General features: G+C 33.0%; 1 protein-coding gene across 1 annotated transcript; it reads left to right on the top strand.

Moving 5' to 3' along the window:
* Nucleotides 1–56,763: 56,763 nt before the first annotated feature.
* Nucleotides 56,764–282,549, top strand: LOC129219450 (glutamate receptor 1-like). The gene is made up of 17 exons (XM_054853845.1): nucleotides 56,764–56,842; nucleotides 130,505–130,657; nucleotides 143,377–143,628; nucleotides 210,478–210,728; nucleotides 222,837–223,001; nucleotides 230,112–230,311; nucleotides 238,997–239,001; nucleotides 246,037–246,140; nucleotides 250,017–250,127; nucleotides 251,403–251,618; nucleotides 252,507–252,862; nucleotides 259,890–260,088; nucleotides 261,542–261,792; nucleotides 262,702–262,810; nucleotides 266,611–266,748; nucleotides 274,685–274,759; nucleotides 281,981–282,549. The coding sequence occupies exons 2-17, from the start codon at nucleotides 130,534–130,536 to the stop codon at nucleotides 282,059–282,061; spliced, it is 2,637 nt and encodes an 878-aa protein (XP_054709820.1). The 5' UTR covers nucleotides 56,764–56,842; nucleotides 130,505–130,533; the 3' UTR covers nucleotides 282,062–282,549.
* The last annotated feature ends 5,809 nt before the right edge of the window (nucleotides 282,550–288,358 follow it).

The following is a 288,358-nucleotide window of genomic DNA, read 5'->3' as shown; positions in this document are numbered from 1 at the left end:
TGAATACACACAGCACCATTGTCATCTGCGCGTTCACTGCTTCATTTGTCCTTTTCCGAAGAAAAAAGAAAGCTTTCTTTATCCCACATTACGTATGTTACTCTATATTTTGCCCTACCCCATATTTTGCACATTTTTAGTCTGATGTTCTTTTTTAATCAATTGCATTACTTGAAATCAAATAAGTAGTGAAAAAACATGATCTTAACATCAACACATAAGAAATTTCAACTAATAAAGCTATAATTTTTAACGTATGAAAACGGTGAAATCTGATTACTGTAGCAATGTAAACATATTTCGGAACTGTAAAACAAGTAACACTTCCTCAGCTGCAGCTCAAACCCCTGTTTCCGGTTTAACACAAAACATAGACTTTTTACACTTCTAGTTCCAACATTCTCCGTAGATGTTAAATGCATGCATTTATTAAAAATACATAGGTATCCTATTTTAGAAATACCGTCCTATTAAATAAATTTAAACTGTAAAACAACAAAGCAGTTCAAAATTTTTTTAGACTGTACAATGAAACAAACAATCTGTGTAACAGTCATTCAGTGTACATTTGAACCAGTGCAGATAACTTTAAGTTCATCATATGTTTTTCATTATAGTATATTTTTAAATCACAAAAAGCAGAAATCCTCTTTTTTGACCTGGCCAGCAAGAATGCATCCTTGGGACTACTAGTTCTATCTCTAAGTCAAAAAACTAAAATAATTTAGGTTATGCAAAGTTATCTGGACTGGCTTAAAGATAACCTAAATGACTGTAATAAAATTAAACAGTCATTTATCTTATGCCATTAATTTGGTATTCAACAGTACAAATGCGTATTTTCAATTTACAATCCTTTAAAAGTTATTACCAATAGCATTTTCATTATCTTAAACACATTTGTTCTATTTTTAGACTGGAATTTTCGTTTGAAAGATTACATTAAGTAGAAATTGCTTGCTAATATTTCCTAGAATGTAATTTTTCACCTAACATTTACCCTCTTATCTTCACGACTCGAATATATCGATGCATTTCTAATAATACGCATCGCTTCTAATGAATAAATTCCGGCTTAGTTAATATGAAACATAACTTCGGAGATCTGCGAGGATGACAAACTATTATTCTGGAATGTATGTGTACAGAGTTCGCCATTGTAACTGAGAATATGAAGAGCATTTTTGGGCATTCCTGAGCAATTTTTGTCTCTAATTCAAATAGATACGTAACATAAATTGTTTAAATTAATGAAAAATGTTTGGACTATGCGATGAAACTGGTAGTAGCATTTAGAAGTAGTCATTTTATTATTTTGGCAATTAACTGCTTCTTTTACTTATTGGTCCCGAATAGTGAAATACATTTGTTTTCTAGTAATGTAATAAGAAAATTATGAATGAAGATATTCGCAACTCCAGCGCTCGAATACGCTACCTTGCGGTGATTTACAAAACTGCCGAAAAAACTAAAACATTGTCACATTGCGCGTTCCATGTCTGTCTGTTGACGTAAACACAGGCAGTTTGTTAGGAGTAATTATTAACGCATTCGATGTGTCTTAGATTGCTTTCAGCAACAGAAATTGTTTGGCGTACCATAATGGTATTCTCGATTTTCTCAAAATAATGTTTATTTTCATTATTTCCTTCTAAAAAGCGAGTTGATTGCTAAATGGTGCGTAAACACAAGAAAACTCTGGAATAACAAACTTGGATAACGTAAAACCAGGTAAATTTTTTTTATAGTTTTGTGTGAATTTAATTTGTAAGAATATGGTTTTTTTTTATCTTAAATTAATTTAACTAACCATATTTTTCAGCAGCATTTAGTTGGAATGGACTGTATGCAAAATATTTTCTTGAATATATTATCGTAGAACAAAATGAAAAATGTTTAACGCTGAGAATTTTCCTCGCCAAAATAGTGGGATTATAGTTTAGGGTTATAGTTTTAGTATTGTGCGATCAAAGAACTTTTGGCGAGAGATTTCGCATGTCAGTTAAACCATATTTATTTTTTATCACACTGTAAAAACGATTCAGAAGCGTTCCTGGAAAATAATAGGCAGCTGATGTGCCCAATTTCAACCAGTAACATATCTTACAAAAACCAGGAACGTTTTCCGATAGAAGTCAGTAACCTTTCCGAAACATTAAGAAATCTCCCCTATTAAAGCAGTCGTGAACCTTCTAGAAAAATTAAATAGGTTTAATTTATTTGATAAGAACTTTCCTGATTTACCAAGAAAGCTCCAGAAATATTAGAGCAACCACGGCCAAGCTACGCGAAAATTGCTAGCAAGAACCAAGTATATTCCTTGCCTGCAATTCCTAGCCTCGCAAAGCTGTAGCTATCCAGTGATTTATTTGCTCTCATTGGAAGCTTAGTCGATCCGGACGGGCCACCAACAATCTAAAGCCGATACACTTCATAAACACGCTCCGTCAATATTTAAACTGGTAGCAAAAAATATTTTTCACACCAGTGCAAGGTCTGCATTCGTGCATCTTTTAGGAATTCAGGAAACTTTTTTGCGAAGATACTTGATTTTTTGGGGAAATAGGTGAAAACCTCTGAAATCACGAAACGTTCCATGGAAATAACCAGTAACGTTTCGGATTTTTTTTACAGTGCATGAGTGGAATAAAATGGTAGAAAGATTACAGAATTCGATGAGTTTAAAGAAATAATGTTAGATCAATTGAAAAGAAAACTACCACCATATATCCGTGAGAATTTTGTTGATGATTTGCATGGCATGACATAATTAAATCATAACGCAGAAATTAGAAAAATACGAAACTGAAAAGTTTAAAATTTACCGATTCGGCAATTTGAGAAAAATAACTCAGCTACAATTGCAAAACAATTAGCGCTAACCAAGCAAGGCAAAGAAGTATCATCTTCTTTTGATAATAATTCGTTATGTCATATAATTAAATTATCTAGCATTAATTGTTATTCTTGTCAGGCCACAATTATTATTTAGTTTTATCAAGAATTGATAAATATCAAATTCAACATCGTGGAAATGGCTGCTTAAAACTACGAACTACGTAATTTGCATTATTTTTTGACGTTTAGTTCTGCTTCTTGAATTCTCATTTCTTCCTACGTGGGCCAGAATATCAATAAGACTTTGAAAATAAATTTAAAAAGAATGAAGCGAAAAAATCATGCATACGAACAAAATTTACTTGGCTTATTAGCATTTTTTTTCGTTACCTCGTGCATTTGTTTTACCTTTTTCGTCCGCCATTAGAAAGTGGCTACAGTGCCCCCTATAGTTCGTTGGAGTTGCGAATTCATAAATTGAAATTAACCTCGGAGTTACACCAAGTGAAATTTTTTATAGCATAAAAGGATAAAAAAAAAGATTTATCAGTACTCTTGTATTTTGCTCATACAACAGAGATAATCTTACGGAAAACGTGTTTTCCTATTTTCATGCAAACCTCTCTTACAGAAATACAGCGGAAATTTCAGGTTTTTTTCCCCCTTGAGATTAAAATATTGAAGTTAGTGAACGCCTGTAGTATACTTGGGATACACACACTGATATTTTTGACTATTGTTAACAGACTTCAGTCTTCAATATTTGTTTTGTTTTCTAAATTTTTAGTACCTTCCTGAAACGTTTTACCATATTTTACTTATAACTAGGGCATACTAAGAAACTCTGCAGCATTCATTCACAACAACGAAATTTGGTGTTCTTAAAAATTGTATCTGTTTTCTTACAAATATAGAATTTTTTATACAAGAATTTCGGCTTATTGGACATATCAATGTCTCGTTTCTGACTTTAAAAAGGAATTATCAGGGAGTTTGATCTGATAAAAGAACCTTTAAGTGCTATTTTATTTCCAGAAATTCACAATATTGGTAAACTGCAGCATGAGAGTAAGGCAGTTTTGTTAATATGTCAAAGTGTTTTTTAAGAAACTGGGAGCTTTTTATAATTCTTTTTCAAACTTTTTGGTGGTTTAGTTAACAATGGCGCTGAAATCAAGGAATGAGCACCTATAAACTGCGAAAAAACAAAAATGTTTCAAGTAGTTTTCTTTTGGAAATTGTGCGGAAGGAAGTTATTGTTGACACTTCATCTATCCTTGAAACCATACAATAGTGTAGTTATAAAAAAATAAATAAGTAGTAAAACATGTTCATGGACGCATGAATTATTTGCTCTCGTGTCCCTGTTATCGAAATTTGAGGGCTTGAAGTCTGCCAAAATTTTAAGAAAAGGTATCAAATTTAGCGAGTTTCTATCGGTAATGGAAATCATCTTTCACACGCTTTGCTAGTTTCATGTCCTGCCACGTAAAGAAGCTAAAATTTTGTACCCTCAATTTATCGCCAAAACTTTTCATTCAACGCTTTTCTTCGAGTTTCGGCAGTCTTTAAGACCCTATATCTCTATAACGAGGGAACGAAGCTAAACAATTTTCGCATCAAAAAATGTCTAAATATGCTATTTTAATTGCTGCCCCATTAAACTTTTTTCATGTGGTTTCCAGATTTTTTTTTTTTTTTAAATTACAAACCGCGTATTTAACGGTATAAGCAGTTAGGCAGATATACGCTCGAAATGAAAAGGTAACGCACACTACTTATTTTAATAGATATCTCTTATGAGATAATTCTTTATGATATTTCTTAGTTCAATTGCTGCTTTCATATTATTTTTTTACATTAAAATTTTACAAAACTTTTTCACTTGTAATTGAATACAAAGAACATTTAGGCGTTAGCTTGTAAATTAATTGTAATTTTTACATTTACTTTTTTACAATTTTGAAGTATTTTTAAATTTATAATTATTCCATTTTTATTGCTACTCAGCATGAACTACACTGCCAGCTAAAAATTAAAGTTTGAGCTTCCAAAAATGAAATTTTAAGCTTCATTTACGCTTAAACATCAAAACTAAAATTATTTTCATTTGTCTATTGCATTTTTGTAAGCAAAAATAAGAATCCAAATAGTGAATTTAAAAAAAAAAGTCTTTTTATACCTTCTTCCCAGTATATGTCCATTGGAATGCATATGTATGCAAATAAAATACATCTTTATTGCTTTTTCGGTACCAAGTTCCGTATTTTTCTCAATGTAATTTGGTAATAACCACTAATGTTTGATGGTCCATGAATATTATATTCATGCAAAAGGCGAATGCCTCTCGAGCATTTTCGTCTTCCAGCCAAACTCTAGGCTCAGTAATTGCTTTAACAATGAACGGTTTTCTTTGCGCGCATACTACCACGACCAGGAGAGCTGTTTTCCGGGAACGTATTAGAAGGCAAAGCGCTAAAAATATTAGCATTTCTAAGGCTTTCAGGTAAATTACGAAGTAGTAATTAAATTTATTGTTGCAGTAAGAAGCGTCTTCCACAGGAGATATCATTTAGATTAGTGGATGATATGAAAAAATGTTTCGAAGAATTTATGCATGGATGCAAAAATTTGAAGTTTGTAAACTAGGACTTAATGGAAAATTTTCCTAAACTTTCTTTAAAAATGATAGCTCCTAAAAATATTTATGATTATGTCGTCTGTGACTATATTACGAGCAAGAACAATTTTGAATGATAAAAAATATTATGTTTTTCTCGTTTTATTATATATAAAATTATTATTATTATTACTTTTTGTTATCATTTGTATTACTTTTGTTCTCTCATTATTATTATTATCACCGTTATCATTATTATCATCAACACTGTTATTATAATTATCATCGCCATTATAATTATTACCAACATCATCATCACTATTATTGATATTACCAAAACCATCTTCATTATTACCAACACCATCATCATCAATAATATAATTATTATGCTTGTTTTTATCAGTTTTGTTATTATTATTGTTTTTATGATTATCGTCAGTATTATTCTTATTAGGGTAGACCGGGGCACGTTTACGCATTGGGTACGTTTTTGCAGAACCCTTTTTCAAAAACGAGTTATAACTGGAGAGCCAACAGTCATAGTAGATTGATGCTGCTCCCTATCAAATATCCTCAGAAGTTTTTGAACATCAGTCGAGCTTCGGTTTAGCATGCGGGTAGGAAACTCTGTTTTCTACCAAGCCGAGTAAATTTTTGTTGAACGTTTTGAAGCTTATTGTGAATGAATAATACTTTGCTAAAAACAAATAAACACATAAATAATAGCAGTATTTTATCCTTTTTTGAGAATATTATTTGTATGGAAAAGTTATTAAATTTTTTTGCCCAGTAAAAAAAAACCAAACTTGCTGACGGGGCACGTTTACGTTCTTACTGTGTCTTACTACTCATTATAACTTCCAAACGGGCATCGGACGCTTTTTACCCTCTGTACTGTTTCAAACCTTTAGTATTTTTAGTTTATTTATTTTTTAAAATAACCATTCATTTTAAATTAAGTAAAAGATTCGTCTCTTCTGGCTTACAATCATAAAGTGATGTCTTCGTGCTTGTTCAGCTTTAGCTTTATACACTATTCAGCCTTTGGTACATTTTCTTTAATTTAAAGATGGTAAGACATTAAGTTCAAACAGGAGCACGTTAGATGTCAAAATAATGAAAAGACTTATCAATAATCCAAGTATTTTCCCCAGTAAGCCTTCCACATCATTACATATGGAATACTTCAACTAAGACCATTTGAAAAAGTAGCGCCAAAGCTTAGGAACCAGGAAAGGAAAAAAAAAGAGGATGCTCACAATCCTAACTGATGCTCCAATTAAAGAAGCCCTCAGACAAGAGCAGTTAGATGCTCCAAAGAAAAGAAACAAAATGGGCAGAACAAAATAAAAAACAGAAATTACTTTAAAATTTAAAAGTTTCTATTCAAGCAGAAATAGAAGATATGAAAGAAAAAAGTACAAAACCGTAACCTGCGACAGGGAAAAGTTGGTACTCTCTGTAAAAAGGAAATTAATGAACGATTCTGTTACTGTTGTGCTTGAATCTATTGTTTGAAAGCACACAACCAATCGAAAAGATTACAAGACAGGGTTCAACGTCTTAGATGTCAAAACGCAGTCCCATGACAAGTATGCGAAAAGAAACATTTTATTTTTGTTAATAACATCTAACAGTGATGAAAAAGATGTCTAAATAGTTTCTGTTTTTACTTAGCAATAAGTTCTATGATTTTATTTTAGCCTATAAAATTATTTTTTAATTAATATTTGTGATTTTCTTATTTTTAAAGTTTTAAGATAAATATACTATTTAATTTTGGTTAAATATCTATTTCACTTACGATTTGGTATCATTTTTAGTATGCGTGAACGTGCCCCACTCGATGCCTAAGTGCTTGTCCTTGCCCCGTGTTCGGGGCAAGTTTACGCAACCGACTTGAACTCAAAAATCTTTTTTTTTTACAGTTAAAAACACAAGCGGAGCAACAATTGAATATACAAATTTTGACTTCATTAACTGCTTCATAAAACCACAATGCCTAAAATTTCCTAGGTTTAAACATAAAAATTAGAAAATTCATTGAAAAAAAACCTTGTAAATGTGCCCCGGTCTACCCTACTATTATTAACAACAACAATAATAATAATAATATCATCGTCATTATCATTATTTTATTTACCATTATCTTAATTCCCATCATTATCATCACCAGTATTATTATTATGATTATTATTATTACTATTATTAATATTAATTACTTTTTTTATTATTGTTATTACCATTACTGTTATTGTTGTAGCATTCTGTGCAGTTGTCCTTAAAAATTTTCCTAGATTAGTTGAAATGTGCTTGTGTGTGTGTGCGTATCAAACAGTTGCACATTGAAAAGTCTGGTCTGTAAAACATTATATTTAAAATTTTAATCAATTCTGAATTTTGTTACTACTTAAAACTTAGCGTTGAAAAGCACAGTTGATTTATTTTTTTAATATATACTTTAGTTTGGCAGTTAGATCATAAAAATAATATGCACAATTTATAATTGTATGAAAAAAGACATTGTAACTAAAATTGACACTTAAATTTGCACATTTCTACTCTGTTAGCTCATGGTAATTCTGAAAATTCTTCATGAAAATCGCAACCCCATTTAAATCCTACATGGCAGTTATGTCCATCCGTACGTAAACAATTTTTAGATGCAGAGAAACTTTTCTGTTTTTGTAATGATGAACTTAAAAAATCAATACTGGAAAAATTGGAAATAAAATGAAGTGTCAAACAGTCTAAGCTTTTTATAATGATCGCTCTTCCTGGTATGTAACTGTTGGATGTAAACCTCTAAGGTATGTAAGTAAATGATTCTTACATCTTTCCTAAAGACTCAAATCCATAAGTTTACCTTGAAACGAAATTTAAAAATGTACTTTTCAAATTCATTGCTTCCCACATTTAAAACACAACATTTCTTAAAACGTTTTGAAGTGTCCCTAATCCAAGTAAATACATCGAAGATTTATTGTAACATTTAACAAAATTTATGCATATTTTCGAAAATTACACTTTTTTATGCCTATGCATTGTTACGGGCTGGATAGTTGTTTCCCCTCGTTTTATCGTTAAATTTTGTTTTTACATAAAATACGTATCATCTTTACTACATATTGTATGCTCAAAAGGCTTAATACTTTTTGTTATTCCACACTATATATTGCTATTATCTTAAAGCATCTCTTAGAAGATTTTTACATCATTTTATCAATATTTTTCGTGTCTTCTCGTTGTTTTGCAATGTAATCAAATAATTATTACAAATAAAAAAAACTCGTAAAAAACATAGGTTAAACAACAATAAATAGTATATTAATATTTATTAAAAATTATGTTGTTCTTATTGTAAAAATACGTTCTCCAACGGTGAAAAAACTAGAAAAATTTAACAATGAAAACACAGAACCAATGAATTTACAGATTAAAAAAATACTCAAAATATACTTGATATATGTAAAACGGAGAAGGATATGTACACATTAAAGAACTTATGATTATCTTCTCAATAAATACTAATAAGGGTTACTTCTTTACAAAACATTGATATTATTAACAACTTTTATTTAAGTTTGTGGGTTTCCAGGTCAGTGGGACTCCAGGACTCCTCTTCAGTCTTTTGCAACTCCAGATAACCAGCTGTAATTGGCAGAGAACACGCGCGCGCTACTCAACTCGGCTCTGCGGAGACGCAAGCGGAGATAACACACGTCCGTTCAGTCGAAGAGGAGTTTTCTCGGAGCTAAAGTGCAGTGTGCGTTCGCTCGACAGCGAGCTTTTCTAAATGTTACTTTTTAACCTTTTAAATCTGTAATCTTTTAGTAGCCTTTTGCTCGTTTTAATATTTATGTAGTTTTAGCACCAATAAATGTGTTATTTGGAGGATAAGTAACACTCGTCTTTAAGTTCTTGACTAGTTTCTCAAAAGAACTGATGTGGATATGTGTGTTCAAATAGGTTAGAAATGTTTTTTTTTAGGAATGATACTTTTATAAAGAAGTAAAGTGCTATGAATAGAAAAATGTTTTTATTTACTCAGAAGCATGACTTTTAAAAATTAAAAAAATATTTAATTTGTATATTTTATTAAGTAAAACTCATAACTGTCTTAAATTATACTGTCATTCTGTTGAAAAAAAGAAGAAAGTCAATCTCTGTGTTAAAAATACACTGCCTAACTTTTTTGGAAGTTATAAATTTATATTAAAGCATTTAAGTAGGCAGTGTTCTTCGCGAGTACACCGTCAAAAGTTACCAGTTGTATTAACTTCTGGATTAAGAAAAAGAACTGTGACGAATATGTTTTGTGTTAAAATTTCAGCAAGGATAAATATTCCGTAACCGGGTGAAAAATAACTCCAAATAATACTTATCCCAACTTCGTCAAAAAAGATTATGACAAAAGTACTTCAGCAAGATGAGTAGATTTCTTCGGAACTGCGATGGGGTTTTCATTTTGGTGGCTTTTGCCAAAATCCCTTCGCATATCATGCATTCCAAATCGATCCCGAAAACTTTAGTTTGAAGTGCTGCCAAAAAAATAAAAATAAAATAAATAAACTATATAATAAATTATTGTTCTAGTATACTTACTTCAGATGTAGAAGAATTGTACGATTTTTTTTAAGTTTAAATTATATGAAAAAATTATAAATATTTATAAAGACTTAAAAAACACACTAAACACATTTAAAGTAAAATTAGAGTTTTGTAAATCAACGACTAATAGAGATCGGGAGAAAACAATATAGGTTCATATATATTTTAGAGGAAAACTATAGTGCAAAAACTCATGTTTATATTGTGGCAAAACTTCAGAAACAATCAATATTAATTTTAACACTGCGTTGGAAATACGATTTTTAAATTTTCTGAAATATAAGTCTAATTCCATTGACGACTAACGATAGACAACTCTTTTTTCGATATTCCCACAATAACTAATTAATACTAAAAAAAAGCTAACATCGTAGCTTTTAACTGTAAAATTATTTATGTTTTTCAGAAATATTTTTGGTTCAAATGTTGTCAAAAATGGTTCAATCGATATCGAAAAAACTTTGAACGCAAAACATGGATGTTGGAAAACATCAATGCTAAAAACATCGATGTTTCGAAAACATCGACATCGATGTCACACCACTAGTTCATTGGCTAAAATTGAGATTACCAAATGTTTAAGCAGTGCCTAACCGATTTTTAGAAACCCAATTTTAATGACTTTCATTGTTTTCAGTGCTGCTATTTTTTCAAAAAATTAATTAGCTACCAAAATGAGGAGTAGAACTTCGTTTGAAATGTTTTTGTATAGTTTTACTTCCTTTTACAAAAAAGAAAGTATTGTATTCGCAAAAACAATTTCACTCAAAAATCGGCCTTAATTTCCATTTTGCTCACCCCCAATGAATGTTGAGTTCATTTTTCAACCCGATCACACGTGGATATATGCCTAGGAAAGTACAGACACCCGATATATCCATTTTGACGATCCCCGAGTTAATTACAACGAGTTTTCTCGTGACGTCTGTATGTACGTATGTATGTGCGTATGTGTGTATGTGTGTATGTATGTGTATGTATGTCATGTGTGTGTATGTGTGTGTATGTGTGTATACCTCAAGAACGGAATGTCCTAGAAAGTTGAAATTTGGACTCCTAGTGAGGTCTAGTTGTGCACCTTCCCTTTTGGTTGCATTCGGGTGTTTCTAAAGGGGTCCTTTGCTCCTTTTTGGAGGGAAATCATTGTTAATTTCGATGTAAACTCAAGTGGTGTTTTAATTTAGCGTACACTTGGCGATATATCGCCAGTCTTTTGGTCGCCAAGTTTTGTCGACAACTTGGCGACAAATTTGGCGATTTTCTTTTTCTGGTTTCAATTTGGCCACTGTTGGTGATATTTAGAAAGTAAACTATTGAATCACATTAAAACTGCCAACAATGAGAAAATGGCATTAAATTGGAGTAAAAGGAAGTCATGTGATGCACACATCAGCTCGTTTTAAGCATATGATACGGATCACAATAAGTATAACTGCAAATGTTCTTACGAAAGGAAGTTTTACTAGTCAAGAACACATATCTGTAAAAACAAAACTAATTATTACTTGTCTTACGAAACATTTTATTTTTAAATTTAGAAGTCACATGACATTTTATGTAAGGCAATAAAGTATATAAGGCAAAAACATGTAACTGTAACTACCCCTTTTTTTCTATTAATGGCTTTTCTTGTAACATAATTTTAAAAAAAAATGTACGGCTTCGCTATAAAATTTCTTAAATCAACCTAATAATTAGTTAATTAAACTTACTATTTAGTTGTTTTACGAACTAGTTTACTCAGTTATATTTAAAATTGCTTATAATTAGTTACTTTAAAATTAATTAACTTAATTAATCCTCATTTAAAAAAAATTAATAACTTTTAACTAATAGCTTAAAATTTCAGCTATTTGTAAGCGTGCTAGCAACCCTCTACAGAAAGGTCTACACCTTCAAAATCAATAGTTATCATTTTTAAATTTCAGTATTATTACTAAAGTCATTTTCTAATTTTAAAAAGAGATGAAAATCCACAAAAAGCATACTTTTTCTTTCTCAGAAAACATCGTCCGAACCATTACAGCACTGCAAATTAAAATTCTAATTTCAAACGGAAGAAAAATCGCTTCTTCACACGCAAATACTAAACACGGAGGGCTAAGATGATGGCAAGAAATTATTTGCTCTTGAAGAGAGAAGTTTGCATAGGGGAAAGGAAACATGTTATCACAAGCTCTGAGCTATAAATTTGAAAACTGCATCGTCATTCCTTGAACCATTAATTCCAAAATACTTTAATGGAAATTAATGACCATGCCTAGACAGTTCTTATTCAGTTCTTTCCTAAATAAAAGCTGACACGGTCTTAACGATCAAATATTCTTTATGTCTTCACAAAAAAGACCGACTAGTAGGACCGTGAAAGCCATTATGAACACAGATAAATCCAGAGGGCTGAGAAAGAGGCTATTACTGACAACTGCCGTCCGTCATCTTTGGATAGCTTCCAGCTTTGCCAGAATTCCATCAGACCGTATTTGACGCCAGAGTTGGAGAATTGAAAATGATTTTTCGTTGCGATGGAAACAAGTATTTTAAAGAGGTCCTACATTAATTTTTGAATAATCATTCGTGTTTTCCGCAGCAGCATTCAGAATACGGATGAAATATGGTTTTTTAAAGGTATAGGAAGAGTTTTTTCTAAATTTTATATTTATGGATTATATTTTTCAAGGGATAAGTTTAATCAAAAATTAATTAAAAATAAAATCAAGCATGACGGTCTTCACTAAATTTTCGGAAGTAAAAAGTCACGAAAATAATTATGTTAAAAAGAAAGTACACTGCTTTTAAATTTTATTTCGTCTCTTCTACAGTAGCTTTCTGAATCAGAGTGAAATTGGCAATTTTAAAGGAAAAGAGGAACATATTGAAGTTTTTACATTTAAGGTATTGAGAAGCAAAGGGACGTAAGTGGACATTTTCAAGTTATGAGTAAAACGACTATAAAGATTACGTCCTAGGCAGGCTTTGATTGAATTTTTTTCCCTAAATCATGCTGTGCAGCAGCATCTACCAGGCCTACTAGTACTATCTCTTGCCCCAAGACAGAGGAGGGGTTCACCTACCATTTGTACTGGTTATCTCCAAATTTTTAATTTTACCACTTGCATCCCTTTGCTTCACACTACCTTATTTGTAGATTTTATAAATTTTCCTAAATTTGAAGTGGATAAATTAATTCAGAGATAGTTAGGAAACAGGTACGAATTACGTTTTCGAATTAGTTTTTGGAAGTTAAAGGTCGTAAGTTATATTGTTAGGTAGCACTCTTTTATGATTTCGGAAAGTTCTGAAATATATCCCCAACCAACATTTTTCCTATTTCATTTACAATGTTTTTAAAATTTTTACAGGTAAGATTCTATTTAAAAAACGTATGAAGAGAGATTTTGTGTTTTAACATCTCCTTCTATATTAAAATTTTTGGTACGTTTAAGTTTGTTTTGTCTCGTTATTCTTTCTTTTGTTTTTAAAATTTTATTAGAGTGCTTTTGTTTATGTATTTACTTGGGTAATCATTGCTTTTTTGTCTTATTTAAATTTCTAGTAAGCTACGTTTTAGTTTTTCATTGCTATTACAGGACAGTTCCACGGGTAACTGAATACTAACTGACATTCTTGCAGCAAACAGTACGTATTTTGTAATATTCAACGCAAAATTTACATTGAAAAACGCAATCCTTTTCCTGTAGAATATTGTAGTTTTTAGGCTGAACTCGATAGTATATTTAAGTTCTCAAAATAAAATTGAACGATTAAAAACAAATTGTTAAAAGCAAGGTAACTGACTGACATACTTCTTTTTAAAATGTCAGCTAGTTACCATATTTTTAATAAATATTTTTAAAAAATCATCCAAAATGTATTTCGAAAATTCAATTCCACCATTAAAATCAGCTTAAAAAATACAATATTCCAGGGAAAATCGTTTGGGCAACATATATTTTGCGTTGAATGTTATAAAATACGTATTGTTTTGCTTCAAAGATGTCAGTCAGTTACCCTTCGAAGTGCCATACAATTTTTACGATGTTTTTGCTTTTAATTTAATATTCTCACATTTTTAATTTATAGTAACTTTATTTCTTTTTTTATCGATTTCATTTGGTATCTTTTTATGTCATCTCATTTCAACAAAAATTTATAGGTAAGGAACAAGGAGGATGTTTATCCCATATTTTGATTTTTAATTTTTATAATACTTTTGTTATTGTCCTCTAACAATTTCAGAAATGAATTTGGCTTGTAAGCATGTTATCAACATGATACCACTGTTTGGATATAGTTGTTCACCAAAAAAATATTAACTTGTTTTGAAAACCCTTTTCAAATGTGACAACCTACCCTTACCAAGTGTTCCTCGTCACATACAATTTTAGTAGGTAAAAGACTTGAAAATATTGCTTAGATTTTGTTTTAAAAATACAATTTACAGCAAGAGTTGTTAACATATCTTCAGGAGACGTTTGGCCTTGCCCACCCAGTTTTTTTTTTTTTTTTTTTTTACTATGTTATCGGAAAAAAACCCGTCCTACTTAGCTTTTCGTCGCCTACATATTGATGCGGGATGGGAACCTGTTGATCTAGTGCATAAATATTAAAGTAGAAAACTACAGAGCTACTAAAGTCTCGCCCTCTAAAGCAAAAAAATATTAGGTTCAGTTAGCACAATAGAAAACATTAGGACAAGCAACCCCAATCCTATTGTGACAAGCATCCCAAATCGGCCGTTTTCATAGCGTGAGTTGTGTTAAGGTAAACAAAATCTAAAGTTGTACACTCACTGTAAAAAAATTCAGAAACATTACTGACTATTTCCGTGTCACCTTTCGGGATTTCAATGGTTTTTATCCCCTTCCTGGAAATATCAAGTATCATTCACAAAAAGTTTCCTGAATTGCTACAAATTGCATAAATGCAGACTTCTCTCAGTTGTAAAAAATATTTTCGCTCCCAGTTTAAAGATTAATTAAGAGTATTTATAAGGTGTATCGGCTTCAGTTCGTTTACGGCTCGTTCATGCTGCTTAAACTCCCAAAGGGAGCGAATAAGTATGGACTTCGTAGCTTTGCCAGACTTGCAAGTGAGATGCTTGATACTTACTTGCAATTCTAGCTTAGCTTTGGCCATGCTTGCAGTACTGCTTTTGGCACTGTCTTGATAAATCAGGAAGGTGCCAAGCTGTAATATTATCCCTACCAGAGATGACTTTTAACTTCCAGTGACACGAAGGCTTTAAACGGGAAGATTTCTGGATTTTTTAGGAATGTTACTGAGTTTTAGCGGACAATTTTCCTGGTTTTTGCGAGATATGTTACTGGCAGAAAGTGGGCACATCAGCTGCCTATTATTTTCCAGGAACGTTTCTGAATCGTTTTTACAGTGCTGTAAAAAAATTCCGAAACGTAACTGGTTATTTCCATGGAATGTTTCGGGATTTCAGAGGTTTTCACCTATTTCCCCGCAAAATCAAGTATCTTCGCAAAAAAGTTTCCTGAATTGCTAAAAGGTGCACGAATGCAGACTTTTCACTAGTGTGAAAAATGTTTTTTTCTACCAGTTTAAAGGTTGACTGAGCGTGTTTATTAAGTGTATCGTCTTTAGTTTAATTACGGCCCGTCCGGATTGACTAAGCTCCCAATAGGAGCAAATAAGTCACTGGATAGCTGCAGCTTTGCGCGGCAGGAATTGCAGGCAAGGAATATGGTTGGTTCTTGCTTGCAATTATTCGCGCAGCTTTGACCATGGTTGCGCTAATGCTTCTGGAGCTTTCTTGGTAAACCAGGAAGGTTCTAATCAAATACATTAAACCTATTTAATTTCTGTAGAAGGTTCACGACTGGCTTTAACAGGGGATATTTCCCAGCATTTCAGGAAGGTTATTCACTTGTATCGGAAAACGTTCCTGGTTTTTGTAAGAAATGTTACTGGTTGAAATTGGGCACATCAGCTGCCTATTATTTTCCAGGAACGTTTCTGAATCGTTTTTACAGTGTAGTCATTCAAATTACTTTGTTGTCAAGTTCACTGGGAATATTGAAGATGCAATAAGAAGTTATTTGTAATTGGAAAATAAACTACTCACTTGCAGTTTCGTTTTTCCATTGCTACAAAAACGAACTCCTTCAAATCCGCTTACTATCACTTTTCCTGAACAAAAGCGAGTTTGGAAAAAAGATAAAATTAGCTTTTTAGACGATCCCGCCTCGATCCCTGTCAAGAGAAAAACCTACACCACCTTCTACGTTATAAGACAACAACTTCACGTTCCTAAGGTTTCCCTTTAAAATAAAAGGGTTGTTAAATAAAAAATTATTATTAAATAAAAACAAGAAACCCAACTGAGCAAAAACCAAAAAAAAAAAAAAAACTAAAAAGAAAAAAATAAGCAAAGTAGTTTAGAATGTTATCAAGTACTACTGAATAATAACACCATTGAAATAGTTTTATAATCGATACACACATAAGACAAATCATAAGCTTAATAGCTGAAGAGAAGGATCAATACTCGGATCCATTCCTTTTTGACCAATCAAGGAAAAATTTGAATGGGCCCCGACTATTGATCCTTCTATTCTGCTTTTGAATTTATCATTTCTGTTATGTGTGTATCGATTATAAAACTATTTCAATGGTGCAGTTCTTCAGTAGTACTTAATAATATTCTAAACTACTGGGCTTATATGTTTTTTATTTTTAGATTTTCTGATTTTTACGCAGTCGGGTTTGTTGTTTTTATTTAATAATTATTTTTTATTTTACTTTTTAGTTAATTTTCATTGACTTAGTTGCTATGACTGTAAGATGGTAAATTTCGCAATCTTGTCATTTCATTGAGAGATTTTATACTGTGAGGATTACTAAGTAACTTGGGGTGGTCTAAATTACTGATTATTAGTCCCTCTAGGAACCTAACTCGGCTTAAAGCTACATGTTCTTGACCTTTAGCAAAACTGCGCGAACTTAAGTCAACTACAGCTATATATAAACAGCCGCCTGTTTAACTTATGATGACGGGAGCTCGGAAAAGTAGTCAGTCAAATCTTTCTCACAAAGCTAAAAAAGTCCGTCATGAAAGTACACGTCGTGAAACTCAGTCCCCTGAATCACGACAGAAACAAATGGAACATGTTAGAGATAAAAATCGAATTAGTAGGCTTAGTAAACAAAAAATTCAGGTAGTAAAAACGCTACCTGCATTTGTCGCAAGCTGTGTCGCACGCAGGTAGCGTGCAACACGATCCCGAGCTGACAATATGCCGACTGGTTGTTGATACGGTGAATTTTGATTACTGTCTTGTGTTTAGTGACACTCCCAAGGTTAAGACAAATCGATTGACGTAATTGTCATCAAAATTGGCCAAGTCGTTTAGCCTCTGCAACGCTGCATAGGAACATACATACATACATACGTAGACTCATAAACACATTACCCTATTTTACTTCGCGCACGCGCAGTCGGGTAAAAAAAAGTATAACCTAATGTGAGGGAAGTTCTACTCCCTCATGTGAGTGAACTTCTACTCCCTCATGTGAGTGAACTTCTACTCCCATTCCCTAAAAGTATAATACATTGCTTTTAAAGTTAGGAATTGGTAGAAAAAAAAAGTACCTGGAGATGGGTTCGTCTTTTTACGATGTCTCAGTTTTCGAATTTTATCAAAACCATCATTAATATTTCACATAACTAACCACTCTATGAAACACGATCAGTATTTTAATGATTTTGAACAATGGTAGATTGTTTACGCAATTTTACGTATTTGACTAATTCAGAGAATATAGTTTTTAAAAAACAAGAATTGAAATAAATTATCAAACCACAGTCATCATATTCCTCGTTGACAACGAATATAATCTGCATAAAGTCGCTCTTGAGAAAATTCAAGAGACCCCCGACTTCACAAATAAGTGAAGATAAAAGCTTCTTCCCCAGAATAAGCACGTGTACTAACGATAAAAACATTTTTCCTTGGTCCAGCCAATGCGCCTATTTTGGCGCAGAAAGAGCTTTCAGAGCTCTCTAGAGACTAATATCCTCCATATACTTTAGCGAGTGCGATTTTGTCTAAGATGTTGCATGTAAAATTCACACACACACAGTTTCTTAAAAGCATCTTAAAAGTGATCTCTAAAACGCAGAACTGAAACTAACGTCCGGTGAATTAATACGGGTAATGTGAGTTAAAAACTGTCGTGAAGCAAAGATTTTATTGCAGATTGCTGCAACCTTTACAGCTATGAAATGTCTATATTGCTTTTGATATGGTAAAATATATAACAAGCGCATAGTTTTCACAATGTCTTTAAACATGGTAGTAAAGCAGTTATTTAGAGTACTTTGAGCCCAAATTCTCTTGTGGGTATCAAACGGAAGAAATGTACCTTAACTACTTTAAAGCGATCCAAAATTATTTATTAAGAAAAAAATAATCATTAAACTCATATTCAATAAATTATCGCTTAACGCCCTCGTGTATTATAAAGTTACCGTAATACCCTGCATTATCCGGCATACCGCAAAAAAAAACGAGGTTGACCACGGCGGTCATTCCAAGCTTGTCAGCTTGAGAGATCGATATTTTCGCTCACGTGATCCGTTGTGATGTAGAAATGTAGCAAAGTAGTATTCTAATCTACTCGAACTTATCTTGCGGCTAGGTTCGAATAGATTAGAATACAACTTTGCGACATTTCTTCGTCACAACCGATCACGTGAGCGAAAATCTCGACCTCGCAAGCTGACGAGCTTGGAATGACCACCCTGCACGTTGGGAAATTCAAATTTTCCGAGTATCGGATAATTCGAGGTTAATTTTGCAACAAAACAAAAGTAAATTTCCTCATTAAGTTCCAATCAGAAAGCAAACCACTGTAAGGAAAAAAATAAATAAATCCCAAAAGTAACCTTTTTTCAAAAGAGAAAAAAGTGTACTACATATAATATGTGTTTGTTATTTATGGTAGGCATTATTAATGGATTTAATTAAATGCCAATAAAGTAATCAATTCAGAAGCAATCATTGTTACTGCGATTTGTTTAAATTTTTTTAATAAATTATTTTAGGTTCCTTTTAGAGAGGTAAGTTTAATTTTTACTTATTGATTAGCTATGGTAAATTCTTTAGCACTGGCTTAGGGGCGGTAACTTACTGCTTAAAAGTTTGCTTACTTAGTTTTAGTTTATTTTTTATAAAATTATTCGTTATTAAACAATATTTTTCTCATTAAATTAGCAAATGACATTGCTAGTAAATATTTTTTACAAAATTAAACTGTTTACTAATACCAATAAGATGTGTCTAGAACTTATATTCATTCATTTTTAAGCAGAACATATATTTTTTACAGTATTAGTTTTTTTCCCCTAACCTCGATTTTTCCGGCATGCCGGAAAGGACCAGGCAAGTGTTATTGAAAGTCTGGTGACCCCCGAATTTTGCGGCATGCCGAATAATGCGGGGTAATACGGTATATACTCTCTGAATAAATAAAACACTAACTCCAAATGTGTGTATCCGAGGTAAACTCGGAATTTACCAGAATGATTTCGTTGAGAAGTTTGTGTTGATTACGTAGTGAGAAGGTTTATACATGGTTTCGCGAAAAAAAAATGAAAATAGCTCTTTTTTTAAATTTGAAATTTAGCATCCGGACCCAAAAATGGATTTCTACTCGAAGCTATTATCGTATCGTCCCAATATTAGTTTCATTAGATAACTCGTGAAAATACCCCTTTAGAACATTCTCTTTTACCGTCGCAACGGTAAAAAAGAAAAAAAGAACGGTTGTCCTTAATTAACGAGGCAAAAAAATATAAGCATTTTAAGTAAGAGAAAGTCCATATTAAATTTGACAGTTTTTAGGCTTTTTAGGATTTAAAATTTTCCCATTTTGATTATTTTGTGTTGTTATTTAACATCTATTTATTCGTGTGTGCAACCTAGAGACTATTCCTAAACGCTTTATTATGAATTTATAAGTGAAATATGAAATGTTCATTACTGTTGTATTTAATCTAACCAGGACCTTAAGTTTACTGTTTTAAAGTAGTTATTAAAGAATAGTCTAAACTGGTATGGATTTTGAGGAAGCTTCCTTAAAGGGACCGGCTAAAATCTTCGAGTAATCGGTAGTTTGAGTTATCGGAAGTTTCTTTCCCAGCCTTCTGAAGAATAATTTTTATTTTTATTTTTCAGGAATAATGCATAAATGATGGACTATAACACATATAGTATGAATAAAACTAATTTACAGAAGTACATAAAAGTATCTTTACACAGAATAAATTTTATTATGATGCTTCGAAAAAAGAAGTGTTGGGGTACTCACATTCTTTCAATCACATCTTATAACGTCATTAAGCTTGTATGCGTTGGCCAAATTTCATTTCTCTTGATTACCGTTTATGTTTCTTTAAAAACTTTATTTTGTCTTAAAAGCAGATTATTTGAGTCAGTCTGAAAGCAGAGGTTACTTTTCTCAATTTGTACACGACAGACAATTGTACACGACAGACTCAATTTGTACACATTGAGACACGAATAAAGTGTCTCAAAGATTAGCCAAAAGATTGCTTGAAAAGTAGCATATTCAGCTACTATTCACGCAATCTTGCAGCACTGCGCATTAAGGAGCGCTCCTGTAAATAAATTATCCATCTCTCACAAGATGATAACAAATCAATGTGTCAAAGGGGGAAAACCGCATTTTTTTTTTTTTTTTTTTTTGGGTTCATTTTATGCTTAAAATGAAAACGAAACTTTCGTTAATACTTCCACTTAAAAGGAGAATTACATTTGAGATATAGAGACATATTTTGTATTGAAAACCTTAAATTATCTTGGGACCGAATGAAAACTTCGAGATAAAGGAACATTTGAGTTAAAACGCTTTGAGTTATCGGGAGTCGACTTCACATCACGTGTTTGAATTAAACTCTTTTTCCTTCAGGGGATACATAGCTTTTCATTTTATTCTAATTCTAGGAAATATTTTAACTAAATTCGTTATGTTTTGTGTAGGGAGAGTTTCACTATATTCTGGTCCTTCGCTTCGTGGCGAATAAAATTCATACACTCGGTAGTTATTATTTTCTACTTTTAATTACTGTGTTTTTTTATTCCTATTTCTTTCGGATTGGATAGTTTCAAGTCATTATCTTAACATTTAATATTAACTGCTTAGCTTCGGTGGTTTTGAATGATTTTAGAGAGTACTTAAACTAGATGCTTTTTTCTTTGAAAAAGGGAGTTCTGACGGGCAATTGACGTCATTACAGCAAGATTTTTTTTAACTTCATATACACTTTGAGATTAGGTAAAATTATGTGCGCACATTTTAATTAACGAAACATTTTTTTTTCTATTTTGGAGTAAGTGTGGGATATTTGTTTAAGCTTAAAGAGCTCTTTTTTTAATCCTTATAGCACGAAAACAGTCGTGCGGGAACAGCTAGTATTATTCAAAAGTAACTATAAGTCGATTATCCTAACACTTACAGTAACTTTCAGCTACGTGAGAAATGGACTACAAAATAAATTATATATACATATAAAATAGGGGCAACTTTAAAGTAGAGAAAAAAATATAAATGTTAATACATTCTCCGTTATTACTTCACAATGCTGCAAAACATCTATAATTAAAAAAAAATTGTATGTACTATTACAATGCAAGAAATATACTTTCATCAGTTTTTAAACTAGCTGCCAAACAATAACTGCAGAATTATTCAAATGATTCAAATTTAAAACACAATTTTTATTTTTGTCAAAATTTTTCATAAAAATTGGGAGAAAAATGTAATTAGTTATAATATCAAAATGCAGTTTCAAAATAACTACTGATGAAGCAAATGGCAGTTCAAACGAAATCGGAAAAACATTTTGTTTTGTCAAAAAAGTTCGAGCTGAAACATATGTATCTTCCGATGCTGATGATAATACTGCCTTTATATAACAGTCAGAACTTCGAGGAATGTAACATTTTTATCGCTCAAAGTGCTCAGATGTATGTAGCTCAAAGTGCTCAGATTTATAATAACTAAAAGTTTGTAAGTCTATACTGCTAAAAGGGTGAAATCTTTATTGCTCAAAGTAAGCAAATATATACTGTTCAAAATGCGCAAATCTCTTCTGCTCAAAGTGCGCCAATCAAAACAGCTCAAAATAACATCCATACAGCTTAAATGTGCAAATCTATACTGCTCTAAGTACGAAAATATACTGCTATAAGTTCTCAAATCTATACTGCTCTAAGTTCGTAAATCTATACTGCTCAAAGAGTGCTAATGTATACTGCTCAAAGTGCGAAATCTAAACCGTCCAAAATGATCAAGCTAATAGTTAGTGCACATGCTTCATCTTCTATGTAATTGAATCTCTGCTAAACATTATGTTCGTGGCAAATCTAATAATTTCGCTTTTTAAGTCATAGCTATTCCTACTTCATTTAACTGCATGAATACTATCTGGATTTGGGTGAAACTTACATTAACCAAACCAAAACCCCTATCCAAACCGAACTAACAAAAATCCAAACGAAACCTAAACGAAATGTATTTTTGGAGAAAACGCTTTTTCTTTATAAACTTTGATTTTTTTTTTTGTTCTCTACTACTACAAACGGAAAATCCGTCTTCAATTTAGAAGGGATTTCAATACTAACAATCTCTAGCAACAGTCGAACAAAGTTAGCATTCTTTATTCTCCAGACCTCCTACGTACTTTTATCCTGCTTTCTCACTAAAGTCACGATTCTATCCTTCTAAGAAATAACAGATTCTGTACCACATCTTAAAAAGTTTGTGTGTTGTTTCTTTTAAATCAAAAACTTAATCTGTGGTCGATGCCGGCTGTTGTCAAGTTACTTCAGTTTCTTGCTTGTGCTCGATTAACTACTCATAATTTCAAAAATACAATAAAGACGGTAACTTTGTTCTTTGATTGGTATCCTGTATTTCATAAATTGCACATTATGCTATAATAAAAATTAAATTGGCGACTTTATTTTTATTACGACCATAAGTGAATAAATTGAGCTATACTAAGGCGCAAATTGTAATAATAATTGTATAAAGATGTTTGATGAAGCCTCTTATTTGCAAGAAAATGAACTATGCGTAGCACGCGTATGCAATTTTTTACGTTAATTATTAATGTTCTGAAAATCACATTAAACTAGAGTTTATAGTTTTCTAACTTTTAATTTCACCAAAAAAGAAATTTTTGGTATTTCAGCAAAGGTATGCAGCCAAAATATTGCATAGAATGTTTTCACTTTCTAATTTTCTTTCGCTAAAACTATATTAAATATCTTTAAAACTTTATTTTCTCAAGGTTTTTTTTTTTTTTTTTACGAAACTCTTACTTTTAGCTCAATAAAGCGTGAAACCACTGCCTAACGATAAGAAATTCTTCAGATATACTGAGTTGCTATACTCCACCACGATTAACAAAAATAATGAAATAATTTATAAGCAAGAAAATTGTAACGTACCCCGGCAAGAGATGCAATACAACTCAAAAATCATCAATTTCTACAAATCGGCAAATCTAAATATCATGAACTTGTATTGAATATTGTTGCTGATTAATAAGCATAATTCTTGATGTTTTAACTCCGTTTCATTCGTTAGTGTTGTTGTGTCACTTGTCACAACAACACTAACTTTCTCCATCACTTTTAAAGTGACACAACTTGTCAACACGTTGTCAAGTTGTGTCACTTTAAAAGTGATGGAGAAAAGGGGGGGGTGACGTAAACAAAATAGTGGTGTGATACTTAATACAAAATAATGTTAAACTTATGTGGAATAATAATGCTAAATTATTTCCTCTTGTTCTCAAGAAGTGTCATAACTCGAAATATAAGTTATTAGGGCTGAACTTACTCATTAAATGTCACAACTCGAAGTAGGACAGTTTTCAAGACTCGGTTCCTTCACTTTTAAAATGACACAACTCAAAATAGAACAGTTTCCGGGACTCAAACTATTCACTTGAAATGTCACAACTTAAAATAGTGGACTGTTCTCAGTAACCAGGTTTTTCATTAGAAACTTCCAAATCCACATGAGATGTGATATATTTTAACAGCTTCGTTTCTAAATCATAATTAAAAATCTCAAATTTTTGAATAGTGCCACTTATGTCGCAAGGTGTAATTTATTATAATGTTCCAAACTCTAAACTTCGAAATCTGATAACCTTAATTAAATTAAGGTATGACTTCAAAGAAGTTTTCGGATGAGTACCAAAGAGATAACGAAAGGTTTCGCAGAAAAATAAGAGCATGTATCTTAAAATAACAGCATTGTTTTAGTTGTTAATAAAGAAATTATGCTTAAATTATTATTAGATGCACTGATTTTTTCATCGTTGCTATGCTTTTAATCGCAATTTCGTCATTTTCCCCTAAAACACTACGGAATGGATGGAAATGAATATGATTCTTGTATTTAACACTCGAATGAATACAAATTTAACAAAATCTACAAAGTCATTTGCGTTTTTTTTTTTTTTACAGACGTGTATGAATCCAATCGGTTGCGTAGAATTATAATCCATGTCTACTTATTTAGTAAATCATCAATCGCATACCATTTTTTTTACACTTGAAAACATTCTTGTTTGTTATACATCCCGGAAAAATAATGAAAAACTCATAATTGTTAGGCCATCATGCTGAAAAAGGAAAGAAGTAAAATACCCTTCGAAGTCGTTTATGTCGGAAAATAGGCTAAAAAATAGGAAAAAAATCTCTCTATGGAGTCAGATTCGCAGTTAATGTTAAAAGATTTTCTCTTTCTTGATGTTTTGCCAAACTCAAAATCATGATAAATTTCAGAGAGCTAGCTACGAACTTCATTAAGTAACCACTGAAGGATCAAAAACAAAATTGCTTCAAACTTTAAAGGCTCCATTGCTTCGGAAGAAAAATCTCATATCCATCAAGCTTGAGTCATTTTTATGATTTCCTCTCCCTTCTGATTATTGCTGTAGAAGCAGTAGAAATGTTTAGACGTCGGAAAATAAAAATTTCCGTCGATATATCCTAACACCTGGAGCAGATATTTTCTTGCATTGGATATGAAAGTGCACAAACTTTCGTTAGCAAAAGAAAATGTATAAAACAGTAAAGATACAACCAAGTCAAATGCACCACGGGGAATAGTACCCTAGTGAAACTTCCGGGTGTTTTATAACCTCAATTTATGGGCTTCGGGCAAGTCTTGGGCCTTAAGAATTGTAAGATTCCTCTGCTTGCGTAAAGTTATTGCGTTTGCTTTAGCTTCAGTGCACATTCCTGCTAAGCAACTACCAAGTCTAAATATATTGCTTGTGTGGAATACGCTATTCTAGCTAATTGAGGATTGATGGGCGACATTAGTGTAAGAATTTATGCAAATAACAAACAACCAGTTTTTCATGTTTACAGCTTCAGTTATTAAGAAATATTTGTCAAAATATACATCAATCGTCCGTGGGACTGTATAAATATTTAATAATTTATATTGTGATTGTACTGAAACACTGAAAAATATTCTTGTATTAAACAAAAATACCGTCATACACAAAATATTTACATTTTTTTAAAACTCAATTGGCAATATGTTGCCAAAAAACATTCAGTATATGATTTACCTACGTGAATTAGTTTTAAAATTTCAAATTTTGTTAACGTTTTGCTTTAATGGTTTTGGTATGTGTTGAGTTAAACCTTGTTGTTTTACTAATTTTTCTTCTAATAAAAATAAGCTTGATATCAAAGTAAAGATTATATTTTTTCCTTCAAAATATAGTGTAGAAATTGCACTAGCGGCAATAGCGTGGTGGCAGTATTAAAGGCAATCCCCTCTCCTTCCCTCCATGATGAGAGCAAGGATTTCTAAATTATCATTATTCATAGGAAAGTCTGTCCCAGAACTGCGCTAGATTATTTAGTTAGTGCATTAATTTTGTTTAGTCATGATCACAATTTATGGATATTTTATCACCTTCACTTTCTAAAATTTTCCCCGTTTAATGAAGTCCAGCATGTTGTTTCGAACTCCCTTGAAAAGTTCGTCCCCAGTTTTAAAAAATACTTTTTTCGCAAATGCTGGTGAAGTTTACATGCGCGTTACCGTTGCAAAAGTTTACATGATAGGCAGAAAAATTACAAGAGCAGTAATAAATTCAACGACTCTCCAAGTATGTGTTAACTGCTTGAAGTCTGAAGCATTATTCAGGTAAGTACCCTATTAAAACCAATGCCCAGAAAATTTTGAAGCTTAAAAAGTATTTTTTTTTTAAATTCTGAAAAAAAAAACTTAACTGATTAATTATTCAGTTTACTGCATCAAACCTATTCAAATGAATTTTAAAGTACAAAGCAGAAAATAATACTAATAAAAAAGAAACAAGTCTCAAAATAGCATGCCTTCATCACGAAATTTTGAGACTAGTGATAAGGTAATATATTTCGACTATGCCTAGCAGTTATTCTTAATAGCTGAACAGGTGCGTTGGAACTAGTCTGGGGAAGAGTTATACCAGTTCTCGGGTATTTTTATCTGTTTTAGTTTTTTAAAAAAATTACTTTTGGGGAAAAAAATTAAATAAAAATGGGAAAAAAAACTTTACGCAATATTTTATATAGTTATTTTGTGATTACTCATATATTTCTGTAATTGTTCTTTTTTTAAAACTTGTGTACAAAGACCGATAAAATTGAAAAACGTTAGGAGACAGGAAAGAAATTTAGTAACCAGGCAAACTATTTCTCATAGTCTATAGGAAGATTAAAGATTTCAAAGCTTCGGAAACATTTTTTTTCTAAAAAAAAAAAAAAACTAGTGACAAAAGCATGTATCTTTGTTGTCCCAACGACCTTGCACCCGTATTTTGTCAAAACTTTCTGAGTATAATAATTACAGATACTACTTATCTTTACATTCAAACATTATTGTAATTCAAGACTTTTAAAAATCTTTCGAGTAATTTATTCTCCAGTAAATAGCTAGTTAAGTTTTGATTCTTAAAAAAAAAAGGATCCGACCGGGTCCGAGAAAGTCTTTCAAGTTTCTACTGGCCCGAGGGGTCAAAAGAGGTTGAGAAACTTTGCATTGAGGTAAACAATTCCCTACTACCCCTAAAATAATCTGAATATTATACATTCTTGGAAACTTAAACTGAATAAATATTCAAATTTATTCATTGTTGCATTTAACATTGCTGGCAGATAAGGATGACTACAGGAACAAGATTTCGCTAATGATAATGATGATTAATGTAATATCCTAAGTAGTATTGTTATTGATGGCACAAGTTCGTCGAGGATGGATTTCGTGATCGTAAGTTATGAATATAAATATGATGTGCAATGCAGGTTTTCCCACTTAAGCTTCATTTTGAACTGTCAGGCTTAATAGTATAGAAAATGGCGATAGTGCATAGTGATGCAACAATAGGTTGCACATAAGTACATTATCGAAATATCCTTGAAGTAATATATTTCAAAGCTGTCGCAAAGGCGGGAGACATTTATATCGTATGCTGTATCGATTAATCTCGGGAAAAGCTTTATTTTTATCCTAAATAATCAACACTTATTTAATGGAGAACAACATATTCATGAAATGTGCATATTAAATTGTCGGATAGTACTTCTGAATATAATTCTGTCATCTATTGTGATCGATAGTTTTTCTGAGAGCATGACTCATACTTCAAAACAAAATAATAAGAAGTCTCTAATGCCAAAAAAACGTTTCTGCTCTGTGTACAATGAAATTGCTTCAGAGGCTTGGGAGTTCTAATTTGTGAAAAAAAGTTGATCTATTGGAAGTTTGAGGGGGGAGGGGAAACAAGTTGCAGGTGTCGATAGACGGAATTTGAAGCTAGCTCATTTTGGAACCTGGTTGCACTAACGAACAATGCAAGTAAAATATAATTTACCATCGAGTTAAATAAACAACTTTTTAATAATTTAGAACTGATTAAAATTTTCAAAAGCATACATGATACAAGAACTGTAATTGACGAAGAAAAGACACAATTTATTGGTTCAGCGAAAATTCCCCTTCAAGTGCAGTAAAACGCAAATAGTGGAATTTTAATTATGAGAGAATTTCATGCAAAAATCCAAACTCGTCGCCAATTTTAATTTTGGTAGAATTTCTTGACAAACGTGGTAATTCAATAGTAATTAGAAATAGCAAAACGAGACACCTAATGATTCGAAGAGCAATCAATGAATTATCTTTATACTTTAAAGCTGATAAAAGTGTAAGCACATTTTTCGTGATGCTAGTCGTATTAAAAAGTACTTATTTAGAAGTTAAACAGGGTTGGTTGGGGCAAGTGGGTCACTGGGGTAAGTGGGTCACCCCCCCCCCTAAAACTGAAATATGGATAAAGTTTTCAAATTTTTTTTTGCACTGATCATGTTCATTTTCATCACAGTGATTGGTTTTGCACATACTTGGGCTTCGTGGAATCTTTTTCTAGAGCAAAGCACTTTGTCAAAAAAAAAAAAAAAAATACTGAATTTTTTTTTTTTTGATAGTTCAAGCATCATTTTTCAAAGAAAAGTTTCTAGGTTAGTTTTTATTATTTTTTATGCTCATCATTTTTTCACGTATAGTTTAACTTCAAGTTCATACAGCAACAAGATTTTTTGTACGAAATGGTTTTAATAAGTGTTTAAGAGGAGGGGTCCCACATACCCAGTAAACTTTCGATATAAGGGGTAAAGGGGTATCCTCACTAAGGGGTAAGTGGGTCCCCTGTAATAATGGAGATTTCAAAATCAAAAGCAACTCTGATTATATATTTGTATTAGTGAAATACAAGACAACTAGGATGACCTAGTAGGAATTGATAGTTCAGCTACAAAAACTGCTAAAGCTGGTGATTGTGTATTTTTTAAACTTTCATCAAAGTAAACCATAAAGTAGGTCTAATATTGGAAGTCGATGATACAAATTAAAAAGTACTGTTGAATTTGCAGGTGCAGATGATGTTGGAATAATTACTGAGGATGAAGTAATAATGATTCTTCCCTAGCCAATTTTGCATAGACGGAGTCATTTAGTGCTCCCAATTTCTTTTCAACTCATAGTTTTGGCTAATTCACCAAAACTGATCTTAATCAACTGTATTACGTTCATTAAGAACACCTTTATATGTAAACGCAAAATATATACCTATAGGCTTTCCATAAATCTCATAGATGAAATTGTTTTGTTTTTTGTTTTAAAATTTTCCGTGATACAGATTTAAAGATAGTAAATACCTCATAAATAGACGCATTTACAAAAAAAAAAATCGCACTAAAAATTTACATACTTTATCATGTAAGACCCCATAACCCCACTTTTTTAGATATGCTTCATTTAAATTTAAATACAAGGGGGATGACCCACTTACCCCTCACTTTGGGGTAAGTGAGACACTAATCCGATTTTTTACAAAATATAATCGTTAAGAATAGTTAAAACACTATTTTAGAATATTATGGTGAACTTTTGTTTATTAATGATGTCCGAGATAAAATAAAACGGTAAGTTTCAATTTTTTGTTTCAAAAGTTTTGTGTAAGGTTTCAAAAACGAACTATTCTCAAAAGGGGTCCCACTTTCCCCAACCAAAAGTGTGACAGGATTTTTAGTTTAGTGATTAAAAAGTTCAGTTCCTAGCATATATGCATTAAAATAATGAGCACAGTAATAAAATATTCGATGCTCGATGCTAATCAATAGATTTTCTGTCAAGACAGCAAAATAAGCTTGGAGGAACTACCTCGAAGAGGAAACACATAATCTGCACCTAAGGTGGATACCACTTGTTTGGCTTATTGAAATGAGATAATTATGATGAATATTGCCAGCAATTATTATTTTTTCTTTTTGTTCAAATTACTTTCATTATCTGTACATTTTTATGCTTGTATATAAACACATAATAAAAATCGTCGTTTTGAGATCAATAAACCAGGCTCTAGTGTCTGACTTCATCCACAAAACATGCACTAATCACGTATAATCTAAAGAAATGATTTTGGTAAATAATTTCGAATAATATAGTTATTACACCTTCAATTACAGTTTTGTTCAAGCATTCTGATATACCAATCTTTTCGGTGAATACGTATTCAGATGCTCAATTTAATATAGTTTAATTTTTAATGATGTTTAAAATATTGAGCATGAAGTTCGAATTCCATTATCAGTTGTAATGCGCTAAACCTTTTTAACAAACTGGCTTTCAACCTCAGCTTGATATATGTTGAAATATTTTAAACTTCTTTTTTTTCTGTGTTTACAAACAGATACCTGTGCATAACAAGAAGGACATGGTAATGCGCGTGTGTAATTAGTAGTTTTTAAGCAAAAACGTCGAATTTCTTTCCATCTTTTAAGTTTTTTTTTTTTTTTTTGATAACGAAATTTTTATAGCCCCATTGAAAGTGTCTACAACTCCAACTGCAATTTTTACTTTTATTATCTTCTTTTAACTAATCATGCAAAGATAACCAGTTTATTCCACTCATTGGTAATATCTTTGTTTGCAATTTAAACAGTGTTTACGAACCGATAGAAACTGGGCGAAACTCGGATACGCAGAAGTTCGATAATTCGGCAAGCAAATTCAGATATGTATCTAACTAATATGAAAACATCGAAAAATGAATTTTTATTGCCGAAAATTTCAATCAAATTTAGAAGTAAGTATAGGCAGATGAAAAAAATATTGCTTTACAGGTTTCTTTCATTTTATCTTGACTAAGATCTGACAGTAAAATATATTTGATTTGACTTTCTCCCAAGTCCTTAATACCTTAAACATTCGAGAAATTGATATTATGAACTAAGTAGTAAAAAGAAGAGGAAGAGGAGGCTCGCATAATTGGATAGCTGAGTTAATTGTGTGCTCGGATAATAGATTCTCCACTTTTCCTATATCGATTCGAATGTTAGACTAAGAATATCGAATTGTGCGAAACATAATGCAATGCGAGATATTATGCAGGATGTTCTGGTTTAACCTGCAAGACCTCTATTTTCGTGACTTATAATCCCAGATGCATACTTCCAAATCTAGAACTAACTGTTGCTATAAATTGTAGGTAAAAAAAAATATTTGATGAACGGAAGTGTTGGTTTCGACTTTGGAGCTTTCTTCGTAACATTTATTTTCGATCTCTTTGTATATAAAAATAACTGAAACGAATTATTGATTATTTTCCTATTCTAATATTCCCTATTACTTACGTGACATGTTAAGCACTTTTCGTTCGAGCGAGGGCAATGTTGTACTTTAATTATTAAAATTCATTCACAAAAGCTTCCAAACTCCCTCATTTCAAGCTGCTCTTCAGCTATATTCATCGGAACCACGTATGCGATGACAATTTCCCTGGAGCTCTGGAATAAGCGCAAAGCTTCCCCTAATTTAGAAATATCTGAACATTGTTGGAACGTACATTTCTGAATTTCCATCTAGGTCGTTGCCGCCGACATGAAGATGAAGAGACCTGTAGAGAAATGGAAGGATGTCAATTGAGATCTTCTTTGAAACGGAAATGTTATGCAATTATCGTTCGATATTTCTTTACTTTTAATTGCGTTATTGATGTTAGTTTCTATTTTCGGGTCACTGGATCACGGAAGTTTGTTTCAAAAGGGAAAGAAATCCATTTATTTAAAACTAATCAACAACATGTGCATATGCAAATTCAGTTTTGAAAGTGGTAATATTTGTAGTTTCACTAATGCTTAACTTTTTCATGTGTTTATTTATATTTAACTATCTTAATGACATTTTTTCGAGACGTAAAATGTCGAAATAAGGATGAAGAGACTTGTACAGAAATGAAAGGAATTTTCAATGGAATTGAGGGTTTTTTGTTTTTTTTTTTTTTTTTTGTAAAAGAAATGCTGAATAATTATTGATTATTGTCGAATAGTTCCTTCCTTTCGAGTGCGTAACTGGAGTTTAATTTCTGTTTTGGGTTCAATAAATCATGGAAATCTGTTTTAGAAGTGAAAAACTCCTATTTATTTAAAACTGTCGATATCAATCTATATTTCTTTATGATCACTTTTAGAAAATCTTAATAATTGGTTAGTTTTACTAATGCGTAACTATTTCAGATTTTTATAGCATATATTATTTCTAAAAGATGTTTTTTAGGGGGGGGGGACAACGCCATAACTTCCTGAAATAATAATTAAATTTCATAACTAAGAGGCATCACTTTAAAGATTATTTTCCCCGCTTTCGGCAAAAAAACAAGTAGAAAACTCATATTGTCGCCGTTTTTTGAAAATATCAGTTCATTCAATTTTTTAATATGTATTGCTCTAAAGTATAACGCTTCTCGAATAACGCATTATCAGTTGCAGTCAAAAAACATTTCATTCTCTGCCTACTTAATTTTCCCAAAAGAGTTTTTGTGGTTTTAAAAACATTCGGTACACGACTTCATTATAGGTTTTTTTTTTTTTTGGGAAGGGGGGAGAAGGGTTAGCGGAACTGTGTAATTATTTACGGTAAAAATTAATTTGTAGTTTCATGGTTTGGAGGTTAATTGACCTCTAACATTGCTTCTTAATTTTCTATTTAAATTTAAGATAAACTAATGTGGTTTCTCACTTTTATGCCTTGTACTAACTGTACAATCAAAAACGTGAGTTGATTCAGCAGCTTATTACAAAAATGATGTTAATGTTACCCGCACGTTTTGACAGTGCCGACACAGTAAAAGCCTGACATGAGCTGGTTTTGAAGTCGGTATCTTCGCAGCGTGTTTTTTTTTTTTACCTGACTGAGTGGGACTCGTTCCCAATTGCATTGCTTTATGGCATAATAGTATTGATAGAGAAATATCGGATTACGAAAAAAAAAACGAGCATCACATGACTTCCTTTTACGCGAATTCAATGATGATAGTGCCTTAAAGTAAGCTAGGAAGCACTTCAAATGTTTTCACCTCAAGTTTGTAGCGAACTGAAGCTAGAAAGCGTTTTACAGAAATCAATTGTTCCACTATCGATAACTTTAATGTGTTTCGATGGATAACTCTCTACATATCGCCAATTATAACATCCATTGCGTTTGCGTTGAACTTAAAATTGGTATCCCCAAAAATGTGTAAAAGACCCCTTTTGGAACATCCGATACAACCAAAAACGGAGGTGCACGGCTAGACCCCACTAGGAGTCTACCTACCAAATTTCAACTTTCTACAACATACCGTTTTTCAGTTATACGAGAAACGTAGATACATACGCACATACAGACGGCACGAGAAAACTCGTGGTAATTAACTCAAGGATTGTCAAAATTTATATTTCGAGCGTCCATAAGTTCTTATCTACATATGCATGTGCGGTCGGGCTGAAAAAACAACTCAATATTCATTCGGGGGGAGAGCAAAATGGACATTTAGGGCGATATTTAAGTGAATTTTTTTTCGCGAATACAGTATTTCCTTTACTATGTAAAAGGAAGGAAAACCACTTTTGAAAAGTCGACTTGATGTGGTTTTGAAAGTAAACGCCTCAATTAATGTTACACGAAAATAATCATTCGTTAATTGTCTGTACTTGAATTAAAAAAAAAACGCATCAATTAAAAAAAATTTTTTTAGGTAAACGAGGTAATTATCTATCTCTTATTTTCCAAAAAATGTAATACTTAAAGCTTCTTTAAATGTTCGTAAACATGCTTAATGATGCTTTAAAATCCAAAATGTTGTGCTTGGTTACTTGGAAAAATGAGATACTAAAATTGCATTAAGCGACATGTGGTGCGGAAAACAAAAGTAAAATGCACAAAGATGCCTGAAGGCTTTGGTACGTAGTTTTTGTTTTCCACTTGATCAATCTGTAATGGATTTCATTTCAGTAGTTGAAGAAAAACAAAGTGGGTAAATACAAAGCGCAACTGATCCGGAGAACAATTTTAAATTTTCTTTATTTATTTGGAGGATAAAAGGATCTGAAACGTGACCAGATACATTTGTTATTATTTTATTGAAATATTTAAGGATATTGATGAATTTTGTTGGTTTCGAATTTATGAAACAATTTTTTTCTTAATTTGATTTTTCTAAACTTCTTCAAAAATGAAAATTTGAAAAAGAAAAATACGTTTTATCGATATTCGGAGGATATGTTTTTTACTTTTTTTTGTTTACAGTTATATCGTGCCCTGATGATTTAATACAATTTACTTCTTGAATTTCAAATTTTAGGATTTCCTGTTACGTTTTCAGACATCGGACTGATTTTAATTATGGAATAAAATTTTCGTATATTAGATGATTTCTTTTAACTTCAACGCATATTTTCAGAAGTTAGGTTTTTTTTGTAATTAGGGAACTACATTTTAATATACTAGACCATGTTTCATAATATCAAATTATATTTTCAAGCTCACGGAAATGTTTTTTAAATGAGGCACATTAAAATTTAAAGTTATATTTTCAGCCATTCACTGTAAAAACGATTCAGAAACGTTCCTGGAAAATAATAGGCAGCTGATGATGCCAAATTTCAACCAGTAACATTTCTTATAAAAACCAGGAACGTTTTCCGATAAAAGTCAGTAACCTTTCTGAAATATTGTGAAATCTCCCCTGTTAAAACCAGACGTGAACCTTCTAGAAAAATGAAACAAGTTTTATGTATCTTATCAGAGCCTTCCGAATTTCCCTAGAAAGCCCCAAAAGCATTAGAGCAACCACGGTCAAAGCTGCGCGAAATTTGCAGGCAAGAACCAGGCATATAAATGTGCCTGCAATTCCTGTCTCGCAAGGCTGCAGCTATCCAGTCACTCATTTGCTCCCATTGGGAGTTCAGTCAATCTGGACGGGCCGTGATCAATTTGAAGCCGATACACCTTATAAACATGCTCAGTCAATCTTTAAACTGGTAGCAAAAAATATCTTTCACAACAGTGAAAAGTCTGCATTCGTGCATCTTTTAGCAATTCAGGAAACTTTTTTGCGAAGATACTTGATTTTGCGGGAGAATAGGTGAAAACCTCCGAAATCCCGAAACCTTCCCTAGAGATAATCAGTAACGTATCGGAATTTTTTTACAGTGTTGAAACATTCTTTTTGAATTAAAGGTCTTTCAGGTGTCGTACGATGCGTTTAAATTCTTTCCGTATGTTCTCATTAATTAATATTCTTTTGCTTTAGTATATGTTTTTAAACGTCGGTTAGTTTCAATCGGGAAATATCATAACCCTATAACAAGTTCTTCAAACGACTTGCAAGGTAATAGAGTGTCCACTCTATGCCTATGAACTTTTAACCGGAAAAGTAATAACATTACAAAAATACCTAATCGCACGGGACAACAATAAAGTTGTTCTTAAGAGAAGCACCCAATTCAGAATAGTTTTTATTCGATAAACACGAATATTACGTTAAAGTAATATCAATACACCTCGTTACGCGGATAAATACTTTTTTTTGTGATACAAAATTGGCCTATCAACACTGTAAAAAAATTCCGAAACGTTACTGGCTATTTCCGTAGAACGTCTCGGGATTTCACACGTTTTCACCTATTTCCCCGTAAAAACAAGCATCATCACAAAAAAGTTTCCTAAATCGCTACAAGTTGCACGCGTGCAGACTTGTCACTGTTGTGGAAAATATTTTTAGCAACCAGTTTAAAGATTCAATGAGCGTGTTTATTAAGTGTATCGGCCTGAAGTTGCTTACGGCCTGTCCAGACTGACTAAGCTCCCAATGAGTGCGAAAATGTCAATGGATAGCTACAGTTTTGCAATGCGGGAATTGCAGGCAAGAGATATGCTTGGTTCCTTCTTGCACAGCTTTAGCCGTGGTCGCTCTGAAATTTATGGAGCCTTTATGGTAAAGTAGGAAGATTGTAATTAATTATACTGAACCTACTTAATTTTTCTAGAAGGTTCTAGAGACATGACTGGCTTTAACAGGGCAGATTTCGCACGTCTTCCTAAAGTTTCAAGGTTAATTTCAGAAAGGTTACTGACTTTTAGCGGAAAGCGTTACTGGTTTTTTCAAGATATGTTACTGGAAGAAATTGGGCACATCAGCTGCCCATTATTTTTCAGGAACGTTTCTGAATCGTTTTTACAGTGAAGAACATAAATACAGGCGTATGAAAGACTTGTGTTTGTTGCTGTCTTGTACCAGCTACATTGGTAATTTAGGGTGCGTTGCTTCACTTTTCCAAGTGTACTCTAATTTGATAGGAGACCCGACTTCCACAGTATACACATGTCATTAAGAGACTTGTTTATAAGGAAGGCAACCATTCACAGCCCAAAAATGCATTCATGCAAAGAAAGAAATAGGACGAGGGAGAGAAATTATATCCCTGTCCGAGCCAAGATTCGAACCCAGGACCTCTCCATCCTTAGTCAGTCTTCTCTGACCACTAGACAAGGTTGTCGACTAAGAAAGACACACATGTGACATGAATGGAGCACGTATGAATAGAAGATGAAATGAAATTGATCGCGCAATCCCAAGCAAGAGTAAAAATGCGAAACATTTTCTGCTACATTGTGTATATCTTATACTAGCAGCACCCGCGAGGCGATGCCCGTGCTAAGAATTTAAAGGAAGTCCGTTGAATTAAAAAAAAAAATACACGATCCCTTCCATCCCTTCTGATGTGAAACCATCATTTTCCTTCAACTAAAATACGCACACACATTTTCAAAAACCTATTAGAGAGTCTTTGGAATTTAAAACTTTTCGCCACCTAAAAAGATTAATATCAGCTTTAAAACTCAAAATAATCCTTCAACTGTATAGTTCATCGCTTAACGCGCCAAGCAACCACGCTACCGTAACCCTGCCCGAGTGAGTGAAGTAAGTTTTATTTTGCAATTTAAAATGTTTCGCCAAATAAACCATACTATAATGAAAATGATATAAAGAACAATCACAATTTAATAATACGACAAATAAAATTATTTACTTAGATAAGTAACTATCTTCAACTATAAGAACAAAAACAAACGTTGTAGAGAAAAGGAAAAAAAAAATAGAAAAATCCTACAAAATTGAATTATGTACATGAATATCGAAAAAAAACGCATTCAAAAATCAGTTCACTGACCACATTAGTCTCACAATAGCGTAGCTATCGACACTGTCGACCACCGACCTCTCGAGTTAACTTACCCCACCATCTATGACATGGTCGAACAGGATAAAAAGTATCCTATGTCCGTCTCCTGGTTCTAAGCTACCTCCCCACCAATTTTCAGCCAAATCAGTTCAGCCGTTCATGAGTTATAAATAGTGTAACTAACACCACTTTCTTTTATATAAACTCAAACCTGATTTTATGTGGTCTTTTTTATGCGCTTTTTTTTTTTTTTTTTTTTTTTTTGTGCGGTATATTAAAATTTCAATCAGATTGGGATTCAATTGACGAAATTATTTTTAAAACGAGTGCGAGGTAGTATCTTCAAGTGACGACATAGGCACCCCGGTGGGAAGTCACTGTGACCTCCCAAAAATGTCCTTATTCGGAAAATTTTGTCTGAGTGCTCGGCAAAAAATATGACCACTTTTCGCTTTAAGATTACAATTTTTGGGTTATTTTCTATGTGATACTTAATATTTTTTAACTGTGTTGCGAGAACAACTATTTAAAGCTACTCCTGAAGTTTCTAACATTTTTTTTAATGCAATTTTTTTATTCGGTTCCTATCCACCGCATACAAACAGGTTTGGATGTATATAGATATTAAAATGTTGTGCAAAAACTTTCAAGAAAATGTTTCCAAAGGACCTCATGTAAAACTGCTTGTCAGAGATCCGGAAGATTGAGAAACGTCGTTAAAGCAATAAAAACCTAATATAGGACATGTTCTTTCAAGTGTTAAAAAACTTCCTTAAGAATGCTAAATGCCCAACTATAAAAATCTGGCTGTAGATTGCTGGCTTTAGTTATTAATTTCGCAGCAATATGTTCGTAAAAATCCACTACTGCTGGACTTTCCTCAGACATGACCCCGCTTCCATTACAAGCTACAAGCCTAAAAAAATTGAAATATAGCTCATTTAGGTTCTCCTAATACGTATTATAAATAGTACACTGTTTTAAAAATTGCGTCTGCGTCACAAAAAAAAGAATAGCATACTCTACTATTTACTTTTCATATTCATACACAGCAGATTGCATTCATTAGGAATTTTAATTCATTTCGGAAGCAAGAACTTATTGAAAATTTTTTTTCCAGCCTAATCACTAAATAGTAATGAATAAGATTAAATAAGAAATGTATTCATTCATGAGCTGCCTACCGTTTCTGATAAGTTTCGGAAAAAGTTTGTATGTTTACGGATGATCGTGTAATGGACAAAAACCCTTTTTTTTTTTTAAAGAAAGGCCCGTAATTCTCAAAACAATAATGTATTTTCACTTAAATTGCGTAAAAAAATTGTAGGAAGTGCTTCGAGGTAAAATAAAATGTACTTTTCGATGTGAAAAAGATACAACCTACAAATATTTTATATAATTACTAGCTTAATACCCGGCGTTGCCCGGGTGCTTCTCAATGCAACATATCTTTCAGATAATTAAATGGAGGAATTATATCTAAATGACAGTAAAAACCTGCATTCACACCACTCTAGAGTCAAATTTTCAAGACTAAATAGCACAGAAAGTTGAGCATTTGCAGAAAAAATATCATCAAGTAAAAACGAAAAAGCATGAGGCATGTTATCGGGGTTATGTCAACAATGTTCTTTGGTTCTGTCGTGTCCACTGGCACGTTGTCTGCGGTTGAAACAGATGGGCGGTACATTCATTGCCTTAATGCAGAGACAAATGATTGTCTTGCATATCTTGTGGGACAACCTTTTACGTGGTGCTTCGAATACGAAAACCGTTGCTCTGTGTTTGAAGGTTTTGTATACCTCAAGACATTAAAGCATGTTGTAGTACTCTTCACATACATTTTATTCTGGAAAAAAAATCATGGAATGTCTTCCTAGAAAGAGTCGTGAGTAAAATTCAATGGCTTTTATCAGTTATAAATATATGCAAAATATGACACCGTTACAATATTTTCAGATATAAAAATCATCCTCAATAGCCCAAAAGCTAAACAGATAGTCCACGGTACAGAAAATAAGAAATCCGGTCATTGTTATTAATAGTCGTTAATTTTCTGGCGGTGTTTTTACTTTCACGGTTTCACGTGTTAGGTAGACTCATTTTATAAGTTTTTGTAAGTGTTCAGGTATGCAAGCACATACCGTAGAAAACTGTCACTTAGTATAAATAATTTCACATAATGTGTCTGTTTGCTCTTTCCGTGTAGATTTAGTAGCATGCCATGTAATAAAATTGGATAAGTGTAAGTTGCATAAAAAGACGTACGTCAACTACATTTTATTTTCTTATATTTATGTCAAATTTCTATTTTCGTAGGCGAAAATGACAGTTAGACATTAATATTGGTGTCTTGCAACGATTCAAAATTTGTATTGATTAAAATTTTATTTCCAATTTTTAAAACCTCACACTTTTGCCGTAAATGTTGTACATAACTCAATCTGATACAGGTAGTAAGAGCACTTATTTAAGTTTGCTGCTCTAAAGTATTCCTTTGAGAATATCGAAATTTTAATTTACATAGGCACAGTCGTAATGAGGGGTAGGAATGGTTCCACTGAATAATAGTTGCTATAGATATAGTTATAGTTAATATTTTAAGTTATATTAAGCATTAAAATTGTAGTACGTGAACACGAACTTATGGAACGAACTATATAAAACCCGTCAATTAAACTGCCTTATAAATAAATAGTCGTACACATTTTAGTCACTATCTGCGTATTTTTTAAAAAATTATTTGCAGGTCATGAAATTAAAAGAAAGAAAAAAACCGTCTTGTTTCTACTTACAACTGTATATTAGACAATTTTTTGTTTATGTTTTGACAAAAGCTTGTTGCACATTCTGTTCCCCATATCCGCAGCTTCAAAACGAAGGAAATGTATTTCCACGTTTAGAAACGTAATTCAAACACTAAAAAGTTAAATTATTCCAAAATTTTTTAATTTGTAAATTTAACTCAAATCTTGCTCCTAAATACAATTCTTAGTCCCCGTTCCAGCAGCAAAATGAAATACATTTTTGAGTGAACCCAACCTTAAGCATGCAGCATAAAGCTATCTATATGGGAAATAGGTAATTTTCACATGCATTTAAAGTACTTGATCGCATGCCCTTCTGACTTATTGATCGTGATACAGATTTTAAGTCTTACTGGAGATCTTAATTTCTTGAAGTTTAAAGAATGATGTATTGCGATTAGGGGTTATACATGAGATACAAATTGTTTCACCTTATCCCTCCACTGTGAACAGAGTTGCTTCTATAACACTGATGCGTATCCATTTGTATCTTACACCATTTTTTCAATGACGGTTGAATTACTTAGTGGCAGTTACAAACACTAATATTTTTCGATTGTTTACAATAAAAGTTATCGAACTAAGAGTCTTGGAATTGGAAATGGAGCTTTGCTCAACTAATTTCACGATGAAGACTAAAAAGAAAAAAACTTTATAATGTGGTGTAATATTTCATCATGCCCATTTCAGGAGCAATCTCTTAGTGTCAAAAGTTGCATCATACCCGCTAACTGGTTTAAAATTATTGCTAGTCAGCGGAGATGCTCCATCAGGTGTACTATTGCTTCGAGCGTTAAAGTAACATACAATTTTAAACGATTAAGAAATTTGTTTACATAAAAATGGAGACAGTTTATGCATTTTAAAAGTTTAAATTTAAATTAATATTTCTTTGCATTTTTTCAAACTTTAAACTTTTACCCTTCCAAAACTTTTAATTCCGCCGTATTACATTTCCGTGTGGTTTCGGGTCTAAAGGTGCATAGTCTTTTATTTCAATACACATTAGCAATCCTAGTATGGTAGTTTATGTACATGTAATGAACCCCATGACTATCCCCCTCCCCCTTGAAAGATAAATTCAATCTTCACTACTATGCACAAAAATGATTATTTTGCAATCCATTAGCCCTATTAGTACTTTTAACCCCCTTTTTCTTTGATAACCTGGAGCGATTTCGGTGAAACTTAGGTGAACCGAATTAGGTAAATCAAGGAATAGTATAAATAACATTTACATATTGATTTGTTTAAGGATAATACAATATTAAATTAAATTTTCCTTTGCAAGGATGTCGTTTTAATATGAGTTTAGTATTCTAACGCTAAAACTGTTGAAGATTGTACTTCGATAATTGAATGCATTTTTAATACCTATCTCATTTTGGTATTTTCTGTGCTGGTTATGCAGAAAATACAGATAAAAACTTCGGTTATTGTTACAGTATTATTACTTGAAAACTTATTAGCAAAATGCGCAAGCAAATTGATGAAGAACCGACGGTGTTTCAATGCATCCCCATGTCTTTTCCGGATGCAATTTAAGAACTACTGAAACCCAGCATTTCTTTTTCGTTCGGATTTCTTTCCAAACATGCTTTACGCTTGTCGCTAATCGACATTAGCGGCCATGGTTGAGGATACTTTTTTGTGTTGATTGCATTTAAAATATCGCCTGGTGGTTATATGTTGCTAACCATTTTCATTTGCTTTGAACCAAGGTTCACAAATTTAACGATTACAGTTAAACTTTGAAGAAACTTCATCTAGGGCAGTTTTTTACGGGCTTTTCATGTAGACGTAATTCATAACTATACAAAAATTTGATCGTCCAGAAAAGAGCAATTTTATGACTCAAAATATGAAATTAGACCTCTTTGGGTGTTTTTAAAATTCCAAAAACCCGCCTATATGAATTCCTGAGCTACAATTTACCTTTGTGCCAAATTTGGAAGAAATACGACGAAAACTGTGGATTTGTATAAGGAACATACACACCACACCCACAAACATACATCCATTTTTATATATATAGAAAATCTTGCATGAAACGTTTCCGATAAATTTTCTTTTAAGTGTACCTAAGGGTGACAACTTAAAACAAGCTATGCAAAGACGTATCCAAAAAGATGTTTGTCAAAATTGACCACTCAAGTGGAGAGATAAAAAAAATTAATATTATTTGTTATCTCTCTTTTTTTTTCTTTTTGACTGACTGACTGATATTATTACATCGTTTACTTTGTTTTTGGTAATTTATCATCGTTTAAAGCGTAATAGATCACATATATCACTCTAATTAGTGTTGTGAAACTATTATAACGTACATAACAGTTACAAAAATGTGCCAAAGCAACATAAATCATTTTGACACTTCGTACGAGCTGCTGATGACGTAAAACAAATTGCCACCGAATGGAGACCATAAAATCCAATATTTGGTCCACAAAAATAGCAGGTTTTGACTTAATATTTTTTACATTAGGGTGTCGGTATCTAAAATCAAAAACCGGTTCTAATGCAAGGGTTTTTTTTTTTTTTTTTGCTAAAATTAGTTGTCAAATAATTATAATAATAATAAATATACTAATAATAATAATAATAGTTATTATAATTATAAATAAAATAATTATTATAATTATAAATGTAATAATAATAATAATAATAATAATAATAGTTATTGTAATTATAAATAAAATAATTATTATAATTATAAATTTAATAATAATAATAATAATAATAATAATAATAAAATGAATAAACAAATAAGTAAATGAATAGCAAAACATAAATAAATAAAAAAAGAGATTAAATTAGTGGATGTACCGCAGTTTTTGAAAAGAGAAGAATATTAAGGACAAATTTTTGCATGTAATCACAGTAGCTATCTTTGAAAACAGATATCTTACAGTCTTGATCAGTCACTGGATAGCTGCAGCCTTGCGAGGCAGGAATTGCGGGCAAGAAATATGGTTGGATCTTGCTTGCAATTATTCGCGCAGCTTTGGCCATGGTCGCGGTAATGCTTCTGGACCTTTCTTGGTAAACCAGGAAGGTTCTAATCAAATACATTAAACCTATTTAATTTTTGTAGAAGGTTCACAACTGGCTTTAACAGGGGATATTTCCCAGCATTTCAGGAAAGTAACTGACTTTTATCGGAAAACGTTCCTGGTTTTTGTTAGAAATGTTACTGGTTGAAATTGGGCACATCAGCTGCCTATTATTTTCCAAGAACGTTTCTGAATCGTTTTTACAGTGTAGGGAGAAACAATGAGACGTAAATGGAAAAAGAAATATTATGTAAAACTAGTTTAAGTATCAAATGAAAGTTGTGATCTTAAGGTCACAACTTTAATGAAAGTTGTGATCTTAAGGTAAAGTTGTTTTCCAAATCAAGCCGGATAGAAGCACCAAATAGCGCTCTAGCTACCATTATTTTCACCAAAAAAAGTGGTGTTTCTCCTATCATTTTCACAAGATATCTACAAATATTTATTTTATCACTTAGATCCTTTTACTTCAAGGTATTTGCCTAAAATTATGCTAATCCCGATGGAATGCTAATTAAAGAAACGTTACCAGGACAAACATCAAAATTACATTTTTAATTAAGGCATTTAATCTGTTTTTGGCACTGCTCGCACTAGGAAAATTGCTCTTGCAAGTGGAAGCTCTAGTGGCAGTTATTTTACAGGTAAAAGTAATATCAGCGTAGCTTATCTCAGAATAGAGATAATACGAAAATAAATGAGCCCTTCATTGATATATTATCAGAGCTTAATTTCGAGCAAGAGAAGTGCGGTAGTGTTAGAGTCCTTAAAAATATTTTCATGCTTAAATAGCCTAAATTCCGCCTAGTTAAAATGTAAAAATTCAGAAATGTTGAAAGAAGTGCTGGAGCTGAGATCTTATAAGGTCCGGTACAAATTGATCTATGGCAGTTATACTGTTTATTTTAAGAATAAAAAAAGTGCTCTGTCAGAATCTAAACTAGAGGATGCTGCTTTTTTTTACCGCTATTATATAAAACTGCAGGAAAGGTAGTAACTTACCAATGATTATTTCTTATACGAATATATAATATTCCACCAAATATTAGTGCAGTACAGCGAAGGTACTACAGACGTACCGCAAGAAATGTGTGGAATAGTGATGGGTGAACTATAGCAAAACATGTAAAGAATGCAGAAATTTTAATGTAAAAGCAAAACAAAAAACTGCTACTAAATGCAGCAAGTTAAGAATAAAGTTAAGGTAATTGTCATTCAAAAACTTAAATCACCTGCACAATAAATTTCTTATCTTGCAGTCAGTAAACGTATTGTACTATTAGGGTAATTCTCACAGAAACGGTTATTTTCATGTCCTTGTGAAAATGAACGAATGTTTTATGACTCATACATGTATTTAGGAGTATAAATACTTTTTACAATTGAGGTTGACAAGATATTTAAAGAAAAATGTCCATATATTGTTTTTAATATCTTTAATACGAGTCTAAATTACCCAAATGTCATTTCTCACTTGTTCCCACTGCTAGTAAAATAAAAACAAAAATTATTTCTAAGCAAACAAACAATAAGCTCATATTTTCGTGTTGTTTACTTCCTATTATCGAATAATTTAAGTAAAAAAATCATTTGAAATTAATTTTTTCACCAAAAATTATTTCACGGAATTGTTTTTAAGTTTGTCCTCAGTCGGTAGTGTCATTCCCTCACAACATTCTATTTCCTTCCCAGAATCGCTAAGATTTTTTTATACAAAATATCTGGAAACAGGTGGCAACCCAGAAACACATTTATTTCTCCAAGTTGATGGAAATTTGTTCTTTAAATCCATATGAAAGCATAAAACCAGATAAGTGTTTTGCATCTCATTCCCTCACATCTGTTTTTATAATTGAATGAAATAAAGTAATCCAGAGAAAACTGAATGATTAAAAATTTCTTCTTTGTTTGAGAATATTTTTATAGGAATAAACCCAAATATCAGTTAATCGTAACTGCTAAGAATCAAATTGTAATGAATTCGTCATTTCCTCACTAGTGAGGGAATGACGCTTAAGTGAGGATGTAATGCTGAAGGTATAATGCCAGATAAGCGTTTTGCATCTCATTCCCTCACATCTGTTTTTATAATTGAATGAAATAAAGTAATCCAGAGAAAACTGAATGATTAAAAATTACTTCTTTGTTTGATAATATTTTTATAGGAATAAACCCAAATATCAGTTACTCGTAACTGCTAAGAATCAAATTGTAATGAATTCGTCATTTCCTCACTAGTGAGGGAATGACGCTTAAGTGAGGATGTAATGCTGAAGGTATAATGCTATTCAAAAGATTTTTTTTTTTTTTTTTTGAGGGACCAATATTTTTTTTTTGTAAAGCTCATACATATATCTATCTATATAAAAGGTTTCATCCAATTCCATCCACTTTAATTTTTCCGATCGAAATAAGTTCGGATTTTTTTGTGAGAATGACCTATTAACAGAATTTGCTTTTCTGCGCTGAAAAAAAAAAAAATTCTGCGCTGCCTAACTACAACTTCGTTTACCCCGTTCACTATAAATTGAGATTTGAAAAAAGAAAAGAAGAAAAAATCGCAAGATTTTTTCTACCTGCTGGCTTCAGTTTATGTAACAAGCTTAGTTTTGGGGGAAAATGCTTTAATCTTGGCGTGTTTTTTAATATTTTGAGAAACATTTGCTGGACATGTGTTTTAACGAAATAAGTTTCTGATACATTTTCTTTTTAAAAGTGATTTTCTGGAAATAAAGCTTTATACTAAGACGTTGAGCAAAATTGTAATCAATCCTATGTGTTGAAAATAAATTAAATTTTTTTATAATAAATTCCAGACCTAAAATATGAACAAAATAAACAATGAATGTTAACAAAAAAAAATATTTTTTGGAGTTTGTGTTTTTCTTATGTTGATTGTTCCTTTTATTTGAACTCGTTGAGGAGTTTAGATTTAAGGATCATATGAGGATAGGAGAAATATAATAATTCGGAAATATTTGTAGTTTTATAAAAAAAAATAAAAAAAATACAATATTTCTAAAAATAAAGTTTCAAAGTCCTATTCATAGAATGTCAGTTTATCTTTAGTTTAGCAAAGTATCTCGGGATTTTTTCAAAACTGAATAAACACTTTACACAAATAATGAAATTTTATTTGAATATAATTCCAAAAAATAACATAGGTCAAAACGTATTTATATTTGTGTCTGGTACAAATTAGTTTTATACGTATGAAATGCGGGAGAAGTGAGTGATTTTTAAAAACAATTAAGCTTCTTCTACCAAATGGCTACATGTATTAATTTAAAACAGTTTAATTAACGAAAAAAAAATTAATTCTTCTCGTGATTTACAGTCACTTAGTTTAAGTAAACCGTACCTTGATGTTAAAAGTAACCATTAAAGATGCAACTATGTCAAGTTAATGGACCACGAACATTGTAAGTGTAAAATGCATTCTTGGTTAAGTCTTTTAATTTAAGATGGCGATAGAATCATTACGGCGATTAATTCCTTTAGGATTTAATTAATGAAACCTTAAAAGAGAAAATCATGCTTCTTAAGATAGGGTTTTGTCTAAAATATATTTCAAAATTAGCTGTAAATTTAAAAGCCATTTCAAACTTGTTGACTATTTAGTGCTTTATTTTGTTTCAGTTTTAATCAAAAAATATGCAAAATAAAGTTCTTAGTCATAAAAAAAAGTTATGATATTTTGAATGCTTAGAGTTAGTTCTTATGAAACAAAGCTTTTGTTACTTTTTTCCTCAAAATTATCCTTTAAATATTTTAATATAAATAAAATCATTTACACATTTAAAAAATAGGATATGTTTAAAGCCAAAAACACAAAATCGTTCTTAAAAAATTACATTCTTTGTTGTTGTTTTTTTTTTCTTTTTTCCCCCCAAAATTATAAGCTTGTTATTTAATTTATGATATTTCGTCTCCTACCCGCTTTGCAGACAGAACATCTGGCGTGCTGGCGCTCATCAAGAGGCTTTGCCCACTTGGCAGCCATCTTTGGCGATTGCATGGCACTTGGAGACAGATATCTTGCCGAATTTCGAGATCATTTGGAAATAACGTATCCATATTTTACCAAAACTGACACCAATTTGGTTTGGACCTGCACCTTACAGCTTATCACCTATTTGGAGGCCAATCCTCAAAAATAACAAAACACACGCCAGGACAGATTTTAATAGCAAATATTTCAATCAAAATCAAAACCCCTGGTATTTTTAAATCTAGAGAGATTCTAGGGAGCGGAAGGACTTCCCCTTGGTTTTTTGAATCCAATTTTACCTGTATCCACCTCAGATTGGCAAGCCGTCCATAAGCAATGTCTAGACAGCCAGACAAACAGACAGAACATACGGGTAATAATTTTAAAAATGTAGATATGAAATAAATTTATGGAATTCAACGTTTTATCATTCACTGTAAAAACGATTCAGAAACGTTCCTGGAAAATAATAGGCAGTTGATATGCCCAATTTCAACCAGTAACATTTCTTACAAAAACCAGGAACGTTTTCCGATACAAGTGAGTAACCTTCCTGAAATGCTGGGAAATATCCCCTGTTAAAGCCAGTCGTGAACCTTCTACAGAAATTAAATAGGTTTAATGTATTTGATTAGAACCTTCCGGGGTTACCAAGAAGGGTCCAGAAGCATTACCGCGACCATGGCCAAAGCTGCGCGAATAATTGCAAGCAAGAACCAACCATATTTCTTGCGTGCAATTCCTGCTTCGCAAGGCTGCAGCTATCCAGTGACTTATTTGCTCCCATTGGGAGTTCAGTCAATCTGGACGGCCCGTTTATTTGCTCCCATTGGGAGTTCAGTCAATCTGGACGGCCCGTGATCAAATTGAAGCCGATACACCTTATAAACATGCTCAGTCATTCTTTAAACTGGTAGCAAAAAATATCTTTCACACCAGTGAAATGTCTGCATTCGTGCATCTTTTAGCAATTCAGGAAACTTTTTTTCGAAGATACTTGATTTTGCGGGGAAATAGGTGAAAACCTCTGAAATCCCGAAACGTTCCACGGAGATAACCAGTAACGTTTCGGAATTTTTTTACAGTGTTCAACGAATTCAACGTCATTAAGGAATTCAACGTTTTGGGCACAAATATGCAATGAAAGTTTTCGTCAGTTCTTAGGAATCTTTTGTTTCGTGTTAGGAAATGAAGTTGTGTAAGAAAAATAGCAAAACTGTTCCTGAGATATTTCTAGTAAATATTTAGAAAAATAGATCAAAAATTAATTTGCTATAACTTTCTTAAAACTTACGAAAAGTATTAGATTAAATCTAAGACAACCAAAAGGATAGCTAATCAACTTGAATATATATCGAATGACAATAACTACTTTAAAATAAAGATCAACCTTTGTAAGTGATTTTTTTTTTAATTTTTACATGCTGCTTTTAATTTAAAGAATTTTATTATTATTTTTTCTATTTTGTCTCAAACAACTGCAGAATAAATCAGCAGAAGTTTTATAGATAATTAAATAGATATTAGTAAAGCTTAATGCTTTTTTTTAACCTGGTGAACTTGCAGAAAAATGCACTAATGAAATAGTTTGCAACTTCACTAGCCAAGCTGAATTCCGAATTCAATAATATAAAAAAAATCAAGCAAGAAATTTTCTCGCAAGTTCAAACGAATTTTTCCCGTTAAATGTATACTGCTTGTTGATCAAAACAAGAAAAAGATAATTAAAGAAAAAATTGACCACGTAATTTCTGTCATCATCTTTTATTTTATTTTACAGGAAAGCTTTCATAAAAAAGAAAGGATTCCCACCGTGCCAAAAAGTTCTTTTAAAAATCTTACAACCACTTACTGAGTATATTAATTGCTTGATATAATGTTAGATAGAAATCACATATTTTTTTCAGAAATAAAGTAAGGGAGAGCGGGGTTAGAAGTTCCGTTTTTTAAACAAGCTCAAAATTTGTTATGGAAACTTAGTTCTAGAATTATTACGCTGAGATTAAAATAGAGTAATATATCCCCCTATGATGTAAAGATTGTTTTTTGAGTAGTATTTCGTAAAAGGTTTTTTAGAATTTTATATTATTCCGCGGGTATAGAGTGAGTTGTTCCGATATTAACACGACGATGTTTAACTATGATGAATTCGAGATGAACATATCTTCGAGACGTTAAAGGTATAATTTGTGAAACCAAAAAAAAAAAAAAAATGTTGATTAAAAACAAGTGTTTATTTAAAGACTAAAAAGCTATATCATCCAAATAATCAACTGTTTTGCTTTTTAACTTAAAACAAACTAAACTTGTTTTGCATTTTAGCATTGATAATTTCTATTTAAAGATTCAATGATCACCCTTTAAGTACAAATACATAGATTAAGGCACAGTTCATAAGTATAGTAACATTGTAATGTATTAAAATAGTAAAATATAGTAAGAATAGAATAATGTAGTAAAACTAAATGAAATATTAAACTGTTTCTGCAGCTAATAAGCTATGATAACTAGTTTAGTCTGCAATCATAACAGAAAACTATCTTTGACTATAAATGATACGATACTTCGCAGATAGTCCATAAAAGAGGTATGTGCAGATGATAACAGTGAAATCCCCAATACCTATCGCCGAATATTGTTATTGCGGATTTTTTTTTTTTTTTATTGTTTATTTATTTAGTTATTTTTGTGTTTGTAAATTACTGAATATAGAAAAAAAATCATTTTAACTTCACAAGTGCAAGATCTATTTTTAGACATACCAATTTCTTTCTTCCCAAAGACATCAAACTTTACTCGGTCACCGAAACTTGACAAGTTGAAATCTGATTTTTGCATCTACCCTCTTTATGCCTGTAAACGAGTGACCGAGCCAGTTTTGTTTAGAAAAAAATCTCCTGTTTTGAACGTTTCAGGAATAACCGAACTTGTTCTGTTTGCATGATTTACTGTGTCCGTTTGCAGTAATGAGAGATTCTTTTTTTTTTTTATTATTTACGTATATTTTCTACAAGGTACAGTAATCACTTTTACTGTCACTAGTTTAATCGTTAATCTTTAGCATCGTTACTTGAGAGTTTGAATGTACGTCAGTGTTCTTGATTTACTTTTGCTCTTGTATGTACTAGTATTGTTTTTTTTTTTAAACCTGTTGTGCAACATCAACGATCCGATTCAATCCGTGAAATTCGCTTATCCGCGGTTACCGTGGCAACCTATTCAGTGGGTAAACAGGAGTTCATTGTACATGCATAATGTTTTAATTGCCATTTTAGGCGACTGTTGCAACTAGGTTTCTCTGGATTACGAAAAGAAGGTTACTTGCGATTTTAATTTGCACCTCCGATAATGAAAGTCCTATACAGATTTGACCAGGCTAAACTCACGAAGGAGATGCTGCAGTCTCTGGCTAATGACGGCTAAACTGGTAAAGCCTAAAACAGATTCACTTGCGTAGGATATGATCCGTCCAATGAGACATCTGCCTTGCCTGATCAACATTGAACTGATTTACTTCTTTAGCCATTTTCTCACATCACCGCAAGATGGCATAATCAAGCTCTAGAATAACAAATTTCACGTATTTCGTATTTTCATATCAAAGTATGTTAGCTATTTTGATTCATATTTTGACCGTCGAAAATTTCGTATTTATCTGTCTATAGCAGAACGGCCAAATATTTTCGGTGAGTTGCCGGTGAGGATCGACATTCTCCAATTTCTATGTTTTACGGTAACGAACATATACATATACTTATTCATATTTATTTTTTTACTGCACTGCTGATATAGATAAATAGAAGCAAGGAGTTTCTTGGGCCCCACAACGAAGGAACAACTAGCCCCACATGAACATAATCGTGAAAAATTAAATTATATGCAAGATAACGAAACGTAAATCGTTTCAGCGTAGCATTTTAGAATGCACAATCGATATTTGCATAAAAACACCAAACAACTAAACTCTATCATTTAAAGTTCGTGAATAAGACCAAAAAGTTCAAAAACGAAAATATTTACAAAAGTAGACCGGTGATGCACGGTCAACTACACTGCTCAGCTTTTTATATACCGGACGCCACTGGCCTGGCTAATACAGCTGCCATCGGTTCACTGCTACATTCCATTTTAGCAATTATTTACAAAATACATTTATATTTTGTCTTCATTGGGCTATTTCAAAGGGAACAACTTACCCGCGGAACTTTAAGCCCCGCTCTCCCCTATTTCATCGAAGCTATAGTTAAATAGGGTTGCAAAGGTTACCTTTAGAACTTATTCAGAAAATTTTCATCATGCATCGGTTAGTTACGAAATCAAAATATATTCTCTGTTAAATGTCTGCTCTTGTCGCTTAAAAATGTTGCTAAAAAATTGAAACATATTTATTATAAATCGAAATAAGCATTATAAATATTTCAATAGGGGATTTTGTTTTCAGCACATATATAACATGCGGAAATTTGAATTATATAGAATTATTTTTCTGTAATAAAGAAGGCGTGGAAAAAGTTTTTTTTTCTCTTCCAAATTCAATATATTTGAAATAAAATCTTTAAGAATTAATTCAGCATTATTCAATGTAATGTAAGAAAAATATCGCGTATATTAACAAATATGACTTTAGGTTTATTTTTTGCATGGGGAAGTGCTGTGTTGCTTTTTGGAAGTAACCTGTTACATTTTAAAGTACCTTACATTCTCTCTTAATCTCAGCAATTACAGTCATTTAGGGTAATTTTGAGTCAAAATTTCTCTGTTTTGATGTGCCCCACTCATACGCTAACAACTTTATTGCATTTGTTGGTTCAAATAAAACTGTTGTAAAGCTATCCAAAATTAAGGGATAATATGTACAATTAAAATATGTGTTTCTGTGTTCCTGTAACCCTATCTCATCCGAATTGTCAATGTCTACCAGATCAATACTGGTACCGCTGGGTACTGGACATCTAGGGGACGCCATTTCGCTCTGTCTTCCGTCTAAACCTTAAGAGGTAGGAGATGTGAATTTATACATACAATCTGCACGACATCAAGGGGAAAAATCATTAAAGTCTTCAATTGGCAACCGCCGCAGGCGGCCAACGGACATTGATGGGTGAAACCAGCAGGAGTATTCATTATTAATTCCATTTAAAAACATTTCTAGAATGGTTCAAACATATTCTGCCATTTAGAGTAACTTTAAGCAAAGCTAAAAAATCCCCCTTTGTACTTCACAATATCAGATGATTTCTATTATTTGTAGTATGGCATACAATGTTACAATTTGGAAGAGCGCTTTCAGCAGCCTAAAAAATAGCTTCTAAACATTAACTTCAGACTTATTGAACGATGTTACTAGCTGTGTACGATATTATCTTTCTGTGTTAAATAGAGCTGAGAACCAATTTCATAACCTTTCTGGGTCCGTAACCAGCACTGGGTCTTCTAGTTTGCTTGTCCCCCCCCCCCCCCAAGTGAAATATGCTAAAACATTTTATAGTGGCACAAAGTTAACTGTCAGAGCTTAAATTTACCCTAAATGACTTTACCGGTTTGAGATAATGAGTATTAAAAACTGTTCCTTGAAGCACACAATAAGCGTTCTTTTAGACATATTTTGCTCTTTTTGAAAAGAGTTGCCTAGGAAAATATTTTTGATCCTGGTGAATTTCGTGTAAGAATCAGCATTATAAATCCTATTTATCTAAAAGTACAAGATCACTTCATCATATCTGCACCTTCTAAGATTTCAGCGACCAAAACGCCTTTTACAACTTGCCAGGAGCATCTTCACATAAAGCATTTTTTGTAGCTTTGCTTCTCCTTCTTTTGGTGGGTAATTCTTTCTTCTTTCTTGGCCAAGACGGTGGTTTTTGTGCGTTTGACATGTTGTTATTATTTTTCATGATCTCATCATTGGTTCTTGTGTAAAAGTGCAATGTCAGACAGTCTACAATGAGACATACTAAGGAAAATGTATTGTGCATGTGAATATGCAACATATGTTTCGTTTTTAAGTCTCTGTTACCTTTTTTATGGTAACAAAGGTTACTCTAAGAAACTCTGAAAGACATTTTATTTGCAAAGTAAACGAGCTGATGTGTGCATCACATGACTTCCTTTTACTTCAATTTAATGTCATTTCCCCATTATTGGCAATTTTAATGTGATTCAATTGTTTATTCTCTAATTATCACCAACAGTGGCCTTATTGAAACCAAATTTAAAATTTGAAATAAAAAATCGTTAAATTTGTCTCCAAAATCGTTAAATTTGCCCCTTTGTTTGCTGGCGACAAAACTTGGTTTCCAAAAGACTGGCGATATATCGCCATGTGTCCGCCAAATTATAACACCATTTGAGTTTACATCCAAATTAACAATGATTTCCCCACAAAAAGGGACAAAAGATCCCCTTAGGAACATCCAAATGCAACCAAAAGAGAAGGTGCACAACTAGGTCGCACTAGGAGCCTACGTACCCCGTTTCAACTTTCTAGAACATACTGTTTTTGAGTTATGCGAGATACATACACACATCCGCACATACGCACATACGTACATACGGACGTCACGAGAAAATTCGTTGTAATTAACTCGGGGATAGTCAAAATTTATATTTTGGGTGTCTGCAGGTTCCTAGGCATATATCCACGTGTGGTTGAGTCGAAAAAAACCTCAATATTCACTCGGAGGTGAGAAAAAGGGAAATTAAGGCCGATTTTTGAGTGAAAATCTTTTTCTCGAATACAATACTTCCTTTTTTGTAAAAGGAAGTAAAAAGAGCTTGGAAAGTATAAAGTTTTCTCTTTACCTGTTAATCGAATCATTTTACAATTTTAAAAAGTAAACGCCAATTTTTCTTGAATGATTCAAAAATATCTACCAAATGTAATAAAATAATAGTATCACAGGTTAAAGACAGGAAAAACACTAACCGCAAAATAGTGCAAAAATTTCTCTTTATCCGATATGTTTGGCAGACATTCTAAAATGACTGTCTCGACTTATTTTTCAAAACTAAAAGCAGAAACTTTGATACAGCGACTGTACATAGAAAAAACGACCCGATGTGTGCATCACATGACTTCCTTTTACTGCAATTAAATGTCATTTTCCTATTATTGGCAATTTTAATGTGATTCAATTGTTTACTCTCTAATTATCACCAACGGTGGCCAAATTGAAACCAGATTTTTAAAAAAAAATTTAAAAAAATCGCTAAATTTGTCGCTAGGTTGGCGACAAAACTTGGCGACCAAAAGACTGGCGATATATCGCCAAGTGTCCGACAAATTATAACACCACTTGAGTTTAAATCGAAATTAACAATGATTTCCCCCCAAAAAGGGGCAAAAGACCCCCTTAGGAACATCCGAATGCAACCAAAACGGAAGGTGCACAACTAGGCCCCACTAGCAGTCTTCGTACCAAATTTCAACTTTCTAGGACATACCGTTTTTGAGTTATGCAAAATACATACACACATACGCAAATACGCACATACATACGTACATACAGACGTCACGAGAAAATTCGTTGTAATTAACTCGGGGGTCGTCAAAATGGATATTTCGGGTGTCTGTAGGTTCCTAAGCATATATCCATGTGTGGTCGGGTCGAAAAAAACTCAACCTTCATTCGGGGGTGAGAAAAATGGAAATTAAGTCCGATTTTTGAGTGAAAATTTTTTCGCGAACACAATACTTACTTTTTTGTAAAAGGAAGTAAAAACAGTAAAATTATCATTACAAACTCAATAAAAGCTGTCTTTTACAAATATGTCCCATGATTAAAAAAAAATTTTATTAGAGAAATAAGAAAATAATAGCATCCAATATAAATGCGACTTTTATTTCTTGAAATACATTTTAAAATCTAAGTTTTCATATGCTTCACATAGTGTTTCACTCCGAATTTTCAAAACATTTTTTAGAAATATTAGAAGTATGGAATTAAGTCCGTATTTAAGTACGCTTAGTTTTCAGGTTTTTGGGGGTTTTCTGAGTAATTAGTTAATTGCGTAAGAAATTTAATAGTACCTCAGTTGTTCACTGGGTTCCAAGTAGGGGAATGCAGGGCAAAGTGATATAAGAAGGTAATGTGAAATGGTGGCATAATTTATTCTGTTTTATAGCGCCGCCTATATGGTAACATATTAACTATGTTAGTAACACATTTATTGTACATGTAGTAGTAAGTATCAATGCATATGATAATACAAGCAATTTTGACAAATTGATACTCATATTGTAAGATTTTGTTGCGAGTTAAAACTTATTTTTGGATATTAATAATTAGTTTATTTATTTATTCCTTTATTGTTTCATTAACTATTCATTATTCCTTCAGTCTACATATTATTTACTCATTGATTTAATCAAAAATATTTTTGATATTCAAATAGAACGTATTTCATTAGGAAAAAAATTTATTTTTCACTTTGCCCCATGAGAAAGCAAAGTGAAAAATATCCACTTTTTATTTTTTGAAGGAACAAATTTACTACCAAAAATAAAAAAATAATAATAGTTCACTGCAAGCTTTATAATAAGATACATTGTTCTTACTTTTGATTTTAAAAACCAATTTCCAAATTGTTCATTTTGAAAAAGGAAAGCTATCTGAACTATTTCCTTTACCCCACATTCCCCTCTATTAGTTTTAAACTGGTTTGTTTTCTCATTACTACTGGATTACAACCGAAAACAAAGTGACAAATAACTTTCATACTTCAAAAAAGCGTTCTGCATTTCAGATTTCAAAATACACTTCCTCTCTTGTTTTTGTCGAATTATATTGTGAGTACACTAAACATACATTTTACGTAAGTAGTAGAATAAATTCATGCATAAGAAAAATTGTCAAAGGGCGTAGCCAACGTGCTTGCTTCACTTCTGGTGTATTCTCTTTTCAACACTCTTTATAGCTTAGTGTATTCTGCAATATCTGTATGTTAAACGCGCAAATAAATAAAAGATTTCACTTTTTCCCAACTGATCTCATTTTATTAAATTTATATATTTATTTAGTGTTTATTCATTTATTCTCTTTTTTTTTTGTAACTGCACCACTAAAGTTAGTTTTATATTTCAAAAACTAGACATAATAAAATTAGGCAATAAAAAATTAAATAAATCTGGAAAAGATAAACTCAATATTTCTCTAAAATTTTCTGCGTGAGAGATTTGATGGTACAACTAAAAAAAACATTTTAAAATACATTTTTACTAGGAACGGAAAGCTCAGTTTGTAGGAGAGTGCGAAGAGAAGCGCTTGTAGGCAAACGTGAATGGATCCTTTGCATTTCTTAAAACGATTGACCCCATATCTTTTATCAACAAAGAAGAAGAGTTGTAAATTCAAAGAATGTGCCTCTGCCCTACCATAAATCTTTCAAAAGATCAGAGAGTTTTCAACGGAAAAGCTACCCCTTCTCAATCTTCTTTCTAATCTAAACAGCTTGCCTCCAACCATTCTCCTCTTCGTTTTAGGATGGTCGGAGCCATCCTCCACGGCGCATGCGTGCTCTTCCTGCTCAGCCCCTCCGGATCGAGCTATCCGGCAATGTGTCTTGGACTGTCAGTGTCTCCGCGGTTTCTATGAACTTCAGTTGGTGGCCAGGGCAGAGCAACCAGCGCCATTCCAAAACAACTTGGGGAGATGTGATCACCGGCCGTATCACGTTGCGGTTAAGGCTTGGAGGGGATACCATGCACGGGACAGTCCTCATATGGAAATTACTTTGTTTCACCTATATCCTCGCCTTAGTGCGCCCCGTGCCCGAGAAGATTCCAATTGGTGAGTGGAACAATCCAGTTCATTATTCCGGCATCAAATTCCAACGGACTAATCAGTTACCTGTCAATATCTTTCATTATCTCTCCTATAGGGGCAATTCTACGGTAACGTATAAATCACTGCTCAGAACAGCCTATAAAACTAAAGATGTGTCAAACCTTTTTTTAATTGCATGAAGTTTATGTTAAACACGAATCTGCTTTTATATAATGAAATTAGCTCTTGAAGATTTTCAATATTTAAATAGCAGTTTTTGTTCAGCAACGGACGTATCTCATGATATACGTTCGGCTCTCAGCAAAAAAAGAAAATAAATAAACAAATACATAAATATTATTTCTTTAAATCTTTCAGATTCAATTGCATCATATAGTAGTAAAGTTCAGTTTCTTTGTATCCTTCATGCAATGAAGCAATAATCTAACATATTTGGAGTCTTTGTAAGGTGTTCTGAGCAAAAATGGAAACGTTCATTGAGATGGAATTACCCTACAATTGACGATTCAACTTTAATCAACGTGGTCTATTGCTCTGCGCTTGCATCCTCGTGGGCCAAGCAATATTTTGAGTCATTCTGAAAGATTGATTAGTGGCAGGGACTATTTGCACATTCAATTTCCGCATCATCTCTGTTAAACAAACTCTGATCAGTGAGGGGAATACCGAGTAGTTTAATTAACTCAGTTGTGTATGCACTGAACGGTATAAAAGCTGTGAGGTAGAATCCCGATATTCAGTTCAGAATGCTTAGTGAGAAAGTTATACGTACTAAAACATCGGGATTTAATGAACTAACTAAGAATGTTTAAATGAACGAATTGATTTGTTCCTATCTATTAAATTTCTAATAAACAAAGCAGATTGCTCATTTGATACTTGGATGTAATATCGAGTAGTTAACCAACCAGTTTCTGTAAATACTAAAATATGTGCAGAATCAATGGTTTAAAATCCTAAAATTCAAACCAGAATTTTTAATGAGAGTATTTAATGATCTATGGGCAGTTAGAAAATTGTTTTTTTAATGACTAATAAATATTTTCTCAATGAACTAATTGATTTGATATTAACAACTAACTGTCTAACAAACAAAGCAGAACAGGTGAAAAGAAGATTAAATCGGTGATTTTCCAGTTTGTGTACGAACTATCATGTAAAGATGCATTGAGGAAGAACCCTAATATACAAATCATAATACTGAAGGATAAAATTATGTGCGTAAGAGCATTGCTTACGAACTAATTAATAATTTTTAAATTAATTAACTAATTTGTTATTAATATATTACTATCTAATAAATAGCAGAATTACATAAATTATGACGTCATTAACTGGATCTGGTTTTCGTACGATAAGTTAAAACTACATTAAGAAGTAATTTAGTAACTCGAAACAAAGAAAGCATATTTTCAAGTGACATTTAATCTGTTTCTGTGGTCACTATATATTGATAAAAATTTAATGATAATACACATATTAGTTTCCTAAGCGGAGATTAAAATTTTGGAGATGCACAGGTTAGTTTTATTTAAAAGATTGAATTTTCTTAAGTTAAATGAAAAGTTGTATTAAATGAAATTTTCTCTTACAACAGATTTTTTTTCTATTAGAGATTTTCTTCGTATGGAGAAAACTGAATATAAATATTTATTAATTTTAGAAAAATACTATGTACGTGCATAAATGATCAAGCAAAACGTACATTAAGTCATATAATTTGCTCACACATTCTAAAACACATTGAAATGCTACTTTTTGATTTTGCAAAGTAGACTTTTTTCCCTCGAACAAAATGTTCTACATTCATTAAATTATTTCACATATTTGAATTTTAAAGCTTTAGAACTAAATACATATATTTATGTGCTGTATAAGGGAATTTTCTAAATTCATATATGATTTGTACAATGGGAAAAAAAATTACTATTTAACTTTCTAAATTTGCAATGACATATTAAATACTTCAATGAGAATCAACTTCAATTGAAGTACTGAAACCACATCTGTTATATAAATGAAATGCTTACCTGGGGTAGTAAATGGCACTAAAGTCACAAAAACAAAATGATTAAGGCGATGACTTAAAAGTTTTTTTTCTATTGTACAGTCTTTGTACTAGTAGATTATTAATGGACTTATGCAATAAAAATTTGTTAATAAAACTCTTAATGCTTTATTGCTCTGAATAGAATAGAAAACTTTGAGTGAGGTTTTGCTTAAATCTAGCTTTAAAAAAATGCACATAGTGCCCTTTATCTCTCATTCAGATGTTTTTTTTTAATCCTATTTTTATGGAGTGCAAAAGAAATTGGTATTCAGAATCAGTACTTAGTTTACTAGGACATTTTCGGTGTCGCTTATAGTTATGAAATTTATGTACAATAATGCATATTTTTTAATAATCCATTTTTAATTTTTACGTTTTGAGACTAAGTAACAACACGGATCATAATTAAAGCACGAAAATATAAATTGAAAGATTTTACGAAAGCATGTTTTTTACTTAGATAAAAAAAGTAAAACACATTTTACAAATATATAATAGAAAAATATAATCTTATTAGAAGAGCCAGTCAATATTCTTAGAATTCAACTTTCTAGTGAAACGGAGTAAAAATTTAAAATTTAAGGGGAAAAAAGCAGCTCTTTTTCAATTTAAACTCCTAAAGTCAATGAAGATTTCAAATGATAGAATATGACGTCAAAAGACGTTCAAAAAGTATATAAAGTGCAATATAAACACCATGCGAGGCACATGCAGCATACCGACATCCCGGTTATCACATCCAGAGTCTGCCGTTTCATCCTTGTTGCTTGCTCATCAATCTGGAATAAGGAATAACCGAACTGTAGGCAGATCTCATCTCATTGAAGTTGAGTGTGCCAATAAACTGGTAGATAAAGTAAATTTATCTCACCAGCGAGATTTCGCAGCATGGTGAGGTTCAACTCCCAAATTAAAAGCAAAGCTTGGGTATTAAGCAGTAAGTTACATACTTTAAGCCAGGGCTAAGGCCAGAACTACATTAAATATAACGACAACCCAGTTATCACATCCAGAGACCGCAGTTTCGTCTTTGTTATCAACTCATCTGTCTGAAATCAATTAACAAGTTTAACCGCACCAAGCTGCGGATTTTTTCTGGTGAGATAAATTTACTTTATCTAACAGTTTGTCAGCATTCTTAGCTTCAATGAGATGACATCTGCGCCAGCTTGGTTATTCACTATTAAAAATTGATGAGTCCATAACAAGGACGAAACTACAGTGTCTAAAAGTGATAATCTGGCTGTCGGTATATTGTATGTAATTCTGCCTTAGCTTTGGCTTAAGGGCGGTCATCATATAAGGTGTATGGTATGAGAACCAGCTACATGAGTTTTCAGCTGTGGTTTTTTTTTTTTTCTTCTCAACTCAATATCATTTCGAGTGAATATCTCTCAACTTATTCGAAAACCGCTGTCAAAAACCCGTTTTACTTCAAACTCAGCTCATCCATGCTTTTTATCATATCGTTACCGCAAAAACGAACAGGTGGGGTCAAAAACAATATTATAATAAATTAATTTATTAACGTCTAATCTTGAATGTACATGGCTTAAAAGTGAGAAGCAGTATAAATTTACTTGCTGCTTAGTTGGAAAACCAAATAATAAAATTAAAATAAGCTCGATTTACTTTAAAACCAACTCAAAGCAGTTTTTATCCGAATGCTGCTAATTTTAAAAAAGAGAATCAAAAGTCGCCCATCAAATGTTTTTTATATGAAAAAAAAAAATCTTTAAAAAAAAAATGAGAGGACAGAGCATGAAATGTTTTTTGTCTCTTAATTTTATAAGTAGACTAAGCTGGTTTTGATACTTTATATACTGCCCACAACTTTCAATTTTTATAACATGCATTTTTCCAAAAAATGTTAGAATTACAACTAAAGTATGATTTTTACCCAACATAACGCAGATAGACAAAATTGTGGTGAATCTGAATATCATACATAAATATAAAGAATAAAGTGCTACACTAGTCTTATCAACTGACAGTACGTAGGTTGAGTAGATATAAAAATGTCTGTGGTTGATTACATTAAAACTAGTTTAAATTAAAATGTGGACATTGCAAACAATGATCGCTCAGTCGTAGTATTCATAAATCACACGAATTTATAGTTCTGGACTCATTTTTTGCAAAATAAATATGCTTCAATGCTCTCATCAAAATGCTTACAACAGCAAAACTTAAAAGTATGCATTTAAGAGTTGTCTTAAAGTCTTATAAAACTGTACCTCACGTGCTGAAGATCATAGAATAAATTTATTTTAACGTTCTTGCACAAAATGCAAAACGTAACATTTTAAGAAATTATTTTTTTTAAATTGTGAAATTATACCATGCAAGTATGCGATATGCAGTACTATTTATTTCTAAAGTTATGTAGCAAAATTGTATCACTAATCATCTATCCTACTTCAGATCATTCAGATATTAGAATTTAGAGACACATTACATCGTTTCAACTTGTCGTACACTTTTTTCAAAACTTTTTGCACCCTGTGATGTGCTTGTTTTTCCTTTCTTCTTTTAACAGCATCTTACATCATCGTTTTGATTAAAGTTTATTACTGCGTAAAATTGGCTGATTTTTTTTTTTTTTTTTTTTGCTCCTAAACCATTTTCTTATTTCTCGCAGAAGTCGAGATTATATTTTGTTGCACAGTCCAAGGAATTATTTTGGTATAATTTACATATCGTTTTTCAAAATCTTAAAAACAATGCTCTTTTCATTTTTGTAAAGAATTTATCCTTTACGATTATTATTGAAAATCAAAAAAATAAACAGGAATTTAACAGCATTTTGTAGTTAATGTATGTATTCTGAATTTAATATAAATGTATACACACATACATATTAACTGTTCTTTGAAACAGATTTAATTATGTCACTTTTTAAATAAATTTACTTTAATGAAATTAAATAAATTTTTGAGAAACATTCTTATCTAAAACATTCTTAAAAGATGTTTTACATTAAGTAAGGAACACTTTTTACACAAATTCTTTTTGAAAAAAGTAATTTTATCAGAGTAATCAGTTTCCGGAAAAAAATAATATTAAAATACAAATAATAATTTAAAGTTTTATTTGATAGATGAACCTTTTACGCTCCTCCTAATATTAATTACGAAAAATTACCCTGCTAAGTGATTAATGGAGTTATCTTCCTAGTTTTCACGTCGAAGTAAAAGCAATAGTAATAATAATAGCAATAATAATAATAATAATAATAATAATAATAATAATAATAATAATAATAATAATAATAATAATAATAATATTACGAAAGTCTTCCAGAACTAAACAACAAACTTTTCCGCATGTCAACAATCAATACAACGACAAAAACATTTTAAGACTTCAGACTATACCTTTCTGGTAATGTGATTCACTAAATTGTTTCGGAAATAAAATCATTTTTATTTTAAAAAACTAACCTATTGTTAATAACAGAAAATGTTGCAGTAGTCGGCCATAGAAATCCAGTTCTCGGCCATGTATGAGCCCAGTAGTCTTCCGTATCATTTTCATTACTCTTATGGGGTATAAGCAAATGAATTTAAACAAAATTTAATGCGATACTTACAGCGCAACATCGTACATACAAAATTAATTATTCCAATAATTTTGAAAGAATTCTGCGTTCTTGATCTTTTCGTAATATCTATGTTTATATTATTTTTCAATTTGCAACCGCTTTGGATATGCATCACATGCAATACATTTTTTATTATTTATCTTATACACCACTTACTAAAGTAGTATCATACACTGTAAAATAGAAATTGAAGAATGGAAAAGACCCGGGACTTTAGGGAAAAGAATTTTGAAACATGAGAACGTAGATTCTCTCCCCCTCCTCTTCCTGGCGCAAAAAGTTTCTGTATTAACTGTGCATGGTTTGATAAGGACTGAATGGAATTCATGATCGATAAAGAGTGGATTAATGATCGATATGATTGACACTTGACTGGTCCGCTTTCATTAGAACGAAACTTAAAGATATGGAACATAAAGGTAAAATTGCAGTTTTGAAAGCTATTTCACCTCAAAACAAAGCAAGTGAAAATCCGTTCGAAAAGCACTTAAAAGATTGGCAATCCTTGACACAACTAAAACAAAATTTTATCATAAAAAAAGGTAATTTTGTTGTGAACAAACTAGAGTAAGATGAATTATGTTGGCAGGATCACATTTTCAATGTTTTTTTGGGAGGGTGAGGGGGCAAAAGGTACACTCTTAATTCAAAAGAGCGAAAAAATAACTCTTAAAAAGAGTGAAATCTATTGCGGGTGCATTCATTCTTTCTGAGTGCTAGCTTTATCGAAAAAAGACGCTTTACGAAAAAACCAAGACTAAAACTTTTCTTTATTCGCGTGAAATTCGAAAACACTCCGTTGATGAGTGAAATATAAAAACATTCTTTAAAAGAAGGACTCAAAAACATTTTCATTGGTTCGATTCTGTCACGTGATTTTGTTTAGGGAGAATCTTCTATACCCTCCACGTTAGGCTTACCCAACGTTGGTCGCGAGTAACAAGTGGATGTCGCATTCTAAATGTCTTCATTTAATGAATTTAAACAATATTTGTTGCCGAATGAGGTTTCTGAAGGAAGTGCACAAAAACTGCATGGTAAGTGCGAAGAATTTTCTTTTTTATTAAAACTTGTAACTGTTAATATTTCTTGAACTGCTCGTATATCATTACAAATCATCCACGTGCAATGTTACGGCGAACTTTTTGTAACTTTTTCTTCCAAATGAATGAAACTTTCATCAACAATTTTATTTCGATCATCGAATCAAAAATATAACATTTGAAACAGTCGTTACCATCTTTGGTGAGTTTGTACTGTATATATATTTTAGGTAGGTGTTACAGACCCGACCATGCGCAAATCTATAGGTCGGATACCGAATCCGCTCCCGATGGTCGGAGCCTTAACCACTGCGTATATTTTAAATTAATCAAACATTGTTTTTGTGTATATTAAACTTTAAAGAGTATCATAAACTTTGTATAATACACTCATTCATATGTGTAACGGGCCATTTATTAATTCAGGGTCATGAGGGGGAGGGGGTGGAAAATTCTCTACATACCCTTGCTTGGAGAGGGGGAGGGGGGTAGATCCATTCTTACGTAATATTTTCCAAGCCGATATTTTATATTAGAAATCCGCGGTCAAGTGGTTTGGCAAATATTATATTTCATTTGCTTCAGGAAGGTAAAAGTATGTATTATAGGATGAGCTGTTTTTTACTTTTGTTTCAAAGAATGAAACGTGTAAAATATAATAAAAGAATCGCACTGTGTTTTGAATGTCTTATTTTTAATTATTATCGCATCATATACAAAAATTATTTGTCAAAAAACATTCGGTCTAGATTCCTTAAAAAAAATTTAAAAAAAATGATAGGTAATTTAAGAACGATCCCAGTGATGTAATATTTGTTATTTTATTATTGTGAAGAAAAAAAGAATCTTACCTAAGATCGGGGGGGGGGGAGTCTTACATACCCTTACATAGGGGGAAGGGAAGGTCAAAAATTGCCAAAATTGTCCTTACGTAATTAATGAATGGCCTCGAAGAAACAAAATTGAATTCAAACGTATCTTGTCACAATTTATGAGTGACTTTTTAAATTAATTTGAACTGATGTAACTTTTAAAACATTATTAATGTTAAAAGGCACACCGAGAATATCAATATAGAGTTTCAAAATTTTAAATCTATTTATTTGGAACTGTGTGGGTTTTTTAGTTTTATTTCAATCTTTAGATTCGGAAATGTACGTAATATTGCACGTGGGTGATTTGTAACGATGTACCAGTAGTTCAAGAAATATTACCAGTTAAAGTTTTAATAAAAAAGAAAATTCTTCGTATTTGCCATACAGTTCTTGTGCATCCTCTTCGGAAACACTAAAAACATTTTTTTTTTTCATTTTTTAATTTAAAAAACTAATTTTTTTCAAATGAAATAAGTTTTAAAAACAGTTTTAAATTCAAATACACAGCATAAGCACATGAAAACACGTTTAAAAAACAATTTCACCAAAGGAGAGTGAAATGATTTTACCTATTTTATTCTAAAAAAAAGAGTGAAATAGCGGCTTTCCAAAACAGAAAGCAACCACTCATTTAGGATATTAATTTAGTCTTAAAAAGAGTGAAAAACACTTATCAAAAGGGAGTGAAATAAGCTTATCCAAAAGGAGTGAAAATAACCGCTCCGCAAAAGGAATGAAATTCACTCCTATAAGGAAAGTGCGTTTTCGACACTGGAAAGGAGTGAAAATTTACTCAGTCTGAGTTAAAATCGCTGGAATTTTTTAAGAGAGTATGAATACAATGCATTTTATAGGAAATAAGAATCAAAACACAAGCAAAAATGCATATTTAAATTATGTTTTGAAAATACAGAGGGTCAATTGACCCCCCTCCCCCCACCCCTCCTCCTGATTGCCCAAATGACGGATTTGTATATCGGTAAATTGAAACTTGGAAATGGGGAATATCATGGAAGATAATCTTACAGCTTTGAACAATAACTTTAGTTACTAATGAATAAACTAAAATGGATTGGGTAGAAACGTAATGCAACTTTGAAGCCATGTTATTTTTAAACAAATTCAGCATACTTTTAAACAAGAAGTAAATGTTGATTTCAATGTGAAGAAAACCCAATGAATTAAATATTTGTTTAGAATTAATGAAAAGTGGTACCAACTGTTGGAATAATTAGTCTAAATAGAATACAGGTTTCTTGAACCTTTATGAAGCAAATAGTTTAGTATGATGAGCAATAAAAAGAATAATCACCGGTTTAAGGCTCATTGAAATAATTTGAGCTAACGTAACTGTTGAAGTATTACATCTTAATTCCTTATAGTGGGAATGTTTATTTATTGCCGATTAAGTACTAATTGCAATCAGATCATTTGTTTTATCAATTTCATCAACGTGTCATGATTTGATTTAAAAAAATCCCGATAAATTACCATTTGATAATGATAATTTGAGTATTAGTACTTGAGTAAACTACTTATATTCTAAACGCAATGACGGACGGAGTTGACAACCAGTTTTCAGCCCTGTTTTTGAAAATTCTAAACTAAAATCAACATCAGAAGCAGTAAAATGATGAAACGACTATTTTTGTCAAAAAAAATGTTAAGGCACAAAATTTAAACGTTTTCGGTTAGACAAGAAATAACGTTAGAAAGGGAATTTTTAAGCAAAACAGCTAAATTGCCGCTGTGTCAATTTTTTGATTACTATTTGATTAACATGAAAAAAGCCATATTAAGTACGCAGTTGACTATTTGGTTGATCAACCAAACGGTATAGAATTCGTGGTCAATATGCAATGGCCGACTATTGGAAATGGATAAGAATTCAGTACCCAGTGGTCGGCCACCCCTCTAAAAATAATTGAGTCGAAGAAGGAGTTTAATTTCTAATTGAAACGTAATTTTTTACCATCCATTAAAACATAAGTAAAAGCAAATTTATATTAGAACGAAAAAAAGACCGGTACTTAACATTTAAAGATGATGTGTCTTTTAAAAAAAAATAGGCAGAATCGCAAACTAGAATGATGGGCACACCATTTAAAATAAAATGACTCATTACTACTTAATAAAACGTACTTACAACTTCACTATTATTAGATGATAATTGGGGACAGGTAAAGGAATGTGAGAATGTATCATATCTGATTTTGAGTTATACATTTCTATTTATGAGCAGTTTTATCTCCTGGTGGCTGACTACTGGAGACTGACCGACTACTGGAGCACTTACCGTATATAAACAAATTAGCACGAAATTGCTCTTGTAACCGGTATACATATAAAAGGAATTACAGATGAAGGGAAAAAATCACGGTAAAAATATTTATAAAATTTTAAAATGCTATAATATTCACACAATATTTTTGGTTGGTATTTATTTGGCGAGGCATGTTCTGTAGTTATTTAAATATTTTCATGCCTGTCCCTCGATCTTTTCGTACTTAATGTACTATTAAATAAAATACATTGAGAACTTCACCAGTTTTCATATCTTTTTGTACTTAATGTACTATTATATAAAATATATTGAGAACTTCACCAGTTTTCATACGAGTTTAAACTCGTTAAATTTCTGTAACAAGATTCAATTTAAGCTCCATTCAAACAGCGGAAACTTCGCAATTACGGAGTTTCGTGTCATTAGAGGGAAAGTCTCTGACCTTTGAGGATGCAGGAATAATTAAACAGGCGCTTTAATTATACTCCGTCTGGTATTAACATCGTTTTTCTGGAATGAAAAATCAGGAAATCTCTTTTATCCACAGTATCATTTCCGACCAATTTGCTGATTTTACAAGAAAATAGTTTTAACTATTGAAACAATACGAGCTGGGCTTAATTTGCATGGGAGCTCACGGAAGCTGAGCTCCTACTTTTATTTTCAATTTTAAGTAAATTTTAGCATTTAAGACAAAATTCGGGTTGTTTGCTTGTGAAAATAAGTTCTGGGAACTACAGAGCTCCAGCACTTCTTTTATTAGAAATCTGACCGTGGAAACAAGTGAACACTTAATCGTTTGAAATGTCACGTAAGTTGTCTATTTCAGTACAGCTTCGATTATCCGAAACTGTTTTAACCGGAACCCTTTCTAACCGTAATCGGCTCTTTTGAATTGTATTTATTGCTTTTTTTTTTTACTTTATTTTTAAGTTAACAATATCACTTCATGGTCACCGGAGATGCTCTCAGCACTATTCGTGCACGTACGTCACTTTTTTTTTTTTTTTTTCAACACCCACCAGTAAATTTTGCAGCTCTTTACATGATTCTAGGTTTCGAAATGCTAAATTTTTAAATGCAATTGAATTGTAATTTTATTTCGATTCCAAAAAAATGTATCGCAATCTATTAGTCAATTATTTATTATCCCGAAAAACATTCAGAGCACTATTCATACAGATATAGAGGACTCTTTGAAAATGAATGAAACCGAAACCGTAAAATATATTTTTGGGAAAATTTAAACTATTAAAACATATGCATCCGCTAAAGCATTTAGTAATGGACTAGATATTTCTTATTAAAATTTTTTAAAACTAGTTAAGCTAACTTTGGGGAGAGGGACTAATGTTTGAGAAACGATAAACTAATGAATACATTTTGTTAAACCTTAATTAATGCTTTCAGTTTTCGAAGTAAAAGAAGTAAATGTACAATGCTAATTCTTTTTCAGTTTCGTTACTTATGTACTGTTGTTCCATAGAAACAAAAGAGGCCACAACTGCTTTCCGAAAAGCTACTAGTATGTTTCCCGTTTATGTTGCAAGAAAGCTAAATTTTTAAGCAACATGAAACGTCAATTGTAATGGATACCAGTGAATTGGGATAATGTAAGTAAAAGTGCGAATAAAAGTGAAAGGGGTTAGAAACTTATCTAACAGCTGTTTCAGTGCTATCTAAAAAACTTCTTCATCAGTGCATAAAATATAGATTCGTGAAAATCCAAACACAGACCTAAGTTAACCCTTGGTTCACTAAAAAAGCTGCTTGTTGAGTGTTTAACTCTTTTTATCGTTTTCATTTACGTTGACTCTATTCACTCGCATCTTAGTACAAAGTTTCGCCTATTTTTTACAAAAGTGCTGGATAGCAGTTGATATGCGTACCCCTATTGAATATTATCTATCTGAATAGCACGACCAAATTAATTACTAGTTACAAATTATTATTAAATGAGCTTGTAAAGTTTCCTTCTCTATTTGATCTTTTTTTAAAGGACTTTTCTTCTTTAATACTTCTTTCTGTTCTCTCAATTACAAAAAGGGATAGCTTAAAACGAAATAACATTTAGTTACACAAAAAAGGCACTACATAAATGGAAAATAAAGTACATAATACACAGGTCTCTATTTGACCAAACTTGGATAAATCTATTTTATGCTTTTTATCGAGAATGCTCGCGGCAGCTTTCTATATCATAAAAAATATTTAAGTTCGACAGTGTTTCATTCTCATACTATATATCTCTCAAACTTAAACTAATCCTATCCACCTCTAACATCTCTTGTCAAGCTACACAATTTGCATGTGCTCAGAGTAAAACGATTTCACTAAAATACAAACATTCAAATTACGTTCAAAGGGCTATTTCAAGAAATATTCAAATTAGCCTCTAAAAAGATTTAGAATCCAAAATTGATACCTTACAAACTCCTTTTTTTTTCTTTTTCAATAAAAAAGAATGTTGCACCTTTTCGAAAGATCTAATTAAAATTAACTCATCTTCTAAAAAGAATTAAAAACCTTAACCTCCAGGAAAATTCCAAAAAGCATGGTATTAAAATTTATCGATTATGCTTCACGCTTTCTGTTTGAGCACCTGCTTTTTGAAATTCACACGATTACATCATGCGGTTGAGTTAATAATTACTCGAAATTATATATCCTCTCTTGTTTACTTCCTCATAACCCTGTCAAAGTGTATCTCGATTTTCTCGTTAAAACGCGGTTATTATTTAACAAATATCAATTTCTTTTCACTCTTCAGAGAAGAACAAAATGTTATTAACTCGGAATCACGGCAAATGGAACAGGCATTATTAATGACTCTGTCTTGGAGATGGAAATCATTTTAAAAGTTCCCGTGAAGTATTAATGCTTTGGAGGAATTTCGTTTCTCCAGTCATCTAAAGCATAAAATGAATCAATGAAACATTAAAAAAGCATTTCATAGATAGTTCATGACATCTTCCCTTTACTAAAATGGATAAAGCGTGTTGAAATTCCCACCATAGTCGGAGTTTCAAAGTTCTCGGAACATTCAAGTAATGTACGTTGTTTGAAATGATGATGGTTTGGTGTTTTACTTTCAGACTTTAAATTTAAGCATAGCAATTTTCTGGAAAAAAAAATGTATTTCGGTTAAAATCATTTGGACTGATTAGAATGATAGTGGTTGAAGTCAAAAACTTCACGAATTGAGTTTAGCATGAACTTTAGTTAATCTTCATCTCTTCTATAATAAACATAATAATTGCGCAAAGAAAATGAAATTGATCCTTGGAGAGCACGAAAATAGTTTACTAATTGTTCAGGTGAGAATGAGAAATGTGTGAGTCAGTTTCGATGCTGATGATTGGCCCAGAAGTCAGAGTTTTTGCTCTAGGAGGAGCATTGCTCATTCATAACGGTCATTGCATGACTTTCCTTCACTAAACCTATCGTAAATGTAAAATGACAGTAGCGTATGTCATTAAAAGTAATATTCAAGCAAAATACAAGTAACTTTTGATAAAAGTCCATTCATGAAGAAAAAAATTAAAAAGGTGCCTATCTGTATGCAATTCCTGATCTTGAAGTTAAAATTTACGCAGCCTTATTTACAAGTGTTATTACAAAACCTTCATTTATTCAGAACTTACTTCAGGTTCCAGTGTTCCTAGAACCCGGGAACATTGAAAAGTACTTACTCTGTTATTAGTAATTTTTTCACTGGGTAGTTTTTTTTTTTTTTTTCATTTTCTGGTTTTTCACTCGGTTTTTGTTTCATCTTAATGATAAACAATTTGTTATATTCAGCTTTCTGCTCCATGTTAATCGGGCATACCGGGTGCAACACCGTTTTATTCGATTTCGCACAAAATTAATTCGGAAAACTTTTGAATCATAATAATGTAGCATACTTTGTATGAATAAATCTTAAATGTAGGGGAAAACTGCTTTAAAATAAAGCATGTGCTTAGATGCGTAGCTTGACGTCTACACCGTGCGAGAAAGCGAGATAGCCAAAGGCAATGGGTAAGCATGACTCTGTGTGTTGTCTATATATGTATATAATATACATATACTACAGACAATTCTCCAGAAAAGTGATACATTGTGTCCCAAACTTTTCAATTTTTCATTTTTTTTACAAGGGGCGCAGTTTCGTATTTTTTTTAGAAAGACAACAAACGTATTTTTGTTTAACTGCAAAAGTTCATAAAACATCTTCATTTATTTTAGAAGTAATGATGGTTAAATTTTTGAACATGTCAAACAGTATCATAACGCAAGTTTTTTTAGTGTTCTTTAATTTTGATTCATGAATCAGCATTAAATTTATCATCTAAACTTAAAATTGCATGTACCAAAAATGCTAAAGTCCTTAAAATTTAAAAATATAATTACCAACTAATTTTTTCTAACGAGTTGCAATTAAACTTATAGAATGAAACATTGACTTAAAAAAAAATAATAATTTTTAAGAAATCAAGTGCATAAAATATTAGAAACAATAAACTTAGTATAATTTCATCCTCAGACTATCATTATTTCACGAGACAAAAAAAAAATACGGCTTTGTTCGTTATTATTGTATATATTTTGAACAGAGGTTCATTTATAATAAGTATTAAAACAAAAACAAAATTGCCAAATGATGTTTAAAGTAACCACTTATGAGTGAAGATGATGGTGACAGTAGTAGTTTTTGATATTAAATTGCACTTTATCAAGAAGCATAGAAATTTCTACTCACAATTCATAACTATTATTCTGTTAACAAGGTTATAACGTCAGTTATGAAAACTGAAAGTTATTTGAGCTGCCTGTTGCACATTGTAGTCAAGAAGTCTGAAAACTATTGGTTGGTAGTGATGCAAAATGCTGGGGACAAGTTTTAACTATGCAAGAAATGTATTAATCTACGCAATCAAGTAAAAAATTAAATTTCAAACTAAGGCACTTAAACGTTGCCAAAATCTATTTTTAAGATGCATATGTTTTTTTTTTTCTATTTGCTATCTTGGCAGACCATTAAAGACATAAACTCTAACTAAGGACAGTGAATAGCAATGACTTTGTAGTGCTATTTTGGTCCATATAAATAAGTATTTTTTAGCTTTGCTAAATGCCTGTTATTTTGCTCTTAGACGATGACAAATAAAGAATTTAAAAAAAAAATGGAAAAAGATTTTCTGCTGTTGCTATGAGATTGGGACATGAAATTTTTTCCCAGAGAATTGCCTATACATATTTTATCAAGTAAAAGAAAAAAAAGCTTTTCTCCATTTTTTTTCTTTTATTCCGATCACTTATTTACTGCTCTCGTTTTGTCCTCAAGTTCTGTAACAGTGACTGTTTTCTTAGCTCATTTCAAACAGAAAAGCATGAAAAAAATGCAGATGGCAGAAAATCTCAAACAAACATGGTAACCGCGTCCGATTTGCGGAGGTCTATTAGTAGGAATATCGATTCTCTTTTAGGTGTTAGAGTAAGCTCCTTCTGTTATTACCGTGCTGTGTTATTTTGTACAATAACATCAACAAAGTGAGAATTGGTTCACTTAATGAGAATACGGCGGAAAAAGGAAACGGAAGAATTGGGTTCGGCGAATGGTCGAGAGAAGAAAAATCCATCTCAAAATGCAATGCATGGAAATGGGTAAAGTAGGAAACATAAAGCTTTTGCATTAAAAATGGAGATGCTGAAACTTTCTCTGTAGGCTGTTCTTTCTTGCACTGTATAAAATATTTCTACATAACTTACTGCTCAACAGTGGTGAATTAAACTATGGTCGTTTTACGATATTGCTATATAGGGAAGATTATTTTTTATTTTATTAATTGCACTTGTAACGTAATTTTTGAATGTGTGCATATATAAACACAGGAAGGAACTGCTACAATTTAAACGTTTTCGTCATGTTAGTCGTCATAAAGTTCTCGGTAGATTCGTAGAATGTCATGAATGGGCAATTTTTATTGAAGAAAAAAATTATTCTTAAGAATCTCCTATATTGAAAGGTGTTAAGTAATTCGATGAAAGAGATGTGAATTTAATTTAGTGGATCATTTAAACGAGAAAAGTTTTGTAGGCTGTTTTACCTATAAATATTTACTTGCATGTATATCCATATGTACATACTTTTAGTTCTTCATGGAAGTCATGCTCTTACACATCCGACTTCTTTTTGGCACCATTGCTTCGATTTCTAATTTATTTGCTCTAGATTTATCTAGATTTGATCTAGTGCAATGTTTTGCTTTACAAGCATGATGAAAACTTGGTTTACTGTATTCTGCGTAAGATCTGTTCGTATCTAAAAGCACTACAATATGATATGAAAGTATCAGTACAACACAGGCTGTAGAGTCAGAAGTTCGAAATGCTATGCTATGCTTTTTTTTTATGTTATCAAATAATGGTTACTAGCATATCAAGACGCTATAGGTATATTTGACATGTAATCAGTCATGCAGCTCACGCTATGCCATGTGTAAGGCCCGAATTTTGGGTCATTTTCATTTTAGAGCTATTTTTATCTTTCATGGCATTTTCTAAGACTTTTAGAATACTTTTTTTTCCACTAAATGTCTTTGTTTTACATTTTAGGGCTTTTCAACCATTTTTCGGAGTTCTTTTTCATGCCTTATGGTTATTTCATCTAGTATCATTTTTATAAGAAATTACTATAGTGTTTCTGTTTTTTATATTCTGACTTATTATATCTCTTACTACCTGATTATCAGCACCATCCCTCATAAATTTATTAGAAAAACTGGCTCATTGCTAGAGTTTTCGCACATCTTAATAACTGAGTTGCACTATTCAGTTTTAAAGAAAATTATGTACATTGTCCCTCACTGAAAGAAGCTGTTGAGCAGCTGTGCAAAAAGTTACAGAAACAATTTCGGTGACTTTGTGGATGGGTGAGGCAAAGAGGGACTTCTTTCCCCAACTTACAAAAGTGTTGATAAAGCGCATACAGTTTTGAACATAGAAAGAGACTAGATGGGTCGGAGCATAATTGAAAACTTGAACAAGATTTCGGAGAAAAACCCTAACTTTCAAACAGTGAGAAAGATATTTCTAATATTAACTTTTCTAGCGATAATTTTGAAGAAAAAGAGGCATCAGTTTAGGAGGTATTAGTTAATCAGCCTTCTTCAAATGTGCTCCAATCTCACCTGTAGATGTTGAAAGAAGCTTCTTCAAGCATAAAAATTTATTTTCGGAGAAAACGCATACTTGCACTTTATAATATACGAAATATACATTTAACAATCAAATGCAATTCTGTATCATTTCTGTAATTTTTTAAAAGGTAGATCAAAATACATTGAAATATTTTTTGAAGAACACTGTGACTCAAAGTACATTTTCCCCGTAGTATTCTGATATTTTAGCCTTTATCATTTAGTTCGAACTTAAATAAAAAATCTATCACATTTCAGCATAATATAAATAGTTTAGGACATTTATGTGTAAATTTTGGAGAAAATAATTTTTTTCAAGGGAAAATCATGAAATTCAGATGAAATAAACATTGAAAAGTATGAAATTTAGATTTCGAAAGTAACCGTTTTGTATAGGGTAGACCGGGGCACATTTACGCTTTGGGAAAGTGTACGCAGTGCCCTTTTTCCAAAACGAGTTATAACTGGAGAGCCAACAGTAATATCAGATTAAAGCTCCTCTCTAGCCAATATTCTCACAAATTTTTGAGCATCAGTCGAGCTTCCGTTTAGCATGTGGATAGGAAAATCTGTTTTCACCAAAGTTGAGTAAATTTTGTGTTGAACGTTTTGAAGCTCATTGTGAGTAAATATTACACAGTTAAAACAAATAAATATGTAAAAATTTGCAGAATTTTATCCTTTTTTACTTTCTTTTACAAAAAAGGAAGTATCCCAGGTAGCATCAACTCATCGGATTTTGCTCGGCCGATCATCGACTCCTCCTAAACTCATCGCGTAATGCACGCTGATATCGTTGCGATCAGAATCCGAGAACGGTTTTCGATGAGCTGTTTTTTATCGGAAAACTATATCCTTACGATCAAATTTCCCGATGAAAATTTGCCGAGCTGCATTTCATCGGAAAAAGAGATCGTAACGATCAAATTTTCCGATGAAAATTTGCCTAGCTACATTTCATCGGAAAAAGAGATCGTAACGATCAAATTTTCCGATGAAAGTTTGCCTAGCTACATTTCATCGGAAAAAGAGATCGTAACGATCAATTTTTCCGATGAAAATTTGCCGAGCGAAATTTCATCGGAAAAAGAGATCGTAACGATCAAATTTTCCGATGAAAATTTGCTGAGCTACCTTTCATCGGAAAAAGAGATCTTAATGATCAAATTTTCCGATGAAAATTTGCCGAGCTACATTTTATCGGAAAAAGAGATCGTAACGATCAAATTTTCCGATGAAAATTTGCCGAGTTACATTTCATCTTAAAAAAAGTACGTCGTTTAAATTTTCCGATAAAAGTTTTCCCAATCTAAAATTTTTGGAAATCTCCCAACTGTTAAAATAGGATAAGTTTTATTATTCGAATATCCGACTATTGATCAAACGTAAGGCTATACGGATCAACATTCAGGGTTGAGAATCGGAGGAAAAATGACTGAGACTTTGACTCCGAAGTCGACTCCTGGATTTTGGAAGGGTTTAATCCGATTTGCTGCAAAATCAATTTAACTTTAACTCCACGATTCCAACCCCGATTACCTCACTGGCATTGCGAGCAAAATGAGACTCCGACTCTTGAATGATTTCTCTCTATCTCCAAAACAATTCCATTCTGTTCAATTTGACTCCCAAAATTACCGACTCCGACTCGGTTTGCGAGCAAAATGATCGACTCCGACTCTTCACTAGCTCTGGCGCCACAAGTTTATTCACTGAATAAAATTCTCACTTTCCGTTCAGAAATCTGTCATGGCCTTACCCCCCGATAGATGGCGCCACAAATGATTTTCCATTTAATACATTATTTTCCTCCTCAGAGAGAGCATTGCTTGTCTAGTGGTTAGCGTATGAATATCGTATTCCAGAGGTCTAGGGTTCGATTCCCGGCTAAAGCGACTTAGATTGAGCTCATGAATCAGGTTCATAAAAAGTTGTTAAATTAGAAGTTAACTAAACAAGTTATTAAAAGAAATTAAAGTATATTAAATAATTGCTCCAAATGACGTCATCCGAAAATACCCCTTCTGAAAGTTTTAAAGATGGCGGAAGTGTCACGTGATCATCCAAGATGGCGGACCCATCTTCCCACTGTTAATTTTTTTTCCTCCTGCTTGTCCCTATATCGCGGTTGTTATTACTTCTCATCGTATTTTCATCCTAAATTCATCGCCTCGGAACAGCACTGCTCGTATATTGGTCCAAATCTCATCGTATTTTCATCCAAAATTCATCGCCTCGGAACAGCACTGCTCGTATATTGCTCCAAATCTCATCGTATTTTCATCCAAAATTCATCGCCTCGGAAAAACACTGCTCGTATATTGCTCCAAATCTCATCGGTATAGGGAGCAAAATTCATCGGATACCGATGATCGGATTCTACTATTGCCGATGAGACATATTGGAGCAATTTCCGATGAAAACTCATCGGAATCCGATCATCGGCCGATCATCGACCGATCAAAGTTTGATCGGATTTCGATGAACGGCCGATGATCGGCCGATAAGTTGATGCTACTCGGGATTGTATTCGCGAAAAAAATTTCACTCAAAAATCAGCCTTGATTTCCATTTTTCTCACCCCCGAATGAATGCTGAGTTTTTGTTTCGACCCGACCACACGTGGATCAATGCCTAGGAACGTACAGACACCAGAAATATCCATTTTGACGACACCCGAGTTAATTACAACGAATTTTCTCCTGACGTCCGTATGTACGTATATATGTGTGTATGTGTGTATGTATCTCGCATAACTCAAAAACGGGATGGCCTAGAAAGTTGAAATTTGGTACGGGGACTCCTAGTGGGGTCTAGTTGTGCACCTTCAATTTTGGTTGCATTCAGATGTTCTTAAGGGGGTCTTTTGCCCCTTTTTGGGGGGAAATCATTGTTAATTTCGATGTAAACTCAAGTTGTCTTAAAATTTGTCGGACACTTGGTGATATATCACCCGTCTTTTGGTCGCCAAGTTTTGTCGCCAACTTGGCGACAAATTTGGAGATTTTTTAATTTTTTTTTTTTAATTTGGTTTCAGTTTGACCACTGTTGGTGATATTTAGAGAGTAAACAATTGAATCACATTAAAATTGCCAATAATGGGGAAATGACATCAAATTGGAGTAAAAGGAAGTCATGTGATGCACACATCAGCTCGTTGAGAATTGTATTTGTATGGAGAGAAAAGGTATTAAATTTTCTTGCACGTTAAAAAGAAATCCAAACATGCCGACGGGGCACGTTTACGCATTTTCATTGGGGCACATATACGCACGTTCTTACTTTGTCTTACTACTCTGTCTTACTTCTAAACGGGCCTCGAACGCTTTTTATGCTCTGTACTCTTTCAAATCTTTAGAATTTTAAGGTTATTTAGTTTTGAAAATCACTAATCATTTTAAATTAAGCAAAAGATTTGTATCTTAAAGCTTACAATCATATAGTGTTGTCTTCATGATTGTTCAGCTTTAACTTTATACACTATTCAGCCTGTAATACATTTTCTTTATTTTAAAGATATAAGACATTAAGTTCAAAACACTAACAGAACCGCGTTAGATGTCAAAATAATGAAAAGGCTTATCAATAATTGAAGTATTTTTCGCAGTAGGCCTTCCACATCGTCACGTGTGTACTCCCAACTGAGACCATTTGAAAAAGTAGGACCAAAGCTTAAGAAAAAGGAAAGGGAAAAAAATAAAGATGCTCAGAATCCTAACTAATGCTCCGATTAAAGAAGCCCTCAGACAAGGGCAGTTAGAAGCTACAAAGAACAATAAAATGGGCGGAACAAAACAAAAAGGAGAAATTACTTTAAAATTTACAAGTTTCTATTGAAGCAGAAATAGAAGACATCAAAGAAAAAAGTATGAAACCAGAACTTGTGACAGGAAAAAGTTACTACACTCTGTGAAAAATAAATTAATGAACGATTCTGTTTACGAAGTAGAAAATTGTTCTTGCATCTATTTTTCGAAAGCACACAACCAATCGAAAAAAGGTCAAGACAGGGTTCCACGTCTTAGATGTCAAAACGCAGTCCCATGATGAGTATGCAAAAATAAATACATTACTTTTGATGGTAAAATCTAATAGCGATGAAGAAGATGACTAAATATTTTCTGTTTTTATTTAGCAATAAGTCCTAGGATTTTAGGACTATAAAATGTTCTTTAATTAATTATTTGAGATTTTCTGATTTTTAAAGTGTTTTAAGAGAGTTAAAATATTTAAATTTGGTTAAATATCTATTTCACTTACTCCTTGGTATCATTTTTAATATGCGTAAACGTGCCCCACTCGATGTGTAAACGTGTTCGTGGCAAATTTACGCAGCCGACTTGGACGCCAAAAACATTTTTTTACTGTTAAAAACACCAGCTGAGCAACAACTGAATATACAAATTTTGACTTCATTAACTGCTTCATAAAACTACAATGTCTAATATTTCCTAGGTTCAAACATAAAAATTGGAAAATTAATTTAAACAAATCTTCGAAAATGTTTCCGTTCTACCCTATATCCTTCTGCTTTACAATTTCTGCTTACTCCTCGTTATTGTTTTCTCTTTCTCACACATTGCTTGCTTGACTTTTATTTGAGCCACAAAAGAATGCATGATTTTTGACATCGTACAATTTAAAAGAGATGTGATATTAATAAATGCCCTGCGAAAGCTCGGTACAAAGCAAGTAATTCATGAAGTTTAAATTTCCAAAGTAGTCGTCTTTTCATGCACTCTTTTGCTTTTTAAACTTTATTATGTCGTTCCTTTTGTACCTCACAAACACTGCGTGCTTGACTTTTATTTCAGCCTCAAAAGAAGAAGGCTTTTTCACACTATGCAATTGAAAAGAGACGGGACATTATGAATACTCTGCCGAAAATTCCGGGTATTTACTAAGTAGTTAATAAAATTTTAAATTTCCAAAGTACTGCTTTTGTTCTTATACAGTCGTTTGCTTTAAAATTGTTTTTAATGTTCTTTCAATGCCTCACAAATTGCGTGGTTGACTTTTATTTCATTCGCAAAAGAATGGATGCTGTTTGGCATTTTGCAATTTAAAAGCAATGAGTATTAGTAAATACCCAGGAAAACAATACTAGGTAGTAAGTAGTTCATTTAAATTTCCAAAGTAGCCGTTTTGTTCATATACACCCCTTAGCATTAGACTTTTGTTTCGTTCCTTTTATACATCACAAACTGCGTGCTTGACTTTTATTTCAACCGCAAAAGAATGAATCATTTCTGACATTATGCAATTTAAAAGTTTTACTTAAGAACAAAATAAAACGGTTTTCTTTTCAGACCACTTTCTGCTATCATTTTTCATGGAAAAGCTAACATCTTTTCTTAAGCAAAGAGGACGCTCTTTTGTTTGCCCTTATCTAGTACAAAAGCAAACATCCGAGATGATAGTAAAAAATAAAACGAATTTTTCTTGGAACGCGTCACTGAAATCCTCGCGAGCAAAACATGATTTGTCAAAAAAGAGTAACGCTTACAATAAAAGAAAAAAACTCTTTCTTTGATTAACCACTTACTTAATTCGTTTTCAAAATATTATTCAATTTAAATTTAAAGTTTGTCTCACGCAAATTTAGATTTTAGTTTCGATGATTGGAAATTGCTATTATAGCTGCTTTTCAGAGTAAATGAATTGAGTACTTATTTGAAACTCAGAGAAAAAAATTATTCTATTTCATTTAAAATGTTTCGAATGTCAACTGTTTTTCTATAAAATTTCATTGTTATACAATCAAGCTGTTCTGATATCTATACTACCGTTGGCAGATAAAGGGCAGTAACTGCATTTTTTTTTTTTTTTTGCCATTTTTGTCATTTATTGTAGGTTAACTTTATTGTAAAATCATACTTATTTGGTTTCCAATGAAAAAAGCGCGAAAATACGTCTAATTCCAGCATTTTCCTATTAAGAGTATTGAATCCAAAACGCGTTTCATCAAATTGCTCAACAATTCATTTCTTCAGATAAAGCCGTTTACCTACCGATGGCAGTATGATCCTTGATTATAAAACTAATTGTGTAAGAATAATAAACGAGTTTTTAATAAATAGAGGCTTTTGATATTTTGACTTTTCGCTAATCTAACAAATAAATTGATTTGTCGTAGCACGATAAGTTTAGTCCCTAACTGTAAATTAAGCAGGAAATACTCCCCTAAAATCTTGGTATCGAAATCAAATTATCAGTAGAAGATAGTGTTTCCAATTCAGCGCCGATTTCAGTCCCGCGGGATTTCGGGATTTTAAGGAGCCAATCTCGCGGGATCCCGCGGGATTGAATTTATTCTTCTAAAAATTTAGTTTTTAGGTCAAATAGAAAAGGTTATGCTTTTAAGGAAGGACTGCGTTATTACTTGAATTAATAATTTTCTTGAATTCCGCACGGCAATTGTAAAGCACAGGGCCAAATTGAGCTCCAAGCCACCCCTAGGCAGATTTGAAATCTGCCGCCCCCCCCCCCTCCCAACACTTAAAAAAAATGAAGAAGAGGAAAAAGTTCCTTGACTCAAAAAACGCAAAAATTAGTGTTCCCAAAATTTAAGCATGTGAAGAAATAATGACGTTTTTTATTAAAGGAGCCCCGATGGAAAATTATTGTGAAAGCACAAAAAATTCCTTATTCGCAAACTTTGCTGAAGATTAGGAAAATTTGGAGATAATATTGCAACATTGAGGTTCTTTTTTCAAATTGTTTTTTAATGATATGATGTCTAACGTTCCATATATGTTAGTATGTATGATATTCGTGTTTACTCGCATATTATCATTCGGTAAAATGGGAACTTTATTCGGCACATTGAGAGTTAGTTTCATGTATGAATCAACGATTTGAATATATTCATCTGTGTTACTACGTTCACTGACTAGAGTTTCTCACCATCCTTCACTGCTCGATGGTATTAAAATTGTTAGAGACCTACATTTCAGAAAGTCCAAAGATTCTGCTTCTGAAAAAGGTCCATTTTAAAAATATGTATCCCAGTTAAAAAACTTTTTGAAGACTCCTTTTTGTCTTTGGTTCTAAACTTTCATTTAAAATCATTCAGCTTTTTTCGCTCATCACTAATTTCCATTTGCGCCGATACTTAAATATTAATAGAAAAGTTTTAAAGTAATCATAATAGAAGTAAAATATACGTCAATTACTGAAGAAATCACAACTGAATAAACTTCATACGGCACTAAAAATCTTAGTCAAACTCCGACCTTGTTTGGGGCTGCAGGTCAAACGCAATGCAACTTGCTTTCTTTCAGTCGACGCCGCTTTTCGACTTTACACTTATTGTTTTACACACATCTATCTCTTACCATGATTTTTTTTTTTTTTCATTTTCATTAGACATGAAAAAGTGAACATTATTTAATCACAAGAAAAGGATGTCGCTATGGAAAATGAAATAATGCTAGTATAATAGTTCACTTTCAAGAATAATAATAAAAGAAAAAAATGCGGGGTCTAATTTTGCTTTAACAAAATTTGTCGCCCCTGAAATTTTTGCCGCCCAAGCAGCTGCGTACTTGGAAATTGAGCCCTGGTAAAGCACTACAAAGTCTGATCCTAATTAGCAATTATCATTTGGTAAGCAAAAATTTGCCGCTTGTATGGGATGGTAAAAGATTTTTGCTCTATAACATAATGTGGTTGATGAAAACACGCGCTGTGGATCCAGTGCAATTGGTTTTATTAAACTTAAATAATGGAAAGATTCGCATTTAGGAAAAGATCCGCATTAACTTCATCACCTTCTGAAATAGATTTTACTTTTCTTATGATAGGTTTTCGATCAAGAACTGAAAATTTCGGATAAAAACGATGCCTCTTGGATATGTGTTTTGCTGTATCCAACTGAACTTGCATTGATAATACCCTTGTTGCTTCTTTAACGTTGGTCATTGTATCAGTGAATTTGATTTATTACAGGAGGAGGTGAATAGTGCTTAAATTCACCATTTCACCAAGTCGTAGACTCAGTAAAAGTATTTGGATAACTTCGCTAATTTTACTTCTCATTTTAAAGAGGAATTCAAAAAACATGAGCAGCTTACCTCACTGCACTGTCATGCGAGGCATTCTATGTTTTCATACGAATTTCTGTCGCCCTTTTTAAAGTCATGCCGAATATATAAATAATGTCAGATTTTTCATTACATTCTTCTTTGGAGTGCACTTTTGGTTACTTAAATGTTTTGAGTGCATTACTAAAGCTTACGAAGTACTCCAATATTGCATTCAGGCTACACCAGCAGTTTTTGGAATATTTAATACACTTCCAATATTTTTTTAAACCGTAATGTACTGAGTTTTAAATTTTAGTGATGGTTTCCGAAAATGCTTTTAAGTTTTACACATTTTCTCAATTGCTGAACGTTCGAAAACTGAAGCCTCGAATGAGAATACCAATTCATTCTCAGAAAAATATAATCTATTTTAATTGTGTTCTTAAACGGTAAATCCACCGTCAGTCATATGAGGCACACCACAGTTTTCCCTGCTCTTCTTGCAGATATACGAGGAAGAAATTCCAACTTCAGAGGATGCTTGTGAAAATAGTCGTTGTATGAGCCGGAAAAAGCTGAAAAACGCTTGAATGGGAAACAAAATGCGGGATTGAGAGCAAAATCCCGCGGGATCAGGATTTCCAGATTGGATTTTTTTTTTTTTTTCAACTTCACTTAGTTTTCACGTTGCACCTGCATCCACAATGCTCTTTAATTCTATGAAACTCACTGTAAAGAATAAAATATTTCTAGCACCGTTTTCATTACACGTTTTGCATCTTTGCCTGTCCTTTCAATACTAATTTTTTATAAGTTAAATTAATACTTGGAAAACAACTTGGTAGAAAATAAAATCTCGGATCCAAGAGAAGTTTATGACACAATTTCGAGCGAAATCTGCTGGGCATATTTGCACATGTGAAAGATGGCGACTATTCAAGTTTCACAAAAGGAGTGGCGTTATGTTATAATGAAAGTCACAGGTTTAAGCTAAAAAGTTAAGAGTTGTTGATGGAAAAAGTGCCCCTACGAATATGCAAATCGTATTTTATTTACATAGATGACATGAACTTCGTGAGCAATACTTGTCTTCCTCATTGAATGATGTAAGCTAAGTATGAATCTTTTAAGAGACAAAGAAACGACTTTAAACAATTATCTTCTTGGCATATTACTTTTATATTCCAAAAGGGCAATATCTTATAATTGTTTTTTCTTCTTAAATTATCTCTCATTGTACATCAAAAATTCTGCTAAACATAGTAACTTACACAGACTTATTTAAAAATAACCTACCTTTGTGGTGATAGAATAAAACAAGCGTGTTAATATGTTTTAAAGTTAAAATTTATTCAAAATAATACTCATAGACTTTTCAAATTCGGTTTTGGAAATGTTGTTTAGACTGTGTCATGACTGTTTGAATGGTTGGAACATCACTGTAAATGGTTCCTTTAATTGTAGTTTTCAGTTTCGGGAACAGAAAATAGATTTGTGTCCGCGATCACCCATCGTGTTCAACTGATCTCTCAACGTGTGACGATTTCCTGTTCTCAAAACTGAAAACTTCAGTGAAAAGGGTTTTGACAATGATGTTCCATCCATTCAAGCAGCCATGACACGTGTGCTAAGGAACATTCCCAAAACCGAATTTAACCCCTTCAAACCTGGTGCCCGGTATACGGGACATACACTTTAAACAGCTGCTAATCATTTAATAATTGATTTAATTAGCTTTTTTTTTGTAGTTGACTCTTTACATTCTACTTATTATAATCTGTGAAATAATTTTTCGTTTTGGGATTGACAACACTGACATATAAGGATTGAGAGATAGAGAGTGGCTCATTTTTCCAACCATGGATTTTCATTTGAAAAACGAGGTTTTTTTCCTGATTTTTTAAAAAATATATAATTTTTAATTAATCGTTTCAAACGCTTATATTATGTTTTAGAATTGTTTGTAGAACATTTTATAATGAAGTTTGTTCGGTATTTTATCGTTTTTGTATATGAAATATTGATTTCAAAAATATAAGTCCGGAATATTGGACGTGCCATAACTATTTTGATTTTCCTCCTACAAACTCAAAATTTTGTCTATAATATACCCTTTATCATAGTACACTGTGTACCAAATACCAACATTTTTGGTCTAATATTTCATAATTCCGACTGAAGGGGTTAAAAAGTCTATGGACAAATTGTTTGATCGTCCGAAACGTTGTAATAAGTTGAATGTATCCTATTTTGAATAAGTATTCGCTTTAAAAAATATCATCTCGTTTATTTTAGTATATCTCTAAAATGCTCAGTTACTTTTAGATCACCCTATGTATGTTGAAAAAAACCAGCGTGTGTAGCACAAATGACGAAATATATTGCATACATGTGCTGTTACAAAGATCTCCTCATTCAATGCGAATAACTTTTAAACTTGAGGACGCTAAGAAGCAACTTCAATGACTTCAACGTAACACATGTGGGTTTCGTACAAATAGTTTCCACTCATTTACTTTATTCTTTCGGACATTTATTAAAGTATGCAGTTTAGAGATTTTGTTAAAAAGTATTTAGTGCTTTTACAATAATCATTAAGTAATTATGATATAATTGCAATCACATTATAGGTGTATTTAAATTTTTTTTAAAAATCAGGATTCTAGGATTTTTAATTTTTTTTTTCAAAACTGACAAATTTCTAAAGCCTTCTAATCTATTCCCAACAGGAAAAATTACCTTTTCAATCACAACTACATGTTCTGAATATTGTCTCAGGTGTTGAACTATTTTTGTTTTAAATTCTTGCCAAAACACAAAGATTTAGAGTTATAAATTAGTTACAATGTTAGAAAATTGATAAATTAGATATCAATATTCCATATCAATATTTAATGCCCAGAAAATTTTCAAATGACGATTTCAAAACTTACTTTTTCTTTTTGTATTGTGCATAACTTGCAAACTACTTTGCTATTTAACCATTCAGAGAGAGAAATTCCGAGGAGAAACTTAAAGTTCCTTTAAAAAAGAACGAGCTTTTTTTAAATAGAAATTTCGAATGTTTCTCCGACTTCAATCCAAACTTAATTAGCATCATTCTCAGTCGCCTATCCCACGCCGCAAGGAAATTGTAAAAATTTCTTAGATTTCTAAGCTTGTCAAAATCTTCTGCAGCGTACCTTTTTTTATTCCTGAATTGACGCTGGAAATCATTGCGCTTTTAATTTTTACGACCGAGAAACTCCTGTCTGTAATTACTTGGTGTTTTTTTCTGTTTTATTTCCTGTCAGTGAATTTGTGCTTGGTTAAATAGGCATCGTCAAATACGCATATTGATATGGAAGTTTGAAAGTTGCTATGAAAGAAATCATGCAAGAGTCCAAAAATATATACGAAGCACTATTTGAAAACAGTTTAAAAATGTAAAAAATACCAATGCCTCAAGCAGGCCTATCAACCCTATCAGGCAATATCTGAAAAATAATTGAAAAATAATTTTGTCATATTTTTTTGCCTGGTTATTATATTATCGTCTTTAATTTTGGCTCTTTATACCTCTTAACCTTTTTCCCGCTTGATCGATTAACGGATCAACAAATACCCTGTTTATAAGAATGAAACCTCCGGAACCGGAATCCATTTACCCAAGATACAATGATAAAGTTTCTGTTTAATTTGATAATTTTCCCAGGTAATCCAATAAGACTGGTCATCTTTTGCATATGTGTGTTGTTGAGGAAAGTTTCGAATTTTTTATGCAATTTTTTGACATGGCACAGATATATCAACAATCGGATCTGCAACAATGTTGTGGATCATACTTCATCTTTAAGAGAAGTAGAGCAACCGTTAGCCGTTATATACAGGATTTTTGAAAATCGAGGTGGAAATTTTTAGATCTGTAGTTTGAAAATGGAGACACAAATGTTTTCACCAAACACTTAGAGTAAGTGATCCACTATTGAGGTTTTTTTTAAGCGAAAAGTGTGGTGTCAAAACAACGATTTTGTAACTCAAGTTGAAATATTCTTATTTTTGTTTATAATTTTCCTTTGTATACTTATATTTATATGCATACTTGTAATGATATATAATTCAGTATTATATTATTTTGCTGATTAGATAGCTTATTTTGAAACAATTTTCCCGCTAACAATAATTACTTCTTTTAAATAGATATTGATTTATTATAACGTTTTGAGGCAAGTGCTACACTACTGGACAAAAGTTACGAATTAGTAAAGTCCAACATTTTTTCAAGCATAACCTCCCCCTCCCCCAACCCTAAAACAATTCACAACTCAACTGATAATTTTTTTACTTCAAAATGTGAAATTAATTTAAATTGAGTTATTCAGCATATAAAAAATTATTTAATTTCATAAAAAGTACAGTATAAAAAAACCCTTCAGGTTATCAGAGAATGGAATTCATTTCGCCCCCCCCCCCTCTTCCAATAAAAGGCAATAAAAATACAATTTCAAGTCACTCTGAGCAGAAAAAAAAAAAAGGGCAGCTAAGCCGGAAAATATGTTGTTTGGCTTTCTCTCGTTTTATTATAGTAGTCACTTTCAGCAACATTTTAGCAACTTTTCGAGCAACAATTCTGAAATAGTAACCTTTACACTCAAACTTGTTTTTGTGCTGTGGATAGGAACCGCATAAAAAATCGCATAAAAAATATCGCTCGAAACTTCAGGCTTAGCTGTAAAAAAATAATTTTCGCACACGGCTGTTATTTTTTCCCTTTTTTTTAATGCTGTGGATAGGAACCACATAAAAAAAGTCTCACATAGAAAATAACCCAAAAAACTTGCGAAATAACTATAGGAATTGCGCTTTTAAACGAATGCAAGATACTTTAGGTATTTGAGTCTCGCCAAATCTTTTATAATCTGACTTATAAAATACAAATGGAAACATTTATAAGGAAAAAAAATCGCATATGTTCTTATTTTACTCATACAAAACTTTTCAAAATGTATAACGATTATCTATTATAGTCTGACAACACGCGAAATTTTTTATGATAAACGGGTTAAGAATAATTTTAGTCACTACCCCGTGTTTATTTGAAAATACATTTGTCAATTGAGTCCTCATTTGATTGAAATTTTCATAGACCGAAAAAAAACGCAGGAAAACAATTATAAATTAATAAATGATGCATATAACAATTATTATACATAATAATTTCTAAACATAGTAATAGCACGCATACGAATATTTTGATCATGGGTTGAATTTTAACGAGTGCCAAAATAAATGATTTTGACAATATCTCAACAATCTAAATTTCATTCCATTTGCTACTCTAATGACCATTTTAGCGCAAACTTCAGATTCAATGACTCGCTTTTTCACTCCGATAACGAAGAAGAGGATGATAAGAGGTTTAATAAGCACAGCCTTTTTTCCAGAGTGAGTTAATGTGAGGAAAAAAATAATGACGAAGAAAAAATGAGAATGATGAAACTGGTGCAAAGTGTAAGAATTTCAATCGTTAGTTTTACTATTGTCCCTTTTTCACAAGAAAACACTTGACTCCTCCCTCGTCTCATGGTATCCGATGATTTTATTTCGCTGTTTTCGGCAGAAGGTATATTCGGATCATAGCATTTTGTTGTAAAAGCAGCGGTTTTCAAAACAGAAGAATAACTAAAATGACAACCGGCTAGTGAAGCAAGTGATGTAAAGAACACTAAGACATTTTGCACATTAAAATGCACACCCAAGTTAAGGCTGTCTGGTTGTCTCCTTTAGAAGCGCGTGGATTTCTTACTGATCACCCCCGCTAAAATGGAACTCTGCGTTCCAGGAGGCGTGGCGAAGTGTCTTCTCCTGAAAAACGGGCAATAGTTAATTCGTAGTTTGCTTTCTTAAAGTTACGCAAATTGTGTTGTAAGAATCTTAAAATTAGGTATGTTGTATAGTGGGAAAGGTAAAAAGTGAAATGAAAATATAACTTATTCTTATATTATTTGTTTTAATTGCTACATCTTACATGTCTACAAATTTACGCCATTTTCATTCACAGCCGTAAACATCTTGCACGTCTACAAATTTACGCCATTTTCATTCACAGCCGTAAACATCTTGCTTGTCTGCAAATTTACGCCATTTTCATTCACAGCCGTAAACATCTTGCACGTTTACAAATTTACGCCATTTTCATTCACAGCAGTAACTGCTATTTCAAATCAGGATGCCCATACTTAAACTTATGTATGCTTTCCTTAACTATTATGTGCTTAACAAAATATAACTCGGGGTTCTAGATACATTTGAAAACCGAGTTTGAAATTTATGTTATTTTTTGTTTAAACAGGAAAAACGTTTCTTTGAAACTGTACCCATTTTGAAATTTGTTAACCATCATATATTACTTACGTTTTTGAAATACATATGTGTTGAAAAAAGGATTTATGATTTTGATGATTTTAATTTTTTCAAGTTAAGGTCACTGCTTTGTTTTTGGGAAAGTAAATGAAACAACTAAAGGAGAAAGTTTGTTGAAGAAAAGAGTATTGTCATTACGAAAAAGAACTGTTTATTACATTAGGAACTGTATTTATTTTCAATAACTTGCAAAACACGTTATATAAGGAATTTTAAGCAGCGACTGAGAAAAGCAAATAAAAGTAATGACGTGGCTACAAAATGAGTATGTCAAATAAAATAATGATGGGAATAAGTTAAAAGCAAACAACCAACCACTGAAGACAATTTAATACTGTTTTAGACATCATGTGCTAATATTTCCAAAGAAAACCAATTAAGTTAAAATTTAAGTTTATTCGCTGGAAAAAATTACTTTTCTTTCTTGCCGAGATTAATTTGACTCAAAGTTCTGACGTTAGTAAATATTATCTAATACGTAAATGAAAAGCAAGAATTTTACAGTGTGAGGAATGATGGATTCTCCTACAATATTATTACTATGATGATACGAGCGTGTAGGGTAGACCAACCTGTGAATGGACAGCTCGGTTTTATTTATTTATTTACTTATTCTCACCCCCCTTTTCTTGATAAAGTTTCAAATCATTTTCTTAAATGGGGATTGGAAGTAGTAACTTCCTTCATATAATTACAGAAAGAAAACGACTATAAAATGCTTTTTTTTTTCTTTTTTTTCAATGGTTCAAGCAGTGGTGCAAATTACCGGGAGGGGGAGGAGGCGGTCCACCCCGGATGACACTCTTCTAGGGGTATCACCTAAAACAGATATACGAGTTTGTGAGAACCAAATACTTCAAGTCTGGAAAAGTTTCCCAATATATTTCGAATTTTATCGAAATCAAATGTTTTACATTTTATCTTTACACATATTGGCTCAAAATACATGTTTCTTGATTATTTTTTCAGTAAAATTTTTCACCTCTTCAGACGAAAAAGAAAATACGTTCATAATTTGTGTTTGTCTTTTGTCATTTAATGTTTCATAAAAAAAAATAGTTTTTGAGAATTGAATTAACTATATGCCACATTTAGAGGGGGTTTTTTTTGGAGGGGGTGACACCAAAAAATTACCACACCGGGTGACACCCGTGCTGGGTACGCCACTGGGCTCAAGGTTTTTAGTCACAGGTTTAGTGGCCTGTTTTTTTCTTTTCAACCTGCCAAAAAGCCTAACGCAGAATCGTTTAAGTTGCACTTTCTTTTAAAAAAATAATAACATATGAGGCTGTGAAAAGCAAAGAGGTATAAGAGCCAAAATTATAAATTTGGAGACAACCAGTGTAAATAGTAGGCAAACATCTCCTCTGTTGAGGCAGGAGATGGTAATAGTAGCCCAGGATGTAGGGTGGGCCGAAAAACAACTTTTGTTTTTATTTCGATGATGGGTAGTGCGGAAAAGGTGCCACTGATGAAGCAAAGTGCACACGATAAAATTGATTTTTTTTTTATTTTTTTTTGTAAAATTTCTTGATCTGCCGCAATTGGGTTGAAGTTTTGAAAAAATGCTGTTTTTTCATGTTTTTAGCCAAAATTAGTAAACATCCTATGTTTCTATTTTCGATGATGAGTTGCATGAAAAAAGTGCCATTGGTGGCACTAAAATCCCATAAAAATTTTGAGGTGTGTAGTATAGTTCTTTCCTTTGCCACAAATGAGTAGAACTTTTGGCAATTTTCAGTTTTTTTAACGTTTTCAATTAATTTTCTTAAATAGTAAAATTTCGTTTTCGCCATATTTCTCTGCCGTAATTATATAGTTTTATCACATCTGATGCGCTTTTAGATGCGTGGTGTGTCATAAATTAACTACTTATTGCGCATAAAATTTGAAATGTGCTATTCGAAAACTTTGTGCTGCCTTGTTCAAAATTAAGGTAAGTCACCAATAGCATCTTTTCCACATTACCCATCATCAAAATTAAAAAAAAAAAAAAAAGTTGTTTTGGGCCCACTCTACCAGGTAGGTGCTGATACACAGCATGATTTAGAAAAAAAATCAATGAAAGCCTACCTAATGTCTGAACTTTATACGAGTTTTACTCAAAACTTCAAAATACCCTCCAAATCCATTTGCGTCTCACTGCGTCAATTATCAAATTAAATGTGCTTTACTGTCGTACGCTAAATGCTTCCGTCATACATACAACCCAAACTCAAAATAATAGAATATTAGAACTGTTTGAACAAAACTTGTCCCTGAGTCGGAAAAAGAGAACGCTTGCAAATTAAAAAGAGTAAAACTCGTTATTCATGAATGAGTAAATCAATTTAAGCAACTTTTCAGATATTATTTTAACAACTTATTGATTATTAACACATTGGAAAAATATATAGATTTTTTATACGGGTCAAAAAATTAGAATAATCTATTCATCCAATGTGAATTTTAAAAAGTAGCAAAAATATTGGCATACCTGTTAATCGATAGTGTGTCACAAGCATGGAGCTTGGCACCCGGATAATTTTACGCTCTTTTAGAAGCCTTTTTATTGCTCAAAAGGGTTCATCGAGTTGATAAATAGAGGAAAAATAACGAAGTTACACATTATATCATTTCTTAAAGATAGAAAAAGCTATCCAACTCAATTCAAATGAACATTTTATAATCTATGGCATGTAAGATTAAAAAGGATTATAGAAGGACTGACCAACTAAAAAATAACCGAAGTAAAGAAGGTAGAAAATTTGTAATTCCTGGCAGAGATGAACCCAAACTAAAGTAAATCGTCCAAAATAATCGTTGAAAAATCCTTTTTACATCCATAAGTGTTGGAAAGAATCTCTAGTTATCGTGCCCACGCCAATTACACTTAGACGATTGCATAAACTACCTTTTCAATTGGGAATCTACGAAGTAAGACCAAAGATAAACATGAAACAGAAACGTGAACGACTCTCCTGGAGCAAAGAGAAGCTCATACAGGGGCAACAAGGTTGGGAAATTGTTATATCCAGTGATGAATCTTTTTTGAAATATCTGTAATCAAAAAAATGTGTTCGAGTTTGACAATTTTAAAAAAAAAGCGTATGAGAAATCTTGTGTAAGACGTTCTCTTCAATTTGACCCGTCCTTTTCGGTTTGTGGGTGCATGAGAGCTGTTGGAATTGGGAAATTATATATATCTTAAAATAAAACAATGCGTGACTTCCGCTCTTTATCAATAATACTCCATGATACTTCATTTGAGGCACAGCAGTTACACATTTAGTGACACATGTTACCTTTCAGCAAGATTCTACTCCGTGTCATGTCTATAAATCGACTCATAGATTTTAAACAGAAAGTGGAATTTCGGTATCAAGAATTTGTTGTACCTTGAAATCTAAAGACAGTGGTTCAAGACCTGGTGCCCGCCAACAAAATTGAGCTCATTGCCGCATTGAAGAGGGTATGGAAACAGTGTTAGAAACGATTAATGTAAACAGGTGGTAGAATCTGTGTGTGAAAGGATTAAAGCATTGAATTCAGCAAAAAATGACGCAGTCTAGTATTGATATTGCTTCGCTCGAAAGTGCCCCCCCCCCCCCCCTCTTTAATGTGAATATTCTAATATTTTGACTCAAAGTAAACCTTCATCACTATAAACTTTTGGATTATTCTGTCTAAGATTATTTTTAATTCAGTATTTTTGAAATGAAATGCACACTTTAAGGTCTAAGAAAGGTGGCACGTTCATTTAAATACCTAATTTGCACTTTTATTTGGTTAGAATAAACTTTTTTCAAATATGTGAGAAGAATTCTATTATTTTGAATTTGAGTTGTTTATATATAATGCAATTGAAAATGTGCCCCCCCCCCCTCTCTCTCACAGACACACACCGATACTAGTTGTTTGCTAGAGCTTTGCAATGTTGGGTTTAATATAGTATATGTATATTCACTTATTCACTTACGGTACTGTTTCAGAAAAATCAGGAAAAAAACATTAGATATTCTCATACTTTAATTTGCTTAATTTTGAAATGCGCACAAAAAAGGTAATTTTGGTGTGACATACACCCCCACTTCCTCCCTTACGTTACAAAAAAAAAATCCACACTAGTTGGGGTTAAAAGCAAAAAGCTACTGATAGAGAAGTGAATTTAATTCATAAAAACAACTTTAACTGGAATGAATTTCTTGAAAAACTTAAACGCATTACCGTTAAAAGACCAACCGTTCCCTTCCTCAACCCCAAGATTTTAAAAGGATTTAAATAATCCTCAATTCAAAGAATTTTTAAAAGGATATGCTGTCTTTGTTAAAAATAGCAAGCTATTTATTTTTAAAATCTGGAAAATTTCGGGGTTAGGCAAAAGAACTCTTAATAAATATTCAAATATTCGATATGGAAATGCTGCGCATTTTCTAGGACCTGTACTATCACAGTGAAACGCAAATGATATTCTTTCGCATTCTGCGGTTAGTTCTTTTTGGAACTTTTCCACGGATAAAATGTTTCAGAAGTCATAGAACGAAAATAGTGTGCTAAAGACTCCTGTTCAAGCAACAATGTGGTTCTTCCTAAAAGTAAGAGGAATAAAACGAAAGAACAGCCTCACACACGGAGCAGTTTCCCAGAAGAAAATCAAATTTGTATTGAAATGGAAGGAGGTCTCGTTTTTTTATGTAAGGGAAGAAAAATTTGAATAACATTTTTCAGCTTCGGATATGTTTCGCTTTTTTACGTCAAAATTTTACATATTGAATAAAATAGTCGAGTATAGAATTCTTTTATAAATGTTTCAGATATTTTTTAATTGAAATGAACATGTTGTTCTTTAATTTCTTTCTCAGAAACACATGTTCAAATTTCAAGAAATGTTTGCCGTATTTGACAAAAAAATATCGTTAAAACATTGTTTGCCAAGTTGAGGAAAATGTTGTGAGATTTGAGCAAAAGTTTATACCCCATCATGAAAAGAATCGTTGTAAATGGCGAAATTTGTCTTACGGGTGGAGGATCCTCGGAAGTGAGTGATTCACTTCTGAGAGTATTATCAGTTTATTCTAAATTTGAGAATATGATACTTACAAAATGAGACATATTAATTTTGGATTTTTTTTCCTATGTGAGCTGAGTTGTTATTTTTTCCCAGTTGTTGAATGAGTCCATTTAACTGTAAAAGAATTTACACAGTACTGCTAGTTAAAAGACACACCATTCAACCTGACTGTGTGAAACTGCACTCTAGCTCTGCTCTATATTGTGACGAAGTCAACAAAACATCGACTGACACTGTCGTATGTTCTTGCAGCTCTGACAATTTCGCCAACAAATATATTCTACAAGAGTTGTTAGTACTTGCAAAATAATTAATTTAGTTAAAAACAGTGTTGCTATTAGAAGTTTGCTGGCTTTTTTCATTAACAAAGTACTGAAACAACCATCCATCTTTCTCTTTCTTTCTTTCTCTCTCTCTCAGAAAATTTTTGTTATCTACTATAATGCTAATAGGGTAGGTGCACCAATTGTGGCCACTTTAAGGCCAAGTGAAAGTTCTAAGGGACCAACTTAATCTTGTATTCGCACTATAACAATAAAATATGTATATGTCAGTTTTCTGAGAATTTAAGCTTCTTTAACATACATATAAACTCATAAGCAATTAAATAAGCAAAAAGAAGTTAAGTCATTTCAACTGAAAAAGTGTTAATTTCATAAGTTGGGGCCACCTATGAGCTAGTTGTGGCCACCTAATGTTCCAGTTGTGGCCAATACAAAATTTTTGCCTAAGAATTAAAATCCAAGTCCAATATTCGACATACAATTCCTAGAAAACATGTATTAAAGAATAGCAATGTTTTTGGATGTTTATTCATTTTAACGAATATAAAATTTCCAAAAACTAAAAAAATGCTTTAAAATAATTTGTTTTTCCTTATTAGAACTAAGGCCCAGTAAAAAACCTTATTAATTTTCACTTGAAAACATGTTGAACGATAAAAATTTTCAAAACTCATTAAAGTAGCTTTTGTAAAGTTATTGGAAAATTTACGACAAATATTGTAAAAGTAAACCATACATGAATATAACATTGCCATTATAATTAACATTTTGGTACATCTCTTAGCAACAGTATAAAGACAAAGTCAGCAAAGTATTACATAAATAGGAGATTTTGAATCCCGCCAATCCTCGTAGAAACTCATTTCGAAAAAATGCATCTCTAGTTTAACCCTTCATATTCTTACGATATATTATACACATACAAAGGTGTAATAAAAATAAAAGCGAGAATATTTTAAGTTTTCACTTTTGAAAGGGCGCATATGTACATAAAAAATCATTTCAAATAATGCATCTTGATTTTAAATTTTCATATTATTACAACATACTCTGCTTATACAAGAGCCAATATCTCTGTTACTAATAGAACATAGACAAAAATGAATCTGTTCAGTAAAGCTAAAAAAAATGATTAATCTAATAAATGTATCAAAACAAAATTTAATTGGTAAAAAATATCAATTTTAAAATGTTAAGACATTTAAACCAAAATGAAAAAAAAAACATAGATATAGATGCGGTATAAATTTTACTATTTCAATACAGTTTAACTTGATTAAAGTGACAACTGTGCTACAACGTCAAAAATCCGTCCCTTCATTTACCCATAAGCTGAAACAATGATTGTTTATAATGTCATTTAGCTATATTTTTAACTTTTTATATTTGATATAAGTATTGTGGATCTTTGGATAACTTAGAATATATTTTCACAGTATACTTAAAATATTCTGCATGGCCACAACTGGAACAGTATGCAATCCAGATGTGATTATACACTGTAAAAAAATTCCGAAACGTTTCTGGTTATTTCCGTGGAACGTCTAGGGATTTCACACGTTTTCACCTATTTCCCCGTAAAAACAAGTAAGTATCTTCACAAAAAAGTTTCCTGAATTGCTACAAGTTGCACGCGTGCAGACTTTTAACTGTTGTGGAAAGTATTTTTGGCAACCAGTTTAAAGATTGAATGAACGTGTTTATTAAGTGTATCGGCATAAGGTTGCCTACAGCCTGTCCAGCTTGACTAAGCTCCCAATGAGACCGAATAAGTTAGTTGATAGCTACAGCTTTGCAAGGCAGGTATTGTAGACAAGATATATGCTTGGTTCCTCCTTGCATAGCTTTAGCTGCGGTCGCTCTGATTTTTATGGAGCCTTCTTGATAAATTAGGAAGGTTCTAATCACTAAACCTATTTAATTTTTCTAGCACGTTCTAGAGACAGGACTGGCTTTAACAGAGGAGGTTTCGCATTTCTTCAGAAAGGTTACTGACTTTTATAGCGGAAAACGTTCCTAGTTTTTCCAAGATATGTTACTGGACGAAATTGGGCACATCAGCTGCCTATTATTTTCCAGGAACGTTTCTGAATCGTTTGTACAGTGTAGCTATGGCCAAACCAGCAAAATATACGGATTCGTGATCCAGTTTTGGCCATACTATTTTATGCAGATAAGTTACAAGATAAAGAAATGTAATGCACTCACACTAAAATTTTATCTTAGCTTGATAAGAAAAAATTTACATAAGCTAAAAATAAGCAAAACTATTGCTGCTGTAAGTAGATTAAGAAGAAACACTCTCTTAACTGTAGGCAGTAACAAATGCACTAATCCTCACACAAGTGTATCCCTGCATCTAGACAGAGGAAAAGTTCTGGAACTCTCACGGCGAAAATTTTACGAAATGCTACTCAGATTATGAAACAAGCTTTAGGATTCATTGAAGTGCTCTATATTCATAGTATTTATGGCTTGAATGTGAAAATGACCACAACTGGTGCAGTGGCCACAACCGGTAAACATACCCTAATATGTGATAACTTTTATACATGAGCGTTAGTTCTGTGACAGTTTCAGTTTTTTCAATTAAGAAAAGCGTTTGCAATTCAGAGCAAAAATTGGTTGCAGATGATACTCTACAGCATGTTGCCGCTCATGGTAGTATTATAGATTAAATTTTCATTTTAGTTCTTCTATACATGTTTTTTGTGCATGATTTTTTTTATGCACAAAAAAAAAAAAAAAAAAAAGAAACGATCTCATTATTAAAAGCTCCTCTAAAGAATTCAATTTGGAAAGAATACTGAATAATTCGATTAACTTACGGAACATGGAATGCTAAGGCTGTCGGAATGAAAATCGATTTAATTAAATTTCAAATAACACTGCTCAAATAAGTTTTCATTATATCTGTACCTCAGAGCCAGACTGACGTAAGTCCAAAAACTGCGATTTCCAGTTTAGTAGTGCATTGTATGTAGAATCCTAGTCCGCATCGAGTAATGTAAGCGCAATTCTACAAAAAAAAATTAAAAATTAATTTGAATTTTGACATCTGGAATTCAAATTATGTTTTTCGCAATCACGAGTGTGCGTGTATGTTTGTGTCTGTGTGCAAGTATGAGTGTGTGGGTAGTTGTGTGTATGGGTGTTTGTGTGTGGGGGGATGTGTGTGTGTGTGTATGCATAAGTGTTTGTGTCTGTGTGCAGGCATGAGTGTGGGTAGTTGTGCGTAGGTGTGTGTGTATGTGTAGGTGTCTGTATGTATGCGTGCGTGTATGTGTTTGTGTATGTGTGTACTTGTATGTATGTCTGTGTATGTGTTTGTTTGTACGTGTGTGTATGTATACGTCTAAGTGTAGGATATTGACGCAACCTGGAGATGGCTTTCGCTAGAGGAGCAGCATCGTGAGGCGGCCGGCCGACGGTGGTGCTGCGGAGGGTGCTGGCGGGAAAATAAAATCATTGGACACCCAAACAGTCAAATGAAAGCAATAAGCTATCGTGATTGCTCAAAAAAAAAATCCTTGTAATTATATGATCAGCGTTAAAAGGGTGCGCGTCCCTATTTTTGCATGCAACAGACAATCTTTTTTCCTCCCTCCTGCAAAGTCGCGATTATGTGACTTACGTTGTTATGACTCTGAGGTGCAGATATAATCAGACATTTTTACGAACAAGGAAAGCATTAAAAAAAATACAGTATTAATGATACTGAAGCATGTTTTTTAACTTTAAGAGCTTAGCGTTTATGAAAGGGTTGGGTCACACCCTGGTAACAGAAGTGACGCAACCCTGAAATCACCAATTTCTACAAATCAAACAAATTTAAATATCATGAATTTCTATTGCATACTGCTACTTAAAAATAAGTATTGTTCCTATTATTTTAGTTCCGCTTCATTCTTTAGTGTTTTCAAAACGACACAATCGGATCTCGATAACTCGAAGCTTATAAATTGAATTTTCCTTTACCTCGGAGTTTTCATTGGGTCACAAACTCTTGAGACTGTTGTGGAAACTTCCCATAGCTCGAACTACCAATAACTCGAACGTTTTAGCCCGTCCCTTGAGTTATCGAGAGTTGACTGTATTACTCTAATTAGCAAGTTATTTGGGGAGATTATGGGGGGAGTTGTGTCGCTTCAGAATCCATGAAAATCTAAAAAATGTGTTAAAAAGTAATAGAACTGTTATTTTATGGACACAAAGGTATTTTGACTTGTGTAGGTTCTGCAGACTAAAAGATCAGACTTTCTAGCTTCCTTTCCACGCCACACCTTAAAAACTCAAATTTTTGATTTTGTGTCACTTCTGTTGCTGGGTCGCGATATGTAAAAACACTGGTCTTTAATGTTTTTACGATACAAAAGGCATTTAGTGTAGTTTAGCTTTCGTAAACTGTAAAAACGACTCAGAAACGTTCCTGGAAAATAATAGGCAGCTGATGTGCCCAATTTCTTCCAGCAACACATCTTAAAAAGCCCAGGAACGTTTCCCGCTAAAAGTCAATAACCTTTCTGAAATTAACCTTGAAACTTTCTGAAGAAATGCGAAATCTCCCCTGTTAAAGCTAGTCATGTTTCTAGAACCTTCTCGAAGAATTAAGTAGGTTTAGTGTTATTGATCAGAACCTTCCTAATTCACAAAAAGGTTAATTAAAAATCAGAGCGACCACGGCCAAAGCTATGCAAGAAGGATCCTACCATATCTCTTACCTGCAATTCCGACCTTGCAAAGCTGTAGCTATCCATTGACTTTTTCGCTCTTATTAGGAGCTTAGTCAACCTGGACAGGCCATAAGCAACACTACGCCGATACACTTAATAAACACGCTCATTCAATCTTTAAACTGGTTGCTAAAAATATTTTTTAAAGAGTGAAAAGTCTGCACGCGTGCAATCTGTAGCGATTCAGGAAACTTTTTTCTGAAGATACTTGTTTTTACGGGGAAATAGGTGAAAACGTGTGAAATCCCGAGACGTTCCACGGAAATAACCAGTAACGTTTCAGAATTTTTTTTGCAGTGTATAAAGAACATAAACTTAGAGGCATTTGTTAAATGAAAAAAGATCAAAATTATTTGTGCTAAAATGAGATTAAAATAAAAGTACAACTTGAATGAAGCACAGATTGTCCTGAAAATGCTGCAAACAGCTATTTCAAGGCTACTATAGAGCCTTTTCATCGTCGAAAAAACCCTCAATATGCAAAAAAAAAAAAAAATCACTTACGACTTTTTTGTTGTATGGTGACATTTTTTACTGATAAAAAAACTCCATTGCAACCTGGAAGTAGCTATTTGCAGTATTTTATGGACGATTTGTTTTTTATTTACTTTTTGCAATCATAGTATTATTGATGTTTATGCATTGAAAATTTACTAGTAAAAACTAAAAGAAGTTCGTTGCTTTCTTTGGCTATTTGTTTTAATGATGCGACAGTAGCTTATTTATTACTTCATGCACTTCTTTTTACAAGGCCATAAGGTACAGCTACCAGTAGTTGACATTACAGCTTACTAGCTGACACTGCAACTACTAGTTGACACTTAAAAGAAGGAGTCGAAAGGTAAGTATTGAAAATTTAAAACCCATTCTATAATTTTGATTAAAGAGGCATTTGGTTCCTTTTTTAATGCTTTTCATGTCAAAATATAAAATTTCTTTTAAATTTGCAATGTTCGTTTTTTAGCTTATTCATAAGTATTAACTACTAGTACACTGTCAACTACTAATTGCAGTGAAAAATGCTGATGGTTTAACCTTACGATGTTTTAAAACTGTCTTTCATTCATCATATATGATTTTTCACAAACAGGAAAAATTTGAAGCACGAACTATTGAGCAGAGATATTTGACATTCCCAAACATATGGCAAGTAATCCCACCTTTCATCATGAAATACGAATATTAATGCAGAATTCGAGTCATGCAGAGGAAAATATTTCAATCTCCCTCTAAGTTAATGTTTAGAAATTCAGCGATCGTCTTCAATACTTGCATAGATGTCAAGAGTGCGTTCTTTTGCTATTTCTACTACGCTCAGATTAGAAAATATTTTCCTGATTTATCAATATCAAAGTCGTAGCATTTAGCTGGTAACGGCCGCATGTTTCTGAGTTGCACGTAAGTTTGATGTGCTTTTTCAATTCCTTTCGGGCTTTTCGAGGTTTTATGGAACCATTTTTCATCTCTCATCATATTTTCGGTCTCTTAATACTCCTTCCCGGTATTTCAATATTCATAAAAATGGGTCGATGAAGTGTTTAATTTTTAGTTGCGAAGATATGCAGGGAGTTTTGCCGCACTTTGGCTGGTAGATTAAGAGTTGAATAGTTAATAAATATCATGTATTCAAAGCCTAATAAACGCAATTAAAAAAAAAGAAAGACAACATAAATAAAACAACAGTAAAACATTTAACAAGAAAAAAATTTCTCTCACGACTATTTTCTTGTATGTTGAATATTAATAGTTATTTGCAGCATTTTATGGGCCATTTGAGCTTTATTTTCGTAGTCCTTTTATTTCAATCGTACACTGTAAAAACGATTCAGAAACGTTTCTGAAAAATAATGGGCAGCTGATGTGCCCAATTTCTTCCAGTAATATATCTTGGAGAAACCAGTAACGCTTTACGCTAAAAGTCAGTAACCTTTCTGAAATTAACCTTGAAACTTTATGAAGACGTGTGAAATATGCCCTGATAAAGCCAGTCATGTCTCTAGAAAAATTAAGTAGGTTCAGTATAATTGATTAGAACCTTCCTACTTTACTAAGAAGGCTCCATAAATATCAGAGCGACCCCGGCTAAAGCTATGCAAGAAGGAACCAAGCATATCTATTGCCTGCAATTACCGCCTTGCAAAGCTGTAGCTATCCATTGACATTTTCGCCCTCATTGGGAGCTTAGTCAGTCTGGACAGGCCGTAAGCAACTTTAGGCCGGTACACTTAATAAACACGCTCATTGAATCTTTAAACTGGTTGCTAAAAATATTTTCCACAACAGTGACAAGTCTGCACACGTTCAACTTGTAGCGATTGAGGAAACTTTTTTGTGATGATACTTGTTTTTACGGGGAAATAGGTAAAAACGTGTGAAATCCCGAGACGTTCCACCGAAATAGCCAGTATCGTTTCGGAATTTTTTACAGTGTAGTGATATACATATTTATGCGTAAAGGATTCTCTAGTGAAAACTAAAGCCCTTGATCGTAGCTTAAGTTGCGACATGTCCGCCATCTTGGGGCTAAACGTCGCTTTCTTCCTATGTCTGCTATGACTAAGTAAAATGTTTTGCTTCTTGACTGTGGATTAACATGGAGCTAATGAGAAAATACAATGAATAAGCAAAACACGCTACTTTATCATAGCAGGCATAGGAAAAAATCGGTGCTTAGCCCCGAAATGATGGACGTGTCGCTTAGGGTGGTTCAAAAAAACTTTTTTCAGCTGGAGTCCAGGAAGCCCCCGACTTTTTTTAGACTCACTAATAGTATTATGCTGTAAAAGTTTTAGCTTCTTAATAGCATTAAGAAGCTAATATAATATTGCATTTTTTTCAGTTCAGTGTATTTTTAACCCCCTTCCCCATACTTATGAAGTTTGGGGGGGGGGGGGGGTGAGCACCCTCTCTCAGTTGAAATAGGAAGCTAAAATTCTTCCAGTATATTGTTATCGAAAAGTCTAAAAATATTGAGGGCTGTCCTGTTATCTAGGGGAAACTTTTTTTTTACATGTATTTTTGAACACCCTAGTGTCGCTACTTAGCAAAACCAAAAAGAAAATTATAGTGTTCTCCGATTAGAGGATTTAATTACACGTTTGTAAACAGTTACTGGTCATAGAAACGTTTCCAATCATTAATTTCATTCCTATATCAGCAGCAATGGTGACTTTTTTGGTATAATTGTTGCTATAGAAAGCTTCCTCAAAAGTATTTTCAGTGTACTGCAATTAATGTTTGACATTTTAGGAAAACTGTTAATGTATCAAGCAGAAAATTTGCATTTTCAATTCTGACGTACACTTCTTTTTTGTTAAATTCATCTAAATTTTTTAAATGCGTTTCAAATTCTCGTGAATATTAATGCTTTGATTTACTTCACATTTACATTACATTGCTTTACATTTCACGTTAATCAACAAGTAGCTTGCAATACTACTTCAGACACGTTTGTTTTGTTAGGCTTAGATCTACAATATGTAATGGTCTGCTAATTTACATTTGCTTCTCGCTCTCTCTCTCTCTTTCTTAATTACCATGCTTTTTAGACGGAAATATTTTCGGAATTTACATATTCATAATTAGATTTTTTCGTGTTTTACTTTAAAAAATAACTATGCTTTCCTTTTCAAATTCGCTTTTTATTTATCTTTCTTAACACAAATGTTCATGCAGAGAACGAAATATCTAATCTTCAACACAATTGCTGCTTAGATTTATTTGTTAATTGTGTATTAGAAAAAACTGTAAAATAATATTTGTAAGAAAACTTTAAATTAAACTTGAAGTAATGAAAATTCAATTTCAAGATTTAATCTTTATTTTTCCTTAAAAGAGACGAAATAATATTTCTATAAAATTGAAGATTATTTCAAAAACTCTTAGGTTTTTGAGTCAAAATTTAATTTATCCACAGTAAACTCCCTATTATCCGTGGGGCTGATTATCCGCACGTCAATCAACAATCAGGAACCTGTATTTTCGTAGCAGAAAAAAAAAACAATACCTGTTTTTTATTTATTTATTTATTTATCTGCTTATTTATTAGTTTATTTATTGTGCTATCTTCATCGCACATACACTTGATCTCTAGTAATGAAAGGTATTGCTTTCAACTTAAAAACCATGATTAAACAGGTCACATGATATTTATTTATTTACTTTTACTGCGAAAATACACTGATTACTTATAACTAATTTTTTTCTTCTTCATTTTTCCCTATTTATTTTTTACTTTTTCAGAAAAAAATATTGAACCTGTGAAATATCCTGGCGTAAACTGCTTATTCTTACAACAATTTGTTTCTTCTCTATGAATTGCATAAATAAAATTATTGTTTGGCTTTAACTATTTAAAGCTATTGGCTCTTTTCTCCTTTTATTATTTACTAGCCGCCTGCGGCGACCAGCTGGTCCGCCTTTTTACGCAATTCGCCTTTTTGCACCAGGGTTGCCGCCTTCGGCGGCTGATTAGACAATTTAGCGACGGTATTAATCAATGTTTTTCTCTATATATCAATATTATCATTCGCCTTTTTACGCCGACGTTGGCTTCTTCGGCGGCTGCTTAAATAAATTTTGTGTTGAATAAGTATTTTCTAGATCTATCTCCCGTTATGTCCTTTTAATATTTTTAAAGGGGGGGAGGCAGAAAGGGACTCTTCATGCAAATTTTGTCGGAAAATAACAAAAAGCACTTCCACTTTTATGTGAAAGCATTGTTTTTTCAAAGTCATGGTGTGTGTTTGTGTGGGGGGGGGGGGTCATTGATCCCCCGTTGAAATTCCTCTATTTCTTACTGTCCATCTACTGTATCCACCTCTATATTTGTCCATGTATAGTCCCTCTTTCTCTCTATCTATCTATCTATACGATCCATGCATATCTACCTCTGATAGTAATTAACAATCCTTTTCTATGTAAAAAAATAAAAAAATAAAAACATTTTTTGCTCACTTAATATCATCTCTCTATCTGCCAAACCTAACCACCAATCCCTACAAAAATCATGCAAAATACCGCGGGCTTTATTTATTTACTTAAAATTGCACGCAAAAAATAGGCTCTAAGTACCCATAAATATAGCAAAACGTCCAGAAAAAAAAAAAAAAAAAAAAAAGTTGGGAAAATAAAGATATGAAATCTTTGAACGTTGGAAAAAAAAAAGTGAAGAGAAAGCAAACGATTTCAGTTAGGTCACGTGATTAGGAAGTGCGGAACTCAGCCGGCAATGCTTACAGGTCGCGTCGTGTTCTGCATTTAAAAAATTGTAATAAAAAAACTTGTGCGTATTTTTAAAAACTTTTTTCTTCTGAAGGGGGCGGAATGTTTTTACTATTACCAACTAAAATTTTGGAATTGAGGGCTCAATACTTTTTGCAGGATGGGTTTCGAAAAAAACTAAACCCAGAAAAAAAATGCGAAATAAAGGTTTTTTCAAAAATTTATAAAAAATACAAAAATTGCTCTATCTTCAAAATTTTTTCATTCATCCTATTTAAAATTAAATTTCCTACACTATAGTACAAAAAATATTTGTGTGGTGCGTTTGGTTCGGGGTCTGTGAGGTAAAAAGTACTAAAAAGTGCAAAAAAAACGCATAAAACATTAAATAACTTTTTTCTAATTAAAATATCAAAAATCGAAGCCCGAGGTGCACAACTTCAGCAAAAACTACACCTGTATATCAAATTTCATCTTTCTATGCCTTACCGTTTTCCCGGGATGCGCGCCACACACACACACCCAAACATCTTATTTTATTATATGTATAGATTATCTTTAGTATGTGTATTAAAATCTCTTCAGCAAAGTACTACAGTTTGATTATTTAAAGCGATTTAGAAAGGGTAGTTTGATAACATTTAAATCAAATCTTCACATTGTACAAAATTCGAGAAAGAACCTAGTTTGTCTAGCATCGCCTCAAAACAGTATGAAAAGAAACTGAATTTTAGTGCATAGCTCATATACTTCAACCAAAAAACTCTTTATCGCAATATAATGCCTAATATTTTGAGCAGTGAATTTCACATCCATTTCCGAACAAAATCTTTTCTTGTTTGTATCAATATCTTCACATTCTATACTTTTCTTCACTCATCAAAAATAAATTACATGGCTTAATAATAACACCTGCGATAAATGCTGTAACAAAAATTAATATTGATAACTAGGATATTGAAACATGTTCCATTATAGACTGCAGTAACTTTGTATCGCATTCTTGTGGGAAAACAGCAGTAGCTGGAAACATCCAAGCATAAAATTTAACTTTTGATGTTTTTTTATTTTATCTTGATTTTTTTTCAGATTAATTACTTTTTGATAGATTTGTTTAAATGTTTATAATTATATTTTGACTAAACTATTGATTGTTTTTTTTTTTTTTTTGAAATTTAAGAGAATTTTCAGTCTGTATAATTTTGTAAAAACGGGCTCCAATTTATTAGTAATATTCTTAGAAGAAACTACTTCATACATTCTCATCAAACTGATCTAAAAGCTAATTTCACAAGAGTTTTAGATTTTGAAGCTTTGTTGTTTTTTTTTTATTTTTAATTATTTAATTACGCTGCTGCATGAAAATTGAAGATAATTAGTCATTGTAGATAGAAAGTTCCCATGCTTTAAAAATACTTTTAAGCAAAGTGGTAGGTAAAATAGTCAAAAAGTGAAGATGGAACTTTAGCTTTTGCTTATTTTAAGTGTTTTCAAGAGCCATAAAATTTATGAAGTATGGCAAGATAAAAATATGCAACGTGTCTTTCATGGAAACAAATTGTTAGTGCATAGCAAAGCTGCAAAAGTTTGATGTGCCATGTTCCTAACTGCGATAATGTTTGCTCTCAGTTTTATGACGGCAGCATTTGTTGCATCCATAAACTGAAATACATTTTAGCACGTACACAAGTATTAAGAATTTATCTGGTATGAGCTCGTTCCATTGCTGTGTGATTTGGTATAATGAGTCACTTTCCTCGAATTTAATGCATAACGAAAAGTAGGTCTAATGCCGTATACTGTAGGAAAAGAGGTAATATTTTTAGTCAAATGCAGCTTTCGTTTTCACTATATACTTAATTAAGGGTAATGACGTGTGTTATGGGAAAACGTTAGTGTTTCTTTAAATGCACACTAATATGAATGTCTATTTAAAAAAATAAAAGAACCGTGAATGATTGCTCTAAAAGAGTTTATAAAATTTACTTTAAATAAGTAGTTTTTTTTTTTTTTTTTTTTTTTTTTTGAGTATTGATGTTTACACTAGAAAAGGAATGGTATTTATTTATTCAGAAGTTCAACCATTTTGGACACGGTAGAAGTCATGGTATCAGACTTTATAAAGGCACTTTTATGATGTTATACTTAGAAATTATATTATGGTTTGATCCCTTTTCATCTCTTTAAGTTCAGCCACTTCCGTTTCATATTTACTATCTTCTGCAATCTTTTCAGTAATAATCATGATTTGACACAGATGTGAAATATTTCATGTGACATAAATACGACATCGAAAAAACATTCAACTTGTGACTAGTTACTTTGTTCCGTCGTGAAGGCGAAAGGCGACAACGTCATCATGAGACGCCACCGCGATCTGATAGTCAAACGCAGCTGCAACCTGTTGATGACTTTACGGTGACATTTCATGGCCGTCACATGACGGTCACCCTCACGTGAAGCCATGTGATTTTCACTTTAGTCACAATGCTATTGGAGGTTATTATTATTATGTATTATTAGTGTGTTATCATTATTATTATTATTATTATTATTATTATTATTATTATTATTATTATTTATTATTATTATTATTGCTTATTAATGTATCTTAATTATTATTACTATTATCATTATTATTAATAGTGTTATTATTTTTATTATTATTATAACTAATTATTTATTATTGTTATTATTGTTACTATTATTACTTATTAATTTATTATTATTATATTATTTATTATTAATATTACTACTTATTTATTTATTATTGTTTTTATTATTGTTGTTAATATATCATTACGTTTTTACTTATTCATTATTAATTTTCTTATTGTTAGTCTTTACAACTTCATTTAACACTCCATATTTTATGCGTCGTAGACATTTCTGTTCTTTAATTTTCCGACTCTTATTAGGTTTCCGTTTTTCCAATTCCCTTTAATACAGTTACTTCTTTAAACAGCAGAACTTGTGAGCATTTTTTTTCTCGCCAAGCTAAGGAATCAATAGCTACATTGTGAATATGCTGTATTGGCGATAAATGTTATGTCTAGTTCAAGACAAACAAATAAACTAATCTCAAGATTATTCCCTAATGAAGTATCGTTCCAAGGAGATTGCAAAGACCTGACACATGACAATGAATCACGTGAAAAGTTTTGGCCAAACTTTTTTTTATAATTCCGAACAGGAACACTCTCTCTATTTGTTTAATTTCTCTGGGACGAATAACTACAGAGTTTCGATTCCTTTGGTGACAACACTCAAAACGGTGGCGCCATCGGCCACATCTTCTTGCACTGCGTAATTTGTCCGCTGGTGAGCCTCCTCGTTAACACCTTCATTAAACCACAAGCGTATATTTCCCAACATAAATCCTGCTTAATAACTCTGAAAAGAGCAGATTCCGTATCAAATCACACATGTAAGCTTTTAATATTCAGTTATGTATCTTATAATTCTTCTTTTATTTCAGTTATTTCTTCTTTTATTTTCTCATTCTTAATTACTTATATAGTTTGTTTATTACGAACAAATTATAATATTTGTACAGAATTTATTTTCTTTGTATAACGCGTTGAATGATAAATGTTATATTTTCCAACAGCTTAAGGCATTTATTGTTGAAATATAAATCTTAAACGCGCTGAAACTGTTGTTAAATACATCACATGCTTTAATTAGATTCTAATAAATTCTCTAAATTAAAATGAGTACCTGTGTATCAGCCATCTAACTAAACAAATCTAACACTTCACCGCGCAAATTTCCAATCAAAAGTGTGTGCACGTATTTTGTATTTACAAATAGCCTTTCTTTAGTTTAATAAAATAAAACTGTGCGGCAAAAGTTGCAGATTGGTCATCTATACTGTTTAGCTCCATTACCTTGGAAGCTAAGTCTACTAACACCGTGAAACGTGTGAGGAATTTTCCTTTCACATTTGTGCTTCTCACCTTGGTATTTGGTCAAGTGTATAATTTTTCTTAAGAAATATAAGGCCCCTACCACTTAGTGTAATCTTATTGACTGTGGTTGCGGAGTTTAATTACATGAAACTATTAAGCCTATGAAAACTTGGTAGCACAATGTTTTAAATTAACGAAAGCGATCAGCTTATAATCAGTAAATTGAAGTTTTTAGGTTACATATTTTCAACGTTCTCGTTTATGTGTAATAAAACAGCATTTTTGTGCAGATAAAGTCAGATTGTTCAAATATATTTTTGAAGCATGTTCCAACTAAGATAAGAATGTACCAGCTGTCGTTGACAGAATTTTCATTTAATTTCTTAAATCGGATGCAGGAATCGTGACTTAATGCGAGTATATTGTTTTTATTTGTATTAAGTTATTAAATTCAATAGTTGAAGTTTTACGTCGTCACTTTGTTTTATATTATCCTTGTGAAAAACTTTTGATGCTAAATTATTTACTAATAATTGCTTGAATTTATCTTAAGTAACTTTATAACCGACTAAGGGAAAACATGTACATTTGTTTCATTCATATTCCAGAACTTTCTTAATATACTTTGCGCGGAGTGGGGGGAGGGGTAGGGGAATTTGTTTTAAAACACCATCCTGATGAAAAAGAATAAGTTACTCGTCAACTCCATTCCTAATACTTGCTTAAATTTATCTTGAATAATTTTATTACCGACTGAGTTAGCAGCATTCAAATTTGTTTCATCCATATTCCAGATCTACTTACCCTTCTCACTTAACCGCTTGCGATACAGCTTGACCACAAAGAGATGGCGGATGAAATGCAAGTGAAAACGGACCGTTTCATTTTGTAATAGGCAGTACGAGCGAGATCGCGCTGGCAGTAAACCCTTTACTTGCTTGCGAGTTCTCTGCACGCGCGATCTCGCTGATCCAACCTATTACAAAAATGAAGCGGTCCGTTTCGCTGCCATTCCATCTGTCATCCCTCCGTGGTCAAGCTATAGTATCTTTTGGTTCCTGAATAGTAAGGAGGAAAACTATAAAGATATGCACTATTTACAAAGCAAAAAAAAAAAAAAAAACAATCAGCGTAAGCTGAGGTACTGTAATTCAAAACACCACCTGATAAGAAATGAATAAGCACTGTCAAAAAATTCCGAAACGTTACTGGTTATCTCCGTGGAACGTTTCGGGATTTCAGAGGTTTTCACCTATTTCCCCGCAAAATCAAGTATCTTCGCAAAAAAGTTTCCTGAATTGCTAAAAGATGCACGAATGCAGACATTTCACTAGTGTGAAAGATATTTTTCGCTACCAGTTTAAAGAATGACTGAGCATGTTTATGAGGTGTATCGGCTTCAATTTGATCACGGCCTGTCCAGATTGACTGAACTCCCAATGAGAGCAAATAAGTCACTGGCTAGCTGCAGCCTTGCGAGGCAGGAATTGCAGGCAAGAAATATGGTTGGTTCTTGCTTGCAATTATTCGCGCAGCTTTGGCCATGGTCGCGGTAATGCTTGTGGATCTTTCTTGGTAAACCAGGAACGTTCTAATCAAATACATTAAACCTGTTTAATTTTTGTAGAAGGTTCACGACTGGCTTTAACAGGGGATATTTCCCAGCATTTCAAGAAGGTTACTCACTTGTATCGGAAAACGTTCCTGGTTTTTGTAAGAAATGTTACTGGTTGAAATTGGCACATCAGCTGCCTGTTGTTTTCCAGGAAACGTTCTTGGAATCGTTTTTATAGTGAGTAAGTTTAATGGCAGAACGTACAACGGTCAAGTTATTGGGATATCACTGAATCACATTGGTCGTAGTCATAAAAAGAGAGAACTATGTTGACTCACATGAGTCCCGCAGTGACACATTTGTGACATGTTTCATGTGACTTCACTGCGATGTCGCTGCATCTTTTAATATGAGACTGTCACCTTGAGAGATTGTGATAACGTTACTGCATCGTCACTTTAACTTTGCCGCGGTCTCACTTTTTTGAACAGATAAGTTTAATACAATAACGAGAACGCAACATTGCTGAAATAACTCATTCTTGGGAACCATCCCCTTTTTAGTGCATTGGTTTACTTTGGTAAGCTTTTCAGGAAATCTTCCGTCCTTAAATTTCTAATTACGCTGTATTATATATAAAATGATCAAGAAAATAAAAACTTAAGATCAGGAAAATAAAAGCTTAAGTTCTCGAAACTCCAAAAACTCAACCTGAAACTAAATCAACTATAATATTAAAATCTGTTCGCGTCCGTCTGTCTGTCTGTCTGTCTGAAGATCGATCTTCTCGAGAACCGCTGCGAATCGAGAGTCAAACGAAATACCGATCAATTCGAAATTTTCCAAAGAAGACAATCGGACCAATTTCGTAATTGTCACACTTTAATTAGCGGAGATATTAATTAAAACGTTAATTAACATAACGTTATTCAGGAATTTTTATTTCTTTCCTGTTGCCATTTTGCATATGGGTGAGCAAGAAAAATTTTAATAATTGTTTTAAAAGAGATTTTTTTAGGCTGCTGTCCAAATCTTAAAATAACGTTTCTATCTAGAATTTCATTTTAAATTAGTTTAAAATTGGTTGCTCTATTCGGACATAGCCTTCATTTTATCGTCTGTCCTTTTTTTATTTTTTACATTCAACGTTCTTAACTCTTTTCAGCATATGAAAGTTGTTTCTTTAGTTATGTTTATTGATTGTAGTGTAAGTTTATCATTCACCGGCCTCATATTTTGGTACATTTTGGATGTGTGACTAATTATGTTTATTTTGATGGACCTTTTCCCGTCACATGGGTGAGTTTTCGAATTGTAATAGCTCTTTTTTTCCTTCCTGTTTCTATTTTTGAAACACAGTTTGTATCGTTAAAAGAACATGTTAAATTAAGATTGTTTGGATTTCTTTAATTGAAATAGAGTTGAACAAAAAAGATTGTTTTTAAGGATTTTAGCTAAAGCTAAATTGGAATCTGATGACTTGGTATTAAATTAATGCTTATTGATATTTATTTAGTCTTTGTGCTTTAGTTTCACGTAATCAAGCAAAAAGTGTGTGTCATTTTATGTAAAAAGCTGATTGTAATTGTACATAAATATTTCAGATATAGTCTATCAGACGTAATTAATTTTAATGTGAGCACAGATTATACATTTGATAATGCATATATTTTCATCTTTTATGCTAATTAAAAATGCTCATAACTTGTATCATTGAAACTATGATTAACGTTAAAGAGATTTTTGCCAAAAATATGCTCTACTGGTGTTTTGCAAACTTTGCATTACGCGTATTTATTTACTCCTTAGCGCTTCAGAAACTGATGTCAGAGTAATACAAAAACATCAATTGGACATCTCTTTCATTTTTTAAGTAGCCCGTGCAACGCCGGGCACGCAGCTAGTATAAGAAGAATCTTTGCTTTGAACTTATGTAACTTAAAAGCAGTGTGTACAGTATATGAATAGAAAGGTAAATATAAAATGACAAGGAAAGAAAAAACTATTTGAGTATAAAATGAAATTTTAGGTGTAGAGAATTTGGAGGACCCTTTTTTACGATGAAGAAAAATAGATTTCTGAAAGCTTTATTGATTGAAACAATATTTTTTGTTCACTTTTGAGCATGGGAATAAAATCAACAAATCTTTCTAGATGGGACAAGTAGAAATTGGTTTCGTGTGTTGATAAAAAATCATCTAGTAAACCAAAAGGGAAAGAAACTAAAAACGTTTTACAGCTAGTAATGCATTGAGATATATATATATAACCTGACTCGAAAAAATCCCATCACAAAATAAAAACTATTAGGGAATAATGATCTTTCGGAAATGCATTTGTCAATCTGACACATTTAGTTGAGTAAAATTACAAGACCATGAATTAATGTAAGCGAGAGAAGAGCCATTTCAAATTTGAAATGGTGGCCCATTATTAACAGATGAAAATGCTTTTGGTGTTGATAGTAATTTAGGATAAAATGGTTTGAAAATGTCCTGTAGGCGTAAATGTTAATGATTTGGCTCGAAAAATATCCTTAAAATAACCAAATCATATAACTTAAGGAAAAAAATCGTTAAAGGTTCCATGACAGTTTAGTAATCTGCAAAAAAAAAAAAAAAAAAAAAAAAAAAAACAAGCATACAATATTTAGCATTCAGCCCCTGGCAGTCATTCAAATCTTGCCATCTTGAATTCAAATTATATTTTTCGCAATTGCGAATTTCGATAGGACCCTACTCGTTGGGTTTTCTGTTTGTAAAAATGGCTCGTATCGCAATCATAATTGCGAAAAACGTAATTTGAATTCATGACGTCAAAATTCTAATTAGTGCCAGGAGCTGAATGCTATATGTTGTGTGCTGGAATTTGTCTAAAAGAGGTTTGCTCAAATTCGAGAGGGTGGGGCATAAATAAAGTTTGATTCCGGAGGACATGAATGCTATCGTCCAGGAAGAGAGACATGCTACCGGAGGCTCGTGGACCAGACACAAACGACACCAACTAGAAGGAGGAAGATGCTTGGCGGAGGCCCGTAGACCAGAGAAGCTTGCATTATAAACATAGAAAGTTATAATCAAAGGAACATCAACTACGGCCAAGTGAGAGCAATAAGCAATTCCTGATTGTTAAAAAAATGTATCCGTTCTTTAACAGGAGCTTTTTCCCCACAAAGTTTGTGTAAAGTAAATCTGCCGATAAATTTCACGATCTATGTTTTCCATAATTTTCCCATAAATGCTAGCGTTATTTTTTTTTTTTTTTTTTTTGAGCTGTTTGAAATTTAACGGAAAACTTTTCAAAACAAAAAGTGTAGCAGCGTTGTTTAGGGTAAGTGGGTCACCTTCCTAAAACTGAAATATGGATAAAGTTTTCAAATTATTTTGCACTGGTCATGTTAAATTTCCTCACAGCGATTGGTTTTGCACATATCTGAGATTTTTGGAATTTTTTTTCTAGGTCATTTAGTCAAAAAAAAAACTGAAAAAAAATTTTTTTTTTGCGAGTTCAAGCAACATTTTTCAAAGAAGTGTTTCCAGGTTACTTTTTATTATTTTGTTATGATAGTTAATTTTTCACGTATAGTATAACTTAAAGTTCATACAGCAACAGGCATTTTTGTATAAAATATTATTAAGTGATTAAGAGGAGGTGTCCCACTTACCCCGTACATTTTTGCTATACGGGTTAAACGGGTCTTCCTATAATAATGGAGATATCAAAATCCCAATTTCCTTGTCTTTTGATTGCTGCAAAATCTATCATGAGCCTTTTCTATTCCTCAAAATTCAAGCCAAAACTTACTTTTGTTCTCTTACTTCAGCTACAAAAACTGTTAAAGCTGGTGATTATGTATTTGTGAAACTTACAGAAAAGAAACTGATTAAGATTTAAGTAGGTCAAATGTTGGAAGTTGATGATAAAAATTAAAAAATACTGTTGAATTTGTAAGAACGAATAGAAATTGTGACTTTTTAGTGGCATGATGATGTTGGAATAATTACTGAGGATGAAGCGGTAATGGTTATTCCTTAGCCAACATACCATTACATAGACGCAGTCATACCATTTACATAGACGCAGTCATACCATTTACATAGACGCAGTCATTTAGTGCTTCCAATTTCTTCTTCAACTTATAGTTTTAGCAAACTTTACTGAAATTGATCTTAATCAGCTGTTTTACGTTCATTAAACACACTTTTATATGGAAAAGTAAAATATATACCTATATGATTTCAATAAATATCACAAATGAAATTGTTTTGTTTTTCGTTTTAAAACTTTCCGTGATACAGATTTAAAAGACAGTAAACGTCTCATAAATGGGTTCACTTACAAAAAAAAGAAAAAAAAAACACTAAAAATTTACATACTTTATCATGTAACACCCCCTTACCCCTTACTATGGGGTAAGTGTGACACCCATCCGATTTTTTTAACAATATAATCATTAAGAATATTTAAAGCATTTTTTTAGAAAATGGTGATAAACTTTTGTTTATTAATAATGTCCAAAATAAAATGAGACAGTAAGTTTAAATGTTTTTGTTTCAAAACTTTTGTATATGGTGTCGAAAACGAACTATTCTCAAACGGGGTCCCACTTACCCCAACCAGCCCTATGAGAATTAGGTGTCTTGACTGAGATCTTTCGAATCAAAAACGTTCCCTTAAAAATTACTGTGGGGGGGGGGGGCAGTCAGACAGACCGACCGCCGAACATTTTATCATTTCTATACCCTACTTTATTTTTTTTCAATACCTATTTACATTATTATGTATTCGTCCTTCCCAATTTTCCTGATTAGGGATCGTTTTACAATACATAAAGGGGCTGTCCACTAATGATGTCAAGCTTAGGAGAGGGGGAGAGAGTGCGCGAAATAGTGACAGTTTGTGACAAGGAGGGGAGTAGCAAGAAGTGTGATATTACGCATTTTTAAAGGAATATGATTATGAAAAAAGCGCGACATGTGACAGGGGAGATGAGGAGGGAGGGAGAAGTGTGACACTTTGTGACAAAAGGGAGAGGGAATCAAAAAGCTTTTAAAAAAAGTGTGACATCATTCATGGAGAGACCCTAAACCTTCTTTTAAGTATTTGTCCATTTTTTATTTTACGGGAAAGTAGGTCCCAAGGAAACAATAGCTTACTTCTACCACTAATTATCATGTTTCCTTATCATAGAGTCCATCCAAGTTGTGCTCTTATAGAAAGCCCTCATTGTCTTAACAATTTTCTTTCCTTTGTGATTTCCTTTCTCTTTTTTTTTCTTAGTACAACGCACTACTAATGATGTAATGACCGCATTATTTCTTTGTTTCTGAATTATTTTAATATTTGCAGTGAAGGGTGAAGAAGAATTCTATTTGAGTTAAATGAATCGATTAAAATAGATGATGAGACGAATGAAAGAATACCGGACAGTAGCTACTGTTTAGACATAAATTAAAACAAGTGTTAGCTGGTTTTTCTAAGTAATCCACAGCGCAGTTGCGAAAAATCCTGTGAGAATAACTGCTCTCGAAGTTGCTTTTAAATTTCTTTCATGTGGATATCTGCCTAACTCATAATTTACGCTTGTCCCATACTCAGAGTAGGGGAAGGTCGTTTAGTATCAGACAGCGGGTAGTATCGAACAAGGTCTGCTTATTAATTCCGCCGCCAGGGGCAGCACGTACTGGGTCAACATAGTGTGCCGTATTGGGAAGGAAAGCCACAGACGCCTTATTGGTTCAAATCAACCGTTCGTTCCTGGGTGCAAAGCTAGTTGTTTGTTTGTTGGGAGAATTGCAGTGCATGAACCTTAACTTCTGGGGCATATATTTACACATGGAGTAAGTTATATTGTTTCATTGTTATGTATTTAGACCGATAGCATATTAATCTAAGTATTCTGAGCTATAAAAGCGTCTAGCTTAAGTAATAACCTAGTGGTGGTTAAACAACTGTAGCTTTGCAGTCGGGTTGTATCGGACAAAGTTACTGGCAACAAAGTAAAATACTGACGGTTTTTTTCTTTGTCCAACAGGTTGAAATGGAAAAATCACGACATAAATGGGAAGAAACAAATATGAAAGAAGCCATTAAAAAAGTTGAACTTGATAAAATGACAGTTAGAGAAACTAGTGAAAGATATTTAGTTCCTAAAAGTATTTTGGGTGATAGGTTCAAAGTTTTTTATTTTTAGACTTGCATACTATTCTAAGAAACCAACTACTTTGTTCGTTTCATTTTTTTGCACATTAAAATAATATTTCTGAACTATTTGTTTTTATTTCAACATTTTAATGTTTTGTCCGATACAACCCTCCAAAATTTAAAATTGGCCAAAAATAGAGTTTGACAAAAATTTATTTAAAAAATACGACTCCATGTTTTTTTTTTTAAAACCAAAGTTTACAATTTATGTTAGGTAACTAAGTACCGCATAAATAAGTGTAAAAACTAATTCTTTACAAATAAAACAAAAAGTGTTATGATTGAAATGGCTTAGGTGTCCGATACTACCCGACCTTCCCCTATAGTGCGACTGTGTGGGTTGTAAATATTGTTTTTCTAGATAGGTACAATCAATATTCTTAGTTTAGTTAGGTATCCGAGCACGTTCGGAGTCCTTTATTTTAAACTATATTTTGAAAGAGTGAAATTACGTTTTTTTGATGTAGTTTTACTAAAAGTTAATTAGTTACTAATATTTACTAAAATATATGCACGAAATTTAAAAAAATAGTTAATTATTTGTCGAACTTCTAAGTTAAAAATTCAAAATCTTCAAAAATGCTATAAAATAATGTTTTTAACTTATGAAAATAAAATGATTTCCTAAATAACTTGCTGACTTTCACCTAGGACATATATGAACGATTTTGAGGATGTATTGAAAATATAAATTTTTAGAGCTCATCGTAGCCCTTTTTTGTAAGATTTTCCACGAATGTACTACATTGGTATATAATATCTTAAGAAATTACCATAACTAATAAAATATTGCTGTTATAAAAAATACATTTTGGTATAACCCTTAGACAACAGTACAGAGACAAAATTTGCAGTTTTACAAAAATGGGATGGTAATAATTTGAGTTATATCATTTTTGAAGTGACCGACTTTCACGCAAAAACGCATGTCGATAAAAATGCACTCTAAGTTTAAACTTCTAAAGTTTCTACTTTACATTACGCACTTTAAAGACCAATATCTCTGCTTCTTACGAACGTAGAGACGAAACTTTATCAGCTTTGTAAAGCTACAGAGTCGATTAATCCAGTAAAATTATTTTTAAAAATATTGTGCAATTTCGTCCAACCATTTCAGTAATTTCGTCAAAAATAACCATTTTATCATGCTCGAATATCTTAAAACCCATTTTGACTCACATTATTATAAGACTCACAATATTAGAAAATCACTGTTCGATTGCGAGAAATACGGCAGGAAAAATTGCGCTCGAAATTGAAGATATAAAGGGGTTAAAGGTACAGCTGTTTTTGAAGTTTTTTTCGTGTGGATTACACTTTTTTTACGCGTAATGCCTATTCATAGAGTAAGGCGACTGTGTAAGATGAGCAGTAAATATTGTTTGTCGGGATGTGAAAGAGTGACACACATTCAATAAGAAGAAAAATAAATACCTTTGTGCTTAAGGGGTCTAAGGACCTTTAACCTTCAAAATTTTCGATTTTCTAAAAATAATAAATATTATACATGATTTAATTTTGAACAATTTGATACCTTATTTATTAACATACGCCAAAAACTGATCAAGTTATCGTAAAAATGCGTAAACTTTCCCCATAGCGATTTATGTTAACAGCAGTTGTTTAAGCTTCTTTTTCTCAGGTGCTGGTTTCTTCGGTTTTCTCGTTTTGCGCGCATGATATCTCAGAAAGTTTCTTATATATTTCCGTAAAATTTTATATGTATGTTTGTCTGGTATATTTTTATGATCTAAACCTAAATTTTAACTAAAAATAAAAGTTAATATTTAAAATATCTATATATATAAAAATCTCGTGTCACGATGTTTGTTCGGGGTAAACTCCGAAACTACTCAACCGATTTTTCTCAAATTTCATATCAATGTGTCATTTGGTCCAACTTAAAAGATAGGATAGTTTTTATAATTTTTTACTGCAAATTTCATATTAATTATGCAATAATAGTGTGAATTAATTGTTTAGTTCTAAAAATTCTTAATAGATGGCGGTGTAAGTTAATTAATCGATATAACTCTAACATCGTATGACTTACTGCTAAAAACACCATGATAAAAAAAAGCTCAGAGATGTTGCTTAGAATTTCCATATAACGTTTCGGGATATTACAGGTTATTATTTACTTCCTGAGAAAATCAACTATATTTTTCAAAACGTTTCCTTGAATTGCTACAAATTGCAGATTTCACACCGTTGTGAAAAGTATTTTTCTCCACCAGTATCAAGATTAACTAAACGTATTTAATAGATGTATCGGTTTCGGAGTGATTGCAGTTTGTCCAGATTGACTCAACACCCAATGAGTGCGAAAAGTTATCTGGATCACGAAGCTTTGCAAGAGTTGCAGAGGAACTACATTCGAGCTACTTGCTTGAGAGTCTGTCTTCGCGTTGGCGATGCGTGTATTAATGCTTTGAGAGCTGTCTTAGAAAAGCAGGAAGGTTCCAGGCTATTATATTAATCCTGCGTTAGGCTTCTCTGCAGGTGCCAGAATCATAACTGCCTTTTTAACCAAGAAGACTACTGAATTCTTCAAAAATATTCCAGGTTTATTTCAGGAAAGTTAATAAATTTAAGCGGAAAACAATTATTTTCTTTATTTTGTTCCCCAGGAAATTTTTAATATCATTAATTCTTGCAAAGATACATTCGCAACAGAAAATTGCAGTGACAATTGCATCGTCAGGCATTGCTGCTACTTTTTTTTAGATGGTACACGAACAGCACATTCAGCTTTAAAGTTGCCTATTAGATATTCATAACAAACAAAACACAATGTGTACAATAAAGAAAAAAAGACGTGGTATGGCTGTAGTGTTGCAAGAGAGTGAAATTATAATTTGGGATGAGTGTACTATGTCTCTTGAGTAAAAGCATTCATTCGAAGCACATCATATGATTATGCAAGATTTGAATGGCAACGATAAACTTTTAGGCGAAATTGTCTGAATACTGTCAGGGGACTTCCGGCAGACATTACCAGTTATTCCGATGAAATCAACGCATGTTTAAAAAAAACGTTTTTTATAGTGTAATGACGAGATAATGCGATTGGCCATGAACATGCGAGTATAAACGCAAAATAATCTAATCGCATAAGTATTTTCTAAGCAATTGCTGAGTATTGGAAACGGTGAAATTGAACTGTATCAAAATATACAGTACAACAAATAGCCAGACAATTTCTGCACTGCCGTTGAGACGAAAAGTGAACTAATTGAGAGTCTATATCAGATAAATTTAATTTTTTAAAAATCATAATTGCCTCTGTAATCGCGCTGGTTTTGTAGCAGTTTTGTTTTCGGTAAACATTCCCGAACAGACAGGAATATTTGTGGATCGTCAATTGTCGACTGTCAAATACATATCCTGATGCATGTCGCAAGTTGTATTTATTGGTAGCACAAAGTCATTGGGAGTTGACACTTTCTAATGCAAGTTTGACATAAGGAGAAACAGTATTCGTCAACTGTTTAAAATAATTTTGACGACATACTATCCAACACAATCATTATTTTTTAAGGAGAAACTATATTACTTTCACGTTTGAAGACGTATTTCATAAAGTTTAACAAACACACAAATGTCCAAATCCAGATTTTACACCAGAGATGAATATGAAGCTTTAGTTTTAACTGAAGGTTTTTGCGTTTCAATTTCAAATTTGCCACTTAGTCATTATGATATGCCGTCACTTGATAGTTGGGCCACCGACTTAGTTAACACTGATTTGCAACGTATAACAACAGAGCTGACTCTGTCTTAGCTACAATTATTGCGAATAATGAGCCATTACTGACGGCTTTAAAAAAAAGCTCTCCATTGATGCTGAACAAGTTGTCGATGAAAACAAAGCAGTAAACACTCCAAATGAATTTTTAAATTCCCTGGATACACCAGGAATGCGTCTACACGATTTCCGGTTGAAAATTGGCTCAACAATTTATTCTTTTTCGCGATTTAAACCCACCTAAATTACGCAACGGTGCACGTTTCTACATAAAGTCAACAATATTTGTAGGAAAAGTTTAAAGGAGAAATGTTTGTGTTGCCACGTAATCCATTATTAGCGTCATAATTTTCAAACACATTTGAAAGGCTTCAATTTTTGATTCGTTTAGCTTTTGCAAAGACCATAAATAGATTTTAAGAACAAAAAATGTCTTCTTTCGGTTTGTTCTTGAAACATAAACATTTCTCTTATGGGCAAAGAAATATTACCTACTCACACGTGGTAAGTTATCATACTTTTCGTATTAGCAAAAGACTGGTTGATCAAGAACATTGTGTACAACTTAGTGCTTAGACAGTTTTCAGTTTTCAAATAATAGAGACAATAGTTCGAAGTCAATGTTATCTACTTCATTGAAAAAATTTAATTTTTATACATTTTTAATTTAGTTAGTGTATTTTGTAAAGAAGTTATTGATTACAAACTATAGAGAAAGCTAATGTGAATAAAATGTAGTGTAGAATCTAAAAGTGTATGGTGGTTTACGCTTAGTTCGATATTTACTATCACTTTCAATTTTTTTTTTTTTTTTTTTTTTTTTTTTTTTTTTTTGCGGAAGTTATACTTACAAAATTTACTAAGCGTAAGTATAGTGCTTTTTCCATAGAAAATTTAGTTAGTACTTATTGAATTCAATAAGTACTTTCTTCAGCCAGCACGGTAAAAAAAAACAAAACAAAAAAAAAAAAAAAAACAAATCCGAAACGTTACTGAGTAAAAATTTTCGATAATTGCTTGCAGTTCTGGCTAAGCTTTGGCTATGTTTGCATTACTGCTTATAGAAGTTCCTTAATAAATCAGAAAGGTGCTAAGCTTTTTTTTTTTATCCCTTCCTAAGTTTACATTAAAGTTCCAGAAACACGACTAACTTCAAACGGGAAGATCTTCGAATTTTTCAAGAGGCTTCCGAGATGATTTCAGGAAGGTTATTAACTTTTATCGGAAAACTTTCCGGGTTTTGGCTTGACATGATACTGGCAGAAATTGGCCACATCAGCTGCCCATAATTTTCCAGGAACATTTAGGAATCGTTTTTAAATTGAATAACGCCCATTATCAATCTCATATGTTATAAAATCGGCTATACTATTTTAAGCTCTATTAAAAATATTTATTTGATTCTATCAAAATAATGAGTTCAAGTTTATTTTAATCCAACTTCTTTGCCACAGCAACGCGTGGCAGGGTCAGCTAGTATATATCTATATATATATAAAAATCTCGTGTCACGATGTTTGTTCGGGGTAAACTCCGAAACTACTCAACCGATTTTTCTCAAATTTCATATCAATGTGTCATTTGGTCCAACTTAAAAGATAGAATAGTTTTTATAATTTTTTACTGCAAATTTCATATTAATTATGCAATAATAGTGTGAATTAATTGTTTAGTTCTAAAAATTCTTAATAGATGGCGGTGTAAGTTAATTCATCGATATAACTCTAACATCGTATGACTTACTGCTAAAAACACCATGATAAAAAAAGCTCAGAGATGTTGCTTAGAATTTCCATATAACGTTTCGGGATATTACAGGTTATTATTTACTTCCTGAGAAAATCAACTATATTTTTCAAAACGTTTCCTTGAATTGCTACAAATTGCAGATTTCACACCGTTGTGAAAAGTATTTTTCTCCACCAGTATCAAGATTAACTAAACGTATTTAATAGATGTATCGGTTTCGGAGTGATTGCGGTTTGTCCAGATTGACTCAACACCCAATGAGTGCGAAAAGTTATCTGGATCACGAAGCTTTGCAAGAGTTGCAGAGGAACTACTTTCGAGCTACTTGCTTGAGAGTATGTCTTCGCGTTGGCAATGCGTGTATTAATGCTTTGAGAGCTTTCTTAGAAAAGCAGGAAGGTTCCAGGCTATTATATTAATCCTGCTTTAGGCTTCTCTGCAGGTGCCAGAATCATAACTGCCTTTTTAACCAAGAAGACTACTGAATTCTTCAAAAATATTCCAGGTTTATTTCAGGAAAGTTAATAAATTTAAGCGGAAAACAATTATTTTCTTTATTTTGTTCCCCAGGAAATTTTTAATATCATTAATTCTTGCAAAGATACATTCGCAACAGAAAATTGCAGTGACAATTGCATCGTCAGGCATTGCTGCTACTTTTTTTTAGATGGTACACGAACAGCACATTCAGCTTTAAAGTTGCCTATTAGATATTCATAACAAACAAAACACAATGTGTACAATAAAGAAAAAAAGACGTGGTATGGCTGTAGTGTTGCAAGAGAGTGAAATTATAATTTGGGATGAGTGTACTATGTCTCTTGAGTAAAAGCATTCATTCGAAGCACATCATATGATTATGCAAGATTTGAATGGCAACGATAAACTTTTAGGCGAAATTGTCTGAATACTGTCAGGGGACTTCCGGCAGACATTACCAGTTATTCCGATGAAATCAACGCATGTTTAAAAAAAACGTTTTTTATAGTGTAATGACGAGATAATGCGATTGGCCATGAACATGCGAGTATAAACGCAAAATAATCTAATCGCATAAGTATTTTCTAAGCAATTGCTGAGTATTGGAAACGGTGAAATTGAACTGTATCAAAATATACAGTACAACAAATAGCCAGACAATTTCTGCACTGCCGTTGAGACGAAAAGTGAACTAATTGAGAGTCTATATCAGATAAATTTAATTTTTTAAAAATCATAATTGCCTCTGTAATCGCGCTGGTTTTGTAGCAGTTTTGTTTTCGGTAAACATTCCCGAACAGACAGGAATATTTGTGGATCGTCAATTGTCGACTGTCAAATACATATCCTGATGCATGTCGCAAGTTGTATTTATTGGTAGCACAAAGTCATTGGGAGTTGACACTTTCTAATGCAAGTTTGACATAAGGAGAAACAGTATTCGTCAACTGTTTAAAATAATTTTGACGACATACTATCCAACACAATCATTATTTTTTAAGGAGAAACTATATTACTTTCACGTTTGAAGACGTATTTCATAAAGTTTAACAAACACACAAATGTCCAAATCCAGATTTTACACCAGAGATGAATATGAAGCTTTAGTTTTAACTGAAGGTTTTTGCGTTTCAATTTCAAATTTGCCACTTAGTCATTATGATATGCCGTCACTTGATAGTTGGGCCACCGACTTATTTAACACTGATTTGCAACGTATAACAACAGAGCTGACTCTGTCTTAGCTACAATTATTGCGAATAATGAGCCATTACTGACGGCTTTAAAAAAAAGCTCTCCATTGATGCTGAACAAGTTGTCGATGAAAACAAAGCAGTAAACACTCCAAATGAATTTTTAAATTCCCTGGATACACCAGGAATGCGTCTACACGATTTCCGGTTGAAAATTGGCTCAACAATTTATTCTTTTTCGCGATTTAAACCCACCTAAATTACGCAACGGTGCACGTTTCTACATAAAGTCAACAATATTTGTAGGAAAAGTTTAAAGGAGAAATGTTTGTGTTGCCACGTAATCCATTATTAGCGTCATAATTTTCAAACACATTTGAAAGGCTTCAATTTTTGATTCGTTTAGCTTTTGCAAAGACCATAAATAGATTTTAAGAACAAAAAATGTCTTCTTTCGGTTTGTTCTTGAAACATAAACATTTCTCTTATGGGCAAAGAAATATTACCTACTCACACGTGGTAAGTTATCATACTTTTCGTATTAGCAAAAGACTGGTTGATCAAGAACATTGTGTACAACTTAGTGCTTAGACAGTTTTCAGTTTTCAAATAATAGAGACAATAGTTCGAAGTCAATGTTATCTACTTCATTGAAAAAATTTAATTTTTATACATTTTTAATTTAGTTAGTGTATTTTGTAAAGAAGTTATTGATTACAAACTATAGAGAAAGCTAATGTGAATAAAATGTAGTGTAGAATCTAAAAGTGTATGGTGGTTTACGCTTAGTTCGATATTTACTATCACTTTCAATTTTTTTTTTTTTTTTTTTTTTTTTTTTTTTTTTTTTTTTGCGGAAGTTATACTTACAAAATTTACTAAGCGTAAGTATAGTGCTTTTTCCATAGAAAATTTAGTTAGTACTTATTGAATTCAATAAGTACTTTCTTCAGCCAGCACGGTAAAAAAAAAACAAAACAAAAAAAAAAAAAAAAACAAATCCGAAACGTTACTGAGTAAAAATTTTCGATAATTGCTTGCAGTTCTGGCTAAGCTTTGGCTATGTTTGCATTACTGCTTATAGAAGTTCCTTAATAAATCAGAAAGGTGCTAAGCTTTTTTTTTTTATCCCTTCCTAAGTTTACATTAAAGTTCCAGAAACACGACTAACTTCAAACGGGAAGATCTTCGAATTTTTCAAGAGGCTTCCGAGATGATTTCAGGAAGGTTATTAACTTTTATCGGAAAACTTTCCGGGTTTTGGCTTGACATGATACTGGCAGAAATTGGCCACATCAGCTGCCCATAATTTTCCAGGAACATTTAGGAATCGTTTTTAAATTGAATAACGCCCATTATCAATCTCATATGTTATAAAATCGGCTATACTATTTTAAGCTCTATTAAAAATATTTATTTGATTCTATCAAAATAATGAGTTCAAGTTTATTTTAATCCAACTTCTTTGCCACAGCAACGCGTGGCAGGGTCAGCTAGTATATATCTATATATATATAAAAATCTCGTGTCACGATGTTTGTTCGGGGTAAACTCCGAAACTACTCAACCGATTTTTCTCAAATTTCATATCAATGTGTCATTTGGTCCAACTTAAAAGATAGAATAGTTTTTATAATTTTTTACTGCAAATTTCATATTAATTATGCAATAATAGTGTGAATTAATTGTTTAGTTCTAAAAATTCTTAATAGATGGCGGTGTAAGTTAATTCATCGATATAACTCTAACATCGTATGACTTACTGCTAAAAACACCATGATAAAAAAAGCTCAGAGATGTTGCTTAGAATTTCCATATAACGTTTCGGGATATTACAGGTTATTATTTACTTCCTGAGAAAATCAACTATATTTTTCAAAACGTTTCCTTGAATTGCTACAAATTGCAGATTTCACACCGTTGTGAAAAGTATTTTTCTCCACCAGTATCAAGATTAACTAAACGTATTTAATAGATGTATCGGTTTCGGAGTGATTGCGGTTTGTCCAGATTGACTCAACACCCAATGAGTGCGAAAAGTTATCTGGATCACGAAGCTTTGCAAGAGTTGCAGAGGAACTACTTTCGAGCTACTTGCTTGAGAGTATGTCTTCGCGTTGGCAATGCGTGTATTAATGCTTTGAGAGCTTTCTTAGAAAAGCAGGAAGGTTCCAGGCTATTATATTAATCCTGCTTTAGGCTTCTCTGCAGGTGCCAGAATCATAACTGCCTTTTTAACCAAGAAGACTACTGAATTCTTCAAAAATATTCCAGGTTTATTTCAGGAAAGTTAATGAATTTAAGCGGAAAACAATTATTTTCTTTATTTTGTTCCCCAGGAAATTTTTAATATCATTAATTCTTGGAAAGATACATTCGCAACAGAAAATTGCAGTGACAATTGCATCGTCAGGCATTGCTGCTACTTTTTTTAGATGGTACAGGAACAGCACATTCAGCTTTAAAGTTGCCAATTAGATATTCATAACAAACAAAACACAATGTGTACAATAAAGAAAAAAAAAGACGTGGTATGGCTGTAGTGTTGCAAGAGAGTGAAATTATAATTTGGGATGAGTGTACTATGTCTCATGAGTAAAAGCATTCATTCGAAGCACATCATAGGATTATGCAAGATTTGAATGGCAACGATCAACTTTTAGGCGAAATTGTCTGAATACTGTCTGGGGACTTCCGGCAGACATTACCAGTTATTCCGATGAAATCAACGCATGTTTAAAAAAAACGTTTTTTGTAGAGTAATGACGAGATAATGCGATTGGCCATGAACATGCGAGTATAAACGCAAAATAATCTAATCGCATAAGTATTTTCTAAGCAATTGCTGAGTATTGGAAACGGTGAAATTGAACTGTATCAAAATATACAGTACAACAAATAGCCAGACAATTTCTGCACTGCCGTTGAGACGAAAAGTGAACTAATTGAGGGTCTATTTCCAGATAAATTTAATTTTTTAAAATTATAATTGCCTCTGTAATCGCGCTGGTTTTGTAGCAGTTTTGTTTTCGGTAAACATTCCCGAACAGACAGGAATATTTGTGGATCGTCAATTGTCGACTGTCAAATACATATCCTGATGCATGTCGCAAGTTGTATTTATTGGTAGCACAAAGTCATTGGGAGTTGACACTTTCTAATGCAGGTTTGACATAAGGAGAAACAGTATTCATCAACTGTTTAAAACAATTTTGACGACATACTATCCAACACAATCATTATTTTTTAAGGAGAAACTATATTACTTTCACGTTTGAAGACGTATTTCATAAATTTTAAAAAACACACAAATGTCCAAATCAAGATTTTACACCAGCGATGAATATGAAGTTTTAGTTTTAACTGAAGGTTTTTGCGTTTCAATTTCAAATTTGCCACTTAGTCATTATGATATGCCGTTACTTGATAGTTGGGCCACCGACTTAGTTAACACTGATTTGCAACGTATAACAACAGAGCAATGACTCTGTCTTAGCTACAATTATTGCGAATAATGAGCCATTACTGACGGCTTTAAAAAAAAGCTCTCCATTGATGCTGAACAAATTGTCGATGAAAACAAAGCAGTAAACACTCCAAATGAATTTTTAAATTCCCTGGATACACCAGGAATGCGTCTACACGATTTCCGGTTGAAAATTGGCTCAACAATTTATTCTTTTTCGCGATTTAAACCCACCTAAATTACGCAACGGTACACGTTTCTACATAAAGTCAACAATATTTGTCGGAAAAGTTTAAAGGAGAAATGTTTGTGTTGCCACGTAATCCATTATTAGCGTCATAATTTTCAACACATTTGAAAGGCTTCAATTTTTGATTCGTTTAGCTTTTGCAAAGACCATAAATAGATTTAAAGAACAAAAAATGTCTTCTTTCTGTTTGTTATTGAAACATAAATATTTCTCTTATGGGCAACGAAATATTGCCTACTCACACGTGGAAAGTTATCATACTTTTCGTATTAGCAAAAGACTGGTTGATCAAGAACATTGTGCACAACTTAGTGCTTAGACAGTTTTCAGTTTTCAAATAATAGAAACAATAGTTCGACTTTGCTAAGTTTGAGATATTTGTTTACCCACTGAGACTTTTCTTGAAATTCTGTTCATCCATTTGCAAATTTTCAATGTCCAATTACTCAAAAAAACGTCTTTTCAGGATCGTCCGTTTTAGCTAAGTGAGATCTTGAAATGTTTCCCCAAAATTTGGAAATTAAAAAAACGTGCTCATACAAGTTTTATTGAATTTCCTAAAATATCCATATAGCTCTTAAATATTTTTTTCTCTCTCTTTGCAAACTAATTTATCGAGAAAATTCGGCATCAATTCTAAGTGTCTTATATACAGAGGGAATAATTCAAGTTTCTTTGTTTCATTAACTTCAAAGAAAACGTCAAGATTGCTTTCTAAGGACCTTAACGTTATCCGCTATAGAACCCGCTTTTTTTTCCAATTCATCCTTTTAGAAAACTGTTTGAATTATTAAAGGCGACGATAGAGTTCATATGTGCTTTCATTCGCAAAACAATTATTGTGTTGTACTTCGAAACATTAGTTTTTTCAACTTTATAATTAAATGTAAGAAATCAAAACCGAACAGTGTCATAGTTTGTAGTTTAGTTTATGTTCTATTACTTCCTTTTACAAAAAAGGAAGTATTGTATACGCGAAAAAAACTTCACGCAAAAATCGACCTTAATTTACATTTCGCTCACCCCCGAATGAATGTTGAGTTTTTTTTCGACTATACCCCACACTTGGATAAGTGCCTAAGAACGTATAGACATGCGAACTATCCATTTTAACGATTCCCGAGTTAGTTACAACGAGTTTTCTCGTGACGTCTGCATGTACGTATGTATGTATGTGCCTATGTGCGTGAGTGCGGATGTGCGTATGTGCGGATGTATGTCGCACTACTCAAGAACGGTATGTCCTAGAAAGTTGAAACTTGGTACGTAGACTCCTAGTGGGGTCTAGTTGTGCACCTTCCCTTTTGGTTGCATTCGGGTGTCTCTAAGGGGGTCTTTTGCCCTTTTTTGGGGAGAAATCATTGTTAATTTCGATGTAAACTCAAGTGGTGTTACAATTTGGTGGAGATTTGGCAATATATCGCCAGTCTTTTGGTCGCCAAGTTTGGTCGCCAGCTTGGCGACAAAGTTGGCGATTTTTTTTTAAATCTGGATTTAATTAGGTCACTGTTGGTGATATTTAAAGAGTAAACAATTGAATCACATTAAAATGACCAATAATGGGAAAATGACATTAAATTGGAGTAAAAGGAAGTCATATGATGCACATATCAGCTCGGTTTTACTACTCATTCTACCTCTGCACTTCCTCAAGAAAAAAAAATCCGTCCCTACATTAGGGTCTTTCCACTTACATGGTGGAGGATCATAATTATCTTTTTTGTCCTGGAAAATGTGATGCTAATCTTGGAGAAAGTTTTCCTTTCCTTTAAAATTTTTATTTTAAATGTTGGGCTATACAGTACAAAAAAGTAGTTCAATATATACCTGTGCTATGAAACCCATAGCACGCGTGCCATAGGTTCGCCATCTCTACCAAAGATAATATTTTTGACACAGCCGTAAAATCGCTTCTTTGAGACTTGAAAATGTTTATGTTTTTCATATATGAATATTATGATTGACTTAGAAAGCATTGAGTTCATTTTTTGATGACAAATAAATAAAATATTTTGTTGCGATTTTTTTTTCTTAATCGAAGCTTGCTGTTATTATTTCCAATAATCAAGGGTTTTATTTTTGATAAAAGTTATAAATTACTGAAGAATTTCACTATTACGATTTAGGCTAAATTTAACCATCAATGTTTAGGTTTACTGTTAAAGTATTAACCATCTGTTTATTTTTTAATTTGTAGGATTACTATATGCGTAACTAGCAAAATTAACACTTCTAAGACCATTTAATATACAGTCGACTCCCGCTACAACGCGATCCGACTTACGCGAAATGGCTATAACGCGAGTTTTTCAGGAGCAACGAATTTTAGAGCTAAAGAGACTTTCTCGCTCTCAACACGAAACTAATTGGAAAGGAATCGCGATGCAAAGTTTTGACTTTGTTATTGACTACTAAACAAAAATTCGCGGATGCACTTTCATCGTTTCAGCACCACTGACTGCGCAAGTTCCCACATACTGCACTATAAACATAGCATTGTTAGTTTGCATGTACCACCACTCCTCATTTATCATTTATTTATTCTAAATATGAAAGGTGATGAAATATTGCGGCACCAAGGCACGCTGTTTCATCTAAAGTTTGAAGATGGAAACAAAAAGCGTAAGTTTGCGACAATTTAAGAAAAGGAAAAGACTCTTGATACGCTTGAACAACTAGAAAGTGAGTCGAAGGTAGCACGACAATTAGGTATGGGTGAATCTTTCAAACGTATAATTAAAAGTCAAGAAGAGAAGGCAATCCGTATAAGTCCAGGGGGTCCCAGAGGGATATCACCATAGATGTAAATGTTATAAAAGTAAATATGAAGCTACTGTATTTTAAAATATATTAGAATGGCAATCAGATTGTGAAGGATAAATTTTTATAAATGTAACTTATTGCATCTACTGTGTAGTACTCTTACAGTGCAGTGCTTTATTATTACTACATACTGTACATACTGTTGTTTTACTTTTATGTCGCCCTCTCCCATTGATCATTGATTTTGTGCATCGTAACAGTATTTTATGTTGAATAATGCAACTTTTTTAAAAATCGGTAAAAATTCAACTTTTTATGTAAGAAACGTTCATGGATAAGTAAAAAATGGTCAAAAACAGTTTAAAAGGTGTTTAAATGTCTAAAATGATTGAGTATGTCAATAAAAGAATTATATACACAACACTTTTCAACAACGCGAAATTTCGACTTACGCGAGGAATCTTGGAACGCATCCCTCGCGTAAGTTGGGATCCGACTGTAACTCTGTAACAATATCAGTTCTTGCGTGATCGTCTCGCTTTTCATCTAAAGTACTATTATTACCAGATGAAAAATATTTTCTGAGAATCTTACATATTTTTTGATGCCAGAACGTAGTGTCATAAGCTTAGAAATATGTTTTGAAATAGAAAATGTGTTCTCCGAAATCAAAAAGCGTTCTCTGATGATTGAAACTATTATCTTAAAAGAGCTGATGTGTGCCTCACATGACTTCCTTTTACTCCAATTTAATGTCATTTTTCCATTATTGGTAACTTGAATGGGATTCAATAGCTTAGTCTTTAAATATCACCAAGAGTGGCCAAATTAAAACCAGATTTTTAAAAAAAATCGCCACATTTGTCGCCAACTTGGCGACAAAACTTGGCGACCAAAAGATTGTCGATATATCGCCAAGTGTCCGCCAAATTGTAACACCACTTCAGTTTACATCGAAATTAACAATGATTTTCCCCCAAAAAGGGGCAAAAGACCCCTTTAGAAACACCCAAATGCAACTAAAAGGGGAGGTGCAGAACTAGACCCCACTGGGAGTCTACGTACCAAATTTCAACTTTCTAGGACATACCGTTCTTGAGTTATACGACATACATACGCACATACGCACCTACGCACATACATACGTACATACAGGCGTCACGAGAAAACTCGTTGTAACTAACTCGGGAATCGTCAAAATGGATATTTCGCGTGTCTATACGTTCTTAGGCACTTATCCACGTATGGTCGAATCGAAAACAAAACCCAACATTCATTCGGGGGTGAGCAAAATGGAAATTAAGGTCGATTTTTTGAGTGAAATTTTTTTCGCGAGTACAATACTTCCTTTTTTGTAAAAGGAAGTAAAAGCAGCATGACAGTTGTTTTAAGTGAATTAACTATTTTCTGAAACTGAAAAGTGTACAAATCTTAAAACAATTTTTGAAATCGATTTTTTTTTTCGTGAAATAATTAGAGGAAGCTAAATAATAATTCCTTATTAACTGTTGTATCATTGTACGTTTTCATTTTAATTTACGAAATAAGTTTTACCTTTTCATGAAATAATCCAAGACATTTTTCTTACAGGTGCTATTTTCACTCCAGGCTCTGAGGAAATGCAAACTGCCTTTAATTACGCAATATCCTTTCATAACAACAATGACTCTCAAGCTAGATTTAAAGTGGAGCCTGTTGTTGAAGTCTTAGATAGCGATGATTCTTATAAAATCGGACAAACATGTAAGTATATATGCTACATTTTATTGCATTCATTTTTGCCTTTTCTAGTCCGTAGTTTATTTAGCTTTGTGAGAACAAAAAGGAAGTATTGCGCTTTAAAAATTGGAAACGTTTACACTTATTTATTTATGGAATTTTTGCTTTTAACTGGGATAGGTTTCATAGAAAAATATCAGAGGTGGTTACTTCAAAGTAAAATAATTTAATATTTAAGATCTGAGATGTTGTAGTTTTGAGTGAAATTTAGAAAATTGAACAGATTAGTTTCGTAAAGTTCGTTGAAACTAAGCTGAAAAATTTCCTACAATATCACTTTCAGTTTATGCCATTCATAATTTTATAATACATTTGTCATGAATATAATACATTAGTCATAATTCATACTACATACATTAGCAACATGTCCTCTATTAATTAATTTTTGAAAAGGAAAGAAAAATTATTATGTAAAGAAAATTAATAGAATGATTATTATATCAAAACAAAGAAATTATTTCTGAGGGGTTTTTTTTGAGCAATCACGATTGCTTATTGTTCTCATTTGACTGTTTTGATATTCCTATGATTTTATTTTCCCACCGCCTCCCTCTGCAGCACCACCGTCGACCGGCCTCACGATGCTGCTCCTTTAGTGATAACCGTCTCCAGGTTACGTCCATATCCAACATACATACACATACGTACACACGCCTGCACACACACACACACATGCCTGCATAGAGACACAAACACACACGCATACCCACACACTCAAGCCTCGACACATACACACACGCCTACATACACACACACACTCGTGGTTGTGAAAAACATAATTCGAATTCAAAATGCCATAATTCTTTTTTTTTTTTTTTTTTTTTTTTTAAGAAATAGAAATCTATAACCGTATTGGGAAAAAAAATGATACCGGAAAAAAATATACCGGCTTATGAAACACCGGAACCGGTATCATACTTCCGGTATGTCAGTATTTATACCGGAACCGGTGTTCCATAAGCCGGTATAATTCAGATCCCGGTATCCCATACCGGAACCGGTATTCCATACCGGAACCGGTGTTCCATAAGCCGGTATAATTCAGATCCCGGTATCCCATACCGGAACCGGTGTTCCATAAGCCGGTATAATTCAGATTCCGGTATCCCATACCGGAACCGGTGTTCCATAAGCCGGTATAATTCAGATCCCGGTATCCCATACCGGAACCGGTATTCCATACCAGAACCGGTGTTCCATAAGCCGGTATAATTCAGATCCCGGTATCCCATACTGGAATCAGTACTCCATACCAGAACCGGTATTCCATACTGGAACCGGTGTTCCATAAACCAGTATACTTCATATCCTGGTATTCCATACTGGGACCGGGGCTCAATACCAGAACCGGTGTTCCATTAGCCAGTACTTCAGATCCCAGTAGTCCATACCGGAACCTGTGTTCCGGTATACTTCAGATCTCGGTAGTTCCTACTGGAACCGGTGTTCCATAAGCTGGTACTTCAGATCCTGGCACTCCATTTCCGAACGGTTGTTCTGTTTTGGAATTTATTTGGTTCTTCAAATCCCGGTAGTTTTAGCCAGAGTTGTTGTTCCAACTTCAGTTGTATACCGATATTTCTTTCTGGTACTGGTACAGCACATTTCGTTACTTCCTATCGCGGTAGTATATTCTGGTGATTCTCCAGAATGGTCTGTACTGACTTATGATGCGGGAATAGACACTGGTGCAGTCCATTTTGATGTTAAAGTGTACTGGCATTGCATAAGCTGGTACGGTGCATGGTGCCAGTAGCATACTGAAATCACTAGAACACCAGCATTGCATTAGGTATATTTACGAAGCACAATATTTTAATGTAACATAATTAAATCAACTAAAAATGCGACTTATCAATATCCAAAACTTAAAAGAAGGGATGCAAAATTACAATATTAATCAAAGCTATATGTAGTGCATTATCGAGTAAATGATTAAAAAGTAAATATATTTAGTCAGAACAAAAATGCTTAATTGCAATATATTGTTATGAGTCCAGCCACTTCAAGAAATTCTTTAAATGACAATAGTTCTTGAGAAAATAGAGAAGATTTATTTACGACAAGAAATATCGTTAGCAACTGCTAAATTAACCATAGCAATTAGGCAAATTCCATTAACACTGTAAACTCAATGGTCACACACGTATTTACATCACAATACGCAAAAACAAAGCATAAATCTGAGCATGATACGCAAAATCTGAGCATGTTTGGCACCTCTGTTTTGTGCACAAAAAGTGCACTGTATGAACAGCACACTCTGTACAGCTAAATTGTACAATACTTTTCATATGCAATCACAATGCTCAGACTTAGTGCACTTTTTTACATAATGTTTTCATTGTGTAGAGACTACTTTTTGTCCGCAATATTTAAAATGAAAAAAAAAGAAACTGAAAATTAAAATTTCTTAATTTTAGCATGTTTATTAACAATAAATTTATTTAGGAGAACATATCAAAAGTATTGTTCAGTTTTTGATGAAATATAAGAAATTCTAAAATAAAGCCTGTCGTGGAGTGGAAATCATCTTTGTTACCAAAAATCTGTTTATTACTCCTGAAATTCAGCAGCAGTTGTTACAACAAATTTTATGATAAGTTTTTTTAAAAAAATTAAATATTTTCACAATTTAAACTTTTTTTTTATTTGTTCTTCATCACAGAGAGTGGACATAAAAAACGAATTTTGAACTTCAGTGGTATTTCTTAACTCTTTATGGCATTAAAAAAATACTTCAAAAGATTTTAAATGAATATATTTAACTTTTTTCTTTAACTGGTCAATAAATAACTCAAATTGTCTTGACTAAGCCCTGTCACGTCTGATTTTCTCAATATTTATAGTTTGTACAGAGGAAACTACTCTAGCTAAAAGGCTCTTTCATTTGAATTATTTTCTGCAAACCAACACATCACAAATCTCGAATAAACAAGGTATATTTTTTAGAAGATAACAGGCATTACAAACGGTCAGACAGAAAAGAGAATAGGATGTACAGTATTTTCATTATCTTATGAAAAAGTTTAATATTTCTTACTCTGTACACAGAAATAGAAAATAATTTGTGGGTCCGAAAGTCATGCAATAAGTCCCTTGCTAGCACTTACCTTGGGTGGAGGGTATTGGAGACCCTCTCTCTCCTTCAGCAGCATATTGTAATTGTAGGGATATCAGCAACTCACTTGACGTGGCCTGACAAAGTAATTAAATTGGTAGATGCTGGCATCTTTTGGGGCTAAGTGCAAAGACCCATAACAGAATGAAGTTAAAAAATGCTACAGGCCTATGTGAACTTAATGTAAATACAGTAACACCTTTAGTGAAAATACAGGGTTTTGTATATATTTAATTTGAATTCTTGATCCTGTAATATATAAGTCATATCTTCTTATAGAAAATCTTTGAATAACTTCGTTTATTGACGTAGAGTGGATAAATGAGATGAAAGTTAATAAGGTTGAAAATTAAAAATTTTATTTCAATTTTTTAATTATTATGACAATTCTTCTGATTACGTGATAAAGCAATTAAATTGATAGTTGCCGGGGTCGTAAAATGAAGTCACAAAAGCACTACAGGCCTGAGTGCTCTTAATAAAAACATAATATACCTGTAAGGAAAATATTGTGTATTTTCATTACGAAATTTGAAACCTTGACCCTGTAATGTAAAAGTTCTCTGCTAATGGGAAATTTTTTAAGAACTTGTCGTGCACTGAACAAGAGTGGATAAATAAGATGAAAGGAAATTGGAATGAAAATTTATATTTTTAAGTGACATCAGTCGAATCTCCATAACTCCAATATTTCTTTATCTCGAAGTTTTCATCAGGTCTCAAACATTTGAGACTGTTGTGGAAACTTCCCGTAACTCAAACGTTTTAGCCGGTGACTTGGGACTTAAGTTATCAAATTTGAGTTGACTGTATCTATATTTTTTAATTTTCACGATAATTCTTCTGATGACGCATGCCTCAGTTTCCGATTATTATCTTTATAGAAACATATATTGACTAAAACAAATTTTGAAAATCAATACGCGTGCATTTGGAGCCATTCATTTGTCTAACGCAGACAGTAGAGTCCCGGCACTTGAATGATAATCTGGCTGAATCTAAGAAACGCCCTCAGCAGCAAGGACGGATTCAGGAATCCTTCGAGGGACAAAATTGCGCTTTTAGAACTTCAATTTTGGAAAAATGGCAAGCCTATGAACCCTCTCCCTCACCATAATCCAGTATCGTTTAAAATAGTCCTTTTGGGACAGTAGTTTGGAAAAATTAACAGAGGAAAGAGATTGAACTTCATTCCCTTACCAAAGCCTCCTCTTAAACATTACCAAAGATGATTTAAAATCGCGTTTTGAAATTATTCCAAAAATCTTCTGATTAAAAAGTTCCATAAAATTTTTGGCAGATTAACGAAAAAATACTTTTAAAACTTTAATGCCGAAAAATTGCCAGCAGAGTGCTTCCCTTGTATCCGTCCATGCTCAGTAGGGCAAAAAAACCTCTACTAGCAGACTTATTGATAAATACCCATTAACAATACATTTATACTGCATCGACAAAAAAATTATTTTTGGATGCCCGTTAAAAAATCATGAACAATAATGCAGAACAATCATTCAACAGAATTCCAAGATTCTGGAACGGAAAAACTGCATGAATTCAGCAGAGTCCAGAGTATTCTTGAGAGAATTTTCTGCTTATATGGGGAGAAGAACCCAAGACAAAAAATAAATAAGTAAAATAAACCTTTTTTTAAAAAATGAATTGACGAAAATCAGAGTCCGCACAACAATCTAACAGTGGCCTGAAAACTGCGCAACCTATGGTGTAAATGTCTATTTACTTTGCACGTTTTAGCTAATTCTCTGATTTGTTAACATGTCCTATTTTCAGTAACTTATAAATTAAGTCATGGATATTTTCTATTTGTTTTGGTAACACACATCTCATTTTCCTTACTGATGTGTACAGTAAGTAGAACTACTATTATCCAAATTTTTTCCAGAAAACGAAAATTAAGACAGAAACTAACACAAAATATTTGTAGAAGTGATTCACAAAATAAATAATCTGTCTAAGCGCTTTTCCTTCTGTGTGCTAGTTAAACGCTAGCTCACACTAGTCACTTTGACAGAGATATTCAGCAAGCAATGATTTTCATTTAGAGTACAGTACATCCTTACTGTACATAATGTTCGGCACATGTTACTACACTTCAGGGTTGGGTTTTTTGCCGGCAAAAAGGTATTTTTGCCGGGACAGTGGAAAAAACCATGGCAAAAATGGAAAAAAACGGCAAAAATGGAAAAAACGGCACAAACCTAATTGCAAATAAGTAGCTTTATATTGTTAATCAAGAAATAGTGACAATATAATATAAATAATGCACTTTAATATTTTAACTATGTCTCCCCATGTTACTTCTAATTTATAAGGTGAAAAATAAATTAAAAAGAAATGTTAGGATTGCAAAACTTAATATTTTAAATTTTTGCTAAAACAATTTTTTCAGAATGAGCCAACTTTTACGTCTTTTATTTTATAGTTGCATCTTGATTAAGTATAATACTTTATATAGATATTTAGTATTCTGCAAAAAATGCTATAATAAACAATCTAATTACATTTTCATTGTAAGTTAATTATTTGTCTTAGATGTTACTAACTGAAATTTTATGTTAATGTTTAAAAATTTAAAAGTAAAAATGCTCCATAACTTTAAAAGTAAGTTAAACCTTAAATTTCTTTTAAACAATAAAAATAATTGAATTAAAATTTTATCAAAATCTTTTCATGCTTTTTACTTTTATATAAAAAGGAAAAAAAAACTGTCCGTAAGTTGTTAACACAAAATCTATTTTTGCCACTTTGGCAAAAACTGGCAAAATCCTATTTTTGCCGGGCAGTAAAAACCGTGGTTTTTTCCATGGTTTTTTCCGCCCTCGGCAAAAACTTGCCAACCCTGCTACACTTAGCATGTAAAAACACTCTACTTTCATTTGATAAAGAATTTAAAAATAGTTTTTCCCCCCATTTCAAATACTAAAATTTATTAAAATAGAATTTCTTTTCGGAAGAAATTCATTTGTCCGAGTCTACTGTAATTGAACATTGACCAATTTGTAATTTTTCTTATTTCTATACATTTGAATTCTTAGCCTTATTCTGCTTAACTTGCTTCTTTTAGGTACAGTTACTTCTGTACAAAAGTTACTGCTACTCAACTGTGGTTTTATTTTTGTTTAAATCATGCAAAAATGTTTGGTGATAAATTTTACTTGACTGTATACAAAGAACACCGAAGAAATATCCCCCAAAAATAAACAAATGTGAAAAAAAAAACAGAATGAAACGAATAAAAGAAAAGGGGGCTTTACCTAAAAAATATAAAAGGAACGTAACAAAAATTGCTTGTGAGCGAAATGTAAGATTTTTTTCCCCGTTTACTAGCGACGAAAATCAATATGGTTAAGTTCTCGGGGACTTATTTAATATGCTAGAATTAACTCAGACAAAAATTAAAAAGAACAAAGCTTAAAATTAACAAATATTTAAAAAAATTAACTTTATATTAGCACCTTAAAGAATGAAACAAGGACAGCGCAACACTAGTAAAGAAATTATATGACAAAAAAATTGCTAGAAATAATATTAAGAAAAAAAAAGAATAAAATTTTTTCGAAAGAGACATACTGAATTGAATGAACTAAAAAAAAAAAGAATAAATTAAGGAAAACGTGCAAAGCTAAGCAACACAGTAAACAAATCGACCGCGTGGCTACGTGTTCGGTTGAGTTGAAGTCGGAAACTGATTCGTTAGGAGTGAAAGAAATATGAAAAAATGATTCATAAATTATTAAATATTAGAAAATCTAGGACGAATACAAATTAAAAAAACTTCGTTAGGCAAACCGCTGGGATGTAAATTAATTTCGTGCCAATCTATATATATATAAAACGCTTATGCGTGGCGCAAAACGAGCCTTTATTTCTTTCTCTCCGTTGGCAACAACCCGCTTTATTTACGTACGACCTTTGTTTACGTTCTGCAGACTCGCTTCTATCGTTAGTTTTGATTTTAGAACGAGTGTTTTTAATCACTTGAATATAATTTTCAAAGAAGAGAGCAGTGGACTTGGGAGTCGTTAGATGTTTCCAACCACATTTTTGTACATACAGTGAAGCACCGTTTATGCGATTTTGAAGGGACTATTTAAAAAATCGTACAAATGAAAAAACATATACTTGGTAAAGGTTAATGTATATTAGACTCTCCAGGGACCAATTTAAAAAATGTATTATTAATTAAAACGTATAAAAGGGAAACGTATAAGCTGTGCTTCACTGTATTATGTTATTCCACATAGACTAAATGAATTTATTGAACAATTCTCATTGCAAAACATGTCACTTAGTTTTGCAAAGCATTGAAGTTAAGAACTGAACAACAATGACAAAGTAAAGCAACACTGAAAAACGAAACATTTCACATACTTTTGCAATGGCATTGATGTTAAGAACTGAACCACAGTGACAGAGTAAAGCGACAAATTGAATCGTGAAACCTGATTTTACTGCTAATATGTTTTCATAAAATCATTTTGACCCTGCTTTATTTATAGCCATTAGGAAGGCTAATCTAACATGAAATTGTTTACGTTTGAATTTAAAAGGCATATTACTATGAGATGAAATAAGTGGTATCTGAGGTATGACATAAATATTAGTGTTATATAATAATCACTAATTTTTTTGCTACAATAATATTTTTCTTCGGTGTTATAATTATCAGTCTTAGGTCAACCCTTTTTCTCCAGTAAAGTGCATGATTAATCTGTAAATGTGTTCGGAAACACATTGTGCATTTGTGCACCTTAGCCTATCAGCAGCATTTCTGACCGATCTGAGTTTAGATTTTTCATCCAGGGCCAGATTTGGAAATGTGGAGGCCCCTAATCAGGGTTCGAAAAAAAATCATCATATTTTCGAAAATATCTTATACATTGATATATATTCGAATATTTTGATACATATATGTATATATCCGATATTTTCCACCCGTGAAAGTTAGGTTATTTTGTAAAAATTTTACTGTGGGGGCCCCTTTGTTGTGGAGGCCCCGGGGTAGTAGCCCCGCCTGCTCTCCCCTAAATCCGGCCCTGTTTTCATCTAAAGACTCCGTAGCCTACTGCTCTCTTCTTCGTGAATTATATTCAAGTGCTCTGAAGCCCAGTGACTCAGTGGTAGTGCTTTGCGCTACCACGCTGCAGGTCCGGGTTCAATCTCCCGGTCGGGCATGACTGATTCAGCCATTCATCCCTTCAGTGCGTCAATAAAATGAGTACCAAGCATGCTTGGAAACTAAACACTGGGGGTTCTGCATTAGGCTGACCTCTTAACAGGAACATCTGCCTAGCTCCCCAGAGCAATGGTATGCTTTTTGATAGGAACTTTAAGGGGAAATTAACTTTAGTTTTGTTGCAAAATAAACCTTAAATTATCTGGCATGCCGGAAAATTCAAATTTCCGGCATACTGGTCAACCTCGCTTTTCGGGGTAATATGGTATTAAAAAATCTAGATTAAATTGATACTCGTTTCAAAATTCCCTCGTAAGGTTTCATACTGGCATTTAAGTTTCCAGTGTGGTTAGTTACAGGTTTAAAATTTTCTAGTACGTTTAAAAACCACTATTAAAAATCCAGATTAAATTGATACTGGTTTCAAAATTTCCAGTATGTTTAAAAACCGGTATTAAAAAATCCAGAATAAATTGGTACTGGTTTCGAAATTTCCAGTATGTTAAAAACCGGCATTAAAAAATCCAGATTAAATTGATACTATTTTCAAAATTTCCAGTATAAATTGGTACCGGTTTCAAAATTTCCAGTATGCTTAAAAACCGGTATAAAAATCCAGATTAAATTGATACTGGTTTCGAAATTTCCAGTATAAATTGATACCGGTTTCAAAATTTCCAGTATAAATTGATACTGGTTTCAAAATTTCCAGTATGTTTGAAAACCGGTATAAAAAAATCCAGATTAAATTGATACTGGTTTTGAAATTTCCAGTATAAATTGATACCGGTTTCAAAATTTCCAGTAAGATTTCATACCGGAATTTAAATTTCCGGTACGATTTTCTTCTTTCCAGTACAAATCATACTGGGTCCAGTATCATTTGGATACCGGTTTTAGGAATTTTTTCCAATAGGGAAGTAATACTTTTCTTAATCAAACAGAAACAAATAGTTTCTAAAAATTATTTTAACAACTTACTCGTATTACAAGTGTACACAGTGTGATCTGAAAATAACCGAACCTTTTAGTGATAGAATAAAAAAAAGCATGCTAATATGTTTTAAAGCTACACTGTAAAAAATTCCGAAAAGTTGCTAGTTATCTCCGTGGAACTTTTCGGGATTTCACAAGTTTTCATCTATTTCCCCGTAAAATTAAGTGTCTTTGCAAAAACGTTTCCTGAATTGCTACAAGTTGTGCGAATGCAGACTTTTCACTGCTGGGAAAAGTATTTTCAGCTACTAGTTTAAAATTGACTTAACGTGTTTATGAAGTGTATCGGCTAAAGTTCGGTTACCGCCCGTCTAGATTGACTAAGCTCCCAATGAAAGCGTATAAGTCACTGAATTGCTGCAGCTTTGCAAGGCAAGAAATGCAGGCAAAAGAGATGCTTCGTTCTTACTTGCAAATCTGTCTTAGCTTTTGCTATGGTTGCTTTAATGCTTCTGGAGCTTTCTTAGTAAAAAAGGAAGGTTTTAATCAATCACATTCAAACTACTTTTTTTTAATGTTTCCGCGACATGACTAATTAGAGCAGGGGAGATTTCCCAATTTTTCAGAAAGTTTAAAGAATTATTTCAGAAAGGTTACTGTCTTTTAGCGGAAAATACTCCTGGTTTTTGCAGGATATGTTACTGGCAGAAATTGGACACATCAGCTGCATATTATTTTCCAGGAACGTTTCTGAATTATTTTACAGTGTTCAATATATATTCAAAATACGATCTATTTAACTCAGCACAACGTTTTGAACGGTTAACCAATTCATCCAGAAACATTTTACATTCGGATTTATGAATGCTCTTTAGCATCTGTGTCACGGCTGCTTGAAAGACTGGAACATTATTGTAGAAAACCCCTTTCATTGCAGTTTTCAGTTTTGGGAACAGAAAATAGTCACAAAGTGATAGATCAGGCGAATACAGAGTGATCGTGAACACAAATATATTTTCTGTTCCTGGAATTGCAATCTGCAATGAAAGGAGCTTTTTGTGATGATGTTCGAGTTATTCATACAGCCGCTAGTGTTAAAAAACATTCCTAAACCCGAATTTTTAAAGTCTTTGGAAAAATTGGTTGACAGTTCAAGACGTTGTTCAATGAATTCTAGTTTGAATAAATTTTAGCTTTAAAACTAATTCCCATGCTTTAACTTATTCTATTTTTCACTAAAAGGTTCGGTCGTTTTTAGGTCACGTTGTCTAGATAAATATATAGGGTAGTTCTTAACTTGTTTCGCTAATAAAGAGAGGTGATAGCACTCATTCAGACGACGAAGAATTACACAAGCTCGCAACTTCCACTCTGACAGGCAGAAAGGAGGAGTGTAAAAACGGACCCTGTGAGATGAAACAATACAACACTGTAAAAACGATTCAGAAACGTTCCTGAAAAATAATGGGCATCTGATATGCCCAATTTCTTCCAGTAACATATCTTGGAAAAACCAGTAAACGCTTTCCGCTAAAAGTCAGTAAACTTTCTGAAATTAACCTTGAAACTTTATGAAGACGTGCGAAATCTGCCCTGTTAAAGCCAGTCATGTCTCTAGAACCTTCTAGAAAAATTAAGTAGGTTCAGTATAATTGATTAGAACCTTCCTACTTTACCAAGAAGGCTCCATAAATATCAGAGCGACCACGGCTAAAGCTATGCAAGAAGGAACCAAGGATATCTCTTGACTGCACTTCCAGCCTTGCAGCGCTGTAGCTATCCATTGACATTTTCGCTCTCATTGGGAGCTTAGTCAGTCTGGACAGGCCGTAAGCAACTTCAGGCCGATACACTTAATAAACACACTCATTGAATCTTTAAACTGGTTGCTAAAAATATTTTCCACAACAGTGACAAGTCTGCACGCGTGCAACTTGTAACGATTCAGGAAACTTTTTTGGGATGATACTTGTTTTTACGGGGAAATAGGTGAAAACGTGTGAAATCCCGAAACGTTCCACGGAAATAGCCATTAACGTTTCGGAATTTTTTTACAGTGAAGTAATCACCTCTGACGTCTTTTTGTACCTGCCTACGTAGCATATCTTCTAAGACTATCAAGAATTTACTGCAAAAGAATTTCCACTGAGCAGAAGCAGCATTTTGCTCCAAGTTGGTAACGGAGAAAGGCAATCAGAGCAAACGCCGTCCTTTAAAAGCGGCACACCGCTAATGCCACCTGTGCAACGACACGCGTGGTTGGCAATTTGAGCATTTGTTATGATTTTTCTTCTAAACGATAAATATGATTTCGAAACTTTTAATATCGTTCATTTGCTTTCCTAGCACGTTGTAAGTTCAGGTTGGATTTCTAATATTCCTCTTTTCTGCGTCTCAGAGCTGCATCTGCATGTGACTTGATCTTTCCATGCAATCATTGGTCTTCTGGGTAAATACCCCTCTTAATTTGTAAAAAGAAAATAATAATCACCCTGCATATATGTATATTAAGACTAAGCGAACCCATGCGAAGCAGTCGCACTCAACAGCAAGAATTTTAAAAACCCGGTTTTTTCGGTGCGAGATTTCGAATAACAGCTAAAATGACTTGTTAGTTAGTTTTTCGAGAATGCAACTAAGAAAAATTAGTATTTCCAATCATTTCATTTCTGGCTCTTAAAACATAATTAGTATGACATTCTTACCAACTGAGATAGTGCGGCTCCTTCTCAGAATGCTATATACCGAAGCAACGCAAAAAAAGCTCTATATTTTAAAAATATTTTTAAAAAAGTTATACTGCAATTTACTACGTTAAAAACGATGTTTTGTTTCCTGATTTTAACAACATAACTATAAGTCCAGAACTCTGCAATGAATTTAGATGAAAATTTGGATCTGAGCTCTGCTGAAAAAAAAACGCATTAACCCCCCCCCCCCCCCCCCCCTACCATTGAACTGACGATCACTTGTTGTGAGCACGAGTTTGAGTTGTTTGACGTTGCACGAGTTTGAAAGTTGGAGTGGTTAAATTGTCGACATTATTAGCTCGACAATTTAACCAACTGAACCAATGAACCTTCGTTTCGGGATATGCGTAATTAAAAGCAAGATAAGTTGAATTTAGCAAAATCGTGAACTGTCTATTTATTTTACGCCAAAAGCGGTGATTTATTTATTAGTTTATTTTTTAAGTAAGCCATGCATCATGCTGTTTGATTAAAAAAAATCGAGTACGTACTAGCATTCCCACAAAAAAAAATCTTTTGAGAAATAATATTTTGATTGACTTTTAGTGGATAAAACCTGACAGTAATATTTGATTGCTAAAACTTTTATTTCTCAGAAACGAATACAAGGGGTTTTTTTTTTCTTTTTCTTTTTTTCATCCTACATACAACTCAATTTCTTCATTTTTTTCTTTCTCTTTAGTGTGCTCTCAGATGGAGCGAGGTATCTTCGCCCTCATCGCCCCAACCAGCGACCCCTCCTACGACACCTTTGCTGCCTATTCCAATATGTTCCAGATGCCCCTCGTCAGCCCCGCTTTTCCCCAGCAGACAAGCTCCGACAGACCGTCATACATGGGGGTCAGCCTTAGGCCCAAGTACCTGCGAGCGATTGTCGATGTCATCAATTACTATAAATGGAAAACGATAATTTACCTCTACGACTCCGATAATGGTGAGTTTTGCAGTAATGGTGTTGGGTTCCTTCACAAAACAATCCACTTTCGTGTTGGTAATGATCGAACAAACAGTAACTTAGATTTATTGGGATATGAATTACTTTCAATTTCAGAGTAAATGATTGTTGATTTTAGAAATAGAATTGAGAAATGACAAGTAACTTTTCAGTAAAAATAAGCAGTTTATGTTGTCATTTTCAGCATCACATATTGCGATATTAAACTGAATAATTATGAAATGCAACAAATAATAAAATGAAAAAAACCGGATTTGAGTTTTTTGGGATTGTTCCTTCTTTGCTTCTTAAAAGCATAGGTTTTTTTTTTTTTTTTTTTAAATTCGGACAGCTAATTCAATTTGCTTTGCCGTGGTTTTATTCGCTTTGTTATTTGTTAATAGTTAGTCTCTTGGTCCTTTGCTTTATGTAGCAACTGGTAAGGAGACATCAGGTTAGGCAATGTCGCGTTGCTGCGTTGAGATTTGATCCCAATTATATTATCCCTTTAACGAACAGCTACACCGATTTTTTAAACGCATAGTTAAACATCCGATAGTTATGAATTATTATTCTTTTCATTATACATAAGGTAAGAATTTCTTATAGAAAATATATTAAAATTAATTTATTTAAAATACACAAATGGGCAATTGCTAAGGACGAGTGGCAATAGCAGCGTTAGCAACCATAAAATGGAAGGCAACTAAATATGGAAATTAGCATAAGTTCTGGACACAGTAAGACGTTTTGTGAGTATGCAAATTTTAGACTCACTATGTTGCTGGTCACGTGATAGCGCTGATAAACGATATAAAGGATTGGACGCGTGACGACCATTGTTATTCAAAAGCAAAGTTTGACGGAAAGAATCAATTGACGAACTTGCATTTTTCGGTATGACTTCCCAACATCCCTTATATGATTTTATGATTGGCAATATCGAAGAAGTGCAGAAAAATTTAGAGGTTGCCAGGGAGTTCTACGTCAGCCATAGAGTTGTTTCTGGAGTTTGGGAATCATGTCAAAGAAATGGAATGTTTGGCAAGTCTCGAGGGAGGTCGTGTACGCAATACGACGTCAGCAGAAGGTTGGTACTTAGTGCTACAAACGAAGAGGAAAAACGCAACACAGCTACTGAGGTAGCAAAGCAGTTTCCTGCTGCTACTAGCAATCAAATATCCTGAAAAACTGTAGCCAGACGTTTGAATGCAGTAAGACTATACACCCGTCAGCTTGTTTTGTACATCCCACTGTCTACAAGTCAGTGTTTTGCTCGCTTGTAACGATGTCGTCAGCATCGCATTTGGAGAGAAGTCGACTGGGCTTGTTAGTCCAGTAGAAATAGCGTTAGGGGTCAAACTAATTGCAACAGTACGGATGTAAATTTTTACTCCGCCCACTTTACTTAAAATATCCCATTTTATATTCCTTTTCAGCATGAAATTTACTTTCATTTGGTACCTCAGACGATTTTTTAAAAAAATCATGGTTTTTCAAGATGGCGGACAAAAAAGAAAGAAAAACGCATTTTTCACTACAATATAAATGTCTGTTTTTGGCATCTTCTCTTCACTTAAAGTATCACAAATAATATTCCTTTTCAGCTTGAAATTTCCTTTCATTTGATACCATACATGACTTTTTTTTAAACTTTTTTCATGAATTTTCAAGATGGCGGCCAAAAAAAACACATTTGCCCCAACAGTACGGATGTATATTTTAGTATGTTTATTAGGAGTGTGTTACCTACCATTTTCCACAAGAATCATTTCTATTGCAATTTGCTTGACCCCAAGGTTTTTTTTGTCCTATTTCTACTGCACTATGTGTACTGTTCTCAGATAAAAGCAAATTCAATCTGTCGTCTAATTGTGGACGACAACTAACCTGGCATGAGAGTGGTAGATCGTACAAGCCGGTAAACACAAAAGAAAAGGACTAATATCCTAAAAGTTGTGTCATGGTATGGGTAGGATTATGATGAATGGCTTTAAGTCGCTTGTGTGCTTCCAAACAAGACTATGACTGCTAATGATACATTTTGTGGTGCTGTGAGCGATAAATTCGTTTTCATGGATGACAATGTAACATGACATTAACAATCGCCGTCCAGGAGTATCTAACTCACTCAAAATATTCAACCCATTGGATGGCCAACACGTTCTATAAGATCTGAATCATATTGAAAATGTTTGGGATGCTTTGGGGAGCAGTCTTGCTGGTCGACGACACCCTCAAATAAGCAAGTACACCCTTATCCGTGACTGACAGAAAAATGGGATAAATTACCACAACAGCTGCTAGATAATGTTACGTAAAGCATCACATGACGTGTGGAAGCTTGCATTGCTCTCCATGGTAGCCATATCATATATTGACATCCTACGCCTGAACGCCTGGGGGCGGCAATCACATTTATTAACTTTTACGTATTCAGCCCAAAATGACTGTTTCGTCCTTTGAACACTTTTCAACGCCATCTGGATTTCAGAGTACAATACATTATCGTCATTGCAATGTTATAGATTTCTGGCATTAGTGTATTTCACTTGGCATCAAGTTACACTTACTTATATACGCGCTACATAGCCCATTGGAATCCGTCCTTAGCAATTGTCTACCAGTGTATATGTTTTGTTTTCATTTATTATGCTTCTACATTTAAAACGTTCTACAAACAAATTAATAAATATTTGCTCTATTAAAAGGAGCTCTACGTGTAAACAATGATGCAATACTAATTTTAAGTGATAATTACATTTCCTATCATTTCTTATTGAGCAGCAGTGCAAAAAATCACATCTCTTTAACCCCTTTCAAAAAAAGTTTTTTTAGCAATGTATTCTACATTTCTTTCGTGTTGGTTGAGCTATGTCTTTGCAACATTTATTTTACGAGTTTCAGAACAAATAAGTTTTCCAAGAAACTGAAGGAAATGGCTTTTTGCCAAGGAACTCAGCAAGCACAAATATAATGCATAATTAAAAGTCAACATTAAAAATTTCCAACAAAGCACGAACTCTTAAAACTTAAAAAATGCATCTCTTTTAAACATTTTTCATTCTTTTTCTTTAAAAACATGCAGACTTTTTTCGTAGGTTCTTTTAGGTTAAAAGGTGAAGAAAATGTTTCTCCTCAAGTCCCTAACCAAATCTCTCATTTAATATGCATATATTCAGCCATAAAAACAACATTGTAATTAAGGTTTGAAGAATATAACCTATTCAGCTGCTGACATTGATTTTTAGTTTATTTCTGTGATTCTTTCGTAATTTGTGTTGCTCGTAATTGAAGTTAAATGTGAATAATTTCTTGGAAAACTAGCAGTGTAATTAAAGTACTTTATAAGAATAGCCATATTTGCACGAATATGTTAAAGGTAACAAACTGAATAAATAATTTTAAACAGTCTTTTTACTTCCTTTTACAAAAAAGGAAGTATTGTATTCGCGAAAAAATTTTCACCAAAAATCGACCTTAATTTCCATTTTGCTCACCCCCAAATGAATGTTGAGTTTTTTTTTCCAACCCGACCACACGTGGATATGTGCCTACGAACGTACAGACACTCGAAATATCCATTTTGACGATCCTCCTAATTACAACGAGTTTTCTCGTGACGTCTGTATGTACGTATGTATGTGTGCATGTGTGTATGTATGTCGCATAACTCAAGAACGGAATGTCCTAGAAAGTTGAAATTTGGTACTTAGACTCTTAGTGAGGTCTAGTTGTGCACCTTCCTTTTTGGTTGCATTCGTATGATCCAAAGGGGGTTTTTTGCCCCTTTTTGGGGGGAAATCATTATTAATTTCGATGTAAACTCAAGTGGTGTTATAATTTGGCGAACACTTGGTGATATATCCCCAGTCTTTTCGTCGCCAAGTTTTGTCGCCAACTTGGTAACAAATTTGGCGATTTTTTTTTTTTAATCTGGTTTCAATTTGGCCATTGTTGGTGATATTTAGAGAGTAAACTATTGAATCATATTAAAACTGCCAATAATGAGAAAATGACATTAAATTGGAGTAAAAGGAAGTCATGTGATGCACACATCAGCTCGTTTTCTAACATTTTTAAAAAAGCTTCTATTACTAAACAAAACTTGCGTAACAGTTTTGGAAAGTGCAGCCCTATTCATGTAGCTATAGCCTATGTCATTATTCTATAAATATCTTACAAATAGATATTGGTGGGGGGAATCATTTTACAACAGTATATTTTGCTGCAGATTTTTTCTTCATGTCTATCGCTCACCACCTCTGTAAAATAAATGTTTAGTAATATGTAGCCTGAAATAAATAATCCTTTGTGTTGAAAATAAAAGATTTACAGAGTGCAGCAAAAAAAAAACTGGAACAAAATTTGCATCATCGAATGGAAGTAAACTAATTTTTTTTTTAATGAATAAGGTTTTTTTTTTTGGGGGGGGGGGTGCAATCACGATTGCTTGTTGTTCTTACTTGACGGTTTTGATGCTTTATGATTTTACTTTCTCACCGCCTTCCTCTTCAGCACCACCGTCGATCGGCCCCTTCCGATGCTGCTACTCTAGCGAAAACCGTCTCCAAGTTGCGTTCATATCCTACGCACACGCATACATACACACGCATGCCTACACACACACACACACATACACACGCATGCCTACATCCACAAACACTTACACACACACATACATGCCTGCACATAGACACAAACACACACGCCTACATACACATACACTCGTGATTGCGAGAAACATAACTTTGAGTTCAAAATGTCAAAATTCAAATTAATTTTCTTTTTTTTTTTCTCACTTTTACTAGAAAATAGTTTAAAATATATCTTCTAGTTTCTATATTGCTTCATGACTTTGCACAATGTAAAGCAAAAGATCTACTATTAAGTTGCTTAATCAAGAAGAGCGACAGTTCGTTTACTCGCTGTGCCTCGGTAAACTGTTTGAAGTAATATCACGTTTCAAGGAGCTTGGAAATAATAGTCGAAGTCCAGGAAGTGAACATAAGGCTATCAAAAAGCAAGTTCAATGAAATCTTCGGAATTCCATCAGAGAGGTCTTTCGAAATGGGAATATGTAACCGATGAATATGGTGAAGGGCAAAAGCAGAGCTTATTCAGAATCTTTACAAGTTAAAAAAAGTTCGGCTTTTCATACTTGAGAACACAAACTCGTACGGTTCCAAACACTTTTGAGACTGGCCACTAGTCAACGGTGGGAGAGATTATCTGTTGAGCAACTCTTTACCGTTCGACCAACTCAAAGCTCCCAGAACGATAGGATTTGGTCTGTAGACACTTAAAGCACCTTGGCAAGTGTCGAAATCCGAAATTGGGCTTGGACAAACGGCGAAAATTGTCTTGTTTTTGTGGATGAGGATGTTAAAATGTATCAAAAAGTGCATCGGTAGGACATTTTACAAGCTGTGATACTTTCGTGGGTCAATAAGAACTTCGGCAATCTAGACTAGACGTTTCAATGATATTCAAGCACAAGAGTTCTGCAAGCCACATTTTCTTGACCTGATATCATTTGAAGAGTGGACACCCTAACCCTACTTGCTATACCTCAATCCTAGGAATTACAGTGTATGGCGTTTTAGAGTCAGAGTCTGTCCCAAATTACACAAAAGTTAGGACTCTCTAAAGCAGTTGCTTTGGCTGGATTAATGTAGATTCAAGGTAAAAAAACTTGCGACCCATGGCTGAAAATTTCCATAAGCGGTTTCGCCTCTGCACATCAGTTTGAAACCAAATAAATTTATTGATTACTAATGTTCTACTATTTCTTCTCTTGTTTTGTGAATTTATTTATTTTCAATAAAGTTACGTAAAAAGTTGTTTGTCCTGGTTTTGTTGCTCACCATGTCGTGCAACAATATTCAGCATAAATTTTCAGAAAACTGCACATATGCATCCTCCAAATTTCCGCTTATTAACGTTGTATTATATCTTTTTTATTCAGCACAAAGGTACTTATTTATTTCTCGCTAAACATTGATAATCATCTATCATAAAATATGTTATGAACGATATATGTGAAGAACAAATCAACAGCAAAATAAAGCGCTGTAAATTTATTGTCCCTCCATCATATATTTCTAAGAAATTTATAGAACAATGACAAAATCTGTATATATAAATATGGCTGAAATTGCCGACCTATTGAGGTTAAACAACTTCCGTTTCGTACCGGAAGATATTCAGCTTCAAAAATATATCCGTGCATTTTTTAAAATCTATGATATTTTCCAGTTATTGTATAGTAAATAATCAAGCTAAAAGAAAGTTCAAACATCCTATCATAAATCCCCTGTATGACATAAGCGGTTGAGTATTGACGCTGACTTAAAAAACAGAAACGAAACTATTGAACTATAAATTTTATTAGTAACTCTTAATACGGGCAATTTCAGTCGTACGTCATTCATACTTTTTATTTCGTATTACGAAGCAAAGGAAGTATTGTATTCACGAAAAACTTTTAACCCAAAAATAGGCCTTAATTTCCATTGAACTCGCCACTGATGAATGCTGAGATTTTTTTTCAACCCGACCACACATGGATAAATGTCTCAGAACGTATAGACACTCGAAGATACTATTTTTAAGATCCCCGAATTAATTAAAACAAGTTTTCTCGTGACGTCTGTATGTACTTATGTATGTGCATATGTGCGCATGTACGTATGTGCGCATGCACGTATGTTCCAGTGTGTGTGTACGTGCGTATGTACCTCGCATAACTCAAAAACGGTATGTCCTAGAAAGTTGAAATTTGGTACGCAGACTCCTGGTGGGGTCTAGTTGTGCACCTCTCTTTTTGGTTGCATTCTGATGTTCCTAAGGGGGTCTTTTACACCTTTTGGGGGAAAATCATTGTTAATATCAATGCAAACTTAAGTGGTGTTATATTTTGGCAAACACTTGACGACATATATATAGGCAAGATTTTGGTCGCCAAGTTTTTTCGCCAACTTGGTGACAAAAAATTAGGGTTTTTTTTTAAATTTGGTTTTATTTTAGCCATTATTGGCGATATTTAGAGAATTAACCATTGAATCACATCAAAATGTCCAATATTGGGAAAAATGATCTATATAAAAGGTTTTTTGCTTCAGTACGCAACAAACTTGGGGCAAAAGTATTTAAAGTGTTTCTTTGCTTACTCCAAGGCACTACTATTGTCATCAAATTGGCGTAAAAGGAAGTCATGTGATGCACACATCAGCTCATTTATAATCTGTTGCTGTCTTTATGTGATAAATAGATAGTTAATAACTCTACTCGATAAGAAATTTTCATTGAGGTGTCCATTGAGGCTTAAAGATTCCATTTGTTAAAATAGAGGTGAGGAATGCCAGTTTGCATTGCAATAATAATTACTTATTGGTCTTGTGTCAATCGAGTTTCTTCTCTTTCAACCCAAATCTAAATGAAGACTACCAAGGTCTAGCAACAAGTTATCAGATCCGCACTATGAGAAAATGAGGGCACTTCTGTTTTTTTGAGTTTTTGTTTCTTGCTGAAGAAATATTCCCACGTAGCACGACGCTTCGTTGAATAAACGTTGTTAAATGGCGGTTGAGATTATGACAACCCTTTTAAAACCTTTCATAAACGTAAAATGCTTGTTACCATTGTGACAACCATTTTAAAATGTTTATAAAACGTTTGAACGTTATGTGTGCTACCTGGGTTTTTATGACTCGCGAAGTCAGCTGTAACTTCAAACCTAGAGGAGTCCCATGCTGATGAACGTTGACTGCTTTTTATCTTGAAAAAACTTAACAAGCGGTTAACTCCTTACAACTTTCATTGGTAGGACATATTAGCGGTGACGATGTTGTAAGCATTCAAAATAAGTGCGTTTTTTTAAACGCACAATTTTTTTTAATTAAAAAAAATAATGTAATTGACCACGTTGAAATCTTTAGGAAAATATGCCAGTGGAATTTGCTTTTGTAACAGTGAAAAACATATATAACAGCGAAATTTATTTTTAAAATAGCAAAATCCATTGGAAACAGAATTTTAGTGCTTTTCGCTGCAACGAAAGATGTTGCAGAATAAATGAAATGCATTATATCAGCTTTTTTTCAGCATAGCTTTGATTTAATTAAATTTCTGTGAATATATTTAACCGTGCAACTTTCTAAAAATAGGTATATAAACAACACCTGTGTCTTAAAAACCATTTAGTTTTACTTATGCTTTCCCGTAACTACTTCTAAAGATGAATTAACTATGACTCGGTAAGTGGTTCATAATAGAACCACGTAGAAAATTAAATGATTTCTCGTTACGTACTAAACTATCGTGATAAGATGCTCCTTATATTCAATCTATCAGACCAGTTAATCTTTCTGAATAAGCTTCCATAATTTTACAAAATAATTGTTTCAAAAAGCTTAACAAGTAGTCGAGTTGTGCCAAACAATTCATCAATTCCTTAATAAAGAGCGATGCTTGTACTTAACTCTCAGCTAATGATTTAACATGAACACGGATTACTCTCCTTACACGGTTGAGAACTCATTAAATTAATAGTTCAACATGTGTACTTTTATGATGTGATATGTAACAGCACGACAAAAGAAGTTTAATTTATCACTGTCAAGGAAAGAAGCAATGAATCCGGAAAATTATAAAGTAATTTCGAGTGCGAAAGAATAATAATATTTAACCGAAATTTCTTTTTTAAAGATTTGTGTGACTGACAAATGCTTTCTTTGTGTTAAAATTCTGAAAGATCCTTTATTTGAACTAAATTGTTCCTCCATCATATCCTTTCAAAAGTTAAACAGGTCGTAAAATAGTTAACATTATTTTCCAAAAGTTAGGGGTATCATTGTGTATCGTTGAGACTCATTGATCCCCACCTGCACTCTCAAAAATAATTCCTTCAATTGACGGAAATTCTCTTGGCAGCAGTGCTGCCGGACTTTTCACGATTTTTAACGGATTTCCGTTTTTATTTTCTCCTGTCAAATGAAGGAACGTCCTTCTTTTTTCTTTTCGTCATAGGAGGAAAATTTTCCGTCATTTGACGAATTTCTGTTTTTATTTTCTCCTGTCAAATGAAGGAACGTCCTTCTTTTTTCTTTTCGTCATAGGAGGAAAATTTTCCGTCATTTGACGAATTTCCGTTTTTATTTTCTCCTGTCAAATGAAGAAAGTTTCGTCCATATTTTTCCCGCTGTGGGAGGAATATTTTCTGTCATTTGACACTTTCCCCGTTTCTTTTCTTCTCCGTTAAATGCGGGAAATTTTTCGTTGTTTGAAGAAACGTCCGTTATGGTAGTTTCTGTTACATGAAGTCAACTTTTCGTTATTTGAAGAAATGCTCGTTTTTTTGTTTGTTACATGAATGATTTATTTCGTTGTTTGAAGAACGTCCGTTATGATCGTTTCTGTCAGATGAAAGACAATTTGCGTTATTTGAAGAAACTTTTTTCTTTTTTGTTTCTGTTAATGAGGTTTTTTACAAATATTTTTTTCAGATACTTTGAAGCTGTATTTTTTCTTAGTCCGAAACGTGGATACATCAAACCACCAAAATCCCAAGTAAAATTTTAGACCCCACCCCCTCCCCCGCGAAAAAACTCTCCAAAAATAATTACAAACTTACTTAAAAACAACTTTTAATTTTTTTAGTTTTAGAATATGTTGTCAGTCGAAAATTTTCGGAAACGGCAACCCAAAATTTTCGAATCAAATACGCCTCTGAAAATTCCACAAGAAAGTTCAAAAGTAGATTCCTTATTGCTAAATGTATTTATCAAAAATCTATTTTTGTCACCTGAAAGCAGGTATCTTATTACATAGCGGCTTCAAAATGCAGGTTTCTTTCATAAAAGACGACAAATGGTGTAAGTTTCAAATTTTCATAAACTTCATAAAAATTTTAAGAATATGAAAATTAGTTTGTGAAAAACGGCCATTTCGTGTAATGAGATAACCACTTTCAGAGGCTGAAAACAAAATTATGAAAAATTGATTGTATGCTGATCAACTTGAGATTTACTCACTCCGGTATTTTTCTGAAGTTCTATTTAAATAATAACCTGAAAAATGCACGCTGTACATATATAATGGATAAAAAATGTGCTTAGTATTGGAAGAAGATAGATTCGTCTAGTATCACTCAGTAAAATACAAAAAGAAAAAGAGTGTAGAAGATTGTAGAATTAACTTTATTTTTATAAGCATTTATACATACAGGTAATATTAACAACATCAGCAATTTCATTCCAATGTAAAATGAATCTTTTGCAAATAAATAAAAAATAAAATCTCTTGAAAATTCAATTAATTTTATTTATATTCTTGCATCAACTACCATCTTTATGGATATGAATAATTGACTAAAATAAAGAATTGAAATTGACATTATATGATAAAATTTAATTGATTTAATTATGTTAACCATAATTAAGACTAGATAATTTAGAAATAGATTTACACCCCAAATAAGAATATAGTTTCTTTACTTTTTTTTTATTTGTTCAAAGAGTATATGATATTTTGAACAAAATATACAACAGTCATTTTACATAGTTTTCCAATCATAAAAATTACACTAACTAGATAAATAATAAAGCTTGATTTAATTTTGATATTAGTAATTAAAATTTTAATTTCTGAAATTAAGGTTTGCAACATAATTGTAAGCTTCTATACATAATTTTATGAATAAAGAAACGGGAGAATAGCCACAAGTTTCAAATTAAGACATTCCGAAAATTATGTAAAAATATTACAATTTTGAAAAATAGACGAGAGCAAAGTATAAAAATTACCAGGCAATTTTTTTCTTTTTGCTTGCTTGTTTGAGCAAATTACTTCTAGTAAGGTACCTTTGATCTATACTTCGGTTTTATATTGTTTTTAGCTTTATAGTGATATGACAACACTGCCCATATAGTTTGAATCTTTATCACCATAGTTTTCAGTGCAACTGAATTTCTTTTTGCGAAGCAACAAATTTGAGATAATACATGTTTAAGGGTAACTTAAAGTATTAAAAGTATTTTACATCCATTAACTTTGAAACAGCAATGTAGATTTAGTTGTAATAGCATGTATAACTTAAAAAAAACTAATCCCATAATAAACACTGTAAAGTAATACAGAATTATCGGCAATAATTTCCAATGTAGCAAAATTAGCATTTAGATAGCGACTTTTGACATCAATATGTTTATTCATCCATATTTACTAATTCATTAGCATTTCTTCAATTAAAATTTTTAATCTGTCTTTTAACTTTTAAATGACTAATTTTTTTTTAGCCAAATCAATTTTTCTGCCAATTTTATTAGTTTCAGCAGTGAACAAAATGTTTTTCACGAATTGTTTAAGTAAGAAAAACCTATTAAAAAAAAAAAAAAACCTTAAGAGTCTTGACTAAAATCTCAAATATTTTTTTGTGAGTTCTGTGCCACTAAGGATATTTTTTTAATGCAGTAATTTAAAAAAATTGACACTTTAAATAAAAGTATAATTTTCAAGGATAATTGTATATCAAACCATTGCTGAATGGGGTCATTTCCTAAATTTGACTTCCCTAAATTTTGAAAAAGTTTACTATTTTTAAAAAATTATTTAAATTGATGCGTAGAATCAATTTTAATTTTTACTCTTCTGCCCATGACATAACACATAATGAACTGCCATTCGCACAGAGCATAATATTTTATTCGCTTCTTTACTCACATGTATGGCAAGGATATGGTTGATAGCAAGCGTAGAGCGCAATATTAAATTTGCTTTTTGGTTATCATAACGTGGAATTGTGGTAAACAGCAAGTGTAAGCATTCAGAGTGCCAGTGAAGTATGCGCATAAGTTGATCATTTGTGACGTCATAAAGACTATGCCTTGTTTGAAAAATCGGACATTAAAAAAATTAATTAAAAAATAACTGCTGGGAAAATGAAAGTATTTTCTGGGTCCATGTTATTATTATTTATTTTGCACATTCTATCAACTCCAGTGACTAAAAGTAGTACTTTTGACTGAAGAAAACAACCCCACTGTTTATTCAATTAAGAACAACATTCCTAATATCAGCTGGTCTTAAAACTTTTACTTAAATTTGCATTGATAAGTTTTTGTTCAATAATGATTAAGTTGCAGAACATTAATGAAGAAACTATTCTTAAAATGTCTCAAATACAGTATACTTTCGATATCACAAAGTCGAAGGGACGGTAAAAAAGTTTGAGATATCAAGTTTTCGAGATAACAAGGGTATAATCATAATTTAAAAATTAGTCACACTAGTTAAAAATAAGTGGAAACATATAATGAAAGCTTAAAAAGGATACTCTAAAGAAGTAGCAAAATGTAGTGATTTACCACAACTAAACTGATCAAAGATTTGGATTACTAAGTTACAGAATGGTTTCAAACCAGTTTCGAGTGCTCCGGAACAAAAGAAGTTAGACAAAGGATTTCACCATTCCCTGCGTCTCTAAAGGGGTTTTCCGTTCATCTCCCGTTTTCAAGGAGGTGAAAATAGGGTCAAAAGGTCCAACGAAATGGCATGAGAAGGGGGCAAAATGTTTTAGGTATGTTTCTTGGACTTAAATTTTCTGAATCCCCTAGGCTGCACAATGAAAGTGACAGAAGATAAGCTTCGCCTAATCATTTGTAACCCTTGAGAGAAATAATGAAGGGGTGTGAAACTTTTGGAAACATTCCTTGAGTGGCTTCAAGACAATAAACTGCGGTTTTTCCGAAAAAGTCATATTTGACTTCGAAAAATATTTCACATAACAAAGTTTTGATTAAAAACGCTTCAACATAAGAATGAAAAATAACATTAGAAAAATATGCAAAAGGGGAGAAATAATTTTTCGTCATATCAAATTTTTCGAGGTATATTGTACTTGAAAGACATAGCACAGAATTAAAATATAAATGCCAAAGGCACCAAAAACTAAGCCTTTTGACTAGGTTAACACTTTTTTACTCTTGGTTCTTCTTTCCCGGTTTATTTCTGCAAAGACACTGAAAGAAAAGAAAAGAAATTATCACAAGACAATAAAACTAAACAGAGAAGGGTGCAGCAGTATGCCTTTTGTTTAATAAATTCTTGCCCTTTTCCATACCTTGAGTCAATTAAAGGTGAGCATTTTTGAAAATAAGAAGAAAATATTTGAAAAAATTGGCTTCTCTTTTAAGTGACTAAAAAAACTTGAAGGTAAAAAATGTTAACATAGTTGCAACCATCCATAAATAATCAACATTCCAAAAGTGATGTAATTTTGTTGTGTTTACCTATGCATTTTTAAAAAACACTTAAAGTAGGTTTCAGTAATTTTAACTTTATGTGGGAACTGTTCACATGTGTCCTTAGATGTTGTTCATAGGATTCCCACCATTCACCTTAGAACAAATTGCAAAAGTGTAAAATCTAAATTTACTAAAAAAAGGAAACATTTTCATTAATTTACTTGAATGTTCATGTGGTTAGACTGGTATTGAGATCACTCAAACAATTTTCTAGATTTTTTGCAAGTCAATTTCGCACTGGCAAAAAATTTGAATTCTGAAGTCTCACATTTGAGGTTTCATATGCTAGTGATTAATCTTTTGAAGTTACATCATACCACATGCAACTTTCGACTGTAAACAAGACTAATAAAAAAGGTTGAACCAATTTAAGCAGGAAATTTTCCTTTTTTTGAAAAAAAGTGAGGTGAAGTTACGAAAATTGTAGGATATTTAGTATAAATTTGAAGGTATTAGGAATTATAGGATTTTTTTTAAATTAGAATAATACCTACACCTGTAATAGTAATAAAGATGTGCTAGGAGATTGAAAAAATGTTCCATAAGAGACAATGACAATAAAGGGCTGGAACAAATAGATAAAATTCTACTGGACAGAAGTTTTTTTTTCTATCATATTCTTTCAACAAAACAAGATTGCAAATTTCTTTACTAAATAAATGTTAAATGCGTACTTAGAGAATGTGCTTTCTTTTACTAGAAAGGTGTTTATTTTTGGATGAGTCTAGGTAAATACTTCCCAAACAAACATACCCAAATATTAACTATAACTTACTTAAATTATTAAAATTAAGTCACACATGCATGACAATAACATACCGCTGAATGAACTAATTCAGAAAATATATTACTTGCATGTATTGATGCTTTCCATCCAAAAATATTAAAAACTCTTCTGAATTTTAATATTGTCCCCTATAAACAAACAAAAAATGCATTTTGCTAAAATTATGTAAGTGATGATTTCAAAAGTTTTAGGACACAATTTTTATAAAATTTTAGTACATTTTGAAGACAACAAATATCAAGTTTTTTTTTTTAATTTAAATGTAATTCATTAGCTTGATTTTCATATTGGATTATAAAACGTTTCAAATTCTTGAAAACTACACCAGAATGCATTCAATCTTTTATTATTTAACACAGTGACACATTATGAAGTAGAAACATATACCAGTAGAATAAATGTCTGTTCAAGTGCTTCTTTACTTACCTTGTTATTGTTTCATCAAAGTGAATTAAAGAATGAGAAAGAAATATCCTTAACTAGCTGACCCAGCCACGCGTTGCTGTGGCAAAGAAGTTGGATTAAAATAAACTTGAACTCATTATTTTGATAGAATCAAATAAATATTTTTAATAGAGCTTAAAATAGTATAGCCGATTTTATAACATATGACATTGATAATGGGCATTATTCAATTTAAAAACGATTCCTAAATGTTCCTGGAAAATTATGGGCAGCTGATGTGGCCAATTTCTGCCAGTATCATTTCAAGTCAAAACCCGGAAAGTTTTCCGATAAAAGTTAATAACCTTCCTGAAATCATCTCGGAAGCCTCTTGAAAAATTCGAAGATCTTCCCGTTTGAAGTTAATCGTGTTTCTGGAACTTTAATGTAAACTTAGGAAGGGATACAAAAAAAAAGCTTAGCACCTTTCTGATTTATTAAGGAACTTCTATAAGCAGTAATGCAAACATAGCCAAAGCTTAGCCAGAACTGCAAGCAATTATCGAAAATTTTTACTCAGTAACGTTTCGGATTTGTTTTTTTTTTTTTTTTTTTTTTACCGTGCAGGCTGAAGAAAGTACTTATTGAATTCAATAAGTACTAACTAAATTTTCTATGGAAAAAGCACTATACTTACGCTTAGTAAATTTTGTAAGTATAACTTCCGCAAAAAAAAAAAAAAAAAAAAAAAATTGAAAGTGATAGTAAATATCGAACTAAGCGTAAACCACCATACACTTTTAGATTCTACACTACATTTTATTCACATTAGCTTTCTCTATAGTTTGTAATCAATAACTTCTTTACAAAATACACTAACTAAATTAAAAATGTATAAAAATTAAATTTTTTCAATGAAGTAGATAACATTGACTTCGAACTATTGTTTCTATTATTTGAAAACTGAAAACTGTCTAAGCACTAAGTTGTGCAGAATGTTCTTGATCAACCAGTCTTTTGCTAATACGAAAAGTATGATAACTTTCCACGTGTGAGTAGGCAATATTTCGTTGCCCATAAGAGAAATATTTATGTTTCAATAACAAACAGAAAGAAGACATTTTTTGTTCTTTAAATCTATTTATGGTCTTTGCAAAAGCTAAACGAATCAAAAATTGAAGCCTTTCAAATGTGTTGAAAATTATGACGCTAATAATGGATTACGTGGCAACACAAACATTTTTCCTTTAAACTTTTCCGACAAATATTGTTGACTTTATGTAGAAACGTGTACCGTTGCGTAATTTAGGTGGGTTTAAATCGCGAAAAAGAATAAATTGTTGAGCCAATTTTCAACCGGAAATCGTGTAGACGCATTCCTGGTGTATCCAGGGAATTTAAAAATTCATTTGGAGTGTTTACTGCTTTGTTTTCATCGACAATTTGTTCAGCATCAATGGAGAGCTTTTTTTTAAAGCCGTCAGTAATGGCTCATTATTCGCAATAATTGTAGCTAAGACAGAGTCATTGCTCTGTTGTTATACGTTGCAAATCAGTGTTAACTAAGTCGGTGGCCCAACTATCAAGTAACGGCATATCATAATGACTAAGTGGCAAATTTGAAATTGAAACGCAAAAACCTTCAGTTAAAACTAAAACTTCATATTCATCGCTGGTGTAAAATCTTGATTTGGACATTTGTGTGTTTTTTAAAATTTATGAAATACGTCTTCAAACGTGAAAGTAATATAGTTTCTCCTTAAAAAATAATGATTGTGTTGGATAGTATGTCGTCAAAATTGTTTTAAACAGTTGATGAATACTGTTTCTCCTTATGTCAAACCTGCATTAGAAAGTGTCAACTCCCAATGACTTTGTGCTACCAATAAATACAACTTGCGACATGCATCAGGATATGTATTTGACAGTCGACAATTGACGATCCACAAATATTCCTGTCTGTTCGGGAATGTTTACCGAAAACAAAACTGCTACAAAACCAGCGCGATTACAGAGGCAATTATAATTTTAAAAAATTAAATTTATCTGGAAATAGACTCTCAATTAGTTCACTTTTCGTCTCAACGGCAGTGCAGAAATTGTCTGGCTATTTGTTGTACTGTATATTTTGATACAGTTCAATTTCACCGTTTCCAATACTCAGCAATTGCTTAGAAAATACTTATGCGATTAGATTATTTTGCGTTTATACTCGCATGTTCATGGCCAATCGCATTATCTCGTCATTACTCTACAAAAAACGTTTTTTTTTAAACATGCGTTGATTTCATCGGAATAACTGGTAATGTCTGCCGGAAGTCCCCAGACAGTATTCAGACAATTTCGCCTAAAAGTTGATCGTTGCCATTCAAATCTTGCATAATCCTATGATGTGCTTCGAATGAATGCTTTTACTCATGAGACATAGTACACTCATCCCAAATTATAATTTCACTCTCTTGCAACACTACAGCCATACCACGTCTTTTTTTTTCTTTATTGTACACATTGTGTTTTGTTTGTTATGAATATCTAATTGGCAACTTTAAAGCTGAATGTGCTGTTCCTGTACCATCTAAAAAAAGTAGCAGCAATGCCTGACGATGCAATTGTCACTGCAATTTTCTGTTGCGAATGTATCTTTCCAAGAATTAATGATATTAAAAATTTCCTGGGGAACAAAATAAAGAAAATAATTGTTTTCCGCTTAAATTCATTAACTTTCCTGAAATAAACCTGGAATATTTTTGAAGAATTCAGTAGTCTTCTTGGTTAAAAAGGCAGTTATGATTCTGGCACCTGCAGAGAAGCCTAAAGCAGGATTAATATAATAGCCTGGAACCTTCCTGCTTTTCTAAGAAAGCTCTCAAAGCATTAATACACGCATTGCCAACGCGAAGACATACTCTCAAGCAAGTAGCTCGAAAGTAGTTCCTCTGCAACTCTTGCAAAGCTTCGTGATCCAGATAACTTTTCGCACTCATTGGGTGTTGAGTCAATCTGGACAAACCGCAATCACTCCGAAACCGATACATCTATTAAATACGTTTAGTTAATCTTGATACTGGTGGAGAAAAATACTTTTCACAACGGTGTGAAATCTGCAATTTGTAGCAATTCAAGGAAACGTTTTGAAAAATATAGTTGATTTTCTCAGGAGGTAAATAATAACCTGTAATATCCCGAAACGTTATATGGAAATTCTAAGCAACATCTCTGAGCTTTTTTTATCATGGTGTTTTTAGCAGTAAGTCATACGATGTTAGAGTTATATCGATGAATTAACTTACACCGCCATCTATTAAGAATTTTTAGAACTAAACAATTAATTCACACTATTATTGCATAATTAATATGAAATTTGCAGTAAAAAATTATAAAAACTATTCTATCTTTTAAGTTGGACCAAATGACACATTGATATGAAATTTGAGAAAAATCGGTTGAGTAGTTTCGGAGTTTACCCCGAACAAACATCGTGACACGAGATTTTTATATATATACTAGCTGACCCTGCCACGCGTTGCTGTGGCAAAGAAGTTGGATTAAAATAAACTTGAACTCATTATTTTGATAGAATCAAATAAATATTTTTAATAGAGCTTAAAATAGTATAGCCGATTTTATAACATATGAGATTGATAATGGGCGTTATTCAATTTAAAAACGATTCCTAAATGTTCCTGGAAAATTATGGGCAGCTGATGTGGCCAATTTCTGCCAGTATCATGTCAAGCCAAAACCCGGAAAGTTTTCCGATAAAAGTTAATAACCTTCCTGAAATCATCTCGGAAGCCTCTTGAAAAATTCGAAGATCTTCCCGTTTGAAGTTAGTCGTGTTTCTGGAACTTTAATGTAAACTTAGGAAGGGATAAAAAAAAAAGCTTAGCACCTTTCTGATTTATTAAGGAACTTCTATAAGCAGTAATGCAAACATAGCCAAAGCTTAGCCAGAACTGCAAGCAATTATCGAAAATTTTTACTCAGTAACGTTTCGGATTTGTTTTTTTTTTTTTTTTTTGTTTTGTTTTTTTTTACCGTGCTGGCTGAAGAAAGTACTTATTGAATTCAATAAGTACTAACTAAATTTTCTATGGAAAAAGCACTATACTTACGCTTAGTAAATTTTGTAAGTATAACTTCCGCAAAAAAAAAAAAAAAAAAAAAAAAAAAAAAAAAAATTGAAAGTGATAGTAAATATCGAACTAAGCGTAAACCACCATACACTTTTAGATTCTACACTACATTTTATTCACATTAGCTTTCTCTATAGTTTGTAATCAATAACTTCTTTACAAAATACACTAACTAAATTAAAAATGTATAAAAATTAAATTTTTTCAATGAAGTAGATAACATTGACTTCGAACTATTGTCTCTATTATTTGAAAACTGAAAACTGTCTAAGCACTAAGTTGTACACAATGTTCTTGATCAACCAGTCTTTTGCTAATACGAAAAGTATGATAACTTACCACGTGTGAGTAGGTAATATTTCTTTGCCCATAAGAGAAATGTTTATGTTTCAAGAACAAACCGAAAGAAGACATTTTTTGTTCTTAAAATCTATTTATGGTCTTTGCAAAAGCTAAACGAATCAAAAATTGAAGCCTTTCAAATGTGTTTGAAAATTATGACGCTAATAATGGATTACGTGGCAACACAAACATTTCTCCTTTAAACTTTTCCTACAAATATTGTTGACTTTATGTAGAAACGTGCACCGTTGCGTAATTTAGGTGGGTTTAAATCGCGAAAAAGAATAAATTGTTGAGCCAATTTTCAACCGGAAATCGTGTAGACGCATTCCTGGTGTATCCAGGGAATTTAAAAATTCATTTGGAGTGTTTACTGCTTTGTTTTCATCGACAACTTGTTCAGCATCAATGGAGAGCTTTTTTTTAAAGCCGTCAGTAATGGCTCATTATTCGCAATAATTGTAGCTAAGACAGAGTCAGCTCTGTTGTTATACGTTGCAAATCAGTGTTAACTAAGTCGGTGGCCCAACTATCAAGTGACGGCATATCATAATGACTAAGTGGCAAATTTGAAATTGAAACGCAAAAACCTTCAGTTAAAACTAAAGCTTCATATTCATCTCTGGTGTAAAATCTGGATTTGGACATTTGTGTGTTTGTTAAACTTTATGAAATACGTCTTCAAACGTGAAAGTAATATAGTTTCTCCTTAAAAAATAATGATTGTGTTGGATAGTATGTCGTCAAAATTATTTTAAACAGTTGACGAATACTGTTTCTCCTTATGTCAAACTTGCATTAGAAAGTGTCAACTCCCAATGACTTTGTGCTACCAATAAATACAACTTGCGACATGCATCAGGATATGTATTTGACAGTCGACAATTGACGATCCACAAATATTCCTGTCTGTTCGGGAATGTTTACCGAAAACAAAACTGCTACAAAACCAGCGCGATTACAGAGGCAATTATGATTTTTAAAAAATTAAATTTATCTGATATAGACTCTCAATTAGTTCACTTTTCGTCTCAACGGCAGTGCAGAAATTGTCTGGCTATTTGTTGTACTGTATATTTTGATACAGTTCAATTTCACCGTTTCCAATACTCAGCAATTGCTTAGAAAATACTTATGCGATTAGATTATTTTGCGTTTATACTCGCATGTTCATGGCCAATCGCATTATCTCGTCATTACACTATAAAAAACGTTTTTTTTAAACATGCGTTGATTTCATCGGAATAACTGGTAATGTCTGCCGGAAGTCCCCTGACAGTATTCAGACAATTTCGCCTAAAAGTTTATCGTTGCCATTCAAATCTTGCATAATCATATGATGTGCTTCGAATGAATGCTTTTACTCAAGAGACATAGTACACTCATCCCAAATTATAATTTCACTCTCTTGCAACACTACAGCCATACCACGTCTTTTTTTCTTTATTGTACACATTGTGTTTTGTTTGTTATGAATATCTAATAGGCAACTTTAAAGCTGAATGTGCTGTTCGTGTACCATCTAAAAAAAAGTAGCAGCAATGCCTGACGATGCAATTGTCACTGCAATTTTCTGTTGCGAATGTATCTTTGCAAGAATTAATGATATTAAAAATTTCCTGGGGAACAAAATAAAGAAAATAATTGTTTTCCGCTTAAATTTATTAACTTTCCTGAAATAAACCTGGAATATTTTTGAAGAATTCAGTAGTCTTCTTGGTTAAAAAGGCAGTTATGATTCTGGCACCTGCAGAGAAGCCTAAAGCAGGATTAATATAATAGCCTGGAACCTTCCTGCTTTTCTAAGAAAGCTCTCAAAGCATTAATACACGCATTGCCAACGCGAAGACATACTCTCAAGCAAGTAGCTCGAAAGTAGTTCCTCTGCAACTCTTGCAAAGCTTCGTGATCCAGATAACTTTTCGCACTCATTGGGTGTTGAGTCAATCTGGACAAACCGCAATCACTCCGAAACCGATACATCTATTAAATACGTTTAGTTAATCTTGATACTGGTGGAGAAAAATACTTTTCACAACGGTGTGAAATCTGCAATTTGTAGCAATTCAAGGAAACGTTTTGAAAAATATAGTTGATTTTCTCAGGAAGTAAATAATAACCTGTAATATCCCGAAACGTTATATGGAAATTCTAAGCAACATCTCTGAGCTTTTTTTATCATGGTGTTTTTAGCAGTAAGTCATACGATGTTAGAGTTATATCGATGAATTAACTTACACCGCCATCTATTAAGAATTTTTAGAACTAAACAATTAATTCACACTATTATTGCATAATTAATATGAAATTTGCAGTAAAAAATTATAAAAACTATTCTATCTTTTAAGTTGGACTAAATGACACATTGATATGAAATTTGAGAAAAATCGGTTGAGTAGTTTCGGAGTTTACCCCGAACAAACATCGTGACACGAGATTTTTATATATATATAGATAGACTAGCTGACCCTGCCACGCGTTGCTGTGGCAAAGAAGTTGGATTAAAATAAACTTGAACTCATTATTTTGATAGAATCAAATAAATATTTTTAATAGAGCTTAAAATAGTATAGCCGATTTTATAACATATGAGATTGATAATGGGCGTTATTCAATTTAAAAACGATTCCTAAATGTTCCTGGAAAATTATGGGCAGCTGATGTGGCCAATTTCTGCCAGTATCATGTCAAGCCAAAACCCGGAAAGTTTTCCGATAAAAGTTAATAACCTTCCTGAAATCATCTCGGAAGCCTCTTGAAAAATTCGAAGATCTTCCCGTTTGAAGTTAGTCGTGTTTCTGGAACTTTAATGTAAACTTAGGAAGGGATAAAAAAAAAAGCTTAGCACCTTTCTGATTTATTAAGGAACTTCTATAAGCAGTAATGCAAACATAGCCAAAGCTTAGCCAGAACTGCAAGCAATTATCGAAAATTTTTACTCAGTAACGTTTCGGATTTGTTTTTTTTTTTTTTTGTTTTGTTTTTTTTTACCGTGCTGGCTGAAGAAAGTACTTATTGAATTCAATAAGTACTAACTAAATTTTCTATGGAAAAAGCACTATACTTACGCTTAGTAAATTTTGTAAGTATAACTTCCGCAAAAAAAAAAAAAAAAAAAAAAATTGAAAGTGATAGTAAATATCGAACTAAGCGTAAACCACCATACACTTTTAGATTCTACACTACATTTTATTCACATTAGCTTTCTCTATAGTTTGTAATCAATAACTTCTTTACAAAATACACTAACTAAATTAAAAATGTATAAAAATTAAATTTTTTCAATGAAGTAGATAACATTGACTTCGAACTATTGTCTCTATTATTTGAAAACTGAAAACTGTCTAAGCACTAAGTTGTACACAATGTTCTTGATCAACCAGTCTTTTGCTAATACGAAAAGTATGATAACTTACCACGTGTGAGTAGGTAATATTTCTTTGCCCATAAGAGAAATGTTTATGTTTCAAGAACAAACCGAAAGAAGACATTTTTTGTTCTTAAAATCTATTTATGGTCTTTGCAAAAGCTAAACGAATCAAAAATTGAAGCCTTTCAAATGTGTTTGAAAATTATGACGCTAATAATGGATTACGTGGCAACACAAACATTTCTCCTTTAAACTTTTCCTACAAATATTGTTGACTTTATGTAGAAACGTGCACCGTTGCGTAATTTAGGTGGGTTTAAATCGCGAAAAAGAATAAATTGTTGAGCCAATTTTCAACCGGAAATCGTGTAGACGCATTCCTGGTGTATCCAGGGAATTTAAAAATTCATTTGGAGTGTTTACTGCTTTGTTTTCATCGACAACTTGTTCAGCATCAATGGAGAGCTTTTTTTTAAAGCCGTCAGTAATGGCTCATTATTCGCAATAATTGTAGCTAAGACAGAGTCAGCTCTGTTGTTATACGTTGCAAATCAGTGTTAACTAAGTCGGTGGCCCAACTATCAAGTGACGGCATATCATAATGACTAAGTGGCAAATTTGAAATTGAAACGCAAAAACCTTCAGTTAAAACTAAAGCTTCATATTCATCTCTGGTGTAAAATCTGGATTTGGACATTTGTGTGTTTGTTAAACTTTATGAAATACGTCTTCAAACGTGAAAGTAATATAGTTTCTCCTTAAAAAATAATGATTGTGTTGGATAGTATGTCGTCAAAATTATTTTAAACAGTTGACGAATACTGTTTCTCCTTATGTCAAACTTGCATTAGAAAGTGTCAACTCCCAATGACTTTGTGCTACCAATAAATACAACTTGCGACATGCATCAGGATATGTATTTGACAGTCGACAATTGACGATCCACAAATATTCCTGTCTGTTCGGGAATGTTTACCGAAAACAAAACTGCTACAAAACCAGCGCGATTACAGAGGCAATTATGATTTTTAAAAAATTAAATTTATCTGATATAGACTCTCAATTAGTTCACTTTTCGTCTCAACGGCAGTGCAGAAATTGTCTGGCTATTTGTTGTACTGTATATTTTGATACAGTTCAATTTCACCGTTTCCAATACTCAGCAATTGCTTAGAAAATACTTATGCGATTAGATTATTTTGCGTTTATACTCGCATGTTCATGGCCAATCGCATTATCTCGTCATTACACTATAAAAAACGTTTTTTTTAAACATGCGTTGATTTCATCGGAATAACTGGTAATGTCTGCCGGAAGTCCCCTGACAGTATTCAGACAATTTCGCCTAAAAGTTTATCGTTGCCATTCAAATCTTGCATAATCATATGATGTGCTTCGAATGAATGCTTTTACTCAAGAGACATAGTACACTCATCCCAAATTATAATTTCACTCTCTTGCAACACTACAGCCATACCACGTCTTTTTTTCTTTATTGTACACATTGTGTTTTGTTTGTTATGAATATCTAATAGGCAACTTTAAAGCTGAATGTGCTGTTCGTGTACCATCTAAAAAAAAGTAGCAGCAATGCCTGACGATGCAATTGTCACTGCAATTTTCTGTTGCGAATGTATCTTTGCAAGAATTAATGATATTAAAAATTTCCTGGGGAACAAAATAAAGAAAATAATTGTTTTCCGCTTAAATTTATTAACTTTCCTGAAATAAACCTGGAATATTTTTGAAGAATTCAGTAGTCTTCTTGGTTAAAAAGGCAGTTATGATTCTGGCACCTGCAGAGAAGCCTAAAGCAGGATTAATATAATAGCCTGGAACCTTCCTGCTTTTCTAAGAAAGCTCTCAAAGCATTAATACACGCATTGCCAACGCGAAGACATACTCTCAAGCAAGTAGCTCGAAAGTAGTTCCTCTGCAACTCTTGCAAAGCTTCGTGATCCAGATAACTTTTCGCACTCATTGGGTGTTGAGTCAATCTGGACAAACCGCAATCACTCCGAAACCGATACATCTATTAAATACGTTTAGTTAATCTTGATACTGGTGGAGAAAAATACTTTTCACAACGGTGTGAAATCTGCAATTTGTAGCAATTCAAGGAAACGTTTTGAAAAATATAGTTGATTTTCTCAGGAAGTAAATAATAACCTGTAATATCCCGAAACGTTATATGGAAATTCTAAGCAACATCTCTGAGCTTTTTTTATCATGGTGTTTTTAGCAGTAAGTCATACGATGTTAGAGTTATATCGATGAATTAACTTACACCGCCATCTATTAAGAATTTTTAGAACTAAACAATTAATTCACACTATTATTGCATAATTAATATGAAATTTGCAGTAAAAAATTATAAAAACTATTCTATCTTTTAAGTTGGACCAAATGACACATTGATATGAAATTTGAGAAAAATCGGTTGAGTAGTTTCGGAGTTTACCCCGAACAAACATCGTGACACGAGATTTTTATATATATATAGATAGATAAGGAAAGATTTAAAGTAGGCTGCAAGCCCAAAATTTTATGTATACTTAACTTTTATCAGATATGTCCCTGTAAATAACAGATAAATCATTTAAAGATTCAAATGAATAATTGTTTATTACCGCAAGTAAAACTAAGAAAATCTCCGCTTTCAAAATTTTATCTTGGAGTGAATTTGGGGCAAAAGCTTTGAATTGCTTCATTACAACTAATTTGTTTTCAGTAGAGGACGAAGAACATGGAATTAAAAATACAGCTTGATGTTTCAATCTACTTTCAACCTCTTATGTCTTGCCACTAGTGGTGTTCCCATTGGGTATGCTCCACATACGCTATATACTCTCAAACATTTTAAAAACATATAGCTTATACCCTCAAGCTTCAAAAGTTCTCACATTATGACATTATGTATATGATCGCATACACATATTGTGTATAACTGATTACTGGGAGTATACCCTCAAAAAATTTATGGGAACATCACTGCTCGCCACATCAGCATGAGACAGTACCTGTAAAAATCCTTGATTATCAATATTGGAAAGATAGTGTATAAACAGAACAAAATGCTTTAAAGTGATCCTTTTCTGAACAGCACCAATGCTGATCTTGCATACATTTTTGTCTGCTTTTTCCAACCACAAGAAAGAGAAATTCGTTTTCCGTGGCATTTAAATAAAACAAATTACTATTTACCATTTTAAAGCAAAAAGTTAGTGACTAAATTTAAAAATTATGAGTGCAAGAAATGATTCAACTTCAATGAAGAGAAACACAAAGCAAACTGACTTCTTTGTACTGAAAGAACAAGGTAATGCTCAGACCACAACACAAGATAAGCACTATAAAAATAAAATTACTTCCCATTTGGGGACAACCCATTTAAACTTTGATCTAAATATATTTTTTGATCCAAATGTTTATAGTTGGGTTCTAACTCAACTCATTATATTTATTTTATTTCAATAAGCTATAATACTCTTCACTCCCCTCCCCTCGACCACAAAACTACAATTTGAGAGGAGGGAATACTCCCCCATTTTTCATTTCTTTTGAAAAGAGAAAAATTAAAAATATCATATTCTAATTTTTTGCAGAAGAGAAACGACTGCAAGAGTTACAAAGTATATAGATAAAACAAACAGCTTTATATTGAGCATATGTTTTGGTTAACTGTACCCCCCCCCCCCTTCATCAGAAAAAAAAAACAGCAGCAGCATAGGCTTTTCTCTTTTTTTAGAGAAAATTTCTTAGGGTCTACCAAGTTTATTTTATCCTACAATATAGGCATATCATCATGAAAAGTGTCATTTCTGGGTTGATTTTTAGGAGAATTCCTACCCTTGCACTAAGTACTTGCAGAGCAAGATAATACACAGAAAGTAGTATAGCTCCATTCTACATGTCATGTGCGAGAAAAAAATTATTTCTACTTGGTGATTTATTCTTGAACCTATCTAACAATAATACTTTTTCCTGAGTTACAGCAAAAAGTATATATCTTAAAAAACTGCATGTCATGTAGAGACTCCCAACTGAAGAGATTTTTGTTCAGCAGACTGCATATTACACATGTTCTATCCAGTTCATACAGGGTGTATGAGAGCCATTTTAAAAAATTAAGATGCATTAGCAATTATCAGAAAAGAAAGAAAGAAGAGAAAATACATTCACATATTATTTCCTTCTTAAGTCTATCTAGCTTTGAACCGCCATATACATAGGATGAACTCACAACAATGTATATTTATTTCTAACCCTGAATTGAACTCTTTCTTCTTCTTTTTACTGATATTTAAAATTTTCTCCCCCTTAAATGTATTAAATGGTAAGATTGTTGAAACAGAGAAAAGGGGGAAGGAAATTTTGTACCGGCAAAAATTACGAAACACCCAATTCTTGGGGAAAATTTCATTGTTCTCATTTGATTCTTAACAATTAGAAGGCTAGTAAAATCGAGCTCAGGTTCTATTGGATAAAAAAAAAACCAGGTACACCATTAAATTACTTTTTTTCTCATTACAGTCAACTCTCAATAACTCAAAGTCCCTAGGGACAAGCTAAAACTTTCAAAGAATCGGTAGTTTGAGTTATCGGAAGTTCCTTTCTCAGTCTTTTAAAGAATAATTTGTATTTTCTTCTTCAGGAACAGTGCATATTGGATAAACTATAACACAGATAGTTGGAACAAAATTAAATATAAGTACAACATAGAAATATTTTTACAGAGAGAATAATTAAAAAGATACTCTGAAAAAGGAAGTTAGTTTCGCCTGCTTAGGCTTTTTATTGCATTTTAAAATGTCATTAAATTTGTATGCTGTGGGCTCAATTTTTTTTTTCTCTTGATCAATCTTATTGTCTTCAAAAGTCTTTTTGTTCTCAAAGCAGATTCTTTGAGTCATCCAGAAAAAACCTTTTCCAATTTTGGCCAAAATTTTCTCTCTAAGACTAGCCAGCAATAAAATTTTTAACTGTCAGCCACAGCAAAAAATATCCGCTACTTTTCCTAACACAATCTTGCAACACTACGCGCTTTAAGGAGCAGTACTGTATAAATAATCAACCTTAAGCAACTTGATAAGCAAAGCAATGAGTTAAAGAGAATTTTTTTTGTTTTTAAATTTCTTACATTGACTGCTTTTTTATGCCTAAAATGAAAACTAAATTTTCGTAAAAACTTTTTATGAATTTTTTTTTTAAGCCATAAAGTTTTCCCAAGAAGCGCTCACCAAAGATCCAAATGAAACATTTTATTTTAATTCAAGTATGTATTTGTTCAGAGTGACATGAATTAGCATTTGAATGAATTCAATGTTGTAACCCAAACCTTAAATCCGACAATTTCAAGTCCAAAAAAGTAAAAAGTTGCTCATAACACAAATGGATCATTGACAAATACTATGCTTCAAGTCCGAAATTTTACATTATTTCAGAATTGGTGCATTTGAATTTGATAAATTCCTGATCCGGCAAATGAGTGCTGATCTAAGTCTAATTTTACTCTTGGAAGATTGGGGAAACACCCAAGTATTCATAATTGAGACAATAGCGGAAAGGAAAATCAGTGTGGATAAGAGAAAAATAAGCAATACATCATCTCTAAGGACTCGAAAAGTAAGAGGTATCAACTATTTGTGACATCAAAATTGAAATTTAAAAAAAATAACAAGTTGTGGCACAACCCAGAAACACTTTTGACAAAACTAATGACGAAATTTTTTGAAGTTATTTATTGAGCTCATATGAATTATGGTCACAGAAGAATAAAATTAGGTCACATTCAGTGGCGAATCCAGGGGGGGCGGCTATGAGGCTGCAGCCGGCTCCAGACTATAACTAATTTTTTTTTTCTATTAGAATTTTTTTTATTGTGTATGCATCTTAAGGTAAAATAATAAAATATATAATTTCCTATATTCATCCTATCTTTATCATTTTAATCGTTTCCCTCAGGTTTATACACTAATTTGCTATAGTAATAGAGATACTTGTTTTCCGAAATTTCCTGTCGAATTTCGGAAATTTTTCCCTACCTTTTAAAAAAAATTATTTACTCAAAAAGAAGAAAAACAGAAAAAAAATTTCAGATCTCCTTAATTAATGCGCTTAGTGTCAATTCTCAGAATTTTATCTTCGTTTTCCCTTTTTGTAACTATTAGTCCACGATTTTTCTTACTTACATTTAGTGACTTGCATTTGCCATGGACAATTTTCATAATCAACAAGAATTGTTAGTTTTGCGTTCAAATTGCTTAGAAATAATGTCTAAAAATTTTATTTTTTAAAATTTTATTTTTTTACTGACATTTAAATTTTAAAATTTTATCACTAAACACCAAATTTTAGATAATTTCAACTGTGACTCCGAAAATTTCATTAGCCCTTGAAACCTCCTGAAAAACATTTTTTTTTCAAACGACTTCGTTTACATCAATGAACTTTTGGCGATGTCAAGGAGACGTACATTTTTAATGATCTCAGCCACCCCCAGAACTAAATCCTGAATTCGCCACTGGTCACATTAGAACATATTTTTTCACTATGGACTATTGGAAATGCTTTTCTAACTGTAAATATTCAATAAATATCATTCAAGCTAAATTTTAACTCATTCCATTCATTGGTTAAGTACCCTAGAGTTAAAAATGACTCTTCTGACATCTATATGGCTTAGAGATGTAAGGAGTATTTCACCTATCTTTTAAATATGAAGTCAGACTTGGGTCACTACTAATTTGCCCGATTGCGAATTAAAGAAATTTAAATGCACAAATTCCGAAATTAAATTTTAGAATAGGGTTGTTTCTATCAGTCAAAAGTACTACGTTTCGCCACTGAAGTTGATAGAATGAGCAAAAAAATAATAACATGGAGCAAGCAAAATCTTTTTTTTTTTTTTAAATGGATAATTTTCAATTATTTTTTTAAATGTACAATTTTTCAAACAAGGCGTTGTCTTTATGACGTCGCAAATGATCAACTTTGGGGCGTACTCCAGTTAGTGGTGCTGACGCTTGCTGTCTACCACGTTTCCAGGTTATGATAATTCAGAAGCCAATTGAATATTGTTCTCTATGCTTGCCATCAACCATATCAGCGCCAGCAAATGTGAGTGAACATGCAAATTAAATATTACGCTCTGCGCTAATAGCATTTCATCCTTTGTGATGTCATGAGCAGAAAGAAGCAAAAAAAAGAAAAAATTGAATCTGCACACCATTAAAATAATTTTTTAAATATTAAACTTTGCAATTATGTATTTAAAATGGTCAAATCCTATATTTTTAAACATGCTTTTATAGAAAAAAAAATACTTTTAAAATTTCAGAAGCAACCCCATTGGCACATTTACTCATGATCCATTCATGTTGTGGGCATTTGTTTTCAGACATTGTCCAACTTTGACGCTGGGTTCCAACATAAATATAATATGAACTTACCAAAAAGTCCGGAGAAAGGTGTTAAGAGGACAATTTTACACATCATCAACATAGGGAAAATCTAAAACAGATTATCAATTAATATGTAAATAAGCAATTTTTTAGCACAAATAGTTTTTGATAGTTTCATTTTAATATGAAATTGTTTAAAAAATAACTCATTTTTTCAAGAAAATTATGAGTTTTTAATAGAGATGTACAAAGTACTTGGTCAATTCGCCAAATACTCATACTTGGGCCAAACTTTGATGAGGTACTCAGCTCAGTATAATACATAGATTTCTTTGCCTCCCCCCCCCCCCCCACGCTTCCGTATGTATTTTTAAAAATTTTAACATAGTGTTATTTTATTTTAGAGCGTGCACCCTCCCTTCGGGAGGATGCTATGTATGCTACTGACTCGGCCAATACCAAGTAGTTGTAAAAAATTAAATATTGTTCAATACACATTTTTCAATTAATAAAAAAGTACAAGTATTTGTAATGACAAAAAGAAAAGGATGTCTACATCCATAAGCTTACATTTTATGAATTGAAAAAGCATTCTTTGTAACGTCAAAACATGTGTCAGGAGTGCTCCTGAACATCTGTTTTTAACAGGGTTTCCGCTACGGTCGCATTTTTCGCATAATGCGAAAACACTATCTGAATTGCGAAAATAAAGCAATCCATTTTTGCTTTTTTGCTCAAATAAAAAATAAATTAATTAAAAAAAAAGAAGAAGAAATCTATGATCCTGGAAAGGAAGCATGTATGGCGATAATCAACTTAATCTTTTTTAAATCTTAGTTAAGATGCTTAAACTACAATTAAGTTCAATAACTATTAGTCTTATCTAGCATTATGTTCCCCAAAAACTGCTTTATTAGGAGGAGGAGACTGCAACGTTCTAAACACCAATCCTGTTTTCTTTTTTTATTTTATGTTAAAAAAAATTGCTGTTGTATTTATTTCTTCAAAGATGTCACAGATGAAATATGAATTTTATTTTCAACTGGAGATGAAACACACTGAGGCATATATAAATATATGAGAATGTAACATTTTAGCATTTTGCTAACATTTTCCCCTCAATTTTAGCTTTTATGCTAAAGAACTTTTGAACGCAGCTTAAACCCTGGTTTTTAACATTGTTTTATTGCTTAAAAACATTATTCATGTTTGGCGGATGATTAGAACTATAATAGATTCATATTAATTCCAACTTGATTAATCATATTTTTTATTTATTTATTTATTTTTAATTAAAAAAAACTTTTTTGTTAAGTTTTTGACATAAACATAATATTTTAAATAAAATCGAATTTTAGCTGGAACTTGTTTTGAAAACTATTACATGGAGGTCTATATAGCTATTCAATATGAGTTCAAAATTTATCACATGTATGTCATTCGTTCATTTAAAGCATAATTAGTACTTGGCGGAGTACTCTGTACTCTACCAAAACGGTATTTGGTACATCTTTATTTAATATTTCCTATGACTGTAAAACTTCAAAAATTAAAATGCTGCAAAATTTAATTCATACTAAGTGTTTCCTTCCATATATTATTGATCACCTTTTCTATTATTTACGAAATGAAGATATGTTTTTGGGAGCTTATTTTATAGACAAAATAAGCAGTTAAATCAACTTTTGAACACTTGATAGGATAACATGAACTTATATTTTTCTGGTTAATGTTTCATACTTAAATGAATTAGTTACAGTAAGGTTAATATACCAATGTGTTGTAAGACTAAAATCGAGTATTCAGTGCGTCCATAGTTAAAAATCTATAATGATGCTAAAATTATATATATTCAGTTGATGTTGTTTCAACATTACATTACATAGCTTTTTCATAAATTTGAATATTAAAAAAAGCTAGCAAAGAACTTCAATGCAAAAAGGAATAATCAACACATGGCCTAATGGGGCTGGATATTAAACCCATAAAAATGTTTCCTTAAAATTCTGAAAAAATATCACTGACACAAATAGTAAATATTTTATAACAGTGGAATTGTTGGCTGAAATGGATCTTTTCTTAGTGTTTTAGCTACATTTTGATTTTTATTTAAAATGCTATATAACTTTATAATTAGTATTTCTATTCCAATTATCACTTCATTCGTTTACATAAACAATTATCGTTAATTTGAGCTTTCACCTACATATATGCATTATTCGTTTTACACGCAAATTTCTGAAACCAAGTTTTGAAACCAAAAATAATGCTAAATGAAATTTAATTCATTTGGACTGAATTCATTTCAGATTAATATCCTGTTTGATTTCCAACTGCAATTTTACTATGACAAGAAAAATCTTTAGTTGTTATTGAGGAAAAGATATTAAGTGTTGATGGCTTCCAGCTGCGAAAGCGCACCGAAACAAGAATTATATTAATTCTATCTTCCATGAAAAATTTAAAAAACAGAAAGTTTCTCTTGTTAAAGCCTTAATCACAAAACGGTAAAAAGACATTTGTATCAGCTATTCATTTTCAGCAAGTCTAGAAATATTATAGTTAAACACCCTCGCTTGAATTACCTTGCCTACCCTCGCTTGTTAAGGGGGGGAGGCAACACCGGGGGGGGGGGGGGGCACATACCAAGAAACCAAATAAATAAAAACAAAATAAATTATTAAAAACTGTGATCAAGTCTTTTAACAGTTCAATATATTTTTGCAATATTTTGGTACAAATGTGAGAAAAATTTAAAATCATCACATATTACTAAAGCACATAAGCAAGGAATGGGGTGGGGGGGGGGGCGGACTCAATGTAAAGAATGTAAAGTTATGAGACACAGGGCCGTAGATAGGGTGGGGGCCGTCGGGACAAATCCTCCCCCGAAATTCTTGGATAAATATTTTTTTAGATTCTGAATTCCAACTATGCTGCCGTTTAAAAATTAATCACTAAAACTTTCCTTTGCTTAAGTTTATTTTCCCCATTATGTTTTCGTCCTATACTTTTTATTATGTCCATACGTTTTTATCCTCACTTAACCATTTTCATCTATTCAAATACTCTCTTACTCAGCCTGAAAATAATTTTTAATTAGCCGCCTGTAAGGCGGCTGGAGCATCAAAGAAGTGGGAGATCAAAGCAGCTATTTTGTCTTTTTTTTTAAATCAAAGCATTCGACCTAAATAAAAGATGTCTATATCTGATCTATTTATTTATTTTTTGGATGATTTTTTAAATTTTTTTTTCAAAGAAGTCTTTATTTTTTTTACAACTTGGTCCATCACAGAATGTTAATGACTCTTATTACGAATAAGACTTTTAAAAGAGGGGAAAAGGACATTTTTAAAACATCAATAAGAAACGTAACAAATTTACATGATCAAAACTCATTTTTAACCCAATAATACTTTAGATTAAATGCTTGATTTTAGTCGATTTTAATAAATTAACAAGTAAAGGATTTATGTTTTTTGATGCAAAAAATTTTACCTTCTAATTGACGCATTTGTATCCTTTAAGTTTTTTTTTTTTTTGATTGCTTATTGCTTTCATTTGACTGTTTTTGGCGTGCTATCATTTTTCCCACCGGCGCAGCACCACCTGTCGCGTCGGCCGGCCTCACGATGCTGCTCCTCTAGCGAAAATCGTCTCCAGGTTGCGTCCATATCCTACATACACACGCATACATACACGCACCAACACACATGCACACACAAACACATACACAAACACCACCATACACACACATACCCCTACACACAAACACATACACACACGCATGCATACAGACACCTACACATACACACAAATACACACAACTGCCATTCATGCCTGCACACAGACAAACACATATGCTTACACACACATACACATACCCCGCCCCCACGCACACAAACACTCATACACACAACTACCCACACACTCATGACTGCACACAGACACAAACACACATGCCTACACACATACACATACCCCCCCCCCACAGACACACATACAAACACACACTCGTGATTGCGAAAAACATAATTTGAATTCAAGATGACAGAATTCAAATAATTTTTTTTTATTAATTTATTTTAATTTCTACGAATAACAACTATGTCTGTATAAACTTGCTTCTTGCAATTGATTAGATTTCAATTAACAAGTTTAAGAATCTAGTTTTAGTTAACTACTTGGGTTTTCAAGAAAACAATTTTAAGTATTCTCTCCCCCCCCCCTCTTTCAAACTTTTAAATACTTGTTATCTACATTAATGAATTTAATACATAATTTTTTAAGGAAATGAATATAAAAAAATGTGTATCAATCATTAAAAAAAAGCATTATTTTGAGAAATTTGAATCATTATTCTAAGCATTTTTTTTTTTTTTTTTTTGAGGTGTCAATTGTAGATTACTTTTTAATTGTGACTTTTTATTTTTTTGCCCGAAAGTTATTCTAAGAGGCCCCTTGCAAGCATTTGTAATAGCGAACATGTAATAAACACTTTATGATGCATTATAGACCGTATGTGTTTACATCCGTATAAGTCTTATTTTGCTGAGTTGGGCAGTCATCAGATAGTGGCCTGGCAGTGAGAGATCTTATACAAAAATATCATTTTTATCTGATGAATAATTCTGGTGTAATATAAATTAATTATTAGACATTAATCAACTAAGTTGTTAATTAAAATAATTATTCGATAATATTTTTTTATTGAGCAATCAAAATTGCTAATTATTTTCATTTCACCGTCCGTGATGTTGTGGTTCAGTTTTCAACCCCACCGTCCTCTGCAGACGTAACTGGCCCCCGGTAGATGCTTCTCCTGATTGGTGGTGTCCATGTCCTAGACACACACACGCAAACGTGCATACACACAGGTCTATGCACACGCACAAGCCTACACATATTATACACTCGTAACCGTCTAAGAGGAGGGACAGGCTTGGGGGGCCAGGAACCGTATCTAGAAACAAGTGAGTGGGATAGTAACCAATGAGTAGGGTCCTATCGCAACACGTGATTGCGAAAAACATAATTTGAATTTAAAATTTCAGAATTCAAATTAATTTTATTTTAGTTTAATTTTTGCAAACAACATAATAAACGTATTTTTTTAAGGCAGTGGTTGCGGCACCGACCGCCGGAAATGCAATGAAGTACCGACCTCCTTCTGCGCATGCGCAGAGTAGAAATTACTGCCTTGGGATCGGGATTGTTTTATGAACCCGACCAAGGGGGCGTTACGATGGGCGGGATCTAATTTCAACAGCCGACCAATGATATTCTATGCGGTCGGACGAATTATGTATGGCCGACCACACAAATTAAGATACTTTCCCAATGACCATGCTGAGCGGTCGGACGAAATATGTATGGCCGACCACACAAATTATGATTCTTTCCCAATGAGTCTAAGCGGTCGGACGAATTATGTATGGCAGCAGGGCCCGACTAACTAAAAGTGAGGCCCAAGGCCCACAGTAATTTGGAGGCCCCCTGAAGGCTATTATTTTAATAATGTGTGTATTTTTCGTATAGTTGTAATGCTATGCATAACTCTTTAAGTAATTTGGGGCCCCTTAGGAAGAGGGGGCCCCAGGCCTAGTAGGCCTGTGCGGTAATCAGGCCCTGTATGGCAGACCACCACAAATTAAGATACTTTCCCAATGACCATGCTGAGCGGTCGGACGAAATATGTATGGCCGACCACACAAATTAAGATTCTTTCCCAATGACATTGTAAGCGGTCGGACGAGTAATATATGGCCGACTACGCAAATTAAGATATATACGCCGAGCGAAATGATAGTTCTGGAATTAATATAGATATTAAAACGGCATACACGATCTGTAATTATGCTTTAATCATAATTCAATTATTCGATGCGATACATCGACCATCTCCTCGAGTGCCGCTGCTTTGGGTCGGACATGATTCAAATAGACCTTATGAAATTCTATGGAGGTCGGATGTATAATATGAGACTTAATATGAATTTCCAGTGAAATACTATATTTAGCGATAATTTAATAAGAATTAAGGTAGATTTACGGCGACTAACCGATGTGTGTCACCGCCGGTCGTATAACACGGCAGGAATTCTTTTCCGAACTCTGACTCATGCCCTCGAGCGCGAAATTCTAGGGAGGAAATCCGTAGAGCTATTCATTTTGAACTCTTTTAAACAGTTTTCGAATATTCAATGTACGCTTTGAAACTCGCACCGCGTTCCATGATGCTAGCCATTTTTACACGAACCAAGAGCACGCATGCACATGGTCGGAAGTAGTTGGAACTACTGACGTCGCTAGCTGGAACCGCCGCGCCACGCGAAGCGAAGGAGGCGTGTCAATCCGTTGAAAGTGTCAGATTTGCGCATGCGCAAGTTTCTAGGTCGGATGCCGAATCCCAGCTCCGACGGTCGGTGCCGCAACCACTGCGTTTTTTTAAAGCTATTTTTTCTCCTGTATTACATGTCTCGAACCACATTTGCCCCCGACCATGTCCCTCCCCGAAAACATATCCTGGCTACGGCCTTGAGACTTGTTTCCTTGCTGATATAACTTATTAGTAAAATGAGTTTCTAAAAATCAGGATAAAAACTGCACACAGCTACCCAGAAGCGTTTAAACACAAGTTAAAAACTGTTAAACAATAATAATAAATAAAACATTGAAATAAATGAATTCAAAATTTAAGTAGAAACATTGAAGCAGTTAAAAACATAAAACAATCACTCTTTGAGGGGCGGGCAGAGCAACTTAGTGGGCGTTTAGGGGCCCGACTGATTTTTAGCAGGGGGGACCCAAAATTTATAGAGCTGGAGCTGTGAATTTAAAATGAAAATAAGAATCAAATTCTATGATAACAGAATATTTTCAATTTCATAACACAAGCAAAATATTTTACATCGATAGAGAAATTTAAAAGGTTCGTTCAAACTACTTATTTATTAATTATTTCAAGTAATATAAACGAAGAGTTATTCTTTCATTATAGTTAAAGTTTCATAGTCCAGGTTAAAAAGAACATCACTCGACTAGCATACGAATTTGTATTATCATTTTCAACAAAAGCAACTTTGTATTAAAACGAAATTACACTGCTTAATTGAAATTTTTTCAACAAACACCTTTCTCAAGGCTTAATGGAAAGTTTACAAAATGAACATTGTCTCGCTACTGTAAAATCAATTTACGTAAATACTATTAATATTGAAATATCGTTCTCTCAACCACAATTTGACTTCCAAAACAAGTCACAAGGTTTATTTCTAACCCTTTTTCAGTAAACTCAAATAAAAGTACATTTGTTGGCTTTGCATAAGCCCTGTTATGTTCCTGCTCAATATAAATGGAAGCTTTGTTTTGTATACAAATTTAAATATGGCGGCGTTTACTTATCTGCGAAATTAACATTTTTTCTTTCAAGCTATATTACGTACTGCTTTCCAGTAAAAAGGAAACAATACATATTTTTGGAATCAAACTCTAAAATAAGTACTCACCCAATAACTAGATTATTCATATTCAAGGTACTTCTTGAGGTCACAGGACTTCATTCACTTTTACACATGGGCCGTTGTCAGGTCTTGGTTTTGGGCGGGGCAGTCGGCACGGCAAGTGTAGAATTTAGAATGGTAAAAAATGTCAAACTGCGCATGCGCGCGCCCATTTGACAGAAAGTTTTCGTTTCACCTGAAAAGGATAATTTTTCGTCGAAAAATGAAGGAAAATGTAGCGTAAAAAGACGGATTTTTTTGACAGTTGTGGGGGAAAGACCCTTGACTAGATGTCATAGATCAGTTGTAATCAAATTTAAATTCAAACAATTGCAATTTAAAAAGCAGAAGAAAAATAAGGTCATACAGGGTCTGCAAGGAAAACTGGAGATTTCTTACAGGTGTTGAGCACAACGCGTCTTATGTACAATGTCCTGTAGGCGGCCGCCCTTGCGCTGTGTAGGGTAGCACAGGGGAATGCCGCCACTTTAAGGAACTTTTATAAGCATCAATTGGCGTCATAACCCCGATACGACAAGATGGAAGAAATATAGATTTAAAAACACAAACGGAAGTGATCAATATTGTTGATTAAAATGTAGGCTAAAATATCTAGTTAAAGGTTATTAATAGCAAATGTAGCTATTGTAGCATCTACGGTACATACCTCAGCCTATTCAAGGTGGAAAAATAAGATCAAACTTTTTCAAAACAACGTTCGTCACTAAGAACAAAACAACACGCGCAATGGCTGCCATCGACTTGGAGCATTGGTTGTAGCATCGTTCGCTACAGGTCAGGAGCTGTCCGGCCAGCTATCCGCTTTCCTTGACTCAAATATTAGGGGTGGCGGCATTTCCCTAGGTGGAGGCAATCCCCCTACCCTACATTCCTGTTTACTCGATTGGAAATTGTCTATTACGTTGTGTAGCCCCTTCACGGGAATTTCTCTTAAACCTTTTTAAATTATTCGTTTAATTCCTGAAACAACTCTCGGAGATAAAACTCTGGTTGTGGTTGTGGGCTGAGGATCGTCCCGGACTGAGCTGAAAGGCTTATGACTGAACGTTTTAGTGATAAAATAAGCGTGTAAATATATTTTAAAGCTATTTATTCAAAATAAGATCTGTTTAACTCAATACAACGCTTTGAACTGTCAACAAGTTTATGCATTGACATTTTGAATTCGGTTTTGAGACGGTTTCTTACACTGTAAAAACGATTCAGAAACGTTCCTGAAAAATAATAGGCAGCTGATGTGCCCAATTTCTTCCAGTAACATATCTTGGAAAAATCAGGATCGTTTTCTGCTAAAAGTCAGTAACCTTTCTGAAATTAACCTTGAAACTTTCTGAAGAAATGCGAAATCTCCCCTGTTAAAGCCAGTCATGTCTCTAGAGCAATCGGGAAAACTTAAGTTTAGTGTCATTGATTAGAACCTTCCTGATTTACCAAGAAGGCTCCATAAAAATCAGAGCGACCACGGCCAAAGCTATGCAAGAAGGAACCAAGCAAATATCTTGCCTGCAACTCCTGTCTCGCAAAGCTGTAGCTATCCATTGACTTTTTGGGCTCTCAAGGGAGCTTAGTCAACATGGTCATCCCATAAGCAACCCTAGGCCGATACACTTAATAAACACGCTCATTCAATTTTTAAACTGGTAGCTAAAAATATTTTCCACAACAGTGAAAAATCTGCTCGCGTGCAAATTGTAGCGATTCAGGAAGCGTTTTTGTGAAAATACTTGTTTTTACAGGGAAATAGGTGAAAACGTCTGAAATCCCGAGACGTTCCACGGAAATAACCAGTAACGTTTCGGAATTTTTTTACAGTGTAGCACCTGCGTCACGGCTGCTTGAATGGCTGGAAATTTTTAGCAAAAAGCTCTTTTCATTGCATTTTTCAGTTTCGGGAACATAAAATAGTCATGCCGTGATAAATCAGACGAAGTGCGATCGAGAACACAAATTTATCTTCAGTTCTAGAAACTGAAAACTGCAATAAAAGGAGCTTTTTATGATGATGTTCCAGCTATTCAAGCGGCCTAGAGAACATTCCCAAAACCGAATTTAAAAAGTCTGGATAAATTGGTTGGCTATTCAAAACGTTGTATTGAGTAAAATGTATTCTATTTAAAATAAATTTTAGCCTTAAAATACTACGTTTATTTTATTCTATTCTCCAACAGTAAAAGATACTCCAGACATATAACTAAAAAACCTAGCTTAAGTTTCCATTCTAGTTTTAAACAACACGACTGTTCAAAGAACTTGACAGTATATGATAGCGTTTGCTTTGATTATCAACTTCAGTGATGCAATTTATGTTAGAAAAATGTTTGTAATAAAAAATTACGAATCAGCGGTTCCGGTTTTTATGTAACATGTACTTTTATACCAAAAAAAAAACAGCAAATATGTCGATTCCGTGGTTGAACTTCAGTAGTAGGGTAAAATATTTGTATTTACCCAATCAAGAAGCGTGTGAAACTATATTTAGATTTATACTTACTGTGCAAGAAACTAACCAAATGAGGAGAAAATTAAAAGATAGAGCAGCTTTTAAGAAAATACAAAGGTTTCTTTTTACTTGCAGAAAAATTAAGTAAATCTGGCAATTTTATCTGGTTGTTGCAAGATTTCGAAGAAATTGAAGTCCAACGGTAATGTAAACCGTTGATAATGTGACTGAATCATAACTAAATCACTGTTTTTAGCTAATAACTCTATCGCTCTATCGGCCCTATAACTCTATACTAAACATTAACAACATGGCGCATTACTTGTGAAAATTTTGACAACATTCTGCTATGCTCTAACAATACTGTGCAATACTTAATGTACTACTTATTTTCTGTAAATAAAACTTTTACTTAAAACATTTAGCTGGCAGCAAATACCTAGCTTTGATACTAAAGGTATGCCTTTGTAAAAGATTGTAATTTCTATAATTCAGGTGTTTATGGTTAGAAATCATTTATATTTCACATCAGAAGGAATAATATAAATTACTTGTTTACAAGTCCAAACATGGCAGTTTTGTATGACATAAAACTGCAACCTAACCGTTTCACCCTTCATTAATTTTGAAATGAGGTTTTTCTTGTAGCTGAGACTCAACAAGACGCATTGCCTTTCAAAAAGATAGATATCTCAACTGCGATAAACCGTGTTTCTGCTTCCACGTTTTCAACCAATAAATCTTAATAGAGCCCGGAATGTTATTTTTTTCCTGAAAAGCATTTGTTCTTGTTCCTTTTACGCCACGATCTAATCACACTGTGGCAGAACCTCGACCAAGTTGTCACGTTGAAGAATACGTTTTTCAGTATAGATCGTGTTACAAATGCTCTAAATCATTTTCTGTCAAAATTTTTATTTTATCCTTGAAAATTAATTTTTTCCTAACTCTTGCAGTTTTGCACTAAATCTTAGTTTCATTACTTAGTAATTTGTTACAGGGTAAAACCACCAGTAGTCGGCCATTTAAGAGCTTGATTATTGATTTTTGTACAAGTGCCAAGTAGTTATTTTTCATCTGCAAACACTAATATTTTATTTTAGAAACACTTATTAAGAAGTTAAAGGCCACAAATGTAATAATGATGTTTTTCCATTGTGTTTCCTCTAGTTTTCAAATTATTTGCAAGCGATAACGAATGTTAATAGTATGGAACATTTAGCAGTGAATATAGCTGAGGATTGGAAAATAATAGTTTTTGAAACAGCTACTATAGCGTCACTCGTAAAATTTTCAAAGAAAATATTACAACTATAAAAGGAAGTTCTGTCTAGAACTAACTAGTTTACTTTTCAGAATGCCAACGTTGATTTTCTAAAATTTGCAAAACTCTGCCTCAAATGACTTCGGTTGCAAAATGTCTCAAATATATCTTTTGTAACAAATAAATCTGACTGCAAAAAACGAAAAAAAAAAACTTTTTTTTACTTAAAAAAAGAGTAATATTTTGAAAACGATATCAAATCAATTGTTTCACCCTATTAAGCGCAATTTTTCAGTAAATTTTAACTATGCTGAACCTCTTGCCAACATTTTTAATAAAGGAGTTTGTTTCAGCCTTAAAGCATGCAAGCTTAAGAGGAAAATATTATTAAACTGAGTGACAAAAAACATGTATCCCAACATAAAATTACGGCCAGAATGGGTAAAAGTTAATAAATGAATGAATAAACAAATGAAGAAAAATGTTTTTATACGATATCAAGCAGTTGACTTCTTTTCTATGATTTTTTTTTTAATCGTTCGCCAAAAAAAAAAAGGTTGCTGAGTATTTAATTTTAGGAAAATCATTTCTGTTTTAAATTCACTTTTATTCGATCATTGAATCTAACTTGCCTCAATGTTTCAATACATAGTCCAATGGAAAAATGTCTTCATTTTTTTTTTGTCAATATATTTTTTTCTATTACTGAAAGCAGGAAAAATCAAGAAATATAATGAAAGTATCTACAGTTTTAGTGCTAGAAAGTAATGTTTACAGTTTTGTCTTGTTTTTTACCTTTTTTTTTAGAAGAAATGGCTTGACTTTCTCCCGAAGGTACCAGCAATAAAATTTAAAAAAAAAAAAAAAAAAAAAAAAAAAAATATATATATATATATATATATATATATATATATATATATATATATATATATATATATATATATATATATGTATATATATACAAAAAAGGGCCTTTGAAACACTGAAATTAATAAATCATTTTATGACTATACGGCAAAACTGATGTTAAAAGTTTTCTCATGGTACTAAATGCAACAAAAAATTGAATCATCTAAACTAGAAATTGGAAATGAGGAATTCACGTCAAGGTTTTTAAACGAAGAATAGGCTTATTCAATTTGAGCTATTCCATCAAACGTTTTATAAAGAGGGACAGTCAGACCGACAGACACGTTTTCCCAACTCAAAATCCAATTTAATATTTAATTTTAAATATTAATTTAAAAAATAAATGCATTAAAAACGGGATTTTAAAGTTACTGGCAGTCATATATTTTCTCGTATCAAAATCCAAATCATTATTATTTTTATTTTTCAATTTTTATTACATAATTTAACTTATTTTAACCCTTTTTAAGAATATTTTTACGACTTGCTTCATTTATTTATTTGTTTTTTGATTTTATTTTAATGGGAAAGCAGACAAAAATAGTAGATTAAGATAGCTTTCCGATAAAAAGAGGAAAAAAATCAAATCAACAGTAAACCTATCAGCACAAAAGAAAATCAATATTTGAACAAAAACATACGTACGGTTACATGAAATAGAGTAAAATCAGCGTCAGCTTCGTAAGATTTTCGCTACTAGTTGTCAAAATAGTTTTCTCTCTACTCCTTTCAGCTGTGATTCGATTTCTATCGCGTTTTCCTGAAAACAGGAACTCTCTTATTTTCCGGAAATGAGAAAGATAAAAGTCAGCACATAAAAGATATTAGATATGGAAAAGCGGAATCCCATTACTAGCTTTAGGGAATTACCTCCTATTTATTTTATGAGATTTGAAAGACATGAAATATTTGGTGTCACTGATAAGAATCATAACATTAATGAAAATATTGAGGCTATTAAACGCTGAATGCAGCATGTTTAGGATGGGGAAATGTTAGCTACTGCTCATCCTTTAACATACTATAGGAGCATTTTGCTTCACAAATCTAAAAATATTTCTGTATCTGGATCATTTTTGAGAAAATAGTACAAGTTATGTCCAACACAGTTGATTTTTTGAACCAGTTTTAGTAATTACTAGATTTTTGTTTGATTCTCCATTTACTTGCCTGTAATAAAGTACACTGGTAAACAAAGGTTTTGTTATATGAAACATTTATAGTATTTCTAGGGTAATTTTTGACACTGATTTCAAATACTCACTTAGAATTTTTCCATCACCCACTGTTTTGGGGTAATTATAGGCTTTAAGTCATTTATTTTTCCCATGTTTTGCTACACTACGTTATGATGAAACTAATAGATTGCTAAACAAAGGTTTTATTGAATGAAATATTTATGGTTTTTCTAGGGTAATTTTTGACGCTGATTTCAAATATTCAACCAGAATTTTCCCTTCACCTACAGTTTTTGTGCAGTCATAGATTTTAACTGATTTATTTCCCCATGTTTTCCTTTATTTCGTAATGGTAAAAATTCATAACTAACAATTAAAATCTTGTCATAAAGACAAGTCATGTAGAGATAGATGGTCAGGTGTGCTGGTACTGCAGTGGTAATATGTTACAGTCATAGAAAAAAAAAACGAAACACTTTTAATTATTTAGCCATTATACATGCTAGAAAGGAAAGAAAGGTGTCATTCGACTTGGTTTAAAGTCTTCTTTAAAACTACGTAGGTAAAATTTTGATAAGGGACCATATACAAAGCAAAATGAGCATCAACTCTTGATTTTCAAACGGGAACCCCTATTTTTTGCTACATAATTACGTTTAGACCGCAAAATTCAGCCAGGGTACGAAATTTCACTGCATTCCGTGCAGTAGAACAGGAGTTATTAACGAAAAACGTTTTAGGGACCGTCACCACATTGAAAACGCTACTTTCAAGGTCACGGCTTATCAAGTAACGGAATGTAAACAAAGAAAAGATCGAGATTATACAGCTCGATTCATGATTTTTTGAAGTTCTCTTTTTTTCCGTAATTCGATACTTTTTAGCCGATAATGTTGCGCCAAAAAGTGATTTATGGTCGAAAACTTTTTTTTGAAAAAAAGTTAAAATATTTACTGTTTTTTGTCTATCTGGATTAACCCAAGAAAGACGAATGGGGTTTGGCTGGTCCATCGTATAGATCGTTGTTCAGTAAATCGAATAATGACAAATTAAAAGTAATGGAACTTTTTGCCTTTTCTAATATGAACCTATTGGATTGCTTAATATAATCATTCAGCAAATTAGCCTCATAGAAATGCAAATATCCTACCTTATATCTAGAAACATGATGTGAATATGTTTGATAAATGTATTGCTCCTATGTTACAGGTTTATTTTGGAATGAATAGAAAGTCTTTTGATGTAAAATGGAATTGCGCGTTTTTGATTTCGCAGAACATCGACAGAAGTTTGGGTCATCGGACACAGAAATATAAAAAATATACCGCACTCCGTGGGAAGACACAGCATTAAATAGATTGGGGACTCGAGCGAAGCAAGGTCAATTTATTCCTTGAAAATTTGCTCTAAATACATAAAATGAACGAAGTATCAATCTAAAAATAATAATTGTTTTAGCGGCTTTTTTGTAATCAAAAAAATAGAATTTGTTTCAAATCTTAAATTATGCGAAAGATCATAATGCGTGGTATTATTAAAAAAGCATAACACAATCGGCGGTTTTAGTTAAACATGTAAGGGCTCTTAAAAGCAATTTAGGAAAGTAATTTCCCAATGCTGTTTCTAGCAACGAGATTCGAGATGGTCCAACCCGTAATTTCAAAAGACAAAAGTTATTTTAGCTTAAACCAAGGTGAACCGAAATCTGACTTCTTGTTATTTCTCTGATTTTGTAAACAAAACTTAGCATTGTTTGATTTTGTTTCGCGCACTATATACCTGCAAACTAACATTTTCAATAGAATCAGGCATTAGGCTAGTGCACCTGTAACAATACTATAAGCAGTACACCCAACAAACGGATTGATCGCCCCCAAAGGGTACAATTTCGTCCTTGCTGTGAAATTCGCAGACTGGAATCGTAATTGAACGTGCGGGATGAAGAAGCCACCTTATTGAAGCTGAGAGTCCGAATAAACTGGTAGGTAAAGTAAATTTATCTGATGTATGTTTACGGCATCTCACTGGTGAGATAAATTTTCTTCATCTACCAGTTTTTAGACACTGTCAGCTTCAATGACATGACACCTGCTTCATTCTTCGGTTAAACCTAGTTCAGGGCTGTTGTGCTCATTATTAGGAACCGCAGCAGCCAGCGAATGGGATAATCAAACCGTAATTATATCGCAGTGATGACGCGGGCCACATTCAGCCCTTGAAGATGGTGCATGTGGCTCGTTGTTTGCTTTAAGATTTAGATCAGAAAGTAGAATTAATTCCAGTGTCATCAAGTTGGAGCCGAATATTCAGATATTGGATTTTGAAAAACGTGCATTTAATAAGATAGGCATCTAGTAGTTGATAACAATAATTTATTATAACTCTTTTTTCGTCGATATTTTTCCATGTTATTCAAAAAAGAAAATAATTTGAAATTTTATCTTTGTCTTGCGAGGATGATTTTAATGTGAATGCAACCACTATGACCGAGAAATTAAATAGAAAGATAAGTATTTAAATTATAATTAAGAATAGACAAAATTCAACTTAATCTAACACGCAAATTAATGGTTTGTTAAATCTTTGACGAAGTCAAAAAAAAAAAAAAAAGTTTACAATTAGCCACTACTACTTTCGTGTAAAATACAGCTCAAAACACGCGTCCCACTAATGCGACTGACATTTCCTCTCCTACATCTGAACACATTGAAAAACATTTAAACACTATACAAAAAAAAAAATCATTCCTAAAAACTAGTAAACTTATCTAAGAGCAAATATTACCTATTGACCCATCTGGAGACTGTTAAAGGCGAAACTTCACACTGTCGGCTATTTTTCGAGTGCTTTTTCCCGATTTAGACAAGGCAATAATTTTTCCTTTTAGCAATTTATCAACGGGAAGAGCCATTAATTCTACACTGTCTATTGCAACATGACTAGCAAGACAATGAGGTTTTGTTGTATGTTTCTGTGAAAAAGTTGTGCATGTTAATTTTTTTCTACGTTATTGTTTTACAAAAGGCAATGACTAAACGCAGAAAGAAAAAAAAAAAAAAAACAGAAGAATTTAAAGTGTAGCTTTTAATTTAAGATGTTCTATAAAATATTCTTTTATTAGACAATGAAGTAGTGTTTCGCTTTATTTACACATTGACGTCTGAACGATATCCACAAAAAACTGACGGTTGCAACATTGTGTTGTTCTTCTGCAGAGACAGCGAATACATTTATGCATTTAAAAAATTCATAGACGTAGCTCTAATGTAGAAAAGCCACGTTATAATTGGTTTGCTTATTTTGTTAAACAATTTTTTCTCTTTTTTTTACGAAGAAACCAACTTTCATAATTTCTGTTTTAAAAAGTATACGGTCCCCTAAAGTGGGAAAAAATGAATTTTTAAGCATAGCGCGAAAACTACTGAATATTTTAAGCTCAAATTTTGGATTCCTATATAAAAGCTCTTTAAGATTGTTTTTCTGTTGAAATTTAATATGGTTTCAGATCATATATTTTTCAAAAAATAATAAAATAATTCATAAAAAAAATAAAATTACATTTTAGGTGATGTAAATTATGTTTTTATTACTGGGTCGATTCATATTTTGATATAAAAAAAAACAATCTTTGCCGTGCCTAATCTAGTTTTTGTGTTATGAGTAAAAATATCAAAACACGTTTTAACATTACGAGAGGAATTTTTCAAAACTCGATTCTGAAGTAACGGCTGGATCGAATTAAACAAAACTTTGTATACAAAGTTTAAAAAGAATTCTGATCACAAATGTGTGATAAAAAGGGGGGTTCTCATTGAAAAATTTGAAGTTGATGCTCGTTTTAATATGAAGACGACCCCTTAACAACAATTTTTTACCAAAATTATGTAGAACTTTTTATTCCTGAAACAATGACACCTTACACGTGTCTCTAGTGTCAATAGTCTTTGAATACTATCGAGTGTTTCGTTTTTTTTTTCTATGACTGTACACTAAAAACGATTCAGAAACGTTCCTGGAAAATAATAGGCAGCTGATGTGCCCAATTTCAACCAGTAACATTTCTTACAAAATCCAGGAACGTTTTCCGATACAAGTGAGTAACCTTCCTGAAATGCTGGGAAATATCCCCTGTTAAAGCCAGTCGTGAACCTTCTACAAAAATTAAATAAGTTTACTGTATTTGACTAGAACCTTTCTGGTTTACCAAGAAAGGTCCAGAAGCATTACCGCGACCATGGCTGCGCGAATAATTGCAAGCAAGAACCAACCATATGCCAAGAACCACCAACCAATTCCTGCCTCGCAAAGCTGCAGCTATCCAGTGACTTATTTGCACCCGTTGGGAGCTCAGTCAATCTGGACAGACCGTGATCAAGTTAAAGCCGATACACCTTATAAACATGCTCAGTCATTCTTTAAACTGGTAGCAAAAAATATCTTTCACACCAGTGAAATGTCTGCATTCGTGCATCTTTTAGCAATTCAGGAAACTTTTTTGCGAAGATACTTGATTTTGCGGGGAAATACGAGGTCTGATCAAAAAGTTCCAGGACTTTCTCAATAATTCTTTATTAAAATTTTTTAACAATTACTCTAACTTATCACCTTCAAAGTAATCCCCTCTGGAGGAAATACACTTCTCCCACCGGTGTTCCCAACGGCCCATGCACCTGGAAAACTCTTCTTCGGGGATGCTGTTGAGCTGCTCCCGCGTTTTTCTTTAATCGCTTCTATCGTCTGAAATCGCTGTCCTTCCATCGGGTACTTCAGCCTGGGGAACAGCCAGAAGTCGCAGGGGGCCAGATCAGGTGAATAGGGGGGCTGGGGAAGGGTTGTCATGTTGTTTTTGGCCAAAAAATCGCGGATGAGGAGGGCGGTGTGACAGGGTGCGTTGTCATGGTGGAGAAACCACTTGCCTGTCGCCCACAATTCAGGCCTCTTCTGCCTAATTTTTTGACGCAAAGTTCTCAGGGTGTCAAGGTAGCGAAATCTGTTGACTGTTTCACCTTGTGCGAGGAATTCATGATGGATCAGACCTTTCGAATCAAAGAAAACAGTGATCATCACTTTGACGTTCGATCTCACCTGACGAGCTTTTTTGGATCTTGGTGAGCCTTTTGACTTCCACTGGGACGACTGCACCTTCGTTTCCATGAATGATTTGCCCAATTTCACGAAAAATTTGACGCAAACGCGCTGCTCTACTTTCCTGTCCATTACGAAAAAGCTAGAAACAAAAAAGTGGCTTCAGTAAAACAGCTGTAACTTCCGTTTGGAGAAGGTTATCAATATTATGAAACAATAGTTGTGCTCCGGAAGACTTACTCTAAACAATGCTGCCAACCGAAAGTCTCTAGCACTCTCTGTTCCCGCGCAATTTCAAAAGTCCTGCAACTTTTCGATCAGACCTCGTAGGTGAAAATCTCTGAAATCCCGAAACGTTCCACGGAGATAACCAGTAACGTTTCGGAATTTTTTTACAGTGTAGTCAGTCTTAATAGCATCCCATTTTCGTGATATAAGCTACCTGAAGAGAATAATTTTCTGTAATTTTATATCTGAAAGCAAACGTAAAGAATTCATAGATTTCACTCTAAGGAAAATGCTTAGTATACAGTTGACTCCCGCTACAACGCGATTCGGCTTACGCGAAATGGTTACAACGCGAATTTTTCACGAGTAACGAATTTTAGAGCTAACGCGAATTCCTCGTCTACAACACGATTTTTTATTAAAGAACGTATCGGCTTCGCTATTGGCCACTAAATATTGATCTCGTGAATGTTATTAAATCCCTTTAGCATCACTGACAGCAAAAATTCCCACACCGTACAAGTCTGCACATCGCGTTGTTAGTGCTTCTTTCATATTTTTTTTCCCTCATTCCACATATTAAATTTCAAGAAATATAATTTATTGTTTTATGACAAAGAATTCCTGACAAATTTATAATTAATGATCAAAACTCACCATTTTGTTATCGCGTGAAAAATGCTGCAAATCGTAACGTCTAATCTGGAGGTTTCTGTTCCGAACTGATCAACAGAATTTGTTAAAAGTAAAATTTACAGTTTTTTTAACGTGTAGATCATGCCATGTGGTACTCAATTTTAAAGAAATCAACAAGAAACAGGCATTGCAAATCATGTCAGCTCAAAACATTTAAGGATTGATTCCAAAAACAACGAAAGGATTTAATGGTTATTTACTTATCCGGTTTCATGACATTAATTTGGGTCATTCTTTTTACCTATCCGCTATATCCATTAAAAATCACTAGATAGCTGAAGTCATTAAACACTCCTTCAATTCAATTCAAGAGGGTAATCACTATTACTTAAGATATGCACAAAATATTCGGAATCTTTGCGTCAAAACTAACTGAACGATCCCCTTCATCAGAAATAATTTCTCTCCCTCGATTCATGACTCAAAAGGCTGCTTATTAATGAGAGATTACAATTTTTCTTTTTGAAAGTGAATCATTTCTATTTCTAAAAATAACATTTCTTGGATTTATTTTAAAAAATTAGGCATTGAAAAAAATCATTGAAGAATGTCAGACAATTTTGTTTTTATCTTGATCACATATTTTGATTAAAAGCATTTATTAGCACAAAGGAATAGTTCATGTGTCAAATGTTTAAATTTAACTTGTGAGACTATTAATTTCAGACAAAGAAATGTTTAACTAATAATGACTCCATCTTTTTATACTTCATTTTACTGCACGCGGTAATTAAAGAATCTTGTATTAAAGTATTAAATTTAAAAGCGTTATTAAAATTAATATGAAGTATTTAATCAAATAAGCCAGATGATATATTTTTTGATTCTGCAATGAAATCTCTTGAGGATAGTGAAGAGATTTTATTCACAATATCGTTTCAGCAGCTTTACAAAGTGCCTATCTACTTACTATTTCAAAATGTTATAAGTATCCCTTTTTATAGATTTCTCCGTGTTTATTTTGGAGTCGAATGTTTTTCAAACAAATTGTATTTTTCACTTGAAAGACCTTTATACTTGCTATTTAATTATAACCACAAAAATATACCAAATTCATTGGTTTAAAGTATTAGTGATTGTAATTAGTATTTTTTTCTAACAATCACTCTGAAACTCTTAAAGCAAAAGTTCTCTAGTTATTTTAGTTACATGTTTATCTTTAACACGTTCACTTCACATACCTTGTATCAGAAATCAATGCTTTTGTATTATAAGCACAAAACCTTATTTTAATTGGTTATCTTCCACACTTCACCCCCATTTTCACACGTTAGCAGTACGTTGCGAAAATTTACGTTTGTTAGATATTGTAGAACTTTTGACTTACCCTAGTACTTACGCCCATAATTTGAAATATATGATGTAAAGATGAGGTGATTGCCTTTTGCTTGCATGACATTATGCAGGCATTACCTAAAACGCATCCTGCAGTTTCAGCTACAGAATCATTTATGGCTGTCCTATGATGAAATTGCTTTCAACTATTCCCTTTCCAGGAGTCTCAAATCTCCTTAGCACTCTCCAATGAAGTCAGTATTAAATTCCCTGAGAGATAAAACCTTCAGACTAGTCATTATAATGTGAGATTTGTTCGAATCAGGAGGCGACTTCGAGATAAAATTAGAACACGAATATCTGCAGGATGAGAAATAATTTCGCTTTCCCGAGCGATTGCGAGATAAGAGCTCATTACTGAAAGGCAGCTAAATCGCTTGTAGAAAAACAGGGGTAATTTCTTTTCCAAAAATACATTCATTATTTTAAAAATAAATTTGAGATAACTACTTTTTATGCTTGTTTGGCTTTAGTAGTTACTTTCATCGATTTAAATTTGTACTGAAACTGAACTAGGTAGTCAGTTAAAAGGGAAGTTTTTGCGAAACGAAACACTTGCAGTAAGGAGCACTTAAGACATTTTGTTTATAATAAAACAATTTTGTAAATCTTTTAAAATATTTTTTATAAAATTATTTTATTTTTGTGTAGTTAACTATTTTAATTTTGTTTTACTTGACTAACATTTGATTTTAAAGTCAATAAAAATTTAACCCTATTGACATTTATCCCAATTCTTAGCGTCAGCGAAGTATTCTAGAAAAATAAAATGAAAATGAAATTAATAATTATAGCTTTCTCTTTATTTTTTAATTTCAGTTGTATCTCCTGATCTTAAGCTGTTATCACCTGGATTTCGCATCATTTAACACTAGAGCCGTTATTAAAAATTAGATAAATATTTGAAACACTTGAAAAGAAACATACTTAATGCAATTAGCTGAGAAAATATTATTACAAAAATATTACTGCTTATTACAAAATACTTTCATTCACGTTTGCATATTTTATATCACAAGCATGTACCCAAGAAACCTTCAGCAAAAAAACTTTTTTTATTAATTATATTAGCTGGTTACAGATTGTTGATTAGGGGACGATCCATTCTTTTACACTTTATTAAGAGACACGTTTTATTATTATTGTTTTATTTATTTATTTTATTTTTCTTTTTTTTTTTTTGTTTCATTCATCAGCTAGCATCAAGTATATAATGCTTTTTCTAATTATCCGCGCAAATACTGGGAGAAAACAGATCTTTAATGCTTAATGTATGATATAATATCTCAAATTTAAAAATAGCTTTAAATTTTTGTTTAAACATCGTTAAAAATTTGTTGAAAAAATGCGAAACAAAAAAATAACATTCTTAAGTCAAAAAGAAAAAGATTCAACAATAAAATATCAACTACAGAATGATTTTACTAGCAGTTTTCAAAAAGTGATAAATTATGCATCATGTGCAATTTAATCAAAAACGTATAGTGCAGTTTTGAAAGCGATTTTAAATTTTCAATCAAGTCTTTCTTTCACTATGTCAAATGATCACTTAAACCTCAGCAAATATAGTACTAAAGCCAAATTTAGCGATAAGCTTTACTTCTGCAAAAAATTATCGAAAAGAACAGCTATTTTATTTTTTAGCTTGGGACGCCGAAATCCTTAGTAAAACAAAAACGAGAATTTTCTTGTTAAATTTATAGTTGCAGAAGCATTTTCCACAGAGCACGTAAGAGGTTTGAGAAATCCTTTTTTTCCCCTTTAGTTCTGCACGAAATCCATTGAAGCACCTGACGTGATGTCAGTTTACTGCAGAATGAAGAAATCTTTTCATATTGTATGTTGAAGTATTTATTTCTATTTGCCACTTCATACTAATGCAGTCTCTACCTAACACGCGTGGGATTCAGCCACGATGGATTTTCTTTGACTCCTGGATTCAAAAGGAAAGCCTGCAAAGTAGTTTTCAGTGATTTGATGAATGAATTTTTTATTCCCGAAGCAATTTCCATCGCAGGAAAACACGATTACACACCGAGTCAACCTTTAGACCATTTGATTTTATTTATCTAAGTTTGCCGAAAAGCTTCTCAAAAGCCTTGGTTTTTTATGAGGAAGATAGAAAGACAAATGTTTGTTCGCGATTGAATTGAAAACTTGGATAAACAAAACATAGTATTTTGTTGGAAAAATAATTGGGATTTGTTCCTTAGTTTTAAGATTTAAAATAAGTAAATTGTCATTTATGAATCGTAAGTCAATTACTTTTAGCAACTTCTACCTTTAACTTTTTGAGGGGTGTATGTTCCTTCTTAGACCATACACCTAAAGTAGTCATTGCAAGTAAAAACCTTTTTTTACGTTTGATATTACGCTGAATTTACGGAGCCTTCGCTTCTGTTCTTGTAAAATGCAATTTACTAGGTACCGCGAAACGGGATGGTTTTGCCCACTGGGGTGACTTTGCCTGATTTTAATTCAAAGTTTCTTTTATTAAAAGTAGTACATCAAAATTCCACTTGGAGACGCTAAAATAGTGCAATGTCATCTCTTCTTTGTGTTGAATGTACGAGGAAGGGGCAGAATAATTCTGGATAAGTTATCAGTCAAACTAGTTGTTCGTTGTCTGTAAGGATATATAAGGAAATTTTAGTGAGTTCCGAATTACACCTGCGCTGTCCTCAAGGTAAAAACATTAAATACCTGGGTGGAAAACATGTCTATGAGTGCTACAGGAAAGCGAAATAATCAAAAAACTTTTGATGTGCGCTGATTAGGACATGGATATACGGCTCATTGCTAAAGATTACTTGTCTCAAGCTGGCAGAGTGCGTGTAAAGTTCAAGAATAATCTTCTTGGGGAAGATTGGTTTAAGTCAGTTTTGAACTGTTCTACAAAAAAGACCTCTCACAGAGTAAATATCAAAATATATCCCGATCAAGAGACGAATGGTGGTCCTGAATTTGTATCTTCTTATTTCGATAATCAGCATGAATTCTTGCTTACCGTTTCACCCAAAAACAACCTGAACTACGATGAAACTGGTCTCAGTGATGACCCGGGTTCCAAATTAATGATATTTCGACGTGGAGTGAAGTATCCTGAAAGCAGTATGAACAGCTCCAAAAGGAGTATATCTTTAATGCTAATACAGCGATTTTGCTAATACTATTGCTGGTGAACTTCTAACCGGCATTGTAGTGTATAAAACAAAATGATTTCCTCTGATTTTCCTGCAAATTTCAATGTTTATATTCCCCCAACAATAACCCCAACAATTTACGAACTACACTGTAAAAACGATTCAGAAACGTTCCTGGAAAATAATAGGCAGCTGATGTGCCCACTTTCTGCCAGTAACATATCTCGCAAAAACCAGGAAAGTTTTCCGCTAAAATTCAGTAACCTTCCTGAAAACTCCAGAAATCTTCCCGCTTAAAGCCATTGTGTCGCTGGAAGTTAAAAGTTACCTTGGGTTGGGATAATAGTACAGCTTGGCACCTTCCTTATTTTCAACACAGTGCCAAAACCAGTACTGCAAGAACTGTCAAAGCTAGGCTAGAATTCCAAGTAAGTATCAAGCACCTCACTTGCTCGCAATTCTTGCAAGGCTACGTAGTTCATACTTATTCGCTCCCTTTCGGAGTTGAATTAGCATGGACGAGCCGTAAACGAAGTGAAGCCGATACACCTTATAAATACTCTCAATTAATTTTTAAACTGCGAGCTAAAAATATTTTTTACAACAGAGAGGTCTGCATTCGTTCAACTTGTAGCAATTCAGGAAACTTTTTGTCAATGATACTTGATATTTCCAAGAAGTGGATAAAAACCATTAAAATCCCGAAAGGTTGCACGGAAATAGTCAGTAATGTTTCTGAATTTTTTTTTACAGTGTATGAACATTTTACTTAAAACTTAAATAAGTTGGCAAAAATATGTCACGTATTTCATGAAATTAAAAGGATCTCACCCATTCGTGATTTCGCGTCGCAGGCAAGGAATAATCCACAAAAAAGGAATAGTTTCACTTCACGATTGCAGAAGAGTAATTAATGCAGTTTATTCGCACACTGTTCATACAAATACACAATTAGCTCATTTGCCGTGAGTCACCTCGCAGGCGATCACTACGAGGAAATATCACCCGTACTGTTTAATTACACACTTCTGTTTATAAAACGCCATGATTTCACTAATACCAAACACACACACTGTAAAAACGATTCAGAAACGTTCCTAGAAAATAATAGGCAGCTGATGTGCCCAATTTCAACCAGTAACATTTCTTACAAAAACCAGGAACGTTTTCCGATACAAGTGAGTAACCTTCCTGAAATGCTGGGAAATATCCCCTGTTAAAGCCAGTCGTGAACCTTCTACAAAAATTAAATAGGTTTAACGTATTTGATTAGAGCCTTCCTGGTTTACCAAGAAAGCTGCGCGAATAATTGCAAGCAAGAACCAACCATATTTCTTGTCTGCAAGTCCTGCAGCTATCCAGTGACTTATTTGCTCCCATTGGGAGTTCAGTCAATCTGGACGGGCCGTGATCAAATTGAAGCCGATACACCTTATAAACATGCTCAGCCATTCTTTAAACTGGTAGCAAAAAATATCTTTCACACCAGTGAAATGTCTGCATTCGTGCATCTTTTAGCAATTCAGGAAACTTTTTTGCGAAGATACTTGATTTTGCGGGGAAATAGGTGAAAACCTCTGAAATCCCGAAACGTTCCACGCAGATAACCAGTAACGTTTCGGAATTTTTTTACAGTGCAGCCCACACGCACTTTCACTTTTACGCAGGCATAACTGCAGCGTACCATTTTCCCGGGCAAATTCGAAAAAGCCCAGCCAGACATTGCTTAGCCGCTGCGGGAATAAAATCCCCGCTAAAGAAATTTTGACGAACCCAGCTCACATCTTTTCAGCACGGGGGAAAATCATCGAATTCTCTCAAAAGTCGAGCAAAATACGTGGCATACAGGAAATTCGTTATTCTTGAAAACAAAACCGGTGACCGAAATGCACAAATCAGAACTCTTAGACAAGATAACACCATATTCGGCAGCATATGATACTAGAGAAAAAAAAAACTTCGCTTCAGACGGAGGTGGTACACTGTAAAAAAATTCCGAAACGTTTCTGGTTATTTCCGTGGAACGTCTAGGGATTTCACACGTTTTCACCTATTTCCCCATAAAAACAAGTATCTTCACAAAAAAGTTTCCTGAATTGCTACAAGTTGCACGCGTGCAGACTTTTAACTGTTGTGGAAAGTATTTTTGGCAACTAGTTTAAAGATTGAATGAACGTGTTTATTAAGTGCATCGCCATAAGGTTGCCTACAGTCTGTCCAGCTTGACTAAGCTCCCAATAAGACCGAATAAGTCAGTGGATAGCTACACTGTAAAAACGATTCAGAAACGTTCCTGAAAAATAATGGGCAGCTGATGTGCCCAATTTCTTCCAGTAACATATCTTGAAAAAACCAGTAACGCTTTCCGCTAAAAGTCAGTAACCTTTCTGAAATTAACCTTGAAACTTTATGAAGACGTGCGAAAACTGCCCTGTTAAAGCTAGTCATGTCTCTAGAACCTTCTAGAAAAATTAAGTAGCTTCTATACAATTGATTAGAACCTTCCTACTTTACCAAGAAGGCTCCATAAATAACAGAGCGACCACGGCTGAAGTTATGCAAGAAGGAACCAAGCATATCTCTTGCCTGCAATTCCTGCCCTGCAAAGCTGTAGCTATCCATTGACATTTTCGCTCTCATTGGGAGCTTAGTCAGTCTGGATAGACCGTAGGCACCTTTAGGCCGATACACTTAATAAACACGCTCATTGAATCTTTAAACTGGTTGCTAAAAATATTTTCCACAACAGTGACAATTCTGCACGCGTGCAACTTGTAGCGATTCAGGAAACTTTTTTGTGATGATACTTGTTTTTACGGGGAAATAGGTGAAAATGTGTGAAATCCCGAGACGTTCCACGGAAATATCCAGTAACGTTTCGGAATTTTTTTTACAGTGTACAGCTTTGCAAGGCAGGTATTGTAGACAAGATATATGCTTGGTTCCTCCTTGCATAGCTTTGGCTGTGGTCGCTCTGATTTTTATGGAGCCTTCTTGATAAATTAGGAAGGCTCTAATCACTAAACCTATTTAATTTTTCTAGAAGGTTTTAGAGACATGACTGGCTTTAACAGAGGAGGTTTCGCATTTCTTCAGAAAGGTTACTGACTTTTAGCGGAAAACGTTCCTGGTTTTTCCAAGATATGTTACTGGACGAAATTGGGCACATCAGCTGCCTATTATTTTCCAGGAACGTTTCTGAATCGTTTGTACAGTGTATGAAAAAAAAAGCTCCGCAGAGAAACAAAACAAAATCGCTTGCGCGAATTCTAAAATGAATGAAAGGAAAGGATTCTAATTTGGATTACACCACAGGGTCCTCTGCAGTCAAACCTTATCAGCAAAAATATTAATGGAGAACCAAGAGTGGTTATTTCAGGAGTATTGAAGTGTTTAACCACTCAGTTAAAATATTTGTTGAGATGCAGAGCATCCCACACTTGTAAAAGAAAATAAATAAATAGTGGAGAGTACCCGGAATTTTCTTTCATTTTCTTAAGTAATAGACAAGTACAACTTTAAAATGTTTGAGGCCCTTAAAATCGGTTATCCATGGCCAACAGCCCAATTGGTGTGTGTGGAAATTAAGTTCTGACAATGTATATAATACAATAAGAATAAAAACTCCATGTTTTATTTTTATTTGATCTATGGATGTAACTCAAACCCGTATCACGTATATTTCAATGTTATATCTAAGAAATGTGAGTTCTTGGGCAAAAACTGATGTCATATTTGAACACAGGGCACCAAATTCATAGGAAACCATTTCCAAATACCCGGGCACCAAAATGACTGTTCCCCTTTGTTATTATTGATAGGTGTAAACCTTCCGTTTCAAGGAGGTTTACGTACCCATAGGAGCAAAAAAAAAAATCCCAATATGAATTCGTGAGCATCAAGATACCTCTGTATCAAACTTGTCAAAGATCCGACGTTGACTAGCTTTGTAGTATAAGGAGAACCTCCTACATGGAGATTTCTCCCTCCACAGGTGACAACAAAACCTATGTGAAATCTTAGGTATCGAGAAACATCTGTGCCAAATTTTGCAAAGATGCGACGTAAAGTATAAAGGTTGTCATTTTTTTGTTTCTTAATATTTCTTGTTTTTCTTAAATATATAAATTAAATTGACTGTAAAATTATTTTTGTACGTTAAACCGCACCTTACAACTAAACAAATTTATCCAACCTTACATGAGGCTAAAATTTGAGAAATACTTAACTAAACAATTTTGTTTTAAAACTGATACTCATTAATCTTATTTCACGCGTTTTCTCTATATTTCTAGGTTTTTTTTTAATGAGTTTGATATTTTAATTGACTTCCACAGCACTAGTTATTTGATTTGGATTGCTGTTGCGTTGCATCCTAATCGACTCCAACTGCTGCAGGGGAGTCCTTTATACAGATAATAATAAATATAATTAAATATGCGTCAATGGATTTTTGATGTATATATTTTTCATGTAAAGAATAGCAATCCAGCTCAAGTAGTAGCCATGCATTTTTTACTTGATATATTATAAATATAAAACCACAGTTCGAATGTAAAATTCAGAGGAAAAAAGCGTAGCCTCATGCATAATAGAAAATCTTTCGCTCGGAAAATCCTTTAAAGTTCTGGAAGGAAATCGCAAGTAGTTCATGGTGGAAAACTTAACAATAGCAATCCATTGCTTCAAATTTGAGTTTTCCCAAGAGAAATTCACAGAACGAATTCGCTGAAATCGGGCTCAAAGATTTGTCCAGCCCAATTGAAAATGCCAAGAATTATTTGCCAATTTAAGAAACAATGTATTTAGTTCTAAACTTGCTTCCCGTGGCCATTTTTCTACGGCGAAAGAAAATTATATTTAACTCGCATAAATGATTTTTTCGAAAAACTTACTGTAAAATAAATTTACAATTGCACGCCAATTTTCAGTGCAAACAGTAAAACTCAATATTTGATTTAAAATAAATTTAAAAGTTTTCTAATTTTCAAAAATATTTTATTACGTAAGTAAGAAAATTTTACTGTTTCATAAATGATGGAATGTTGAATGTTATTCCGTATTAAATATTAAAATAAGTTTAAAAAATTATTTATTCATGAGTGCGTGATTTATTTAGTATTGATGTGTAGTAGAATACTGTCAACTTTATAACTTTTCATTAAATTATTCGAGAAAATATCCTCTTGATTTCAAAAATTTCTTTCTTTCCTTTAACTTGCGATTTTTACAAGAACGCCTTTTAAAATGCTCCTATGATTTGAAATCAATTCAATATCACTTGAACATTCAAAAAATGTCGATACGTTGTCTTACATCTTCGAAAAATCGTCGCCAGCTTGCCTTGCTACTAGAGATACTTCCATAAAACTATGTTTTCTTAATAAAATATCAATCAGTATCATTCCTAATGCATAATGGAATAAATGCTCATATATTTATTGTATTTTTAGGATTTTACGTCAAAAAAACTCACAAGATATAAGAATGAAATTATAAATTTCCAATGCCCGAATTCAATCAAGTGACCACAATTTGTGATTTGTATATCTTGTTTCTGCATTTCATTGGATTGCAATTCGTATTAAAATAATGTGTATTTATTTTTGAGGTTATAGTTTCGCAAAATCAGCACGTAGCCAAAGTAAAATCCAACATTATTATAAACCTGTAAAAGAAGAGTGAATGTTTTTTACATTCAGCATAAAAGAATTTCCCTCTAAATTGTTTAACTTCATAATGTAAAATTAATCTTTTGTCTCATAAGTAACGTGGACGTAAAATTCATTGCAAGTGTTCACCTAAAGTTGGTTACTTTCCTTTAAGTTATTATTTAATAACACTAGCATACATTAAAATATTTTTTAATTCAAACATTTTATTACGTTATTGTATTTAAAAACTTACTTAATCTGTAATTTTCAAAAACTTTCCGTAAAGAAAAATTATTTCAAGGGAAAAAAATGGGTTTTTACTCAAACAAAACCCCTTTTTTTTTTTTGAAGTGCACTGAGAGAAACTTTTACGCATTTGAATACTTTTGACGTTCAAAAGTGAAGACATGCATTTAGCTTAAGTACATTTCTTCGTAGCCTTTTCTAAGAATAAAAATCTTTAAAAACTACGCTTCATATATTTCACTTTAGCACTTTTCTTTCCAAAGAAACTTTCATATCCGTTATCTTTCACAAAAAAAGCTCTTCATATATCACGCTCTTTTAAAATGTGTTTTCTTCGGGCAAGTTTGAATGAAACTTTTTCCACCAAGAACAACAGTGATTTGAAATGAAAACCGACCATTCACAACATGTCTACGGTGCAGAAAAAAAATCACAAAAAAAAAAGCATCCCCATCTTTAAAAAGATAAAAGCAAATATTCTTAAGAAAACGGAAAAACCGAAATATACACTTCATACCATAACTTTAAAAATAAGCGTTACGTTTTAAAACTTAAATTTTGACCGAAATATTATGTATGTGCGTTTTAATGAAACCTTCATCCACTTGTAGAACAGTAATATTTCATTATGGTTGAGTATATTAATTAGCAGAAGATTCTTATTTACAAAAACCTTACTTTAGCAAAGTATAGTGAAGCAGTGTGCAAAATGAAATTTTCTAAAATATGTCATCATTATGATGATAGAATACGAAAACGAGCTGATGTGTGCATCACATAACTTCCTTTTACTCCAATTTAATGTTATTTCCACATTACTGGCAATTTTAATGTGATTCAATAGTTTACTCTCTAAATATCACCAACAGTGGCCAAATTGAAACAGATTTAAAAAAATAAGAAATAAAAATAGTCGCCAAATTTGTCGCCAAGTTGGCGACAAAACTTGGCGACCAAAAGACTGGCGATATATCGCCAAGTGTCTTCCAAATTATAACGACACTTGAGTTTACATCAAAAATAACTGATTTCTCCCCAAAAAGGGGCAAAAGACCCCTTTAGAAACACCCAAATGCAACTAAAAGGTGCACAACTAGACCCTACTAGGAGTCTACGTACCAAATTTCAACTTTCTAGGACTTACCGTTCTTTAGTTATGCGACAGATATACGCACATACGCATATCCGCACATACATACATACGTACATACAGACGTCGCGAGAAAATTCGTTGTAATTAACTCGGAAATCGTCATTATGGATATTTCGCGTGTCTATACGTTCTTAGGCATTTATTCACGTGTGGTCGAGTCGAAAAAAAAATCAATATTCTTTCGGTGGTAAGTAAAATGGAAATTCAGGTCTATTTTTGAGTGAAAATTTATTCGCGAATACAATACTTCCTTTTTTGTAAAAGAAAGTAAAAATAATAAAGAGTTATGTTTACTTTTGTGTAATGCATAAGCCAATGTTTTGTTTATTTATTTTTTAATGATTTTTTTTTTTTTTTGGAAAGTAGGTTCAACTACACTGTAAAACAATGCTGTAATTTTAAAGCAAATTTTGCTATAATGTTTACAATCACCGCAGCTGCATTCGTATCTGAAAACACTTATGCTGTGAGTGAATGTAAGGCGTTCAATTTCATTTATATAATAGCAAAAAAACTGATCGAGAAACGGTCTGACGTTACCAACAATTAAAATTATCGTCTGCTTTGAAATTATAAAACTAGATTTTAAAGGAAAAATAATAAAAGTTAAGGTTATCTCACGAAATAAAATATCGTCTATTTCGTAATCATAGTAATTTCATGAGAAATAAATGAAACTTTTTTTTTATAATTCAAAAAGAATAAAGGGTTTAGTTTTCTTTTTCTTTCCTTTTTTTTTTAAATATCGTCTGTGCTTTCTTGTAATTTGTATTAGCTGTTGTGAAACACGATGGATTGGCAAAATTCTGTTCCGTTACGTCAGTTCTGAAAATTACTTTTAGTCTACGTTTTTAAAAATTTCTCTGAAATTTTCAGAATTTAATTCATTAATACATGCTGCTGTCAACGTGTAAATATCGCGCTAGATGCTACTGTGAATTTAAAACTTATCTTCATGCTTGCCGATCGTATACCTCGCGTGTGATAATATCACACGCGAAGTTTATTTTTTGCGATCGCGATGATACATTTTAACAATATTTTCTAGCAATGTTGAGGAGCTGCAGCTTTAATTGCCGTGTAAAGGGTAGTAACTGCAAATTTTTCATTTTTCTTTTTTTTTCTTTTTTTTTTTGAGCAATCACGATTGCTTATTACTTTCATTTGACTGTTTTGATGTCCTATCATTTTATTTTCCCGCTAGCACCCTCTGCAGCATCACCGTCGACCGGCTCCTCACGATGCTGCTCCTATAGCGAAAACCGTCTCCAGGTTGCGTCAATATGCTACACACACGCGCATACATACACAACTACAGACACACACACAAATACATACACCTACACACATACACACACAAACACATACACACACTCAAACATATACATACACACACGCATACATACAGACACCTACACATACACACACCTGCACACAACTACCCACACACTCATCACACTCATGCCTGCACACAGACACAAACACATATGCCTACACACACATACACATTCCCCACCACAGCAAACACTCATACACACAACTACCCACACACTCATACCTGCACACAGACACAAACACACATGCCTACACACACACATACACATACCCCCTACACACAAACACACATACCCCCACACACATAAACACACATGCCTACACACACACACACACACTCGTGATTGCAAAAAAACATAATTTGAATTCAAGAGGTCAAAATTCAAATTTTTTTTTTTTTTTTTTTTTTTTTTTTTTTTTTTGCATTTTCGTCATCTATTGTAAGTTATCTCTATTGTACACGCTCGTTTATTTGGTTTCCGCTGAAAAAAAGCGCGAAAAAGATGTCTAATTCCAACGTTTCCCTATTGTTAGTATTGAACCCGAAACACGTTTTTTCAAATATCTCGAAAACTCATTTCTGTGGACAAAGTCGTTTCCCTGCACACGACAGTATACAGATTATGATTTCAAAAGGGAAATCCGTAGCATTGTAAAACGTTTGATGAGTTGCTATTTTCATGATTTTATGAACGGAATGGCTATTTAACTTTGTATATAGAATTCTGTATAAGTTTTAAACATTTCTCTCTTACACTGGAAAAAAAGTTCGAAACGTTTCTGGTTATTTCCGTGGAACGTCTAGGGATTTCACACATTTTCACCTATTTCTCCATAAAAACAAGTATCTTCACAAAAAAGTTTCCTGAATTGCTACAAGTTGCACGCGTGCAGACTTTTAACTGTTGTGGAAAGTATTTTTGGCAACCAGTTTAAAAATTGAATGAACGTGTTTATTAAGTGTATCGGCATAAGGTTGCCTGCAGCCTGTCCAGCTTGCCTAAGCTCTCAATGAGACCGAAGAAGTCAGTGTTAGCTACAGCCTTGCAAGGCAGGTATTGTAGCCAAGATATATGCTTGGTTCCTCCTTGTATAGCTTTGGCTGTGGTCGCTCTGATTTTTATGGAGCCTTCTTGATAAATTAGGAAGGTTCTAATCGCTAATCCTATTAAATTCTTCTAGAAGGTTCTAGAGACGTGACTAGCTTTAACAGAGGAGGTTTCGCATTTCTTCAGAAAGGTTACTGACTTTTAGCGGAAAGCGTTACTGGTTTTTCCAAGATATGTTACTGGACGAAATTGGGCACATCAGCTGCCTATTATTTTCCGGGAACGTTTCTGAATCGTTTGTACAGTGCATGTATATCTACTTTAGAGCCATACTAAACGTGTCCGAAAATTGATATTTTCAGATTATTACTGTAATGCTGAAATATCCTATTCCGCATTAAGTCATAGCAACGTAACTCGGTTTAAAAAACAAACACAAACCCTTTATGTTTATTTAAGAATGTTTTAAGAGTACAAGTCCTAACCATCGTACAGAGTAAACAAACGTATTTACGCTCTCCTGCAAAGTAGTGAAAATGTTACTTAAGTGAGTCTGGCTTTGAGGTACAGATATATTTTGGAACACGACAAATTTGACGGGTCACTTTATAGTAAGTAAATAATGATGGCCTCATCTGCGAGCAAGCAACATACGCTTGACAAGGTGGGTTAATTCGACTCTGATCGGATGAACTACTCCATCTATGGGCTGTAAATCTGTATCAATAAAATTTATAGTACTATTTTTAGCACAGGCGAAACGCTTCCTTTTTTTTTTTTTTTTTGATCATGCGCGGCAGTGTGCTTTAATATTCACAGCATTGTTTGATACAACACCTTGTTCAATTTACAGCAATGAGTTACACCACTGTCAGAAACAGCACCTTGTGAAATTTACAGCAAAAGTTGCTGACAGCCACGGTGCCAGTAACTTTTGCTGTAAAATGCATGCTTTTTTTTACCGTGCAGAATGAAATATTGACAGAAAATTAATAAAAATAAACTAATTACCCTAAGAAAATAACACATATCGCACCCCCGATGCGGCTTATAACTGAAAAAAAAGTGGAAGGGGCAGTAGAATTAAATATATTTATATGAACTCCAGTAAACTCTCGATTATCCATGGGCAATTTTTCCGCGGTATTTTATATTTTCCAAAAAAAAAAATCGACAATGATACAAACAAGTACAGAAAAGATTTATTTTTTCTTTTTATAAATTTTTAATGCTAAATTTTTGACACCACCACCTTTTTTCTTACACATCTTTACAGATGACTTTTAATTTTTTTAGTCCCCAACCTTTCAGCTCTATTTATCTCTTGGAATGGAATCATAAAAAAGTTAAAATGCTTTCTGTAATCCTCAGCAACTCTTCAAATTAAAAGAAATTTCAATGAAATCGTATAAAAAAAATTCTGTAATAAAATTAATACCGATACAAACTGATGTTTTTTTTTTTTTTTTTTCAACCAACATTTTTTTTTTCTTATTTTTGAAGTAAAACTGAATTAGTTTCTGTGCGTTTTGTTTCCATTTCTGAGTTTGGAGAATAATTGAATTTGCAAATTGCATGTTAGTTTAAAAAAAAAAAGTTTCTAAAAATGCTTTACAGCGTTGTGTTTGTTAAATGGTAAATTTTAATAAACATTAAAAGGCACTTTGAATATTTGTAAAGTTTTCTTTTGAATTCTTCAGAATGTGTATAAGTGAATACGTGAGAAATTGTTTTAAAAATGGAATGTCAATTTGCATTAAACATTACGCGAGGAAAATAATTTATCAACAAATATTGTTATTACTAATGTTTGAAGTAATAACTAGAGTTAAATTATTTAAACTAGTTTTGAAAATTTCAGCAAGTTTATTGATTGCAATCTTTCTAGATTTATTTTTGAGCCATCACGATTGCTTATTGTTCTCATTTGACCGTTTTTGGCGTCCGTGCTTTTTTCAACTTGGACCAGAAGCCTTTGCAGCACCACCGCCCACCGTCCTCTGCCGGCGCGGCGCGGCTGCTCCGGTTTTGAGCTATCCGATCTCCTGGTCGGAGGCGTCCATGTCCTACACACACGCACGTTCACACACATACAAACACACGACTTCCCACACATACACTCACACACGCCTACGTGCATACACACAGGTCTACACACACATACAACTATACGCACGTAACCGCCCAGGAGGAGAGGCAGGCTTGGGGGGGGGGACAGGAGCCGTTTCTAGAAACAATAACTCCAATGAGTAGGGTCCTGTCTCAGTTCGTGATTGCGAAAAACATAATTTGGATTCAAAATTTCAGAATTCAAATTAATTTTCTTTTTTTTTTTTAATTTCTTTTGTTTTTTGTTAATTCAAAAAATTGGTATTTTACCTGATCTTTCCTCAATGTAAAACACAAACTGCCAGAAAAATTTAAACCAAAAACTTTTTTTTTTTTTTTTTGTTAATCTTATAGTTATTGTTAGCTAGCTCATTGCACGATTAAATTTGAAGCCCTGCATTGAAAACGCCTTTTTTTAACGTCTCGTTAACCTTTAAAAAAAACTTCGAATTTTAACTAATGTTTTATTTTTAGACACATTTTAGTCGTTTTCATCGCTGTGACCCTACTTTTACTTCAAAAGTCACTCTGTACGTTGACCTCAGTTTCTAGCTTTGTTGTCTACAATTGTAACAGTACCATAAAAGTAGAAAATTAATTATTTAAAATTATTGAATAAGTGTTACACTTAACATATGTACATTACTTACTTTCGTACGTATAAACTCTTGCATGAAAAATAAAAAAAATATATTGAACTAATCAAAACTTCATTCATTATTTTCTTTATTCACGCAAACTTTTGCTGCATTAAGATTTTCGACCTGGTAGCACAGGTTACACAGGTAGCACAATTCGTTTCATAAACGTTTCAATGATTGTGAACGTTGTGCCAACTATTGTAAAACGTTTATGAAATGTTTGAATGTTTCACGTGCTGCCTGGGTAAAAGTTGCCTGTAATATCTCACTCTTCTTCAGAAGACATTTAAAATGAAATAAGAAAAAGAAAACCATTGCCAAATTTAATTTCTGTGGTAATTTTATGAATATGGTAAAATTATAAAGAGTTCAAGAAGTTATCACAAGCAATAATGATGTAATAATGTGCTTATAAACATCTAGCCATCTGTGCTTATATACATCTAGCCACTGTAAAAAAAAATTCCGAAACATTCCCGAGTGTTTCCGTGTAACCTTTCGGCATTGCAATGGTTTTCATCCACTTCCTGGAAATATCAAGTATCATTGTCCAAAAGTTTCCTGAATTGCATCAAGTTGTCCAAACTTCTCTCTGTTGTAAAAAATATTTTTAGCTCCCAGTTTAAAGATTAACTAAGCGTATTTATAAGGTGTATCGGCTTCCTTTCGGTTATGGCTCGTCCATGCTGATTAAACTCCCAAAGGGAGCAAATAAGTATGGACTAAGTAGCTTTGCTAAAATTTCAATCAAGCAAGATGCTTAATACTTGCAATTCTGGCTTAGCTTTGACCATTTTTGCAATACTGCTTTTGCAACTGGTTTGATTAATTAGGCAGGTGCCAAGCTGTTATATTATCACTAGCTAAGATTACTCTGAAGTTCCGGTGACACGATTGGCTTTGAATGAGGAGATTTCTGGGTTTTTCAGGAATGTTACTGAATTTTATCGGAAAACGGTCCTGGTTTTTGCGAGATATGTTACTGGCAACTTTTGGGCACATCAGCTGCCTATTATTTTCCAGAAACGTTTCTGAATCGTTTTTACAATGTAAGGTGGACATTATCTCTTTAATATCATTTATGTTTTCTAGCATTGCACTATTTAATAATAAAAAAGGTTTTTATTTTTTATAGGGCTACTAAAGCTTCAACAAATATTCCACCTTACTTCAGACAAATACAAACTTGAAATGCGAGTAGTTAGGAGAATCAGCAATGCTACAGATGCTAGTGATTTTTTAAGAAGACTGGAGGAGCAAGATAGAAGAAATATGAAATATGTGATACTGGATTGTGATCCTGAAACTGCAAAAGCAGTAGTAGATCACCATATTAGAGACACATATATGAACCGAAGAAATTATCATTTTCTCGTAACTAGTTTGGTAAGTAAATTTTTAGTCGGGGGGCTACGGGGGAAGAAACTGCATTTTGTGATAAAATTTTGAAACTTGGCATGTTTGTAGACATTGTATATACAAATATTTTAGGAAGGGGAGGCATTCCAAAATCCCCCCCAAAACCCCCCTAGCAGCCGTTTTTGGTCCAAAACCAAAAATGGCGATTAAAAAAAAAACAAATTATTATAATTTTTTAAATCATTGGTTGTATCACTCCATAGATGTTAATTATATTTTTTACCGTTTAAAGCTCCATTAAACGCCTAATTTGGGAAATAACGTCACAAAAAGTTTTTTTTTTTTTTTAATCGATATTTCTAAATTATAAATTATCAGACGTGAATTTTCCACTCTCATAACATAATTACTGGTTTCTGAATTTAAAGATACATTAAATTAGGGTTGTATTGAAGTAGGGTTCCAGTTATCCGAACTCTAATTGCCCGAACTGTCCAATTATCCGGCCATGATGCACCTCGTTTTTTATGACTGAGCCCGCAGAATCGAAACTATTTCCAAAGGTTATAAGAGAATGAAGACTTGAAGGAAAGTGGGTGAAATTAATGGCAATACAGCATATTTCTAATAGTAAGAAATTTAAAGTTTAACTTTTAAATTTCTTCTTCTTATTACTATTATTACTATTGTTGCTGTTGTTAATTCTCTGTCACCCGATTGATCACTAGTAAGCTTTTACTCATTTTATGAGAAAAAAAACATACCTGAAGTGTATAATAAAACGTCTGTAACTACTTCTTACAAAAAGATTCACATCGATGCAATTTTGACACTGTTGACAGAGAAGTTTTTATAACTTAGAAATCTGAGAAAGAAAGCACCGTCCCCCAATGTTCAAATTTTGGAGCACCGTATTAAAGCTGGGGCTTTTAGTGTTAATGTTGAATAGATCACAGTTTTCAACGAACTTTATTACTGAAACTTTGAAGGAGTTGATTCTGTGTTCTTTTCGCATTTTATCGCTATACTAAACGATGTACATATACATTTTAGTAACTATGCTCGATGGTAACCCGTTTTCGTAAAAGATCTTCTTTAATCCACAAACTTTCCAGGCGTACACAAACGCATTGAAGAAGGAATGTTTGTTGAAAGAAAGACAATGAACGTGTCTTCTATAATTAAATTGGACCATGCTTACAAGCAAACCAATGCAGTTGTGAAAGGAAACGGGGGTGTAATTGGTCTATCACAGATCCAACTGCGTTAAGAAGATGGACGTTGGTTGGTCTTAAAGTTATCGATTTAGTTAAACATTTTGAAAAAGTTACACCTCGACTCGTTTAAAGAAACGCTGTATATGCGCAATGAAGAAATGTTAAGTTTCCGAAGCCTGTTGTTATGAAAGGTCTTGATGAGTCAGGCTTTGAAGAGAAACAGATGAACATGGAAATCCATTTTTAGAAACATCGAAAGAATTGTTCTCATTAGAGACGAATATAGCAGTAGACAAAGAATATGTGGAGCAGCTCATGAAGATTGGGAAAGTTGGGAAAAAAACAGTTACAACAAATTCATAGAGAAAAGAATTGTGACTCAAAAGTCACTTCATATTCACGGGTAGAAAAAAAAAACCTTTTTAGTCTTTCATTTTTGCAGAAAAACCAGTAAATCTGTTTAATGAAAAGATTAAAATTCGATGCTGATTCATTTTCAAAGCTTTTCATTATTTGCAATACTGTACATTTAAACCTGGATGAATTTCTCCTCTATGAAAATCAACCTCACCCTCCAGCGATTTCAATAAATGAAGCTCTTTGAACGGGAAATAAGTCTAGTCATTAACATTCCTGCTCAATGAATTAAGTAATAGTATTCCTACTGATGAAGACTACTCGAGAAAAGACGAAAACGAGTTGAGAAGGGTTGCTGAAGATAAAAATGATGAATGCCAACTTTTTTTTTTTTTTTAGACTAAGTGCAGAGATACATTATGGTGCTATTGTCTATGATGGTTCTTTCATTGTTCACATGAAACGACTAAGGACCGAAATTTTTTTGTTGGAGTATCTGAAGTCTATTTAGGATACAGATGCAAGACATATAAGAGGAACAGGAGAAAGATATCATTTTGGAGAAAATGGTTTGCTTCCTGAGAACTGGATCAGTTTCCTCCGGAATGCAGATAAGAAGACAAAGTTGTTTTTCATGATTTTACTGCCTATACCATCTTGTTTTGCTCTTAATGATTCGACAGTGATTTTCATTGAATACAACAGCTCTAGCTCCATCAAATCACGAGAAAGCTGATTGTAGGATCTTGGTACATGTTGCAAAAAGAGGATATAGAAGCATATGAGTAAGAACTGTTGGCCCCCGCTGTCATTTTAGACATATCATACTTCCATGAGCGGTACAAAAAAGGGAGAAAGAAGATGGAGCTTAAATTTGTAGCTTGAAAACACTTTTGACCATTACTATTCCAAGATTTTGCTCACAAATTTGGTCAGCAAAAAGCAGTTGCTCAAAGAGGGTTCCACTCATTCTCAGGATGTGACACGGCCTCTTTTTTTGCAGGTCGGGGAAAAGTGACGATGTGGAAAAGATGGAAAGACTATCTTGATTGGGTGCATTTTTATACCTATCCCAACCTAAAAAAAAAAAAAAAGCATACCTGATTAAAAATTTCAATTATCTGAGTGAATCTTTGCTACTCGTCTTCATGTATCTTCCGTCCGTAAATGAAGCTAGAAAATGTTTTTCCACCAGCAAACAAAGATGAATGATGAAGTAATCACCCACAGTTAAAGAAAGCCCTTAGGCAACTTATATTTAATGCTTATCAAGGTAGATATCAATGAGGCAGTATGCTTAAAAATTAAGCATGAACTTAAATTCATGATTGGGGTTTACAGTAATTGATGAGAAGCATGTTCTTGTTTGTTTGAGTTTGCCCGCAGTTTCAAGTGTTTAAAGCGAATTTATGTTACGCAAGTGTAAAAAACAACTACTCTTAAATAACTTGTGGGTGCTTCAAAAATAAACTTATCTGCACATCGATGTGTAAATACTGCAATGGAAAATGCCATGTACCTGTGTAAATTACTAGTAAATTCAATCGTTTTAAATTACCTCCTGTATAATAGTATAACCATTGTACGTATCACTTACTCAGACTTTTTTTGTAGTTTTAGTTGTAGTTTTTGTAATAGTGAGTTATATTTCAATAAATAATAATTTTATTAATAATAACAATATTGTTAGCTTTATTAACATAGCACTCAACTTTTTATTGCAGTAATTAATGTTAGTCCTCTTACATCGTTTAAGACATACAACAAATGTTTCACATTGTCTAATGAGAAAAGAAAAAACTTAAAATTTGTTTTAAAGCTTTTAATAATTAAGTTTTGGAGTTCTATGAACAAAATATCCGTGCCCCCCCCCCCCTCTTCTCATTTTTAGCAACCAGTTTAAAAATTGAATGAGCGTGTTTATTAAGTGTATCGGCCTAAGCTTGCTTACGGCCTGTCCAGATTGACTAAACTCCCAATGAGAGCGAAAATGTCAATAGATAGCTACAGCTTTGCAAGGCAGGAATTGCGGTTAAGAGATATGCTTGGTTCCTTCTTGCATAGCTTTGGCCGTGATCGCTCTGATTTTTATGGAGCCTTCTTGGTAAATTGGGAAGGTTCTAATCAATTACACTAAACCTACTTAATTTTTCTAGAAGGTTCTAGAGACATGACTGTCTTTGACAGTGCAGATTTCGCACGTCTTCATAAAGTTTCAAGGTTAATTTCAGAAAGGTTACGGACTTTTAGAAGAAAGCGTTCCTGATTTTTCCAAGATATGTTACTGGAAGAAATTTGGCACATCAGCTGCCCATTATTTTCCAGGATCGTTTCTGAATCGTTTTTACAGTGTAATGCTTTTCCGTCACCAATAGTGAATAGGCTTTGCATTTGGAAAAGTCTTTTTCATAATCAAGGGCGTGCGCACGGGGGTCACCAGGGGTACCGCGGTAATCCCCATTAGTTCAAGAAAAAAAAACGACGCTATTAAAAACCTCAGAGCACCATAATGTTTTGCTGTAATGTGCGGACTGAAATGAGACTGAAGCGGCTGTAGCTGACTGGCAAGGAAACTTCTCATAACCAGTTTCTACATTACACTGTAAAAAAATTCCGAAACGTTACTGGTTATCTTCGTGGAACGTTTCGGGATTTCAGAGATTTTCACCTATTTCCCCGCAAAATCAAGTATCTTCGCAAAAAAGTTTCCTGAATTGCTAAAAGATGCACGAATGCAGACATTTCACTAGTGTGAAAGATATTTTTTGTTACTGGTTTAAAGAATGACTGAGCATGTTTATAAGGTGTATCGGCTTTAACTTGATCACGGTCCGTCCAGATTGACTGAGCTCCCAATGGGAGCAAATAAGTCACTGGATAGCTGCAGCTTTGCGGGGCAGGAATTGCAGGCAAAAAATACGGTTGGTTCATGCTTGCAATTATTCGCGCAGCCACGGTCGCGGTAATGCTTCTGGACCTTTCTTGGTAAACCAGGAAGGTTCTAGTCAAATACAGTAAACTTATTTAATTTTTGTAGAAGGTTCACGACTGGCTTTACCAGGGGATATTTCCCAGCATTTCAGGAAGGTTACTCACTTGTATCGGAAAACGTTCCTGGTTTTTGTAAGAAATATTACTGGTTGAAATTGGGCACATCAGCTGCCTATTATTTTCCGGGAACGTTTCTGAATCGTTTTTTACAGTGTACACACCCAGCCTTCATCATTGCTTATGCATACGCATTTCATGTATGTTGCATTACAGTAGACCCTCGTTTTACGCGGGGGTTACGTTCCACGGAACTGCCGCGTAAATCGAAACCTTGTTAATTGAGACCTAACAGTAGTGTTAATATAGGGGTTCGGTTCCGTAGATAGAACGAGCTGTGCATCACATGACTTCCTTTTACTCCAATATATTGTCATTTTCCCATTATTGGCAATTTTGATGTGATTCAATAGTTTACTCTCTAAATATCACCAACAGTGGCCAAATTAAAGTAAGATATAAAAAAAAATCGCCAAATTTTTCTCCAAGTTAGAGACAAAACTTGCCGACCAAAAGACTGGCGATCTATCTCCAAGTGTCTGCCAAATTATAACACCACTTGAGTTTACATCGAAATTAACAATGATTTCCCCCTCAAAAGGGGCAAAAAACCCTTTTAGAAATACCCGAATGCAACTAAAAAGAGAGGTGCACAACTACACTGTAAAAATGATTCAGAAACGTTCCTGGAAAATAATGGGCAGCTGATGTGCCCAATTTCTTCCAGTACCATGTCCAGGAAACATCAGGAGCGCTTTCCGCTAAAAGTCAGTAATCTTTCTGAAATTAACCTTGAAACTTTATGAAGAAGTGCGAAATCTTTCCTGTTAAAGTCAGTCATGTCGCTCGAATCTTCTCGAAAAATTAAGTAGGTTTAGTGTAATTGATTAGTACCTTCCTAATTTATCAAGAAGGACTCCATAAAAAGCAGAGCGACCACGGCCAAGGCTATGCAAGAAGGAACCAAGCCTATCTCTTGTCTGCAACTCCTGTCTTGCAAAGCTGTAGCTATCCATTGGCATTTTTGCTCTCATTGAGAGCTTAGTCAATCTGGACAGGCCGTAAGCAATCTTAGGCCGATACACCTAATAAACACGCTCATTCAATCTTTAAACTGGTTGCTAAAAATATTTTCCGCAGCAGTGAAAAGTCTGAACGCGTGCAACTTGTAGCGATTCAGGAAACTTTTTTGTGAAGATACTTGTTTTTACGGGAAATAGGTGAAAACGTGTGAAATCCCGAGACGTTCCACGGAAATAACCAGTAACGTTTCGGAATGTTTTTACAGTGTAGACTCCACTAGGAGTCTACGTACCGAATTTCAACTTTCTAGGACATACCGTTCTTGAGTTATGCGACATACATCCGATACGCACATACATACATGCGTACATACAGACGTTACGAGAAAACTCGTTGTAATTATCTCGGGAATCGTCAAAATGGAAATTAAGGTCGATTTTTGAGTGACATTTTTTTTTGCGAATACAATACTTCCTTTTTTGTAAAAGAAAGTAAAAAGCTACTTCATTCTAGTGATGTCTAATTGTATAATAAGTTTAATGTGTACTTTTATCAATTTTTATGCACAACATGCATAAAGAAAACATAAATTAATTTCGTGTTCTGGGGGGGGGGGGGTTATAAAGAGGACCTGGCAGTGATAGTCTTTTGACAGTTTTTAAGAATTTTTCTCTGTAATTCTTTGCAGAGCATGAACGCATCCCTTACCATTCCATTATTTTCATGATAGAATCTTCCTTCACTAACAAATCAGAAAGATCATTTCTATTGTCCAGGAATGGCTCAAAATTTTCAATGTGAACGTTTTTGGTTGTGTCACCGATGTCGGTATCCTCGTTGGTTATGGACTCCTTTGTCACTCCTAAAAGCTCTTCTTCCAGTGAGTTCTTAACTGCGTCAGTCTCTCTACCAATATATGGTGTCTCCATACATGCAGTTACGTGGCATCGTCTAACGTCTAATGTGAAGTTAGACGCATTGACCTGGTTTCATTTGAATAAACCTTATACTAGTTCTTAGTATGCCCACAACTAAGCGTGTGTGGCCGTAACTGGTCAAACTAGTGTATTTCGATTTATGTCATCAAAAATATATAAATCATTTCTGAAAATTAATAAAAATTTCACAGCTATCAAAGTGCAATTTCTAAATTCAAACACCGTCATAATTACTTTTTTCCATGAACTACGACTGCAACATCACAGTTCAACAGCAATGCAAATAAAAGGGAAAAAAATCCTTAAGCATGAACATTACTAGTCATTTTTCGTATACAACATTTTAGTTGGAATCAAAAAACTCATTTCCCAATTCAGTTTGACATTCGTAAAATATGCATTTTTTATAAACTCTTTTTATTTTGTTTTGAAATTCAGAAAGGGGAAGGAAATGTTTTCTTTGTTCAAATTTTAACTACTTTATTGCAACTGAGTCTAAAATATTTCGTTGTGCCATGAAAGTATTTAATAATGAAAGATTTTAATTAGTACGGTTTCTTGTTCCGTAAATTAAACTGTTAAAAAAAATGGCAATGCAGTGGAGAAAATTTTCATTGACCGAATCATTATAATATAACTACATTCTTATACTTATATACTTATACTCAGTCTTTTTTCTTTTTCTTTTGCAAATAACGCTACGCTTTTATGCTTTAATTAATCCCAGAGATTCAAGAAAGAGGATTATAAGAATTTAAATTACGTTTTGTTGCTCTTAAAAGTTTTAAATTTTACGCAAAAAGCGAAACTCATTTCTTTCTTAAATCTTAAAGGGAAAAAACTGCAAGATCTTTTTGAAAAAAAAGAGAGAGACATTAAATTGCCTTTTATTATTTATTTTACATTTATTGAGTGATAAAATGTAAGAATTATTTCCTCTTATTCGTTCTAAGTATTTACAGATTCATGCAATTAAAAAAATACAAACCGTAGGTAATCCGCTTTCATTCGTCTTTTAGAACTTTGAAGCAAGATAGTTGTTACTTAAATTAGTTATATAAACTTTTTCTGAAAGAAAGGTTTTTGTCCAGAGATATTGCTTTCATGAACTTAAATTCAAAGATTGAATTGTTTAAACTTATCTCCTTTTTTTCAATCCCATATATTCTTCTCGATGTACAATATGTTTCAAATCTGTGAGGCACTCAAAAAGTTACCTGTTTGATTCTGTAATAGAGTGTTAGGTTGTTTAAGTAAGGATAAGTTATCTTAGTGGTTTTTCTACAAACGATATCATGCTTTAAGAGAGGAGGGGGATTCGTGACATGCAGTTTGTGACAAAGGAGGAGTGAGATATGATATGATGAGAATATATTAGTGAGAAACATTTCTTGACATGTGACAAGGGGAAAAGGGTGACTGTTTGTTTAAACTTATCTCCTTTTTTTCAATCCCATATATTCTTCTCGATGTACAATATGTTTCAAATCTGTGAGGCACACAAAAAGTTACCTGTTTGATTCTGTAATAGAGTGTTAGATTGTTTATGTAAGAATAAGTTATCTTAGTGGTTTTTCTACAAACGATATCATGCTTTAAGAGAGGAGGGGGATTCGTGACATGCAGTTTGTGACAAGGAGGAGTGAGATATGATATGATGAGAATATATTAGTGAGAAACATTTCTTGACATGTGACAAGGGGAAAAGGGTGACTGTTTGTAACAAAGGGCTGTCAAAATGTTGAAAAACAACTGTGACACCATTTATGGACAGCTGAAAATTTACACTGCTCAAAACAATTAAAGGATATTGTAAGTTTTTGTACAAAAAAAAAAGGTGTTAGCAAATATCTTTTTGCATAGAATCGAAGAAGGGAGTTAAAAATGCAAATTCTTCTTAATTTCAAGCATCACATTATGCAAATTTTGAGTTTGACGTCGAAAACGACGTTTCAGTGGCGGCGAATGAGATTTCGCTCTTAACTTATTGTAGGACAAAGCAGAAAATGATGATCTACATTCAGTAAGCGCGTTGTTTCGATGAATGCGATGCCTCAACGAACTCATTTAACGGAATCAGAAGCTACTAAAGTGGTTGTCAGGCTAGAGGGAAAACTAACACAAGCGAAGGCAAAAGAAGCTATTGGAGTTTTGCAAAGTGTGATTTCTACGTGGTGGTTTTTTAGAGACTGGAAATGCTGGCCGAAGATTAGGGCAAGGTCGTAGATGGTCAACAACGCTCAACGAAGACCGTTATTTAGCTTTAACGGCTCCAAAACTTCGAAGTATGAATGCCGCCCCACTACAACGACACCTTCGCTCGGGTACTGGCACCACAATTTTGACACTAACTGTCAAAAATCGCCTTCACGCTAAAAGTCTGTATGTTCGTCGACCAATGGTCTGTGTCACATTAGCTGCGAGACACCGTCACGATACAGGGAGTGGGTAACAGAGTATGTGAATTGGAGAAGAAATGAATGGAGCAATATTTTTTTCTCTGACGAGTCCCGTTCATGTCTTTATCCATATAATGGCGTATTTTCATCTGGAGGGAGCTTGGCACTAGAAACAATCTAGCTTTCGGGCCCGAAAGTATCAGATTTGATGGTGGTGGTGTGATGGCGCATGCTGGTGCTATTGATGGGTGCACCGATCTGCATGTCATTCCGAATGGAACTCTGATCTGTCGTCAAAGTAGGGATGAGGTCCTCACACCTATTGTAGTCCCTTACCCTGCAGCAATTGGAGGTGACTTCATGTTTATGGACAAAAATTGCAGACCACATCGTTCTTACTTGATGAATAATTTTCTTTTGGTGGAAGGAATCATACGAATGAAATGGCCAGCGTGTTCTCCAGATATGAACCCAACAGAGCACGTTTGGGACATTCTAGGCAACGAGTTTTTGGACGCCTACCACCTCTCCAACTCTCCAAGAACCGGAAAGAGTGCTTCAGGAGGAGTGGAGCAGAATACCCTAGCCCTTCATTAATAGCCTCATTAATTCCATGCCTCAGACATGTTTTACATTGCTGGCCGTCCGGAGTTACCATACATACTACTAGAAGCGATTTTCTTTTAAGAAAACCCCAATTTTTTATCGCTTTTCTCATACGCACAAAGTGCGTTTTTTTTTCCCTTTTGTACCCAAAAGTTGAAAAAAAGTATTTTTTTCTGCCATACAAATGTAATTTTTGTCTCAAATAGTTTACTAACGCCTGTCGATAATGTATCAATCATCCAAAAAGTTCTCCAGGTTCTAAATCAACCCAAAGCCTCAATATCCTTTAACTGTTTCGAGCAGTGTATTTTTCACATATTCTGATTTAAAAGCGCTATCATTTTGAACTAAACTATCATTTTGAAAAAAGGTATCATTAAATATTTGTATAAGGGTCATTCCATGTCAAGTGATCCAAAGTTTTTTCATCACATTTTGGTATTTCTTTGAAATTTGGCTCATCGATTGTACCCTTCAAGGTCATCAAAAGTCCAAATTTTTAGATTTTTTTCTCTTTAATTTTTTTATTTCCGAGACTTAGATTTTTAGAAAAACCCTATTTTTTTTTCATGGATGCTTGAACAATAAAATGAACAATAAGTCAGCACCAAATATAGATATAAAGATTTGGTATAAAGCATTTTAAAGTACATTATGTGCTGCTTAATATGATGTGCAACATAACGCATTTCATGAAAAAAAATATTTTTTTAAAAATTTAAACTCAAAATTTAAATGTCTCAGAAAACATATGATGAACTTTTTATAAGAAACTCTCAAAGATGTTTGTGTAAATGTGGGGTTCTCTTACTGGTGATCGTCTAGTGAGTAGAGTAAGTAAGCATGACTATGCTTGAAATGAGCTGACATGAACTTGTAGATTGGTAAGCCCCACCCCCACACCACCGCTTTTTATCTTTTTTTTTTTTTTTTCAAAACTGTTTTTCAAAATTTAAAAAAAAAAAAAAAGCTGGTACGTAAGAGTAATAAGCATAACAAACGCTGCCAAACATCAGTAGTGGCTGAGGCTTATAAATGGGGGGGGGGGAGGAATCACAAAAACAAGCTCGTATTAGCTACCAGTTTATTTGGCACTTTTGGCTTCCTCAAGAGGTTTTCCACCTTCACTTCAGACACTCCTATGCCAGGACTGATGAGTGCTAATAAGCAGGAAACTGCAGTCCTCGGCTGGAATTGCTTGAGCTGGCGGTGTATTTCATGTATATATATTTCAGTTTTAGTAGGAAGATCCACTTATCCCAGCGACCCACTTCTCTCTACCAACCCTACGTAAAAATGTCACATCCGTGCACATGGATTGAGGAAGTTTATATTACAAATATGTATAACTATATTACTAGCGCCAGAAAACTTGCTCCAAACATGGTCTGATACCTTAAATTAGAGGCGTCTAACCTTGACCTGCGGTCCATATATGCTGATACATGTGGCCCGTTGTTTTGTTTAATATTACGAATCAAAAATTATGTTCTGGAACTTTCCAAAGTAGGTAAACTTCCTCATTCGGTGATTGGTTTCTAAACAACAGTGAAAGCTTCTTAATAATAACATAAGCATGCAGTTATGTTTACTATAACAATTCTTGGCTTCCTTTTCCATGTTTTCACATGTTAAGAAGATAAATTTAAAGGTATTGAAATTTTTTGAGTGTTGAATAAATTGAGTTTAGCTTGTAATATTCATTTTAATAAGAGGTGCGCTTCTCAGTTAAAAGAAGGTTGTGCACCACTGCTTTAAATAAAGATTAATGTAACAAATAAATGGCATTAGCGTTAAATGATAGCACAGGTATGGTTGAGGAAGATGGTGACAAAGTATCGAATCATGCTAAACTTTTTGTTGCCACATTTTTTCTATTTAGTCGCCTGGTGGCAAGAGGCGAATAGGCGCGAATATAATTCATCGCCATTAGCCACTTGGAGACTATTTTTTTTTACTTTGATGACCAAACAAGATTCTTAGCTGGCCACTTTTATACAACCCTAGCGGCCACAGGCAAATATTACTTCATTCATTTTTTATTAAGAAGTATTTTCTATTTCGTCGCACTTAGTTTGCGATGTAAAAACGATTCCAAGTTATCATATAGTATTCCAGATCACCAACGGATAAAAAAATTCTTTGTACGCTTACTTTATTTTTTTTTCCTTCAGAAATTGATGGTTGAAGCACTTTTATTCCATATTTTATAAATACTCATATGTCTAGCGTAGCAGTTAAATCTCAATAACCATGTTTTCGTCAAAAAAAAAGAGTATGATAAAAAGGTACTAACGATAAAAAAAAATGAATAAATAACTAAAAATAAAAAATAAAAGTCGCTATTAAATTAAATGTGTCAATCATCCACTGGCGACTAGCTGAGAAATTTGAATTTTCGTCTAGAGGCGATCACTAATTTTCTTTCGAGAAAGGTATGTCATCTATGCTGATTTTAACCTGAAATTGACAGCAAATTCATCAGGATATAAAATTTAACCCTTGCAGAAAATGAAAACACCTTCATTGAACTGTTTCTTTTCCCAGATAATTGAAGATGACTGGAACGCTGCTTTACTTCCACACGGAGCTGTCAATGCCACTGGATTCCAAATGCTGCAAGAAACCAGACCCGAAGTTCGGGAATTCTTAACCGCGTGGAAGTCCCTAGATCCTTACAGATGGCCTGGAGGAGGATCTCAACACATTACGGTGACAGAATCTTCTTTTGGGGGTTTCTATCAAAGAGTTCATTCTTTCGTGGGCGTATCTTTTGCTTGTATTTTCTTGGAGGATTATTTGTGTTCTTTAACCTAAAGCTCTTTTGTTTTCTTTTCCGTCGAGGATTTTTTTTAAACAGGTTGGGTTATTTATGTTCGTGAAAGGGGAAGATATCAAGGAAGATTTTGGTGTCGCATTTGATAAAAAGTTACAAAAGTTTTGTTTGGCTGACATAAAGACAGCTTCATTAAGAACTTTCTTAAAAGTAATCAGCTGGGTTGAATGTTAGATTATAAGTTTTCACCGGCAAGGTGGTATCGGTTTTGATTTGTTTTGATGTGAGAGTGACTAGTTGTACTCTTAGTTTTACTCTATTTTCGATAAATATGATCGATTATTTTGAATATATGTAAGTAATGAGGCATAAGCTGTACTGATTAGCACTTTTTCACAACCTTAAATGAAAACAATATTTGAACTATTAAGAAGTTCAACTTTTCAAATTTTTATACGTGTTACTTTTTTTTTTGTGCTCATGCAATTAATGAAACAACAATGAACCGTTCCATTAACTCTGATCATGTTTATTTTAATGATTAAAATACTTAATTTGAAATGTGAGCATTAAAGTCTAAATTTAGATCATTTAGGATTTTGTTTTTAAAATATCTCACTGGAGTATTTCCCTGATTTTGAAAGGCGTATTAAAAGTTAAATCTTTTACTTGAACCACTCTGCTTAGTCTCCATTTTCTCGGGATTTGAAGTTTTTCGTTCATTGGAAACAATATTTGATTTTTCAGAATTCTGTTATGTTTTTCCAACATTTGGGCAGCAAAAGCTGTGAAAAGTTTATCTTGTTACTTTATAACGAAGCAAGTATGAAAATGGAGTAATAGTAAAACTTAAAAACTCTATGCATCAGAGTCCTGTTAATTCAAGATAGCGTACAAATCGAGGTTTTTTTCCTTGATTTCTCTCGAGTGCTTTAGGAGGGAGAACCCCGAACTTTAATGTTTGTGTGGGGGGAGGGGGGAAGAGATATTCAATTTTTCGAATCAACTTCGAATTTTACCGAATAACACACGAACATGCACGCATGCCAACAACTATTGATCGGAGAACTCGAGTGACCTCCCATCGACGTACCCCCTAAGCTTTAAGTCTTTCTCGGCCTGTTGAGCCGGTTTTTCTTGCATTTTGTTCTTTTCTTCGCCACTTTCCTTTGCTTCGAAGGGGTGTGACTAAAAATATATTTTTTACCAATCTCTGCTCTCGTTATTTTTTTCGACATGTTATCACTCAACTCTTTGGCTGTAAAAGAAGCCTAAATGTCTTTTCGATTTTAATATGTAGTCCGAATTTTCTCAGTATTCAGTAATCTGAGTGGATGTCAGTCCCGATCAACTTGGATTATCTGGACTCGACAGCAATAGTCCAAGGGCCCATCAGTGCAGAAACCTATATCATAGTATAAAGGCCCAAATTTTTTCTGCATAATGGCATCACAGCATTTAAAAAAAGTTCACTATTATTTAAACTGAGCCGCGCTGACTTTGGCTGGAAACAGGTAGTAAAGTTGCGAAAAATTGCTGCTAAAACTAAGCGTCATTGATTCATGTCATGTCACGTGACCTAATGGTCCCCATCCAACCATCTCCGACTTAGAGGACATTCTATTGAGGTGCAGACACACTGTAAAAAAATTCCGAAACGTTACTGGTTATCTCCGTGGAACGTTTCGGGATTTCAGAGGGTTTCACCTATTTCCCCGCAAAATCAAGTATCTTCGCAAAAAATTTTCCTGAATTGCTAAAAGATGCACGAATGCAGACATTTAACTGGTGTGAAAGATATTTTTTGCTACCAGTTTAAAGAATGACTGAGCATGTTTATAAGGTGTATCGGCTTCAACTTGACCACGGCCCGTCCAGATTGACTGAACACCCAATGGGAGCAAATAAGTCACTGGATAGCTGCAGCTTTGCGAGGCAGGAATTGCAGGCGAGAAATACGGTTGGATCTTGCTTGCAATTATTCGCGCAGCTTTGGCCATGGTCGCGGTAATGCTGCTGGACCTTTCTTGGTAAACCAGGAAGGTTCTAATCAAATACATTAAACCTATTTATTTTTTTAGAAGGTTCACGACCGGCTTTAACATGGGATATTTCCCAGCATTTCAGGAAGGTTACTCCCTTGTATCTGAAAACGTTCCTGGTTTTTGTAAAAAAATGTTACTGGTTGAAATTGGGCGCATCAGCTGCCTATCATTTTCCAGGAACGTTTCTGAATCGTTTTTACGGTGCATGGGGGCAGGAGTCTTTGAAACTAACCTATGCAAATTTTCAGCTTCCAAGAGACAAAACATGAAGATCTAAGACACCTCGAAAAGAAGAAAAAAGTGGGCTCCGAATTGGCCTCCAATAGGGAAACCGTGCTAAACATGGCAGCTGATCTGCCATTTTGGAGCCCTTTTCTTAATCGAACCTTGATCCTCAGGATTTCGATCTTGGAAGCTGAAAATTTGTACAGGTGAGTTTCAAAGGCATGTCTGCACTAAAATTTCGTTCAAATCGGAGATGGTCGAGTGGAGACAACGAGGTCATATACACGAGGAGGAGGAATGACTCCGTTTTTCACGCAACATTTGCTATATCCTGCCAAAGCAAGCACGAGTCAGCTTAAATAATAGCGAACCTTTCTTACCTACTGTGATGTGCTTGCGCAGAAAAATTTTGAGCCTTTTATACTATGACGTAGGTCTGACGCTCATGGCCTCTTACTCCATAATTTGAAAGCGACGATAAGTGAAAATAATTAGAGACACGTTTAGATAATTAATAAAAAGTTTCGTATTTCAATTCTCTCAACCTATCAAAGAAAAGCTGAAAACATACAAAACAAATGCTGTACTTTTTGTTTTAATATTTCCTATAATTTTGAGCTTTAAAATGCTTAGTTCTATTTGCATGTTTATACTCTTAAACCCTCTGTCATTAGTCGGATTGATTTTAAATCTTGGTTTCTCTAACAAATATTCCGATTGAATTTGTTCAAATTTGTTAGGTGTTCATTCATCAGAAGTAATTTCTACAAATTGGCAGAAATTAAGAATCACACTTCTAATTTTAAAATATATTTCACTTTTAAATATTTCTCTTCTCAAGCACACCCTCCACCCCCCCCCCCTTTTTTTTCCTCTACTCTTTTAATTCATATGAAAATTTAAAAAACTAATTACTCTTAGTTCATGAAATGAATAAATACCTTTGTGCAGCAAAGTAACAACAGTAAGTACAATGTAGCTGAAGCACAAATTAGCAACTGATTTCAGACACATTATTGTGGGTTTAAGGAACCCCTTTTTAAGTGCAAAAAAAAAAAAAAACGTGAGGCGTTCGCGTGTCAAGTCATCCGAGGAAACTGCTCAGAAAACATCCAAATCTTTGCTTTTTGCACCTTAAGCTTTTGAGTTCAACATTTAAAAACTATAATAAGCACTTGATTACATTACCAAAATAATAATGTTGGGGAATTTGGTGCAAAGTGAAAGAGTTAAAATAGCTAACATTTTTCAAAATGAACAAATTGGAAATGTGTTCTGCAAGTCACAGTGCAGAAAGCAAGAACAATGTATTTCATAATAAATCTTGTATTGAAACATTAATTTTATCTTTGACAGTAAATTTGCACCTGCAAAAAAAAGTGGATATTTTATTTTTCATTTTATTCATTTATTTATTTATTGTGGGGAGCAAAGTTAAAAAAAAAAGTCTAATGAAATACAGTAGTTTCTCGTTTTTCCGGCCTTCGCTCATCCAGATCTTCGGATTATCCGGAATAAATGGACAGCTTTTAAAAAAAAATATGATCAAGCAAGAAAGTAACTATAATTACGGTAAGAATTCGCATTCTACTTTGATTAAATGCACAGCTCCTATATAGATTGTACATTAGATTATGGTAATCTGACAAACACCACTGATGCTGAAATGAATGATAAAGCGTTAGAATTGACCGTGGTTCATTCAAACGACGCACGCATATGAACCAGAAGACGACGGCTCACTCCTTTTTAGGAAGTGAAAAAATGTTTTGACATTTTTTTTTTTTTAATGTCTTTCAAACCATCACCCCTAAATTTACAACAAAATATGTTTTTCGGTCATGAATGGTAAGTCAATTTAAAGATTTGCTTTGTTTATTACACAAACTAGCCAGATTATCCAAATTTTCAATTATCCGCATTGCCAGTTAGCCCGCATCAGTTAGTCCGGATAAAGGAGATTGTACTTTATTTTCTACTTGATTTTTAGAATGAATGAATAAATAATGAAACAATAAACGAATAATTTAATTGATTAATGCATGAGAAAAAATGATGTGAATGAAATAAGTAAATAAATAACAAAATAAGTGAATGAATCAATAAAGAGAGAGGGGGGGGAATGTAAATGAATTAGTGAATGAATGACTGCATGAACGATTTAATAAATAAATGAATACGTAAACGAGATGAACCATTTTTCTTTGCTCTGTAGGATAGGGCGCTGCTAGTTGAGCAATTTTTCACTTGAGCGGATATAGCTCCTCAACGATAAGTCTCAATCGATTGTCATGCAACTTGATGGCTTAGTAATGTATCCCTTTTCAAAAGTGTCCATAGTAACTTGTTGCTAATAGCACATGTTTAAGAGCTACAGCCGTCGGAATGCAAAAAGTCAAACTTGCTCAACGTACCCTATAGATGGGGTGCGTTGAGCAAGGGTATGGGGCAAGTTGAGCACTTATAATGTCTAGCCAAACCATAGGATAAATGATAACTAGAGATGAAATAAAATTTCTGTGTGAAAATCAACTCTTTATTCATAGTTTTTTAGTGACAATTTAACAAAACTTTTATATTATTTATTGAACAAAACTATTTATTTAACAAAAGTATTTTTTTTTCGAACTAATTGAAATGGTTCTGGTTTTCGGATGGATAGTTCCGGATTTCGTTTTAAAAACTTTGTAAGCATATCTTTTCCTGCCATCTTATTTAGAGTCCAAGCGGATAGAATATTAATGCTAAATTTAACAGCACACTCGTAGGCAAGGCGATGAAATCTTTTGGGGAAAATCCATAACAGATTGATGCCATTTGCAGCAAGTATTCTTTTTATAGTCCTCTTGTTGGGAAGAAAAAACTTGCCTCGGTTTTGCATAACCCAAGAATGAATCACCACCTTTTAAATTCTTCAAAAATCTTTTCAAAGTCATCTGCTTGATACCGAATTATTTTGCGGCGGCATTCACACTTTTTTCATCATCATTGACAGCCTTTGCAGCATTATTCAAGTCGTCAGTAGTGTAAGAACATTGTGTAGTTTTCCTTTTATAAGTCCGCATCTAATAAAAGCAAAAAATATATTACTACTTTTGTTTTAAGTCGCGAGGGTCAATTGAGCAGTACTTGCTCAACTAATCCCAAGCCAAAGTCTTAAAATAAAAGTGAGATTACGAAAAAACGGCCCGAATTATACCCAGAATCCCTATACATATCAAAAGTACAGTAAATTTATGAAAGAATAAAACTTGCCTGACAGAAAACAGATAATATTGGACTAATTCAGACGAAAAACTGCGGCAAATGAGTTTTTTATTTTTCTGTCACAAAATAAATAGTGTGCACGTATATTTCTCCCATTTGTCGAACTGCAATTAAAGATCGTGCGATGAGTTCCCCTTTCATAACCCTTTCTTTCCGCCATTCAATGCATACACGTACGGTGAATAGTTTTCGAGATATATCGATTGCTCAACTTGCCCCTATGCTCAACCATTCCCGCCCTACCCTACATTTTGCCCCACTTATACCTGACAAATTTTATTAAACATGATAAAAGCATGCCTAATATCTAAACTAAATGAGTACTGCATTGGACATCTGTTAATCTCAATTAAGGGGTTAAAGTACCTCAAAAATGATAAAACGATCAAAAAAAAATATTATTGCTTATTTCAAAACTAAAAACTATTCTGAACACAGAGGAAAAGTTTCATTGCTTTAGTTCAAATATTTAAAAATTTATGAGTGGTTTTAGGCCATTCTCGCTATGTGTTCTTATGCAAAACAAAAACTTTAAATTACTTTTTCTCGATGATGGTTTTTTTTTGTGTTTTCATGTCATTAGAATCCCTAAGGATTTTTTTCTATTAAAGATACAGCTTTAAAAAAAATACTTTTTACATTTGGGACAACATATTTGACAAAACTGTGCATTGGATAAGTATTTTATAAATTACTCAAATTTTTAGAGCATGTTAAACCTTTAAAGACCAATTTAAAATAAAAATAAACTTCGATTTATTACATAATTAATCACAGAAAATTTTCTAATAAACTCATAAGCAAATAAATGCACAGATTTTTATAAATGATTATAGTGATCGTTTAGCAAAAAACTTTTTTTTTAATTAGTGCAAAATAAAAAAGCCTTTAGGATTTTAAAATATTGAAGTTTTCTTCAATTTTTTTGAATTTTTTAAAAAAGCAGGCACTATTTTTAAATTTTGAAAATAAATTATTGATTACGAAATAAGTATGAATGTTATGGTTTCAAAAAAATATAAAATTTACTTAATTTTTTTAAAAAATGTCTGAAAGGTACTGTGACCCCTTAATACTTAACTGTTAATTACAAAAATCGTATTATTTTATTTTAATAAAAATATTTTTTTGAAAAGCCAAAACATATTATAATATGTGCATCAAATTTTGAAAATGACTTATGTACCTTAACAACTATTCATTTGCCTTCACAACTATTCATTTTTTGACTGAAATCAACTATATACTTAAGAACACACATAAAATATAGCTAGATAGGTGGCGTTGTAAATTGGAAAAATATTTCACCATTTCACTTTCCTCAATAAAGTTCATTAAAATATGTTTGACTTACTTTTTTATCATAAATAATGACTTGTAAAAATAATTGGGGATGCATTTTTTCTTTTTTATTATCTACAAAATATGTTACTTTAAACTAATCGTTGATGAAAAATACTAAATGATTTAAAAAAGAATAATCCGTTATCTTTTAATTTAAATTCATAGACGGAAGTTGCTTTGATGTACGATGCCACAAAAGTTATGTTGGAGACTTTTAACCGCCTGTTAAAGAAAAAGCCTGATCTCTTTCGCAACAATTTCCGAAGAGGAGAAGTTTATAATAATGGAACAAAAGGTATAAACTGTCAGCAATCACCTGTCATGCCATGGGAACATGGAGATAGAATAACGAGGTTTTTGAAAAGGTAACTATTTTTCTTCATTATTATTCTCTACGCTCATAACAAAGTAAAAAGCTTTTGTTTTGATATTTATTTCATTACTTTGATACGCAGGGTAAATGACTAGTTATGGGCATGCTTAAGAGTTTTTTTTTTTTTTTTTTCATTTGGATGCAAATGTTGAAGGACTAGTCGGTGGCAAAAAATCATTCTAATGACTTTACAACTCAGAAATTGCATTTTTATAGCTGTAAAATTTTGATTAACTTGAAATAAATTGGTTTGACCAGTTACAATAGTTTGGCCAGTTACAATGGTTTGGCCAGTTACAATGGTTTGGCCAGTTACACTGGTTTAACCTGTTATGGTCCATTCTGTGTATTATGGTCATATCGTGACCATAGTACTAGAAATGGTCACGATAACTGAATTCAATTATTTTCAGGAAATACACTAAAAAAGTATTCATCAATATTATAACACTTGTTTTTTCTTACAATATAGTCAAATTTAAAATATCTTGACTAACCAATTCCAGCACCATTACAATTAAAAAATGGAAAACTTACAAATCAATTTGAAATGTTCGTCTGGACAACAACAAAAATTTTAAAAATAAATAAAATCAATAGAACTATTCTATTGCAGCGGTTTAATAATAATAATAATAATTATTATTATTATTATTAATGGCTTGCCAACTTGATCGTATGGTTTGTCAACGAACCGTAACAATCATTTTGAGTAGGAATGGCTAAAAAATTAATTATGGTCATGTGTGCCCATAACTAAAATACTTACTTTAAATTGACTCATTATGGATCTTAAATATCTTAACTAATGGCAAAAATATACCAAAATGATAGGGAAAAAAGCTGAAGAATATGAATACCTACTAATAAAACTACGATCTGATTTTCAAAAAAACACAGCAATGTCAGGTCCTTATGTAAGAAACCCTTCAAAAACTTAAATGCAAACAAAACTCACTCTTAGTACCGAGAAGCATTACCATAATAAATCACACTGTAGATCAAAACTTATGATCAGAAAAAATGTGATGGATGTGTTCTTTATAGATACTATTTTGAAAATCTACACTGTAAAAACAATTCAGAAACGTTCCTGGAAAATAATAGGCAGCTGATGTGCCCAATTTCAACCAGTAACATTTCTTACAAAAACCAGGAACGTTTTCCGATACAAGTGAGTAACCTTCCTGAAATGCTGGGAAATATCCCCTGTTAAAGCCAGTCGTGAACCTTCTGCAAAAATTACACAGGTTTAATGTATTTGATTAGAACCTTCTTGGTTTACCAAGAACGGTCCAGAAGCATTACCGCGACAATGGCCAAAGCTGCGCGAATAATTGCCTGCAAGTCCTGCAGCTATCCAGTGACTTACTTGCTCCCATTGGGAGTTCAGTCAACCTAGACGGGCCGTGATCAAATTGAAGCCGATACACTTTATAAACATGCTAAGTCATTCTTTAAACTGGTAGCAAAAAATATCTTTCACACCAGTGAAATGTCTGCATTCGTGCATCTCTTAGCAATTCAGGAAACTTTTTTGCGAAGATACGTGATTTTGCGGGGAAATAGGTGAAAACCTCTGAAATCCCGAAACGTTCCACGGAGATAACCAGTAACGTTTCGGAATTTTTTTAGTGTACCGATGGTGTTCCTGAAATCTCGACTTCAAACTTGATATCGATAATACAAGACAAACCTGCCCATTACTAGTGGTACTTATTTATGCTACGTACAAGCCTTAAAATGTACCAGGTAATATCCAGTAGAGCCAGTGCTTTTGGGGTCACTCTAGTTATCGTTAACAAATTGTTAATTCAGACCTTATTCATTTATGTTAATTTAACAAAAGGCATTATATTATTTTGACGCATTTTGCTTTCGTATCAGAAGTAAACTGTTGATAATAAAAATAAATATGAGTATTTTCCGCGTTTACTCTCTGTAGTATTTCACTCTAACAGTAAAAAGTTAAATCCTAATTTTCTCTTCTTGCCTAAGTCGTCGATAGAATCTAAAATGTTTTTTTTTTCCTCCCAAGTAAAATTTTATGCGTATTTCATATTAATAAATATTGCATACCGTATGAATAATTCGTGTGTGTTTTGTGATCCATTTATCTTTTAAAAAATCAAAATAAATCACAAAGATTTGCGTGAATTATAAAGTAATCGAAATGCCCCGAAAACCCATTACCTGTGAAGCTGTAGGCTTCAAAACCTGATTTGAGCTGCTTCGAGCTAAAACATTTTATTCAAGTGTTTCAAAACGCCATTATTTGATAGTTATAAAATAAACGAGATTTCATTTCTTCTTGTTGCTAAGCAACGAGATTTCTGTCAGTTTCTTTTGGACATAAACGAGAGAATCAATTCCGGAACATACACATGAGACAGCAGTAAACTGCCTAAATGATCGCCGAATGAGTATTTGCGTTCCAAGCAGTGGCGGCTGGTGGATTATTTAAATGAAGATTTACAAAAATTATTAAATAGGCAGATACGACGTTACTTACATTTTTACTATTTTTATTATAATTCTTGAATTTCTTGAATATTTTTTTAATTTATTTTATTTATTTATCTCTTTTTAACATCGGCTTAGAAGACCCAGTGCACCTACTCTGTACAGATAAGGCTGTTGAAGTTGCAAAGGCTGTCTACGACAGCTTCGGAGCCATATAAATGCACATTATCATAGACACGACATCATCATCATTTATTTATCTTATTTGATTTACCAACCTCAGTGGCGCATCAGCCCACACTGCAAAAACGATTCAGAAATGTTCCTGGAAAATAATGGGCAGCTGATGTGCCCAATATCTGCCAGTAACATATCTTGCAAATTCCAGGAACTTTTTCCGCAAAATTCAGTAACCTTCCTAATATTATCCTGGATGCCTCCTGAAAAATTCAGAAATCTTTCCGTTTAAAACCAGTCGTGTCCGTGGAAATAATATCTTGGCATCATTCTGATTTATCAAGGAAATTAAAAGAGCATTATTGCTAACACGGCCAAAGCTATGCCAGAATTGCAAGTAAGTAACGAGAAATTTACTTTCCTACAATTCTTGCAAAGCAATGCAGTCCAGTCCACACTTTTTCGCCCCCTTTGGGAGTTTAATTAGCATGGACGAGCTGTATGTTAAGTAGAGCCGTTACACTTTATAAATACGCTCAATTAATCTTTAAACTGGGAGCTAAAAATATTTTTCACAACAGTGAAAAGTCTGCATTCTTGCGACTTGTAGCAATTCAGGAAACTTTTTGTCAAGAATACTTAATTTTTCGAGGAAGTGGATAAAAACCATTAAAATCCCGAAACGTGACACGGAAATATCCAGTAACGTTTCGGAATTTTTTTACAGTGCATACACTGTAAAAAAAAATCCGAAACGTTACTGGTTATTTCCGTGGAACGTCTCGGAATTTCAGACGTTTTCAACTATTTCCCCGCAAAAACAAGTATTTTCACAAAAACGCTTCCTGAATCGCTACAAGTTGCACGCGAGCAGATTTTTCACTGTTGTGGAAAATATTTTTAGCTACCAGTTTAAAAATTGAATGAGCGTGTTTATTAAGTGTATCGGCCTAGGGTTGCTTACGGGCTGACCATGTTGACTTAAGGCTCCTATATAAGGGGAGCTGACTTATCCGACATTTTGGTTCCAAAATTATCGGGCGAAAAAAATAAACATTTGTACAAAAGCCTCATTGCAGAAAACTGGTGTCCAAACTTTAGGTGTGTTGCCCGATTGATGTTTGATTATTTTATTTTGTGGATGAATACAATTTAATTAATACAAATTAAAAACAAATAAGGTATGAAAATGAGGTTTATTACCGTAAACATTTCCCGATACATTTTAGCTGAATTTGTAAACGAAGTTATCTTTCAAAATTTACCTAAAGTGACATTTTACTCAACTTATCATCAATTATTTTACGACTTAGCAACCAGCGAATATTATGACGTATTTATAAATACTAGAAACGAGGTTGGATCCAATTCTGTCTTGGAACCAAAATGTCGGATAAGTCAGCCTGTCTTTTTCAAGGGGCTCTATGTTGACTAAGCTCCCGTGAGAGCGAAAAAGTCAAGGGCAGCGAGGCAGGAGTTGCAGACAAGAGATTTGCTTGGTTCCTTCTTGCATAGTTTTGGCCATGTCGCTCTGATTTTTATGGAGCTTTCTTGGTAAATCAGGAAGGTACTAATCAATGACACTAAACTTAAGTTTTCCCGATTGCTCTAGAGACATGACTGACTTTAACAGGGGAGATTTCGCACTTCTTCATAAAGTTTCAAGGTTAATTTCAGAAAGGTTACTGACTTTCAGCAGGAAACGTTCCTGATTTTTCCAAGATATGTTACTGGAAGAAATTGGGCACATCAGCTGCCTATTATTTTTCAGGAACGTTTCTGAATCGTTTTTACAGTGTATGGAGGTGAAGACGAACTGCACCCATCTCAGTTTACGAGACTAAGGGCTCTGGGGTGAGCGGCAGATGATCCGGTTAGGTGGTCAATCGAACGTGGAACTCCCAAGGTTTAGTTCCCAAGCACGCTTGGTAGTTATTTTATCTACCCACCGAAGGGATGACAGGCTGAGTCAACCGTGCCTAATATGTCAATTGAACCTGGGTCTGTGGGACGAAAGCGCGAAGCGTATATTTTTTATTTCCTTAATTTTATTTATTTATTTATTTTTAAGGCAACCAATAAATAACATTTTTAGTGAATTTAAGCATGTCATTAATCATATTCATTTTCTACTAAGCGAATGATTGGAGCGCTTAATTTGTCGTAGCTTTGGTCAACTGTTAAAAACACTGTTTTAATGACTTTTTACGAATGAAAATTAAAGTAGTGGAAAAAAAAGCCAATACAGTAACTCCCGAATATCCACGGAATAGGGTGGTCCGGTAACTGCAGATAGGCGAAAACAGCGGATTATCCGAATAATCGGCAAAAATTGATATATAATAGCTCTAAAAAAATATGAATAACACTCACACATACATTTAAATTATAGCTAAAATCTATAATATTGAATGTAAAAAAAAAATAGTGTAAACACTGTTAAAACTACAGGTTGCATTCGGCACCTTTCAGGGGTGAAACGCTTGTTCACCAGCGGCACCTAATACGGAGCCGAAATTGCACCTCTAACTAGGGTGAAAAACAGGCACCTTTTAAAAAATAGGCAGCCGGGGTGAAAAGAATGAACCTTCGGAGAGAGAAATGGCACCCTTACCTGTAGATCCTCCCCCCCCTCCCCCGTATTGTGTGCGTTTTTGAATACAGTTGTGTATTTTTCTTTTTTTAATAGTTTTGTTTTGATTCATGATAGTCTACGTTTTGCACACTTTTCACATTGCATGAATTCAGTACTGGAAATGATTAAAACTTGTAATTACAGCATTTGACCATATTTCAGAGTTTTCAACATAGTTAAGAAGTGCTCATTGCTTTAATTCATCTGATCGTTCTCTACATCAGTGTTTCTCAACCTCTTTTGACCCACGGGTCGGTAAAAACAAATGAAAAACATTGCGGACCTGTGAAATTTTTATCTTTTTCTTAAAAATAAATAAAATAAATAATAATAATTATAATAACTCTCGGGGCGGTAAAAAACTTGTGAAAAAATTCTGCGTACTGATGAGTTTTTTTTTTTTTTTTTTTTACAAAGTAGTATTAAAAATGAATAAAACAATAAATATCTACAGACTTTATTTGGTATCAAAGAATTGTCACAAATATATTTAAAGTTAAAGACGAGTAATTATTTGACTAATCATAGTTAAGTTAATGATCATTTGTGAGAAATAACCGCACTGAAAGTAAAGTGTAGATGTACTTATGAATTATTTACATGAACAGCCAAAAATATTCTGGGATATTAAAGTTACGGAAAAACAAAATCGTTTCTCAAACGTTCAAAATTTCAGTCAAAATAACAATAAAATAAAATGCGCATAAAATTTTTCGACAGTTAAAAATTTAAAGAAATTCCTAACACTATCGAATAACCGCTAACAGGAAATGATTCAAACACTTGAACGAAAAAGCAAAAGAAAAAGATAGACGGAGAGAGATTTCTTTTTTATTTTTTGCGCTCGCTACACAAAGCACAAGAATCATTTTTATTTAGGTTCTCACTTGTTGATTATTGAAAATAACATTGCGGTTACTATTTCGGTGATTAAATGTTGCTTATCGAGTAATCAAGAAAATAATGATAGATACATTTAGTAGCGTTTTGAATGATGGAATTTTCACGACAGTAACGGTAACCTGAAAATAAACAACTAACGGTACTACGGTATCGTAACGGACTAACGGTAACTGAAAAGCATTAAACGTACTTCTAACTATGTTTGAAAGCCCTAAAAGCTACAAAGTGATCAAAAGCTGTACTTACTTGTTATTTTAAAGAATTATCCTACAAAAGTTGAGATTTAATCCAATAGTGTACTTCATTCAATGTGAAAGACGTAGAAGCCACGCGTAGTGCAACCTATCATTCGTCCGCCATATTGAAGTGGTTGAATGGTGAATGTATGCCGGAAGCGCATGCGCCAGCAAGTCATTTAGCGATTGCTTGCTGTTTTGGCACCCCTGTCTACGACTGTCTGCTATTTTCGCACCTCTGCTTTACTTCCCGGCCAGTATGGCACCCTTGGTCACCATGCTTTCACCTTAGGGGGAATATATTCACTCGTCTGGAACCTCTGGTTATAACAGTGAAAGCTAAAGTTCATAACTGCAAGCAGTTTACACGCAAAGGCGAGCTAGTCAAGTTTAATTGGCACTGATTAAAACCGTTATTTTGAACGAAAATAGATAGCACTGCATTTCGTATTGACGTTATGACGACATAGTCGTCGTTGATGAAAATGTAATAAGACCCGCTGATAATCCGAACCGCGGATAAGCTAACCGCCGATAATCGGGAGTTTACTGTATATGATTTCTGAAATTTATACGTATCAGCCAAATTCAATTACCACGCATTAAAATTTTTTCACTTACTTGAAGTCGTGACGGCTAAATTTAGCCGGGAGTCAAATATAAAAATATTTTGATAAGTAATCAAATATGGCAACCTTTCGTTAAAAGCACACTAAAAACGTGCTACCGAAATATTATACAATGGTCTTTTCTCTTTCCATTTCTCGAACGCTTTTGCAGCCAAAACTTGCTTTGAATCACAGTTCTTGATCGCAAGTGCGATCGAAAGCCAAGGGTTTTTATTCAGCAATACAACTTTTATTACGTATTTAGCGGGCTGGAAAAAAAAGATAGTTCTTGGAAATTAACAAATTGTATCTGGTAGTGTATTAAATTACCTTCTATTTCAATCTTTAATGATTTTATTTGCTTGTTTTCTTTGGGAGTTCACGTGCTCATGTGCACATATGAGGCATTCAGAGCTAAAGCGGATCAAGTCCATCTCGACTTGATTCACTTTAGCTCTAATTGTAGATTTTGGCGACGAAATGTTACGTTCTTGAATGAGGCGTTCAGAGCTAAAGTGGATTGAGTTGAAATGTACTTGATTAACTTTAGCTCTGAATGTCTCATATAGAGGAGCTGTCACTGGTCCATAGTCTACACCGTTGGCTTGCGCCGGTCACATTGCACACCCATAGGCCACACCGGTGGTTTCTGCTGAACAAACATATTCGCCCATATGCCACACCGAAGGTTTTCGTTAGAGTCATATTTGCAACCATAGACCAGGTTGATACTTTTCACCAGAAGCACATATACGCCAGTTAGTCACATCGATAGTTTTTGCTGGACGTGTATATGCGCTAATAGCAGGCATTCAAATCATTTTTATTTAGACACGCGTATGCAGCCACAAGAGAGTCGTTCCATCGTGACGAACGTAATATTCAGAGACTCTGTTTCGTTCCATAACAAGAGTTTTGAACGTTTAATCATCATTTACTTGTGCTTTTCGGAATTTGGTGAAAGAATATTCTGTGTAATACTTAATACGAGAAAACATGGTATAAATCACATATTTTGGTTTTTAAAACTAAATAACTACATTGTGACGAACGTAACATTTTTGCGACCTTGAATTTGCAACATGAAATTTAGCTCTCAATTTCTCTAAAGTTTAGGTAGATTTTATTGTGAAAATAGTGTATTGAGTTATTGTCATTCCTAAACTTCATTTTTCGTGCAGATTAATAATCATTTTTGTTTATAATCTAATAGAAAACGAAAATTTATTCAAAATATGGCGTGTGACGAACGTAACCGTAACGAACATTTTAGAAATAGACTCGTTTAGTTTTGGACAGGTACGTGTCTAAATATTAATTAATAAGTAAGCACTGATACTTTGTTTCAAAATTAACACTTCTGTCAACATATATTCAACTCGATTAAATAAATGCTTGCTTATTTGCTTTGTGAAAAATTAATTTTTTTCTTCTCTTATTTGAATGAAAGTTTTTATGCGAGGACTTTGAATTTCTGATCCCACCCTTTTTTGTGACGGAAGTGACGTAGTTATTTTTTAATTTTTGACAAAAATAATGAAAATGATAGAAATTATAAAGTTAGTTTTGTAAATAAATTTAACAAATTAATTTCTAGGCTAAACTTAAGCAAACATATGTTTGTGGATTTTGGGCATTTTGAACTTTTCAAATAGTGTAGGTTTTCGAAGATTTCTTTGATTCAAGTCAAGTTATCAGCTTAAAAGCGAATACACATTGCTAAGGTTTAGCTTTGAATTTAGTTTTATGATTTTTATTACCAAAATTAACTTTATAATTATTATTATTTTTCATTGTTTTTGGCAACAATTAAAAAGCGGATTTGGAGTAATGTTTAGCTTTATCGTTGCTTATAATATATTTTGTTCAGCATAATATACTATTCTGTTGTAAATATGCCTAAGTCAGGCACATAAATGACAAGAGCTTGAGAGAAAACGTGCGGGTAAAGTGACAGTTCAGAATGACAAAAAAACAGACACAAGATAAGGTTTTCACTACTAGCATGGATCTATATGACACACAATTGTTTTTTATCACGCACAAGCAGAATATCTTTTCCCTGATAACTACCACTAACTACCCAGAACTGTCATCTTCTTTTCAAAACAAAAAAACTCACACTGTAAAAACGATTCAGAAACGTTCCTGGAAAATAATAGGCAGCTGATGTGCCCATTTTCAGCCAGTAACATATCTCGCAAAAACCAGGAAAGTTTTCCCCTTAAATTCAGTAACCTTTTTGAAATTATTCTGAAAAATCTGGAAACCTTCTCGATTAAAGCCAGTCATGTCTCTAGAACTTCAAAGGAATCTGAGATAGGAATAATATAACAGCTCCAGAAGAGGTATTACAATCATGGCTAAAGCTAAGCCAGAATTGCAATTCTGGCAAATCTCAGTAGTCCAAAGACTTATTCACTCCCTCTGGGAACTTAATGAGTCAGGACGAGCGGTAACTGAATTAAAGTCGATACACCTTATAAATACTCTCAGTTAATCTTTAAACTGGGAGCTATAAATATTTTTACAACAGAGAGAAGTCTGCATTCCTGCAACTTGTAGCAATTCAGGAAACTTTTTGACAATGATACTTGATATTTCCAGGAAGTGGACGAAAACCATTAAAATCCCGAAACGTTACACGGAAATGCTCAGTAACGTGTCTGAATTTTTTTACGGTGCAGCTGTAAAGATTGTTTTACCAAGAAGGCTTCTTTCAGGAACTTTTTTGACTTTCATTTCTGCCACCGTAATTCCAATATTAATATTATTATTATTATTATCATTATCTATAAAGGTAACATATAAGAGCCTATTTTATTCTGGGACTACCTGGACGAGCATGTTTCTTGAGTCTTTCCACAATCTTAGCAGCATATTGAGAAAGGCAAAGTTACATGGGTTTACGATTCTATTCAAAGTTATAACTTTAGCTTCCCAGCGATTAAGTTTACTGCGTTCTCATTTTTGATCAATCAGTCTCTTTCTTCTTGATTTTCTTATCGTTATTTTTACTTTGCCTTAACATTCGCATACGCTCTACTGCTTTTTTTTCCTGTTATTTTATATTTGATTACCTGCCATTCTTGCTCTGCTTAAACTCGTTTTTTAGTTCTGCCGTTTTTTAAATAACATACTACACAAGAAAATTCCCCAAACAAGTGTTGAAATCGAGTTATTTAATGTCCAAATTTAAGAATATTATACGATGACATTAAAAAAACTTTATTATTTTAAAATATAAATTTCATTTGTTTCTTATTGAACTAAACGTTCGAAAGATGCAGTGTTGTTTCGAGCAATTACTTTCATCACACTAATAACGAATCGTATAAATCTATATATATATAAATGAATGTTTGTCTGTATGTCATCCATGAACTCAAAAACTACCCAGCAAATTTGGCTGAAACTTTCACCGTTTGTTATTTTTGGTACTAGGAATGTTTATAGACCAGTTCGAAAAAAATCCGATCGATCGTTCCTTTTTTATTCCAATTTAAGTCACAATCCATTGGATAAATACGAATAACATTATCGGCTGCAGAAATTAATTCGCGTGAAAGATCTCATTGATAAGAAGTTAGCTGTTGCCATTTTCTTGAGTTTGAACAAATAAATTCTTTCTTTATTGTTTTATGACTTTTCATGCAACGGGGGTATTTAAAACTTTTTCTATTTGATATTTTTAGCGATTGATTGATCTTGCAAACTGCGTGAGTACAAAATTTGAGTATAGTCCCGGCTTCACTTGATACCTGGACCGATTATTATGAAAATTGCTATATATATGTATTTTTCCACGGAGAAGGTGCATAATATGCTCATTGAAGCCACTCGCCACCAGGTGGCACTGCAGAGTAGCAACTTCTGCCCCGTTCAACCGATTGTCATGAAAATCAGTATAATGATGTATTTTTTTGTTGGCGTAGCAACGCGCGTCGGGTACAGCTAGTAATTTAATAAAAATTCAATGTTTCAAATGCATTCTAGGTAGCTCTTGAGAAGAGAATAAAGCACAATCTTTCTTTTTAGAGTGCTATAAAAAGTGTGGAAGGTAAAACCACGCGTTTTATGACGAACGTAACAGGTAGTTCAACGCAGGATCCAAATTAAGCTCAGAGCGAAAAAAATTAAAAATTCAATGAAAGAAATTAAAGAAACTGAAAGTTCAAAATATAAGCAATAATTGGAAAAAAATTATTTGAATCAAATGTATGCTTAAAAAATTGCAAGGCACGTTTCTTGAATGGTTTATAGGTAGTATTTACATGTAATTCCTGAAGATCTATCTCCAAGTAGTAAATATTCTACACAAGACATCCATCTTGAAAAGACTGTTACCAGATTCAAAAATCTAGAATGTTTCCTTTCAAATGATGCATAACACATTAATATTGGTTTAGTTTGAAACTTTGGCCCACGAGTTGACATTTTTGTGAAATGACCCAGGAATCAAAGCATTAAAAATATGTATACATTGAGGCATTGAGCTATACTTGTGTTTTGTATGAAGCTAAAAGCATGGGGCCATATTCTAGGTATCCGTTTTTATTCATTATTTTAAGGAAACTCTTACGCATATATTTACTTAACTTTCACTTTACTGGTCCAAACATTAAATTTTATGAGTTTTATTTTTAAAAATGCTCCTTATTGAGCATTGATTTATTGATTATTTCAATAGATAAGAGCGATCAACATAAGAGCAAAAAAAAAATGTTTTAAATTGAAGCAAACAATTTAAATGCGTTATCATTTATAGACTTTCTCTTTCCCATCAAAAATCATAAGAGAACAGAAAATGTAATCTTGAAATAGTTAAAATGCTTTCTTTCTAAAACGAAGTCTATCTATCCCTCTATATTGTTTGCTTCAGAAATACTTTTGCTCAAAATCTTCATTAAATAAATTTTTGTTACTTAAGTGCTCACGTCAGAAGTAAGTAAAGTTGAAAATTATTGATTTTCTTAATCGTTAGAATAAATGAGCAACTAAGCATTTTTCTTTCATATATTTACATTCAGAATCGATTTTCACAAACAATCTGGAATCGAGATGCGATAATTTTAGCATTTCAATCGTTAAACCTTCTTTTTTTAGTGAAATTAACATTTTGATTACATTTTGCTATTCGAATAAGCGATTAAATAATTTTTTTTGGGGGGGATGCATTTTTAATTCGAAGTTCTAATTACTATATTGCATTCGAAATCTTCTCTTAACATGAACGGAAAATAATGTTTAATTTTGTTAAACCATCACGACTCATAGAAATATTTAATAAGCAATGTGGTTTTTGCCGTTCAATTGAATTGCCGTTCTAGCTATTAGAAAAGGGAATTGCGAAGAAGAATTCTGTTTTGAGAGTTATATCTCTTAGAAATACAAGAATCCATCTATAATTTAGCTTTAGTGTCATCCTGCTCATTAGAATGTGAACTATTTCGAATAGTTTAATTTTACTTCAGCTCTGCTTTTAAAACACACTGGACAAAGCATTATTATTAAGATTTTAATAGACTATTTCTTACTTGGATCATGTACAATTATTGCGTATGTAGTCATTATTTTACAAACTACTATAGGAATACATTCATTGAACATCAGTCTCAACCACAATGCAACTGTTTACAATGTAATTTTTTTATGCGTTCTACTAGTAATGACCTGCAAGTTCTTTTATACTATTGAAAAAAATTGATGGCTATTCAGATTTCGATATGCAGTTCAGAATAAATTGCGCATTTTAGAGGCTTATACAATTTTTACAGATATAGTGCATAATATAAAATTAAATAACATATAGCTGAAAGAAAAACTTTTTTTTTTTTTGTTTTGCACTTTTTTGTAGAAAACGAAAAATACACAATTTATAAATTTGAAAATAAAGAACCTTTTTTATTTTTGATAAAAAATGTTTTTTTATTAAAGGCTATTGTTTCATCTGACAGGCAGCAACGTTGACGCAGCACTAGTATGAACCCATTTTTCAGTTGGTTTCGATGTGTCAAGCCATGCGTTCTTCAACATGTTGTTCGTACAATGTTTTACGACTTGTCGGCATTGACGTGTCGACTTGACGGAATTTAATGTATGTTCATGTGTGTACGTCTAAGATATAACAGAAAAACAAACTCTATCAATAATGGGCTTGGTTTCCCGCTTTCCTTACCTGTTTAGCCCTTTCGCTTTTCTCATCTCATTTTTCCCAAGCTTTCTACGTTTTCCAAAATTTTGCAACACGGGACTAATGCTAGTTATTCTTCAAATTTTATTGTTACACAAGAAATTCAAGAACTAAGTTCTAAGAGCTTAAGATCATTAACAAACTCGAGTTTAAGTGTTTGCATTTTACAACAAACATGAAGTTCTTTTGCATTTAGTACTTTTCCCAACTTTTATCTAAATTGTTCACATTGAAAGCGTAGAAAAAAAAATTTAATCACATTGCGAGAAGAAAAATGCTTTTAGACGTTGCTCTAACTCGGACTCTCTTTTCTCTTAATAAAAGAGTAAAATCGTGCTATCTTTTTGTCTTGAAAACAATTCAGGCATTTAACTAAAGTAGCTGCGGGCATTTAACTGTCTCAAGGACTTTTCTCTTTACTTAATTACTTTCCAAAACAAACGTCATTTAAAGATTTCGTGAGCAGTTCGAAATGTGTGAGTTTTTATCAATGGCAGTTCTATACGAAACCATTGTTGGTCATCATGTTGTGTGATATTGAGTACTAGTTCGTAGTTAAGAAGTCGTAGAAGTCGTAGTTAAGTAATACGACTTCTATGTTGTTTTTCATTTAGATTTTTTGAAGTTAAGAAAAGATTTCTTGGAATATAAAAAAATTTAGAGTCATTTTGCTCAATTTCGTGAGACGTTCGAAATGCGTGGGTTTTTATCAATTGCAGTTCTATGCAAAATCATTGTTGATGATTATATTTTGTGATTTTGTACGACTTCTGTGGTGTTTTTTCTTTAGTTTTTATGAAGTTAAGAAATGGTTTCTTGGAGTAAAAAATATTTAGAATCGTTTTGCTGATTTTCGTGAGTCGTTCGAAATGCTTGGGATTTTATCCATTGCAGTTCTGTAAAAAAAACCATTGATGATAATCTTGTTTGATACGGCTCCTATTGTGTTTTTCATTTAGTTTTTATAAAGATAAGAAAAGGTTTCTTCGAGTGGGGGGGAGGCAAAATGTAAAGCGTTATTTTGCTGTTTTTGAAAAATGGAAAAAAAAAAATTTCATCTCATTAAAACACTGTAAAAAAATTCCGAAACGTTACTGGCTATTTCCGTGGAACGTCTCGGGATTTCACACGTTTTCACCTATTTCCCCGTAAAAACAAGTATCATCACAAAAAAGTTTCCTGAATCGCTACAAGTTGCACGCGTGCAGACTTGTCACTGTTGTGGAAAATATTTTTAGCAACCAGTTTAAAGATTCAATGAGCGTGTTTATTAAGTGTATCGGCCTAAAGTTGCTTACGGCTTGTCCAGACTGACTAAGCTCCCAATGAGAGCGAAAACGTCAATGGATAGCTACAGCTTTGCAAGGCGGGAATTGCAGGCAAGAGATATGCTTGGTTCCTTCTTGCACAGCTTTAGCCGTGGTCGCTCTGATATTTATGGAGCCTTCTTGGTAAAGTAGGAAGGTTCTAATCAATTATACTGAACCTACTTAATTTTTCTAGAAGGTTCTAGAGACATGACTGGCTTTACCAGGGCAGATTTCGCACGTCTTCATAAAGTTTCAAGGTTAATTTCAGAAAGGTTACTGACCTTTAGCGGAAAGCATTATAGGTTTTTCCAAGATATGTTACTGGAAGAAATTGGACACATCAGCTGCCCATTATTTTTCAGGAACGTTTCTGAATCGTTTTTACAGTGAAAATTGTCAGGTGTAATTTTCATATCATCGAAAGATAATTAAACGGGCAAAGAAAGTATCTTAGTGACGCCAAAGTGAACAGTAAACTGTTGATCCGAAAAAACATATTGGATAACTTTTAAACAGAAAAGGGGAAAATCTACGAAAAACGGCCATTTTGTCCCGCTCGTAACGCCTCATATATTTCATTAAAAAAATACTTTAAAATATTAATGAACAAATTTTTTCTGCTTAAAAATTAAAAACTTACGTGTGATTTCTTACGCAAAAATTTTGTACATTGGCCTTTGAAATTATTACTTTTAATGAAATATATGAACCGTCATATGCGAGACAAAGGGATAACTTTTTCGTGGAATGGAACAAAGTAAAATTTTTTAAATGCTCAAAAACTCCCTATTTTTATTTCAAAGCGTCACAGACGTAATACTTCATATTGATCAAAATTCTCTAAAAGATTTAGCAATGCAAGTATCATAAATCAAATCAGCGATTAAAAAAAATATTCTCGTTTTCTCGCTACGATGAACACTACACTGGACTTCGTGAAAAATGAGTAAGTGATAACTCTGTTATTATATTCTAAAAAGAATTCCGCTTCCATCTATGAAACAGAAATATTTTTGCGTGTATTTTCAGATGTGTGAAAATCCAACAGCGATTTTCCTGAAAGCAATTCAGATTCAATTGATAAATGCGCCTGTAGACATTTTAGTAGAAAGGCAGTTCGTTAGATTAAAATGTAGTTTAGTCAGACGCATTGATTTCGTTTCACTTTTGATTTTGTTCTTTTTTCAGACAGATTTAACTGGACTCACAGGCAACATCACTTTTGATGAGGTTGGATGGAGAAAAAATTTTACCGTGAACGTTGTCGAAATGTCGATGAATAGCGAAATGGTCAAAGTAAGAGTCAATCAGTGGCCTTTTCAAACTTTCTTTTTTTTAGTTTCAGTAGTGAAGTATTGAAATTAAATTATTCAAGTCAGTCTGACTATTGAATGAACACATCCTGAAAATGAACAGGTATTTTTTTTTTAAATAAGGGTTTTGTTTTTTTCCTTTACTAAGTGTCCCTTTACTACTGTGAAATAATGAAAAAATAAACAAAAATTATTTGCCCTCTTATCAAAATATAAGGTCTTAAAGTAAGCCGAAATTTCAGGAAAAGCGCTGAAATTTAAAGACTTGGCAAAAAAATTGAAGATAGCCTGCGATTTCACTTTCTCTATAATGTAGGACATCCCTCTGCACAGCGCATTAACCATGTCTTCCATTTCTCACCAAAACTTGCTAAATTTGGCGACTTTTCTTAAAATTTCAGCAGATTTTAAGACCCGGTATTTCGGAACGGGGATCCGAGGGTAAATAATTAATTCTTCTAGAAACGTTCTAAACTATACTAGGATGCTGCACTCCGCCCCCCCCCCCCCAGTCCCTCCAAAAGAAAAAAGAGAAACTGAAGCAAAATTTTAAAAATTCTGAAAGTTTTGTTTTTAGTAATTACACGTATCAATAAACATATTTTTATGCAATTTTTCAAATGCTGCAGTTCTTAACGATATTTTGAATTTCTGAAACCGAAACTGTGCTTAGTGTTCATTTGTTGGTCACCATACATAAATAATAAATTATGCGTTTTCACTGAATAAAACTTTAAAAAAATTAATATTAATATATTTCTTTGGGGGGGGAGATTGTATTACCATTTAGAATAATACCAAAAGTCTCCGATAATTAACTTTTCAAGTTGTTGTGACAACTTCTTAAAAGGCGAATCTCTTTGCATTTCAATAAGTGCATCAAACCGCTACTGTGCTAAAATTATTTCTGCTTGATGAAAATATTTATCGAGCAATGAAACAAAATTTAAACTCCTCCAAGGATGACAGCAACTTCTGGAAACATTTCAAACTGGTCCTACCAAAAAGTAACTTTTACTTAATGCATAGCATAAACACTCCCTCAATTTAGATGAATTGTACAAAATAATTATATATATATATCAATTTAAAGTGCAATTAAAGTAGATTTTCGCCCTTTTGCACTTCAGATTCGCGAAAACATCATTTTACTCAATGTTTACTATGAGAGTATTAATTTCAGGGCTGCTCCAGGCAACAAGACTTAATCTAAATTACCCTTCGCCCAGCAGTGCGCTTTGATTTAGTTTCTTGCCAGTGGTTGAAATGACATAGTTTTTGCTCTTAAGATCCACTTGAAATTTAAAACAACAAACAGATTATAATCACAAAAATAATTTAACTCAAAACTTAGGTTTAAAAATTTACTAAGAGTCAGCATTCATAAACCATCTGCTTAATTAACGTGCAAAACGTTATAAAAAATGCATAATAAGTTAAATGTTTCGCATTCGAGCGTTTACTTGCTTAAATAACATGATTTCTAAAAGTAAATGCTAGTTTACTGTTTAATTGCAGATGATTTCCTTTAGGAATGTTTTTCAAAACTATCCTTCTGAATTTAAGCTTAGTGCACATTTTTAAGACCGTTTATTTTTATATTCAAACCTTGCTTTTTGTTTTTTAAGGTTGATTTCTGTTTTTCGTTGTTTTCAGATTTTCGGTGCAAATTCTGAAGTGACGAACTATTTTACACTTCTTGCGGTAATTTAAGTGTCTGAGGCACCAATGCATCAGAGCTCAAAACATGTTTGTTGAATACATTAATTTAATTTTTTTAATCTTAAATGTGTCACAATTTTTAAGGGAACGGTGGACGTTAAGTTACTTTTTTTTTCACACTAGAGACTTAAAATTTCGTGAGCATATGTATTAAAGCATAAATACATAGAATACCATAAAAAAAGAAAAAACAGCTCCAATTTATTTTAAAATTTAATTAAATTAAATATTTTTTGAAGAATTTAAAATACTCCACGCGATTTAAATTTTTACATTTTTGCTTATTTTTTTCATTTTATTATATAATAAATCATCACGAAGAAAAATTGGTATCAGTTAGCCAATTCCTTAAAAATTAAATTTTTAAGAATTTTTTTAAAATACTTCGATAAAAAATTCCCCGAAATGTCTCCTGCTTGTAATTTTTAGTCGAGTTTTTTAAACCTACCTGAAGTTAGATTCTATAAAGCATACCAAATTTTATTATTTGGTAAAACATGAGGCTAAACTTTGAATTTTGTTTACTTTGAACGAAAATTGTGTCGCGAGGATCATTTTGTAGGTATGAAAATCGAGAAATTTTCGTTTCGCGTAAAATGCATTTAAAGTATAATTTTGCACTTACCTTTAAAATTTACTCTGCAAAACCTCTTTTTCAGTGTTTTTATTTCTCATTATTTATTTAAGCGTATTTTCTTACAAGAACAATATTTATACTTATTTTTATTATACAAAAATTGTAGAGGCCTGCTTTGTTTACAGCTGAACAGTTGATTTTGATAGGAATATCTCATGAAAAAATATTTTGTGTACTAAGTTTAAGCAGAGTTTTAACTTTGTTAAAAAATGCTCAATTGTTAAGCGGTTTTTTTGAGTTAGGTAGAGAAATGTTTAAAGTACAACAAAACACAAAAATAAAAATTTTGTTTTTTTAGTCAATTTTCGCCGAATTCAAGGTTTACCGTCCCCGTAATATGCGTTCATAATACAAGAATTTCGTAAGATAAAAGGAAAAAACACTATTTTTACTTGATTTTGAATTATTGTTTTAATGAAATAATTTGTAGGAAATAGACTTCAATCATCATTGCACAATATGTGTATGCGGAATATTTTTCAATTTTATGCATCATAACGTTGTTTCTCATAAAAACTAACTGCTTAACTCACTTGTTGCTTTATCCAATCAGTCAACCCAAACACATAATGCAATAAATGAGGTAGGTGCGCCTAATAAGGCCAAGTAGATCAATAATGCCACCCCACCCCCTTTCTTTTTCTAAATTTGGATAGGATAGCTTAGTTAATTTGTTGCCTCAAATAAAGCCCTGATTCGTAGAATAAAGTAGCGACACATCCGCTTAGGGCTAAACAATGCGTCCTTCCTATGTATGCTATGGTCAAGTAGCGTGTTTTACTTCTTGGTTGTGTCTTCTCATTACTCCATGCTAATCCACCATCAAAAAGCAAAACACTTCATTATAGCAGACATAGGGAAAAAATGGCATTTAGCTCCAAGATGGCAGAAGTGTCGCTACTTAAGCTACGATCTAGGCCTTTAGCCTCAACCAGTCTAAAGCACAAGCACATCGCAACCCCGGCAACAAAAGTGAGACATCTCAAACACTTGAAAAACGTATTAATGATTAATTTAAAATCTATATTAAACTCTTTTTCTGAATACAAATGCGTTCAAAGTTAGTTTACGCAACTGGTGCGTGGTGGCGTATAAGCTATAATTAGCGAATATGGCGTATAAGCCAATAGGGACATATTACTGAAATTTCATAATAATAAGAAATCTTTTCAAACTTTAAGCACTAACTATTAACTTGAACTATAAAAACCAACCAATAAACATATATAATAAATGTTTTTTTTTTTTTTTTTTGAGTCGTGTCTCTTCTGTTACCAGGGTGTGAAATGTTAACGAAAATGAAATTTCATTGATAATGGTTGACACCTTTGAATTTCAGTTTACAGTTGGATTCATTTTGAAAAAAGATGTTTAATTACTGAGAGTAATTACCAAATTACTTAAGGCAATCACTAAAAAAGGTGGTTCTTTTGCATAAAACGCATTTCTTTTTCTCGGATAAAAATCATGTACACTAAAATTTAAATTTCCTTTTCATAGGTTGCTCAATGGTCTGATCATGAAGGACTTCAGCTAATACCACCCAGCTACCGCAGAATACCTCAGAATACTGGATTTGAAAACAAAACATACATTGTAACAAGTATCTTGGTATTTTAAAGCTTACTAGCAATTTAGTATAACTGTTTTTGTTTTTAATTTTATCTTTAAAATAGTTTTATGAATATTAATTCATCCAAACTTAAGGAATTCTAAATGCTGTCGTTATATTCCTTTTCTTTTAAAGCCATAATTGTTTAATCCTTTATTGAATAATCCCAGGCTATACCGGTATGTTTTCATCACGTATGATCTCGAATACCACGCTCCAAGAGAAATCGTTCACCTTTATATGGAGAGTACACGTCCATCTTTGAATCCATACTGAAGTTGGGTTCATCTGAAAGTACGACTTATTGCCGAACGATCAACCATTCCTGTGCTGATGAGCTCATTGTATGCAGTCGTGTTGTTGGTGGTTTAGCATCAAAGGAGTCCTGCAGAGATAAATTTTTGCACTTTACCTGTGACATAGCAGATGTCAATGAATTTTATGAGACAGAAAAATGAAACAGATTTAACCATACATTAGAGCACAGGAAGTTCTTGTACAGTCCGTCACCATAAGTATTCCTACTTCAGGGTTTTTAATTGAACCCGTTCTTCGTGATTCATCTTTTCACACAAGCTCCCTCTTCCGGTGTCCAACCACAGGAGAAACCGATAGTGCACTCTCGTATGAAATCCATTCTTGGTCGTACTGCACGTTTTCGTGAAGTATGATAAACCTCAATCAATTTTTACTTTCAGCAAAGGACGATTCAAACATTACAAAGCAACATTTGCCACAAATCTTGGTTTTAGGACTAAAATAACAGAGCTTGGTTGCAAGCTTTCACTTGATCAATACGTTCGTCTCTAAAAAGACAAAGAGAACAATTATATGAAATCAAAACTTATTTTCATTCTGCCATCCAGTGAGCATTAGTTGAGTATCAAAATCGCACTGTAGCAATATGCATTAGTAGTACGCAAATCAAATGGTAATTTTCTTGAATTTTCCTTTTAAGTGCGAGGAGAACGGCTAGGATTCTTGTTTTTAATAACTATCATTATTTCCTCATGATACTTTAAGATTATTGATATATTTTACCTCTGAGAAAATAGTTAGCAGCTAACGTAGTTTCGTGAATTATTTTCTTTATTATAAATAACATAGCAGCTGTAATGAAGATTAATATTTTCTTTTCTTTACAAAACGACAGTAATGAATCTAAACTTGCAACTTCTTGTAACTTCAACGAATTTTAAATTAAAAAAGAAGTTATGTTTTTAGAAAAAAAACTTGTTGTTTAGTGGTTGAACCTTTTCTTTTTTTTTCTCCAGGAAGAACCATACTTAATGTTTAAAAATGCTGAAGGTGGCCAGATATTGGAAGGAAATGACATGTTCGAAGGTTATTGCAAAGATCTGGCTGATTTAATTGCCGACAACTTAAAGATAAGTTTTATCATCAAATTAGTGAATGACTCAGCTTATGGTGGAAAGGATCCTACTTCATCAGTTGGCTGGAATGGAATGGTCGGCGAACTTATTCGCAAGGTTATTTTATTCTTTAATTGTCTTTCATACACTTAGTTTTAAGAAGGATCAAACGTTAGTGCTGCAAAAGAGTATATAATTTTGTGACCCTACACTGTAAAAACGATTCAGAAACGTTCCTGAAAAATAATGGGCAGCTGATGTGTCCAATTTCTTCCAGTAACATATCTTGGAAAAACCTATAATGCTTTCCGCTAAAGGTCAGTAACCTTTCTGAAATTAACCTTGAAACTTTATGAAGACGTGCGAAATCTGCCCTGGTAAAGCCAGTCATGTCTCTAGAACCTTCTAGAAAAATTAAGTAGGTTCAGTATAATTGATTAGAACCTTCCTACTTTACCAAGAAGGCTCCATAAATATCAGAGCGACCACGGCTAAAGCTGTGCAAGAAGGAACCAAGCATATCTCTTGCCTGCAATTCCCGCCTTGCAAAGCTGTAGCTATCCATTGACGTTTTCGCTCTCATTGGGAGCTTAGTCAGTCTGGACAAGCCGTAAGCAACTTTAGGCCGATACACTTAATAAACACGCTCATTGAATCTTTAAACTGGTTGCTAAAAATATTTTCCACAACAGTGACAAGTCTGCACGCGTGCAACTTGTAGCGATTCAGGAAACGTTTTTGTGATGATACTTGGTTTTACGGGGAACTAGGTAAAAACGTATGAAATCCCGAGACGTTCCACGGAAATAGCCAGTAACGTTTCGGAATTTTTTTACAGTGTAACCATAAATCTAACCTCGTTTCTGATGTTCTAAACACATTTACTAGCCACATTTAAAGTACATCTCAGATGCATCTACCTGTTTTTATTCTTTTATTACACTGAAAATAAAGTTCAAATAATTTGCTTTTACAATAACTAATATTAACACTTTTCTTTTGTAGGATGCTGATATGGCTATCGCCCCTCTGACCATAACATCAGCGCGAGAAAATGTAATTGATTTCACCAAACCTTTTATGTCCATGGGAATAAGTATTATGATCAAGAAACCAATGAACCGACTTCCAGGTGTCTTTTCTTTCATGAATCCCTTATCCGAAGAGATCTGGATGTGTATCATCTTTGCTTATGTTGGAGTTTCAGTAGTCCTGTTCCTTGTTAGTCGTTTCTCACCCCACGAATGGAGATACGAAGACAATTTTATGGGACCATCAGCATCGAACGATTTCTCATTACATAACAGTCTTTGGTTTTCTTTAGGCGCCTTCATGCAACAGGGTTGTGACATTTGCCCCAGGTACGAGGGAAGTTGTTCATTGGCAAAGACATACTTTGCATAATGACCCTTAAAAGTGTGGATTTAGTTTAAAATGTGTGAATGTTACCTTAATCTTTACGTAAAAGGCATACTGTTCACGTGAACGAAATCGCATCTGATTCACAAATCGGGTATTAAATTCATCACGTGATCGAGTAGAAATCGATATTGAAGTTAATCCCAGGCGTACAAGAATCGGACTGACTAGCTGGTGCAAAGCTTATCTATTACTACACATGCAATAGTCTGCTTATCAGGAATCAATTAATATTACAGTTTTTAAAAAATGCGTTTGAAGCATGAAAATAAATAATTAGTCAATAAACATTTTGCTGGGATTGAATTGTTATGTTATTAAGTTAGTGATCTATGTCTGACTTGTTCAACAGAGGTAAACGAAGTTCAGAAGTGTCATTCAAAATGGCTAGGTATTAATCTAACCATTAGGTTAAACTAGGTAATTAAACTAGGTTTTCCCCCCCCCCTTTTGAACAAAATAAAACCATTCATCAGTTAAAATTTTGATTTGGCAGTCGACGGTACTTTTTTTATAGAATTTTAGTTATTTGCTAACACACTAAAACCCAAGCTCAAAAATACTAGGTATTACAAAATCTACACAGTTTAAATGCCACCATCTTAAGTGGCCTAGCTCAATATCATGTAGAGCCTGATTTACATCTTATTGACAATCTTTATAAAAGTGATAACTTACATCATCAACCTTTTTTATCTTCATGATTTCAAATTTCAACAGATAAATCATTTAACCGTTCTGGATTCAGTTTAAAGTGTTATTTCTTACTTAGGCTCTCATCACATCGTTATAATTTTCAATCATATTATTCCTAAAAATGGAATTTCAGAATTTTTCTCTATTTTATAAGCTTATCTATAGCTATTCAAATATAACTATTGCTCATAAGTGAATATTTTGAATCTTGCCCGTATACCTAATTACCTGAGCAATTTTCAGAAAAAAGTGAAAAGAAAGAAAAAGCTTGAATTATTTATATCTTTAGTCACTTATCAGGGAAATATGTATAGATAGCTACAAGAGTCAAACTCCATACAAATTTTAAAAAGTTGAAAAAAACATAATTTTTTAACAACATGCTAAAACATGCTTTATTAGTTTGATTACAAAAAAAATGTATTTTGCTCGTAATTTTATTCTAAAAGACCATCAGTAGAAACTTTCTTCATCTAAAGTTCACCGTATTCTTATTCAGTGTATTCATTCATTTTATCACTGTAGTAGAAAAGGCAAAACTCTTATCGTTGTAAGAAACGTAATTCTAGCACTTACATATAGTTTTTTCAAAGAAACATAACTTCAAAAAAAAAAAAAAAAGAAGAAGAAGAAAAATCAAACAGTTTAAAATCGTAATTGGAAACTTCCGTGCACAAATATTGTTTGTTCTTGTAAATAGTAGAACCTGCATTAATACTGTTGAAATAATTACTAACTAAACTACCCTCAGTAAAATAAACTCATCATGATTGTACACAGTCTAGTCACATTAATGCGACCATCTATCAAAAGCCAGAATAACCACCTTTCGCAGAGCTGACTGCTGCGAGACGTGCAGGAAGAGAGTCACTTAGGTCCCTGAAGGTGTTCTCTGGGATGTTGAGCCATGCCGACTCTAATGTCGTGGCCAGTTGTGCTAGATTACACGGTTGAGGATCCATGGCGCGAACAACTCGATCGAGATGGTCCCACAGATGCTCGATTGGGTTTAAGTCAGGTGAGTTTGCTTCCCAGAGGAGGACGGTAAACTCATCCTGGTGCTCTTCGAACCGCGCACGTACACTGGCAGCTGTATAGCACCTCGCATTGTCCTGCTGGAAGATGCCAACATCCTGAGGAAAAACAATGCGCATGTAGGGGTGGACATGGTCCGCAAGGACAGATGCGTACTTGTATTGATCCATCGTGCCTTCCACAATGATCAGTGAACCCAGAGAATGCCAGGAAAACATTTCCCAGACCATAATGCTCCCGCCTCCAGCTTGGAACGTTCCGGCAATGGTTGCAGGATGGTTCCTTTCAGAGGTTTCACGCCTTATACACCAACGTCCATCAGTCCGATGGAGCATAAAACGCGATTCATCTGAAAACGCTACCTGTCGCCACTCAGTGGACGTCCAGCTGCTGTACTGGCGTGCAAATTCTAGCCTTCGTCGTCGATGAACAGCAGTCAGCATAGGTACACGAACCAGGCGTCTGCTTCGGAGGTCCAGACGCAGCAATGTTCGCTGAATAGTAGTTTGGGAGACACTTTTGGTAGCCCTTTGGTTCATTTTGGTGGTCAGTTGCTCAACGGTAGCCCGTCTATCTGCCCGAACGCATCTCCGCAACCGTCGTTCGCCTCTGTCATCTATGGCCCGTGATGCACCACATTTGCCACGTCGCTGATTTTGGACAGTCCCATTTTACCATGCACGGTACACTTTTACCACGGCGGCACGCGAATAGTTCGAAAACTCAGCCGTTTCGGAAATGCTTCCACCCTTAATCCGAAAACCAATGATCATGCCCTTTTGGACGTCGGATAAATCGCTTCGTTTCTGCATTACGCCAACGATTGAAATGTTCTCCGAAGCCCTCACAGACCCTTTATATACGCTCAACTGCACTGTGCTGCCACCTGCCTTCTGTGATTGGTTATTTAACTCTGACGTGGAAAGCACGGGGTGGCCACATTAATGTGACTGGATTGTGTATTTAGTCTGTTTTTTAATTTCTTGTTCTTTATTTATTTATTTATTTATTTATTTATTTGCACGTTTTCAATATTTTTGCATCATGTGCATAAAGCTTAACATCTCTCTAAACTTCTTGCTCTGCTTGAGATATTTTCCTCTTTCAAAGCCTGGTTTTAAGTTTGTCTGGCCAATATTTTCTCGGTATCATTGGGGCAGACGTCACATTCTATTGTTACGTGTTGACGACTTGAGAAGACCAAGAACTTGTTTCATACCCCAAAATATGCTACATTACTAAAAGTTCTGAAAATTTAAGGTTTGTTTCAGAATCCGCTACATTATAATTTTGGGGGAAATTTTCCGTTCAAATGAAAAGGTAAGTCGATAACTTCAACTTCTCTCAAAATATTGGTGACATAAGGAAAGCAATTCAGCACATGCATTCTTCTCTGTTTTTAGCATTGAACTATCTTAAAATTTATTTTGTATTTGAATTCAACCTTAGAGATTGGGCGTCCATTTTGTTAATATTTATTTCTCTGTTTGAAAGGATTTACATTTTCGTCATTAAGTATTTAACCTTTAATAATCATTAAAAAAAAAAGTTACGCCTCTTACAGACGAGGCTGTGAGTGGAATCAACTATTTGAAGAAGTTGTCAGTCAACTAGTTGACTACTGTTTTCCGTTGTCTTCACACGAGGCAACTTAGTTGAATCAACTTTTCTATTAATAATAAAAAAATATTTTTAACTCCCAGTTTAAAGATTAACTGACCGTATTTATACAGTGTATCGGCTTCAGTTCTATTACAGGCCGTCCAGACTCTTAAAGCTGCCAAAGGGAGCGAATAAGTTAATAGACTACTTAGCTTTGCAAGAATTACAGGCGACAAAAATACCATACTCACGAATGGTACAGCATGTGCATATTTTTGAAACATTCGTATTCTCAAACCAATTAGACATGTTCTCGTTTTTGAAACAGGCCGATACTCAGAAATGATACCGTCTGTGCTTATTTCAGAGTAGAGCGGTATTTTAAAAATGAGCACGTGGTGAATCGTTTTTGAGAAGAGGGTATATTTCAAAAGTAAGAACTCTTACTTTTCAATTATATGTCAAATTATCTCGAAGTCATTTTGAGTATGTGATGTTCTCAAGAATAAGCGATTTTGTCTCATTTCTAAGAAACCTGTTTTAACAGTTATCTAAGAAAAATTTCATGAATTCATATAAATTAATTACACTAGAAACAAAGCATCTTTTACTCGGTTAAATAGCAGTTTTGAATATTATTAAAATGAATTGAAAATAATTTCGAATTCCGAATTTGAGCGTATGGTTACAGGTTTACATATGGAACTTTCTCGGGAACCAATAGTTTATTCTATTGTACATTATAATGAAAAATTTGAAAATCATATTTAGGAGATTGTAACTGAGTGCTGCTTGAAATGTCATTTAATTTTTTTAAAAGAAAGATGAATCCGTTCGTATCTATATATCTATGTATGTATGTGTGTGTGTGTCACTCGAGCTCTTTGGGAACAAAAAACTAGCGGAGACTCGATCCAAGAACTGAAAGATTTGTTATTTCTTGGGGAACCTCATAAGTCCAGTCTCACCTTTTTACGCATTTAATACGCGGGGGGGGGATATAATAATTAAAATGTCAAACGTCGGTGTCGTTTCATCCGCACCGGAGCTATGGAAGCAGCTGACAGCCTGAAAATAATGTCTGTATCGAGCGAAAGTAGATTAAGTAAAGCTAATCGCTTGCCAATAATGCCTGGTTTGAGCGAAAGTGGATTAAGTAAGGTGCATTTTTTGATGCGATAGTGTTTTCATATTTTCCATTGAATATAATTTACGTCGCCAAAATTCCCGTTAAAATTCTTAACTAGCTAACTTAAGGGGTCTAAGGACCCTTAACCTTCAAAATTTTCGACTTTCTGGAAAAAATATATGTTATGCATAATTTGATTCTGAACAATTTGATACCTTATTTTTTACCATACGCCAAAAACTTTTCAAGTTATCGTAAAAATGCGTAAACTTTCCCCATAGAGATTAATGTTAATAGCAGCTGTTTAAGCCTCTTTTTCTCAGGTACCGGTTTCTTCGGTTTTCTCGTTTTGCGCGCATGATATCTCAAAAAGTTTCTTACATATTTCCGTAAAACTTTTTATACATGTTTGTCTGGTATATATTTATGATCTGAACCTAAATTTTAACTAAAAATGAAAGGTAATATTAAGAAACATGTATTTTTTTGCCCAAAATTTCGGAAATTTTTGATAATGACTTGTAAAATTTCAAAAAATAAATAAATAATTTTAAAAAAATTAAACAAATTTAGGTTCAGGTCATAAATATAAACCAGACAAACAAGTATGAAAAGTATTACGGAAATATATAAGAAACTTTCTGAGATATTATGCGCGCAAAACGAGAAAACCGAAGAAACCGGCACCTGAGAAAAAGAGGTTTAAATATATGCTGTTAACATAAATCTCTATGAAAAAAGTTTACGCATTTTTACAATAACTTGAAAAGTTTTTGGCGTATGGTAATAAATAAGGTATCAAATTGTTCAGAATTAAAATATGCATAACATGTATTTTTACCAGAAAGTCGAAAATTTTGAAGGTTAAAGGTCCTTAGACCCCTAGCTGACTCGCGTGGCAAGTAGGGGCACTTCGGAGGAACGGGGGTGCGCACAAACCCCCCGCAGGTGACTATTCTTGACAGCTAGCTTTTAAATTATTTTTCACTAGTGAAATACTTTGTTTAACCAAGTTTCAATAAAGGTAGGTCATTATTTATTCTGAAAATGATCTTATCAGCGTACTCCAGTACTTTTCGTAATGTAGTGTGTTTTTACAGAAGCTAAAAATAGGTAAGAAATAGTTTTTAGAGTCTATAAAGGTAAGTTGATAAACGTTAAGCATTTTAATGCACTCTCCTAATGCAAGAAAAAAAACACTACCTTTCGAAATTATTTGTAATTTTCAAAATTACTTCTTAAAAGTTCTTCAGTTTAAATATCCTTGTTAATATAGTAACGTACATCAGTCGAAAACAAGTAACATTTAATTGGTAAAACTGGGTTCGTAAACGAGTATATTTTTCAAATTGAACACTTTATGCCAATGCAGAACATATAGCACAGTAACTATCTTTTCTCTTTTTTTTCATCCCGAAACACAATGTTTAATTTAAAAATTGAAGCGATACTTTTAAAAAAAGCCTCTGTTTTACGCATAATTATTAACTACAGTTTTCTGAACTTGATCTTTTGGTCAAGTAAAATGCATACTTTCTACAACTACTACTAAGAGCTTTCAAAATGTTTGGTGCACAGAAAAAGAGAATGTGTGATGATTGTATTGACGTGTGTCAAAATCAAAATGCAAGTTATTTTCAATAAAATTGACATAAGTGAACACAAATTAAATGTTAACTCCTTTTTACATTGAATATAAGTGCAACCAGTTATGTATCGTTATTCTGGATTCTGATGGCAAGTAACTTCCGAGAAAGAGTTTTTAATTGACATATCATCCCTATGTAATAGTAAATAGCTTTATCTCACAAAAAAGCTGTAATTTTTAAGATTACCTTTAACCAAGATCAGTTCCTAACGAAACGTTTTGCAAGGAAAGGTATTCTGGCTAAAAAATATAAGCTTCTTCTTCAAATTCAAGCAAGTATCTTCTCAAAAGTACAAAAATAATTGATTCAAAAAGCCGGAGAAAAGAATTTAAATAAGTCTATCTAATGTCTATATAAATAAATGGATTTCAAAATTAAAAGCAGCCCAAAAAAATTCTTCTTAATTTCACTTTTGCCTACCCAAAAGAGACAAATTTTAGTTAATATTATTGCTAATTAAACGCATGATTATTCTCCATTTCAGATTAATCTTCGATATTAATTTTTTTACACAATTTTAGAAGCTTTCACTAACTTTTTACATTAAGATTCAACTTATGGGTAACATTGATGAAAGTAATTACTTTTGATGTAAAACAGATAATACTGAAACATTTGCTTAAACGAATTAGTTGCATAACACATATCGCTCAAAACCTCTGATCCTGCTTCAAAGTTATTGCGTAGTTGTCTAATTTGCCATTGATTTAAATAATTACATCCCCTTTTAAAGTCCATTTCATCTTGTCTTTTTTTTCTTTTAAACCTAAAGTTTATCAAAGGCGACTCCTTTCTAGGAATGACCTTGTTACTTACGCCTATCAATGAATTGTACATAGCTTTGGTTTTCACTCCTAGGTCTATAGCTGGTCGTATTGTGGGTAGTGTCTGGTGGTTTTTCACACTCATTATCATTTCATCTTACACAGCCAATTTAGCAGCTTTTCTGACAGTTGAAAGAATGGTAACGCCGATCAACTCGGCTGATGATCTTGCTAAACAAACTGAAGTCGAGTATGGGACCTTAATGCATTCATCAACACAAGAATTTTTCCGAGTAAGTAAGAGACAATAAATATGTTATTATAAAAGCATCGGCTTCGTCATTATGATTAACCATTATAACATCAGCCTCACTTAATTTCATTGAGAAAATATGACTTCATTTTTCACTAAGAAATAAATGTAATTGAAGTATTCTATCGATTGCATTTTGCTTAAACACATAAAGAGGTCAGTGTAAAAACGGATTAAGTCTAATCTTTAAATAAAATGAAAGTGTAAGTTTACTAGTAAAATGATAATGTCAAAGTAAAGTTTTTTAAAATAATGTTTGACAAAACTGGGATTAATTATGCAATTGGACGGTTCAAATTATTATTTATGTTTTAAAATTAATGAATAATGCATAAAATAAATATTTCATAATAAAATGTAATAAGGTTTTTTTTCTTCAGTGGACCCTTCATATATATATTCCACAATTCATGATTGATAAAATCCGATAATAAAAGTCAGCTTTCAACTGTCAGCTTTCTTGTGATGCACTTAATTAACTCGAGACTATTTTTCAGTCAAACTGAGCAATGAAATAATGTATTTCAACACGTTAGTTATACGCTAATAGAAATATATTGCTACTCCTTTATTTATGGTCAACTTAATAAAACCGATTCAAAAAAAAAAAAAGAAGTGGAAGTTAATTTGCAGTGAAAAAATAGCTCTTCTAAATTGAGGCTTAATGTCTCAGTGAGGCTATTTAATAAATTAACCTGCTTCTTATAACGCCTAATCAAATTTTGGAAAAAGTATGTCTGATTGAGAGTTCATTGACTTGTGCAAAAAGCACAACGACTCTCATAACGAGCTTTCAATTAAGTATCACGAATCCTGAAATAGTTCAAAAGATTTTAGAAAAAACTTCCCTCCTCTGACGGTGAAGAGATTATTAGCTTACAAATGAATTCACATATTTACTTAATTTTAAGTTATTCTTTCAGACTCGCCCCACAAGTAGTTTAGCCACCGTGTTCTATTTCATCTCTACAAACAGGAAACGATTTCTACCCAGTAATAGTCGGAGGAGATAAACAAACTACAACAATTGAGCTTCCTTCAGCATCAGTGGCCACTATTCTTTCAGATGATATTTTTTTAACGCATACCCCAAACAAAAGATGCAGACTATTTTTGTGGCTCTCGAGGTAACATATGGCAATATGAATACTTTTCTACTATAATTATTTCTTCGGATCACTTTGCACATTGTAAATAAGGGTGATGCAACTTTTCGGACGAAAATTCAAGCTAACTGCTTTAATTAATTGCTAGTTTGAACTTTTTAATTTTCTCACACCATGTTGGCGCTTCTGTGCATTAAAAAAATGCGACTTTGCAATCTTAGTACAATAAATATAATAAGTATAATAAAAGGTTTTAAAGTAAAGTTTTTATCACCTAAATTACCAGTTGTTTTTACGGTACATTATTAATAACATTTCCCTCTCCAGCTTCAAAGTGGCAAGATCCCCGTTTATGCACGCATGTGGGAGTTTATGAATTCCAGAAAACATGTGTTTGTGCGAACGTACGAAGAAGGTATCCAGAGGGTACGTGAGTCCAAAGGAAAGTATGCTTTCCTGATGGAATCGACGAAGAATGAGTACATAAATGAGCGCAAGCCTTGCGACACAATGAAAGTTGGAAGGAATTTGGACGCCAAAGGGTATGGCGTCGCAACACCAGTGGGATCAAATCTCAGGTTAATATTTTGCTTTTTCCAAAATTAACAATCAGTGAATGAGTAATAAATTGTACCTTTGAGGGAGAAGATGATATCCAAAATTTGTTCTCAACTTCATAATTATGTTTATGTCTATCCATTAAGATTGAGTGACAAGTGTCTGAAATGAGTTAAATTTCAAAACAAGTACTAGATAATCCAGAGTATATATATATAAGTTGTGTTTTACATTTTGGTCATAACGCCACTTGTTTGTTCAAGCATGCTGAGTCGTGAAACTGGAAAAAGCACTTTCAGATGGCTGATGTATGCGGTGCTTGTTTAGTGAAAGTTACCACGCTCAAAACAAACGACATTCCCATCGCATGCCCAGATACGGTTAGTTATTAGATATTTCAACACTAAAGCTTGGGAAATTCAAATGAAATTGTAAAGTTTACGGCTATAATTCGATGAGTGATTTCATTCAGAAAGCAAGTGCCATGGTCAAAAAGGGAAGACTCCCTACTTCTGTATTCCGGATCTCACACTAAGATACTTTTATAGTCTCATGCAACTGAAGTCCTTTCTTAGAAACAATTTGGGGTAAGAAATTCCTAGAAAACACAACTGTCAGAACCTTTGTTATCCAATGAGTTGGAATTGCAGGTAGCATCAAGCTTAAACAAGGGCGTCCAATCAATCGGGCAACGCTACGTCAAATGGTATGAGCGAGGGTGGTGCCAATGTAAAAAAAGGCTGAGCATTGCAGTTCGTTATTTAATTAAAGTGATACCTTTTTTCGTGTGTGTGTGTTACTAAACGGAACTTACTTTCTGGATTTTCTGACTATTAAACAAACTTAGAGTGACTAATTTTATAATGCCATATAAACATACATTTATAAAACTCACTATTGTAATGTTTGCTTTCATTTCTTATCATTAGGGATCGACTGAATCTCGCAGTCCTAACGATGTTAGAAAATGGTGATTTAGCTCGTTTAGAAAACAAATGGTGGTATGACAGAAGTGAATGCAAAAATGGGGAGTCAAAGGTAATTAAATCATGTTTAATCTCACTCTGTTTTAAGCAACGGACGTGTGGCGACTTAGCGTTCGTCACGTATTTACGTTATCTTTGTTAATATTGATAGTCACTAGCGTCACAAAACTTACTAATAGTTTTCTTTGTTTTTCTGTAGAACATCAGTTATTTGCTATATCTATTAGATAATGCACGTATATGTGCACATACTGCTCCTATTACAAAAATAAATAACATGTTTTGCGAAGCTATCTTCATATAAATTAAACTCGATTTCCAAATTTGGTATCTTCGGGATAAAACTAAGGTTTTATATCCCCTTTCTTTTTTTTGAATTATTCTTAATTTTTAACATCAGTGAACTCTTTAAAAAAATTATTGCTCTTAAGAGAGCCTAAAATGATTTTAAACAAAAAAATTACTAGATAGAGGAAAAGGGGGCTCATGTGAACACGGGGTACATGTGATCATGGTATGTTTTACTAAGATCATTCAAGCAAAAAATCTGGAAAATTTCTCAAATAAGGACAGTACCAGTTGTACCTCTTGGACAAACATTTAGAGCAATGTGCCATTTTATGTTTCTGTGGTGGCAACTTCTTTGCTTGTTTTCTTTGTTTTAACAGGTGTTGAAAAAAATTCTATAACTGTCTTCTTCACGAGATAACATTTTTAAAACTAACTGCTAATCAAAATCTAAGTATTATGAACCATTTTATGAAAATTCAAGTAAATTTATGATAATGTTTAAATTTTTTTATTAAATTAAAAATTCTTTATTTTTGCGAGTTAGCTCTAAAATAGACGATGGGGCACTTGTAAACATAACATCTAGGAGCAGAAGTGAACAGCTTCCATAGCCGCTCTCCGTAATATGATTATTAGTGTGGGATATTGTAAGTGTTAAAAATGTGTACATATTTATAATTATTATTTTTTTATAATCAGTTAGTAAATTTATTGTTAATTGTAATAAATACTATTAAATATTTGTTTATGTATGTTTATTTTTTTTTTTTTTTAATTTTTCTGTTTTATTAAATTGTTGATCAATACTTTAGTGTTATATAATATTTACAGGAAATAAAAAGACACAAAATATTTTCATTTTAGTAAAACCAGAAGTTCAAAATCATTTTAAAATACATTACCAAGCAATGTATGAAGCTTGAAAGCAAAGTATACATAGAATAACCCTTACATAATAAAAAATTATTTTTTATTAACGAGTTATATAAGTTTTCTAGTCTATTCAGTGATCAGAGCAGGCTACGAGACTTTAAAATTTGACAGTGAGCAGTTATATGTTCGAGAAAAAATATTTTCTTAGTAGAACAATAACTAAAGTTGAAATTGATGCAGAATAGGTTACAAACCCTTCAACGTATTTATTATTTATTTACATGTTTCATATTGAAGAATTTTCCTTTAAAATATGATGCTACTCCTGCATTTTTACCAGTCTTCATATGTGCCTCATGCCTGTTCACATGTGCCCCCTCTTGGGGTACATGTGAACAACTGCAGACTTTTTTTAAAAATACCATAAAGTAAAGAAATATTTTTTAAAACAATCCCAAAAAAATCCATGACACAAAGAAACGTTTATTCAATCATGGAGACATTTTTGCGCTGTGAAGTTGATAATTGTATTTTTTTTTAAATAACGAAATAAAAAAATTGTTCACATGTGTCCCCTTTTCCCCTATATGACTAGTATAACTTTCTATGTATCTATATAACGACTTCAATTTATGTGAAAATTGAAACCTTTAACAAAATTAACCCCCATTACAAAAAAAAAAAAACTCAATTTAGATTAACTCAACAAAAACCCAGAAAAGTCGTCTTCAAATGAAAACAACTAGGATTGATGGTTTGTAGATCCTACAACAGGTGGAGGTAACTTTAACACTATATCTTCAAACCCTGCTTCAAATTCATCATCATTGTTGAAAGTAAATATCGGACGTTGATGACAACGCACCAATTTTAAGGTACTTCACATTGTAAGAAGACTCAAGTGTAGCATAAGGACAATAAAAATTGCCGTCCGTGGGTACACATGGCTATGTGTCCATGAGTACAAAGGTACGCCATTTTGGTTTTGCAAGCCAGTCACATCGACAGGACCACAGTAAATCAGAAATAATATCTTGAAAACATAGGGCAACATAATACCTACAACAGTAATGAATAATACAATCCACGACGTACAAAAAAAAATGTAACTGTACATGCATTTTTTTACTTAGATCCTACTAAAACTGAGAATTTGTGATAGAATTTTACCTGTTTGTTTAGTGGCGTTGAAAACTTCTGAAATACTAGAGAGGGCTGAGACACACGTGTTGAACCACCACCTCCTACATAAAAAGCCCTATCACTGGTTTCGTCACGTGACTGAAACAGGCTGACTCAGAAGAAATTTCCCTATGAAAATCGCTTTAATTTATGTCTCTTAACATACTAGAGCTATTATTTTGAGAACAGTAGTTCACCAAACATATTAACACTGATCAAAGGAGAAATCAAATTTTATTTTCTAGGTTAACGCTCTTTTTTCTTTAAATTAGGCAAATATATAAGGTAGAACGTAGGGAATAACAAGATTACAGTAACCAAAATTTTTGCCAAAAATCATTCAAAAAAAATCATATTCGTTTAATTTTTAAGGAGTCTTGTTAGATTCGAAAATGTCTTAATTATCAATATCATAACAAAGTAAACAAAAATGAAACATTTTAATTTTAACTATCATAGATTTTCCCGTCCACCATCGTAAAAGCGTTCATGTACTTAGTAACGCAATGGCTATCCCAATAAAGTATTCTAAAAAATGTATAATTGAATATAAAATGCGTTCTGCATAAATATGAAAATATACAAGGAAATTATGTAAATCATGCATCACTATCTGCAACACAAAGTAATCAAATGAATATTTTGCGAAACAGAACGCAATATTAAAAAATGCCGATTGTGAGTGAAATATATTCTTCTCGTTTACTTTCTATGGCGACATAAGTTTCATTTTTCACAATCAATTAAAACAAGTTTTTAGCTTTATTCTTCCAAATTTTCGTGAAGTTAGTAGCTGCATTCTATTAAAATTATTGAAATTATGACAAAAAATTTAGTGAACAGCATTTCTTTTATGCAAAATGTAAAAAAAAATATCTAAAATGTTAAAGTTCTGTAAATATTTCTTTCATTGAAAAAATGCAATTTGCGAGAAAGAACGAGCATTGATAGCTTGAAAAAGAAAACAAAATTTATTTTCTGTTTTTATGTTGTAAATTATATCCATATTATAGATTATTAAAATTCAAAGATTTTCATTTTTTTTTTTTTTTATTCTTCATTACTGTGTGATATTACTAAAATGCTTTCCAACTTGCATAATCAATTTAACTGTAAAAGGGAGTTTTACTAAATCTAGAGCGAACTTTGCTGTACAGTAGCATTAGTGAAAAAAAAATGGCAAAGAATTTGAAACTTAATTTAAGATTGTGCGCTAGAGTTGACGATTGCTGAGAGCGCTGAGCAGTCAAACAAGAATTTGACTCGGCCGTTTACAATTACGTCATCGCTCGTTTAAAGTAACTACTAATGAGGCCTTCTTGTAGGTAGTTATGGTTGAACCCTCTACCCGATCTATCTCGACAATACCCGGAATTTCCCTACCAACGTCCGTAGGGACAACCGTCATTGAGTACAGCAGCTTCCCCTATTTAGGTGTATAAATGTAATTTTAAAATTTAGTCTTTACTTGTTCCTATATTACAAATGATAAAAATTATGTTTTAGGAGTCCTCTCAAAATGAGTTAACACTTAGCAACGTAGCTGGTTGCTTTTACATTTTGATTGGCGGATGTGGATTGGCTTTAATGGTTTCCTTCTTAGAGTTTTGCTACAAGTCCAAAATGGAAGCTACAAGATCCAAAGTGAGTAATTCTTTTTGGTTTAAAACATTCATTTCACTTATTTCATGATGATAACTGGTAAAACCCGGGAAAGGGAAGAGTTTATGAATCATTCTCCAGCAAATGTAACTTTTTAACGCAAATATTTTTCCATTTATTTTTTTTTTCTTTTTTTTTTTTTTTTTTTTTGTCATTCTTACATGAAACTGTTACCTACTAATAGGAACCATAAACAATGGCCCAGCTAAGTTCCAATTATTTCACTCATAAATAAAAAAAAAAATCAAAAAATGCCTTGTTCACGGAGATAAAAAAAAAAGAAAAAACTTTTCATGTTGAAAAATCAAGGTCAATTTAACATCAAAGTAGTAATTTTGATAATTGTGCAAAAAATGAGCTATTTTAATGATTAGTAAGATTCTAATATTAAGCTATCTTAATTAAAGTACGGCTTAATTTTTAGTTACCGTTTTAGCTCAATGTGCGTTAAAAATAATATTTAGTAAATTTGACGATATACTGGCAAATTATAATTTTGGTAGACTGCCTAATATTGATGTATTTCCCCTCCATCATTTATTTTCACCTCAGAAAAAATGACATTGATAAGGTCTGGCACGGAGGTGAAGAATTTTCGATTAATATAAGGCCTAATGGATACATTTTTCAGGGATTTTTTTTTCTTCTTTGCTACAATCTGCACATGTTAAATATATGAAACATGTTCCCTTCTTTTTTCATATTGATTTACATCCCTGAAATTCAAGTTCACGGAGGCGAGAGTTCATAATAACCATACTTTGTTTTTCAAACAAAATCTACACTGTAAAAACGATTCAGAAACGTTCCTGGAAAATAATAGGCAGCTGATGTGCCTAAGGCTCCTATATAAGGGGAGCTGACTTATCCGACATTTTGGTTCCAAAATTATCGGGCGAAAAAAAATAAACATTTGTACAAAAGCCTCATTGCAGAAAACTGGTGTCCAAACTTTAGGTGTGTTGCCCGATTGATGTTTGATTATTTTATTCTGTGGATGAATACAATTTAATTAATACAAATTAAAAACAAATAAGGTATGAAAATGAGGTTTATTACCGTAAACATTTCCCGATACATTTTAGCTGAATTTGTAAACGAAGTTATCTTTCAAAATTTACCTAAAGTGACATTTTACTCAACTTATCATCAATTATTTTACGACTTAGCAACCAGCGAATATTATGACGTATTTATAAATACTAGAAACGAGGTTGGATCCAATTCTGTCTTGGAACCAAAATGTCGGATAAGTCAGCCTGTCTTTTTCAAGGGGCTCTAGATGTACCCAATTTCAGCCAGTAATATATCTTGGAAAAACCAGGAACGTTTTCCGATAAAAGTCAGTAACCTTTCTAAAATATTAAGAAATCTCCCCTATTAAAGCCAGTCGTGAACTTTCTAGATAAAATTAAATAGGTTTAATTTATTTGATTAGAACCTTCCTGATTTACCAAGAAAGCTCCAGAAATATTAGAGCAATCATGGCCAAGCTACGCGCTTGCAAGCAAGAACCAAGCATATTCCTTGCCTGCAAGTCCTGCCTCGCAAAGCTGTAGCTATCCCGTGACTTATTTGCTTCCATTGGAGGCTTAGTCAATCCGGACGGGCCATAAACAATCTAAAGCCGATATACTTAATAAACACGCTCCGTCAATATTTAAACTGGTAGCAAAAAATATTTTTTACACCAGTGCAAGGTCTTCATTCATGCATCTTTTAGGAATTCAGGAAACCTTTTTGCGAAGATACTTAATTTTTGGGGGAAATAGGTGAAAACCTCTGAAATCACGAAACGTTCCACGGAAATAACCAGTAACGTTTCGGAATTTTTTTACAGTGTATCTTCTTGTTTTTCGACAAAAATCTCACAATTTCTTTATGGCTGAAAATAAACAAGGGGGATCCCTTGTATCATAGAAAATAAAATGTGATGTCATTACTGCCATGTGTTAATGAGAAATGTCGTTTTATGTTTAGGTAACGGAGGTGAGCGTTTATTGCGTGACATGATTCCTTATCCTACTAAAAGGAACTAAAACACAATATTAAGCAATTAAATATACTTAAACAATTAGCATATGTGACACTTGTGAAAGAAATAATAAATAAATAAGAATATACTTTTAATTAAACAAGTTATTTAACAACATAAACAGTCACACCAGTTGTGTGACATGCCACGGAGTTGAGAATTCACAAGTTGAGAACCAAAAATATATTAAAATAAAAACTATTATTAACAAATTGTTGACAGGTTTAAATTGATATATTTTTGATGAAATTAAAAAGCATTGTTAAATGAATAGTTCCCTAAATTTTTTACAGTAAAAGGCGTGTGACAGAAAAGTTACTTTTTGAAGAATGACCCATATTTGCTTGCATGATAGAATTCGAAACAAATTCATAACGTTTTACAATCTTCATTTCTTGACATGTTATTATAATGCTTTACGTTGGATGCTGTTGTCGATCTCATATAGTTGATACTATGAAAAGAGATAGGTGCGTCCTACCCTAGAGGGCTAGACTTATTCCTTGCCACTCATAATTTAAACCGAAACACTCCAAGAAGGACTTTGGTAGCCACTATCATTGGAGACTTCATAGACTTCAAGGACTTTGCCACTACAACAAGTTTAACTCATACTAGTTGCCTTTCAGATAAGACAGGCTGTGGTCAAATCGAGGTCAGAACTTGCAATCCTCCGTATTTGAGCAAAGTGCTCATCCTAATGGGCTACAACCTTAGAGGAGGAAGTAGTAAATAGAGGGTGCAAGTCCAATTATTGACTAAGAAAAAACTCGAGCATATACCTCAAGTCACGTGACTCAACAACGACGAATGGTTGACACGTTTTGCGTGAAACTAGCACAAGAAAACTAATTTCTTCCGATGCTTTTCTTTAAAATTTGGGGTCGTTCATTCACGAATTCCTTCACGAAAGTCTTCACTCCCTCCATTTTATCTCATCTTAGTGGCTGCAACGGACCCTGCTGTGCATTGGATCTCTTCATGTATAGGATTTAAAGCCACATTGTAACATTATTTGTTACCGTCGTGATGTTTGGTTTACTGACCGAACAACTTAATTCAAGATTTATTGCACGCAGTAAAAGTTTTATTTTCTTTCCTTCATGGCAAACTTTAACAAGTAAATCTTTGAAGATGAGTTGGTAAGGTTAAAAAAGACTACCGCTCACGGATTTTTAATACAGTAAAGTTTTGAAACTCCGAGTCTTGAAAGTCCGAGGTTCTGGTTAATTTGAAGTGTTTTATTGACATCTATATATATAAAAATCTCGTGTCACGATGTTTGTTCGGGGTAAACTCCGAAACTACTCAACCGATTTTTCTCAAATTTCATATCAATGTGTCATTTGGTCCAACTTAAAAGATAGAATAGTTTTTATAATTTTTTACTGCAAATTTCATATTAATTAGGCAATAATAGTGTGAATTAATTGTTTAGTTCTAAAAATCTTAATAGATGGCGGTGTAAGTTAATTCATCGATATAACTCTAACATCGTATGACTTACTGCTAAAAACACCATGCCAAAAAAAGCTCAGAGATGTTGCTTAGAATTTCCATATAACGTTTCGGGATATTACAAGTTATTATTTACTTCCTGAGAAAATCAACTATATTTTTCAAAACGTTTCCTTGAATTGCTACAAATTGCAGATTTCACACCGTTATGAAAAGTATTTTTCTCCACCAGTATCAAGATTAACTAAACGTATTTAATAGGTGTATCGGTTTCGGAGTGATTGCGGTTTGTCCAGATTGACTCAACACCCAATGAGTGCGAAAAGTTATCTGGATCACGAAGCTTTGCAAGAGTTGCAGCGGAACTACATTCGAGCTACTTGCTTTAGAGTCTGTCTTCGCGTTGGCAATGCGTGTATTAATGCTTTGAGAGCTTTCTTAGAAAAGCAGGAAGGTTCCAGGCTATTATATTAATCCTGCTTTAGGCTTCTCTGCAGGTGCCAGAATCATAACTGCCTTTTTAACCAAGAAGACTACTGAATTCTTCAAAAATATTCCAGGTTTATTTCAGGAAAGTAAATGAATTTAAGCGGAAAACAATTATTTTCTTTATTTTGTTCCCCAGGAAATTTTTAATATCATTAATTCTTGGAAAGATACATTCGCAACAGAAAATTGCAGTGACAATTGCATCGTCAGGCATTGCTGCTACTTTTTTTAGATGGTACACGAACAGCACATTCAGCTTTAAAGTTGCCAATTAGATATTCATAACAAACAAAACACAATGCGTACAATAAAGAAAAAAAAGACGTGGTATGGCTGTAGTGTTGCAAGTGAGTGAAATTATAATTTGGGATGAGTGTACTATGTCTCATGAGTAAAAGCATTCATTCGAAGCACATCATAGGATTATGCAAGATTTGAATGGCAACCATAAACTTTTAGGCGAAATTGTCTGAATACTGTCTGGGGACTTCCGGCAGACATTACCAGTTATTCCGATGAAATCAACGCATGTTTAAAAAAAACGTTTTTTGTAGAGTAATGACGAGAAAATCCGATTGGCCATGAATATGCGAGTATAAACGCAAAATAATCTAATCGCACAAGTATTTTCTAAGAAATTGCTGAGTATTGGAAACGGTGAAATTAAACTGTATCAAAATATACAGTACAACAAATAGCCAGACAATTTCTGCACTGCCGTTAAGACGAAAAGTGAACTAATTGAGAGTCTATTTCCAGATAAATTTAATTTTTTAAAATTATAATTGCGTCTGTAATCGCGCTGGTTTTGTAGCAGTTTTGTTTTCGGTAAACATTCCCGAACAGACAGGAATATTTGTGGATCGTCAATTGTCGACTGTCAAATACATATCCTGATGCATGTCGCAAGTTGTATTTATTGGTAGCACAAAGTCATTGGGAGTTGACACTTTCTAATGCAGGTTTGACATAAGGAGAAACAGTATTCGTCAACTGTTTAAAACAATTTTGACGACATACTATCCAACACAATCATTATTTTTTAAGGAGAAACTATATTACTTTCACGTTTGAAGACGTATTTCATAAATTTTAAAAAACACACAAATGTCCAAATCCAGATTTTACACCAGCGATGAATATGAAGCTTTAGTTTTAACTGAAGGTTTTTGCGTTTCAATTTCAAATTTGCCACTTAGTCATTATGATATGCCGTCACTTGATAGTTGGGCCACCGACTTAGTTAACACTGATTTGCAACGTATAACAACAGAGCAATGACTCTGTCTTAGCTACAATTATTGCGAATAATGAGCCATTACTGACGGCTTTAAAAAAAAAGCTCTCCATTGATGCTGAACAAGTTGTCGATGAAAACAAAGCAGTAAACACTCCAAATGAATTTTTAAATTCCCTGGATACACCAGGAATGCGTCTACACGATTTCCGGTTGAAAATTGGCTCAACAATTTATTCTTTTTCGCGATTTAAACCCACCTAAATTACGCAACGGTACACGTTTCTACATAAAGTCAACAATATTTGTCGGAAAAGTTTAAAGGAGAAATGTTTGTGTTGCCACGTAATCTATTATTAGCGTCATAATTTTCAACACATTTGAAAGGCTTCAATTTTTGATTCGTTTAGCTTTTGCAAAGACCATAAATAGATTTAAAGAACAAAAAATGTCTTATTTCTGTTTGTTATTGAAACATAAATATTTCTCTTATGGGCAACGAAATATTACCTACTCACACGTGGAAAGTTATCATACTTTTCGTATTAGCAAAAGACTGGTTGATCAAGAACATTGTGCACAACTTAGTGCTTAGACAGTTTTCAGTTTTCAAATAATAGAAACAATAGTTCGAAGTCAATGTTATCTACTTCATTGAAAAAATTTAATTTTTATACATTTTTAATTTAGTTAGTGTATTTTGTAAAGAAGTTATTGATTACAAACTATAGAGAAAGCTAATGTGAATAAAATGTAGTGTAGAATCTAAAAGTGTATGGTGGTTTACGCTTAGTTTCTACATTCGGTTATTTTACAATCAGTTTCGATATTTACTATCACTTTCATTTTTTTTTTGGAAGTTATACTTACAAAATTTACTAAGCGTAAGTATAGTGCTTTTTCCATAGAAAATTTAGTTAGTACTTATTGAATTCAATAAGTACTTTCTTCAGCCTGCACGGTAAAAAAAAAAAAAAAAAAAAAATCCGAAACGTTACTGAGTAAAAATTTTCGATAATTGCTTGCAGTTCTGGCTAAGCTTTGGCTATGTTTGCATTACTGCTTATAGAAGTTCCTTAATAAATCAGAAAGGTGCTAAGCTTTTTTTTTTGTATCCCTTCCTAAGTTTACACTAAAGTTCCAGAAACACGACTAACTTCAAACGGGAAGATCTTCGAATTTTTCAAGAGGCTTCCGAGATGATTTCAGGAAGGTTATTAACTTTTATCGGAAAACTTTCCGGGTTTTGGCTTGACATGATACTGGCAGAAATTGGCCACATCAGCTGCCCATAATTTTCCAGGAACATTTAGGAATCGTTTTTAAATTGAATAACGCCCATTATCAATCTCATACGTTATAAAATCGGCTATACTATTTTAAGCTCTATTAAAAATATTTATTTGATTCTATCAAAATAATGAGTTCAAGTTTATTTTAATCCAACTTCTTTGCCACAGCAACGCGTGGCTGGGTCAGCTAGTTTTAAGATATATCTTTAATAGCTGAAAATAATTTATATAACAATCTGAAAACCAAATTATTTCGCTAGTGTAAAATTTCCTTAAGTACGTATAATAAAGTAATAAAAATGTATTTTAAGATTAGGGAAGGGGGAAGAACAGCTAAAGCCAGACGTTCGAGCGCTATGAGGCGAATAGCTATGAACGAAAACGAAATTGAGCAAGTGAAACAAAATAGAGAGAGTGAAACGAAATGACGCAAGAGAAACGAAATTACCACTTTGTGTATCTCTCAGATATGCGCGTCCACTGAAAAGTTAATGTGCAACACTTTCAAAGTTTTCTGCCAATAGGTGCAATTAACTTTTAAAATACCAGTGGAGTAGCTTAAAAAAAATTGGATTGAATTTAGCCTGAAAGACTATTATAAATGTGAAACAAATCATAACTGAGATGAAGAAGAAGGACAAATAAACGGAGTTCATTATTAGGGAGACTTCACTCAAAGTGATGGACATTTTATTACATTATCTCAAAATCTATGGAAGAGGAAGAAATTACATGAATGTCTATTTAGTTTTTAAGAGATAGCTCACTAAAAACATAATTTAGTTCCAAAATAATTACTGGTACAAATCAGATCAAGTTTTTAAAAAGATTATACAGATTAAATGAGTGTTAAACTTTTAAAAATTGTTTTGTAGTTTATATTTCTAGCAACAATGAGAAGATTTCATGAGATTTAATATTGCTAAAAAGTCTTCAGGATTAAATGCATAAATTAGAGTTTGTTCTTTTTTTTTTTTTTTTCGTGCTCTCAGGAAAAGTCTTTTCCTGCTTTTCATGTTTTCATGTTTTGGAGATTTTTGAACAATCCGCTTGGTTCTTCAAAAATTCAAATTGACGATATGTTACATGGTTTTGGATTTTAAGTCTTGAAAATTTGCAACAAATATATTACGATTATATTTTTAAGTACTCAAGATAGAGAATAAAATAAATATTTTCTGAATAAGCATTAGATATTGACTACAACTTATACCTAAATGCTCGTAATATCGTATAACGTAACAACTTATACCTAAATCAAGGCCCAAACTTTTTAACTTGGTTCTTCCTGAAGTTTTGATAATTTTTTATTGAAATCCTTTCACATTTATACCTTTTACAGAAATGTTAACATTTTTGCATTTCTATGATTAACAATACATGCAAAATATTTTCTTTTTGATGTAGATGACCCTCTGTGAGGCCATGATGAATAAACTGCACACTTCTGTAACGGGACAGTCTCAAGTGAACCACGCCAGGGTACGGACCAGCTCTTTTTGATTGGTACTTATATCTTCATATCATCGTTGTCGTATACCAGATTTGTCGTCCATAAGTCCAACACAAAAAAAAGGAAAAATGGATTTTAAGCTATTTTTCTGAATAGCCGTCATAACGATTCTCTGAATATAATGTCTCAAATTCCTAAAATTGATGCCACTTACATACCCGGGAAAACATTTGGGAGCAGGTCATTGAGCAAAAAATTATTTTCGTATCAAACAATTTCAAATAAAATTGTAAAACGCAAGTTCTCTAGTGACCAGAATTCCTATTAAAACTGGAAGGAAATAGAAGTCAACCTAGTCATTAGTTTTAAGCGAATTTTGGTGCGAAATTGAGTTTTGAATGTGCAGGGTGATTCAAAAAGAATGGTGAGGTTTCATACAGCTTGGAATAATAGAGCTAGTACTCTCGGTGGAACTTAAATGAAACAGCGAGTTGTGAAAGTTTTGATTGGCTACCGCCAGATGTCTATGCTTGTTATTGTGCCCCACTTATCATTAAATTAGGCAAAATGGCAATAAAGTGAGAAGTGACTTTATGATTGTCACCAGATCTAACACCATGCGATTTTTGCCTGCGAGGATATGTAAAAGATACTGGGTTTGTAACACCCCCCCCCCCCTTTACCTGCTAATCTTGACGAACTGAAAAATTGGATCACCGTAGCAATTGCTTCTGAGGTTGCAGGCATGCTAGAGCATATGACTGGAATTTAAATGCAGGTGGGACATCGTTCGACTGTTAGAAGGAGGGCACATACAACATCTTAAGAATGATTTTAAGTAGGTGAAAAAAATCGCTTTTGTACCATTTCTATGCTTAGAAATATACACTTTTGAATCCCCACCATTCTCTTTGAATCACGCTGTAATTTTAATGTAAAAAAATAGATAAGCAGACTTACATTTTATCTATTTACATTAACCAAAATGCCGGCTCTTTGGGGGCTTCTTCAAACCGCGATAAGAAATCTTACCAGTCTAAGTTTAGAAATCAGATCATTACACGTAGGATTTTTGACTTGCTCCTTTCCAGATATTAGTTCAAAGGTGGTTGTTGGACCCTAATCATTGGCAGATTTATAGATTTGGGGATTCATTGCAATGCATTTTTGAGGACTCCTTAGAGGTGAACCGAGCAACGAAAAATATTTTTCAAGTGCCTTTTTGGATCCTCTTCGAGGCCCGTACGCCGTGTAGTGTCCCATCGTGACATTTGTCATCTGGAAAATCCGCCAGTCTCCAGTAGGTTAGTAAGCAGGTTTTATACAAATACAAATGTGACAATCAGCAACAGGCTCTTGGCCCAGCTAGGCTAGTCCTAGTCAATTTATTAGTCCTCAATGAAGATCAATGGCCCTCTTAAAGCTATCCACCCCCTTGCTCATTACCACCTCTTCTGGTAAGCTGTTCCAAGTGCCCACAACCCTACTAAAGCAGTAGTTTTTCTTCATTTCTAGGTTAGCCTGAGATTTGAATAACTTAAAACAACGGTCCTTCGTCCTGCTTTCGGTGTAAATATTTAATCCATAACATCATTCATTTTGATAAATTTAAACAACTGAATATTTTCCCCTCTAATCCTCCTTTGCTCCAGGCTATACATATTAAGCCCATTAAATCTGGTATCATAATCTAAATCTGAAAGTCCCCTTACTAGTCTAGTTACCCTTCTTCGAACCTTTTACAATACACAAATTTCTTTCATGCAATAAATTAGTAGCACACGATTTACCTTTCCTGAACTCATACTGCAAACTAGTCAACAGACTATTCGTCTCTAAGAAATTCATAACATTAATTTTGATCAAAGTTTCGAAAATCTTACAAACCACTGAAGTCAGACTTACAGGTCTATAATTCCCAGCATTACCTTTAGACCCTTTCTTGAAAAGCGACGTTATGTTAGCCAGTTTCCAGTCCTCTGGCACTGTCCCTGAGTTATAAGAAGCGTTGAAAATATTTAAAATAACATCCACTAATTTCTCTGCACATTCAATTAAAATTTTTGGATAAATATTATCTAGCTTTAGTTGCTTTAATTTTTTCAAATGAAATAGAACCTCCTCCCTGGAAAATAAAAAATTCTCAAGCTGCGTAATAACTTGTGTCTTCCTGTTGAAATAGTTATCGTTAAACACACTGGAAAAAAAAAGTTATTAAGAACATTTGCAATGTCCCTATCGTTTTGGATTAAATTTCCATGCTCATCAACCAATGGCCCAATTTGACTATTTGTAGCTCTCCCAGAATTAGCATAAGCAAAAAATCTTTTAGGATTTCTATCAATGTTACCTGCTAGCCTTTGCTCCAATTCCCTTTTCCGAAATCCGTACCAAATACTTTAAATTTTGTCTTGCCTTACAATACCAGAGCCAATCTGCACTCTGACCAGTTTCCTTAAACTGACGAAAAGCCGCTTGCATATAATTTAGAGCTTCTTTAATCTGCCTGGAGAACCATATGGGCCAAATTTTAGTACTAACACCTTTTCTCCTAAATGGAACATAGTCCCCAACCGTTTTTGCCAGTTTTTCATTAAATTCCTTCCACTGCTGATCTACGTCTCTATTTTCCAATCCTGACGAAAAAACCTCTTTTAAGCTCTGCCTAAGTGCAACAAAATCAGTCTTTCTGAAATTTGGCTCAACCATAAAATTTTCAACTTTGTACACTTCAAATTTAATCCAGAACCTAATACTGTTATGATCACTATCTCCAATATGATATCCTACACACAACATCTGAACAGAACTTCCAACGTCACAGAAAACTAAATCCAAAATTGCCTCCTCTCGAGTCCCCTGAGTTACAACTTGATCTAAGCAACAGTCACCAATTACTTTTGAAAATTCCTCTTCTCTGCCATTACTAGGATAAAAATTATTCCAATCAATACCCGGAAAATTGAAATCCCCCATTATGATGACGGATCCCTTGCTGGACATGTCAGAAATAATATGAAACATGTGTTCATCTTGACCGTGGCTTGAATTAGATACCCTATAAATATGTTTCCAAAGCGCAATTTTTTGCCCTTATTGCTCATCAGCTGCATCCAAACCATATCAATATCAGTAGGTTTATCATTTATAACCAAGTCCTTGCAAATGAAATTGTCTCTAACATAAAATAAAACCTCACCACCTCTTTTGCCTGCTCTATCTTGTCTAGACAAATTATACCCAGCAATTCGTAATAAATCTACATCAAATTCGGTAGCCCATGTCTCTGTAATTAAAAAAACCTCCAACTTTTCATCTATAATTATGCTTTTCAATTCTTCTATCTTCTTCCTAATACTGCGAGCATTGGTATAGTAAACTTTAAGCATGCCCAAATTTCTTATATTTAACACCCTGAAATTTCCTAAATTACAATTGTTAAAATTACTACTCTTGCTCGACACTTTATTTCCATTTCTAGCAATACTCAAAAACTTTTCTTCCTCTCGATACCTGATGCTTGAACCATGCCCCTCATTCAAACTTAGTTTTTTGACTCCGAATCCCCTAAAATCAAACCACTAACCATTTTGTTCCCTGTAGAGCTCAGATGCAAGCCATCCCCAGCAATCCAATCCCGTTTACAATGACTCCATACATCAATGAACCTGATACTACGCTTTTCGCAAATTGATTTAATTAGCAGGTTCATGCACCTAACTCGTTGATTTAGCTGTGGCCTACCCATAAAGTAACCATATCCTCCTTATTAAATACCCCCTTCTTTTCAGCAACCTTATTAGCGTCTTTCACCCGAGCCCCTGGTAAACAACTCCTAGCCACCTTACGCTTAACTCTTCCGCGTGTATTATCCATCTCCCTTACCATCGAGTCCCCTAAAATTACACCCTTAGTTTCCCAGTCTGGCTCCTTATTTGAAACTTCCCTCTTTATCTCTGGAATATTTACAATACCCTCTACAACTGACCCACAACCTAATGCTAACTGGGCTTCCAAAGTTAGCATCCTATTTCTTAAGTTCAGCACATTTAGTGCAAATATAATCCTCCTCAAAAACAGACTCATCCTCCCCCTTATACAGGCAGAAAGTCACAAGAGATCCACCTGGCTCCCTTTCCACTCTTAAACTCCTTCATAATACATATAACTCCCATTTCTACTCAGTGAACTCCAAAAAAACACCAGAATGATAAAAATGCAGAAAAACACAGAATAATACTACAAACAGCAAATTAAATAAACAAACTGAGTTGCTACACCCAACAAAACACACAAATTAAAAAAAACTAGGAGATCACCACATGTTAGGCTTAGCTCCAAAAAATGCAAAAACACTTCAAGAATACAATTATCTGAAATCCTTACTCCCTACATTAAGTTGGTTGATTGCATTTCCTTTATCAACGTCCAAAAACTTTTTTTTTTCTTCTACTTTTAGGTTCTTTAATTTTTTATTTATTTATTTATTTTTAATTAAGTTCCGAAGTAGTAATAGAGGAAATTCCTCCATCAACAACAAAACCATCAGATTTAAGTTTTAAATATGAAACATAAACATAAATTCATTCAAAGAAAGGGCTTAAGAGTTACTGCGAAAGAAAGAATTGCCTCTTTAATGAGATTCAAGTCCTTATCTATTTAGAATGATCTCTGAGTAGACAAGCACATGAAATAATTCATCCATAAAGTAATCGAGTTTCCTTTTTACCTGAGAAAAAGACCACTCCAATCTCAGAATAATGTTCAAAAGATACAGAAGTTGTTGGAGTAATGAAGTTTTGGTTGCTTGTCAGCAGAATAACGTAAATTGAAAGCTAAATCACTGAGTTAATGTTTTCATAGAAATATCGACATGTTTTGATAAAAGAATTGCTCTCTAAATGAAATTATCTTCATTATCTTTCCTTATTAATTCTCATTCACAATTTTTTAGAGACGATGAAATTCTGATCGATTCTGAGAAATTTAACAATATCTTGCCAACAAAGAAAGGACATATTTTTCATTTTTAATAAGATTGAAGCAAACTGTATCACGTAAATTTTTGATAAAGGTAGCCTTACAAGTACCTCATTTGTATCTTTATAAATTTTAATAACTTTTAAAGATGGAAGGAGGGAACTTTTTAAAAAAAATGCCTCTTATATAAAAAAAATCATATTAACTGAAAATTTAAAACAGCAATTTTGAAAATAGGTTTTACTAAAAACGGAAAAACATACGTTGGTCAATGCTCTTTGAATGAGAGAACATAGACTTTGCTCTTAAGAAAGGTTCTAAAATCATGATTCGATGTATCATTTTTAATTTTGGACAGCTGAGTTTTTTCATTTAATTTTGGAAAGTTTAAAAGAAACTATGTTGTCCTTTATGTCGAAATCGAATAGGCAGTTTCTGATTAACTGGATACGAATGGTCGTTTTGATGCAGAGCATGTGTTTTTTTTTTTTTTTTTTTTTCTTTCTTTTTTTTTTAAAAATTGTGCTTGACCAATTGAGGCAGTGAGAAGTAAAGGAATGCAAGTGGCAAAATTAAAAATTTGGAGGTAACCAGTACAAATGGGAGATGAATCTCTCCTCTATCTTGAGGCAAGATATAGTATTAGTAGCCCTGGTACGCTCCGGTATACAGCTTGATTTAGAAAAAAAATTCAATGAAAGCCTACCTAGGATCTAATCTTTATAAACACGTTTTATTCAAAACTTCAAGATGTTCACTTACATCCCTTTGTTTGTCACTGCCTCAATATAAGTTCAACTATTCATTAAAAAATTACATTCTAGTCTGCGGACGAAATTCGAAAAAAAAAAACTAAATGTTTACATTAAAAAATCAGAAAAAAAAGAGAATTTCTGAATGTATTCTGTGTTTTAGCTTAATGAAATCAAGAAAAGTTTTCGTGTAAAGAAACCAAAAAAATATTTATATTCATAAAGCTATTAGGTGATAAGGACTAGAAATTCGTATTATACTTATGAAATATTTCAGTGTACATGTACTCGTAAATAAAGAAAAAAAGATATATAACAGAAACATGGGAAATAAGCTGTAAGTCAAAGTTTGAGTTGCAACAAAATTGCACCTTTTCTTAAAAAGAAGTAAATTCTGTAACATTTTCTGTAATTAAATCACAAGCTGGAGTTGAAAAAAGTATGTAATGAAAAGAAATTTGCTTAGTTAAAGTAGTGGAGAAAATAAAGTAAGCTTCATATTTTGGAATTACTGCCAAAATAAATATGAAAATGATAGAAAAATATCCAGAATAGAAATAAAAGGTTTGCATTGTAAAAGTCATTCACTGTAAAAAAATTCGGAAACGTTACTGAGTATTTCAGTGTAACGTGTCGGGATTTCAATGGTTTTTATCCACTTCCTGGAAAAATTAAGTATCATTGCCAAAAAGTTTCCTGAATAGCTACGAGTTGCACGAATGCACACTTTTCACTAGTTTAAAAAACATTTTTAGCTCCCAGTTTAAAGATTAACTTTGCATATTTATAAAGTGAATCGGCTTCAGGTTACTTACGGCCCGTCCGTGCTGAGTATAAGCTTCCAAAGGTTGCGAATAAGTATGGACTTCGCTGCTTTGCAGGAATTGCAGGCGAGTATAATTCTCGATACCTGCTTGCAATTCTGGCTTAGCTTTCGCCGCGTTTGCAATACGGCTTATGAAACTTCCTTAATAAATCAGGAAAAGACCAAGCTATATCATTATGCTCACCAAAGTTTATTCTAACGTTCCAGACACACGACTGGCTTCAAACAGGAAGATTCCTAAATTTTTAAGGAAGTTTTCGAGATAATTTCAGGAAGGGTACTGAGTATTAGCGGAAAAAGTTCCTGGTTTTTGCAAGATATGTTACTGGCAGAAATTGGGCACATCAGCTGCCCGTTATTTTCCAGGAACGTTTCAGAATCGTTTTTACAGTGTTTGTATCAAAATTAGGACCATTTGAAGTTTGTTTTCTTTACGATAAAATTTAAAATGTTTAAAATGGCACGAACCACATAAATCTGCATCGTTGTACAGTTCTTTCGAAATCGAAAACAACAGACGGTGCCTGCATCGAGAGTATAAACATGGATATTGCAATTCATTTTATTTATTTATTTGTTGTTGTTAATATTATTATGATATTATTATGATTATTATTTTCATATTCACATACCAATACGTTCAATTTTTGGAAACTAACTTAGTTACAAAGTACCTTTTATTTTTAACTTAGTTTTATCAACCTGCTACGCAGATGATAACAGCTGAAGGGTTATCGGACCAAGCCAACTCCAACACTCATACCCAAGTGTGAATTCACTTGATTCTGCAACTTTACCAGCATGAGCTAAACACGACTACAAATCAACTTGCAACAACCACTCTTGCAAGCAAAGAAGAAGACTGCTAAGTAGAGTGATCAAACTGCGAGCGCAAAAGGCTAAGCAAGTTGGTAAATGCAATACCAGAGCTCAAAAGTGATGCCACATAATGTAGGAATAAACTATTTTGTTATCTGAACTTGCAAAAAAATGTTTTGGATACATAATACTGTTTCAAAAACCAAGTTATATTGTCTCAAATGAAATTAATAGGCTTGATATGCTGCGTACTTTTGTGATACTTCAAATGAGTTTTTACCGCATAGTTGAATAAGTGTACAAATGAGTAGAAATCATAGCTGAATTTTTCTGCTGACTATTTTAAGAACATTTAAAAGAAACCAAAAAATGTTCATTTTACCTTGCACTGAAATAATTTAATATTCTTAACCGAATTTTGCTTTTGAGCTGTTTATAAATGTGCGACCAAAACAAATAAATTTGAATGAATACAAAGTCGATACAATATTTGTCGTCGAGATCAGAAAACTTTGTTTCGATTTCAACGACACGTGTCGCCCTGATGATGTTTGAAAACGTCTCTAAAATCCGATTCTTTCAAGATTACGCAAAAATGTTACGCAAAATTCGAAACAAAACGAGGCTTTTTGCAACAATCTTTTCAAACGCTTCTTCGTTTTACAGCTTGGTCCAAAAGAAAATGCCCCTATATATATATAACCTTCCACTGGCCTATACACCGAAGCACAATCGAGCTAAACTTTCATACATAGTTGTTAGGAGTTACGAGCTGGAGGTTGAAGATTTTAAGTGACTCAGAACTCATGGTTTTCTTTTGTAAGAGAATTTCAAAATTTTCGAACAATATCACCCACTTTTTTCTTTTATAAATAAGTTGATAATTGACCAACCAAAAATGACTTTGGGACTCTTGGTGTGGTCCACTTTGGCACATTTGAGCATCTGACTGAAAAAAACTCTTTCTAATACGTTTTGGTGCTTCTACGACTGCCTAACCTAGAAGTGACGCACAGTTAGTCAAAGCCATTTGTGGCTTTTTAATATACTGATCTTAAGGGAAAAGTATGTGCTGCCATTTGAAAATTTCGAAATTCTCTCACTATAATCGCAACCTTGAGTAGTTCTTTGTTTAAAATCATCACAATCTCCAGCGCGTATCTTCATACAGCTATGTGTTAAAGTTGGTTTGATTGGTTCAGTGGATAGGCCTCTAGAGCTTCCTATATAGGGGAAAGTTTTTTGTTTTTTGTTTTTTTTTTTTTGACCACATGTAAAGGGGCACTACGCACAAACAAAAATCCGTACCTGTTCTCTCAGGGCCGACTGGATGGTAGCGAGACTGCCCTAACAACAAAAAGTACAATGAAATTTAGTAAAAAAATTCATTTTTTTATTCCAATTTCTGAAAATTATTTCATTTACCTTCATTCGACCATAAGTTTGTGATTGAGAAAAGAGTGAAAGCACTTTTTTTTTTTTTTTTTTTTTGTTATTCATGTTTCAAAGTCAACACACAAAGTATTTCTACTGTTAGCACTACTGCAAAAAACAGTAACCTTCTACATTGCTTTTTTTTTTTTTTTTTTTTTTTTTTTTTGTTCTACTTACGAGACTTAAACAGTTATACATGTAAAATTAGTTCTTTAACATATTAAACAATGTACGATTATGTAAAACTTTAAAAAGCATTAAAGCGCATATTTTCAGTTATGTAACGCCTAATAAGTGTGATAAATAATACTTAACTAAGCAATTTTATCGATACGAAGATATGCTCATACACTACAGTAAAAAGTTTTCGGACACTTTCGATGACCCCCCCCCCCCCCTTTTTTTTTCAAATTTATAGAATATGCATGGTAAATTGCTCTGTTAATTTTTTTATGAAGGTTAACTCTGTAACTTCACACTTTCTAGTAAAATTTCAATCCACATACATTAAGGGGACCAATTAGTTGAAGGTGGAAAAAAAATATTATTCTGCATTTGCAGAAAGTTACAAAAAACTAAATTTGAAAAATAGTTTACTTGCTATGCATAGTTATTCTAGATGATTTCGTAAAAATGTTACTTATATTCAGGAAGATACAATTAGAGGAGACTGTGGATACTTAATCCCCACTTTAGGGTTTTTTTTTTTTTTTTGCGTGAACAGTGGTAACGTTTACCTGTGACAGTATTTTTCTAGTTGACATTAAACAGATAATTTTGGTAATTTTTTTTTCTCAATGTTTTTATGAAGGGATCATGTATTCCCATCAAGAGATACATGATCCCACTAAGACACTACATAGACGTTTCATTAGATGAGCTGATCCCATGATGGGATACTTGATCCCACTAAGACGCATAGACTATTCACTAGATCAACAATTTACCTATGAGTTTTATTTTTCTATATAATGTTTCTAAAAAATAACTATATCATTAATTTTCTTTCTTCGATGATAATAATATGAACACAAAAATTACAAGTATAACTTTAACATTGTTAACAAGTTTTAAAGCTCTACTTAGTGATTTTGGTACATTTTTAGCGGAAGGATCATGTATCCCAAGGGATCAAGTATCTCTAGTTTCCCCTATATCTTTCAAAGATGACAATTTATTTCGCAAGTTTTGATACATTTCAGACAGAATTTTCCACCTAATTCAACCTAGCTTTCAGAAAACTTGACAGCATAACCGTATATTGAAATTCGAATTTAAAAGAATGAAAATTTGATAAAATAAAAACATGCAAAGAATGTTTTTTACCTTTCCACATACTTAAAGATAGGAATTTACTCTTTTCATAATTTCGTAGCTAAGTGTAAGTGGCAACTTTAAAAAATATATACATTTGAATGTCGCAAAAATTTAGGAAGATATCTATAATTTAGTGAGTTGTACTTCTATTATTCTCGGTTATGCGAGAATCATTCAAGTACAATCTCGTACAGTATTGTTACAAATCACCAACATTTTTTTCTCAATCATTCAGTATAAAATCTGATTCACGATAAAAACTTATTGCTTGTGAGCAATTCCATAACAATTCATCTACTATTTCTGAGAGCAATAGCAATTAGATCGTCGACGTCTTTCTAAATTTATAACATTTCGTCTGCAACTCTTCATTAGTTACCAGATATACTTGTTTGCGAAACTGCGGAAGTTATAAACTGCTATCTTTCGTAAAAATTTTACTACATATATAATTATATGTAGTAAATTACGCGCATATAATTATGTGTAGATAATATCGGTTTTTTTTTTTTTTTTTTTGTTTTTTTTTTTTTTTGTTTTTTTTTTTTTTTTTTTTGAGAAAGGATTATTTGAGCTGGAAGGCAGAAGCCAAAAGAATTTCTTTGAATGAGACAGCTCGCTATATCTGGGGTTTGCTCGTTAAAAAACAGCTGTATTCCCTTAGACTTAACTTTGTATCCACCAAGAATTTCAAGTTTCCTCGTTAAATTCGGGTTTTTGTCAGGGGTCATTATAAGAGAGATCAACAGTATTGACTGATATGTATGTAGAGAACTGTTAGGCGTGCCAGATATATTTTTGGCACCGAGGGGTATAAGTAAAATTTCACAATCCTCAAATATGGATCATAGCTGCTAACAAGTAAATTTCCTTGCAATTTTATTCAACGTCATGACTATAACTGTAGATAAGGACTCTTGAATCTATTTATTGGAAAGAAACGTACACTTTATATGAATTTTCAGACACACGTATTTCTTTTCTGAAACTTTAAGGAATTTTGTAAATGTGTGTGTAGGCCAAGTTAATGTCTCACAAATTGCTGACGGAGAGCAGTCGTATTTTCAAAACTTTTAAAGGGTGAATAATGTTATTAACGGAACATCACAGTTAGAAGAAAGAATCCTTAACTATCGGTGACTTCCTAAATTTGCTGGTGTTTTCCATGCACTCAACAACAGATCCTTATTCTCTCACATCAACAGATATTCCTGAAAACCTGGGCCCATTCCATTCTAAAGCAACAAAATTCTCTAAATTTTCAACCATTTTCTCAAAATTTGTAATAAGTAGATGCAATTGGGTCGACTTCTTCAGGAGCATCAACAATTTTCAGTTTCTCTTCATCTTTCGTTGTAAAAACCATGTAGCCTGATGAATTGAGGCTGTAATCACTCTTTTAATCTGTTGATGAGAGTTCCCATTTGGGGGGGGGGGAGTGTCCTGTTTTACTTTTAGCTTTTCTTTTATTTTCTAAATCTCTTCAACGGATTTTTTTCAAGTTTTAATGCTGGGACAAAGTAGGTTGTAATTGTGAGGTTAGGAAAGCTTTTGGGGAAATCATTAAATAAATACCCGAACGGAAATGAGAAGCACACCTCTATTATTGCATGGAGTATTAAATAATGTTTATTAATAGGTACTTAACAAACTCTTAGCTGGTGAACGATGTATTTTTTCTCAGTTTGGACCAAACAAAGACCCCATGGCCGGGCCAAAGTAGCTTGTACCTAGGGATACTCAAAAATGTTTAAGAGCACGCGGTTAACAACCGATGAAGTATACAAAATTTTATTGCTAATGTTAGAATTTTATTGACACAAAAGTTTGTTAAATATCTTATGATCTTACATTGAACCAAATTTATTGCAATACGTTGCAGTTAACTTTTGGACTGGTATTGAAAAACAACACAAAGAATTAGCATACATTGCTCTGGAGTAACTTCTAGAGTTAACGAGTTTACTTTCGAGAAAAAAGGGTCCACGAATATAAGTTACCTCAAAAGCAAGCATAGAACACAAGTTTTTTGTTGAGAATGATTTACGGCTGTATTTGTGTGTGTGTGATTAAGCTAAATCCAAACAATGATGAACTTTTTGGAAAATATGCCATGTGAATCAACTAATTATTTACTGAGACATTTTTGATTTTATGTCTCATTACTAAAAACTGTAATAATATGCCTATTGGAAAAAAATGCGTTTTAATTGGATTTTCAGATTCGTTATTAAACTTTAACAGTAAAAATTTAACTTATGTTACAAATTTGAAAGCAACTCTTGCATTTTGTAGGGAATACACATAGCTAATTATGCACCAAAAATGGGTTCGTTGGCAGAGAAACCCTAAGTAGAGACACAGCGAAGATTTGTCAATGACTTCTTATGAGACTACAGTAAACTCCGGATTATTCGCGAGTTAATTAACAATCAGGATCATGTATTTTCGCAGCAAAAAGCAAATACCAATAGCTGTTTTTTTATTATTACTTTTTTTTAATTTAAACTCGGTTGTTTTTGTTTTATTTATATATTTGATTATTTCTTTATTTATTATGCTTTCTTCATTGTACATACCCTGGTTCTTTATTGAAGTTTGTTCTGTTGTGCAAAACTTAAAACATTTTACTGCAGCGAACTACAAATATTTTAATTATTTGTAGACAGTATTATGCATCAATACAGCCAAGTTTTTAAGGCAGAGAAGTTTTACTTGATTAGTCCCTCATTTTAGCCTTTTTGCGGCTCATCCGCGAATTATATTATCCGCAGCACATGTGCAACCCATTCATCGGATAATCTGGAGTTACTGTATCTGAAATCTTGGTTTTACATTGAAAATTTAATTTTTAGTCAGAAATTTGGTTGCTATATTTGGAGGGTGAATGGACAATATTTCCACTCTCCTGCAACAAAGCCTGTACAACAGAAGCGACCACTTGGATGATATCATTTTTTGCACCTAAATTGTAATTCTTGATTGTGCTTTAGTTTAATCAAGTGCCATTGTGTATCTTCAATTGTAAAAACTGAAATTTATTTTCAAAAAATGAATGTGTTCGGATGTTTCAAAAAGTAAAACACTTTCCCGCTGGACCCTGTATATCTACTTTCCGGACTTGTCGGCTATGGCCCATCCTGAATGCTTGAACCTGTTAAGCCAGAAAACACTCAGAATAGAACCTGGATTGCAAGTCTATAGCACAGTAAAAATAGGGATCGGACCCAAACATCCAAAAAAAAAAGTTTAAACCAGTTGCGAATTGCTTATTACCCTCCCAATAAGAACAGGTAAAAAGTTTCATCCCATTGTGCGTCGGGTTTTGAAATAAGGGAGGGGGGATCTAAAAATTGCTGTTTTGTGTTGTTTGTTTTTTTTTTTTTTTTTTTTTGGAAATTTTAAAGTAAATTTCAAGTGGGAATGGTATGCCATACTAAATTTAAAAGCATTAAATTAAAGGTGTTTACCCGCCAAGAGGGATGACACAGAAACCATCA

Source organism: Uloborus diversus, chromosome 3, assembly GCF_026930045.1.
Source record: "Uloborus diversus isolate 005 chromosome 3, Udiv.v.3.1, whole genome shotgun sequence".
Taxonomy (NCBI): Eukaryota; Metazoa; Arthropoda; class Arachnida; order Araneae; family Uloboridae; genus Uloborus; species Uloborus diversus.
The sequence above is the reverse complement of the archived record's forward strand: the minus strand, read 5'-3'. Positions and strand labels throughout refer to the sequence as shown.

Bases quoted from the DNA above. Each gene is read 5' to 3' on its own strand.
- LOC129219450 (XM_054853845.1), top strand. From the start codon at position 130,534: ATGCAAACTGCCTTTAATTACGCAATATCCTTTCATAACAACAATGAC. The intron at 210,729-222,836 runs GTAAGTAAATTT...TTCTTTTCCCAG, and splicing joins ATTTTCTCGTAACTAGTTTG to ATAATTGAAGATGACTGGAA. The intron at 261,793-262,701 runs GTTAATATTTTG...TCTTATCATTAG, and splicing joins CCAGTGGGATCAAATCTCAG to GGATCGACTGAATCTCGCAG.